Here is a 288,358-nt window from a genome sequence, read left to right as displayed (position 1 = left end):
CACTTCAAAATGTCAAGAAAGATGTTCCTGATATTGTAATCTTGAGATACATAAACCCAAGCACGACATTCAAAGGCACTTTTCACACTAGTGTTGTTATAGATCTTTCTGGCAAGTGTGGTCTTTCCTAAACCACCCATGCCGTAGATACAAATAACATCAAGCTGCGAGGTTTGTGGGTGAGTAAGCCGATTTACCAAATGATTTGTTTGGTTATCGAAGCCTACGACGTTGTCTTCCTCGACGTTTATCCTCTTCCTGCGAACCAACTGTGCTGCCGCTGCATCGAAACTGCTGGATTCGACTTCTGTGATGCCATATGCTGATTTATTTTCATTAATACTTCGTATTAAATCTTTGACTCTTGTTGTTTTGTTCGCAAGGTGATGAAGCGTCTTCGGTTTGCGAAATCCATGATATAATTTCGCCATTCGGTTCATCCTGCGTTTCTTTATGGCTATAGCTATGTATGTGTCAATAATATCCTCTGCCTCCAGACCGATTTCATTGGTTTGGTCGATTACTTCCTTCACAAGGTAACGCTTATTATCTTTACCAGCGGAATCTTTGAGGAAGGCATTCATGATTCTAAGATCATATTGCAGTGTGCTGACTTGATCTTTCACTCCACTAAGCAAATTTATCTCATATTGGAGCAGTTTGATTGAGTTCTCAATGACTGGAGTGATTATTAAGTCGGCCATTTTTGTGTTTATTTTTGCAAGAGACTCACAAAAGAATAGTATAGAAGGGACGACTATAGAAATGGTATCTTGGAAAAAAGTTGGAAATATGGAAATAGTGATTGAGCGAGAGAGCAAGGTTGAGAAAGATGCAGGCTAGAATTAGGGAAGGAATGAAAATGGCTAACAAGGGTGAGAGGTAAAAGTAAGAAGCAGATTATTGAGGCAGATTTGAGATTAATTAATTTCTAAGTCAATATAAGTTATTAAATATTTTATTTGGTCTTGCAAATGGCCCAAGGCTTTACCTCCATCTGGGTTAAAATGTTCCCTCCCATATTGTAATAATAAAATAAATAAATTACACAAATATTCCCTCTAATTTACAATTTTTTTCATATACACCCTCTGTTTTTCATTAATTACACATATGTTTCCAACTTTTTTTTTTTTTTAAAATACTTTTCTTGTGTCATTTAAACTATCAAAATCTCTAGGTCAATTGAAATTAATTTTTCATAATGACCAAAATGTCGTTATTGTTAAAATGGTTTAAGTAAAAAACTATTTTTCTAATGCTCTAAAAGCCATTTTTATGAAGCTCACAAAATTCATAATAGCTCTTTCTCTAAGCTTTCTTATTTCATTTGAGATTTAAAATTTCATATAAACATCCAAGCCCCGGATCGGATCCAGTGTCAGAAAAGTTGTTTAATGGATCTCATGATGTCCAATTTCACTAAAATTTATGTCGCCCAACCTAAACCTCATTTGGTTCCTTTGGCTATTTGCTTGCTTTTCATTATGCTCATAAGATGGGCAAGAAGGGTGGCTCCTGTAACTTGTTTGAGAGATGCATAAGAAAACTGTAAGGGATGCAGTAATTTTTAAATGATTTGAGTGTTTTTGAGTCTTTTCATCAGGAGGGAAGGGCAGTAAAGTGGAAGTAAAGGGGTGTTTGTGTAATTATGATGAAAAATTATCACTCAATGTCAATGCCTTGTTACTAATGGGTAGTGGAAATTTTTATTATTAATATTATTATTATTTTTATATAATCATTGCATTTTTTTTAATAAATAGGAGATGGGGGATTTTAGCACCAGATATTAAACCTGAAATATGAATTTTTTCATCAATGATCATTATAATTTATATTGTTTCAAATGAACTATGCAACTATTGTATGAATGATTCAATGTAACAGACCACATTTACAATCAAATATTTAATAATTATTTTATAGGCTTTATGTGTGTTCTTTTGACATTTCACAAATATCTTATTCCTTTCATGTTTCACATGATTATTTAATTACACAGATAATATTGCATAATGGCTATATATAATACTTTCTTAAAAAATAATCATAGATAATATTGCATAATGACTATATGTAATACTTTCTTGAATGATAATACTTTCTTGAATGATCATAGTTGCCAGTGACATATAATATTTTTGTTTCTTTTTTATAAATCTATAGAGGGAATAAAAAGTTCGATGATACTTTTTGTAATTTTTTTAAATGTTAAGCTTATTTATTAAGCCAACTGGTGGTTATTGTATGTTGCATTAATTGACGATTCCTATACAATTTTGTCCTTATTGTTGTGGTTATAAATGAATTTAATTAATTTGATTTTTAGGTAATTTTATTAAATTTTCTCAAGCTCCCATACATCTTAAGCTAATATGGAGTGCTAACTCAACTGATATAACCGGCTCACAAAATTGAGTGCTGTAGGAAGCAATAGATATTAAATTTACACAAAGGAACCCAAAAAAAAAAAGTAATATTGGATTGAGATCTGCATTTTTGATCTAAAAATTTAGCTTTTTACTAATTATGGGATAAAACTATGATAACAAGCATATTATAAAATTTTATTAGATTTAATGTAGAAAATTTGGCCAAATGATTTATATATATATATATATATATACACGTCCATATCATAATAAATTTATTTTATTATATTTTATAAATACGGAGCATGTGGCCAGCAACTAGTAGAAGTCAAAACAATAGATAAAGACTTAAAGCCAAATTATATATATACGTTGAAAATATTGTGGGAAGAAATAAAGAAAAGATCTTCCATTTTGAAATGTTAAGCAATGATAGGATCATTGATTATCATTGTCTAAATTATCATATGACAATGATCGGGCTTACGTTCCTCCTCTTTTGACATGTTGTTCATTGATTGGCTCAAATTATTAATGTTATCATTTGTTTTAGAGGTAAGTTACCGGCTACATTAAAATATGAGCATGTGATGTTGCCAATGGTGAATGATTTCACAGAAGATAAGCCATAAGCCTGCAAGTCTTTCTTTAACGTTTCAGTTTAATGATGTCTCGCATGGAAAATATTAATCAAAGATCTTGAATTTTTTTTTTGGTTTTTTTTTTTAATAATATTCAAATCACATAACCAACGTTGCAAAGGTTACCAATTACAAACGAAGCGAAATTCTATAATTATATATATTTAGATTAATTGTATTTTGGTATTCTAAACTTTTAAAGTTGTATAATTTTAATATTCAATTTCATACTTGCACGATTTGGACTCTAATTTTTCGAATTGTTGCAATTTGGTCCAATTACAAACAAAGACCATCCATATGTCATATGACTTTTCTTACTTATATTTTAATATCCTAAACTTTTTAATTTGTAAAATTTAGGCCCTCATCTTAATAAGCATGCAATATAGACCTTTGAGGAAGGCATTCATGATTCTAAGAACATATTGCAGTGTACTGACTTGATCTGTTTTTCATTACACAAATAAATTACACAAATATTCCCTCTAATTTATAATTTTTTCCATAGACACCCTCTGTTTTTCATTAATTACAAATATGTTTCTAACTTTTTTTTTTTAAAATACTTTTTTTGTGTCATTCAAACTATCAAAATCTTTTGGCCAATTGAAACTAATTTAAGAAAACAACTATTTTTTTTTAATGCTCCAAAAACCGTTTTTATGAATCTCCCGATCAAACGAAAAGTATCACCGCAACAAAATAGCTCACAAAATTCATATTAGCTCTTCCTCTAAGCCTTCTTAATTCATTTGAGCTCTTCAATTTCATATCAACATCCAAACCCAAAATTGGGTCCATGTCAGAAAACTTGTTTAATGGATCTCATGATGTCCAATTTCACCAAAATTTATGTCACCCAACCCAAACCTAATTTGGTTCCTTTGGCTATTTGTTTGCTTTGCATTATGCAAGGGCAAGAAGGGTGACTCCTGTAAAAGGTTTGAGAGATGCATAAGAAAACTGCAAGGGATGCAGTATTTTTTAAATGTGTTGAAATGTTTGAGAGATGCATAAGAAAACTGTAAGGGCTGCAGTATTTTTTAAATGTGTTGACGTTTTTCAGTCTTTTCACCCATTAACTTTAACACCGTTTCTTTTCATTAGGAGGGAAGGGCAGTAAATGCAACAAAAATAGAACTTAAAGGCATGTTTCTCCAATTATAAAGAAACTCAAGGGGTTTATGCAAAAAAGTGGAACTAAAAGGGGTGTTTATGTAATCTGGATTGTAGATTTTATCATCAATGATTATTTTAATCTGGATTGTCCTAAAAAAAATTATGCAACTATGAATGATGCAATGTAACAAATCATATTTACAATCAAACATTTAACAATTATTTTATAGGGTTTATATATGTTGTTTTGATGTTTCACAAATATATTATTCTTTTTATGTTTCATGTGATTATTTAATTACATTGATAATACTCCATAATGGCTATATGTAATATTTTCTTGAAAAATAATCATAGATAATACTGAATAATTACTACATGTAATACTTTCTTGAATGATCATAGTTGCTAGTGACATGTAGTATTCTTTTCTTTTCTTTCATTTTTTATTATTATTTATAAATCTATAGTAATACTACAAGAGGAATAAAAAGTTAGATGACACTTTTTTGTATTTTTTTTCAAATGTTAGGATTATTTGTTAAGCCAACTGATGGTTATTGTATGTTGCTTTCTCTAATTAATTGATGATGCGTTTACAATTTTGTCCTTATTATTATGGTATATATGAATTTAATTAATATAATTTTTAGGCAATTTAATTAAATCTTCTCGATCTCCTATATATCTTAAGCTATGGAGTGCTAACACAACTGATATAACGGGTTCACAAAAGTCAATGCTGTAGGAAGCAATAGATATTAAATTTACCCCAAAAAAGAAAAAAAAGAAAAAAGAAAGTAACATTAGACTGAGATCTGCATTTTTGATATAAAATTTTTGGTTTTTAATAATTATCGGATAAAACTATGAAAACAAATATATTATAAAATTTACAAAATTTGACTAGATTCAATGTAGAAAATTTAGCCGAACGAATTATATATATATATATATATATACACGTCCACATCATAGTTTAAGATACTTTATTATCTTTTATAAATGCGGATTATGTGGCTAGCAACTAGTAGTAGTCAAAACTATAAATAAAGACTTAAAGCTAAATTATATACGTTGAAAATGTTGGGGGAAGAAAATAAAGAAAAGATCTTCCATTTTGAAATGTTAGGCAATGATAGGATCATTGATTATCATTGTCTAAATTATCATAGTCAAATGATCGGGCTTACGTTCCTCTTCTTGTCATGTTCTTCATTGATTGGCTTAAATTATTAATGTTATCATTTGCTTTAGAGGTAAGTTACCGGCTACATTAAAATATGAGCATGTGTGTTGCCGATGGTGAATGATTTCACAAAAGATAAGCCATGAGCCTGGAAGTACTCCTTTAATGTTTCGGTGTAATCATGTCTCACACGGAAAATATTAATAAAAAATCTTGAATTTTGGTTTCTATTTTTTTAATATTCAAATCACATAACCAGGTTACCACTTCACCATTTAAGTTACAAACCTTTAGAAATCAAATTTTATAATCTTTAGAAGTGAAATTTTATAATTATATTTATATATATATATGTTTCAAAATTAATTGTACTCTGGTATATTAAACTTTTTAAATTGTGTAACATTTATCTTCAACTTTTTGTACTTGCATGATTTGGACTCTTGATTTTCCAAATTGTTACAATTTGATCCTATTACAAATGAACTGTTAAAGATCATCCATATGTCATTCATATGATCTTTTCTAATTGTATTTTGATATACTTAACATTTCAATTTGTGAAATTTAGGTCCCTATCTTCATAAGCATGCAATTTATACCTTTGATTTTACAAATTGTTCCAATCCACAAATTTAACAAACAACCGTTAATGGCTCATTTTTGGGATGCATGCCAGATCTAAACCTCTGTTCAAGTATAATATATCCTACTTTTATAATTTTAATATTTTTTCTTATTTATTTCTCTTTATTTTTCCAATTTTTTTTTTATTTTAAAATTTGCTTCTATTCATATATATAGATATTTTATGGTATAGACATATGTATATTTTTAACATGTGAATGTATATCAGATGACACATTTTTTAAAGCAATATATTGCTTGACACGTGTCTACTAGTTAAAAAATATCCGAACATGTATACTGTAGAATTTTTCTATATATATATATATATTTATTATTCTTTTAATTATACATTAAAAATAATAATATATATAGATGAAAATAATTATCTTTCTTTTCGCCTGAGGAAGTTTAGAAAATAATTTTTTTACACAATTTGTAATAAATTTAAAAAATGTTATGTTTTATTTCTTCCATTATTATTATTATTATTTTACCGAAAAATGCTTTCACTGATTTTTTATTCTCTTATTCTTTTATGGTCATTTTATTGTATTATAAAATTTTAATTTAATATTTAAAATAAAAATAAAAATATTAATTTAAACATATTCAACAAAGAAAATCTTTATTTAAATTATTAACTAATTTTTTTCCTTAGAAAAATATATGTTTACTAAATAGAATTCAGACCTATTTATAAATTTTGTACCATCGATTATTAATTGTTTTTTTAATAAGTATTATTTTATTTATAAACAACAACAAACAATCAAACAAACACAAAAACAAACAAGAAACAGCAGCAGCAACCAAAAAAAAAAAAAAAAAAATAGCAAAACCAAAGAAAAAACAAAAAAAACAAAAACAAAAACAAAAGCATAATTGACACATGATCAATACTATGGGTCCCACCACGGGCCACCAGGGTGACAAAATCGCATTTTTCATTCATCATCATCATCATCGTATAAAGGGGTATCGTCAACTAAGACCTGGCATCGATTCTTCATAATCAATTTTGTCACGGTCTTCCCCTTCAAATAACGTGACAATGAGTTCACATCATCATCATCATCATTACCGGCCAATGTCTGATATTTTACTTTTTCCTCGGCCAAGTGCGATAGCGAATAAGTCAACCGTCTTGACATCGACGACAACTCAACACGTCTTAGACCCTCCATACACCAAAGTTGATCCGGCAGAGCCTCTATCTCTTCGTTCTTTATCATCACCAAGTACTGGAGTTTCGGCATTGCTCCTTCATCCATTTCCCACTTCTTAAAACCGCATCGGATTAGTTTGAAAACTCGGAGTTGAGGAAAACCACCTTCAACAATTCTGATCACACCAACATCTAGCTCATTGTCAATGTAACTTTTATCCAATTTTATCTTTAGAGCATGTAGGTTTGGAAGCTTTCCAAGGATGCTCAAGAGGTTTGAATCCACAAACGATTTCTTCAATTTTACCTGGGTAAGTAATGTTGATGATGCCGAAAATTCCAAACGAGGCTCGTATTTCTCAAAACCAACAATGCTTAACCTCTGCAGATATGGTAACTTCTCAAGGCTTACCACAGGTTGTGTCATCTCGGATTCGTTTAAACCATCCGATTCGTCCCGCTTATAATATAAACCCAAGTATGTTAGATTTGGGAATTTCGACTCTACTATGAAACCAGCACTTGTCCCATCAACATACAGGTGAGCAAGGGCTTGGAGGTTGCACAACTTGTTCATACCCTTTTCTACTAGCTGCCTGGGTGGTTTTGGTAACTTGATTGATTTATAACCAGATAGATGCCTTAGCTTTGTCATTTTCCATATACTGCCTGGCAATGATACCTCCACTTCTCTATCGAATTGGACATCGATTGTTTCTAGGAATTGAAGGTTGCAAATGGAATCAAAGAATTGATAGCACAACCTCTCATGATCCTTAGTAATGAAACCTGTCATCTTCAGATATCTCAGAAATATCAAATTTTGTATTCCCTTGGGAAATGATATTCCCAAATCATATCTTGTGTTGTCGGATAGCATTACCAGAACACGAATAAACTTGAAGCCTTCTAAAAGCCATTCCCACATGCTGATTTCCCCCAGCAAGAATGCACTGGAAAACAAAAGAAAAGAACGAGCGGATGATGTATCACAAGCGTTCCAGAAGACGCAATAATAAGGGTTAGTCTTAGAGTCCACGGAATGTCTTCGAATAATCTTTCCACGTGATGAAGGATTATCCATCGATTGAAACTCGAAGAACTTCTCTTGCAAACTCTGTTTTATGCAGAAATCTCTTACGCTGCTATGGACACGACATGATTTTACACTTCCATTAAGATCTCTCCTACTTACTACTTGGATTAAGCTTCGATTTATGAGCTCCTCCAAGTAGAATTCAGCAGCAACATACGCACCGTTTGTATTCCCCGTGTGCTGAACTATTATTCCTTCTGCTATCCACAATTCGGTTAACATCTTCGTTTTGATCTCAAAGTCTTCTGGAAACACACCGAGATAAAGAAAGCAGGGCTTCAAGTGATATGGCAAATTGTTGTAACTTAGGGCGACACTGTCTAAGCAACGGTTTAGTGTATGCTTGGAGTATTCATCTACAAGAAAGTCAATAAAATCGGACCTCGGATATGAATTCCATTTGTTCGCTAGAGCCATTCCTAGTTCAGTAATAGAAAGCGGCAATCCTTTACATCTTTCAACAACTTGCTTCCCAAGATTTTCAAAATTGGAAGGGAAATCAGATTTGGTTCTGACAAGTGCCACTTTTTTTGACAAAAGTTGCAAACTCTCATCTTCATTAAGAAATGGTAACAAATAAGGAGGTGACTACCTGAGCTGCTGGCATGAGAAGCAATATCTTTGTGACGGCCAGTAATTAGTATTCTACTTCCATTTTCATCATCAGGAAGTGCTGCTTTTACCTCGTCCCATACTTGAGTTTCCCAGACATCATCCATGACAACAAAGTACCTCTTTCCTCTCAAGTAGTCACGTATTTCCACAACAAGATCTTCATCGGACTTATTGCTGTATATTTCGTCTGAGAAATTCGACCCGAAGCATTTCAACATGTCGAGAAAGAGCCTCCTTTTTTGATATGCTTGAGATACATGAACCCAAGCATAACAGTCAAACCGATCCTTGACCAGAGTAAAGATCTTGTTTGCAAGGGTAGTTTTTCCTAAACCACCCATTCCGATGATCGAAACCACATCTCGTTGTGAATTCTTTCGATCAGTAAGCCGATTCACCAACGATTCTGTTTGGTCCTCGAAGCCTACCATATCATCATCATCATCTACATCATCTGCACCAGCAGCACTAGATTGAGCTTCTCCACTACCATCTGCTTCATATTTATCAATAATAAAGAAATCAAATTCGTTGTAAGGACATAGAGCGCAACTCTAGTCTCGATCTATTTTTATTTAAATTTCATATATATTATTGTTTAGTAAATTAATTCTTAAATTTATACACAATAGTTTTCTATCATATATATATATATATATATCAATAATACCTTTAATGGAAACAGGTCGATGCCTTCCACCAAGCAATTGCTTTGCCTCTGTATCAGCAGCACCAGATTGAGATTCTTCAATACCATTTGCTGCATATTTATCAGTAATACCTTTAATATCTTCATTGATGCTTCTTGTCTTTCTCGAAGCCTTTGAAAGCGCTTTCACATGGCTGAAGAAGTGTAATGGATTACTCAGCAGATTCTTCGGCAGCCATCTTTGTTTGATCGTGAGTTTTCGCTCCAAATAGGTGTCTATAATATCCTCAACGTCAAGAGCAACCTCAGTGATTTGTTCGAGAACTTTTTCGGTGTCATCGTTGTTTTGCTTCCCAACATAATCTTTGCCGAAGGAAATCATGATTTGGAGATCATCTTGGATTGATCTCACTTGACCCTTCACTCCACTAAGCAAATGTGCTTCATCTTTGAGAAGCTTGGTCAAGTAGTTCTGCAGCAAGACAACAGGAATCATCATATTTCCCATTTTCGTGCACAATTGGATCAAGGGATTTAGATATTAAGGGAGGCAACAGAGATAATAACTAGAATAAGAGCAGAATGTCAAAATCCCTTTTTTTTTTTTTTTTTTTTTTTAAAAAAAAGAAAGGAAAAAGGATATAGTTGCCATTAGTTTCTTTGGTGTATAAAAATTGATCCAAGTGTGAATCATGAAGGAATAATTAAGGTATGAACGTTAGAAAAGCTGAATAGAAAGTGTATATTATTAAGGGAGGCAATAACTGGCTAAAGGCTCATAAAGATGTGGAAACTGATAATAGGTGGAGATCACGTCAGGGTGAGGGTTAGAGAGCACCTTCAGGATATAATATTAAATTAATAACACACACACACACACACACACACACACACATTCATATGAATATATATTTTTCCTCAGCCAAAAAAAAAAAAAAAAAAAAAAAGGATTTTGCAATAAAAAAATGTCCAACTGGAATCTAAAAAAATTTATGCACATATTTTCTGTAAATTTTTTTAAACGTTATCCCTATTAACATTAAAATATATATGTTTAGAAAGTTGTGAAATGGACTAAACACTTTTATGATAGGTCATTGAAGCTCAGGATATGCGAATCTCTTGCTGACAATAGACTTCTACTGCGGCCAGAATATCCTATGGGCTTCCCTTTCCGGTATAATATTTCCGTATGTGTATGTATAGGGAGATTGCTCAACTATGGTTTCACACTCCGTTTTCCAATTTCAATTTATGCATTTTAGAGTCCAATGTAACTTTTGAAGGAAATGAAGCATTTTACATAACTTGCATAAGGTTTCTATTTTTTGGTTGAAAACATTACTTCCATAAGTTGCAACTGGTTTTAAATTGCAATTAATTAACGAATTACTTGTCATGCGTTTAAATACAAATATCTAAAACTAGTGGGGTCAGGTGCAACAAATTGAACTTTGGTCGAATGGATCTACGTCAGCCAAAAAAGAAAAAAAAAAAAAAAGAAATTTAGTTGTAGATCCAAAACTGAAATTATCCTCAATTAAAGATGATCAATAAAAAAATAAATTTAGTTGTCCAATGCCAATACAAATAAAAATAATAGCTAAATGTATTATTAAAAAAAAAAAAAACCTTTTCCTTTTCAAAAAAGTGAACTTATTTTTATTATTAATGTGTAATGAATTTATTTTAACTAGAATAATACTAAAAATATTAGAAATATCAAAAAATTTACCAATATATTTATTAGAAGATAAGTTATTATTTATTTTATTAGTTTATATTAGTTACACTAATCCTTCAATAAGTTTACTTAACCAAATTTAGATTGTACTTATAGGCTTATCCAATGGTATAACCACCAAAAGTATATCTCAAGGTCTAAAAGGTAAAAAAATTTCCTCTCTATTTTAAGGGGAAAAAAAAAGATTAGATTTAAGTTACATTAATTATTTTTCAACTAATAAAATAATAACGCACTCCCTTTCTATATTATTTGATAAATATCTTAATAAACATCTTGATTTCCCTTACCTTACTTTTTCAAAACTATTAATTTTATAGACAATAATTCATATTCAAATCCGCATTCCAATACCAAAAACCAAAAACTAAAACAAAAGTAAGCACCTTCTTATTCTTCTTTCTCACCTAACATTATAAAATAAGATGATGCTACTTTATCACAATGGTATTTTATCAATTTGTTATAGAGAATTTCATTTACATCTTTCTGGTTTTACCATAATTACATCTAGATCTGCGTTTTTGGAAAATAATCATTAACCTCTCGTTTGTTTTTTATATATATAAAAAAAGATCTATCTATTAGTTTTTGTTTGTTAATTTTAACCGTTAAATGCAAATTGAAGGTTAAAGATTAGTATTTGATGTTGATAGCCACGTGTCTTATTAAAAAAAAAAACCTTTTTCCTGTTGAAAAATCAACTTGTTTTTATTATTAATGTGTGATAAACTTATTTTAACTCGAATTATACTAGAGATATAAAAAAATTTACCAATATGTTTAAGGTTAATTTCATATACTTCCCTTGACCTTTGACTTAAATATAAATTAGTTTTTCTAATTTTGAAAATATCATCAACCTCCACTTAGGTTCCAAAAAGTTATCATCTTCCACCAAAATTATTTCATTCATACTTTTCAAAATAATATTATCTATACCCTTTTAGAGGTGTTAATTATAATTTTTAAAGCCTAAAATATTAAATTGTAATTAATATGAACCTTGGGGTCCCAAATGTAATATCGTAGATATTTACTAAATGATAAAGTATTGTTATTATTATATTAACTAAATTAGTTGCGCTAATCCTTCAAGAAATTCAACTAACTAAATTTAGATTGTATTTATAAGCTTAGCCTAGTACTATAGCCACTAAAAATACACCTTTTGGTCTAAGATTTAAATCTTGACTTGGATGAAATCCTGCATTCTAGATTTATATTACATTAAATTCTCAACTAATAAAACAATAACATATCTCTTTACCACATTATTACAATCCATTGCAATAGCCCATCTACTACATTTTATAACCCATGAACTTTTAATATGTGGTTTACATGGAGATGGTCAAACAACAAAGTTATTATTAAATTCGTGGACAATAATTCAAATCCCCTAATATTACTCTTTGAAGATTCATTCATTGGAGTGTTCCTAATGTATTAGCCCATTAACCACATTATTACTCTTTGAAGATTCATTTGTTGGATTGTTCCCAATGTTGCATCAACTACATTTGGTAACTCATGAACTTTTAATATCTGGTTTATATAGAAACAGTCAAAGAACAAAGTCACTACTAACTTTATGGAGAATAATTTTTTTTTTTTATCATTCACAATAATTTTCCCTTTTTCTTGGTGTCTCGAACTATTTTCACACAACCTTTTCCTTACAATGGATTAATGGTGTAATAATCATATAATGGTGATATCCAAAGGCGAGTTTTATATACGTAGTGTTATAAATTGAGGTGTTTATTGTGTGAATATCACCAATATTGATCTTCTATATTCTTATCTTTGTGATTTATTATGTAACCATCTCATTAACGTATCTAAATTGAAATTACCAACATCTTTTTTGCCTATATATAAATAAAAGAACAATGAGAACAAAGAGATTGACAAGTATGTTTTACATTTATTTGTTATGTTATTTTTCATCCTCTTCCTAGCTTTCAAAAGTTGTATGGATTGGTCTATGAAGGATAATTATTCTATTAAAATTACAACAGTTACTTATTTTATTTAACAAATATTTTTGGGGTATTTGAACAGTGAAATAAACCTTGTCCAAGTGGGAAAAGAATCCTTTTCTAGAAACGGAAGGTTGATGCACTATTTCCGCAAGTAGATAGGTCAGACAAGTAATAAAATAATGAATAAGTATCTTTCTCTCGAGGATTGATGTTTGAAGCTTTACTAAGTATCAATAATATTATTGATTAATTATTTTTATTTAAGCACCCAATTGAAATGAGGTAATTGAAATTAAAAAAAAAAATGACAAGAGATTAAACAATGGATTTATAAACTGAACCTGAGTAAATGACAAGAGAAAAGATATTCAGGTCACAAAAACATAATTCAAAAACTTAAAATGGAATTACAATGAACTTAGAAGCTAGGATTTTGATGTATCCTCTACCCTTTCTATATTTGACTAATTAGGTTTATAAAATACCAAATTTTATCCAATTTCTAGCTTAGAGCAATTCCAATTTAATATAATCTCTTTTTCCAAAGTGAAATTAGAATCTATTAGTTTTTAATGAAAAATAGAAATTCCTTGCCAAAATTCTTATCTTTTTTGTAGCTACCCAATCCCAATTAAATTTTCCAATATTAATTAGGACTTAGGCTGTGTCAATCTAGTAACTAGTTCACCAAATTAAACACTTCCAAGTTTAAAATAGGAAATCTACCCAATATCCAAGTAAATTCCCAAATGCAAGAGTATATTGAATAATAAATATAAGATTCACACAAGAAAATTGGATAAAAAGGAAAATAAAATCAACACATTAATTAAATATTATCCAAGTAGAAGTTCCATCAAAATTCTATATATAAATTTAGCTGCACATGTTCATAGTAAATATCATAACAAAAATCAAACAAAAATCCATAAAAGAAGACATAATATTCAATGAGTAATTCAATAAACACAACAGAAAGCTAGATAATAAGAGATGGAAGAGAAAAACTAATTTAGGTGAAAGATCTTGATGCTTCAATGACTTGAAAAGCTTTAATCTCCTTCAATCCAAGCTTTCTCTCTCTAAAATCTTCCTTGATGTTTGTGCCTCCTTTTCTCCCTCCCTTCAAAAGTTAGCTCTTTCCTTCCTTAAACCCTAGCCTCAAAGTGAAAAATACATTGATTAAAAGCTCTTCTCTATTTGACACCTGATCATCAAATTTTTTATGCTCATGAAATAAAATTTTTTGAAAGATCTTGATGCATGGAGATCAAAGGGTGTATGACCTTTTGGAGTGACTCAACGCCACTCTCTCTGTGAGGAAGCTCTTTCTTTTTGCATGTTTTTAGTTGATGGTGTGAACCGAGGTGTGAAGGGGTTGAACATGCCCATCTTAGCATGGATTAAAGCTTGCAGCATAGATCATGGTATGAAAGGTGGCGTGGACTAATGTTCACTCCATTTTGGACATGTAGCTTATCGTGGAGGGTGACGTGGAGTGAAGCATGGGGTGGAGTGGGGCCTTTTAGCATGGAGCATGGCATGGACTGTGGTTCACTCCATTTTGGCGTGGAGCAAAAGGTATATGCCATTTTAGCATGGAGCATTCCCATGCTAGCCAAAATTTACTCCAGACATTTTTTTTCCTCAATAAGATGCCAGTAACTCCAATCTAAAGCTTCCTTTTAAAATTTTCAACAAAAAGCATTAGAAATAAAATGAAGCTTGAGTTTTTAAGCCATTAATAAATCATTAAGGGTTAAATAAGTGAGAAAAATCTCACTTATTAAACTCCCCCAAACTTGATCAAATGCTTGTCCTCAAATAGAAACAACACATTTATTCATATGAAAATGCACTCTCAAAACGAAATATGTAAAAGACAAAACTAAAGATTAATTTCTAAATATAAAATACAAATTAAGGTAGATATTATAATTTAATGGCCTAAAGAATAATTAAATGCAACCACATATGAGAACTTTAAAGTAAAATATCATCTGACTACCTTATTTTTCACCATATATCATTGTTCTCAAGGTTCAATAACAAGAAAGGAATCAAGTTACACAGCTATGGCATTAAAAATTTAGCTTAGCTTCATATGCAAGACACAATCTTAAACTCTCAACTAATCTAGTATTATTGTCAACCTTAGGATTAAAAAGCCTTTAAAAGCTTGTAATGAAAAGGCTATGAGGTGGGAGTTTATAGAAAGAAAAATAATAAGGATAAATATATTCAAGAAGGATTTTTAGTACCAAAAATCATGAATTAAAACTTTACATTCTTTTTACGCTTAATTTCCCATTTTCTTACTTCAACTCTCACTCACATGTTCTTCATTAATCATGATCAACTTACACTCCTTTATTGAAGAATAAAATCTATATTTCTCACTAATGAAGTTTTCTCCAAATATTTGAGTTCATTTTCTTAATATAAAAGTTCCAAGTGTAATGAAATTACAAATCCTACAACTCAAGGAAGCTATTTCTAGAAACTTAAAGAAAGCTAATCCCTCACTTTATTGCCTTTTTTTTTTTTTTGTTTTTTTAATCTTTTTGTTGTTTACTTTTTTTTTCTCTTTTTTTTTTTTTTAAATAAAGGAAAATAGCTACATTACAATTTAATTGCTTTCCTTGAGTTTACAAACTTTAAATGTGGGACTTTTTGTTTTTTTTTTTTAAAGCATTTTGAACTCAAATACACTCTCCTTGTCATCACTCTCCACTTTGTTTTCCAAAATGGACCGCTTACTTTTTTAGCTACACTCAAGCTCCTTATAGAGAACGCACTAAAGTCCAATCTCCATTTTTCCTCCCCCAAACTTAGATTACTCATTCACCTCACTTGATCCATACTCCAAGCTAAATTTCATCTGGGATAAAGAATATTAATAAGGTTCATAAGTATTTGTAAATGAGGTTTATCAACAAAAGGGCTATATGTGCATCTCTACATGCATCCTAAAGGCTCAAAAGGGGTACAAGGGATATAAAATGATAAGGCTACCTTCAAAAGGCTCAAACTCAACAAGGAAGGCCTAAATCATTTCCTAAGCTCAACATAAAATTAGGATTTTGTCTCGATTTGGAATTGTGTAAGTTATAATCCAATAATGTACCATAACCATGCAAATTTTCATCAAAATACAAGCTATATCATGCCAATAATCATTAAATGCTCAAATTTATCGAGAACAACAATATTCAAGTGTATCTCCCGATAATCAAACAAACAAATCACAAATCCATTACCATAAGAATATGCATTTGATCATTAATTTATTCATCATTGGCCAATTATTTTATATACCAAAACCAAAAACTACCAAAAACAAACAACTAAAATATTTTTGGATTTTTTCAAAAATAAAAATCTAACATAAATAAAGTACAATATTTTTCGAATTTTTCAAAAAAATTTCAATTTTTTATGGATTTTTAAAATTTTTTTGGAATCAAAAATAAATTATTAAAAATCTAATGTAAAATTCTAACAAGATGATTGAAATATTTCAAATTTCAACAATTAAGCACAAAAAATTTACTAAAAACAAACAACTAAAATATTTTTGGATTTTTTCAAGAACAAAAATCTAACATAAAAAGCGTACTGTAACACCCCGTCCCGAACCATGTCGGAATTTTTGCACGTTGACCGAGGTTGACTATTGACCGTTGACCAAGGGGTCAAAAGTTGACTTTTTGACCCGGTTGGAATTCTAGGTTGACTGAGGTACCGTTACGAAGTACACGTTGGCACGAGTTCGTAGACTGGTAGCACGTTGAAAACGGAGCTACGGTTTGAAAGTTTTGAGCAAAACAAGTTGAGGTCCAAACTGTCCAAGGGGTGCCGGGGTTGACTTTTTATTCATGCAAGGTTGAGCATTGACTCATGCATGGTTGTGAAGTACTCGTCGATACGAGTCCGTAGACTAGCGGCACGTCCGATTTGGACATGTGGTTTGAAAGTTATGGACCGATAAAGTTTTTCAAATACTGTATTATTTTAATATTATTTTTAAAACGCGTAACGATGTGCCACGTGTGACTTAATGAAGGTAACCATGTGTCACCATGGTGAAATGCCACATGTCAACCATGTGTAAAACTCAAATTATTTTTATTATTATTTTAAATAATAATATTATTATTTAATTATTTTTATATATTTTATTTTATTTTATTTTATTTTTCTTTTTCTTTTTCTTTTTCATTTTCTTTTTCCCCACGTGGGAAAACACCATTTCTTTCTTTTTTCTTTTTCTTTTCTTTTTTCCTTTTTTCCCTTCTTCTTCCCCGAGCATGAAAACACACACACACACACACAGCTTTTCTTTCTCTCTCGACCGTCCCTCTCTCTCACCGTATTTTTTCAAATTCCGGCCACCCATACAGTACACGCGCTGGCCAGTGACGTGCGGAAGGAGGAGGCGAGCTCGGCCGCCAATTTTCACGGCCAGCCGTCGTCGGACGCGCGCCGATCGGGCTGGAGAAGCCGTCGGCCGTCGGAATTTCTCTCTCCTCTTTTCTTGTGTTTTCCGGCTAGCCCAGTCCCAATTAAGCCTTCTCTCCCCCTATTTTGGGTCCTCTGAGTTCAAAAATGGCCTCCAATCTCAAAAATTCGAAGCGGTGTGCGAGATACGAGGGATTGATAACCGGCTGAAGCTTCCAGACCAAATTCCGGCCACCTCCGGCGGAATTGGGGTCGATGGAGACCGGATTGGTGATCCTCGTTCCACGAGCTTCGATTTGGTATATTATTCGACCATTTTGGTTAAAGTTTGTGTTTGACTCCCCGGGTACCGGGTATTATTTACCTGATTAAAATATTAATTTATTTGACTGTCTGTGAATTTTGTTCTAGGAGCACCGGTGAGTCGTAGAATTGATCCCGTGGTGGATCAGGGGTTAATTGCGTGCTCCAGGTGAGTGACCCACTTTCAAATTAATTTTGGGAATTTAATTGGTAAATATATTATGTGTGATTTAAATATTTGGAATTTAATTTTTATGTGCCAAATATTTATTTAATTTATTGTGAAATTATTTGTGAATTTATCGGATTTTAGAAATGTGCATTTCACCAATTTATGCCATGTGAAATTATTTTATGGTTTTGCGAATTTTGAAATTCTTGTGGTTTTAATATTAAATCGGGCACGATTTGATTTTCAAATATTTCAAGGAAAATATTTGTTTATGTTGGTGATTTCAATTTTTATAAAATATGCCCATGGAATATTATGAGATTTGATTAATATATTTCGAGAATTATTTATGCTATTGGGAAAATGTGGATATTTGAATTGATGGATTTGGGAGTTGGTGGATTTGAAAATCATGGAATTTATGGTATTGATTATAAAGAAATTACGGAGAATTTCCCGGTTCAAGCGGATGGACTATGCCCGCTATGTTTATGAAAAATGTGAAATTTGTTATATAATTTAAATATGTGGATTTTATGATTTTTGGATGCACCGTGCACGTACTGGTGTTCTGTTTATTTGTGATATGGTTAGTGTGCACACGGTTGTGATTAGCGCGCAGGTGATGTGATTGGCGTGCAGGTGGGTGTGAAGTAGCGCGCGGTTGATATTATGAGGTTGTCCTGTGGTTGCCATCGGATGTGGGTAGGCCACCCCCCATGGCCGGGACACCAGATTAGCAGCGGCGCAGTGGGACGCCACGCGACCGTATGCCGGTTTCTTTCTATAACCTTCTGTTTGGCGGTACCTCGGGACACTGTGCATTGTTGTGCATCCCATCCGTGTCTATTCTCTCGTGTTACTCGTCTTAAAGCGTTTTTTCCGTTTGTCTCGAAGTAAATTCGGTGCCCGAGTTTGAATAGCTCTAATTTTCGAGGGTGTCAAAATATTTTTCCGATCGATTATCAAAATTAAATGCTTTTCAAAGTGGTATTTGAAATTAAAGGTGTTTTATTCAAGTATTTTTGGTTTGTGTTCGTACATGTATTTGTATGTTATATCGTTTGATATTATACTGCACCATACGGAGGCGGCGAACCAATGTGGTCCATGTAGAGCTAGCCTATAATCATGTTGCCTACGAGTCCAGGGGATTGGACGGCCAATATAGGCAACCACCCTGGTTTGTATTGGTAGCAGAGTGTCGGCGACAGTTGGAATCATGGATCACGTAGTATGTAGAAGGTGTCGTACGTACCTCCATTACGAGTGTGCATATTTTATTTTATACTATGGATTTTAAGATCTGTTCGTATGCATTTCAGTGACGTAAGAAATTTCGAGAACGAAATTTTTGTAAGGGGGGAAGGTTGTAACACCCCGTCCCGAACCATATCGGAATTTTTGCACGTTGACCGAGGTTGACTGTTGACCGTTGACCAAGGGGTCAAAAGTTGACTTTTTGACCCGGTTGGAATTCTAGGTTGACTGAGGTACCGTTACGAAGTACACGTTGGCACGAGTTCGTAGACTGGTAGCACGTTGAAAACGGAGCTACGGTTTGATAGTTTTGAGCAAAACAAGTTGAGGTCCAAACTGTCCAAGGGGTGTCGGGGTTGACTTTTTATTCATGCAAGGTTGAGCGTTGACTCATGCATGGTTGTGAAGTACTCGTTGATACGAGTCCGTAGACTAGCAGCACGTCCGATTTGGACATGTGGTTTGAAAGTTATGGACCGGTAAAGTTTTTCAAATACTGTATTATTTTAATATTATTTTTAAAACGTGTAACGATGTGCCACGTGTGACTTAATGAAGGTAACCATGTGTCACCATGGTGAAATGCCACATGTCAACCATGTGTAAAAATCAAATTATTTTTATTATTATTTTAAATAATAATATTATTATTTAATTATTTTTATATATTTTATTTTATTTTCTTTTCTTTTTCTTTTTCTTTTTCTTTTTCTTTTTCTTTTTCTTTTTCCCCACGTGGGAAAACACCATTTCTTTCTTTTTTCTTTTTCTTTTCTTTTTTCCTTTTTTCCCTTCTTCTTCCCCGAGCATGAAAACACACACACACACACAGCTTTTCTTTCTCTCTCGACTGTCCCTCTCTCTCACCGTATTTTTTCAAATTCCGGCCACCCATACAGTACACGCGCTGGCCAGTGACGTGCAGAAGGAGGAGGCGAGCTCGGCTGCCAATTTTCACGGCCAGCCGCCGCCGGACGCGCACCGATCGGGCTGGAGAAGCCGCCGGCCGTCGGAATTTCTCTCTCCTCTTTTCTTGTGTTTTCCGGCCAGCCCAGTCCCAATTAAGCCTCCTCTCTCCCTATTTTGGGTCATCTGAGTTCAAAAATGGCCTCCAATCTCAAAAATTCAAAGCGGTGTGCGAGATACGAGGGATTGAAAACCGGCCGAAGCTTCTCGACCAAATTCCGGCCACCTCCGGCGGAATTGGGGTCGATGGAGACCGGATTGGTGATCTTCGTTCCACGAGCTTCGATTCGGTATATTATTCGACCATTTTGGTTAAAGTTTGTGTTTGACTCCACGGGTACCGGGTATTATTTACCTGATTAAAATATTAATTTATTTGACTATCTGTGAATTTTGTTCTAGGAGCACCGGTGAGTCGTAGAATTGATCCCGTGGTGGATCATGGGTTAATTGCGTGCTCCAGGTGAGTGACCCACCTTCAAATTAATTTTGGGAATTTAATTGGTAAATATATTATGTGTGATTTAAATATTTGGAATTTAATTTTTATGTGCCAAATATTTATTTAATTTATTGTGAAATTATTTGTGAATTTATCGGATTTTAGAAATGTGCATTTCACCAATTTATGCCATGTGAAATTATTTTATGGTTTTGCGAATTTTGAAATTCTTGTGGTTTTAATATTAAATCGGGCACGATTTGATTTTCAAATATTTCAAGGAAAATATTTGTTTATGTTGGTGATTTCAATTTTTATAAAATATGCCCATGGAATATTATGAGATTTGATTATTATATTTCGAGAATTATTTATGCTATTAGGAAAATGTGGATATTTGAATTGATGGATTTGGGAGTTGGTGGATTTGAAAATCATGGAATTTATGGTATTGATTATAAAGAAATTACGGAGAATTTCCCGGTTCAAGCGGATGGACTATGCCCGCTATGTTTATGAAAAATGTGAAATTTGTTATATAATTTAAATATGTGGATTTTATGATTTTTGGATGCACCGTGCACGTACTGGTGTTCTGTTTATTTGTGATATGGTTAGTGTGCACACGGTTGTGATTAGCGCGCAGGTGATGTGATTAGCACGCAGGTGGGTGTGAGTAGCGCGCGGTTGATATTATGAGGTTGTCCTGTGGTTGCCATCGGATGAGGGTAGGCCACCCCCCATGGCCGGGACACCAGGTTAGCAACGGCGCAGTGGGACGCCACGCGACCGTATGCCGGTTTCTTTCTATAACCTCCTGTCTGGCGGTACCTCGGGACGCTGGGTACTGTTGGCGCCACTGGTATATAGTGGGTGCATCAAATGATTTCAGAACTGTGTTTTAAAAATAAAATATTTTGAAACTGTATGGGTATTAAAAATATAATTATTACTGTTCTGGTATTTATTTGATTGGGGTTTTTAAATTGGTTTAATTTTCTCTTTACTTAATTATTCAATAAATTAATTTTCTTCAAATTAAAATTGTCGGATGCGTGACTTATTATATTCTATTTGATATTTAGTGAATTAATTGATGTCTTGGTTTTTGGGAATTACGAACAAGGGTTTTGTGAAAAGGTTTTAAAAGGGGAACTTTTCCAACTGAGAGAATTGCGAGGGTTTTGAGAGAAATTATTATTTCCAAATAATTACTATTTATCTACTTTATTACCGTGGTATTATATTGTATAGTAGATAGGGTCACTCACTGAGATGATTAGCATCTCACACTCTTAAATTCCGTTCCTCTAGGTACCAGGTTGTCGGTGTTTAATCGGAGCGGACTTGACCTTCCTCGCTGTTTTAGTTCGTGAAGTACCCTGTTCTTCTTTTATTGCAGTTGTAATATTTCTTTCACTCTTGCTGTATTCTATACTTTGTAGAACTGTGGGAGGAATAAGGGGACAATTACAGAAGTGTGTTTTCAGTGTAGGTAATTTGTGGTAAGTAAATCCCTTAGGGGAGGCTCTGCCGGATTTTCCGTTGGAGGGTTCGGTAGGGTTTCCCTGGGATCAGGGCTATCTAGGGTTCCGGGGAAGGAATTCTGGACGGGTCCTGACATATTAGGAAGGAATTTCTATTTAACTAGAAACCTCTAGATTCTAACTTGAACTTGGAAAGTCAGTTAGATGAATTTAAGACCCCTTTGGTTAGGAATTAATTAGTAACCACCCAATTAGCTAGAATATAAAAGAGTCAGAGAGAAAGCCAAGATGCTAAATCTTTAATCATAGTTGTTCCATCAATAAATCGTAGTTTGTGGGCTTGTTAACTTTGGACCTCTTTCTAATTGCTTTAGTTAGATTTAATTGGGTTGAATTTTACAATTTCCTGTCTTAATTTAAATATTGTGCTCAGATAAAAACAGATAGTCATAAATTTGGTAATTAATTTAAAAATCAAAACCAATAATTGTGAGAACAATATCCGATCTTTTTATTACTTTATTATTGCACGATCCATGCATTTATTGAAACACAAATAAGTGTATAGCATATATATTTGATCATAAATAATAAACAATGAAATAGATAATTATTTTTGTTAAATTTTTAAAAAACTCATTTGGTTGAAACTTAGCAAATATTAGTAGCTCTCCGATCTTGATTTTCTTTTATATATATATATATATATATATATTTTTTTTTTAGCTTCATTCATGTTTTCCATTGATACGATACTCTCTCATTTAAAAGAAAAATATTATTTATCTTTAATGGTGATAGAGCACCATTAGGACTCATATGTCATTTGCAATATATTTAATTTGTTCTAAAAATGTTCATTATGTTACATTAGGTGTTTAATATTAAATATGAGCATTAATAATAGTAATTATCAGCTATGAAACCATTTAATTAACTGCATTCAATTATGTATTAATGTTTTAGTCTAAAATCCTAATATAGCAAAATGAATCATTTTGGGCAGACATTTAAATTGTGAAACGACATATAAGCTCTATGAGTGATGGCTACTAATAGTCACAAATAGTATCTCATTAAATATTATCACATAATTTTGCATACAAGTAAAATTTATCATTTTAAATACACTCTATTGATGATAATCATCATTGATAATAAATATCGAAATTTTATTTAAAAAACATTAGTAAATTAATAAAATAAAATAACTGAAAAATAATAGTTGCATTTTAGTATGAGATTAATTCAAGAAAAGGAACAAAAGATCTCCATAGGTTGGTTTTAATTTTTATTTTCTGGGATTCACTTAGGTCATTACCCGAGAATTATTTTATTTTATTTTATTTTTTGATGAACAATTTTAAATTTAAGTTATAAACAAAAACATAAACATCGAATTGAAAATTGTGGTTTTTTTTTTTTTTTTTAAATTTAGAGATTTTTAATATACCTAGCAGATTATAACTATAATTAACTAATTCTTGAACTAAGCAATTTATATATAATTACATAAAAAAAATAAAAAAGCAAAAACTATGAAACAACAACGTTACCAAACTGACACCTGAATTAACAACCTTTTTTCCAAAAAATATGGATAGAACTTTTTCTTTATCGATATATTTTTTTTATTGCACTTACATTAACCGTTCATTATTTATATGTTTATTATTTATTTTTTGTATTAATGGTAAAATATATAGTTTACTTTATGGATATTATACCCTGTGAGCTATATATACACACACAAGCATTTTAACTTTCAAAATTTGTGTAAAAGATATTTTAACAAAAGTCAAAATACTTTAAATATCAGGTAAAACTATAATACACAACAAAAACGGAAAATGTGGAACAGAGAGTTTAACCACCTAATTAAAAGAAAAAATTTCTAAGTTACATATCATTTTTAATTGAGATTTATTCTTTCTACTTTAATATTAACTGAGACATATATTTTATAACATTAAAATTTATCAACATATAAAAAATTACTCAACAAAGAATCTTAAGATAGAGAGTAATCAGAGGATCTATTTGAAATATAAGATTTGTTGAATTGGCCTCAATTATTTTAATTTTAGTTCAATCAAACTGTACTATTTTTATTTTTAAAATAATAAAAATTTAATAATTAATAAATTTAATTTTAAATTTAATTTTTATTACAATTTAAAAACTAAAAGTGAAAACATTATATTAATTCTCCTATTAAATATTTTATAATCATTTTATTTTATTTTTTTCAGATCAAGTTTTATAATTTAAAATTTAGCTTGTCGCGTAATTATTTGTCCCTGCTTCTCTGCTTGTGTGGTCCCTATTTGGAGAGCTGTAGTTGAAGCTTGAAGGATGTTGTGGGGGTATCGTTGTAAAGTGACTTTTTTTCCTCATAATAAATGCTAGCTTTTAAGTGGAAAGCACAAGCTTTCAACAAAAATCCAGAGCAGATCGAGAAAAGAAAGAAATTATGAGTGGGGAAGAAAAGGTAGTGTGTGTAACAGGAGCTTCTGGTTACATAGCATCATGGCTGGTGAAGCTTTTACTAGAACGTGGTTTCCGTGTCAAAGCCTCTGTTCGTGACCCAGGTTATTTATTTATTTATTTTTCTTTTATGTAATTCAATAAACACCCCTTTCTGTAAATGATTTTCACTTCCAAAATTCTGGTTTTTGATTGTTGTTTCACTTAAAAGGAGAAAAAAATGTAGCTAAAATTCTCAAAATCACTGAATTTAGGTAATGTTCGTCTTCTTCTGTTACATGTTATCTTATTAATTTTAAAATAAAAATAAAAATAAAAACCCACATATGTCAGTGAAGGACTACTCTGAATCTGAGTTAGTTATTTTCATGAATTATGTCACAGATGATCCAAGGAAAACAGAACACTTGCTCTCACTTGAGGGAGCTAAGGAAAGACTTCATTTGTTGAGAGCAGATTTATTGGAAGAAGGAGCTTTTGATGCTTTAGTTGAGGGATGTGAAGGTGTTTTTCATACTGCATCCCCTACAACTCTTTCAGCCAACGATCCACAGGTTGTTAATAGCTCAACTATTAATACCTTCTTGAATTCTTCGATACATATGGATTATTCCAATTTGAAATGGCCAACTTTCTTACCGGTTTTCTTGTTAAATTAATTATAATTCGTTGATTTTTCAATTGTAATCAACTTTGTAAAGTTCTACTACAATGGGGATGGGATGTCCCCAGTTTATGGTGTGTGTCTAATATCCAATTACATGTAATTTAAGGATTATATTACTGAAATTGCATGCAATTGAATGGTAGTTGTCCACCGTTATAGCAAAATTTTATATATATAAAGACAGATAAGTGTTCTGTAAATTTTATATTTAGAGAGGGACAGACAGTGTTTTGTATTTCCTAGCTAGTTCAAAATTAAAATTCTTTCAGTGGCTTTATAATCATGCAAATTTTCTTTCAAAAACTCGAATGGATCTTTTCTTTTCCTTGCATTTCAGGCAGAATTAATTGAACCTGCAGTGAAGGGAACGCTAAATGTTCTCAGATCATGTGTAAAAGTTCCTTCTGTAAAGAGAGTGGTTATAACATCTTCCATAGCTTCAATTTTGAACAACGGAAAACCTCTGAATTCCGATGAGATAGCAGATGAGACATGGTTTTCAGATCCTGTATATTGTGAGGAAAATAAGGTTTGTATAATTACTATGTGTTTAAGGTTCTAATTATTGTTTCAAATGTAATATCTTAGCTCAAAAGCTTTTCCACCATCCTAATTATCACGATGATATTACAAGAAAATGAGATAAACCCCCTGCCATAATCATTTATTGGGTTGGCAAATTTTCATTCGGTGTTTTTCTTGAAAATTTTGCTTAGGTATAATTTGTTTTTCAATTTGCAAATAGTTAGATGCTTTTATATATACAACAACATTAAATCAACCAAAAAAAAAAAAAAAAAAAAGGTTCAGTTTTTCTTTTCATCAATATCACACATTGTGGTATATGTTGTAACATATGTTGAACAGTTTTATTCTTGTTAGTATGTGCTGTTTGAGATTTGAGAGACAATATACAAAAACTTCCCAACATGTTAATTTTCATGTATTTTTCTTTCTAGCTTTGGTATATACTTTCAAAGACTTTAGCTGAAGAGGCTGCTTGGAAATTTGCAAAAGAAAATGGCATTGACTTGGTGACCATACATCCAGGGGTTGTGATTGGTCCTCTTTTACAGCCAACTCTTAATCTCTCGTCAGAGATGTTTATCAATCTTATTAAGGGTATGGTTCAGCAACTATATTTCTTTCTTCTTCCTCCTTTTTTTTTTTTTAATTTTATTTTGGAATATTTAATGCAGATTTGAAAGATAATAAAACCAAATTGGCTGGTGCATTTTAAATGTTTCTTTCCACCGCATTCAAAAATGATTTTCTGTTAAGTTGTAAGATTAAAAGACCTGATAAACATGATGCAAACTTCCCATTTTAGATATAACGCCAACAAGAAGCTCATTTTCCGTCCTAGTTTTATTATTATTATTATTGTTATTATCATTATTATTTAGAAACTATTTCGGATTAAAATAGGTGAATTTGTTTGTCCTTTTGGTTGCAGGGGGAGCTAAAGCATTTCCCTTTCCTGTTTGTAGAATTGTTGATATTCGAGATGTTGCATTCACACATATTCAGGCATTGGAAGTTCCTTCTGCTAGTGGAAGATATTGTTTAGTAGGGCATGTTGTGCACATTTATGAGGCCTTGAAGATTTTGAAAGAACTTTACCCTGCTTTAAGCCTTCCTGAAGAGTAAGTTTTCATTTGTAAGCGTTAAATAAAATAATAATAATAATAATAATAATTCCTTGATTTCTATGGCGCGTTTTGCACACACACAAACATAGTTAGTTGATGGTTTGAGTTTTGCTTCCTCAATGTGTGATTTAAGTGAGATTTTGTGTTTGCTTATGACATTAGGTGTGAAGATGAGAAGCCCTTGCTGCCAAAACACCAAGTATCAAAGGAAAAAGCAAAAAGTTTGGTTGTTAACTTCACTTCATTGGAAGTGAGTTTTAGGGACACTATAGAAAGCCTAAAGGAGAAAGGGTTTATTGACATTTAGATAACTATCTCATTGAAAAAGACCTTATGAGGAAAGATATTTATAGATAAGCCTCATATATCTACCCTTTGTTTCATCATCCTCAACCTTACGTGATTAACTACAGATAAATGTTTCTTATAAGTTAAGGTAATTCAAACGATGTCTAAATAATGGGTAAACTGTGGTTTAGTGCTGGTAGATATAACAACTGTCCAATCTAGCTAAAAACTCCATTTTTTTGGTGCTATTTTCTGGCTAATGAGATATACTAGATCCAAAAGCTCCTACATTATCGAGCGTTAAAAGATGACACTCCATCTTAAAATGGCAAAGTTGTCCACAATAATAGCATTCATTGTTTATCCAATAAATCTTTAAGTGAAATCTGATACGAACCTAGGATGACCTACTCCTAAACCCGTATTATATTAGCCCGGATCTCAATTAAGTTCAAGTTCTAATGGAATGGACCTCAACCCCTAATCAACCTGTGGTTAGAAACCTTGGTATAGTGTAGACGCCACAATAGGGGATGGAAAACCTATTGATAAGTCAAATTAAAACAAACAATTCTCTAATGGTGTTTTAGGTGTTCTCAAAGAACAAAGAGATAATTATTCTCATAAGTATTTTCTTAATCAAATCAAAGTTGTATTCATATTGAAAAATAAGCCTTTAAATAGGCTTTGAAAGAAACAAAGTAAACCCTAAATACCCTAGGTAAAACAGGCCACACAATAAAGAGTTCTATGGTGGCCGAAATTCTCACTCCTTTCCTAATCTAATTTGGATTAATTAATTCTTTTATTTTGAATTAGGAATTAATTAATTTACAATGAAAATAATAAAATAATAACTTTCTTAAACTTATTTTTCCAGAAAATAAATAAATAAAAACTAAAAAGTAATGGTAATTTCCTAAAACAAAAAGTAGAATCAAATTAGGAAACTATAATACTAGCTTTTTGACTAAGTTGACTTTGACTAATCTTTGACCAAATTGAGCTCCAAATCAGCTTCTAGATGCTTTGTAGGATGCCAAATAAACTGAATATGAAGGCCCACACGTTGCCCATGCTTGGAAAAATAAGAAAAGGCTAATACAATAAAATACAATAAAGCCAGCAAGCAATACAGCAAATTCGGCCAAATTGTTGAACCTGTCCGTACAAGCCCTTTTTGATTGCATTTGAGGCTGCTTTAACTTGATTCCATGACCTCTTAGGCATATGTATTGAACCCATAAAGCATTGGAACCATTTCATACTTCTCGGACTCCAAAAATGTACCAAAACCGTCACCCGGGTCCTTATCGGCTTCCACCACTTGGATGCTTAGAATAGCCTTTGTATCTTCAAGTATGGACAAGCTCTGTTGAGATTTATTACCCCCTGTATAAATAATTCCAGGTTTTCCTTAAATCTCTTAATTTGAGCTCTTGTGATTGGCCTAGTCTTCATCCGTGTCGAGTCAGCACCCCAGCGGGTTATCGGTTGAGCGGGCTCGGGTGGAATCATATCATTCCCCTCCTCTTGAAAAGGATTTGTCCTCAAATCAAGATCATAACCTGCAGAAAAAGGAGTTAAATCAGCAACATTAAATGCATCACTCATGTTATACTCACCAGGTAAATCAAGCTTGTAGGCATTCTTGTTATTCGGCTCCAAAACTTGAAAAGGTCCATCCATAGGCGGCATGAGCTTTGACTTTCTTTGATTAGGAAGCCTTTCCTTTCATAAATGCAACCAAACCAATTCTCCTGGGTCAAACACTATTACAACAAAATCTAGAAATACATGCTCATTATGGTAAAAACTACACTTTTTAAAGTTAGCAAACAATATTTCCCAAATTTTCAAATTGCCACTAAGTAAAGCTCTCAACAATGTAGATAAAGTTCTATTCAATAAAGACATCTTTAAATAAGTATCCTTAAAATTCATGGTCAGCAATGATTTCTTATTCATAATTACTTTATTAACATCACCAAAGCTAAGATAAAAATTTATATTTTTCCATTCTTGTCTTCCTTTTCCTTTCCCACTCACGGGCATCTCACCTTCCTCACTCTCGGCTTTTGCACCAAATTTCTCACTCTTGGTTTTAATAAAATTTTTCCACACAACCTGAGTATTAGAAGACTTACCTTGGACAACAAGCTCACCTTTTCCCTCTTGATTGGATGGTAGTCCAATTGGAATTTTATTTGGGAAGACATCTCCAAATTCCTTCAAAAGAGAAATTATTGAACTTGGCAATTCAAGTTCTTCAAAGTTAGTTTGATCATTAAAATAATATTCTTTATAAATTACGACCAGCAAAGGTTTCTTACACTCAATAACCTTATTAATATCCCGTAAACTCAAATAAAAGTTGCTACTTGACCTTTCTTTTCTTTCTTTTTCTTTCTCCCCCTTAGATTGGCGTAAACCTTCGGATTTCCCTTCCTTCTCCAAGCTCTCAAGTTTGCCACTTTCTTTGCTCTTTCTTTCAGTTTTTCCTTGATCTTTCCACTCAATATGAGTCTTAGAAACCTTACCTTGATCAACAACCTCAATCTTACCTCCTTGAAAGGATGGTGAAGCCGTCGGTGCCATACTTGCTTTTTCCTTGAGCTTTTCGGCTTCTCTCCTTTGTTGCATTTGTAATTGGTCTTTGTAAACCTCTTTAGGAGATAATGGTTCCAGCTTGATCTTCTTCCCTTTAAACCTGAAAACAATACTATTTTCTTGACCAAAGTGAGTAGCATCTTTATCAAATTGCCATGGTCTACCTAATAGTATATGTCCAGCAATCATGGGTACAATATCACATAAAACTACATCCTCATATCTACCTATATTAAATTTTACTTTGGCTTGTTTGTTTACTTTCATCTCACCACTATCATTAAGCCATTGTAATCTATAAGGTTCTGGATGTTTAATTGTTTTCAAGCCTAATTTATCAACAACAAGATTACTTATCACCTGCAAAGTTTTCTGATTACCGTATTATTTTAATATTATTTATAAATATGTGAACAGTATGCCACTTATCACCAAAAGGGATGCACCATGTGTAGCATTATAAAAGTGCCACATTTCTACCACAAGTAAATATTATATTATTACATTATTTATTTTATTTATTTTTTTTCTTTCTTTCCTCATGTGGGAAAAAAAATCCCCCCCCCCCCACGGGGCCCCCTCTTCTTCTTCTTTTCTTCTTTTTTCTTCCTTCTTCTTCCTCTCTCCCTCCCATCAATCTCTCCTTACTGCATCTCTTTCGGCCGCCTGACAGGTAGAAAGCCCATGGAAACTCGGCCGATAACCGAAAGGACAAGGCCGAATGTCGCCAAATGCACCCCGATCGGGCCTCCGTTGTCGGCGACGGCAAGTTGGTTTTCCAGTGATCCGGCCATCACCCGGCCAAATTGATACTCCTTTCTATTATTTTCGGACCCTCTGAGCTCAATTTTGAGATTCATTTAGCTTAATTCCTTGTTGTTTGAGAGATATGAGGAGTTGAACTTTGATAGAAATTTTCTGTCCATTTTCCGGTCACCGCCGATCAATTTGAGCGCAATAGAAGTTGGTAATGTATTTCTCGTCTCTTTAGCTTTCTATTGGTATCTCATTTGCAAACTATGGTAGAGTATTTTGAAAAATGCCATTTTTTAATAAAATATTATTATTTTAATAGGATAGTCTGAAAAATATCTGTTTAATATTTAAATAATTATTATTTATATTAAAGATGTCAAATTGTGCTGAATTGAATAAATGTGGTTTGAACGATATTTAGTATGAATTGATTTGTAGGTTGAGGAATTAATTATATTAAATTACTGGGATAATATATATATATATATGTGTGTGTGTGTTTAATTATCTAATTATTTATGAAGTTGAATTGTTGTGGAAGAGAGTAATTTTATGAGATTATGGTTTAATAATTATTAAATCTATTGTTGATTTAAATGCTGAGATTTTAATATGTAAATACTGCAATATGTGATTTAAATTCCGTATGAATTTTTATGCATCTTTTATTATTAATTTGGTGTAAATCGATTTTATGGATTTGAAGGAAATATTTAATTAAAAGATATTTAAAATGTATTTATGTGTTTAATAATTATGTATGCTAGGACTTGGTATTATGGTGATAGAAATTGAAATATTTAATTTGATGTATTTGATGATGGATTACAAGAGAGCATGAAATTTTATAAAACTGGTAAAGGTGTATGATTTGATTATATTTTATCAAAATTCTATATTTTATAATATTATAAAATTTTATCGATTTTTCGATGCACCATACACATACCGGTGTTCTGTATTGTGTACGTGATCATGATTAGCGCACAAGTTATAAGGTTGTTGTCAGGACCCGTCCAGAATTCTTTCCCAAAATCCTAGACAAATCCTGATCCCAGGAAGATCCTACCGAACCCTCCTATGCAAAATCCGATAGCATCTCCCCTAAGGGTAAAACATGCCCAAAATTTATCTACATAAAAATGCACTCCTATATACTACCACCTTATCTCTCACACCTTACTACAAATAAATTCCACAAATGGCAGCACTTCGATAACAAATTAGATATAATATATATATATATATACAACGGAAATAATTTACTAAGTAAGCAACCAAAATATACCATTATAGGCTCATGACCGCCCACACCACCCACTTAGTGCTGCAAATCTCAAATACATTTCACATCGTTTTAAAAATATACCAATGTGTAATATAGAAAGAAAGATAAATTAACTGCTATATCAACAATAATAATAATACCAACCATTTAATGCTAATAATAATATTAATATAACTCGTCCGAGGCTACCACATGCCCAAAGGCTATCATATAACCACACCTATCCAAGGGCTGTCATACTCACTCGATGACCATATTTCTCACCCATTGGTTGTGATACTTGTTCAACGTTACAGTATGAAAATCACGATAATAATAATAAAATAAAAATAAATAATGACAATAATAATAAAATAATAATAATCATCATAATGATGATGATAATATTGGTAATAATAAAAATAACTGTAAACATAATTTTGATCAAAATTAATTGTAATATTAATAACGAGAATAATATTAATAATAGTAATGACAATAAAAACAATTAAGTATAATGCTAGAAAAACAAATTATGAATAGATAGAATAATACGAGATCAAATAATAATTTAAAATTCAAAAAATATTATCAAATATACACTCGTATCAAGAGTACAAACAATACCCTCCAACATGTTGCGCAATCCATGATTCCAGCTGTCGCCAGCACCCTACTACGAATACAGTCTGGGATGGTTGCCTAGATTGGCCGTCCATTCCACTGGACTCGTAGGCAACATAGTGACAAGGCTAGCTCTTCATGGACCACATCGGATCGCTGTCCCCGTACGGTGTAATATATACAAATATAACATATATATATATATATATACATAAAAGATACTTGATGTACATACTATATACCAGTGGTGTCCTACGGTGTCCAGCATCCCAAAGCACTGTCTAACGGGGAGGTTAAAGAGAGAAACCGGCATACGGTCGCGTGGCGTCCCATCGTGCCACTGCTTAAACCGTCATCTCGGCCATGGAGGGGGGCAGCTATGGCCAATATCAAACTTGCCTGCCCTTGGTCCGATGGCAACTCACGGGAAACATTACAACCTATGCGCTAATCACATCCACAACTACAGAACACCGGTACATGTATGGTGCATCTAAAAACTATAAATTTTTTTATAGTATTATTAAAATAATAAATTTCGATAAAATAAGACAAAATCAAATTTATGAATAATTAATTAATTATATTTTTGGGAAATACTAAATTTTAAATAAATATTTTTCTTCAAATCCATAAAATCAATTTTCACCAAAACAATATAAAAATTCTTACATAATTTAAATTACATAATATATTTTTGTTATCACAATAATTTAACACAATTAATTCCTCAATTTTCAGATCAAGTTACAACAAATATCATTTAATCCACATATAATTTCACAACTTCACATATAAATAAGTATAGAAAAATATATTCTAACAGATACCATAATCTCACAATAAAATTAACAATAATTTAATAATAATTTAATAGCATCTTCAAAATTAACAGCTTCCCAATTTCAGAAATATTAATTCAACCTATATTTATGTAATTCAACACAATTTAACATTTTCAATATAATTAACAATTATTTAAATATTAAACAGTACATCTTTCAGACTACCATATTAAAATAATAATATTTTATCCAAAAATGGCATCTTTCAAAATACTCAATCATAATTTACAAATAAGGTACCTATAAGAAGCTAAAGAGACGAGAAATACGTTCCCAACTTCTGTTGGGCTCAAATCGACCGGCGGTTACTGGAAAATGGACGGAAAGATTCGGTTAAAGTTCAACTTCTCATATCTCTCAAACAACAAGGAATTGAGCTCAGAGGGTCTGAAAATAGTAGAAAGGAGTATCAATTTGGCCGGGTGATGGCCGGATCGTCGGAAAACCAACTTGCCATCGCCGACGATGGAGGTTCGATCCGGGTGCGTTTGGCGACATTCGGCCTTGTCCTTCCAGTTACAGGCCAGGTTTTCCACTGGCTTTCTATCTGTCCGGCACGTGTCGTTATCCAGTGGCATGAAGAGATGTAGCAAGGAGAGACCAACGGGAGGAAGAAGAAGGAAGAAGGAAAAAGAAAGAAGAAGAAGAAAAGAAGAAGAAGAGAGAAGGAGGGGCCCCGTGGTGTTTTCCCATGTGGGGAAAGAAAGAAAAATAAAGAAAAAGAAAAAAAAAGAATTAAAAACAAATAAATAATAATACTAAAATAATAAAATTTTATCATAAGAATATAATATATAAAATAACAACAAAAATAATGTAATATAACATAACATTTACTTGTGGCTGATAGGTGGCATTTTCTCATTGTGACACACGACACCATTAACTAAGTTACACGTGACATATACTGTTTACATGTTTAAAAATAATATTAAAATAATATGGTATTGGAAAACCTTTGCAGGTCCATAACTTTAAAACCACATGTTCAAATCTGGTGTGCCTAGTTTGTAAACTTGTATCGATGAGTACTTCACAACCACATATGAGTTAAAACTCAATTTCACAAAAATAAAAAGTCAACTCGGGCACCCTCGGATAGTTCGGACATCAACTTGTTTTGCTTTCAAACCGTAGCTTCGTTTTTGACGTGCTACTAGTCTAGAGACTCGTGTCGATGCGTACTTCATAGTGGTGCCTCGATCAACCTAGAATTCTTGCCGAGTCAAAAAGTCAAAGTTTGATCTTTCTCGGTTAATGATGGTCAAACCCAGTCAACCTTGGTCAATATGAGAAAATTCCAGCGTACTTTGGGATGGGGTGTTACAGTTGTCTTGTGGTTGCCATCGGATCGAGGGTAGGCAAGGTATAATGCAGAGTGAGTATCAGCCACCCCCTTCCATGGCCAGAATGATTGTTGGTTGTTTATTATGGCTATCTTGTGGTTGCCATGGACTTGAAGGCTGGCAAATGTATTACATTGTGTGTCAGGACCCGTCCAGAATTCCTTCCCCGGAACCTTAGACAGCCCTGATCCCAGGGAAACCCTACCGAACTCTCCAACGGAAAATCCGGCAGAGCCTCCCCTAAGGGATTTACTTACCACAAACTACCTGCACTGAAAACACACTTCTAAAAATATCCCCTTATTCCTCCCATAATACTACAAATTGATTCCACAAATTGCAGCACTTCAAAATAAATACAGTAATCCAGTGCATAATAAATACAACAAGAATGAAAGAAATATTACAACTGCAATAAAAGAAAAACAGGGTACAGTACGAACTAAAACAGCGAGGAAGATCAAGTCCGCTCCGAGTGAACGCCGACAACCTGGTACCTAGAGGAACGGAATTTAAGAGTGTGAGATGCTAATCATCTCAGTGAGCGACCCTACTACTATACAATATAATACCACGGTAATAGGTATATAAATAATAATTATTTGGAAATAATATTTTCTCTCAAAACCCTTACAATTCTCTCAGTTGGAAAGGTTCCCCTTTTTAAAACATTTTCACAAAACCCTTATTCATATTCCCCAAAAACCAAGACATCAAATGAGTATCCGAACAGTAATAAATAAATTTTAATTCTAATACAGCTTTAAAACATTTTATTTTATTTTATTTTATTTTTAAAACACAGTTCCAAAAATCAGTTGATGCACCCACTATATACCAGTGGCGCCAACAGTACCCAGCGTCCCAAGGTACCGCCAGACAGGAGGTTATAGAGAGAAACCGGCATACGGTCGCGTGGCGTCCCACTGCGCCGGTGCTAACCTGGTGTCCCGGCCAAAGGGGGGTGGCCGCCCTCTCCGATGGCATCCACAGGACACCCTCATAATATCAACCGCGCGCTACTCACACCCACCTGCGCGCTAATCACAACCGTGTGCACACTAACCATCTCCCATATACCATATCACATAATCAGAACACCAGTACGTGCACGGTGCATCTAAAAATCATAAAATCCATAAATTTAAATCATAAAACAAATTTCACATTTTTCATAAACATAGCGGGCATAATCCATCCGCTTGAACCGGGAAATTCTCCACAATTTCTTTATAATCAATGCCATAAATCCCATGATTTCCAAATCCACCAACTCCCAAATCCATCAATTCAAATATCCACATTTTTTTTCCAAGCATAAATAATTCTCGAATATAATAATCAAATCTCAAAATATTCCATGGGCATATTTGATAAAAATTGAAATCACCAACATAACCAAATATTTTTCTTGAAATATTTGAAATTCAAATCGTGCCCAATTTAATATTAAAACCACACCAATTTCAAAATCCTCAAAACCATAAATTAATTTCACATGGCATAAATTTGTAGAATTCGCATTTTCTTAAATCCAATAAATTCATAAATAATTCTACAATAATCCAATAAATATTTGGCACATAGAAATTAAATTCCAAATATTTAAATCACACATTATATATTCACCAATTAAATTCCCAAAATTAATTTGAAGGTGGGTCACTCACCTGGAGCATGCAATTAACCCATGATCCACTACGGGATCAATTCTACGACTCACCGGTGCTCCTAAAACAAAATTCACAGACAGTCAAATAAATTAATATTTTATTCGGGTAAATAATACCCGGTACCCGGGGGCTTAAACGCAAACGTTAACCAAAATAGTCGAATGATATATCGAATCGAAGCTCGTGGAACGAGGATCACCAATCCGGTCTCCGTCGACCCCAATTCCGCCGGAGGTGGCCGGAATTTGGCCGAAAAGGTTCGGCCGGTGTTCACTTCTCCATATCTCGCAAACCGCTTCGAATTTTTGAGATTGGAGGCCATTTTTGGATTCAGAGGACCCAAAATAGGGGGATAGGAGGCTCAATTGGGAGTGGGCTGGCCGGAAAACACAAGAAAAGAGGAGAGAGAAACTTGGCCGGCCGGCGGCTTCTCTGGCCCAATCGGCGCGCGTCCGGCGGCGGCTGGCCGTGAAACTTGGCGGCCGAGCTCGCGAGGTGGAGGGCTTCCTTGGTGGCTGGCGCGTGAGGGCTATGGGTGGCCGGAATTTGAAACACAGGAGAGAGAGGGACGGTCGGGAGAGAAGAAAGAAAAGCTGCGTGTGTGTGTGTGTGTTTCGGGGAAGAAGAAGGGAAAAAAGAAAAGAAAAAGAAAAAGAAAGAATGGTGTTTTCCCACGTGGGGAAAGAAAAAGAAAAAGAAAAAGAAAAAGAAAACGGAAAAGAAAAAGAAATAAAAAAGAAATAATTAAATAATATTAATAATAATATTATTATTCAAAAATAATAAAATAATTTGATTTTTTTTTTTTCACATGGTTGACATGTGGTATTTCACCATGGTGACACATGGCCACCTTCATTGAATCACACGTGGCACCTCGTTATGCGTGTAAAAATAATATTAAAATAATACAGTATTTGAAAAATTTTACAGGTCCATAACTTTCAAACCACATGTCCAAATCGGACGTGCCGCTAGTCTACGGACTCGTATCGACGAGCACTTCACAACCATGCATGAGTCAAAGCTCAACCTTGTATGAATAAAAAGTCAACTCCGGCACCCCTTGGACAGTTTGGACCTCAACTTGTTTTGCTCATAACTTTCAAACCGTAGCTCCGTTTTCGACGTGCTACCAGTCTACGAACTCGTGGCATCGTGCACTTCGCCACGGTACCCTAGTCAACTCAAAATTCTCACCGAGTCAAAAAGTCAACTTTTGACCCCCTTCGGTCAACGGTCAACCTCGGTCAACGTGCACGGATTCCGGTGCAATTTGGGACGGGGTGTTACAACCTTCCCCCCTTACAAAAATTTCGTCCTCGAAATTTCCGCACGTCACTGGAACAAATGAGGATTCTGATCACGCACCTGCGCTTCGGGCTCCCACGTAGCTTCCTCGACTTAGTGGTTCCTTGCCAACCAATCCATGCCCAAAACTTACTTCAAGTCCGGATAGATCCAACAGGATCAGGTCCGCTTCCATCACTTGATCTTCGATGCAGAAGAAACATTCCTTGATTAACTGGCTAGGCCACAAGGATTCTCCTGTAAAATCATCGGGCGTAGTCCTGGCTCCCTGCTGCGTCATAGCAAACACCCGGCCTTGACTTGTCTGCTAGGGTCTCCTTCCTCTACCTCGACTCGATCCTGTAGACGGCTGAACTGATCCCGAAGAAACTCCTACTAGCTGACTCCCCTGGGAACTCTGTCCTGGAAATACCCCTGTATGCTGTGTCCGTCGACCTGCTTCTAGCACACTGCCACTACCATAAGGGCAATCCCTCCTTATGTGACCTGGCTGCCCACACCGAAAGCAGAACCCATCCATCTGACATTGCCCAGAATGATTCCCCCTACAAAGTGGACAAATCCGCGGAGAACTAATGCGTGACTGCTGATACGAGCTTGCATCCACACTGATCGAATGGCGAGCTGGTTGGGGCATGCGATAACTATCTCTCCTCTGGAATCTGCCTCGTGGGCTTAACCCATCACTGTCTGAGCCTGAGCTATGGCTTTTCTTGGCTGCCCCCTGTCGAGGTACTCCGCTATACAAACCTTCGAATAATCTGCGCCTCGAGGGTCTGTGTACTCCTCCTGTCTCTCTAGCTCGAGCGCTGCATCCCTGGCAGACTGATAGGTGGGATGTACTGATCCAGAAAGGGTGTAGCCGATGCTCTCTTTCAATCCGTCTATGAACCTCAGCTTCTTCGTGTGATCGTCGGGAATCAGGTGCATGCAGAATTCTGATAGTTCTCGGAATCTCCTCTCGTACTCGGTCACTGTCATGTTCCCCTATCGCAGTTCCTCGAACTCTCTCCTTCTCGCCTCACGGTACGCAGGAGGACAAAACTCTATCAATGGCAGTTGTTCATCCCAGCTACCACGAAACTGCATAATGCAAGACCTTAGCAGGTCTTCTAATGTCTGAATTGTGCACTCTGCTTGTCCATCAGATTGCGGGTGAAAAGCGGTGCTGTAGTTAAGTCTTGCTCCTAGTGCATCAGCCAACTTCCGCCATAGTCGTGAAGTAAAGCGCGGATCTCGATCGGAGACGATGGCTAACGGTACTCCATGAAGACTTACAATGCGTTGCACGAACAACTAAGCTAACTTCTCGGGTGAAAAATGTTCTCGTACCGGTAGGAAGTGTGCCGACTTGGTGAGACGATCAATGATTACCCAAATGCCGTCGTACCTTCTAGGTGTGGAAGGAAGCTTGAATACGAAGTCCATGTTGAGTTCTTCCCACTTCCACACGGGAATCGGTAAAGGTTGGAGTAATCCCGAAGGCTTCTGTCTTTCTGCTTTCACTTGTTGATAAAGCAAACACTTTGATACGAAGTCTGCCACTTCTCTCTTCATACCAATCCACCAATAATGTCATCTTGGTCATAATCGAACGCTAACCATAAAGTGCTTCTGAAGCATGCATCCTTAAACCAACAACCAACTCTCGTAACTCGATCAGCAATTCAAAAGGTAAGATTAGAACTTAAGTCTAATTTCCTCAAATACTGGTATCACCAAGTTAAGGTTGAGATTAATTCACTTGTCCTTGATTACCCTCCTAGTACTTACAATTATAAAACCCTTGCTCCTCATTGATTAACCAATAGTCTTAACCTCGACAAACATCAATCTTTCTTTTAACTAAATTCATCAAGGTCATGAATAAAATTCTCAACATCCAAATACCATTCTTGAAAACCCTAAGTTTCCCTCATTTCAAATAAATTCCATGAATCCACACCTCAAGCAATAAGGAATTTAAATCTTAATTCTAGCATCACCACCAATACTATGAACAAATCACTAGATCCTTAACCCAACAAAGTATTCCACACTTCTTAAATTCTAACTACGTCCCAAAAATCATACTCCTTATCATTGTAAATTATCACCAACAATATCAACCACCTTAAATAGATAAAACACCACCAATATGAACCTTAAATCTCCAAGGAAATAAGATATCAAGATCTTAGCTTCTAGAATGAAAATAACCATGCTTAATCATCTAACCATGCCTAAGGAATCATCCTCATCTCATTAACCTCATCAACCACCAAGTAGAACTTTAGTCGCTATCCGGATCTTGCTTGATTCTCTAAACGCTGTCGTACCTTCTCTTTGTGAACGATAGTTTAAGCACGAAATCCATGTTTACATCTCCCTACTCTTACTTATCGGTGACCTAAGTACCTTTATTCGGATCTTGCAACTTCCTTTATCGTGCCAAACCACAATGTTACCTAGTGAGCATTCCATACGTCTTGGTACCCTTGGGGTGTATCGCATACCTTGAATCGCGTGCTTCCTTTAGGATCTCCTTTTTGAACTCAACGATATCCTACTTTGGATTCTCAATTGGCGATACTTAACCTTAAGTCGCTCTTGGAAAAACCATAACATAAAACAAATAATAAAATATATTTTTCAAATATACCTAACTTGCATAGGCAATTGTTAAAACTCCACATTGAAACAATAATAAGCACATGAATAAGTGCACAAAATCATATCTTAAAATTCATAGCATAAAATAAAATATGCACGCTTGTAATGGAGGTACGTACGACACCGTCTACATACTACGTGATCCATGATTCCAACTGTCGCCGACACTCAGCTACCAATACAAACCAGGGTGGTTGCCTATATTGGCCGTCCAATCCCCTGGACTCGTAGGCAACATGATCATGGGGCTAGCTCTACATGGACCACATTGGTTCGCCGCCTCCATATGGTGCAGTATAATATCAACAATATAACATACAGATACATGTACGAGCACAAACCAAAAATACTTGAATAAAACACCTTAAATTTCAAATACCACTTTGAAAAGCATTTAAATTTTGATAATCGATCGGGAAAATATTTTGACGCCTTGAAATCGATCGACACACATCCTTAGGCAATCATCCTTCTTCTCCATGAACGAAACGGATACCATTCACGATGATAAGCTTGACCTTCAAAAAGAAAAGGCATCCTCGACCATCGACTAGGCCATAGGAATTTCCCGTTGGGCTAGATGATCCTAATTGACACCCTCGAAGATTAGAGTTATTCAAACTCGGGCAACGAATTTACTTCGAGACAAACAGAAAGAACGCTTCCACGCGGGTAAAACGAGAGATTAGACACGGATGGGACACACAACAATGCACAGTCCCTTAGGATTACAAGAACCTATGCTCTGATACCAACTGTCAGGACCCGTCCAGAATTCCTTCCCCGGAACCTTAGACAGCCCTGATCCCAGGGAAACCCTACCGAACTCTCCAACGGAAAATCCGGCAGAGCCTCCCCTAAGGGATTTACTTACCACAAACTACCTGCACTGAAAACACACTTCTAAAAATATCCCCTTATTCCTCCCATAATACTACAAATTGATTCCACAAATTGCAGCACTTCAAAATAAATACAGTAATCCAGTGCATAATAAATACAACAAGAATGAAAGAAATATTACAACTGCAATAAAAGAAAAACAGGGTACAGTACGAACTAAAACAGCGAGGAAGATCAAGTCCGCTCCGAGTGAACGCCGACAACCTGGTACCTAGAGGAACGGAATTTAAGAGTGTGAGATGCTAATCATCTCAGTGAGCGACCCTACTACTATACAATATAATACCACGGTAATAGGTATATAAATAATAATTATTTGGAAATAATATTTTCTCTCAAAACCCTTACAATTCTCTCAGTTGGAAAGGTTCCCCTTTTTAAAACATTTTCACAAAACCCTTATTCATATTCCCCAAAAACCAAGACATCAAATGAGTATCCGAACAGTAATAAATAAATTTTAATTCTAATACAGCTTTAAAACATTTTATTTTATTTTATTTTATTTTTAAAACACAGTTCCAAAAATCAGTTGATGCACCCACTATATACCAGTGGCGCCAACAGTACCCAGCGTCCCAAGGTACCGCCAGACAGGAGGTTATAGAGAGAAACCGGCATACGGTCGCGTGGCGTCCCACTGCGCCGGTGCTAACCTGGTGTCCCGGCCAAAGGGGGGTGGCCGCCCTCTCCGATGGCATCCACAGGACACCCTCATAATATCAACCGCGCGCTACTCACACCCACCTGCGCGCTAATCACAACCGTGTGCACACTAACCATCTCCCATATACCATATCACATAATCAGAACACCAGTACGTGCACGGTGCATCTAAAAATCATAAAATCCATAAATTTAAATCATAAAACAAATTTCACATTTTTCATAAACATAGCGGGCATAATCCATCCGCTTGAACCGGGAAATTCTCCACAATTTCTTTATAATCAATGCCATAAATCCCATGATTTCCAAATCCACCAACTCCCAAATCCATCAATTCAAATATCCACATTTTTTTTCCAAGCATAAATAATTCTCGAATATAATAATCAAATCTCAAAATATTCCATGGGCATATTTGATAAAAATTGAAATCACCAACATAACCAAATATTTTTCTTGAAATATTTGAAATTCAAATCGTGCCCAATTTAATATTAAAACCACACCAATTTCAAAATCCTCAAAACCATAAATTAATTTCACATGGCATAAATTTGTAGAATTCGCATTTTCTTAAATCCAATAAATTCATAAATAATTCTACAATAATCCAATAAATATTTGGCACATAGAAATTAAATTCCAAATATTTAAATCACACATTATATATTCACCAATTAAATTCCCAAAATTAATTTGAAGGTGGGTCACTCACCTGGAGCATGCAATTAACCCATGATCCACTACGGGATCAATTCTACGACTCACCGGTGCTCCTAAAACAAAATTCACAGACAGTCAAATAAATTAATATTTTATTCGGGTAAATAATACCCGGTACCCGGGGGCTTAAACGCAAACGTTAACCAAAATAGTCGAATGATATACCGAATCGAAGCTCGTGGAACGAGGATCACCAATCCGGTCTCCGTCGACCCCAATTCCGCCGGAGGTGGCCGGAATTTGGCCGAAAAGGTTCGGCCGGTGTTCACTTCTCCATATCTCGCAAACCGCTTCGAATTTTTGAGATTGGAGGCCATTTTTGGATTCAGAGGACCCAAAATAGGGGGATAGGAGGCTCAATTGGGAGTGGGCTGGCCGGAAAACACAAGAAAAGAGGAGAGAGAAACTTGGCCGGCCGGCGGCTTCTCTGGCCCAATCGGCGCGCGTCCGGCTGCGGCTGGCCGTGAAACTTGGCGGCCGAGCTCGCGAGGTGGAGGGCTTCCTTGGTGGCTGGCGCGTGAGGGCTATGGGTGGCCGGAATTTGAAACACAGGAGAGAGAGGGACGGTCGGGAGAGAAGAAAGAAAAGCTGCGTGTGTGTGTGTGTGTTTCGGGGAAGAAGGAGGGAAAAAAGAAAAGAAAAAGAAAAAGAAAGAATGGTGTTTTCCCACGTGGGGAAAGAAAAAGAAAAAGAAAAAGAAAAAGAAAAAGGAAAAGAAAAAGAAATAAAAAAGAAATAATTAAATAATATTAATAATAATATTATTATTCAAAAATAATAAAATAATTTGATTTTTTTTTTTTCACATGGTTGACATGTGGTATTTCACCATGGTGACACATGGCCACCTTCATTGAATCACACGTGGCACCTCGTTATGCGTGTAAAAATAATATTAAAATAATACAGTATTTGAAAAACTTTACAGGTCCATAACTTTCAAACCACATGTCCAAATCGGACGTGCCGCTAGTCTACGGACTCGTATCGACGAGCACTTCACAACCATGCATGAGTCAAAGCTCAACCTTGTATGAATAAAAAGTCAACTCCGGCACCCCTTGGACAGTTTGGACCTCAACTTGTTTTGCTCATAACTTTCAAACCGTAGCTCCGTTTTCGACGTGCTACCAGTCTACGAACTCGTGGCATCGTGCACTTCGCCACGGTACCCTAGTCAACTCAAAATTCTCACCGAGTCAAAAAGTCAACTTTTGACCCCCTTCGGTCAACGGTCAACCTCGGTCAACGTGCACGGATTCCGGTGCAATTTGGGACGGGGTGTTACATTGTGAGTATTAGCAGCCCTCCTCCTTGGCTACGGTGGTTGTTATGGATCAGTGCACAGATTATATTCAGGGTCGTTCCTGTAAGGGTAGGTAGGGTATAATGAAGAGTTAGCACTAGCCATCTCCACCCTTGGTCGCTGGATGGCTGTCATTATAGATTAGAGTGTATATATGTATGGCCATCCTATGGGAGCTATGGGTTCGAGGTATGGCGGGTTCCGTGCACAGTGAGCATCAGCCGCTGTCTCGGCCGACTGTTTAGGCATGACAGATGATAAGCATCGGCACCATTGGGATGCCAAGAACACTAGATGCAAGTTCTCTCTTTGCCTCATTCTCAGACTGTGCTCGGGATGCTGAGTACCATTTGGTGCCACTGGTATATAGTATGTGCATCAAATATCTTATATATATATATATATATATATGTATGTTATGTTTGTAGTCCATGAAGAGTTAGCCTCGTTACTATGTTGCCTACTAGTCCAGGAGATCGGACGGTCAATCTAGGCTACTATCCCGGACTGTATTGGTAGCAAGGTACCGTCGATAGCTAGAACCATGGATCGCAAAACATATTAGAGAGTATCATTTGTACCTTTAATGCGAGTATATATTCTATAATATGTTTTGAATTTGAAAACATTATTCCACTTACATTATTTTAATTATTCATAATCTGATTTTTCTAACATTATATTTAATTGTTTTTATTGTCATCATTGTTGTTAATAGTATCCTTGTTGTTAACATTGTTATTATTATTTATCATGATTTCGTTTACAATCATTTTTACGAATATTATTATTATTATTATCATATGGAATTTTCGGACAAGCGTCATAGCCTATGGCCAAGAAAGCTAGCCATTGGGTAGCTGGGATAGTCCTTGGGGCAGCTGTGATTATGTGATAGCCCTTGGATAGATGATATTAATACTATTTTTATCCTTAAAATGATTGCTACTAGTATTATTGTTGATGCGGTTATTGTTTATATTTCTTTCTATATTACGCATCGATATATTTTTTAAAATGATAATTAATACGATATTTGATATGTGTGGCACCCAGTGGGTGGTGTGGGCATACGTGGCTGTTTAAAGGTATATTTTGATTTTTTATTTAGGAAATTGATCATATTGTATATACATGTGTGTTGTACGAATTGTTATCGAGATGCTGCCATTTGTGGAAATTCTTGTAGTTAGGTGGGAGAGATAAGATGGTACCATATAGGAGTGTGTTTTCATATAGGTAAATTTTAGGCATGTTCTACCTTTAGGGGAGATGCTGTCGGATTTTCCATAAGACGGTCCGATAGGGTCTCATTGGGATCAGGATTTATTGAGGGTTCTGAGAAGGAATCTTGAACGGGTCCTGACAGTACTTATAATATAATAAAATAATTTTAGGCTCCGAAAATCAAATCAATAGATTGGTGTGTACCAATGTTTTAAAATACTATGTGCAACTTTAAATTTACATAAATTGAACATTGAAGGGGTCCAAATATACAATGAACTCTTAGAATTTGGTACACAAAATTGGACGTTCTCATTGAAGATCAAATTTGTGAAATTGAATCTTCCCATGAGTCCAATTAATAACTAATTATACTAATATAACTTTAATTTTATCCAATTTGTCCAATTATGTCTAAACATTGTCCAATTTTATTCTGTATTAAATTAATTAATCCTAAAATGAAAAAATTATCAAACGATAGCCAAAATTTACAAACTTTATATCAATATCAATAGAAAGCCCAAGAGATGGGTAACATTGTAATGTGCTCACCTTGATTGATAGTCCAAAAACCTCTTCCAAGTTTTACCGAACTTGATGTAGATGGATCTCTCAAATCGTGAGAATTTTTTACAATCAAAGGTCAGATTCGTGCTCAAAGGCCCAAAATGAATGGTGGATGGGGTCGACTAAAACAATTGAAAAACAGCCAACCTACTGGCCGATTGATTGCCACCTTGGCTTCGTTGGCTACATTTGAGTGCTTTCACAGTAGATTGGCCAAAAAATTAGAGGATGGGATCACTGGTAGGTGGGCTCTCACCTTGGCTAGTGCACATGGCTTACCATGGCTTGAAAATGGCTCGATCGATGATGGTCTGATGGTGGGGTTTGATGGATCCAAGTCGACCTATTTTCACATTTGGGTCACAGCTTTAAGGGTTTTTTTTGTACTTTTTGAATACTTTATGAATTGTCTAATGAAGACACGATTTTCTATGCATTTATAAACCCTTGGATCACTGATAGATAGAAATTCAAAACTGGTTTCGATGCTGATATGATATTGATATTGAAAAACTTTCTGGAACCATAACTTTCTAATTGTAATGTGAAATTAAGCGTGCTACAATCTAAGAACTCATAATGACAAGTCTTATTCAATGGTATAAAAGTCAAAGCAAAAATCTATGTTTAAAAAAAGTCAAGCTCGGTCCCAATTAAAAATTTAATTTGGTCAAAATCATTCAACCTTAGTCAAATCGCCAAAAATTTCAAATTTCACGTGTATTATAGGGATAGGTCATTACAATATCCCTTGATTCCTTAAGGATGGCCTAAGAAAACTCACTTCATACTCCAAGGTTCAAGCTTTCCCTTATTTAAGCAACATAACCAAAAATTCTAAGATTACTATAATCTGGTTTCCTAGTTAACCAAACATGTTTAGGGCATTGAAATTCTAACATAGTAGATGCAGAAAAATTAATCAAGTGCATAGCAATCATAGCAGCTTCATCTCAAAATAAATTTAGCAATTCATTAGACATAAGCATGCATCTCACTTTATTAAGTAGTGTCCTATTTATTTTTTAAGCTACATCACTTTGGGGTGGTATGTGCTTTACTGTCCTATACCTTAGAATACCATGATCCTTACAAAAAACATCAAACTTATTGTTGCAAAATCTCAAGCCATTATCAATTCTCAAAGCATTAACAAGTTTATTAGTTTAGTTTTCAACAAATAATTTCCATACTTTAAACTTTGTAAAAGCTTCATCATTGGATTTCAATCAATAAATAAATAGTTTTCTAGAATGATCATTAGTAAAAGTAAAAGAAAAAACAAGAAAAAAAGTAGTTATTTCCACTTTGAGTTTGTACTTTGGCAGGCCACCATAAATTAGCATGCACATAATCTAACATAAATTTAGCTTTACTTAAGTTGAAACTCAACCTACCTTGCTTTCCAAGAGCACAATTTTCACAAAAATCAATCTTGTTGATTATGTTGTTAACAAATACACCTTCTTCTTTTTTCAAATAATACAAACCCTTTTCATTAATATGACCCAATCTATTTTGCCATAGAGTTGTTTTATCTACAGATGATCCAACAGATGCATTACTAGTATTAGTGGCTCTTTTACCAAGTAGATATACAAGCCATTTATTTTTTCATTTTAAACATTTCTATTTTTACAAGAATAACCAAAGTCATCAAGCATACCAAGAGAAATTAAATTTCATTTTAATCTTCGTACATGTCTTATAAAAGAAAGGGTTTTCACAATACCGTCAAACATTTCTAATTGAACATTACTAATGCTAACAATGTGGCATAGTAGATTATTGCTTAACAATACTTGACCACCATCGCAAATAGTGTAAGATTGAAAACAATTTGAACTTAGAAACATATAAAATGAGCACCTAGAATCTAGCACAAATTTAAAGCAATTTTGTTTGGAAGTTACGGTAAAAACCTTTGTAGGGTTTGAATAAATAAAGACTATAGCCAAATCTCCACTTTTTTTTTTTTTTTTTTTTTTTTTTACTTTTTTGTTTTTCATCTCTCTTTTCCTTAAAAGAATACTTAATGAAGTGGCCCTTTTTTTTTCTAGTACAAATATTTTTTGCCTTTAGTCTTAGACTTAGATCTAAAATTATCTATTTGACACTTTTACCTCTCACACTAAGTCCTTTCCTTTTTTATTCAGATTTTAACTCTAAATTTATGGATTTTGAAGCACTTACCACCGTTTCTAGTGATAACTCATCCCTACCATACCTAATAGCATTCTTGACTTCCCTATATGTTTTAGGCAATGAACTAAGCAATATCATAGCATTATGTTCATCAATAAAGACAACGTTACAATACGTAAGATAAAAAATTAATTTATCAAAAGCATCAAGATTGCATCTAAATCTTTAGAAACATCCATTTTGAAGCCAAAAAATTTTTCTAGTAGCAAGATTTGGTTAGGAAGCGATTTTACCAAATAAGTTATTCTAATTTGGTCCACATCTGAGCGACTATTTTGATGTCATCCACCTTCCTTAAAACATTATATGAAAGATGCAAGATGATTGTGCTCATCACAATCTTATCCATCTCCATCTTCTTTTCATCTGTAGTTGAATATGGGACGGAATTGTCAATAGCTTTAGCCACCTTCATTTGTACCAAGACTATTTTCATCTTCTTGTGACATAGGAGGAAGTCACCTTTCTAGTTGAAAACTTCCAATTCAAGTTTGGCTGATATTGTTGAGAATCAAAAAATCAATTGTAGAACTAAAATGATAAAAAAAAAAAAAATCACAATCAAACATACATCCTTGCTAGCTTAATTGTAGACCTTCTAATGGTGGATTCATAGAAGAATTCCTAAAACCAATATCCAAAATTCCAATACACTCATTCACCATTTGATCTCCATAGAGATCTCTCCCAAACCCACATTGAGAAAACAAAAGAAAAAATAATGACTTCTAAACTAAAGAGATTTCTTTGCACAAAGCTCTAAATCTCTATCTAACAATCTCTCTTTGCACCAAGGAAGAAGAAGAAAAGTTATATAAATTCTAAGACCAAAAAAATTGTGCATTCTATTAGCTTGCTTCAACGTTTCTTAAATGATTTGGCAAGCAACTTATTGTAACTAAAAACCATGCAAAATAACCTTTTTGCCCTTCATTAATTGATGCAGCAGGAAAGTGATGTCGTTTTGATCCTGGTCCTTAAAGACTAAATTTTCTCTTCTCTTAGCTGATTCTCAGCTTATAAACACAGATATGGACACACTGATTTAAGGATTATTTTCTCATAGGCTGTTTCTTAGCTGATCAACCATCTTTCTGTAGAATGACTTGTACACATCTCTCATGTTTATTTCCATTCAGAAACAACCACCTTCTTGCCTCTTCCAAGCTTATTTCTACATGACTTGTACACATCTCTCATGTTTATTTCCATTCAGAAATAACCACCTTCTTCCCTCTTCCAAGCTTATTTCTACAGTCCTCGACATATCTTTCTCATTGATTTCCATATCAGACAATCGACAGTTGAGTTTATCTTCCAAGCTTAAGTCTGAGATGTCTGTCTCTCGCCTTTTGAGTTTTTAAGAACCAACATCATTGTGTGTACTATATGTCACATCAATGAAGAAAACATAAAACTAAACACAAAAGAATGGATAAATATACTAAATCTATAAAGAAATAGAAAATGATCCTATGACCACTCTTTTGGAGTAATTGCAAAAAAATTGTGCTTGTTCTATCTAATATGTGATTGCCATTAAGAAATCAACCAATTCTATCAACGAATATGCAACTATATTTTGTCTTTGAGATAGCAAATCCAATGTAATTTCATCATCCACAAATGACAACCATTCTCATTTTTAAGACATTATTAGACCTTCAATGAAGAAAAGTTGCTTAATCTAAGAGGCCCAAAAACAAGAGAGCTCTCACTTTCTACTTTTATTCAAATATTTTTAGTAATATCTTTCTTCTAGAAATTTCAATTATATTTATTTTCTTTTTAGCCTAATATATTTTGAATCCTAATCTATATTTCCGTTTTCCAATAATTCTTTATCAATTTTCTAAGGTAAATAGTAGTATCATTATCTTGGTGAGGAGAATAAACCAGGGGATGAGTACTTGACTTATACCACTAGTGACCAAAAGACCATATATAAAAAAAATGTTGCAGCATAAATAATGAACATAATGGGAATGAAAGTAATTATCAAGGTGTTTTCCCCTCACTTATCAAAGTGAAGAATGGCATACAGCCCAAACTTGGAAACTCATGATTGACCTTTTCTTATGGTGTTGTTGAATCATTGTCCATCACAAAAGCTTAAGTTGAAAGTGGGGCCTAACCATAGATGCCTCATAATACAAAAGGACTACTTACTAATTGAACATGCATTTTGAAACACCCTTTGTGATGGTACTATAATAACAATAAAGAACCACTTCCAATCCTTCTTCTAGTAACAATGGTTTCATCTTTACTCTAAGGTCTTTGATTCGGATGAAACCAATAATATACTCTACCTTTTTCATATTAATTAAAGATTGCATAAAGATCATGAAAATCTTACAACAAAGCAATAGTACATATAATTCAATTTAGATACACAATATGCATAGTCTTAAGATGTATAACTTCAGACAATTAAGCATCTACTACACTTAAAAAAAAAAAAATGGCCAGAATCTTTACCAAACAATCTTTAGTAGACACATAGATAAATTTGTTCTATTAACAAGTTCAAAAAAATCCCTAGAATAATTGAACTACATAAGTAGGTGTGCAGCACTAGGAAAGCAAATTGTTTATTTTGGTAAGCGACATTTTCACAAATAGTTATAGTGACAACTAAAATTGTTTGTTTTTTAAGACACATAATCAAGTTACCAATAATCTACATTAATAAAAGAGGAAGCAAAAATAATTTGCAAAATATGCCCAAAAAAATTCTAAGTGAAGATGAAATCAAATCTAAGTAAAGAAAAGCAAATGAAATTAAAAGAAACTAAAGGATAATGAGAAGAATAAAACACTTCTTTTTTCTTTTTTTGAGGTTTATTTTCTTATCAAATAAAACTGACAGTCATGAAAGGGTTTTGATGTTTCTCTCTCTAGTTTTAACAAGAGAATTGTAACAACCTCATACCAAAAATATCCTTATTGTACAAGTTTGATCAAGTGGACGGTATGTGATTTCTAGGTTGACTTTCTCTATGGTCAAGGTTTTGATTTGACTGGTTTACCTTTGCATAGAGCTTATTGACATGAGTTTATAAATTGATAGTACACCAAATTCTGAGTTACAATTAGAAAGTTATAGTTTCAGAAGTTTTTAAGCATCAGTATATAATAGTGTACAAAACGGTGATGAATTTTTATTTCTTAGTGATCCAAGACCCTATATATGTTTGGAAGCATGCCTAACAATGAAAAAATTGTAAAATACCCATTTGGTCCATAAAACCCTTCCTAAACTCAAGAGTACCCAAATTTGAAACGACCCACACCAACACCACGTCCAAGTTAAGTCAAGCCAATTTCACCCATCTCTAGCCACCAAAGACCACCACACGATAGCCTATTGTGAAGGCCAACCATCTAGAGCCAACCTTCAAATTCCAACTAGATCATCGTTAGATTCCTTTAGATCGGGCTCGGAAAGTCAGCGTCAGTTGTCCAAATTGTTCGCCATAAATCTTGCATTTTTGGGCCCTTCTAGAACAACCCATGCAACTCTCCCCCTTAATTTGAACATTCTAATCTTGAATCTGACCTTTGTTTATGGAAATTCTTCATGGTTTGAGAGATCCATCAAGATCAAATTTGGTTGAAACTTTCCTTATATTTTATAGCCACTTACAACATTTTTGTACCAAGGTGAGCTTACCATCTTGTTAACTATTCTACTAACTTTCCATTGATACCTAATTTGTAAATTTTGGATAACATTTGAGTATATTTTCATTTTTGGATCAATTAGTTAAATAGTAAGTAAACTTGAATTGTGTTTGATAACCTAAGACGAAATTGGAGTTGATTTTATGTAATTAGATGTTAATAGGATCTATTGGAAAGTTCAATTTCAAAAAATGACTTTCGGTGAATTTTGGGTATCAGGTCTAAAAGGTTCGTGGTATAATTGGACCACTCGTTATTTAATTTATGTATATGTATAGTTGTATCAACAATTTTAGACATTTGGTATACACCAATTAGCATTTGGAATTATTTTATTATATTATAGGCATTTATATTACATCTGAATGCGACCTTACGGAGAAGCATGAGTGATCATTAACGGTGTTTATGAGTAATTTATATTTTCAAATATTTTGGGCATATAGTATATAATTATATGGTTTAAATACTATATATGCATGTTTGAAAATTAAATGGTTATTCTATGCATATATGGTTATTTTTATTCATATATATGTATTATTATTTAATGTGATTTTTGGCAAAATACTAAATGATTCTGGGCTCTAATATGCTTTTGGTAAACTTGCATAGAATGGTATTTAAAATGTGATGGTAATTGCATTCATGATCTACTCCAACTGATGTTAACTTGAATTCTTATGAAAAAATAAAAAAATTATTGATTAGAAACAAAGAAGTTGGACAGCATTGTTTGATTAATTTTATGTTTTTTTTTTTATTAGAGTGATTAATCTTGTGTATGAGATGTGAAATTATAACATGTTGGATTATATGATATGATTGGTTGAAATTGATGGCTGGTGATCATGGAGTGTAAACACAACTTGATTCTATGATTGGATGTTGATGTTGAGTTTATTAAATTAGTATATCATATAGTACCAATGGATATTGGAAATTGGAAATTGGATATTGAATAAAATTACATTACATATTAGATATCAGATATTAATTATGGCCACTATCAAGTATTGCTATCATCTATTGCATAAAGTGATGATGACGATTTCCTCTCCTTCTCCTCCGTGATGCCTTTAGCATGCTAAGGAGTTGTGATAATATTTCCCCCTTTATCTCTGTGCTAAGGAGTTGTGATAATATTTCCCCCTTTATCTCTGTCTTCTAGTGCCTTGGGCACCAAGGGTCCTCGGCAACACTAAGTATATAGTATAGTACACTAATTGTCAATTGCTCATTAAAATATAATAAATAAATTATATTATATGGTTTTGTAAATTTCATAACTTATATATCTTTGAAGCTTGATTATAATGTCATTTCTTTGCATATCAATTTTTTATTTGATTAAGCTTCAATACTTAAGGTATGGGTTTTGGCCAAAATATTTTTTAATGGGGAACTTTTTAAAAGAGTATAATGTGAGGCCTTAAGAGACGATATCTTCGAAAACTGAATGGTTATTTTCTTATAGTACTATGCCACTCATTGAAATATTTTTATTTTATATTTTATTTATTTTTAATTTAGTCCCTTAGATCCAAGCAATTAGAGAATAGTCTATATTGTGCTTTACTTGTTATTCTATGTTTTCCATAATAACATTATTATTTATCTTTATTTTTTTCCACTTATTCGCATAAGTTATATTATTTAATTTTACAAATACTCTTATAAAGCTTTAATATAAATTATGGATATAGTAGTAATGTTAGTATGTATGCATAGTAATGGCAAATACTATAATGGGTAGTAGATGTTGACTGTAATTATGGACTTGCATGCCGTTATGGCTCTACTTCTATATATTAAGGTATTATTTTTTTATTGCATATGGGCATTTGCCCACGACTTAAGTGAGATTCCATTACTTTCAACAAGGATTGCCTCATGGAACTTCTTAGGTGGGATCACCTAATAATTATGGGAGAGTTCTTAAGGCAAGTCCTGTAAGTAACATTGAGAAGTTGTTAATTCTATTTTACTAATTCTTTTTATGAGAGATTCTACAATAGCAAGAACTTTACCATAGAATAGTGTACAATTAATTTTAGGAAGATGTGTAGAGCTAAAGTAGATGTTGATAATGGTAAGATAGTTCTTTTAAATGATTGTGGTGCAAATAAAGAAGTGTTATTTATTATTATTTTTTTTTGGGTATGAGTCTAATAAAGATTCTTCTTTGTTATGAGCTACATTAGTGGAACATGATAGTTGGGAACCAAATATTAATAAGGCTACGGTGAATATCACTAATAACTATAAGGGCAAAGTCAAAAAAAGAAAGAAAAAAAATGTAAGGAAAGTGACGATGAAGATTTAAGTACAATTTCACTATAAGATAAATTAAGATAAAGAAAGAAAAAATTTGCGAAGAGTGAGTACAATTTTGATGAAAGAAATAAAAAAGGACATGAGACTTAAGAAACCAGAGAAGGACAAAGCTTTAAAATTAAAACATGAAGGGAAAAACTGTCCTTTACCTTTTGAATTTGTGTTAAGTAAATATGTAGGAAGAATGATGAGAGAGGGTAGGAATTTAACTATAAAAGAGGATGAAGAGTTAATAGAAATTAGAGCTCATAATAGATGAGTAAGTGATGATTATAGAGATAAGTTGAATCAATGTCAAATAGAAAATAGAAGAACGATAAATAAGGAAAATTTTGAGTTAGATAGGAAGATTTACTTACAGAATGAGATAGGTGTTAAAAAATAAGAAATAGATGCTAATCTTCTTATGAAATTTGGTAATTTAGGAGCTTTTAAAATTTTCTTTGTGAAAGATGATTATATTTTTGAACTTGTTCATATTGACATCAGAGTTTTCGATAATATCATGGCTTACGATAGCTTTTTGTATCTTCCATTTAAATATGAGAAAGATTGACAAGGTAGATTTTAAATTGAAATGTTTTGATGGTAAGTATGTTTTACCTTATGGAATCATTAGAGATTTGAGAAGTAATGTTGAAGGTTTTTATTATGCAATTAATATTGTGATTTTGAAAGAGCAGCATGATAAAAGAGAGTGTCATCTTAAGATGACCTTTCTTAGTTATCACACTTGCTAGAAATTTTTCAGTTTACAACTCTGAGATTTAAACGTTTGGGAAAAATAGTAAATAAGTTTTGTGTTATTTGAAATTTTATAGACTTATTTCAATATGTCTAGAAGCTATAATAAAAATTTCAAGTTAAGTTGCAACTTCTAAGGCAGTACCTAACATGATAGAAAATTGCAACTAGAATTTGGAGATTTTAACTATTTTTCAAGTAATTTCATGAACTTTAAATTTCAAGGGAGTACTTCTAAGTTTTACTTTCTTTAAATTAGTTTGTTGGTATCTTAATGAGTGAGAATCTTATAAATTTAGGTTTATTATTATTTTTTAGTTGTTTCAATTAAGTTTGATGTGTTTGTTCATGTTTTGAAGGTTGCAATTAGTTTACTTGCATTGTAAGAAACATGAGGAAGGGCAACTTTGATTTTTAAAAGGTTTTGAACATTAGATAGAGCATTTGAAGAAGTATCAAAACCATCAAAATTTTACCATACCCGTTGCTATATACTTGAATGCTGCACCCTAGGAGTTGGTGATTGTTATTCAAGTCTTTTTCAAGGATTTTCTTGCAATTTCAAGCTAATTTTCACTCCTATGAAATATTTTAAACTCTTTTTCTTTTTATTTTTCGTTGAATTTTATGTGTTTCAAACATTAAAGACAATGTTCATCTCAAGTTGGGGTGTGCATTCCAATGTTTTGAAATGGTATCTTTTAGCATGAATGAATATGTTAATCTTGAATATGTTATGTTTAGTTTAGTTTTTGCATATTAAGTTTAGTTTTTATTTGTTTTGTTAGAAAAAGAAAAATCCAAATTTTTTTTTTTTTAGTTAATAAGCTTATTTTTGGTGGATTTATGGTTGGATTTTTTCCTTCTTTTTTTTTTTCTTTTTTGTGATAAGTAATATGATTTGCTAATGATAAGATTACGGTTGCTATAGAATTGATTTTTAAGCAATTGAATTGTTTTTACGTATGCTTTATGTCTAAATTATATTCAATATGTTATTATTTCCAAAAAATTGTGGGCACATAATTAATTTAGTATGATTTAGATTGCATTTCAAAGAAAATTTGTTTTAAGTTAAGAGTCTAAAATTAAGTTGAATTCTAAAACTTACATAATTGATGTTTGAGGTGAAATCCTAGAGTATTGTATTGCTAAAAGTTTGATTTAGGCTTGTTTTGTTATAAGTTTGACTCTTTATAAACTACCTATCATTATTACATTCTTAGTACAATTGTTTGAGCCTTATTTAGGATGCATATATAGAGCGTTTTATTCTATTAACCTAATTTATGTACCTAAACCATGAGCCTAAATGATTATCTATTTATCTTATCCGTTATATATTATAATTAGAGAATATGGAATTGATATATAACAAGAAGAATAAGTTGAGAAATTAAGTTGGGGAGATATGGTTTATGCATGATTATGGCATTGATAAGTAATTTTTGATGCATTTGAAAATTTGAAACACTTTAAAACAAAGATTTTAGATACTAGTTATTCTGATCATCAAACTTCATCATCATTTGAAAAAAATTCAGGGACCAAAAAAAAAAAAAGAAAAGAAAAAATATAGAACTAGCCAAAGAAAATGAAAAATAAAAAAAGGCATTTCCAAAAAAGAAAAAGTGAAAAAAAAGGAAAATCAATAATGATGATGATTTAATTATTCAATAAATGATGATCTACCTCAATAATAATAATAATAATAATAATTATGTATTTTCTTATTTTATTATTCATGCTAAGAAATGATTATATTGCATTGTATTGAAGATTGTGTATGGTTATCATAAAATGAAAAGCTGATAAAGTATATGATTGAAGTTACAAGAAGTTCAAATGTTTTGAAGAAATGAAAGAGAAAAATAAGTTGAAAGATAAAATACAATCCTCTATCTAAGTATTTGCATTGAGATTTGACTTAGGTTTTCTTTCTTTTTATTTATTGCCCATCCTCATCTTTCTTTTAGTCATTTTACCCTTTAACCTTTACATTAGATAAATACTTATTGATTGAAGTTGATGCACTATCTCAACATTAATATTGGAAAGTTTTTTATTATGTCAAGCATATGAAGTTTATACGTTAATTTTTAGTCTCCGATTAGTGTAAACTTATTCAAGTGCTTGATATTGATTGCTAAATTTGATTTCATACACACACTTCGAAAGCAATGATTGTGTTGGATGGAAAATAAATTGTTGAGTCGCATAATTACTGTGATACCATTTTTCAAATTAATGATATATTTAATTTTTTATTAACCCATATCATATTGCTTAACTAGGGTTTTAATGTTTATAGATTTTGAAGAAATGTTTTTTTAGTTATTTTTATTTGCTAACGATTAGCAATTTTAAGTTAGAGGGTATGATATAATAGGATCCAACTTGGGAACGCTCCCAGAAACCTCAGATAGTCCTATCTAGGGAAGCCATATTGAGCAATCCTTATGAGAAAATCCAATGGAATCTTAACCGAACCACTGGCAACCAACACACTTGCTTTCTAGATCTTCTACCTGATACTTGCTGAGAATTACATCCACATAATCCTTGCCGCATCACAAAAGAGTTTTTGTATGAAATAATGACAAAAATGTAACTTATTAAAGAAAAGGATAGGCAAGGATAAGTAAACCATAGGATGAGTTGTATAGCAATGCACAACTCCCAAGGAACAATGGCATAAAAAGTCCTAAATACAGTTAACAATTACAGCTAGTTATTCCATAGACTATTACTACACATACATAGTAGGGTTATTATTGTATCCATACTTTAGATCAGAGCATACTAAGAGTAATTATAAATATAGATTATACAAATAATACAAATAAATCTACATAATAATAAGGATAGACAAAGAAAAGTTAAATATTGTTGCTATTGTAAGAAATCCATAAGCTAAGAAGTGATGCATAAGGTAGATTGTCCTTAAACTACCTGAGCTTAGGGTAACAAATTTAAAAACAAATAAGACATATGATAAGGATATTTCAAGTAGTGGTATAGTGCTATAAAGAAATAATTTATTTTTGTAAAATTGTTCTCTCAAGACCTCACATTACCATTTTTTTGGAAAGCTTCCATTTTAAAACAATTTCACAAAACCCAATTTCCAACCCCAAAATCAACTAACATACACAAAATCATGGACAAAATTTCTAATGTAACACCATAACTGGTAATAACTGAAAAAATGAGGGCAAGGTTAATCAAAAGAAAACAAGGTATGAAGGATTGAAATTGATTTGGAGTGAAGGTGTATCACGGCTTTGATGTAATAAGCTGCTGAAAAATTTGTAACAAGGCCGGTTTTAGTGTTCTCTTGGTTTCAAATGGAAACTACGGTATATTTCTCCAAAATTCAATATATTCATTCATGGAATTGTGATACATATTTATAGCATACAAAATAGGTGTGAAAGCACACCATGACCGGTTTTAAGGACCAATACAAACAAGTCCTTCATGGTGAAGCAAAACAACATGTGTAAAGTAACTTTGTCACATGCATCATGGTTGGTTGACAAGTGTTGCTGCCTCATTAGTTGCTTCATGGTGAAGTAGTCCTCATGCATGATGACACATGTCTTTCCATGCATTGGTTGAGAGAAAGGCCGAATGGTGAAGCTCCATGTCATTAAGTAGCTTCCATGTCACCATCCTTGTCACCAATGTGCTTTCCATGTCATCTAGGTGCATGGTTTTTCTTAAACCCTAATTTGGCTAGTATACTTTAAACAACATATTTTTGTGTCTTTGTACACCAACTTATCTAGCCTAGATTACATAATTTGCTAGAATTAAAATACAAACCAAATATGAAACAAACTAGGTTAATGATTTCGGCCAAGGCATTTCAGCTTTTACCTTGCCTTGGTCTCGATTTTGCATGTTTCATGGCTAACACTTGCCATGATTCTCTAACACTCCTCCTAAACATTTGAAGTCTTTCTTTTGGCAATGGTTTTGTAAGAATGTCGGCCAGCTGGTCTTGTGTTGAACAATGCGTCAAACTAATTTCTTTGTTTCTTTTAGCCTCACGGATGCTATGGTACTTCACAGGGATATGCTTGGTTCTTCTGTGTTGTACAGGATTTTTGGTTATGGCTATGGCTGAAGTATTGTCACAGTACATGGTGGTTGCATTTGTTTGCTTGCAACCTAAGTCATTAAGCAATTTCCTTAGCCAAATTGCTTGGTTTGATATAGCCGCTACCGAGATGTATTTAGCTTCTGCTGTTGATTGTGCCATAGTTCCTTGCTTGTGTGAACTCCATGAAAATGGACCTGAATCAAACATAAACAAGTATCCAGAGGTGCTCTTCATGTCTTCCAAGCTACCTGCCCAATCACTATCACAATAGCCAACCAACTCACACATGTTGCCATGCTTGTATAGAATTCCAAGGTTGGTCGTGCCCTTTACATACCGTAGGACTCTTTTTGGAGTGTGGTAATGGTTTTGAGATGGTGCATTCATAAACCTTGATAGCACACTTACAGCATACATAATATCAGGTCTTGAAGCACATAAATAAAGCAAGCTTCCAATTAAGCTTCTATAAACCGAAGCATTCACTTTTTCACTTCCATCCTCACGTTCGAACTTGGCATTTTGTATCATTGGTGTATCAACAATCTTTGCATTTTCTAGTTGGAACTTATCAAGCAAATTCAAAGCATATTGTTCTTGAGATAAAATTATACCTTTACTTGTTTGCTTGATCTTCAATCCTAGAAAGTAATTCATCAAACAAAGGTCGGACATCTTGAAGGTTTCCATCACTTTGTCTTTAAATTCTTGAATGCCTTCGGTATTGCAGCCTGTTATGAGCAAATCATCTGCATAAAGAGAGATTACCATTGCATCCTCATGTGGGTTAGCTTTGATGTAGAGGGTAGGCTCATTATCACTTCTAGAAAAGCCTTCATGAGTGAGGTAGTCATCAATTCTTGCATACCAAGCTCTTGGAGCTTATTTGAGCCCGTACAAAGCTTTATGAAGCTTGTACACTTTCTCCTCCTCTCCTTCTAGGATAAATCTTTCAGGTTGCTCAATATATACTTCTTCTTCTAATATACCATTGAGAAAAGCTGATTTTACATCCAAATGGTATATTTTCCAAGATTTGTTGGCTGCATATGCAAGTAGAAGCCAAATGGTTTCATGTCTTGCCACCGGTGCAAAAGTCTCCATATAGTCTACACCATATTGTTGAACGTAGCCTTTAACAACCAGCCTTGCTTTGTGTTTGTTCAAGGTGCCATTAGGGTTTAGTTTGGTTCTAAAAACCCATTTAACACCTATCACATGTCCTTTCTTTGGTCTCGACACCAAACTCCAAGTTTTTTTCTTGTCAATCATTTGAAGCTCCTCCTTCATTGCAGCTTGCCATTCTTTGTGTTGTAAAGCATCACTATATGTTGTAGGATTAGGTGTTGCCATCTTTGCACTTGCATAAAGTTCTTCAATTGATTTTGTGCCTCTTTTGCCCACATAATCTTCATTGGCCGGGTCATCATCATCTTCATCATTATTTTCAACATCAAAATCACTTTGATCGGTGGAAGGAGTTCTTGATTGAATATAAGTGTTTGCTTCCACGTTATGCTCTTTCCAACTCCAATATGAGTTCTCATCTATTATAACATCGGGAGAGACAACAACGTGCATCTTAGATACATCAAAGATTCTATAGCCTTTTGAAACCGAGCTATACCTACAAGAACACCAATACTTGCTTTCTTATCAAGTTTGGTTCTTTTGGAGTCATGGACATGTATGTAACAAATACTTCCAAAGACTTTTAAGTGAGCAATTGAAGGTTTAAAGCCATACCATAATTCATGTGGTGTTTTGGATGCAATTGACTTACTTGGAAGTCGGTTTAGGAGGTATACACTTGTATTAGCTGCTTCGGCCCAAAATTTCTTTGGCAAGCACTTCTCAAACAGCAAGCATCTTGACATCTCCATGATTGTTCTATTCTTCAAATGTGGCTGCAACTTCTGACTTTTGTTTGAGGAAGTAGATCCAGCACTTCCTTGAATAATCATCAATAAAGATGATAAAATACTTCCTCCCAGTATGTGTTACTTCATTCATAGGTCCACACAAATCTGAATGCACCAATTGTAATTTTTCCTTTGCCTTGCCGATTGTAGTCAAAAGAAATGGTTGTCTTTTGATTTTGCCAAGTTGACATGTTTGGCAAACAGCATCATCTCCAAGGATTTGTGGTAAGTTCTCAACAATTTGTTGAGTATGCTTCTGCTTCATGGTGGCATAGTTGTAGTGGCCGACCCTTCTATGCCATAGCTTTGATTCTTCATGGATTTTGGTATTCATAGCCATTTAATTTTGTTGATTAAAATCAATTACAAGGCTATTATCTTTCATATGGACAAGTAATACAATTTTTTCATCCTTAGATATGTCACAACATTTATCTAAGAACTTCAAAGTATATCCTTTTTTCATAAGTTGAGGCACACTAAGTAAATTTTCGAACAGATTTGATACAAATAAAACATTGGTAATTTGAATTGTACATTTTGGTGTTTTAATGACCAAATCTCCTTTTCCTTGTGCCTCCATGATTTGTCCATTTGCTGCCTTGATTTTTGTTGCAATTCTAGGATTTAACTTGACAAACAAGTCCCGGTTGTTGCACATGTGATTTGTGCACCCACTATCCAAGATCCATGAGTCTTTAATTGCGCTTGCAAGGTTGCAAGTTGTTGTGAAGGTATGTGCATGCTCACCACTTGTCTCTTCGGGTTCATGAGCATGTCTAGCTTCTTGCCTTTGGTTCCTTTGCCTGCAAACTCTTTCCATGTGACCGAATTGCTTGCAAATTTTGCATTGAGCATTCAGTCTCCACCAGCATATCTTAGCCGTCTGTCCTTGTTTTTTGCAAATTATGCAAGGACCATATGTCATCTTGTTCTCTCTTTGCTTTGTTGTTTCCTTGCCTCTATTTTTCCTTTGGAAAGGCCTTGGTTGCTGGATTGATTTATCTTTATTATTTGCTGCAAGGGCTGCTTCATCCGAGCTTGATTCACCTTGTAGACAAAGACTCCTCCTTTGTTCCGTGGCTTGCAAGGCATTAATCAATTCAGCAACTGTGAGTTGTGTAAGGTCTCTTGTCTCCTCCAAAGTTGCGTTCTTTGCTTCATACTTCTCTTGAAGGCATAGAAGGATCTTTTTAACAATCCTTTGATCTGGTAAAAACTCACCATGCAACCGGATTTGGTTGACAATCTTCATAAGTTTGTTGGAAAACTCCTTCACGGTTTCATGCTCCAACATCTTCATATTTTCGAATTCTCTTCTAAGGTTGAGCAGCTGCATCTGTCTTGATCTTGTACTTCCTTAGAACTCCTCTTGAAGCTTTTCCCATGCTTGTCTAAGAGTTGTACAGGTCATAATTCTAGTGAAGATGTCATCGGTCACAGCAGCTTGTATTGCTGTGAAAGTTTTGTAAGGTCTTGCATTTTCTTCACTATGAAGTTTGATTTGATTTACAGTAGCACCTGCTCTCAATGGTTCTACCTCATAATCAACTTCAACAAGCTCCCCAAGGTCATAAGCTTGAAGATAAGATCTCATTTTGATTGCCCAAATAGGATAGTTGTTGCCATCAAACATGGGAGGTGAAGGTGCTGAAAAATATGAGGAAGCCATTTAAACCGGTTGGTGTTTTGTGAGTTTTGAATCGGTTTTTGTTGAGGGATTGATGAAAGAAGGCTCTGATACCAATTTGAAAGAATGAGGACAAGGTTAATCAAAATAAAACAAGGTATGAAGGATTGGAATTGATTTGGAGTGAAGGTGTATCTCGGTTTTGATGTAATAAGCTGCTGAAAAATTTGTAACAAGGCCGGTTTTAGTGTTCTCTTGGTTTCAAATGGAAACTAAGGTATATTTCTCCAAAATTCAATATATTCATTCATGGAATTGTGATACATATTTATCGCATACAAAATAGGTGTGAAAGCACACCATGACCGATTTTAAGGACCAATACAAACAAGTCCTTCATGGTGAAGCAAAACAACATGTGTAAAGTAACTTTGTCACATGCATCATGGTTGGTTGACAAGTGTTGCTGCCTCATTAGTTGCTTCATGGTGAAGTAGTCCTCATGCATGATGACACATGTCTTTCCATGCATTGGTTGAGAGAAAGGCCGAATGGTGAAGCTCCATGTCATCAAGTAGCTTCCATGTCACCATCCTTGTCACCAAGGTGCTTTCCATGTCATCTAGGTGCTTGGTTTTTCTTAAACCCTAATTTGGCGAGTATACTTTAAACAACATATTTTGGTATCTTTGTGCACCAGCTTATCTAGCCTAGATTACATAATTTGCTAGAATTAAAATACAAACCAAATATGAAACAAACTAGGTTAATGATTTCGGCTAAGGCATTTCAGCTTTTACCTTGCCTTGGTCTCGGTTTTGCATGTTTCATGGCTAACACTTGCCATGATTCTCTAACAATAACTAATTCGCTTAAAAGTAATTGAACATAACCAAAGGAATGATTTACAAGATAATGAATCAATTAAAATCCATGAATAACTATCATAATAAGATATGGAAAATTAGATATAAATTAGATATCAAATCATTTAAGATCAAACGATTAACATTAATAAAAACACAATATGCGAACAATTATCAATTTAATAGAAAACCGTAGCATCCATATAATTGAATGAACCTAATTGAATCCACAATTAAATTAATTAGGATTGTAAGTAGACTAATAGTAAGACCACCATAAATTAACATTAAGACCTCTTGTCAAACATACATTTCTCCCATTACATGGGCAAAGTAAGGGATGAGTACACATATTGCACTCCTATCCAACATGCACCACTCTTAACCAATGAAGAAGGTATGGGATGAAGATGCATATTGCCTTCTTGTCAAACATGCACCTCTCTCACCACATGAACCAAGTGACGGATTGGTATGTATATTGCCTTCTTGTCCAACATACATCTGTATCACCATATGAACCAATTAGGAGATGAGTATGTGTATCACCCTTCTATTCAATACACATCTCTGTCATCTTATGGGATATGCATACAATCCACAATATTATTTGTCACTATAACTTACTAGACCTTTGGCATTGTATATTACTCTAATAACCCAACTTTCATAAAATCATAGTCTAAGCATTTCTTTAAATGCAAAGCATATAAAAAGTAAAAATTTACCAACTGGAATAAAATTTTAAAAATCCACATTTTTAAATCCAAAATTAAATAAAGTCCAACTTCATATTTTCATTTTTAAAAATCAGAAATAACTTCATAAATAAAGCATCATTATAAATCTCAATTTATTTTCGGAGACCTATGTACCATATGATATAACGAGTGCTACTGAGTGGCCATTTTCATCTCAAAGCACAATAGGATAGAGGGGAAAGGGAAAACATTCCACTGTTCTTTAGCATTGTAAAGATGTCATGGGGGAAGTTACCATCATCGCTCTTTGCAGTAGACGATGGATAATACATGTAAACTAGTTATAACCAATATCCAATATATTCACTGTTACTATATGATACACTAATTTAATCAAAACTTAACAATACAGTATTTCGGAAATAATATTTCCAATATCATACTTGCCCATTTTAAAAATAAATATTATACAAAATCCTTTAATTTAATATCCAAAAATTGATTCATATATTTAAATATTTATCCATTGATTTTATAAACCAAAAACCTTATATAATATTTTAAGACTTTCAAATCAACATTTCATGCGAAAACCTTATATGTGAATATGTAACATAAATACCAATAATGAATTATGTACCAATATAAACCATTTTTTATAACTTTGAAAATCAAAAGATATAAACATGCTTATAAGTTCCAATCCACTTACTCAAAACCAAATATTTTGGAATAGGACTACAACATCAATTAAATACCAAATTCATAAGTTAACTATGAGCTCATTAGAATGAGAAACCATTTAAAATCTTGTCAAAGTTAAATAAAATGGTAACACATATAATGTAAAAGTAGATAGTCATATATGCATAAAGTAGGCATTTCGATCAAACCATATATATATATATATATATATATATGTAATATTCAATCCATTTATGTATAATACTAATATATCCGAAACCTTTTAAAAATATAAACCACTCATAGACAGTGCTAATGATTACTTCTACTCATTTGTAGGGTTATTTCCAAAGCGAACTATGGGTGCCTATAACGTATCAAAAATATCTCTTAGGCTTCGAAAATTAAACAAAGGATATTGGTGTATATCGAATGCCTAAAAATAATTTACAGAACTACTAAATTATATCAATTGAACACTGAAAGATCCAATTATACAATGAACCTTTAGGACTCAATACTCAAATTGGTGTTTTCACCTAAAAGTCAATTTTATAAAATTGAATCTTCTATTGAGTTTGAACAACATCTAGTTAGATAGTACCAACTTCAATTTAATCTAGATTTGTCCGAGCAAGTCCAATTTTGCTCGATATTTAAGTAATTGATCCAAAAATATAAATATACACAAGCGTTACCAAAATTGTTAATCCGTATATCAAATTGAAACTTGTGAGATGGGTAACAGTATTATAAGCTCATCTTAGTCCAAAAACATCGTTGATGGCTAGAAAATGCATCCAAATTCTTAGCAAGGGCTAATATAATACGGGTTTTAGAGTAAGTCGACCTAAGTTCATATCATTTAGTATCAGAGCTGAGTTCTGCTCAAGTTCGATATATCTTATTTGCTTTGTTTTATTTTAGTGTTATTTTGCAATTTTAACATTTGGTTAAGGTTGCTTCTATCCATACACATTCTGCAACTTAAAAAAAAAATCATTTTTTTTCACCATAGCCGAATTAAGGTTCTTTTTGTTTAGTCAAATTTTTTTGTTTATTAGTTGTTGGTTGGTTTTACATATTAGTTCTTGATAATTTGGTTTATTATGATTTTCCTTTGCCGGTATTAGTCTTAATTAGTTGCATTTATATATTCCAAAAACAAGAAAGAAAAGCCGAAGATTAAAAAAAAAATTGCAAAATTCTGGTTTTGAGAAGTTGTAAAATTGAGTTGGGTTTTGACTTGGAAATTCAATTGTGATTGTTGAAGTTTTTGTTTATTCATTCATTATTGGTTGCTGGTTATTGGAATATTGATTGCTAATTGATTGGATTAAAAATTGGTTTAAGGATTTGAGAAAAAGACTTAATTACAAGAACTACAACCAACAACCATCTCATATTTTGTTTGAATTTGTTCTTGTTAATTGTTTGAATCCTTTGTAAATTTTATCTTTGAATTTTGATCTCTTAATAATTCTAGTTTATTTCCTTGTTGAATCCAAAAATTTCCTTTGTTATTTTTCTTACCGCTAGATAGTAAAATCGATAGTTAGGTTTTCTAAATTCACTTGGAGTCTATTCGTTTCATACTTTTGTTTTATTGATAGGTTTAACCAGACCATACTTGTGATCTAGCTGCTATTTTAAGTGTGTTTTATTAGAACATTGAGATAATCTTTTGAGTGGAAAAAAGCAAGAGAGTGTGACCTTATAAGAGGGTTAAAAACCAAAACTAGTGCGATACACAAGTAAACGAGACCATGTGTGAGTGATACACGTAAGGGAGTGAATTGGTAAGGTTTCTTGCATTACTTCACTAACATGATAGATTCAAGATTAAAAAGAGGATTTGACTCTTTAAGAGAACTTGGAGAGGAATCTGTGGGGTACAAAAGGAGAATCTAAAATAAGAAGTTCAGCAGAACCTGTTAACATGCAGGCGATGTTGGAGTAGTTGCAAGGGATGAATGCTAGGTTTGATCAATTCGATCAAAGGATGGACAGGTTTAAGAACCAACAGAGGAGGCCAAACCCTAGGATGGAACCTCATGGAGGACGTGGTGGAGGTAGAGCAGGTCGCAGACGTTATCGGGAGGAATATGAAGATGGAATCTTTAGAGATTATTTTGAGGAGAAGTATGAAGACATATATGCACTCCAAGAAAGGCAAAACTGTGGCAGACAAAACAAGGATGAAGATGATGACCTAGAGAATATCAAGGTCAGTATACCACCATTTTTGGTGAAGAGCAATCCAAAGGCTTATTTAGAATGGGAAGAATGCATGGAAATGATATTTGATTGCCATAATTATTCTGAGGTGAAAAAGGTTAAGTTGGTAACTTTGAAATTTGGACATTATACTTTATAGTGATGGAACAATGAATAAAATACCTAAAAGAGTACTGGTGATGAGATAGTAACCACTTGGAGATAAATGAAATGAGCTATGAGGAAAAGATTCGTACCAAGCCATTATCACAGATTGTTGCCTCAAAGATTACAATCTTTATTTTAAGGAACTAGGTCAGTAGAGAACTATTACAAGAAAACAGAGATGCTCATGATGAGGTTGAGCTTGAATGAAGATTGAGAGGACCCAATGGCTAGTTTTCTTGGAGACTTAAACCAAGAGATTGCCAATCAAGTGGACCTACAGCAGTGTCTAGAATTGGAACAGATGCTGCATGTATCAATCAAAATTGAGAACCAACTCAAGAGGAAGGGTAGTAACTCATGATTTGAAGGAGCTTCAAGCAGCTGGAAAACAAGTTCAACTAATTGGAGAAGCAATTCAGCATTCGAGCCAAGGCCAAAACTGAAGCAGGATGAAAGAAATGCCATTTGGTCAAGGACGTACGCAAAGGCTGAACCTATCCAAGCACCAAAATCGAATAGTAAGGCTGATTTTAAACTAGTTAGAGCTCATGATATTGTATGTTTCAACTGTCAGGGGCATGGGCATATTGCCAATCAATCTCCATATAGAAGGATTATTGAACTGAAGGATAATGGAAAGCTGGAATCAGATAGTGAGGTGTTTGAAGCCAAAACTGAACATGCTGAAGAAGAGTTTGAAGAGGAAGAACATGATGAGCCCGTGGCAAAGGCTGATCTAAGTTTGGTGTTACGTAGGGTTTTGACCATGTATAAGGATGAAGAATAGGTGCAGAGGGAAAACATCTTTCATACTCGATGTGACATTAAAGGTAAAATTTGTAGTATAATTATAGATAGTGGAACCTATGCCAATGTTATAAGCATTGTTGTGGTGGATAAGTTAGGTTTAGCAACGCTCAAACATCCAGAATCATATAGGCTTCGATGGCTTAATGACAGTGGAGAGATAAAGATAAATAAGCAAGCAAAGGTAAAGTTTAATATTGATAATTATGTGGATGTTGTTTTATGCAATATTGTACCTATGCATGCAGGACATATTTTATTGCAAAAAACCATGGCAATTTGACAAGAATACAATACATTATAGTGGAAAAAACTCCATTGTGTTCCGATTTGAAGGCAAAAATATCAAGCTCGGGCCATTAACACCAAGGGAGGTGTTTAGGGATCAAATGCAATGCAATAAATGAGGGTAGTTTAATGGCAAAGGATGAAGGCGATTATGCCACCCATGGCTTCAACAAGCATACAAGAGGGCAAGGCCGAGCCTAACCATTCAAGTAAGTTATCTAAACCTGAAAGTAAAAAGAAAGAGAAGAAAAAGGAAGAGAAGGAAAAAAAAAAAAACAAACTTTTATCTTAGCCAAGGTGAGATTAAAAAGGCAAATTTATAAATTAAAAACCTATGCGGGTGATGTTGTATAAAGATGCTTATTTAAATCATCTAGCTAATCCTGAAGAGCCTATGTTGCCAAGCTTTGTTCCTTCTCTTTACATGAGAGTCGTCAAGGATTTCAGTACTATTGCAGTGCCATTGAATGAAATAATCAAGAAAAGCATGGGATTCCAACGGGGAAAGGCACAAGAGAAGTCTTTCAACTTGCTGAAAGAAAAATTGACTAATGCTCTCTTATTGGTTTTACCCAATTTTTCTAAGACTTTTGAGATTGAATGTGATGCTTTAGGTATAAGTATTGGAGCTGTGTTAATGCAAGAAAGAAAACCTATAGCATATTTTAGTTAGAAATTGAATTTGGCAGCATTGAATTATCCGATCTATGATAAAGAAATGTATGCTTTAGTTTGAGCTTTGGAAACATAGCAGCATTACTTGATACCAAAGGAAATTGTAATTCACACTGATCATGAATCCTTGAAGCATATGAATTCTTTGAGATTTTTCCTTATGTCATCAGCTATAAGAAATGTAAAGAAAATGTGGTAGTCGATGCTTTATCCTAAAGGTATGTCTTATTTTCAACCTTAGATGCTAGAATGCTTGGTTTTGAACAGTTAAAACAAATTTATGAGCATGATAGTGACTTTGGTGAGATATATAGAAATTATGCTAAACACGGTTATGGTAAATTCTATTTATTTGAGGGGTATCTGTTTTGGAAAAATAAACTTTGTGTGGCTTGTTGTAGCATTAGGAAACTACCTGTTAAAGAAAGTCACGGTGGTGGATTAATAAGTCACTTTGGTGTAGTAAAGACTTTGTCCACACTACAAGAATGCTTTTATTGTCCAAACATGAGGAGAGATGTCGAGAGGATGTGTGTTAGGTGTATCACATGTGGAAAATCAAAATCTAAGCTAAAACCACCTAGTTTGCATATGCCATTGCCTGTTCCTTCTTATCATTGGATAAACTTATCTATAGATTTTGTATTAGGGTTACCAAGGTTAAGGATGAATAAGGACTCTATTTTTGTGCTTGTTGACAAGTTTTCTAAGATGGCACATTTCATAGCATGTAATGAAACTGATGATGCATCTCATATAGCCAATCTATTCTTTAAGGAAGTGGTGAGACTTCATGCATGCTTAGGACAATTGTTTCTGATAGGGATGCTAAGTTCTTAAGTTATTTTTGGAAAACATCTAAACTTTTATTTTCGACTACTTGTCATCCTTAGACTGATGGACAAACTGAAGTAGTGAATAGAACTTTGTTTGCATTGTTAAAAGCATTAATTCATAGAAACTTGAGAACTTAGGAAGAATGTTTGCCACATGTTGAGTTTGCTTATAATAGAACCATACATTTTTCTACTAAATACTCACCGTTTGAAATTGTTTATGGTTTTAATCTTTTAATTCCATTAAATTTAACACATTTGCCTTTAAATGAACATGCTAAGCTAGATGGTGAACAGAAAGCTAAGTTTCTCAAGTAGATTGATGAGGAGACTAGAGCAAACATTGAAAGAAGGACTGAACAGTATGCTAAAGCAGCTAATCAATGCCGAATTAAGGTGGTGTTCAAATAAGGTGATTGGGTTTGGTTGCACGTGAGGAAAGAGAGATTTCCTGGACAATGCAAGTCTAAGCTTATGCCTCGAGAAGATGGACATCTTCAAGTTTTAGAGAGGGTCAATGAAAATGCCCACAAGCTTGATTTTTCAGGTAAGTATGATGTGAGTGCTACCTTTAATGTTTCCAATTTATCTCCTTTTTTCTTTTTTTTCTTTTTTCCAAGGTGATGATTTTGATTTGAAGGTAAATCTTTCTCAAGAGGAAGGGAATGATGAGAATCTGCCAGTGCAAACATATACTTGCTAAGAGGTTTGAGAACAATCTTATTAGTTTTATACAATGAGTAATTAATTCTCAATAAGGCATTATAATATCAGAAGATTCTAAGTCTACACTAAGCACCTAGGTTTTGAAGGCAGAAATGGATCCAGAAAGCTGTTTCGATGCATTTGAGGATTTCTGGCAGCAAAGGGTGAGCTTGTGTGCCTATGAACATGCTTGAGCTCACCAAGAAAATATCGAATAGTGCCAACGCAAAGGCAAGGGCACCCACGCATGCCATTAGCATCCAAACTTCCAACATTGGCTAGTTTTGCATGATTCGCATTGGGAAGTGGGTTTTCTTATGTTCCAAGCAAACTTGATCCCTCCAATCAATGGCAACATGTGGGGACCAGTTATAATCCTACAAGGCATCTTACATGGTATATTGGATCAGATTTGGAGCCTAAATTAGCTGGAGATTGGACAAGAACAACTTATTTGGAAAGCTAATCAATTACTTTCTAGATTTGGAATTTCACTTTCTATATTAGGAAATAACCTTTTATTTTTAGTTTTATGTAATTATTGACTAGGCAAATTAATTTAGCAAGGTTGAATTTTATTATTACTGAATGTAAATTAATTAATACCTCTTTCAAAAAATCAAGCAATTAATTAATACAAATTATATTGGGATAAACATGTGAAAATCTACCACATCTTTGGTTTAGCCTTATTGGCCCTTTTTTGTCTATTCCTTTAGGGATTTGACTTTTGTAACCCTAGCCTATTTAAAGGCTTTATTTTCTTAATAATGGCATATAACATTTCATTCAGAAAAATTACTTGTAAGAAAGATTTCTCTTTGTTTTTTTAGAACACTAGAACACCAAATAGAGAACGAGTATTCTAGCTCAACTTAGCAATAGGATCTTCATAACCTATTGTAACGTCTTTAATATATACCAAGATTTCTAATCATAGGTTGATTAGGGGTCAAAGTGACCATTAGAATCTGAACTTAATTATGATCAGGCTAATATAAAACGGGTTTAGGAGCAAATTGACCTAGGTTCATATCATCATCATGTAATGATAGTCATTTTCATAATGACGAAGCCTTTTCATAGCGGTTGGCTTTAGGTTTCAAAACTCCGAAGTTAAATGTACTTAGGTGAGAGTAATACTAGGATGGATAACCTTTTAGGAAGGCCTAAATAATAAATTTTATATCTAGTGCAGTGGCTAAATTGGGGACAATATCATTAGAGAGTTACTAATTCATAAGTGGAGGTCAGATGTTATAAATGGTATCAGGGACTGTATCAAGCCTAGACAAGCCCTGATCCCAGGGAAACCCTACCGGACCCTCCAACGGAAAATCCGGCAGAGCCTCCCCTAAGGGTAGGACTTACCAAAAATTACCTGCACTGAAAACACACTTCTATAATCACCTCCTTATTCCTCCCACAAACTACAAGTTGTTCCACAAATTTCAGCACTTCTCAAAAACAACAACAGTCCAGTGCATAAATAAAACATAAGTATCCCAATAGTATACAGAGCTTTAAGAAGTGCTAATCAACAGAAATACAACAAGGATGAAAGAAATAATACACTGAAATGAAAGAGTACAGAAGTATTTCTCGAAACACAACAGCAGCGGAAAACTTGGTTCGCTCCGGAAGAACGTCTATCACCACTTACACCTAAGGGAACGGAACTGAAAAACGTGAGATGCTAATCATCTCAATGAGTGACCCTAACTACTAAACACTTTTAATGATAATAAATTAATAATAATAACAATTAAGGAAATTGAATAAATACCAACAATTAATAAATAAATAATAATAACTGTTGGAAATAATAATTTCCCTCAAAACTCTCACCAATCGCTCCGTTTGAAATGTTCCCTTTTTAAAACCTTTTCACAAAACCCGATGTACGTACTTTCTGAAAACCAAGGGATTAAACCATTTGATAAACAATAAATAAATAAAAACATGCCCCAATATATAACTAAAATGTAATAAATTATAGTAAATAATTTTTGAACACCTTTGGGGTTTAAAACATTATTAGCAAATTACACCTGACGCACCACACCATATACCGGTGATGCCCTCCGATACCCAGCGTCCCAAGCACCGACTGGCGAGGGGGTTAAAGAGAGAAACCTGCAACGGCACTTCAGCGTCCCGACAGTACCGCTGCTGAAACCATCAACCTGACCAAGGAGGGGGGCGGCTGTGCGCAAACAAACTTGCCTACCCATGGTCCAATGGCAACAACGGGAGAAATAATAACCGCGCGCTAAACCACATAATACCTGCGCGCTACCACGTGTCCATACACCAGAACACCAATACTGTATGAGTGCGTCTAAAAAATAAACATTATTAACCAACCGTACCGTTTTCCAAAATTACCGTGGGAAATAAATTAAAATTTTCACACTTACCATCCCACATATTTTTATTTAATAAACCAGTACGAAACATTGATAACCAACAAACCACAATTTTTTCGAAGTACAAGATGCAACCATAAAAATACCGCGGGCATAATTTATAAAATTTAAACAAATATTTTCGTAAAATATTTAACCCAATTATGCCCGGAAAATCAAATTTAAAACCATGTACAAATACTACCAAAATATACTTTGCTCATGCATAATAAATAAATTAAACCAAAATAAAACCATAATTAAATCACACCACATGAGCATAATTTAAATACCAATTAAACATAATTAATTGCCCAAAATAATTTTTGAAGGTGGGTCACTCACCTTGAGCGCGTAAATCAACTAAGATCTTCCTCGGGATCAACTCCGCCACTCGTACGCGCACCTAAACAAACACAGTGCACCAACCAAAAATATTAATATTTTATTCGGGTAATTCCCAAATGGGTACCCGGGGAGCAAACACCAAACGATATCTAAAAAGTTACGAGTTATATACCGAATCGAAGCTCGCGTGATGAGGATCACTGATCCGGTCTTACTTTCCGGTGATCGGACCCTACGGGGTCGGAATCTCGCCGGAAAGCTTTTCGGGTTTCGGCTTCGCAATTCTCCCAAACCGTCTCGAATTGGCGGAAACGGATGCCGGATTCAGGTTCAGGAGGTCGAACAAAGTGAACTGAAGCCGGCCGGAAGACTGGGTACTCGCCGGAACAGTAACTTCCGGTGAGCCGCCACGGTCACCGGCAACTGTCGCCAGCGGCGGCGCGTGCGGTGGCCGTTGGCCGTGATTTTTGGCAGATTTGTAGATCGTGGGGAGAGCAATCCAACGGGACCGGCGGTGAGGCAAACAGAGGCCAGACGGCGGAGAACGCTCCGATCCCGGCGCGTCGGTGGTCCGATGGCCGTGAAACTTGGTGGGTCGGCCGAACTTGAGGAGAGGATGAAGGGTGTCAGGCGCGTGTGGGCTGAAAATGGCCGGAAGTGGGTCGATCGGCGGTGGCCGGCGGTGGAGGGAAAAACTCGCCGCCGATCTTCGAACGTCCGATCCGGGCACGTTCGGCTGCCGATCGTCGTGAAAATTTGAGGTTTTGCCTGAAATGGGGAGGGGAACCTTGCTGGCCGGTTTTGCCTGAAAAATTCCGGCGCCGGTCGGACCCTCTCTCTCTCTTTCTCTCTCATCCCTCTCTTTCTCTCTCTTCCCCGAGAATTTTATCAAATAAATGCCACTGTGGGGACACTGTTCATGCCACATGGACCAATCAAAAGTTGACACGTGGCATTTCACTGTTCATCGACTCAAAAACATTAAAATATTACGGTATCCGGCAAACTTCACGCATCCATAACTTTTTAACCGGATGTCCGTTTTAAGCGTGCCGCTAGTCTGTGAACTCGTATCGACGAGCACTTCACAACCATGCACGTGTCAAAGCTCATTTCCCCATAAATAAAAAGTCAGCTCCGGCACCCCTTGGACAATTTGGACCGCAACTTGTTTTGCTCATAACTTTCAAACCATAGCTCCGTTTTCGACGTGCTACTAGTCTACGAACTCGGGGCATCATGCACTTCGCCACGGTACCCTGGTCAACTCAAAATTCCAACTAGAACAAAAAGTCAACTTTTGACCCGCTCGGTCAACGATCAACCTCGGTCAACGTGCACGGATTCCAGTGCGATTTGGGACGGGGTGTTACATAACATCCCAGACCACCCGCATCAAAATATTGTCCGCTTTAGGTCCGGCCCGCACGGTTTTGCTTTTCCCGACCCCAATACAACGGTGGGCCACAGGAAAAGGCCTCTTGAAGGGAAATGTATCTACACGCTTATAAGCCATGCTTTGTTCCCCTTTCCAACCGATGTGGGATGTTACAATCCACCCTCCTTAGGGCCCAGCGTCCTCGCTGGCACACCGATCCGGATCCGGCTCTAATACCACTGTAACAGCCCAGACCACTCGCATCAAGAATTTGTTCGCTTTAGGCTCGGCCCGCATGATTTTTCTCTTCCCGACCCCAATACAACGGTGGATCACAGGAAAAGGCCTCTTGAAGGGAAAGGTATCCACACGCTTATAAGTCATGCTTCGTTCCCCTTTCCAATCGATGTGGGATGTTACAACATAACCCATCAAACAAGGAAAAAAAGTAGAAAAATACTAGAACTTTTTAAAGCCTCGCTATAGTGCCGTGGCCCTATCTCGGTGGCCCCACAATTAATGCTCCCGAGATATTTAACAGTCATTGCAATTTGCGCGACTCTTCTTGGCTAGTGCTACCCAACTTTTGGATTTTTGTATTGCATCAGCTCTTAACTTGGGTCACGGCTCCACTTGATTAGCACCTTTCACCCTCCTTTCTTTAAGTGCTTCAATCTTATGCTTTGATTTTTATGTCTTCATACTTCAACAAAAAGAAAGTTAAGCTTGGCTAAAAGGGAAATATCATCAAATTTACTTAGTTTCTCATTGGATTACTATACATTCCTTCTTATTTCATCTTTTTAACCGAAGAAGCAAAGTGTATGGTTCATTAGATAAAGGTCAAGATCTAACCTAGAAGGAAGATAAGCTTTTTGAGACGAGAAAAAAATTTAAGGGAAGCTTTATTAATACACAAATACTCTTGCAAACCTCCAAAGAAGCAACTTTGTGATGAGGAAAAAGGTTGACAAGACTAATTTACTCCCTCTTTTAATTAATTTCACAAATGAATAAGAGAAAAAGATATGTCATATGGATATTTGAAAAAAATTAATTTTCTTGGACTATTTCATAATTTTTAAAGAGAAAAAATTGATGTGTTGGGGTTATAGACTCAATGGCGCTCTATATTCTTGTTGGGGTTATAGACTAAATGGGGCTTTATATTCTTGTCGGAAGTTTCTAAACCTAAATACCAAATTATTATTTGGAAATTAGACTAAAGGATCATTACATTGCTCCACTAGCTTTTGAAAAACTTGGATTTTACTGCACTTAATCCAAATTAGCTTGTCTATATGATAATGAGTTAAAACCCCTAAGTAAGTCAATCTTTGCATTAAAATGAACTAATTTATGTCTCCATTATAATGTTTTGCCAACTAATCCTGCTCCTTTTACTAATCCCATATGATAGTTTGGGTCTTCTTATCACTTGAAAAAAAAAAAAAATTGTATTTTTATTATAACAAAAGCATACTTGGCCTTTTGAATCCAAAATATCTAGTATAGACTTGGCTATTAACAAAGATCATAAATAAATAATAATAAATAAATAAATCCTCGTATTAAAGATTCAATATTTTTTTGTTAGCTACTGATTAAAAATTATATTTTTAAAAAAGACTTTCTGTTTTGAAAAAATCAACTAATGATAATTTATTGCTAATATGGTTGGCGCTTTTTTTTTTTGGCTAAAAGTTAGTATGGTAGACTTTTGACGTATCTCATTCCAACCACCCACAAAAGTTAGTATGGTAGACTTTTGACGTATCTCATTCCAACCACCCACAACAGTCATTTTCGTTTTTCGTTTGAATAAATTTATAAATAATATGAAATAACTTACATTAAAATTATTAATTTTAAATACTTTTTATTTTTTATTAATTACTAATTGAAAATTATACAATACAGCAACCTTTTTTATTTTTTAATAAATAAAAAAATATCTTATAATAGTATTATCAGATCATAGTTTTATATCATGTAATATTGCAATATAAAATCATCTAAATCAATAACGGTGTTTCAAAATTCAAACCTCAATTTTCAAATTAATAAATATAAAATCTGAATGTGTGTTTTTTTTTTTTTTTTTTTTTGGGTTAAACTACCATCTTTTCGATTAAAAAATCAAATGATTACAATTTTTATAATTTCGATTAAAAAGTCAACTGATTACAATTTTTATAATTTTATTATTATTGTGGCAGACTTACAAAATAAGATCAACGGTGTCACATCTCATTGTCACTGCAATTGTCATTTTCGATACGATTGGACTTTTTTTTTTTTTTTTTATCATTACAACACATTTAATTCTAAAGAAGAGGGGATGTGTGATGAGGAAAAGCCTTTATAAAAATTCTCTGAGGGATATATCGATTGAATAACGTCGTTGACTTGTGCAACAAAATGGGTATTCAAATGTAAATTTTGAAATTGGAACACCTAAATTATATTTTAATATTACTTACACAACACGAAGCATGTAATTATTGCCAATTGAAACCTAAATTATATTTTAATATTACTTACACAACACGAAGCATGTAATTATTGCCAATTGAAAAATAAAATTGGATTTTAATATTAAATACACAACACGAAACATTTAATTATTGCCAATTGAAAAATAAAATTGGATTTTAATATTAATTACACAACACGAAGCATTTAATTATTGCCAATTGAAAAATAAAATTGGATTTTAATATTTCATACACAACACGAAGCATTTAATTATTGCCAATTGAAAAATAAAATTGGATCAAAATATAATAAATTCAAATTGAGTGATTTAAATTATGATCATATTTTAAGTTTGAAGATCTGACTTTAAAACTTAAATGAAAATATCAAGCAATTTTATAATTTTTACTATAGAATATTGAATATTGATAAGTGAGATTTAGAGCTCGCTTATCCAACTTTCTATAGTTTAATTGTTTGTTGAAAACTCATATTTTATAGTTATTTTGATAGGTTTTGTGAATTTGTGTAGTGGTTTCTAAGAAGAATTTAAGGGGCAATATTTGCCCAAGTGTGCTACATGCTCTTAATTTTGCTGAAGAAAATCTATCACTTAGCCCAAAAAAAAAAAAAAGTATAATGTTTCCGAATATACTACAACAAATGATTTTTTTAGACAAAATAATTCAATAAATAATTGAAAAGCTAATACATATATAGATATATATAAAATTTCAAATAAGATTTTTTTTGTTTTATTAAATTAAAATTTATCTTTGATAATTATTATATCACATTAAATATTAAAATTTAAAAATTTAAAAATAGTTAAATATGAATTTAATGATGTAGACTAATTTTATTTAATAAAAATGAACCTATACAAATGTGATAAGTAATAAACATAATTTTAAATCTCAACTCTTAATCTAAATCAAAGACTATAAATGAAAACATCATATTTATTTAATGTAAATCAAAAACTATAAATGAAAACATCATATTTATTCTTATATTAAAAACCTATTTAATCTAGTTATATATATATATATATACACACATATAAGTTCTAGCTTTTCAAATTTCTTTCTTTTTTTTTCTTTTTTTTTTTTTTTCTGAAGATAAGGTTTTATAATTTAAAATTTAGCTTGTCGTGTTATTATTTGTCCCTGCCTCCGCTTGTGGGGTCCGGGGTACTGTTATATATGACTTTTTCCTCAAAAATGCTAGCTTTTAAGTGGAAAGCACAACTTTAAACAAAAAGCCAGAGCAGATCGAGAAAAGAAACAAATTATGAGTGGAGAAAAAAAGGTCGTGTGTGTAACGGGAGCTTCGGGTTACATAGCATCATGGCTTGTGAAGCTTTTACTAGAACGTGGATTCATTGTCAAAGCCTCTGTTCGTAACCCAGGTTATTAGTATCATTTTGTTCATCTTTTATATAATTCAATTCAATAAACACTACTTTTTATAAATGATTTTCACTTCAAAAATTCTGGTTTTTGATTGTTGTTTCACTTAAAAGGGCAAAAAAAAAAAAAATTAACTAGAATCTCTAAAATTCAGGTAACGTTTTTCTTCTTCTCTTACATGTTATCATATTAACACACAAACACACAAATAAAATAAAATAAGAAAATAAGAAAAATAAATAAATCCCACCATATGTGTTAATGAAGGACTAATTCTGAATTGGGGTTTTAGTTATTTTTATGAATTATGTCACAGATGATCCAAAGAAAACAGAACACTTGCTCTCACTTGAGGGAGCTAAGGAAAGACTTCATTTGTTGAGGGCAGATTTATTGGAAGAAGGTTCTTTCGATGCTTTAGTTGAGGGATGCGAAGGTGTTTTTCATACTGCAGCCCCTGCAATGCTTTCAACCAACGATCCACAGGTTGTTGATAGCTCTACTATTAATACATTGTTGAATTTTTCGATACATATGGATAATTCCAATTTGAAAATGGTCAACTTTCTAACAGGTTTTCTTGCTGAATTACTTTTTATTTTTTTAACATGTATAGTCATACTACAATGGGAGACATCTTTAATTTATGGTGGATATCTAATCTTCGATTGCACGTAATTTATAAATTATAGTTACTAAAATAGCATGCAATTGAATAATAGGTGTCCACAGTAAGCTTACGACTTATTATAGCAAAATTTTATATATAGAAAGTGAGAGAGACAGTGTTCTGTAAATTTTTTTATACAAAGAGACAGTGTTCTGTAAATTCTTTCAGTGACCTAAATCTAATCATATAACTTTTCAGTTAAAAACTTGAATGGATCTTTTCTTTTCCCTGCATTTCAGGCAGAAATAATTGAACCTACAGTGAAGGGAACGCTAAATGTTCTCAGATCATGTGTAAAAGTTCCTTCTGTAAAGAGAGTGGTTATAACATCTTCCATGGCTTCAGTTTTCGACAACAGAAAACCTCTGAATTCCGATGAGGTAGTAGATGAGACATGGTTTTCAGATCCTGTATATTGTAAGGAAAAGAAGGTTTGTATTAATTAATGTGTGTTTTAAGGTTCTAATTATTTTTTTTGTAATATCTTAGTTCAAAAGCTTTTCCAACATCCTAATTATCACGATGATATTACAAGAAAATGAGATGGGGTATAAACCCCCTGCCATAATCATTTATTGGGTTGACAAACTTTCATTCAGTGTTTTGCTTGAATATTTTGCCAAGTATGATTTGCTTTTCAATTTGCAATAGTTAGATGCTTTTATATATACAACAGCATTAAATAAGCCAAAAAAAAAAAAAAAAAAGGTTCAGTTTGTCTTTTCATCATCATCATACATCGTGGTATATGTTGTAACATATGTTGAACATTATTGATTTTATTTAGTCTTCGCTATTTGAAATTAGAGAGACAATATGCATAAACTTCTCAATATATTAATTTTCTCTTATTTTTCTTTCTAGAATTGGTATGTGCTTTCAAAAATTTTAGCTGAAAAGGCCGCTTGGAAATTCGCAAAAGAAAATGGTATTGACTTGGTGACCATACATCCAGGGATAGTGATTGGTCCTCTTTTACAGCCAACTCTTAATCTCTCGTTAGCGATAGTTCTGAATCTCATTAAGGGTATGGTTCAGCAACTATGTTCTCTCTTCTTTATTCTTCTTTTTTGGTTATTTTATTTTGGAATAGTTAATGCAAATTTGAAAGAAATTAAAACCAAATTAGTTGGCGCATGTTAAACGTTTTTTTTTTTTTTTCCACCGCATTCAAAAATGATTTTCTGTTAAGTTGCAGATTAAAAGACCCGAAAAACATGATGCCAACTTCCCATTATAGATATAACGTCAACAAGAAGCTCATTTTCCATCCTAGTTTTTATTATTATTGTTGTTATTATCAGTATTATTTAGAAACTACTTGGGATTAAAATAGATGAGATTTGATTTTCCTTTTGTTTGCAGATGGAGGTAAAACATCTCCCCTTTCAGTTTTTAGCACCGCTGATGTTCGAGATGTTGCATTCACACATATTCAAGCATTCGAGGTTCCTTCTGCTAGTGGAAGATATTGTGTAGTAGGACACGTTCTGCACAATTATGAGGCCTTGAAGATTTTAAAAGAGCTCTACCCTGCTTTAAGCATTCCTGAAGAGTAAGTTTTCATTAATAAGTACTAAATAAAAATGAAAAATAACAAAATTCCATAATTTCTGTGGTGCCTTTTGCACACACGCAAACATAGTTAGTTGATGCTTTGAGTTTTGCTTCCTCACAGTGTGATGTGAGTAAGGTTTTGTGTTTGCTTATGACTTTCAGGTGTGAAGATGAGAAGGCCTTGTTTCCAAAACCCCAAATGTCAAAAGAGAAAGCAAAAAGTTTGGGTGTTAACTTCACTCCTTTGGAAGTGAGTTTTAGGGACGCTGTGGAAAGCCTAAAGGAGAAGGGTTTTATTGACATTTAGATAATTATCTCATTGAAAAAGATCTTATAAGGAATGATAATTATAGATAAGCCACAAATATCTACCCTTTTCCTCGTTATCTTGAACCTTACGTTATTAAGTTAACTACATATGCAAGTTTATCTACCTAAAGAAAAAATAAATAAAGCTACATATGCAAGTTCTGATTATCTGCTATTTATGTTTGAATTAGGGGTTTTATTATTATTTATTTATTTTTTTCCTTCTTCTTAACATACGTGTGGGAGTACTTAAATCTAGATTATTAACTACAGGAAACAAAGAAAATAAATGGATTTGTCACTTAACTGCTCTTAGAAACAAATTCAAGTAATAGTAATTGAAAGACGATAAATTCGTGCATTGTCTTCAATAAAAAGAACCAAATTTTGGACTAACCAAAGATAATCAGTTTGTTTCTAACAAAACAAAAATCTTTAATTGGTTTAGCAAAGTCAAATCACAAAAATAAAAAATAAAAAAACTAAAATAAAAAAAAAGCCTATAATCGCTAGGGTTTGGTTGAATAAAATGTATGATGATTCACCTGCGAATACTTTTAATGGTTACAGCCTTTTAGGATAAATGGTGATTTAGCATAGTATTAAAGCCAAAAAAATAAAAAAAATCCTTTAAGGTTTTAGCTTCATCCACAAATCTTGATAATTCCACCAAAAAAAAAAATTATAAAAAAAATAACCTGTAAAAGATCCAAATGGTAATCATGCTCAGCTTTTGAGAAATGGTAATCATACCTACTCACTTCACAATTGGCCAAAAAAAAAAAAATTTTAAACTAAAAAGAAAAGGTCAAGTATTTGAAAGAAATCCTAATTATGCTCACTTATTTCATAATTGGGATGGACTTGCACAAATATGTTACTTTGCAACATATTATATTTGTATTTATTTATTTATATTTTTGGTTGGTCAATAAAAAAAATATTTAAGAAGTGTTTCTGAGATTGCTAATCTCGTGTATATTATGTAAAATCAAGCATCAATGAACTAATAATTACAAATTAAATAAATAGTTAATGGTGAGGTTTTCTTTAATGCGCACGTATATATACAGCGCAATAATGCAGGACCATGGCATGGTTCTTGTCTCATATCTACTGCTGCTTCTTTCTTCTTCTTTATTTAACAACAAGCTCTTATAACTTCAATATAGAGTCACTACTCAATATTTCTTCATCTTAACTCTAAATTTGTCTTAAATTTCTTCTATCTTGCTTGTTTGCTCACCTTTTTTTTTAGTTACTAAGCACATTGCTTAGGCTTATACACAGCCTAAGCTTGTCCATTGGAATGACTTTTGTCAACATGTCCACTGGATTTTCTGCACCTACAATCTTCTTCAAATTAACTTCACCTTTATCAATTATTTCCATGATAAAGTGATACCTTTTCTCAATACGCTTTGTCTGGTTTGAAAAGCTTGATTCTTTGCTAAGAAGATTGCAATTCGGTTATCACAATTGACAATAATATGGCTTTAAAGTACTCAAAGTTCATTGACAAATTCCCTTCAACCATCTCTAGTAGCTTCAATTGTAGCAATAGACTCTGCTCTAATGCTCGAGAAGGCAACAATAAGGTTGTAATGAATCTCTCCAACTAATCATATTCTCTCAAATTAAGAAACTACAACGTGTCAAATATTTTCTCTAACCTCTACCACCGCCAATCTCAGCATCTACAAATGCAATATGAAAATCACCATTTCTTTTACCTCTTTCATATAAGAGTCCAACATTCATGAATTCTCTCAAATATCTTAAAATCCATTAGTCTTTCCCAATGTGGTTTTCCACAATTATTCATATCCTAACCACAATAACTACATGAGCAACGTCAAGTCTTGTGCAAGCCATTAGATACTTGATGCATCCAATGGCACTAGCAAATGATGTCTTAGCCATGCTCTCCCTTTATTGTTGATTTTTAGGACACTAATCAATTGTAAATTTGAAGTGAGCTGCAAAGGGATTAATTACAAGATTTGCAGCTCCCTTGTTGAATTTCTCCAAGACCTTCTACACACACTTCCTTTTAAAAATAAAATCTCATGTTTCTCTCTATTTCAAAGTATATAAATCCCCAATATCTTCATAGCTTCGCAAGGTCATTTATTTCAATTCCAGACTTACCTACCTTTTAAACTTGTCAATCTCATATTTATGTTTTGAAGCAAGTAACATATCATCAATATAAACCAAAAGATATATATATATATATATAGGCATTCACCATTTGATAATTTCTTGTGATAAACACAACTTTCAAACAATGCTTTTTAAAGCCAATCACAAACATGAAATTATCAAACCCCTTATGCCATTACCGAGGGGATTGTTTCAATCCATTAAGAGATTTTCATAGTACATAAACTTGAGTTCCTTGAACTTCACTTTAATAGGCTTTGGGTTGCCCCATGAATATCTTGTCATTAAGATCTCCATGTAAGAAAGACATCTTGATATCAAGCTGATGTAACTCAGTGTCTTTTTGAACTACAAGCAGCAATAAGATCTAAATAAAAGTATGCCTAATAACCAAAAAGAAGATTTCTTTAAAATCAACACCCCCTCTTTCTACATCTTCAAATTGTTTGATTTCAAAGCTTCTGTATATGTTTTTGTATTATTTGAACCAATATATTTTGCCTCTAAAGCATATACAATACAATCTACAAAACCATATTGAACATGTGCCTTTATTTGTCTCATTTCTCTATCTTTAACCATACTTTAACCCTGAAGGTTTTAACTTTCATTGACCTCATCTAGATGATCTTTTCTCTTTGTAAGTTGTTCTAGAACCCCTCTATGTATCTTGATGGTACTCATCTTAAGTCATATGTTCACATGGATAATCAGGTAACTCAACTTCAAAGTCATATATCTCATTGCCAGCTTCACTACCTTCTAAAAATTCCTTGTTCCTTACCAAACCATTCATTTTAGACGCTTTGAATATACATCCCTACTGATCACACACTTTTTGATTACTAAGTTCCAAAATCTATAGCCTTTGACACCATCTAAATATCTGAAGAAGATATACCTCATAGATTTTGGATGTAACTTGCCTTCATTAATATGAACAAATGAAATGCAACCAAAAACTTTAAGATTGCTAAAATATGGTACATGTTTGGATCACATCTCAATGGGAATCTTGAATCAAATTGCAACAGATGAACATCTATTAATCAAGTGCAAAACAAAGAATAGCTTCTTCTCATAATTGAATCAGAAGTTTAGAGTTAGATAGCATGCTACCTCACCTTCTCCATAATGGTCTTATTCATACTCTTTGCTAAGCAATAATGATGAGGTGCATCCTTACGGTTCAATGTCTAACAATACCATGCTTATTGCAATGAGAATTGAACAACTCATTGCAATACTTGAGTCCATTGTCTATTGTCCATGGAGCCTTTTAATATTCTTTTCTATCTAACTTTCAATCATTATCTTCCATTCTTTGAAATTTTGGAAGGTCTCATCATAGGTCATCATATAAACCCCAACTTTCCTTGGATAGTCATAAACAAGAATTATAAAGTACCTATAACAATCAAAAGAATGAGTTTTACCTGATTCCCCTAAATCTGAATGAATATAATCCAAGGTTCCTTTAGTCATAACCATCAAAAGAATGAGTTTTACCCGGTTCCCCTAAATTTGAATGAATATAATCCAAGGTTCCTTTAGTCCTATGAATTGCTACATTAAACTTTACCCTAAATTGCTTTCCATGTATGCAATGCTCACAAAAGTCAAGTTTCTTAGCTTTATATCTACACAAAAGCCCTTGTTTACTAAGCTCAATTAGTCCCTTCTCAGTACTATGGCCTAGACTTCTATGCAAAAGAATAATTTCACTTAGATTTTTAGTAATAGAAATTAAAACTTTCCTAAAAAGGCATTTCCATCAAGCACATACAAACCATTGAATGTTGATGCTCTTATAACTTTTCGGCTTTTTATTAATACCCATTATCATCCAACATTTTAAGAGAGACTAAATTCCTCTTTAATCCAAGGATATATCTAACATTAGTTAAAGTTCTAACAATTCTGTCATGCAACTTTAATTTTACCTTGCTAATACTAGCTACTTTACAAACAACATTGTTGCCCATGAGTACTTTCCATCTTTTAAGCTCTCTGAATGTATTAAATTAACTCCTATTTTGACTCATATGGAAGGAGCTACCTGACTCTAGAATCCATTCATCGCTATCATTATTGATAGATACAAACAGTACATCAACAATTTCATAACCCTCTGAAACAATACCAACATCAACATCATCGGATTGTTTCTCCTCCTTCTTATAATTTGTCCCTCCTTATGGCGATAACATCTAATTTTGCTTCTAGATTTCGATCTTCCTTGCCTACTTTGGCCAACTTTTCTATTAGATCTCTCCTTGGACCTACATACGATAGTAAGACCTTAACCATCACCATATTTGTCACTTATTTTTCTTTCAATATCTTTAGCAGTGATTCCTTTAATTACAAAATTTGCCTATCATATTTCAATGTATCTACAAAGTGTTGATTCCCTTTAGGTAAAGGGTTTAACAATATCAAAATTTGATCCGAGTCAAATATTGTAACTTGAACACTTTCTAAATCTTGAATTAATTTTCTAAATTCATCAAGATTATCATTTAGAGGCTTACCTTCTATCATTTTAAATCCAAAGATAACGCTACTACAAATAGATGCAATTTAGGATAGCTTTTGACATGTTCAATTCTTTTAGCTTCTTCCATACACCAACTATTCTAGTTTCCTTTACCACTTCATGCAAGACTAGTTTGTTGCCAAGGTAAAGTATTAATGAACTATAAGCCTTATCTAGCAATTTTTTCTTCTCTTAATTTTTCATTGTTTTTGGAAGCTTATTTTCTCCATCTGATGCTGTTGCTAAGTCATCCTTTACCAACATAGAAATAGTTTTTTCAATTTTAAATTACTTTTTTATTAAATTCAAGAACTTGAATTTTTTTTTAATATTTCAAACCATTAAACGATGCTTCTTTCATCAAAAGCATTGCCTATTTACCATATATATATTTATATATATATATATATATATATATATATATTTTTTTTTTTGTAATATTTCGCAATCCTAAGTAACTGTTATGTTTGCAATTTTAAATTACTTGTTTGTTAAATTCAAGAACTCTATTTTTTTTTTAATATTTCAAAACATTAGGCGGCGCTTTTGATGGTAAAAGTGTTGCTTATGTATCTTATTTTTAAAAAAAAAATTGTTTAACGTTATATTTCATTCATATGTACATAAAAATATATAGATAGATAGATAAATTCGAGAATAAGTGGTTAATAAATTGGCATGATACATACGATACAGAAATTAGGATTTGAGATATCTGAGGATACCTGGCTTTGATAACTAAGCTAATAATTATTCTTCAATGACATATTCTATAAACTAATGATATATCAATTATTTATCCTTGTAAAAATATTTTTTTAAACAAAAATTATTCTTAAGAGATTTCTTCTTAATACTTGTGTCAATAAAGACTTGAAAATTTATTTGAAAAACTTTTTTATGTTAAAAAAGTGTTTGGCGATGCTTTTTCAAAAAAAACGTCATCTTTTTTAACAGTTAGCTATACTTTGTCAAAAAGTGTCGTCTATTTTAACGTTTATTGACACTTGTAGAAAAAGTATACCTGTCCTAACATTTAGCAATGCTTTGAAAAGCATCGCCTATTCTAGTATCTAGTGACGCTTTTTAGAAAAATCATTGCTTATTTGCATATTTAGCATCTTTTTCTTTTTTTTTCTAATTTCAAAGTTACTATTAGTCTTGTCAAATTAGGATTGTTTAATGGTTAAATTCATGCAAAATAATTTAAAATTAGCAATCCAAAGTAAGATAATTAATCTATTCATTTAATTTATTTGTGATTCAATTTAAAATTAATTAATTTTTAAATTATTAAAAGTTTGAAAAAATTATTTTTTTTTATAATTTGAAAGGATTAGACTAAGATTTTAATATAAAAAACGTCACTTCTTGTCTTAATTTTTGGTGTTTTAATTAATTTTATATTTTATTCATATGTTATAAATATAAATAGATAGTTAATAAAAATATGATAAATTCATGATAAAAGCGTCACCTATTTCTTTGAATTTTTTGACCCATTAAATGTAACATTTGAAATATGAATCAAATATACTAAAATATTATTTTTTTACCCATCATTAATATTTAAAAAAAACATATTGAGCGTGCTTTCCAATTTCCATCTTTTCACCAAGTATAAGCCCTAAAAGATCTAAGCTTTGTCATTTTTTAAGAAGAATTGAACAGCTGGGTTAACTGGGTTTTGTGGGTTTCTTCTTTCTTTTTCTTCTATCGCCATCAGTGAGCACATATTAACGGGTTTTTCTTCCATTTTGAAAGGTCACCGTGCTAGATTCATCAGTGGGTTTCCTTCTGAGGTAAGTTTTTTTTTCTTGTTGGGTTGCTGTCATTGTTGGCTTTCTTGGCGTATTGGTTGCTGGATTGCTATGCTACTGGGTTGCGATATTGTATAGGTTGCAGGTGGAAAAAATTTGGATCGTGGGTTTTTCTTCAAATTTTAATAAGTGGGTTTCTTAATCTTGCTTAAATCGATATTTTGTTTATGATTTTGCTTGGGATTGGGGTTTTTGTCGTGATTTTACTTAGGATTGGGATCTTGTTCTTGATTTTGCATTCGGTTGGTGTTTTCATTTTGACTTTGGTTGCTCCTTGTGCAATGGATTGGGTTAGCATGGCGATCAAAATTTACCCCCTTAGGTGACCAACTTGGCCTCAAGTTGTGTTTTGGGTATGGTTACTAGTATTGTGTCAGATTTTGCGTCGTTGGAAAAGATATGCTTAATTTTATTTTTTTGTTGATAATATGAAATTGAATTATTTTATGAATTTGAATTTCATATTTAAAGTGAGTATTATAAGTTGTTAATTTACATATTTGTTATCTTAAACATGCACTTCTTATCCAATATTATATTTATAATAATGAATTTACATATTTGTTATCTTAAACATGCACTTCTTATCCAATATTATATTTATAATAATGTTGGCAAATTTAGATTCCTAAGCAACCTAGGAACACCAAATATGGTTATTATATCATAATAATAATGAGGGATATCATTAGAAGAAATGTACCTGGACAAAACTTAAGTGTAATGGTAATTTTAACATTTTCATATACTTAATTAGTTTATAATAATTATTATTTATTTATTTTGTATATGTTAATAATTTTTAACATAATTTTTTCATCTGTCGTATGAGAGTGTAACTTGGTCACAACATGATGTCAACCAGTTTAGAGCTGACTGGGCATAAATTATGATCTCAAATATTTCATCTCAATAAGTATGGTAGTTTAATTGCTTTTGTTTATACATAACTATATATAATAGTTTATCAAATTGTAAAAATATTATATGAGTTAATATTTAATTTATTTGAAATATTTAAAATATTATTTTGTTATTCAAATATTTATTTTAATTTTGTTGTCTAATTTTGGATGAAGCTAGCTATTAAACAATCTAAATTTGACAAAATTAATTAAAAGCACCATCCAAAATTAAAACAAAAATAAAAAAAGGAAGTAAAGGCGATGCTTTTTTGGAAAAGCGTGTCAGAAAAGTTTCCGTAATTGTTACATAATAGCCGATGCTTTTTCATGAAAGCATCGACTTTTTTTGTAACCTTGAGCGATAGTTTTTTGAAAAAGCATCGTCAATTATTTAACGTTTAGCGATGCTTTCTTGAAAAAGAGTTGGCTATTACTCTACATTTAGCGATGCTTTTTCAAACAGTATCAGTTATTTAGACACTTTTAGTGACGCGTTTATTAATAAAATGTCTCGGGTTTTCTTTGGTAATTTTAGCGACACCTTATCAAGTGACGCTTTGTTAAGCGTTGGCTTTTGTTTTATATGACGCATTAATGGCGTCTGCTATCATTGTGATTCTTATAGCTGGTGTCTCAAACTTTTTGAGATGTTTCTAGATTATGGAATCCAACATGATAGGTAATAAATTATTATAGCTGAACTTCGACTTCAAATATCAAAGACCTTATGGATATGGCTCTTTCGAATTGTCGGACACAAAGGCCTTATGAGATCCAAGGTTTGTATGTTGGCTAATTATAAAATCCCATGAAATCTACTGAATAAGATTGTTTGAATCATATGAATTAGGAAAATCAATACTTGTCTAATACTTAGCTCTATGGTCCAGCCCATTCGATTTTCATGGGCCAATTTCTATTAGGCAGAAAGACATTCAATGCTAATAATTTATAAATACCTCATTTTTCTTCATCATCCCGGTATGCACATTAAAAAGACCCTAACTTTCATCTTTGGCATTGAAATATCACTTTTTGACTTAAGAATCAAAGTGTCTTTAGCTAGTACTACACCGATGTCATAGAGATCTTTATTTTCTAGCTTCTTTTTTTTTAATAAATTAGGTTTTATCCTTGTTTTACTACGAGTTATAGTAGTGCTTCGGTAAATGTTTAACCATCATAAGACAACTCTTTTTTATTATTATTTTAATTATTATAATACTTGTTAAATCAATAACGTAATGCAAACTTGAAAGTCAATATCTACATATGTTTATATCATTCTAATGCAATTAAGATAAAAGGGGAGCATTTCTCATAAAAGGCTTTTAACAAAGGTTTCTAACAAATAATCTAGGTCCTTCATTAATATAATCTAACAAAATATATTTGAGTTTTTAAAAACCTTTAAATATCTTATATACCTAACCAAACACCATTTTACCAAATGCTTAAATAATTTAATGATATCAAATCAATATTTATGTAACACCTCGACCCAAGAAAATCTCCCAAATTCGAATTTTCGATCAAGTTTGACAGGATTGATCGGAATTGGTCAAGTGGGTTTCACAATTGATTTTTTATTGTGGGAGGAATTTTGTGTTGACCAATGTATCATGGCAAAGTACTCATTGATACAAGTTCATAGACTAGTATTACGCCAAAATTGGACTAAGAATAGAAAGTTATGGTCAAAATAAAATGCTATTCAGACTGATGGGCGAGTTTGGAGTTTTTATTTATATGAATTTTGATGTTAACTCTTGTACTATGTGATAGTCCTCATCGATACGAATCCATAGGCTGGCAACATGTTTAATTTGAACCTACTGTTGAAAAGTTACAAGTCTGTAAAATTATACCGAGATTGATTTTACCAGACAATGGAATATTAAAAAAGTCTTTTATTTGTGTCTTGTGTCACCAGTTGAGATGCTCCACATGTCACGATTATAAAGTGTCACATGTCATCTTTAATAAAATATTATATTATTGAAAATACACCTTTTCTTCTCTCTCTCTCTCTCTCTCTCTCTCCCCCCCCCCCCCCCCCTTTCCCCCTTCCTTCCTCTTAGATCGCTGTCGAAAAGCGGAAGGGTGTGAAGAGTCTAGCCGTTAGCCAAAATATCAAGGCCAACCGTCGTCGGACGCACCCAAATCAGGTCTCTATTGCCAACGATAGCAAGGCTGATTTTTTGGCGATCCAGCCACCCCCGACCAAATTGATCCACCTTCTCACCATTTTTTAACCTTTTGAGATCCGTTCAGCTCAATTCCCTATCATTTGAGAGATATGACAAGTTGAACTTTGGCCAAAACTTTCCAACCATTTTTCGGCCACCGCTGGTCCAATTGAATCCAATAGAGGTTAGTAACGTATTCCTCATCCCTTTAGCTTTCCATTGATATCTTATTTATGAATTATGGTGATGTATTTAAAAAGTTGCCATTTTTTAATAAATTATTATATTGAATGTGAAAAAAAAAAGTTGAATTAAATTATATTTATATATATATATATGTATATGTATGTATGTTGGAAGTACATATATTTTGTATATATATAAATGTGTGCATTGTGGCGATGAATATATATACATGTATATATATCTGTATAAACATATATTTGTTGAAGCCTTTGTATACATAAATATATGCACTCCGAAAAATATTATACTTGTTTTAAAAATTAAGGAAACTATTATTTAATTTTATTATGCTATTTATGTGATTTAAGCATAATTGTTATATAATAATATTCATTATATGGTTTGGTAAAATTAAATGTGTATATATATATATTATTAAATTTATTGTTACATTCATTTGTATGATAAAATGCGTTTATGTGAAGTTTATGTGAATTTTATATAAGTTAATATAATTTTTGCATAAATAAATTTCATTGATTTAAGAAGAATAATAAATTTTAGTATATAAAATATATTGTATGTTTAGATAATCACGAAATTGAAATTATTGTGAAAGAAATTAATTTTATTAAATTGTTGGATTTTATATGGTTGTTTAAAAGGAAATATGAAATTTTATAGATTTGGTAAAAGTGCACAAACTCGATTGTATTTTACCAAAAAAAAAAATTGATATTTATAATATTATAAACTTTTTTATAGTTTTTAAGATGCACCATACAGTACTAGTGCTCTGTATATATTGTTGATTAGTGTGCAAGTTTATATGGTCATCCTATGAGATGCTATGGATCCGAGGGTTGGCAAGTATTATACAGTGAACATAAACCGTCCCCCTCCATGGCTAGGATGATTGTTATAAGCATCGACGCCGTTGGGATGCCAAGGTAACCATTTGCCAGTTTCGCTCTTTAACCTCCCTGTCAGGTTGTACTTGGAATGCTCGGTACCTTATAACACCACTAGTATATAGTATGGTGTGTCATATTATGGTTTTAGATACACTACATAGTACTGGTTTTCTATATTGCATTTGTTGTAAGCGTGTAAGTATGTAGGATCGTCTTGTGGGATGCCATGAACCCGAATATTGGCAAGTATTATACAGTGACCATAATGATAAGAATCCGCCTACACCTACACAACCTACAACTTGCTAGGGTACTGATCTTGTGCAACTAAAGACCGGACCAATTACTAGGGCACTAGCTAAGAGGTTTAAGGACAATCTGGTTAGCTTCATACAAGATGTGATTAAATCTCAATAAGGCTTGGTTATACCCAAATATTCGAAGTCGGTGCTGAGCATCCAAATTGTGAAGGCAGAAATGGACCCATGAAGTTGTTTTGGTACATTTGAAGACTTCAGGTAGCAAGGGATTGATTCATTAACTTGTGAACATGATTAAGCTCACCAAGGGATCATGGGATCATGCCAAGGCAGAAGCAAAGCTATTCAAATGCCACATTTGCACACACATTTTGATGGTGGCTGGTTTTGCTTGTTTTAGCGCTGGGAAGGTGATTTCTTGTAATCCAAGCAAGTTTTGATCATTCCAATCAAATGGCAATGTGTGGGGACCAGTTCTGATCCTATTAGACATTCTATACGGCATACTGGATCTGATTTGGAGCTTAAATTGGCTGGTGATTGGGCAAAGACAGCTTATTTAGAAAACTAGTCAACTACTTTCCAAATCTGAAATTTGACTTTTATTTTTTCAATTTAATTATTTGCTTGAGAAATTAAATTAATAAGGTTGATGTTTTATTATTTTGATTGTAAATTAATTAATTTCTATTTCAAAACCAAGGAATTAATCAATCCAAATTAGTTTAGAAAGGACTTGAAAATTCGGCCATACCATGGTTAGTCACTATTGGCCGGTTTTAAACCTAATTGTTTTAGGGTTTTTGTTTTGTAACTCAAACCTATTTAAGGGCTTATTTTTCGATGAAACACACACTACATTATTATTCAGAAAATTTATTTGTGACAAAAATTCTCTTTGTTCTCTTTAAACACCTAAAATACCAAATAGAGATTGAGTGTTTTCGTTTGACTTATCAATAGGATATTCATAACCTATTATGGCATCTTTATTTTATACCAAGGTTTCTAATCACAAGTTTATTAGGGGTCAAGGTGACCATTAGAATCTGAACTAATTTCGATCCGAGCTAGTATAATACGGGTTTAGGAGCAAGTCGACCTAAGTTCATATCACATAAGTTGTCTCCCCTCTATAGCTAGGATGATTGTTATAACCATTGGTGCCACTGGGACACCAATGAGACTATTTTTAAGTTTCTCTCTTTAACCTCCCCATCAGGTAACACTCAAGATGTTGGACACTGTCGGGCACCACTAGTATATAGTATGGAGCATCAAGTATCTTTTTATATATTGATGAGTATATATATAGATATACTATGTTATATTTGTATGTACTACACTATACAAAGGTAACGATCAGATTTAGTCCATGAATAGCCTAGCCTGGTAATTGTGTTGCCTACGAGTCCAGGGGATCGAACGACCATTATATGCAACCATACTAGACTGTATTGGTAGTAGGGTATCAATGATAACTGATATCATAGATCGCGTAGCCTGTTATATGGAATCGTACACCTCCGATACAAGTGTGCATATTTCTTAGTATATTTATAAATTTTAAAATTCTATTTTACCTCATCTTACTTTATTTATTTAGACTTGATTTTCTAAATTACCTTTATTTTCCTTTATTGGTATTATTTCTATTAATATTGTTTTTATTGATATTAATATTTTATTATTATTATTACTGTTATTATTTATTTATTTATTTATTTATTATTATCATTATTATTAATATCGTTACTGTTATTATTATTGTTATTGTAATTATTATTAGTATTTATTATGATTATTTTTATTGGTTTTCTTATTTCTATTATTCATGTTTATTATTATTATTGTTTTAATTATTGTTATTGTTATTGTTACTATTTTTATTATTATTGGTATTTTATTATTATTATTATTATTAATATTGCTTTTATTGTTATTATTATTATTATTATTATTATTTATTCATTATTATTATCATTATTATTATTATTATTATTTTATTGTTATTATTACCATTTATTATTATTATTATACGATAGTCTTCAGGCAAGTATCACAGCCTACGGGCAAAAAAGATAGTCGTTGAGCAAGTATAATAGCCCTTAGGCAAGTGGTAACCTTCAGGTAAGCGTAGAAGTCTTCGGTTAAGTATATTAGTCTTCAAACAAGTGTGTAAGCTTTCGGACAAGTATGTTAGCCTTCGGGCAAATATGTTAGCCTTTAGGCGAGTTATGCTATTATTGTTATTAATATTACTATTATTATCGTTGTTTTATTACTCTCCTATCTCCATTATGCATTGGTATGTTTGCAAGACGATATTGAAATATAATACAACATTAAGCAGGTGGTGTGGGAGGACTCGAAATAAAAAGATATTTTTGTTTTATTAAGTTATTCTTCCTATATATATGTGTACTTTTTTTCATATAAAAATCCTGAAAATTTGTGAAATTATTTGTAATAAGGTTGGAAAGATAAGTGGTACCATATAGAAGTGTGCGTTCATACAGGTAATTTTTGAGGCATGCTCTATCCTTAGAGGAGATGTTGCTGGATTTTTCATAGGATGGTCCAGTAGGATTTCCCTTGGAATCAAAGCTTATATAAGGTTCAAGGTAGGGATCATGGATGAGTCTTAACAGAGTGGTATCAGAGCTCTAGATTCAGTTACCCCCGGGAGTTTTTGGGATAAGGTGTGGTGTTCTACGCCAGATGGTTAGTTATCACAATATAGTTATGGATGGTTAAGGGGTAATGTGGCTAAATAGTCCAAGTAGAGGGTGCAAGTCCTTGTTGACTTTGCTCATAAGTTGGGTCTGTTAAATTTTGAGGATGAAATCTTTATTAGGGGCTAGATTGTAATAACCCGACCCAAAAAATGCCCTAAATTCAAATTTTGATAAAGTTTGACAAAAGTTTATTGAGGTTGACCAAGTGGATCTCATAGTTGACTTTTTTACCATGGGAAGAATTTCTTATTAACAAAGATATTATGGCAAAATACTCATCCATACGAGTTCATAAACTAGTATATGCCAAAATCGGAGCTAAAAGTAGAAAGTTATGGTCAAAACAAGATGCGATATGGACTAATAGGCAAGTTTGGAGTTAACTTTTTTATATGGGTTTATAAAATTATATCTATTTTTTCTAAGACTGATTTTACCGGGTTGCGGAATATTCAAAAAAGTATTTGATTTGTGCCACCTGTCACCAGTTGGGATGCGTCACATGTCATCTTTATAAAGTGTCATGTGTCATTCTTAATAAAATATTATATTATTATATTTTTATTTTATTTTATTTTACTTTTTCTTTTTCCTTTTCTTTTTATTTTTTTTCCTTCTCACCCACATGGTGAAAATACCCATTTTCTTCTTCCTCTTGCTCCTTCTCTCTTCCTCCCTCTCAGCTCTCCGTCGGAATTGAATTTTCTGACTACCCATACATCACACTCACCGGATAGGGAGGAAAGGCATGAAGAGTCTGGCCGGCAGCCAAAAGGTCATGGCTAGCAGTCGTCGGACACACTCAGATCAGGCCTCCATCGTCGACTACAGTAAGGTCGATTTTCTAGCAATCAGGCCACCTCCGTCCCAATTGATCCCCCTTTTCACCATTTTTGGACATTCTAAGCTCAATTTTGATGTACATACAGCTCAATTCCATGTCGTTTTAGAGATATGATAAGTTGAACTTTGGCCAAAACTTTCTGACCATTTTCTGGCCATCGCGAGTCAAATTAAGCCCAACGGAGGTTAGTAATGTATTCTTCGTACCTTTAGCTTTTCATTTATATCTTATTTATGAATTATGATGATGTATTTGAAAAGTTGCCATTTTGAATAAATTATTATACTAAATGTGAAAAAATTGAATAGTTGAATTAAATTATATATATATATATATATATATGTTTATGTACACATATGTATTTGTATGTTGGAAGTACATATATTTTATATATATATAAATGTGTGCATTTTGGTGTATGAGTATATACATGTATATATATCTATATAAATATATAATTGTTGAAGCCTTTGTGTGTGTGTGTATATATATATATGTACTCTACAAAAAGTCGCCCAAAACAAAATATATATGTACTCTTAAAAATATTATGTTTGTTTTAAAAATTAAGGAAATAGTTATTTAATTTTGTTATGATATATTTATGTGGTTTTAAGCATATTTGTTATATAATAATATTCATGATATGGTTTAGTAAAATTGATTGTGTGTATATATATATATATATTATTGAATTTATTGTTATACTCATTTGTATAATAAAATGCATTTATGTGAATTTTATATAAGTTAACATAATTTTTGCATAAATAAATTTTAATGATTTGACAAGAATAATAAATTTTAGTATATAAAATATATTATGTGGTTTGATAATCGCGAAATTTAAATTATTGTAAAAGAAATTAATTTTATGGAATTGTTGAATTTATATGGTTGTTTAAAAGGAAATATGAAATTTTATGGATTTGGTAAAAGTGTACAAACTCGATTTTATTTTAACACAAAAAAAAAATGATATTTATAATATTATAATTTTTTTTATAGTTTTTAAGATGCACCATGCAGTACTGGTGTTCTGTACTATATTGTTGATTCGAGCGCAAGTTTGTGTGGTAGTCTTGTAGGATGTCATGGACCCGAGAGTTGACAAGTATTATACAGCGAGGATAAGCGCACCCCCCCCCCCCCCCCCAATGGCCAGGATGATCATTATAAGCATCGATGCTGTTGGGATGCCAAGGCAACCATTTGTAGGTTTCTCTCCTTAACCTCCCTATCAGGTTGTTCTTGGGATGCTGTATACCATTTGGCACCACTAGTATATAGTGTGGTCCATCAGCTTGTGGTTTTAGATGCACTACATAGTACTGGTGTTCTATATTGTATCTATTGTAACCGCATAAATATGTAGAGTCTTCCTGTGAGATGCTGTGGACCCGAGAGTTGGCAAGTATTATATAGTAGTGACAATAATTCGTTCCCCCCCAGCCCCCCGATGGGCCCCCCAAATAGTCAGGATGATTGTTATAACCATAAGCATCGTTGAAACGCCAAGGTGACCATTTGCAAGTTTCTCTCTTTAACCTCCCGGTCATGCCATACTTAGGATGCTGGATACCATTTGGCACCACTGGTATATGGTGTGACGTGTCAGGTTATGGTTTTAGATGCACCACATAGGGCTGGTGTTCTGTATTGTATATGTTGTAAGCGTGCAAGTTTATAGGATCGTCCTGTGCGATGCCATGGACCCGAGGGTTGGTAAGTATTATATAATGACCGTCAGCTTCCCCCTTCCATGGCCAGGATGATTGTTATAAGCATCGACATCATTGGGATGCCAAGGCAACTGTTTGCAAGTTTTTCTCTTTAACTTCCTTGTCAAGTGGTACTCAAGACGTCGAGCACTATCTAGCATCACTGCTATATAGTATGGTGCAGTAAGTATCTTTTTCATATATGTACGAGTATATATATATATATACACTATGTTATATTTGTATGTACTACAACGTACAGGGGCAACGATCATATTTGGTCAATGAATAGCCTAGCTTTGTAACTATATTGCCTACAAGTCCAAGGGATTGGATGGCCATTATAGGCAACCATCCTAAAATGTATTGGTAGCAAGGTACCGGCGATAGCTGATATCATGGATTGCATGACCTGTTATGTAAAATCTTACATCTGCAATCCAAGTGTGCATATTTCGTAGTATATTTTTGAATTTTAAATTTCTATTTTACATTATATTACTTTATTTATTTAGATATGATTTTCTAATATTGCATTTATTTGCCTTTATTGTTATTATTTCTATTAATATTATTTTTATTGTTATTTATTATTATTGTTATTATTTATTTATTTATTATTATTATTAATATCATTACTGTTATTATTATTGTTATTGTAATTGTTATTATTATTTATTATGGTTACTTTTATTGTTGTTATTGTTATTTCCATTACTTATTATTATTATTATTATTATTATTATTATTATCATCAACGTTATTATTATTGTTGTTGTTACTATTTTTATTATTATTGGTATTTTGTGATTATTATTATTGTTATTAATATTGCTATTTTTATTATTATTATTTATTATTATTATCATTATTATTATTATTATTATTATTATTATTATTATACTACAGTAGTCTCCAAGTATCATAGCCTATGGGTAAAAACGATAGTCATCAGGCAAGTATAATAGCCCGTGGGCAAATGGTAGCCTTCAGGCAAGTGTAGAAGCTTTCGGGTAAGTACGTTAGCATTCGGGCAAGTGTGAAAGCCTTTGGGCAAGTACAGAAACCTTCAAGCAAGTATGTTAGTCTTCGGACAAGTGTGGTAGCCTTCGAGCGAGTTGTGCTATTATTGTTATTAATATTACTATTATTATCGTTGTTTTATTACACTCCTATCTACATTATGCATTGATATATTAGTAAGACGATATTGAAATATAGCACGACATTAAGTTGATGGTGTGGGTAGACTCAAAATAAAAAAGTATTTGTGTTTTGTTAAGTTATTATTCCTATATATATGTACCTTTTTTTTTTTTAAGTCTTGAAAATTTGTGTAATTATTTGTAGTAAGATGAGAGAGATAAGGTGGTACGATATAGAAGTGTGTTTTCGTACTGGTAATTTTTGAAATATGCTCTACTTTTAGGGGAGATGCTGCCAGATTTTTCATAGGACAGCTCGGTAAGATTTCTCTTAAAATTAGTGCTTATTTAAAATTCCGAAAAAGAATCCTGGATAAATATTGATAATTTATCTCTCCTACTTAAGCTCCCATCCATTTTTCCCCTTTTAAGCCCCAATAATATTTGATTCTCTAATCATATATGATTCTCAATTTTAAACGTCAGAAAACGATACACCCAATTAAAACCAGACTTAAAAGGATTACATCTTTCTTTTTCTTTTTTTCATAAAGAGGACTGCTGCGTTTTCTTTTTTCCTTTTTTATAAAGGCATGCAATGTTAAACAACAATTATAATGATTCATTCTGCACTAGAATTTTCCTTCAATTCCTTCATCAATTTTAATTCATATGTGATTTGAAATTGGACCCTCTATTATCACATAGAATTTTAAGCTTGTGAATGTAGAGTTGGATGAGCTTCAAATTCAACATTTAAATACTCTCATCAAACTGTTGGTACTCACGGATATAATAAATAATGGCCACAGTTCAAAAGAAAAAAATTAAAAAAATAAAAAATCATCATATTTGAGCTTAGTTTTTGGTGCTGATACGAAACAAAATTAAAAGAAAAGACCAAAAAAAAAAAAAAAAAAAAAAAAGGGATATCTTTTCCTTTGTTTCCAGCCATGTTAATCAGTTGAAGGCAAAGGATCATGGGTTAACATGATCATATTTCATGTTTATGTGGTTTAAATGACATTGACAGTTTGTTTTCAAAAATCAAAATAACCTTTTTAAACGAAAAGAACGAGTGAATTATCCTTTGTTTTATGTTCTACGAATTAAAGAATCCGCAGTTTGGCCTTGAGGAGAGAGAAAATTATTGGTATTTTTTGACAGCAATAAATTATTTATTTAAAAGATAAAAAAGTATTTGAATATGTATATAAGAGATTTAAGGATTTTTAAAAAATTAATTGCATACCGTGCAATTAAACTAATGAAAGGTTGAGATTATTTGTTAAAAATCTTTAGGAATGCTTCCCTAAACTAAATTAGCAATAAATAGTCGTAATAAATTTATAGAAACTTTATACTTTTTTCGATTAAGTTTGAAACAGAAGAGAAAATAGTAAATCTTAAAATCATAAAACTCCAATTATTTAATAATTTATGAAAACCTTAAAGAAAATAATAATGCCTATTTTTAACACTACGGGTTTATTTAATAATTAGAAAATTAAATATCAAGTTTTAAAAACTTTCAAAAAGTAAATAGGTACACCTTTTTTTTTTTTTTTTGGTTAAAAAGTAAAGAGGTACACCTTATGTCGCACGTTGTTCCCATACCTCACGCCTTGGCCTTTTTAAGTTGTGCTTTTCTCTAGCTTTTTAGAATACCAAAATACAACTAGATTGTCATGATTAATACTTATTATTAATTATAAAATTATTTTAATGATTGAGATTTAAATATATATATTTTAGATGTTTTAATAATTTAGTGAAATATTAAAATTTTAAAATCATAGGAGTCTAAAAAATATATATATATATATATATATTTTTTTTTCTCATCTTTGATTACATGATGAAATGTAGAAGGGAAAAGTAAATTGATTTTTATATTGAATTTTTTAATATTTCACTATATTCATATAAATTTTAAACGTATTTTGAAATTTTAATTTTTAAAATAATTAAAAAAACTCATAGTAAAGTGCTATGTTGAAAATTTTATTTACATGTCATGATATTGCTTGTTGAAATATATATCTATATATATATATATATATATATTTATCTAATGATTCTTTTTTTTTTTTCTAAATGCTTCTTTTAGATTTTGTATTCATAAACTGTTTTTATAATTAGACATTATTAAACTTCAGATATCCATATGATAAGAAAAATTAAAAATTATATAATTTTATTATAGCATGCTTGCAACGTTTATCATATATAAAGTAGGTGTCAGCGCCATATTATATGTAAAAGGAACATTTTATTACATGTTTTTTTTATGTATTAAGTGAATTACATACAATAAGTTCCTAGCGTCGACAATAATGGGCGCACAAACTAACCATAGCAGGACTGTAAGTATATAATATACCACTTAAATTTTAAAATGATTTTCCTGCTCTGCCTCGAAGAATTTTTTGGGCTAAATAATGAGCTCCATTAAAAGATGCACACTGAACAAGAACCGGAAAAAGAAATATTATGGTGATTGAAGTTGATTAATTTACCTCTCTTTTAGATTTCGTTCAAGACCACTTGAAGTTGCTCATCCTTAAATTTCTTCAGCTTGATTTCTAGCAGTAAAAATATCTAGAGGAATGGTGTACATTATTTTTGAAAATTTTTTGAAAAATACAAACCCGATGAATATATATATATATATATATATATGTATATATTATCGTCAAACTTATATGAAGAGGATTTGATAGTTTTAATATTAATTTGTTTTTATTAGTATTTGAATCAGATAAAATATTAGAATTTAAAAATAAAAAATGGTTAAATATTGATGTAATAACCTACTAAAACTATATTTAAAAAAAATAAACTGTTAAAATTTGATGATTAATAAATATAATTTAAAATTTTATTTCTTGATGTAATTCAAATATTGAAAAATATAAATTCTAATATTGATCCAAATATTAAAGGCTAAATTACCTAAACATATGTATTTATTAATAAATTAGCTCAGTAGTCGTACATCGTCTTAGTAACGACAACTTCACATGGTTTAATTCAATTTTATTTTAGAGAAAATTTCATTTAAAACTTTTTCAATTTTGTCCAGATTATAGTTAGATGTCACGCTCTTTAAAAATTATCATTTTGATCTTTCTATGTAAGTTTTTATCAATTTTAATTATGAAAGACTATAATTATATTTTTATAATATTATTCAATCATAAAATATTTTTTAAACATTAATGTGAACTTTAATTATAAAAATTAACTTAAAAAAATTGACAAATGAATTTATTTTAATGAATATAGAAACTATAAAAAAAAAAATTCACATCGATTTTTCAAAAATGTAAAATTTAGTATAATTATAACAAAATTGAAATGGCAAAAAATTATTTCCTTTTGGAACATCTCCTATAGAATCTTTCCGTTTTTAATGGTTCATGATTTGATGTAGAATGGTTTGTCTATTCATCCTATTTTTCTTTTCAGGAGATTATTTGTGGAATACTTACAAACATACTTTGTTAATCCACTCGAGCACGTATCCCTACATATTGCTTTTTCTTTAAAATAAATAAATAAAAGAAAAAACTTGTACTTTCCTCTATTTTTTTTCTTGCCCTCCTTCTTCTACATATTTTTTTTAATTTTATTTTTATTTTTTTTATAGGAAAGTGTGTTTCACATATTTTGACCATCAACAAAAACATTGATTTATATGAAGCAAATTTTCAGCCTCTTAGCAGATCTACAAGAGGTTTTTTAAAAAATCAAATAATAATATTAGAATTATTAAAATATTCATCAAATTTATTTATTAAATTGTGTGGTAAATGATATACCAACATTAACATTTAATTAATTTAATTTTTTAATTTAGTTTTTCATGTTCAAGTTCTAAAAATATTCCAACTTATAATATTTTAATACATGTCATTTGGTAAATAAATTTAATAAATAATTTCATACATATAGCATTATTGATTTAAAAAAGTTATATCCCATCTTAAAAACTCAAATGAGTACTTTAAATTGAAAAACTAAAATAAAAAGTATGATTTGGCTCCCTAGATACAAAAAACTAAACCCACTCTCTATATAAAGTATTCAATGAACTCATTTATAGCTTTATAATTTTCTATGAACAATTTTAATTAATTTATTACTTATAATTTCACTTTTTTAAAATACTACTTTGATGTTTAGAGGAGAAAAAAAAAAGTGAGAAAATACGAATCATAATTGTTTGTAAGAAAATGCAAAATAAGGAGTTGTTATAAAACTACCATTGGAGTTGGATAAAAGAAAATTTTTATTTTTTATTATTTAAAATTCTTTAAGATGCTCTCTATTTTGATAATTATGTTTTTTAAAATAACTAGCACTATCGAACATTTAGCGCTAACTTTTTTTTTTTTTTTTTAATCGAAAGCTACACTGTGATTGACTTTTAGGGCTAATTTTTTTTTTTTAAACACAATTTGGTTCCTAAACTTCTTTTTCTCTTTTTCTTTTTTTCCCATCATTTCTCCCAAGTTAATTTTCGATCCAAAAATCCATTAATAGGAAAGATCAAAGTTAAACTTTTATGTTATTTAGGGAACACATATGAACACAATATAAGCATGAAACATAGTAAAAATATGCAATGTTCATAATGTACAAAATTTAATCCATAACATGTACGCTATCACTAATACATAAAACATACACAGGTTATCAAATAAATCATAAAATAATTAATTCATTATCTTTCTTATCATAGAGCACAAAGAGCTTAGAATTTAATTTTTCATACTTAGGTATAAAACACCAACATATCATACTATATAAATACTTATATCATACTAGGGAAACTGTTTACATATAGGTGCAAAGCACCACAACCATCTACAAGTAATATATTGTGCTCCGATTCATATTTGAATATTATTTATTAATCATTACTAGCATCTATCCTCAGTATATGTAGCCATAATAAATAGATTTTAATAATTAATTATATTTGAAAATTTACTTAAAATCTTTATTATTAATAAGTATATTTGGATTTTTTTTTCAATCTATACTATAAAAATTTGTTAATAACTATAAATTTGACAGCTACATATAATATTATTCAATTATATAATTCAAATTCAAAAAGGTTTACCTATTTAATTTTTTCCATTTATGAATTTTTCCTATCCAATTTTTTTTATATGTAGAATTTAAATTCAAATTCAAATGCATTTATATAATTTAATTTAAATTCAATGTTTTCCATCTATAGAATTCAAATTCAAATTTATTTTTTGATTTCTTGAAAATTATTAGTTCCCATATATTAAAGACTAATAATCTAATTTATTATTATTATTATTATTATTATTATTATTATTATTATTATTATTTATTCTATAAAAACATTTTTACCCTATAAGATAAATTATTTATCGTATTTAAATTATAAAATGTTTACCTATTTAATTTCTTCTATCTATAAAATTTAAATATAAATGTATTTATATAATATTTTCCATCTATGGAATTCAAATGTATTTTTCAATCTTTTATAAATAATTAAATTTTCTACATTAAATCCTTATAATATAATTTAATTATATTTATTATTATTATTATTATTATTATTATAACTTAATTAACAATAATTTAGATTTAAAAAGATATATATATATATATATATACCATATCTATTCTTTTTATCGTAAAATTAAATATATATATATATATATATATATCTTTTATTCTATAATAAAAGAAGGAGATGAATTTTATTATTAATTATTGTATATAAATTTTTTTTATTTTATAATAAAATAAACATAATGAACTAATAAAAATATATATATAATAATAAAGTCTTTTTTCTAATGTTTTCTTATAAGTATATAAAATTTATGTACCCATAAATTTGAATACACTCATAAATGAAGAGAATATTTTGATCTCCTAATAATTAAGATGAAAAAAATGAAAATTTGGCTTATATATATATATATATATATTATCATAATCTACATTATATTTGACCATATAGAAATATATTATCATAATATACAGAATAGTTGACTACATATATGTATTATCATAATAAAGAGAATATTTTGATAAATTATCATTGAAAAAATAAAATATACATGATAGTCATATATATACATATATATTATCATAATTTTAAGAATATTTTATAAATGCAACTTAATATATATATATATATATATGTCATTTTAAACATTTGCTTTCTTTGTTAAGGTATATATATCTACATATATAAGTACATCTTAAATATTTTTTGGAATATATTAAAATAAATGCATTATTTACCATAATTTTTTTAATAAGAAAATAAATTTCATTATTTGTTACCGCATTTTAATTTTATTGTTTTATAATAAAATTTTATTTATTATTGACTATACATATATATATATATTATCATAATTTAATATTATCTTTTAAATACAACTTAATATATATATATATATATATAAGTACATCTATATAAGTACATCTTAAACATACATACATACATATATATATATACATACACATATATATATCTTTTGTTAACATATACATATCTATATATATAAGTATATCTTAAACAGTTTTTAGAAAATATTTAAAAAAATGCATTATTGATCATAAATTTTTTAGTAAAAAAATAAATCTCATTATTAATTACTATATTTTAATTTTATTATTTTATAATAAAATTATATTTATTATATATCCATATGATAAAATCTTTTATTACATATATTTTTTTCCCGATTTTTTAAAATTAATAAAAAAGGATCCTAATCTCATATTAATTTATTTATTGTTACATATATTTTCTATTTATGGAATTCAAATTGAAATTCAAATGTATTATTTGATTTCTCGAAATTCAAATATATTATTTAATTCATTGAAAATAAATTCAAATATTATTTACCATGTATATATATTATCATAATCTTAAAATTATCTTTTAAAAACAAATATATATATATATATATATATATATATAAATTTATAGGTCATTTAAGCATTTAATTCTTTTGTTAACATAAACATATATATATATATATATATGTCATTTTAAACTTTTTTGGAAAATGTTTTAAAAAATGCATTATTTACTTTAAATTTTTCAGTAAGAAGATCAATATTATTATTAGTTACTTTATTTTAATTTTATTATTTGATAATGTAATTCTATTTATTAATAAGGAGACCAATATCATTATTAGTGATTCTATTTTTATTTTCTTATTTTATAATATAATTCTATTTACTAATATATATATATATATATATATTAGTAAATAGGAATTTTATATATCTATATTTAAGAAGATCAAATAAGGAGATTAATCTTATAATTGAAATCGATTTGACTTATTTATAGCCAAATATATTTGACTTATTTGGTAAATAAACTAAAATTAAATATTTTATTTCAAAATTATTACCGTATGTAGTTATTGGATGCAATAAATGTTGCAATTCAATTATTATAATAATGTACAATTTTTAATTTATATAATATAATATAATATAATAATAATAATAATTTATTATTTAAAAGGATAATGGCTGTGTTCTTGGGTAATGATCTCCATGATTTTTCCCATTGACTCGAATAAACTTGATTAAAATCTGATTTTTCTAAACCGTCCATCTAATATAATAATAAAAATATATATTAATTGGTAATAAAATAAGATCAAATAATTTACTTTGAAAATAAATCTTATTTTGCTATGTTTAACAATTATTATTTATGATATTATGTTTTTATATCCAATAAAAAAAGATATTTTTATTGATTTCCATGTAACCATATTTGTATATGTAAAACTATTTAAAATATATTTAATAAGGAAACTATATATATGCAAATATATTTTATGTATTTGACTTATTTGTTAAATAAAATAAAATAAAATATTTTATTTATTTTAAATTTATTTCAAAATTATTACCATGTGTCATTTTATACATTTTTGGTTATAACCATAAAAATGTAAAATAATAAATAAATGAATAATAAATAAAATAAAAATAAAAAAGATGATTTTGGAAGGAATTTGAAAAAACAATATACTGACACGTGGCGCATACGGTTATTCTTTTATATATTATATACAGATATAGACATGCAGTAACATATAATATTATATTATATAATATAATAATAATAATATTATTATTATTATTATTATATTTTTTGATATTATATTTTTATATTCAAATAAAAAGATATCTTTGTTAATTTTCATATAATCATATTTGTATATAAAAAAATAATTAAAATATATTTAATTAAGAAAATTATATATATGGAAATACATTTTACGTATTTGACTTATTTGGTAACTAAGATAAAATCAGATATTTTATTTATTTTAAAATTGTTACCATATATAATTTTATCAATATTTTGATAGTTGTATCAAAAATTAATTTTATATATATTTAGTTATATTTATAAAAGATGAGATAATAAATAAATAATAATAAATAAAATAAAATAAAAATATATATTGGAGGGAATTTAGAAAAAGAATATGCTGACACACGGCTTATATGGTTCTTCTATTATATATTATATAGGTACTTTAACGTAAACTACAAGTGACAAAAAATTTCCATTTTTTTCGAAAGGGCAATAGTAATACTATCCTGATAGTTAAATAATTTAGTACATGAAGTACTAGTATATTTATTTAAATAATTTAGTACATGAAGGATTAGTATATTTATTTAAATGGATAAATATTAAACTTCTTTTTTGTTAATTAATTTATTTTGTTTTTGAAGAATAAACATTAAACCTTAAGGGTCATATATTATAGTGAAAAAAATTTGTTTACACCATTTCAATTTTATCATTATTTCACTTAGATCCTATATTTTTTTAAAAAAATTGTTACTTACCACCCTTCTCTTTTATTTTCTAAATTTAACAAACAATGTCATCAACTAGTGTTTTTTTTTTTTTTTTTTCCAATTTTTACTTGTTATTTGTAACCATTGGAGAGAGAGCACAAGTGGCACCTCCTGCATGTCATGTTGTAGTGTAAATGACTACTATTAACTGTTTCATTTTTCCTTATTAAAGTTTTAGTATTAAAAAATAAAATAAAATTAGATGTCTGCAATTAATATCTACCACATAACTACAAGCCCATTGACGTTAATTAACATAAGTGATGATCAACAATGGTGACAAATAGAAAAATCCATATGTACATATATATATATATATATATATTGATGGTATTTTTTTTTTTTATGAGGTAAAGATTATTTTTCGTAAATTTTCAAAGATTCTATATATAACTAAATGGTATTCCAAGTCTCGTGGATCCAACATGCAAGCTATTTAAAGCAAATACTTTCCTTTTGTATAGTTCACCACAACTCATAAATTTTAACACTAAATAAACTTTGAATTGAAGCAAGAAACATCCAATTGAATGATAATATTACATTAAAACATTTTGGAATTATAGGATCCATGAATAATATATTTGAATTGAAGATACATAACCAACTTGTCATCTAGATCCATATATAATGACGTTTCTTCCCCATATATAAAAAACTTCTGCTAATAGGAATAAAATAGTATAATGTGCCTTTAAAACTCTAGCAAGCAAAATATGCATATAAGCCAAGAAATATTATTAAAATCCTCTAACCACCAAGCTCTTTAAAACATATAATTTGCTTTGTATCGTGCACCACAACCCATAAATTTTACTACGAAATAAACTCTGAATTGGAGTAAGACGCATCCAATTAAATATGCATTACGTTAAAATATTTTGGAACTATAGAATCCATGGATAGTATATTTGAACTAAAGAAATATAACCAACCTGTCATCTAGATCCATGTATTAAGACATCTCTTCCCCATATACAAAAGACTACTAATAGGAAGTCCTATTCCCCAACAAACCGTATATAAAATACTATCACGCACTTTTAAAACTCTTTTTCGACGGAAAGCGTGCCTTTAAAATTCTGCCCAGCAAACTGTACATGTAAGCCAAAAAATATTTAATAAAATCCTCTGACCACCTAAATCCCGTAATTACCCCCAAATTTTACTTTTTTATATGCCTGTTTTGTTACCAAAATAGGATTGGAATTATTTAATTCCAATCACATATTTAATGTGAACATTTGATTGGATTAAAAAATTTTGCATATTTCATTTTGAAATGGTATAATTAATTTTTATAACGGAATAACTAATCCCTTTTATAAAAGGGTGAGATAATTTTATCCTACTTAGATTTTGACTTTTATGTTTTTTATTTCTTTTTTTAATATTTGTTTCTCTCTTTTTTTTCCAGTTTTTTTTTTTTTCGCTTCTTTTCCTTTTTTTTTCTTCTGTTATTTTTCTTAGCAATTTTTTATCCTCCTTTTTTTTTTAACATATATTATCTTCCTTTTCCTCTGCTTCTTTTTTTTTTTTTTTCAGTCATCTTTTATTTTTTCTTATTTTTTTTTAACTCTTTGTTTATTTTTTTATCGCATCAATTCTAGTTTCAATTTTTTTTTTCTTATCTTTCATTTTTTCTTTTGTTATATTTTAAATTTGCTTTTTTTATTTTTTTTTGTTCCGTCCAATTATTTTCACTCTTTATAAATATCTAGATTAATAAATACAATTTTACTAGTTGATATTAATGATTTTATATATTAATTAGATAAACTTTTTCAACTAATTAGATAATGATTTTATATTTTTTTTTATATAGAACTTATCTAATTTAAATCATTTTATTTCATTAAACCATCAAGTTAATAATATATATATATATATATATAATTATTACTACCCAATTGACATCAAACATTGCACAAAACTAAATTATTCTTATCTCATCTAACCCCAATTTCAATATTAATCCTAAACACAATCCCTATACACTCCAATTGTGAGTACCAAACAAACCCATATAAATTATCCAATGTAAACCATTAATAAAACAAATTTATAAAAATGAAAGATATAACTAACAAGATTTGCATACGTATATTAAAAAAAAATCTAAATGTTTGATATAGGAATTATTCTTAATCAACATAATTCTATAAGATTTTGAATTCTAATGTTCTTAAAAAAGTTATATGCTTTGTCTAATAGAAATATTTAGTAAAAGGAATCAAATACATCAAGGATTCTGCATCATCTTCCACTTTCATGTGTTGTCAAATCAATACAAACGGCTCTTCAAGCAAAAGCAAAACAACTACGTCAAATCATTCCAACAAGTCTTCCCCAAAAAAAAAAAAAAAAAAAAAAAGAAAATTATTCCAACACAAAAAAACTTCTCAATAATGAAATCAAATGGTAGGGGCTACTAAAGTTCTATATATACAGCACATTGTATTATTCAGGACCAAATAATAGAAAATATATCTAACATAATTCCTGAAAGAATAGAAGATATATCCATCATAATTTCTGAGAAAATACTATATACAAGAAATGGAAAACGTTAATCAAATCAACCTCAGCCCCAACAACCACAAAATCCAGATGGTGAAGGCACCATCACCATCAGAACATGTTTTAATGTAGTAAATGCATTATTTGGTATGTCAATATCAAACATGCTGATATTATAATTTTTATTTGATTTGGAATAGATGCCTTATCTTTATTTTGTTTCATAGGTGTGGGCATACTTTCTGTCCCTTATGCACTTTCACAAGGAGGATGGCTGTGCTTGATTCTTCTTTTATTAGTTGCCCTCATCTCTTGCTATACAGGACTGCTACTTAAGTGATGCATAGACACCAACCCCCTTATAAAAACATATCCAGACGTAGGCCATGCAGCTTTTGGGCCAAGAGAAAGAAACTTTGTAGCTGCAATTATTTATCTAGAATTGTTTGCTGTGGCAGTGGAGTTTTTGATTCTAGAAGGTGATACTCTAGAAATGTTGTTTCGAAATACCAATTTTAGAATCGGAAGCCTGAATCTCAGAGGTAAAGAATATTTTATCCTTCTCACTGCTTTGATCATTTTGCCGAGTACATGGCTACGGAATCTAGATATATTGGCTTATCTATCTGTTGGAGGGGTTCTAGCTTCAATAATTTTGGTGGAATGTGTTCTATGGATAGGTTCTATTAATGATGTTGGATTTCATGAAAGGGGGTTGCTTTTAGATCTTGGAGGATTTCCCATTGCTGCAAGCATGTTCGTATTTTGTTACTGTGGGCATGCAGTTTTTCCAACTGTATGCATGTCCATGGGAGATAGAAGAAAATTTCCAAAAGTAAGAAGTCTACTGGTGTGGGGAGGTGGTTTCTATATATATATATATATATATGGTATGTCATTTATTTAGTTTTTTTTCTTTTTTTATGGTTTTTAATTTGTTTCTCTTTGCAGGTATTATTTATTTGCTGGATCAATGGCAGTAACTGGATACGTGATGTATGGAGAATTTTTGAATTCCCAAGTCACTTTGAATCTTCTTCTAAGGAAGGTTAACACGAAGATAGCAGTTTTCACCACTCATATATCCGATGACCAAATATGCACTCATAGTTTCTCCAATTAGCATACTAATTATAAAAATTATAATGTCAATATGCTTGATATTGACATACCAGCTAATGCATTTACTACGTTAAAACATGTTCTAATGGTGGTGGTGCCTTCACCACTTGCATTTTGTGGTTGTTAGGGTTGAGGTTGATTTTGATTAACGTTTTCCATTTCTTATCTTTAGTATTCTCTCAGAAATTATGATGGATATATCTTCTATTCTCTCAGGAATTATGTTGGATGTATCTTTTCTTGTTTGGTGTTGAACAATAGAATGTGCTATATATATAGAACTTTAGTAGTCCCTACCATTTGATTTCATTATTGAGAAGTCTTTTCATGTTAGAATGATTTTTTTTTTTTTCAAAACTTGTTGGAATGATTTGACGTAGTTGTTTTACTTTTGATTGAGAACCATTTGTATTGATATTACAACACATGAAAGTGGACGATGATGCAGAATCCCTGAAGTATTTGATTCATTTTACTAAATATTTCTATTAGACAAAGCACATGACTTTTTTAAGAACATTAGAATTCAAAGTCTTATAGAATTATGTTCATTAAGAACAATTCTTATATCAAACATTTAAATTTTTTAATATACATATGCAAATCTTGTTAGTTATATCTATCACTTTTATAATTTTGTTTTATTAATGGTTTACATAGGATAATTTATATAGGTTTGTTTGGTGCTCACGATTGAAATGTATAGGGATTGTGATTAGGATTAATATTGAAATTGAAGTTGGATGAGATAAAAATAATTTAGTTTTGTGCAGTGTTTGATGTCAATTAAATAGGAATAATTATATATATATATATTATTAAATTGATGATTCAATGAAATAAAATTATTTAAATTAGATAAGTTCAATATAAAAAATTATATATAAAATCATTAATATCAGCTAGTAAAATTGTATTCATTAATCTAGATATCTATAAAGAATGAAAATAATTGAAAGGAACCCCCAAAAAAAAAAAAAACAAATTTAAAATATAACAAAAGAAAAAATGGAAAGCTAAGAAAAGAAAAAATAATTGAAACTAGAATTGATGCAATAAAAAAATAAACAAAGAGTTAAAAAAAAAAGGAATAAAATATAAAAAATAACTGAAAAAAAAAAAGAAGCAAAGGAAAAGGAAGACAATATATGTTAAAAAAAAAAAAGGATAAAAAATTACTAAGAAAAATAACGGAAGAAAAGAAAAAGGGAAAGAAGGGAAAAAAAAAAAAAACTCATAGTGTTCAAAAAAAGAAAAAAAACTAAAAGAAACAAGGACTTAAAAAAAAAATCTGAAAAAAAAGAGAGAAACAAGTAATTAAAAAAGAAATAAAAAAACATAAAAGTCAAAATCTAAGTGGGATAAAATTATCTCAACCTTTTATAAAAAAAATTAGTTATTCCGTTATAAAAATTAATTATACCATTTCAAAATGAAATATGCAAAATTTTTTAATCCAATCAAATGTTCACATTAAATATGTGATTGGAATTAAATAATCCCAATTCTATTCTGGTAACAAAACAAGCCTATAAAAAAGTAAAATTTAAGGATAATTATGGGATTTAGGTGGTTAGAGGATTTTATTAAATACCTTTTTGGCTTACATGCATAGTTTGCTTGGCATGATTTTAAAGGCACACTTTCCGTCGAAAAAGAGTTCTACAGGCGCATGATATTATTTTATATACGGTTTGTTAAGGAACAGGACTTCCTATTAGCAATCTTTTGTATATGGGGAAGAGATATCATAATACATGGATCTAGATGACAAGTTAATTATATTTCTTCAGTTCAAATATACTATCCATAGATCCTATAGTTCCATAATATTTTAAGATAATGCATTTTTAATTGGATTCATCTTGCTCCAATTCAAAGTTTATTTCGTGGTAAAATTTATGGATTATGGTGCACGATACAAAAGCAAACTATATACTTGAAAAGGCTTGGTGATTAGAAGATTTTAATAATATCTCTTGGCTTGCATGCATATTTTGCTTGCTAGAGTTTTAAAAGCACATTATACTATTTTATACAGTTAGTTGAGGAGCAGGATTTCCTATTAGCAGAAGTCTTTTATATATGGGAAAGAGACATCATTATACATGGATCTAGATGACAAGTTGGTCATGTATCTTCAATTCAAATATATTATTCATGGATCCCATAATTGCAAAATGTTTTAATGTAATATTATCATCCATTTGGATGCTTCTTGGTTCAATTCAAAATTTATTTGGTGTTAAAATTTATGAGTTGTAGTGAACTATACAAAAGGAAACTATTTGCTTTAAATAGCTTGCATGTTGGATCCACGAGACTTGGAATACCATTTAGTTATATATAGAATCTTTGAAAATTTACAAAAAATAATCTTTGCCCAATAAAAAATAAATAAATAAATACCACCAATATATATATATATATCTACATACATATGGATTTTTCTATTTGTCACCACTGTTGATCATCACTAATGTTAATTATAGTCAATGAGCTTGTAGTTATGTGGTAGATTCAGTGATGAAAATATCGATATTGACAAAAATATCGAAAGTATGATTTTACAGAAATGTCAAAAAAATCATAAAAATTATAAATATTTAATTTAAATATAAATTTTTACAAATGAAATAATTAATATAGTAAAATAATGCAAAAAATACAATACTTAGAATATAAGAATAACATAGTCCATAAACATTAAAACTAATTGTATGTAAAGAAAATATAATGTTTGTTAGCACCAAAATATAGAAAATTTGACAAATAATATTCAGATACATGAAATTCTCAAATATAATTCATAATACATCATCAATACCAAAAAAAACTCTTTTGTGCTTCAAATGGATTATCATATCCAGATATTTCGCGAATATAACAATAGACATTCCAACTCATCATATTAGAAAAATTTTCTATGTAATTGTGAATATGCCAAGTATATCTCTCTTTATCGATTCCAATCAACTGTCCAAGTGGAAGGTAATGTGGATTTACTCAATGAGAAATATAGCATTCATTTTAATATATGGAATGATTAAAGACACCAATATTGTAATCATTGTGAGGATTATATAATCTCATTTGACCAATTGGATACATAGTTAGAATCTGAGAATTTCTATATTGAAAACTAACTTGTGTACTTAAACTCATTACATCCAAAAAGTTAGAAAGATAATCTTCAGTATATTGATCAATCATAAAAATTCCATAATGCTTTCTTAAACCAATACCTGTTGTTCAAGTCCCATGATCAAAATTTTATATGGCATGTGTATTGATCTTCACCAATAAATAGATTTAATGGTTGTTGGCTTGGTTTTTCCAATTAGCATACTAATTAGAACACTACTATTAAGGACAAGTTCATTCCCTCTAACAATCGATCAATTAGCATACTAATTAGAGCACTACTTGTGACCAGCACCGTAGTTGTGGCATTAACTATTCCATTTTTTAGATATCTAATGACATTAATCGGTGCATTTTCAAGTATTGCTGTAGCATTTTTATTACCATGTTTGTGCCACCTGAAGATTAATAACATTGCTTGGGGTTTTGGGTTTGAATTTGTGGCAATAATAGAGATTCTTGTAAATGGGTTTCTTATTGGAATGGCAGGTACTTATGTTTCAATAAAACAAATTGTATCTCATCTTTCAAATCCTAGTTGTGTGTAGTATTAATTTTTAGTTAGAACACTGCTATTGCTATCGAGGACAAGTTCATTCCCTCTAACAATCGATCAATTAGCATACTGATTAGAACACTACTTGTGACCAGCACCATAGTTGTGGCATTAGCTATTCCGTTTTTTGGATATCTAATGACATTAATAGGTGCATTTTCAAGTATTTCTATAGCATTTTTATTACCATGTTTGTGCCACTTGAAGATTAATAACATTGCTTGGGGTTTTGGGTTTGAATTTGTGGCAATAATGGAGATTCTTGTAAGTGGGTTTCTTATTGGAGTGGCAGCTACTTATGTTTCAATAAAACAAATTGTATCTGATCTTTCAAATCCTTGATGTGGTGTGTAGTATTAATTTTTAAGCATGTAATGTAAATTTGTATAGTTTACCAATTTAATGAGATTTTGCATGATCATATTTGTATGTATATTTAACAGTGCACTACATGTACCATTTACTAGTCTCTTTTTTTTTGGCTTTACGAAGATTCATCCTCTAACTCGATTGATTAAACTTGACCTTGGTCCTTGAATTCTTGAAATCCAAAGAAGTTTAAATAACAACCAAAGTCAAATGAAAACCAACCTAATATGTTTATTGGCTACAAATAATAATAGCAACTATAATTCCTAAATCAGATAATTAAAAGCAAATGATAGCATCTATACAATAAATGATTGAAATATAATTCATCCCTATGAGAATTTTTCCCTACAACATTTGTAAGTATAAAGAGAACCAAAAGTGATGATAATAGATAGTAAACCAGTATGACATGACTACATAAAAATAAATAAATAAATAAAGCATATAAATATGTGATTAGCATACATGATATGTGTATATATATATATATATATATAGAGAGAGAGAGAGAGAGAGAGAAGCCTTGAAAACTCATTTCTTGATAAAACAATATGTTCATTGAGTATATTAATTCAAGTATGTTTCAATTCAGGACAATATAAATTAATAACTTAAGTTTCACCTCTTAACAACTAAAATGAAATCAGATTTTACTTCATAGAAAAATAATATAATAATCTAATTCAGATTTTGTACCAAAGCTGATGCTATCAATATTCAAAAATGAAACTGCACATCCAATTTGTAATTAAACTTAGAACAAATATGAAATAAATCTCTCTGAAATATTAATCAACGACTACAACCACAAGCATAGTAATGGCAGCTGAAGCATGTGCATCACTTCATCAGACAAGTCCTTACAAACAATTAATCAGTTCGTATGAAGACAAGTTCTCTATTCAATCTTGAAAGAATTAGGAGAATAAAAGTCACTATGTTGGGGTGCTAGTTTGCTTAAGAAAATTGTAGGAAAGACTTTGCAAGATAAAGAAACAGTGACACACAATGATTAAAAGTATGATGGGCAACATAAACATAGTTACCACCATAGCAATGTCCAGCAATACGTATAGGCAGTACCTAATAATATATATTGCTTACTCTTCTTGACCAGCTGTACCACTTTCATATCTACGATTTTCACTTGGATGACTTTCTGTTTTGCAATTGCTCTCTCTCTCTCTCTCTCTCTCTTGCTTGTGCTATTCCATCTCAGTAGGTTCATGATATATTGCAAAGTTTAGAACTTTCATAGCAGCCTAACATCAGATTTTGAAACCTATACAGGAAAATTAAACATCCAGCAGAAAATATGTGCCATCATGATTACAAATGAAATGCTAAGCAGGTGGAAAAGGCACAACCATGATCTTATATAATCATAATTTATATATGTATCAAAGCGAAGAGATTTTTACCTCTCCTCTCAGTTTCAATTTAGCATGAGCAGTTGAGAAGCATATGATGGTTTCTAAGCTTCTGGCTGCTGTTGGAAGTGTTCAGTCTATAGAAAAGCAAGCATCATATCAGATGATATACAGAATTGATCACCGTATAAATAGCGCCCAAAAACTTTTCTAGCTGATGACTAAATGCTACCTTTGCATTTGAACTGGCAGCTCTGAGTTCGGCATTTGCTGATGCAATCTCTTGGGATGCCTACAGACAGAAAAAAAAAAAATGTTAAGACTTGGTCCTGGAAATACAGTACACTAGGCACAGCTGTGGGAAGCCAAAACAAAAAAAAAAAATAAAAAAAGCTTGCAAAATAAAAAGAATTAATCAACAAGTAATTTGGTTAAAAGTAATGTTTTTTTTTTTGAAGTAATTTCCATATAAATCAAAATTACCAAATCAGAGCAGCCAAATTGATCTTAGTATGCATACTTATAATAAACAAAAAATTAAATCAGAACCCATCTGATGGCATAGGTTAAATAAAACCGAGAAAAAAAAAATTTTTCCATTAATGTGACTAAATTTCAAAGCTTGAATTTCAGAAACAAAATTAAACCCAAGTACCTTTGCTGATATACACACTATAAAGCAAGATGCACAAAATGCAGATCATACTGAAATGGGAAGGAATAGTGATGCATTAGTACTGTTAGATCTCAGATCTGTGGTAATTGCAATAAATCTTCAACATATATATATATATATATATTGAATTAAACACTAGGTTGCCAAGTACCTTCCTACTTCCTCTACCATTTTCCCCAAAAATAAAAGAAAATGAACTATAAGCTAAATTCAAAAAGCAAAAACAACCCTTACCCACCAATTGCATTGTTTCCAGCCATCCATTTAAAAATATATATATAAAAAAATCCAATAAATACCTTGGTAGTTCTAACCAGAATGTCAAGAGCGCAAAATAATATTATAAGTAAAGCACATGCTAGCATACAAATAAACAGCAACCACAATGGAGCCAGACCCTTAATCAAAGAGTAGTTCCTCCCACTATGATGTCTTTGTAAATATAAGTATGCTCATCTTAAAGGAAAGAAACTTAACCAATGAAACAACTCATCTCATAGTTTTCATTCAACAATGGCAATGCTAATATGAACCAATGGCCATCAGCTAAAGAAATAACACTCATAAGCTTACCTTTCTCCAAGGACCGCTTTTAGACGAAGTGTGAGTTTGACTGTCAGACTGTAAGCCCAAATATAAGCAAAAATGAATTCCCTCAACACTGATAGTTTAACAGAGCTAACAAGAAATGAAGGACATCCATACCTCTTCAAACTTTTCAAAATTTTGAGTATCCAATTCGTCATTGACCTCAGGTATAAATGCAGCTTCCATCAGATAGAGCTTGTCCCACTCAATACCTTCAAACCAACCATGTTCCTGATAACGTAATCAGCAGCGAGGTAATTCCATCATACACAATTAGTTTATAAATTAAACCTAAGAATTTAGAATAGAACACACCATACAACACCTTTATTTCATCTGCGCCTTTTGATCCCAGCCTCTGGTTGACATTACATAAGAGTCTTGTAATAAGATATTTTGCCTCTGAAGATAGGTTTGCTTTTTCAGGAAACTTCAAGTGAGTTCTCCAATTCACTATCTACAATGGACAAAGACACATGTGTCATGTGTAAGTGAAAGTGGAGATCCATATCAAATGTCAAATCTGCGTTGTGAATAAAGCTTCAAATTAAGGGACATGACCAAATATTCAGACTTCCAAAAAGTCATGTTAGTTTCAGTTTAGGAATATTTATCAAGCTGAAGGGTATATGTGATCTGGAAGTAGCATGTAAGGATTGTTATTTAAAAGAACATGCGCAGAAATTTACAGGTAAATTTAGCTCTGTATAATCATAGTGAAGTTGGCTATTATAGTCGTACAGATACCCACATGAAAGCAGGGTTTTGAAAAATCATGTGCATCAGAATCTACGGGAGAAATATGCAGAGAGACATATTGAAATTTCAAAAAGATTCGACCTCAAAAGGCTGCCAATATTAGAAATGTATCGCAGAATTTAGCTACTAAAACTTTAAAAAAAAAAAAAAAAAATTACATCCGATACAGTTAGAATTATTTTGAATATTTTCCAAGTTTACGTTCCTACAGGTCGACATTGGATCATCAGAGTAGAAAGGTGGGTAACCCACAAGCATTTCATACATAATAGCACCAAGTGACCACCTGCCAACCCACTTTTTCTTCTTCTTCTTCTTCTTCTCATGCTTGATCTTCTAGGGCGTGTAGGCCAGAGAGCCAGACTGAGGGTGGGTTCCGTCCGGAAGTTGTAATCGGCTAGGGTCCACCATCTTCCATCTTCCAATTGCTTTCCTGCCAAGATCAGGCAATGCTGGTCCGGCGGTATTCCTTTGGATCTTTGCTGCTGCTTTTTGCACAGAGAGAAATTTGGAGGGCTAGGTTTAATCAGAAGGGAAAGGGGTCAAAAATGATGGCGGCAAATTTCCCATCAATGCAAAATTAAAATTTTCATTTACCGAAAATGAAGGAAAATTAAAATTATAACAAATTTAATATGGGTTTTAATTTAATTCCTAAGATAATACAAATAGTTAATTAATATGAACAATGTAATTAATCAATAAGTGTATTATTATTTACTGACAAAATAATTAACTATAAGAATTTATTTTGTGAATGTCAAATATGCACAGAAAAAATATAATTGTCTGTTTTTCTAAAACAAATTTCCCTCTTTACAAAAAATTATTTGGACATATATGTGTATAAATATGTATATACATATACTAATTATTATAAAAATATAAATACAGTCATTTTTTTAATTGGATTTTTAAATATATAAATTTATCTTTAATTTATAATACATATTGTACCAAAAAAATTACTTTTTTTAAAACTCAATTTCAAAAATTTGACATTTTCCTAACGATGTTTCAAAAACTTTATAATATGACTTTTGAGTTAATCCAAAAGCTTTAAAATTGTAATATTAAACTATATAAGTTAATTAATATACTAATAAAGTAAACCATATATGGATTTATTTAAATTTTTAATACATTTAAAATTTAATCCCTAAAATAATTTAAAAGTTGATAGAAAAGATTTTAATGATATTTCATCACCATAACTATGAATTGAGAACTAATAAATATATTATATATATACTAAAACATATACATAATGTATAACTTTTATAATAATAACAATAATAGCATGATAAAATGTTAGAGGCTTTTTCTATCAGCGATCGACCTAGAAATTTATTTAAGATGAGGCACCATTTTTTTAAAAACAAAAAACCCTGTAGAGATTTAGTAAACTATATATTTTTAAATGTCAATAAATAATGGTGGTGGATAAATGGAATTTTAATATAAATCTATTTTCATAAAAATATACTAACTGTTATAAATATATATTGCAAAAAAATATATTATTAAACACATATACACACACAAATATATACAATTTTGCCATAGACTATATTAATTTTATAAAATGAGAATTAAATATCAAATATTGTTTTGGAATGGTCAATTTTGTATTGAAGTGAATATTTTGTTATAGAACAAGTCTACATTATCAATCTGTCCACTTTGACACAAAATTTACCTTTTTGAAATAATATTTAACATTAGTTTCTCACCATATGAAATGAGTTTGATTCCATCCATAGTGAGACCAAATATATATATATATATATATGTACGTTAAACCTATTTCACTTATAAAATTTTAGTTTTTAATTTTATATCTATATTTTTTAAATGGAATTTTAGATTTTACTTTTTAGCTACTGGAAATATTCTAATTATTTACTTCAATATTTTTTTTGTTATAAAATAGGATATATTATCAATAAATGAGGATTTTTTGTACATATAATTTTTTATTATATGATTACTTTTCTATATTGTTACCTTGATAGATTTCTCTTAAAATTGTAATTTGAAGTTAAAGTTAACTTCTTCCATTATTTTAGTTTATACAATATTATTATAATTCTAACCAAAAAAATCAATAGCAGACCTACATGGATCAACTTTTTTTACCTTTCAATTTTTGTTTAACTTATTTATTATTTTACTCATAAAAGATTAATTGTGCTCCTTAATTTCTCTCGCTCCCATTAGCTTTTTCAATTTTTTTTCTTTTTTTAAATAGTTTTCACTTATCTACTTTATTTCATCTATAACTTTTCTATAATTATAATATTTTAATAGAATCAAAACTATGTATTTATAAATATTTACTATTATAATATCTTTTTTGATTATGATTTATATTTAATTACAATTATAATTTTAAATACAACTAGTTAAAAACTAAAAGTTATTAAAAATTATACTATCTATTTATATTTTTCTCGAATTTTTCTACCTTGTAATTTTTTCCCTATTTATTATTTCAATAATTTGAAGGCCCAACCACCAATATTTGGTCAGTAATAGAGTTTTTCGGTGACCAAATTTAAATAGTCGTTAAAAGTTTTAATCCATATGTTTTCTTTTTCAATTTTTCTATTATTTAAAATATTAGCAACCATCCAATTGGTCACTGATATGTATCTTCAATGACCAACAATCATTAGTTGCTATAAGTCAAATATGTATATCATTTTAGATTATCATTGACCAAATTTTTCGTCATTGATGACACCTATCAGCAATCAGAAAAATCCTTTTCCCACCCAAAGAAAAAGCGAGAATAGATATTCCCGTACGCAGGACAGGTTCGGATTAGACAGAATATAATAGTGCAGTACTATGTTTGGCAGAGTTATGGACTGAAATGGTGGACAAGTTATCCAACGTTTGGTGCAAGATCAAACTAGATTGGACTATTTTATAATTAAAGTTCTTATTTTTATTTTAAATGAAAATTTTAAAAATTATTGTTATGTTTAAAAAAAAATGTATATCTTATTTATATTTACATGGAAAATTTATTTTTTGTTTTTACACCCACAAATTATATTAATATATAAGTTTAGAAATAAATTAAAATTAAATGATAAAATAATTTTTCATAAATTACAATTAATTAAAAATAAATATAATTTAATGATATTTATATGATATTTGTAAATATTTTTTACACCCATAAATTATGTTAATATATTGTTTTGAAAACCAATTAAAATAAAATTATAATATGGTAAATCATAAATAACAATTAATTACCAATAAAAAAAGTTAACACTAATGCCAAAGTTAACATTTGCTTTTACTTTTAACAATTACTGCATCCATATATGTATATATATTGGCTTTTACAAGGATAATCTACTTATATAACAAATAAGTAAATACATTCATTGATAGTAATCCAAATAAATAACTTAATATAAAACCATTACCCCACTCATTGTTCAATTGAGCACGTGTATGTATGGTGGGATTTTATACTGGATTTGCCTCATTACGATTCCTCATCATTTGTTCTAAAAACTCAACATATGTTGTTTCAGCTTCTTTAGTTTTATTATAGGCTTGATATAAATTATCTCTAAACCATTGCACTTGTTGATGATATTCAGGCCAAGAATTATATATCCTTGGTTGTCTACCTTTAAACACAACATAAACTCTTCTCCTTGACATTCAATATTTCTGCATATAATAATAAATGATAATATAATATAATAATATAATTAAACAAAATAAAATTAACTAAAGCAATCAAGTGCTTGTTAATATTCTAAAACATAACACATAATGAGCAATTATCCTTACATGCATAATTAGAAACCAATATCCACTACCTTACAACATATGTCCATAAGTTTGAAATTAAATTGTTCATAATTGTCATCCTTTCATATATGAATATAAATATATAATCCACAACAATACTAATTTAGTTATCTAAAAATTCACTAGCAAATTCAATTTTTTCCGCATCGTTTTAATAATCTTGAAAACCTTTATGTTTGATGGATCCAATCCCATTGCTTTAGAAATTTTAAAATTGTCTCTAATAGAGAATCCTAACCTATCAAGCTCCATAGCTAAGTATTGTGGATAAGTGATATCGAATTTTTCTTGTTTTTCTAACGTTGAGCCAATTTACCAAACCATTTCTATGCTACATTGTCCAACCCCTTTACGATGTCATCATCCTTCGATTTAGATTTCCTCTTCCGTCTTGCTTGGGATTGTCTGGATGGTTCACTATTATGTTTTTGATTAACAGATATTGGAGAACAAATATCATCAAATTGTTCATTTGCAGCCTCCATATTTGTATCATTAACTAAATCAATTGAAGTTTGTGCTCTAACTCCTGTTGCTTGATCCTTTCCAAAAATATTAGCAAACCTCTCATACATCAGAAAAAGGTTTATTTTTCCAACCTTTTGCACTTGGATTACTCTAAAATAAAGAAAGATAACGTTTAGTTAAAAAAAGAAAAAGATTAGTTCAGACATGCTAGAAATAAAATTTAATATAGCAAACAACCAATTCAATAAAACTATATTTCCTAAAAAAATTCAAAACCTGCACATATGCTTTCCAAGCATCGTCACTGTCAACCTTCACACATTTAAGAGAGTCATTCTATCCAAATCTACTTTTGTTTAGCATGTCGTATATTATACCATATTATTTCTTCCACTTTTTCATCTTTGACTCAATATGTGGACTTGCTCGCAATCCTGAGTTAGGACACATCTCGACTAGTTGCTTCTCAATCATATTAAGTGTGCCAAGTTTAAATGATCCATGTCACAACGTTGCCCACTAGCTACAGCTTCATCTAAAATATTCAACAAAGCCTCTTCCTCACCTTTACTCCATGTATGCCTAGGTTCACGTCCCCTGTTATCGTTACTGCAACCTCCAGCTTCCATTGCTATTCACGTAAAGATTTCATGATTTCAACAACACCATAACAAGATGCAAACAAATATAACATGATTCTCAAATGTTGCACTTAATATAAATTGGTCTTCATAAAAATTATCCAAAAGATTAAACAAACAATAATAAATAAGCAGTTACAACATAATATTATACAAAACAATCAACTACTAACCATGACTGTGAAGTCCCACATCGATTGGAAAGAGGAATGAAGCATGACTTATAAGCATGTGGATACCTTTCCTTTGTAGATGCATTTTAAATCTGTAAGGCCTGGGTTGTAAGAGGATTCTTCAGTGCCAAAGCAGACAATATCTACATATGGGTGGACTGGACTATTACAAATGGTATCAAAGCCAGGCCCAGATCGGTGTGCCAGCGAGAACGCTGGACCCCAAGGGGGGTGGATTGTGAAGTCCCACATCGGTTGGAAAAGGGAACGAAGCATGGCTTATAAGCATGTAGATACCTTTTCCTTGTAGATGCATTTTAAATCCGTGAAGGCTAGGTTGTAAGAGGATTCCTTAGTACTAAAACAGACAATATCTATATGAAGGTGGATTGGGCTGTTACAACGACAACCCCTCCACTCATCAAAAATTTGCTTAGCTAACTCATCTCTCCAATTAGTCCATTGACTCGGGGAAGCAATTGATCCTATAATGTCCTCGTCTCCACTAATGTCCACATCTTCCATCCTATCATACTCAATTTCTCCAGGATCAAGTGCCATTTCTCTTCTAATCAGATTATGTATAAGACAACATGTAGTAATGATCTTGATTTGTATTGAAATTAGATAGAAAGTGGATAGAAAGATGGACTTCTTAAAATTGCCCATTGCATTTTAAGAACCCTAAAACATCTTTCTATGATATTCCTAGCAGATGCATGCTTCATGTTTAAATACTCTTGATAATTTGTGGGTGCACAACCATTTTTCCATTCGAAAAAGTGATATCTTGTTCCCCTATATGGTGCAAAAAATCCTTCACCATTAATGTAACCAACATCCACTAGATAATAACAACCAATATAAAACAAATATCTCCTATCAGTTTATGCAATGTTAGTCCTCTACAATGAAAATTTAATAAATGGTCTTACCGGTTGATACTTTTAAGCCATTTGATCTACTCAATGTATCTCGAAGTACTCTAGAATTTGAAGCGGAACGTTCCCAACCAAGTAATACAAATATGAATTCCATATTCGGATTACATGCACCTAAAACATTTGTGGCTATCTCACCCTTCTTTGTTTGATATCTTGGCTTATCGATTTTAGATACTTTCACCTTAATATAAGTTCCATCTAATGTTCCTAAACAATTCTACATCACAAAGAAATTTACTCACATCAGATAATGCTGCAAATAATCTAACTGTAAGATTAGTAACCAAACTATTCCACAAACATACCTTAAACATTTTCCATCTATCATAAGAGCAATTATCTGACACAGGTTCAGGTTGCATCAACAAAATCCCACGTAAGCGTAACACTCCATTCAATGCTGAATTGAAATATTTATTAACTGTTTCCCCCGATCTATAGAATCTACTTATAATTGTACGGTTCTTTGCATGATGAGCAATTATGTGAAAAAATATGCACACTTGCTCTTCCAATGTAATAGTACCATCTCTTTTAACATATTCATCCTGACGTAATAATTGACATAAAATACCAAATGTTCTCCTATCCATCTTCATTTGACTAATACAATTCACATCATTATCTAACAAACTATTTAAAAAAGATGTACGCAATTCTGTCTCCCTAGTTATTCGATTCCTAACACCTCTATTATTTCTCCTTTGCCATGCGACATACACGTACATAAGGAAGACAACCATAAAGCACGAACAAAAAGATTGTAATGTGACTAATTTTCTTCCATCCATATCTACAAAAAAAAAAAAATTACAAAATAAAAAAGACATTAAATGGAGTTGCTATATAATATGAAGCAAACAAAAAGTTCATTGACAATGGAGAATGAAAAATAGTTCACTATATTGCCAAATGGAGAATGAAAAGGTAGTCAATTGACAATTTATTCTCTCATTAAGTGATAATTGATTAATTGATAATTTATTCCCTCATTAAGTGATAATTGATTGACACGGTCTACACCTTCTCTAAAACATTATATTTGAAAGCTTAAAGTAAAAAGTGGATTATAGATTTATTTATACTCTTTTAACTAAAGATATATATATATATATATATATATATATTTAACACAACATAAACATAGGGCAGTTTTCAATTTAAAAAATATGGCACTTCAAACTTCAAAAACAGCCTAATATTATTTAAAAGTGTATATAATTTGACCAATGAAGGAAAACAAAATGAATTTATTATACTTGGAAAATCCACATACACTAACTAGGAGAGGGAAAGAAACCAATTATTTTTACTTTTCTTCACTCCAAAATATTGTTCAATTACAACATTCGATTTTTTATTTATTTTTATTCTTTCCCAAACAATTGAGTAAAGGTTCCTCATTTTTTATTTTGTATTTTTCTAGGAATTTCACTTTGACGATTTGTCTGATGGTTTGAAAAAAATATATTGGGTATGAAAGAGTAGAAGGCAAGTAAAGAATTAAATATTTAAAAGCATGGGATATGATAGCTCTTTCTTTAAAGATAATGCAAAACAAAATATTGATCATCCAACAGGTAAGTAGGCAACTAAAATATAAAATTCAACTCGCCAAATACAGCAATTCAATCCAGGAAACTAAATAGAGATCAAAATGTCAACTTTGCATCTTCCTGCAAAATCATGGAACAAAGTCCAAATCCATATGCAAATCCAGTTTTCCCACATCCTTGACGTTGCATACTTGATTACTTGCATCCGAGTTTACCAAAGGACAATCTAGCACTAATCTGACCAACATAATAGTTCTTTTAAAGTGAAGAAAAGCATTCAAAAGCCTAACAAAGAAAGCAAAAGAGCATTAACCGTGCTTAATTAACTTCCCATTTGACTTTGCATGCAAAGAATAATAAGTTAAGAAATTAAAATATAAACAAAGAGGATATGCTCACATACTCAATTATGCATTTTAAAAATTAAAATGTTTCTAATAGCTACGATAAACAGATATTACAATTATGCATAGTAAAAATTCACATACACAACCTCATGTCACCCAAATATACAACAATTGGATTAGTTCTTCATTAGGTGAATGGAACCTAAATCCAGGAGGAAGATTTTCTTACATTTTTTTATATGATAAAAGAATTAAAAAAAAAAAATAGAGGAAGCAATTTGATTGGGTTTTCGAAGTCTTTCAGTGCCAAAAGGCTAAGCAAGAACAAAAACTACAAAGAACCACTTAAAAAACTAAGCTTAATATCATCACCAGCAATGAGGTATTAATGGGGTCTACTTTCTGTGAGAAAGAGCAAAAAAAACTCAACCTTGACAAAGAAGCAGTCTTTGCTAATAAAAGTCTTCTTTTTATGTTAGTAATGACAGCTAACACTTTGACAAAGATGTAATTGCATGGAATAACAAATTTCACTACATTCACTATCAAGAATGAAAAAGTAAAATGAGTGTGTGTGTAATCAATAACTTGCTACCAGAAAAGTTCAACATATAAGCAAACAATTTGAGAGCTCCACTAATTTGGCAGTATCTGTAATTGTTGATTTGCACAATACATTGAAAGATGCTGAAACTGGTTTTGAAAATGCCATTGAAGAAAGGCATTTGAAACAAAATAGGATTTCTAAGTTGGATGCTGATGTAAAAGTGTTACAAAATTCATGTAGTGAGCTGAGGCTTAAGCTAGAGATATACCAAGCTAAAGAGGATAAGCTAAAGGAAAGAGAGAAAGAAGTTTCATCATTTCTCAATTCCATAACTAGGAAAGAACAAGGTCAGCCTTCCTTTCTTATATGTTTTTTAATCTTCCACTTTGTTTATCTGTGTGTAGGGGTTCCGATGAGTTTTTTTTTTTTCTTTTTTTATGTTTGTTGCTTCAAAAGCAGAACACTCTCTCTTATCAGCATCCCAATTCAAAGCCCTCTTTCACAAGATCAATGGGATTCAGATCTCTAAAGCAAACATACAACTATCACCCGACTATCACCATCATCTAATTCTAATTCTTTGCACACAAACTTTACCCAAATTAGTTCTAATTCTCAAACCAACATCACAAACAAAATTAATCTACCTAATGCATGATAAGCATCACATCAATGATAGGCAAAAATAGAACACTTACCTTCCACACTCGATGCTTTAAATCTAGTTTAAGCCTCCAAAATCAAGCCTTCTTCCTCCTGAATATCAAATTAAGCCTTAACTTTACAGATCGAAGCTTATTTTGCAGATCAACAAATGACATTTCCCAAAAAAATTTCATAATTTTTCAGCTAAAAAAATGACATAAAAAAACAAAAAAGAAGAAGAAGAAGATGATGATGATGATGGAAGATCGATGAAGCAAAAGAAGAAGAAGAAGAAGAACTCACCGGCCAGAGATGCTTCGATCAGCTTAGAGATGCGAGATCGGAGATGCTTCGAAGGGTACAGCCAGAGATGCTTCGAAGAGAGCTCGCTTGGACAAAAGTGACATAGTCTCTAGGTGGGTCAGACCTATCCCATTCATTTGGGATAAAATGACCAACGGGACAAATTTGTCCCCCTACAAATTTTACTTTCCAAACACCAGACTGGGACAGTGTCCTGTCCTGATCTGCCCAGTCCTGCGTAACAAATATGACCTTAGTGACCAAATATTTATTGGTCATAATAGATGGTCATCAGTGACCAATTTTTTATCACTAAAAGCGGTTGACCAATTTTTTTTTTACTACATTAGCTTACCGAATATTTAGCAACCAAAACTTGGTTGCTCATGGATTCTTTTAGGTGGCGTTTGGTACGCAAGATAGGTTCAAATTGGATAGGATCGGACCGTATAGAATAGTGCAGTACTGTGTTTGGCATAGTTATGGACTGAATGGTGGACAAGTTGTCCAACATTTGGTGCAGGATCGGATTGGATTGGACTATTTTATAATTAAAGTTCCTTTTTTATTTTAAATGAAAATTTTAAAAATTATTGTTATGTTAAAAAAAAAAATCCTATTTATATTTACATGCAAAATTTTTTTTTTTATACCCACAAATTATATTAATTAATATATAAGTTTAGAAATAAAGTAAAATTAAATGATAACATAATATTTCATAAATTATTTAAAATTAAATAAATAATAATTTAATGATATTTATATGACATTTTAAAAAAACATTACGCCTATAAGTTACGTTAATATATTTTTTTGAACACCAATTAAAATAAAATTATAATATGGTAAATCATAAATAACAATTAATTACCAATAAAAAAAGTTAACACTATGCCAAAGTTAACATTTGCTTTTACTTTTAACAATTACTGCATCCATATATGTATATATATTGGCTTTTACAAGGATAATCTACTGATATAACAAATAAGTAAATACACCCATTGATAGTAATCCAAATTAATAAAAATACACCCATTGATAGTAATCTAAATAAACAACCTAATATAAAACCATTATGTCACTCGGTGTTCAATTGAGCACATGTACATGTGGTGGGATTTTGTACTGGATTTGCCTCATTACGACTCCTCATTATTTCTCCTTCCCCATGCTACATACATGTACATAAGGAAGACAACCATAAAGCACGAACAAGAAGATCGTAATGCAAATAATTTTCTTCCATCCATATCTACAAAAAAAAAATTGACAAAATAAAAAACACATTAAATAGAATGTGATTAAGTGATAATTGATAAAAATCACATAAAAAACACCTCTATCATCCGCACCTTCTTTAGAACATTATAGCTGAAAGCTTAAAGTAAAAAGTGGATTATCGATTTATTTATACTCATCTAACTAAAGATTTATATATATATATATTAACATTAAAAAAAAAAAACATAGTGCAGTTTTCAATTTAAAAATATGGCACTTCAAACTTCAAAAATAGTCTAATATTAATTAAAAGTGTATATACTTTGACCAACTAATAAAACCAAAATGAATTTGTTATACTTGGAAAATCGAATGTTTGTTAACCAATTATTATATATATATATATATATATGTATATATTATACTAACTAGGAAGGGGAAAGAAACCAATTATTTTTACTTTTCTTCACGCCAAAATAATGTTCAGTTACAACTTCATACTTTTTTATTGATATTTATTTTTTTCCCAAACAATTGAGTAGAGGTTCATAAAATTGAATAACTTTGACGATTTGTCTAATGGTTTGGAAGCAATATATTGGGTATGAAAGAGTAGAAGGAAAGTAAAGAATTAAATATTTAAAAGCATGGGATATGATAACTCTTTCTTTAAAGACAATGCAAAACATAATATTGATTATCCAACAGGTAAGTAGGCAACTGAAATATAAAATTCAGCTTGTCAAATACAGCAATTCAATCCAGGAAACTAAATAGAGATCAAAATGTCAACTTTGCATCTTCCTGCAAAATCATGCAACCAAGTCCAAATCCATATGCAAATCCAGTTTTTCCACATTCTTGACATTGCATCGGAGTTTGCCAAAGGACAATCTAGCACTAATCTTACCAACATAACAGTAAAAATTAACATACACAACCTCATGTGACCCAAATATACAACAATTGGATTAGTAATTGCAACAAGAATTAAAAAAAGAAAACAGAGGAAGCAATTTAATTGGGTTTTTCGAAGTCTTTCAGTGGCCAAAGGCTAAGTCGGAACAAAAACTACAAATAACCACTTAAAAAACCTACGCTTAATATCATCACCAGCAATGAGGTATTAATAGCCAAAATTATTTTTACCATTTTTCAGATCTTCAGGTCATGTATATAAATGGGTTTTACTATTTTTTAGATTTAAGTTCAAACCAAAACTCCTCCAAAAGTGAAAAGCAAAGAAACCTGAGAGCTAGAGTAAGAAGAACTTACACAAACAAAGATGAATGTTTCTGTTTGCATAAAATTGATTTATTCAATCATAAATGTTTCTGTTTGCATAAAATTTGTTTATTCAATCGCAAACAAACATCTATTATCCACAATGTCATAATTCTATTGAGATTTTTCTTAAGCAAACTAGCACCCCAACAAATTGACTTTTATTATCCTAATTCTATCAAGATTGAATAGATAACTTGTCTTCATACGAATTGATTAATTGTGTGTAAGTTTCAAGTAGTAATGTATACATAAAGACTTGTCTGATGAAGTTTTAACTTCTTGTAAGGCATCTCTTATTTTGTATATACATGGCCCAAAGTGAAATACAGCATATTAATTACAGGTCGCAGCTCATAAACAAACACACCTACCTTAAACCACTTCTATCATGCCTTATGCGTACTTGGTGAATGAAATCCTAAATGCCATATGAGAGGTAATAGCTAACTTGAAAATCTCAAAATCATTTGACTTGATTAAAAATAAATAGTAATATGGCTAAACAGGGGAAGAGAAACAAACTGAAACAAGAGAAAGAGAAAAAGAATGTACACACACTTCCCTCTCTATTATCAGCATCCCAACTCAAAGGCCTCTTTCATAACATCAATGGAATATACATCTAAGCAAACACACAACTATCACCCGACTATCACAATCAATTATAATTCTTTGCACACAAACATTACTTAAATTAGTTGTAATTCTCAAATCAACATCACAAACAGAATTAATCTACCCAATGCATGATAATAAGCATCACATAAGCGATTGGCAAAACCAGAACACTTACCTTCCACACCCAATGCTTTAGATCTAGTTTAAGCCTCCAAAATCAAGCCTTCTTCCTCCTCAATATCAAATGAAGCCCTAAAATAAATAGGTTGAAGCTTATTTTGCAGATCATCAAATGACATTTTCCAAAAAAATTTCATAATTTTCCAGCTAAAAAATGATGCAAAAACTCGAAGAAGAAGAAGAAGAAAATGATGATGGAAGATTCACAAAGCAAATGACATTTCCCAAAAAAATTTCATAAACTTTCAGCTAAAAAAATAACTTAAAAAAACAAAGAAGAAGGATCAAGATGATGATGATGGCAAATCGACAAAACAGAAGAAGAAGAAGAAGGATGCAGCATAAGAAGAAGAACTCACCAGCTAGAGATGCTTCGAAAGGTAGTTTAAGCCTCCAAAATCAAGCCTTCTTCCTCCTAAATATCAAATCAAGCCCTAACATAAACAAATCGAAGCTTATTTCGCAGATCAACAAATGATATTTCCCAAAAATATTTCATAATTTTTCAGCTAAAAAATGACGTGAAAAACTGAAGAAAAGGAAGATGATGGAAGATCGACGAAGCAAATGACATTCCCAAAATAATTTCTCAAATTTTCAGCTAAAAAAATAACGTAAAAAAAACAAAGAAGAAGAACAAGATAATGATGATGGAAGATCAACGAATCAGAAGAAGAAGACATGCTTACAGGCCAGAGATGCTTCGAAGGAGATGGTCAGCTTGGAGATGTGAGATCGGAGATGCTTCAAAAGGGGCGGCTAGAGAGGCTTCGAAGAGAGCTCACTCGGACAAAAATGACCCAGTCAGATTTATCCCATTCATTTGGGATAAAATGACCAACAGGAAAAACCTGTCCCCCTCCCATTTTTGCTTTCCAAACACTGGATTGGGACTGTGTCCTGTCCTAACCTGCCCAATTCAGTGAAATAAATATGGCCTTAGTGATTAAAAAAATTTGGTTACTAAAAACTTAGTCACTAATTCTCTTTTGTTTTTTTTTTTTTGTTTTTTTTTTTTTGTAGTGTAGCCTTCATATTCATCTTTTAAGTCCAACGTCATTCAAACTCGTGAATTTATCCACTTTGATTTTGGTGGTTATGGCTATTTTCTTGGATGACTCAGATCTCTCCTTAGTTTCACCAATAGAACAATGTATTCCACTCTCTACAAATAATTTTAACAACCACCCAAAAAACCCCAAACCTAAACCTAGGCTCTAATACCAATCTGTAGAGACTTAGGTAGCTATAAATTAAATCCAACCAAATAATATGTAGAAAGAATAAAGGTAAAGCAATAATCCACACTAGATCAATAACCACCGAAACATAAAGAAAGGAGAAAAGAAATAAATGCAAGAGGAATAAGAAAAACACAAGCTCTTTACGTGGTTCAATTTCCATAACAATATTCCACGTCCATGTGCCAATAAAGAAGAAGGTCTTTATATTAATCACTCTAGAAGAAATTACAAGCTTGATATGATTCCCAACAAAATGGTAATCCATGTCTTTAGAGAATGGAAGGACAATTTCTTATTTTTCGCACTAAATCTCTCTCCTGACTTAAAAAGATATATTTATAACAAGGATAACAATGACATTTAACAAAACAACGTCCTAGAAAACATTACAGTGACATGAAACCAGCAGCTGTGTCTTACCACTAGGAATACCCACCATAGCACTGTGGTGCTAGCAACTCTGCATGGGCATTGTTGAAATTTTACATGGTGTTGCAGTGCTATACAATAAGGCCATGACACTCTAGCTTCTGTCTCATATCTATTGCTTTTTCTTTCTTCTTCCCTATTTACCAACAAGCTATTATAACTTTGATTTTTAAAGTCACTACTCAAAAGTTGTAAGCACCTAGATAATCCACAAGGAGCTATTGTTTATCGCTCAATCTACCATGACAAGAAACCATACTTAAATGCGAGGATAAAAGTACATGTAAAACAATAAATAGGGCTAAGAAATTATGATTCTAAACTTACAAACATCATACATATCTCAGTCAAACCAACTTCTTGTTCTATTCATTTGAGAAAAAAATCCCTTCTTTTACTTACTTATATAACACAAAAAGAATGTTGACACTAAAGAGGTATTTAGAGATCAATTGCAAATGCAACAAAGGAGGAAGGCCGAACGATAAAGGGAGAAGTCAAGCATGCCACCCATGGCTTCGACTACTATTCAAGAAAGCAAGGCCAACCAAGGTAAGTTTTCTAAACCCAAGAGTAAGAAGAAAAAGAAAAAGAAAACCGAGAGTGATAAAGAGAAAGAGAAACCCGAAAGTGAGAAAGAAAGGAAAGAGAAGAAAAAGAAGAACTTTTATCTTAGCCAAGGAGATATTAAAAGGCATTATTGAGTAAGAAACCTATGCCAGTCATGATTTATAAAGATGCTTATCTAAATCATCTAGCTAACCCTGAAGAGTTTGTATTGCCAAGTTCTATATCTTCTCTTTTATAGAAATTTGATGACATCTTTCCAGAGGAGATTCCTAATGGTTTACCACCTATTCGAGGGATTGAATATCAAATATATTTTATTCCTGGAGCCGCAATTCTTAATAAGCCTACATATAGAAGTAATCCGATGAGACAAAGGACCTACAAAGCCTACATATAGAAGTAATTCCGATGAAACAAAGGAACTACAAAGCTAGGTAAGTGAATTGCCTGAAAAAAGATACATTAGAGAAAATATGAGTCCATGTGTTGTACCCATGTTATTAGTACCTAAGAAAGATGGTTCATGAAGTATGTGTGTAGATTGTAGGGCTATCAATAACATAATTATTAAGTATAGATATCATATTCCGAGAATAGGTGATATGCCTGATGAATTATATGGTGCATGCATGTTTTCTAAAATTGATCTTAAGACTAGATATCATCAAATTAGAATAAAAGAGGTAGATGAGTGGAAAATAGCATTTAAGACAAATTATGGTTTGTATGAGTGGTTAATAATGACTTTCGGTTTAACTAATGCACCTAGCACTTTCGTGAGATTAATGAACCATGTCATGCGTCCATTCATTGGAAAATTTGCGGTTGTTTAGTTTGATGATATTCTTGTATATAGTATAAATTTAGATGATCATGTAGGATACCTTAAGTTAGTTTTAGAAGTACTTAGGAAGGAAAGATTGTTTGCTAACATTAAAAAGTGTGATTTTTGCCAAAATGGGCTTGTATTTCTATGATTTGTTGTAAGTGCTGCAGGGATTAAAGATGACCAATCCAAGGTCAAAGTCATTCAAGAGTGGCCAAAACCTACAACCATTACCTAGGCAAGAAGTTTTCATGGTTTGGCTAGCTTTTACAAGAGATTTATCAAAGATTTTAATATTGTTGCAAGACCATTGACTGAAATTGTCAAGAAGAATGTGGGATTCCAATGGAGAGAAGCACAAGGCAAGTCTTTTAAGTTGTTGAAAGAAAAATTAACTAATGCTCCTTTATTAGTTTTACCAAATTTTTCTAAAACTTTTGATTTTAAATGTGATGCTTCTGGTATAGGTATTGGAGTTGTGTTGATGCAAGAAGGAAGACTTATAGCATACTTTAGTGAGAAGTTGAATGGAGCAATATTAAATTATCCAATATATGATAAAGAGATGTATGCATTAGTCTGAGCTTTGGACACATGACAATATCACTTGATGCCGAAGGAATTTGTGATTTACATGGATCATGAATCTTTGAAGCACATTAAAGGCTAAGGGAAGCTTAACCAAAGGCATGAAAGATGGATTGAATATATTGAGACTTTTCCTTATGTCATTCGCTACAAGAAAGATAAGAAAAATGTGGTAGCCGATGCATTTTCTAGATGTGAACATGCTAATCTAGATGGAAAACAAAAAGCTGAATTTGTTAAGTAGATTCATGAGAATACTAACGCAAACATAGAAAGGTTGTGACAATCCGCACTTTTGGAATGGCCTAGTGGCATTTTCGTAAATATTTGAAGGTCGGGATCTTTGATCCTGGGCCGTGGGAATTTCTTAAGAATGTCACTAGGATGGTGCATGTCGAATGGCAGGACAAGAAAACCTCATTATGATTCCTCGCACAAAGTGATATCGGTTGCTGCCAGAAAGGAAATGGCTCAATAAGCTCTTTAGGGGGGTGGTCCGTGTCTGGCTCTCCACGGCCCCCGGATCCGGCTTCTAGCTTAGGTTAAGCGAGCCTCCCATGGGCGACGCCAAGCCATGGGGCGAACATAAAGTGCCACAGAGGTGGGCTTATGTCTCCGAGGGACAGGGAGTCCCGAGGACAGTATCGGTAGGCACTTCGAGCTGGTATTGTGCATCACTCCTATGCCAGAGGCTAAGTGTAGCATTCGCTATGCTGTTTCCTATCGGATATGCCAAGAACACATGTAGGTCTTTGTTACAAGGTTATGGCAAATGTGCCAGTGAGCGGGGGCTCAGCATCTGCCTTGCTCAAGAGGGTCGGAAGCTAAACAGGCACGGACGGGGCGACACCGTGCCATCAGGTGACATTCGTATGTGGGCTTCCGTTATTGTATTGCTACCTTGGGTGGCATGTTGGCACGATGCTGGCGTGTATGCTCCATGGTCGGATGCTATTCAGGATGTGCATGGACCAAGGCCCGAGTGGGGAGTTGGGTTGCTGACTAGATCTTGGCACAAAATTAAGTAACAAGCTACCGAGTGGGCGTGAGGCCATCGGGCTAGCTTGCTGGGCGGAATGAGCCATGATGATTATGAGAACCAATAGATGGGGTGAGCATCTAGGCTATTAGCCATGATGCCAGGAAGCAATCATAGTCACCTATACGCGAGACTCGCGAGAGTAGTTCTCGTCAGTGAACCTCAGGGGCGTACAATTGGTATCAGATAGGTCGATATATGAACTCAGATAGTGAGAAGGCTAGCCTTGACTAGAGAGTCTTGGCGCCGCACGGTCTTATTTCCGCTGCATAAAATGTAGGATCGTGACAAAGGTGGACTGAGCAATATGCGAATGTTGCTAATCAAGGCTGGACTAAGGTTGTGTTTGAACCGGAAGATTAGGTTTGGTTGCACTTAAGAAAAGAGAGGTTTTCTAAACAACGCAAGTCAAAGCTTATGCCTACAGGAGATGGACCATTTCAAATTTTGGAGAAGGTTAATAAAAATGCCTACAAGCTTAATTTGCCAGATGAATATAATGTCAGTGCTACCTTTAATGTTGCTGATTTATTCCTTTTTTTGCAAGTATTGACTTCAATTTGAGAACAAATCACTTTCAAAAGGAGGGGAATGATGAGAACCCACCTACACTCGTATAAACTACTACTCGCAGGAGTGCTGATCCTGTATAATTGAAGACGGGGCCAATTACTAGGGCACAAGCTAAAAGATTTAAGGATAATTTGGTTAGCTTTATACAAGGTGTGATTAAATCTCAAGAAGGCATGGTTATACCCGAAGATTTTAAGCCCGTGCTAAGCATCAAAGTTGTGAAGGAAAAAATGGATCCGATAATCTGTTTTGGCGCATTTATGAACTCTGGGCAGCAATGGATGTGTTTGTTAGCTTATAAACATGATTAAGTTCACCAAGGGCTCATGGAATCATGCCAAGGCAGAAGCAAAGCTATCTAAGAACAACATTTAGGCACACACTTTTAGGCCGAAATAAGCATGATTGGCGCTGAGAATGAGATAACTTGTAATCCAAGCAAGTTTTGGACATTCCAATCAAAGGCAATGTGTGGGATCAGTTCTAATCTTATTTAGTATCCTACATGGTATATTGGATCTGATTTAGAGCTTTAATTAGCTGGAAATTGGATAAAGACAGCTTATTTGAAAAACTAGTCAACTACTTTCCAAATCTGAAATTTGACTTTTGTTTTAAGAAATAATCTTTATTCTTGGTCTTTATTTAATTATCTGCTGGACAAATTAATTTAGGAAGGTTAATATTGTATTATTTTGATTGTAAATTAATTAATTAATATTTCAAAACTATGGAATTAATTAATCCAAATTAGTTTAGGAAAAGACTTTGAAATTCGGCCACTTTCCTATTCTTTTGATATGTAGGGTGAATTTTACCTATTGGTTTTAGGGTTTATTTCTTTTGTGACTTTATCTTATTTAAGGGCTTATTTTTAATGAAAAATAGCTTACATTATTGATTTAAAAATTATCATGAAAAGAATTCTTTTTGTTCTCTTTGAATACCTAAAACACCAAATAGTGATCGAGTGTTTTAGTTTGACTTATCAATAACACATCCATAACCTATTGTGGCATCTTCATTATATACTTAGGTTTCAAATCACAATTGATTAGGGGTCAAGATAACCATTAGAATCTAAACTTAACTTCGATCCGGGCTAGTATAATACCAGTTTAAAAGCAAGTCGACCTAGGTTTGTATCACAAAAATTATTAAAATAATATTTATTTACTTAAATATAGCATGTTTAATATATATATGGATTTATGGACATTAAAAAAATAAAAATTAATTTGCCTAACAGTATTGGAGATGTAGAAAATTAAAAACATAATTATTAATAATTTTTTTTATATATTTTTAGAGAAGTAGTATTAGGTTTATTGTGTATATATATGTATCTATATTTAACTATTATATGAGATTATTATATTAACATATCATATATTATATTATTGTAAATTTATAACTATAATTATATGATTTTACATATATATTTTAATTTTGAATTGATTAATGACTAAATTATTTTATTCTATATGAAATAATTAATTTAAATAAGGTAATTCATTTAATTATATAAATTTCATTTATATGGGTCAATTTCGTGTAACATGGTCAATTTCATGTAAACGGATCGTGTTTGATCTAAATTGACCCATTTAATAAACGGAATACATAAATCATGTCAGGTTACTTGTTTATTAAACGGATCATGTTCGGGTTGAAGATATCTGACACGATTAATAAATAGGTTGGATTCAGGTTGAGCAATTTCGATACGATTAATAAATGGAGTTGACACAAACACGACACGGCATCACGAATTGCCACTCCTAGTTGTAAAGAAAGTCCAACACTAGCTTCAAGGCCAACCAAACATGGTTGATACTAAAAGTCAAAATGAAGATACTTGGAAGAAGAGCATGAAGGAAGATAAATTAATTGTTACTTTAACAAATCAAAAGTTAACAATGAAGCTTCGATTCTTGGAAGAAATGAAGTGCAACATGTTGCCCATTTTGTCACTTTTGTTTAGAGCTTGGCTGGATTAACCAAACCTTATAGAAGGCGATATTGTTGAGGATGGAGACATTAAACCCAAACTCATTGAATATCTTGAAAATATTTCTAAATTTAAATGCATCCAAGAATGACCCAAATGGATTATCTTTGAAAAGCCAGTTGACTAGGTGTCTACACATCTTAAGCCGCTCTATATCCAAGCACACTTTGATGGCATGTTAGTGAGTAGGGTCTTGATAGATACTGGTGCTACCATCAACATTTTACACACTTTTATGCTTAAAAAGTTAGAAAAGGTTGAATAAAATCTAATCCCATTAAAAGTGCAACTTTCTTGGAGGAGTCATGAAAACAAACAAGATCCTACCGACATAACTCATGGTGGGGAGTAAGACCACTATGGTCACATTCTTTGTAGTATAGTCAAAATATACTCATAATGCTTTACTTGGTAAGCCAACTTATGTGTTCCATCATCACTTTATCAATTCAACTTTTTTGGAATGGTGAAGATGTAGAGGTGGTTAAGGCCGACAGTTGGCCATTCATAGTTACCACTAATGCTATACAAGCCAAATAATATGAAAATGATATTCGACTCCTTCAATTTTATGGAATGTCAAAATATGGCCATCACTTTGGGTTTACGGCCTTGAAAGACCCAAAAACATTATCCAGTATAGCCAAAGAGACTTGTGAAGAGCTAGATCAATTGACCATGTCTAGGATACCTAGAACTAAATTCTAAATAATCCAATGATTACTGATCCAATAGAAGAAAAGAATATGGAGGCAGTTGAGGCCATGACCGAAAGATTTGTAGCATACTTAGCCGAAAAGAAAGTGGAAGATAATTCAACTATTACTCAGGCCGAATGCATCATGGAGAATGGTAAGAGATGGAGGTGGAAACAAAGCTAAATTTGATTAAATTGAACTCACTCTGGCTAAGCTAGATGATATAAAGGCCCAAGTTGAAGATCCTTTTTATTGAGATAAACTTAAGAATGAGGAAGATTCTCATCCAACATTTGTTAACGACTTGGTAAAACCAGAATTGTATGCCAATATCATTACGCTCCTTAGAGAATAGTTTAGATAGGATTACCATAAATACTCGGTTTAGATAGAAAGCTAGCCAAACATTTCTTATTAATAAAAAATGGGTTTAAATTGTATAAACAACCACCATAAAAAATGTCACCCGATGTCATACTAAAGGTAAAAATTGAGATAGAAAGATTGGTTAAAGCCTGTTTCAGCCTAATATGTGAAATGGTTGTCTAATATAATCCCAATGGTAAAAAAGAATGAAAAGATTCAAATGTGCATTGATTTTAGAAATTTGAATGTAGCCACTTCCAAAGACGAATATTCAATGCTAATAGCCGATTTACTAATAGATAGAGCGGCCAAACATGAAATTATTTCTTTCATGGATAGACATTTGGGTACAATCAATTTTTTATTACAGAAAAAGACATTCCTAAGACTGCATTTAGAAGTCCTAGATCCATTGGTACATTTTAGTAGGTGGTAATGCCATTTGATTTGGAAAACGCAAGAGCCACATATAAGAGGGCTATGAATGCTATTTTTCACAACATGATAGGCAACCTCATAAAAGCCTACATTGATGATGTGGTAGTCAAGTTTGACTGAAGGCAGGAACATGCGACAAACTCACAAAAAAGTACTTGAAAGTTGAGGTAACACATCTCATTGTTACTCGATATATATATATATATATATATCAAACTTATTATTTCATTACTTAATTGACCAAATAGTCTCACATCTCATTATTACCGGATGTATATCAAACTTATTACTTCATTAGATATAAATGTGAAGGTATACCAATTGAATCAATATCATTTGAATTATATTATCAAATTGATAAATAATATGAAACAAACTGCATTAAAAATCAATGATGAATTTTTTTACTTTTCCATACAAGGTGTCTTTCTGGCTTACCTGCTAGTTGCATATCGTTAATATATAGGACCAAATACGCATTATATATGGATTAAAACTATAAGTATTATATATGGATTAAAACAAATAAATATAATGTTCCATTAAAATAATTTAGTGGCAAAGCTATACTATTTAATTATAATTCAAATCATTCCGCTTTAGCTACTAATATAAAATTATACATAGAAAAAAAAAAACTTCCAATCTTGAAAAGTAAGTAATTATAATTTATTATTAATGTATATATAAAAAAAAAGGATATATTACACTGCACACTCTCAAATGTTTCTTAATTACAACCAGATATTTTCATAAAGTTATAAAAATATAATTACGAAAGTATCCGATTGTAATAAAAAAAAAAAATCGATGATGTACAATGTAATACATCCTAAAAACAAAAGATCCTTGACTTTTGAAAAGTGACTAATTTAATATATTATTAATATGGTAGACCTATAACGTAAGACTGACAAATGCATTGTTACCGCAACGGTCATTTTTGTTTGATCAAGTTGGTAAGCAATATAAAATAAATTGCATTAAAATGATTAATAGGTTTTATTAAATTATTTTCTAAATATCCATATGACTTAATACTTTTTTTATTTTTTATTAGTTGCTTATTAAAAATTATACACAAAAAGGTCTTTCCCATTGAAAAGTAAGTGATTATAATTTTTATAATTTCATTATTATTGTGGTAGACATATAAGATAAGATCAAATGGTGTCACTATCTTATTGTCACAACAATTTTTTTCTAAAGGAGAAGGGATTTGTTGTTAAACTTATAACCTCATAGATATAGACTGAAAGGATACATACCTGCCTCTGCTTGTCTCGTCCCTATTTGGAGGGTTGTAGATGATGGTTGTTATGGGGGTATTGTTTTTCCCTCAACAAAAATACTAGCTTCTAAGCAGAAAGCACAGACTTTAAAAATAAAAAATTAAAAAAAATTAAAAAAAAAAATCCAGAGCAGAGAAAAGAGAGAAATTATGAGTGGGGAAGAAAAGGTGGTATGTGTAACAGGAGCATCTGGTTACATTGCATCATGGCTGGTGAAGCTTTTACTAGAACGTGGATTCAATGTCAAACCCTTTGTCCGTGATCTAGGTTATTTATTTATTTTTTATTTTTTCATCTTTTATGTAATTCAATAAACACCCCCTTTTTGTAATTGATTTTCACTTCCAAAACTCTGGTTTTTGATAGTTGTTTCATTTAAAGGAGAAAAAAATGGAACTAATCTCTGAATTCAGGTAATGTTTGTCTTCTTCTGTTACATGTTATCATATTAATTTTTAAAAAAATAAAAACAAAAATAAATAAATAAATAAAAACCCACATATGTCAATGAAGGACTAAATCTGAATTTGAGTTAGTTAATTTTATGAATTATGTCACAGATGATCCAAGGAAAACAGAACACTTGCTCTCACTTGAGGGAGCTAAGGAAAGACTTCATTTGTTAAGAGCAGATTTATTGGAAGAAGGAGTTTTCGATGCTTTAGTTGAGGGATGTGAAGGTGTTTTTCATACTGCATCCCCTACAACTTTTTCAGCCAACGATCCAGAGGTTGTTAAAAGCTCAGATTTTATATATATAGAGAGACAGATGAGTGTTTTGTAAATTTTATATTTAGAGAGAGACAGACAGTGTTTTGTATTTCCTAGCTAGTTCAAAATTAAAATTCGTTCAGTGGCTTAATAATCATATAACTTTTAAAAACTCGAATGGATCTTTTCTTTTCCTTGCATTTCAGGCAGAATTAATTGAACCTGCAGTGAAGGGAACGCTAAATGTTCTGAGATCATGTGTAAAAGTTCCTTCTATAAAGAGAGTGGTTATAACATCTTCCACAGCTTCAATTTGGTACAACGGAAAACCTCTAAACTCCGATGTGGTAGTAGATGAGACATGGTTTTCAGATCCTGTATATTGTGAGCAAAATAAGGTGTGTACGTATTAATTAATATGTGTTTATGGTTCTAATTATTGTTTTAAATGTAATATCTTAGTTCAAAAGCTTTTTCAAAATCCTAATTTACAAGAAAATAAAATAGAGTATCAACCCCTGCGATAATCATTTATTAGGTTGACAAACATTCAGTGTTTTGCTTTAATATTTTGCTTAAGTATGATTGTTTTTCAATTTGCAATAGTAAGATGCTTTTATATATACAGCGACCTTAAATCAGCGAAAAAATAAAAATAAAAAATGAAAAATTCAGTTTGTGTTTTTTCATCAATATCACACCTTGTGGTATATGTTGTAACAAATGTTGAACAGTATTGATTCTTGTTAGTCTGTGCCTTTTGAAAATTAGAGAGACAATATGCATAAACTTCCCATTATGTTAATTTCCTTGTATTTTTCTTTCTAGCTTTGGTATATACTTTCAAAAACTTTAGCTGAAAAGGCTGCTTGGCAATTTGCAAAAGAAAATGGTATTGACTTGGTGACCATACATCCGTGGATTGCTATTGGTCCTCTTTTACAGCCAACTCTTAATGTTTCGTCAGAGATTTTTATGAATCTCATTACAGGGAGAGTTCAGCAACTACATATGTTCTCTTTTCTTCTTTTTTTGTTGTTTCTTTTGGACTAATTAATGCAGGTTTGGAAGAAATTAGAACCAAATTAGTTGGTGCATGTTTTTTCCATCTCATTCAAAAATTATTTTCTGTTAAGTTGTAAGATTAAAATGTTAGTGCTAATAATATTTAAACAGATTAATTAAGCACTATAAACACTCATAGATCATATATAATAATTTTCACTATATCAAATAATTAAACTGATTAGAACTACGAATCTCCTAAAGTAGTCATAAACACACTGCACTTTTATCATTTTTCTCTCAAATTTACCAAAAGACTGTAAAATTAATCCCAAAACCCTAATAGAAAATATTATATCGTTTCTCTTAGACTTACACCACCAATAATCCCCAACTTTTTAAAAAATGAAGTCACGTGCAAGTTGCGTAGTTTATCCATTATTAACACATGAAAAATAATAATTAATAATAATATCAATATAATAATAAAGATATCACAGAAAATCCTACTATATAAATCAGTATAAGTAAATCAATTCTATTATTGGCAGAAATAAACCCTATAAATAAGTTATTAATTACTACTAATTTGCTCAAAATATCTAACCTAAACACATAATAAATATTATGCAAACATCTCATTGTATATTTAAGGTCAACAAGAAGTTACTTTTCATCCTACTTTTTTTATTACTATTATTTCTGTTATTTAGAAACTAATTGGGATAAAAATAGCTGAGATTTGTTTGTCGTTTTGGTTGCAGGACGAGCTCAACCATTTCCCTTTTTAGTTTATAGAGTCGTTGATGTTCGAGATGTTGCATTCGCACACATTCAAGCATTCAAGGTTCCATCGGCCAGTGGACAATACTGTTTAGTAGGAAATGTCTTGCACAGTTATGAGACCTTGAAGATTTTAAAAGAACTCTACCCTGCTTTAAGCCTTCCTGAAGAGTAAGTTTTCATTAGTATTAAATTTAAAAGTAATACTAAAAAGAAAATAAAAAATTCCTTAATTTCTGTAGTGTCTTTTGCACATACACAAACATATTTAGTTGATGGTTTGATTTTGGCTCCCTCACCATGTGATGTGAGTGAGATTTTGTGTTGGCCTATGACTTTTAGGTTTGAAGATGAGAAGTGTCAGGACCAGTCCAAAATTCCTCACCGGAACCCTAGACAAGCCTTGATCCCAGGGAAATCCTACCGGACCCTCTAGTGGAAAATCCGGCAGAACCTCCCCTAAAGGTTGGACTTACCACAAATTACCTGCACTGAAAACACACTTCTATTTTCATCCCCTTATTCCTCCCACAATACTACAAATTGATTCTACAATTTTACAGCACTTCGCAGGAATAACAGTAATCCAATGCATAAATAATAAATAAGTGTTCAGAACAGTATACAGAGCTTCATGAAGTGCTATTTAATAGAAAATACAACAAAGATGAAAAAAATAATACAACTGAATTGCACGAGTACAAAAGTACTTCTCGAACTACGATAGCAGCGAAGATTTGGTTCGCTCCGGATAAATGCCTACCACCCCTTGCACTTAAGGGAACGGAATTTAAAAAACATGAGATGCTAATCATCTCAGTGAGCGACCCTTGCTACTGAACACTTTTAATAATCATAAAAATAACAAATAAGGGAATTTAATTAATACCGGCAATTAAATAGGTAAATAAATAATAATAGTTGAAAATAATAATTTCTCTCAAAACTCTCACTAATCACTCCGTTGGAAATGTTCCCTTTTTAAAACATTTTCACAAAATCCGATATTCGTATTTCCCGAAAACCAAGGGATTAAACAACTTAATGAACAATAAATAAATAAATACCCCAAATGTAATTAAAATGTAAATAAATATAATAAATAACTTTTGAACACTTTGGGATTTGAAATTTTATTTGAAAATTTACACTCGACGCACCACACCATATACCAGTGATGCCCTCCGATACCCAGCGTCCCGAGCACCGACTGGCAGGGGGGTTAAAGAGAGAAACTTGCAAACGGCACTTCGGCGTCCCGACAGTATCGCTGCTGAAACCGTCATCCCGGCCAAGGAGGGGGGCGGCTGTGGCCAATATCAAACTTGCCTGCCCACGGTCCAATGGCAACTCACGGGAGACATAATACTTGCGCGCTAACCACATATACACTGGAACACCAATACTGTATGAGTGCGTCTAAAATAATTACTAAACTAATTATAACCGTACCGATTTTCCAAAAATTACCGTGGGAAATATACCAATTTTCACATTTACCATCCCACATATTTTCTTTTAACATACCCGGTACGGAAACATCGATAACAATAAAATAATAATTTTTCTCGTAACACGAGGTTCAACAAATAATATACCATGGGCATAATTATAAAAATTAAACCACCAATTAAACAAATAAATTCCTTAAAATATTTAAACCAATTATGCCCGAAAACAATATTAAAACCACATACGATTTATTATTGAAAATACCTTGCTCATGCGTAATAAATAAAATTAAATCACAATAAAATAATAATTAAATTGCACCACATGAGCATAATTCTAAATATCAATTAAACACCAATTAAATATAATTAATTGCCCCAAAATATTTTTAAAGGTGGGTCACTCACCTTAAGCGCGTATATCAGCTAAGATCCTCCGCAGGATCAACTCCACTACCCACACGTGCACCTAAAACATTCACAGTACACCAACCAAATATATTAATATTTTAATCGGGTAACTCCCAAATGGATACCCGGGGAATGAACACAAATGACAACTAAAAATGACGAGTAATATACCGAATCGAAGCTTGAGTGATGAGGATCACGGATTCGGTCTTACTTCCCGGAGATCGGACCCAAGGTGGCCTGAATCTCACCGGAAAGCTTTCGAGATTCGACTCCTCAATTCTCCCAAACCGTCACGAATTGGAGGAAAAGGACTCCTGATTTGGATTCAGGAGGTCGGAATTAGTGGACAGGGACCGGCGGTGCAACTGGGTACTCGCCGGAACAGTGACTTCCGGCGAGCCGCCGGGGTCACCGGCAACCGTCCCCGGCGGCGGCGCGTGAGGTCGCCGATAGCTGAGATTTTTTGGGGTTTTGTAGATCGAGGGGAGAGGATTCTAACGGGACAGGCGGTGAGGCAAACGGAGGCCGGACGGCGAAGAGATCAGGGTTTGAAGGTTTTCGACACTTCGCCGAAAAATGCTCCGATCCTAGCATGTCGGAGGTCCGGTGGCCGTGAAATTTGGTGGGTAGGCCGGAATTCCCACGGGTGAGAGACCAGTCAGGCGCGTGTGCCTTGAAAGTGGCCGGAAACGGGTCAACCACGGTGGAGGGGAAAAATCGCCGCCGAGCTTCGCCGGCTCAGTCTGGGCTCGTCCGGCAACCGGCGGTCATGAAATTTCGGGGTTCAGCCTGAAAATTTATCGAGTCTGGAGGCCGATCGTTTCTCTCTCTTCCTCTCTCTCTCCTCTCTCTTTCTCTCTCCTCTCCGACATTTTTGCCAAATAAAAGCCACCGTGGGTGACACTGTTCACCCATGTGGACCAATCAGGTGACGACACGTGGCGTTACTGTACACTTAAGCCAGATATAATAAGATATTACGGTATCCGGCGAACTTCACACATCCATAACTTTTTAACCAGACGTCCAATTTAAGCGTGCCGCTAGTCTATGAACTCGTATCGACGAGTACTTTACAACCATACAAAAGTCAAAACAAAATTACACAACAATAAAAAGTCAACTGCCGGCACCTTTTGGACAGTTTGCACCTCGACTTGTTTTGCCCATAACTTCCAAACCGTAGCTCCGTTTTTGACGTGCTACTAGCCTACGAACTCGGGACATCATGCACTTCGCCACGGTACTATGGTCAACTAGAAATTTCAACTGGAACAAATAGTCAACTTTTGACCCACTCGGTCAACGGTCAACGTGCACGAATTCCGATGTGGTTTGGGTCGGGGTGTTACAAGAAGGCCTTGTTGCCAAAACACCAAGTATCAAAGGAGAAAGCAAGAAGTTTGGGTGTTAACTTCACTCCTTTGGAAATGAGTTTTAGGGACACTGTGGGAAGCCTAAAGGAGAAAGGTTTTGTTGACATTTAGATAATTATCTCATAGAAAAAGGTCTTACGAGGAAAGGTAATTATAGATAAGCCACATATATCTACCCTTTTGTTCATTATCCTCAACCTTATGTAATTAAGTTAACTACATATACAAACTTTTTATTGTTGGGGTGAGAAGGTTATGACCAAGAGCAAGCTAGCTTGAAGTGTTAGCAACAAGCAAGCTTTTGGTGATGCTCTTGGGAATGGTTGTGTGTGAGTTGTGTTTTTAGGTTTTGGTTATGGTGTTTTCTGGTTTTTAGGGTTCCTAAAGTGTTCTAAGGTGTTGAAGAAGAGATAAGAAGAAGGGGACCACATTTGCTTTTGAAAATAAGGCTTAGATGATGTAGCCATTTCATTCATTTTACAATATAAGAGTTTAATTACAACTAGTTCACACATGCCAAGTGTAAGAGTCATACACTCCTCCGCATTTTGATTGTAAATACCAAGCCAAGTTCATCCAGGGTCATTAGTCAAGCCCATGGTCACTTGCTTGGATCTCTAGCTTTTGTTATTCGAAATAGTTCCATTATGATTCCTCGCATATTTTGATAGGTATTCCTGTCGGAATGAAAATGGCCCGATAAGCTCTTTGGAGGGGGGTGGCTAGTCGGCGAGTTGTTGGGCTAGACCACTAGCATAGGTGAGAACTTGTAATAGCGTGCTTGTAAACCTCTCTGCTGTTCTCTCCATCGAGACCGAATAAAACGAACGCATTTCCAATTCATCGTATTGTTGCCTTGTTTACTGACCCCATTTTCTAACGATTGTGTGATTACATGCTTTATTTTATTGCTTGCTTGGTGCATGCACAATACTAATATCGTGTGGGTTATTTGCTTCGATGGACATTAACGGTTGGCTTACTACCCGCGAGGGGCGAGTAAGCACCGCCCGGCCCCGTTGTACGCTTAGAGCGGTGGGACCGTGACAGTTGGTATCAGAGCAAGGTTGGGAGTCACTCGCACAAAATGCCGAAGCTGACAAACGAAATGCGGTTCGATAACATCGACCAGCAGCTCAGGGAGCTTGCTGGCGTTGTAAATGCACATATTAGAGGCCACAACTGGCAGGAGGCCTTCGAAAAGATGGAGACACTCGATGACATAGTCAGTCGAGTGAGCGCACTCAAGAGGAATCAAACCACATGGGGCAATGCCGGCCCTTCGAGCTCCACTGCGGGCGAGCGAGATGGAGCAATGGAAGAGGCCATAGGGAGATTGATGTCTACGGTCAACGAACTGACGGAGGACTTTCGAGCCACCGTGGAAGCCCTAAAGATTGAAATGGGGCAAATAAATACCAAGCTCGCCATCACCATGCGAGCGGTAGAAAATCGACCTGCTGTCCCAATGGGCGGGGACTATGGACGAATGAAAGTGCCTGAGCCCCGAGCGTATGGAGGGGCACGAGATGCGAAGGAGCTCGAAAACTTTTTGTTTGATATGGAACAATATTTTCGAGCAATAAAACCGGATTCGGAGGAAACAAAGGTCACCATGGCTACAATGTACCTAACCAATGATGCAAAACTATGGTGGCGATCTAAATACGAAGATATCAAGAACAACAGGTGCATCATTGACACATGGGACCAGCTACAGAAGGAACTCAAGAACCAATTCCTTCCCGAGAATGTGGACTACATTGCCCGACGACATTTGAGAGAATTGAGACAGACGGGTAATGTAAGGGACTACGTGAAAGCTTTCTCGGCCCTCATGCTCGATATACGCGACATGTCTGAGAAGGATAAGCTCTTCTACTTCCTGGAAGGGCTGAAACCTTGGGCTAGGACAGAACTTCAACGACAGAGAGTACAAGACCTAGCCTCAGCACTAGGGGCAGCGGAGCGCCTAATGGACTACTCAACAGAGAGCCCCATCAATAGAAGGCCCCAACCGTCTCCTTCGAATGCCAATAGCAGTAGACCCTTCAGGCCTGCCAATCTCCCAAGACCTGGGGGAAGCGACAATAGGAAACCTCCGAACACGAGAGAGCCTCCACCGCGGAACCCCAATGCATTCGGATTTAGACCCCGACCTCTTACATGTTTCCTATGTAATGGTCCCCACAGAGTGGGCGAATGCCCCCATAAGACCGCTCTTAGTGCTCTACAAGCATCTATTCGCTCCCAAGAGCACGAAGGAGGGCGAGAGGAGGTAGTAGAAGAAGGAGAAGATGGCGCACAAGTGGGAGCGCTGAGATTCTTGAATGCCCTTAATGGATAGGTCGTTCAGGCCAGGAAGACCAATGAGAAAGCTCTTATGTTCGTGGATGCGGCGATAAATGGAAAGGCAGCAAAGAGTGTGATGGTGGACACAGGTGCCACCCACAACTTTTGTTCAGAAATTGAAGCTCGAAGGCTGGGCCTACGCTTACAAAAGGATGCGGGGCAAATGAAAGCAGTAAATTCCAAAGCCTTACCTACGGTGGGCCTGGCGAAACAAGTGCCTCTCAAGTTGGGAACTTGGGAGGACCGAGTGGATTTGATTGTAGTACCAATGGATGACTTTGATGTAATCTTGGGAATGGACTTTCTAGTGAAGAAGAAGGCAATCCCTATTCCCGCCGCTAACAGCCTGTTGATGATGGGGGAACAAACAGGAGTAGTTCCCGTACAGAGGAAGCAATTGAACAACCCCAAACTTCTATCGGCCCTCCAATTTAAGAAGGGAGTAAGACGTAAAGAACCCTCTTACATAGCACTAGTGGTAGCGAGGGAGGGTGAAGATGATGAAACTACCCCTCCTATGGTGCTGGATGCCTTAAAATCATTCAATGATGTGATGCCGGACAACTTACCAAGGAACCTACCTCCTCGACGAGATATTGACCATAACATCGAATTGATACCAGGAGCAAAACCTCCAGCAAAGGCACCCTATCGGATGGCCCCTCCTGAGCTGGCAGAGCTACGGAAGCAACTCGGGGAACTTTTGGAAGCAGGGTTTCTGAGACCCTCGAAGGCACCTTATGGCGCTCCTGTATTATTCCAAAAGAAGAAAGATGGAACTTTGCGCCTGTGCGTAGATTATCGAGCCCTGAACAAGGTCACGGTGCAAAACAAGTACCCGATCCCTTTAATAGCTGACTTGTTCGACCAGCTAAGCGGAGCCAAATTTTTCACTAAATTGGATTTGAGATCGGGATACTACCAAGTGAGAATCGCTGAAGGGGACGAAGAGAAAACCACCTGCATCACACGATACGGAGCCTTCGAATTCCTGGTGATGCCTTTTGGGTTAACGAATGCACCCGCAACATTTTGCACCCTCATGAACCAGGTATTTCGAGACTTCCTTGACAAATTTATGGTGGTGTATCTTGACGACATTGTAATCTTCAGCCCTACCCTGGAAGAGCATGTCGAACACATTCGAATGGTACTCCAGAGACTCCGAGAAAATCAATTATTTGTGAAGAAGGAAAAATGTGCTTTTGGCAGAAGACAAATCAAGTTTCTGGGACACATCATCGAGGAGGGGAAGATCCGTATGGACATGGAGAAGGTTAAAGCCATCCAAGAGTGGAAAACTCCTGCTAATGTGAAAGAACTTAGATCATTTCTGGGATTGGCAAATTACTACCGCCGCTTCGTAAAAGGATACTTGAAGAAAGCAACTCCCCTAACGGAATTGCTAAAGAAGGAGGTGCCTTGGGAATGGAGCAAGGAATGTGAGGGCGCATTCCAGGATCTAAAGGAAGCTATGATGAAAGACCCAGTGTTGGCCCTGCCGGACATCACCAGACCCTTCAAAGTCCAAACCGATGCATCTGACTTCGCTTTAGGTGGGGTCCTACTCCAAGATGACCATCCTGTCGCCTACGAAAGCAGGAAGTTATCAGCGGCAGAAAGAAACTATACGGCTCAAGAAAAGGAGATGCTTGCCGTAATTCATTGCTTAAGAACCTGGAGACACTACTTATTGGGGTCCAGCTTTGTAGTAAAGACTGATAACTCAGCCGTTAGTCACTTCCTTACACAACCAAAACTGACCCCAAAACAAGCTCGTTGGCAGGAATTCATTGCGGAGTTTGACCTTCAATTCGAGCACAAAGCGGGGACCAAGAACCAGGCGGCGGATGCCCTAAGTCGCAAGACGGAGCTTGCGGCACTAAGGGTGGTGGCTAACATGGCTGCGAGTACTATCGCGAATTCAATGCGAGAGCTGATAAAGCGGCATTTAGGGGGAGATCAATGTGCCCAGAATATCCTCAAGCTGTGCAAGGAGGGAAAAACTCGTCAATTTTGGGAGGAAGACGACCTACTGTGGACAAAAGGAAATAGGTTATTTGTCCCAAAGGCTGGAGACCTAAGAAAGATGTTAATGAGAGAATGCCACGACACTTTGTGGGCTGGACATCCGGGGTGGCAAAGGACGTATGCCTTAATCAAACAGGGTTATTATTGGCCACAGATGCGTGACGATATTATGGACTACATCCGAACCTGTCTTGTGTGCCAACAGGACAAAGTTGAGAGGCAGAAACCACCAGGGCTGTTGGAACCTCTATTCGTCCCGTCATGCCCATGGGAGAGTGTGTCAATTGATTTCATCACCAACCTTCCAAAGATTGGGGATCTTTCAAGTATTTTGGTTATTGTGGATCGATTCTCGAAGTATGCAACATTCATCCCTGCCTCAAAGTTCTGTACGGCCGAGGAAACTGCCCGCTTATTCTTCAAGTATGTGGTAAAATATTGGGGTGTGCCGCGCCACATTGTAAGCGATAGAGATGCCAAGTTCACGGGATCTTTCTGGACAGAACTATTCAAGCTTCTTGGGTCCCAGCTCAACATTTCCTCCAGTTATCACCCACAAACGGATGGGCAGACAGAAAGATTCAATGGCATGTTGGAGGAGTACCTACGACACTTTGTGAGTGCCAACCAGAAGAATTGGGCGCAACTACTTGATGTAGCTCAATTCTGCTTCAACGCACAGAAGGGATCTCCCACAAGTAAGTGCCCCTTTGAAATAGTTAATGGCCAGAAGCCCTTACTTCCACATACAGTCGATGAATACCAAGGAAAGAATCTAAGGGCTTTCAACTTCACCAAAGAGTGGAAGAACAACATGGAAATAGCCAGGGCCTACTTGGAGAAGGCAGCCAATCGGATGAAGAAATGGGCAGACAAAGACCGGTGACCCCTAGAGTTCAATGCGGGGGATATGGTGATGGTGAAGCTAACTCGAGAGCAATTTCGCTGGCTAAGGGACAGAGACCCCAGGTTGATGAGAAAATATGAGGGACCAATGCCGATCATTGCCAAAGTAGGGAGGGCATCGTATAAGGTGGTTACCCCAGGATGGATGAGAGTGCACCCGGTATTCCATGTCAGCAACCTCAAGCCATACTACGCCGACGAGGAGGATCCAGCGCGCAACACTCCAGCAAAAGCCGAAGTCAAGACCAAGCTACCGAAGACAACCAAGGAAGTGGAGGAGATCCTTGCAGAAAGAACCAGAAGCGTGCATCGTCAGCCAGTACGAGAATACCTCATCAAGTGGAAGGGACTGGGAGAAGAAGAAACCAGCTGGGAGAAGGAAGGAAACTTGGCAGCCTACAAGCAGCAGATCGAGGAGTTCAAGGCAGCGGAGTCGTCGAGGGCGTCGATGGAATGAGTGGGGGAGGATGTAAGAGTCATACACTCCTCCGCATTTTGATTGTAAATACCAAGCCAAGTTCATCCAGGGTCATTAGTCAAGCCCATGGTCACTTGCTTGGATCTCTAGCTTTTGTTATTCGAAATAGTGCCATTATGATTCCTCGCATATTTTGATAGGTATTCCTGTCGGAATGAAAATGGCCCGATAAGCTCTTTGGAGGGGGGTGGCTAGTCGGCGAGTTGTTGGGCTAGACCACTAGCATAGGTGAGAACTCGTAATAGCGTGCTTGTAAACCTCTCTGCTGTTCTCTCCATCGAGACCGAATAAAATGAACGCATTTCCAGTTCATCGTATTGTTGCCTTGTTTACTGACCCCATTTTCTAACGATTGTGTGATTACATACTTTATTTTATTGTTTGCTTGGTGCATGCACAATACTAATATCGTGTGGGTTATTTGCTTGCGAGGGACATTAACGATTGGCTTACTACCCGTGAGGGGCGAGTAAGCACCGCACGGCCCCGTTGTACGCTTAGAGCGGTGGGACCGTGACACCAAGCATGTGAGCTTACAAAATGAGTAAAGTATTTGAAATTTAAAAAGTAAAATGGTCAAAACCTAAATTTTCATACATAAAAGAGGTAAAAATCAGCTGCAACATGTCTATTCCAAATATAGTAAAAAGTGGCACATGGTTTGAACAAAGTTCCTATTGTTTAACTAGTTTGGGTAAACAACCAAACTAGCTTCACCTACTTAGTTCCCCTTTGTATCTGTTTATGAAACTTGGTTTGAAGCATCCTTGGTCATCAATAAATATTGTTCTAAGATCTAGGAAAGTTCTTGAACCGGATCATGGGCCAAACAGCTCCAAAACTGACCCATACTCTGAATACTGGGCCCATCAGATACAGCAATCTGTTTGGAATAGAAAATGGACTTTTCCATGTCATTTTGACCTGAAATTTGAACCATAGTCTTATATATATGTCTGTAAACATCCCTCAAAATTTCAGCCCAAAAATCCATTTGCAACCTGAGATATAAGATAAATAGTGGAACTATGTTGCTGGAAATTATGAATCCAGCACCATAGGCATTTCAAGCATAACATTCCTACTCTTTTGTGCATAATTTTGCCTATACTTTTGCATACATAACTTAGGAACAAAACATTATCAAAATATACCTTGCATCAATTAAAAACATACAAAAAAATATAAACTCATAAAAGGAAAGGATTTGATACCAAGGTGTGCATGCTAGCCGGTGACATGCACCATCAAGTGGCAAAATTGCCACACTTCAACATTTATATGTGCCATAATATGACTTTCTATGCTATTTATATTTGAATAAAAGGTTTTTTGTTTTTTCCCCCTTCTTAACTTGCGTCTCGGGATATTTAAATTTTAAATCTAGATGATTGCTAGAGGAAACAAAGAAAACAATCGATTTTTCACTCAAATGTTTTTGGATAATTAAAAGACAATAAATTCTCTTTGTCTTCAATGAAAAGATTCAAGTTTTATACCAACTAAAAATAATCATTACCTAAATGATCACAAAACAAAATTTTTAACCAGTTTAACAAAGTCAAAGCACAAAAAAAATTGCCTATTGTCAATCATTAACTGTTTCTTATAACTTTTTTGGAGATGACATGCTTGTCAAGGTGAAGATGAATAAAATGTTTAATGAATCACCCTGTAATATTTCTAATAGTTATAGCTTTTAGCATAAATTGTAATTTAACATAGTATGAAAGTCAAAACAAGTTTTGAAAATTTATAACTTCACCTAAAAGTCTTGATAATTTCATCTAAGATAAAAAAGGGGGAAAAAAAAGAAAAAAGAAGAACATGTAAAGATCCAAATGGCAATCATTCTCATTTGAGCTTTGAGAAATAGTGATCATGCTTACTTCCAGTTGCTAAAAAATTCTTAAAAGAAAATTTAAAAATAAAATTAAGGAAAAGGTCAAATATTTTGAAAGAAATGTTAATTATGCTCACTTATTTAATAGTTGGGATGGAACTTGCACAAATATATTACTTTGAAGCATATTATATTTGTATTTATTTATTTTTAATTTTTGTTAGTTTATAAAAAAATATTGAAGAAGTGTTGGATGAGATTGCTAATCTCATGTAGGACAGTAGAAGAAACTTAATTGAAAATGTAAATTTTCTTTATAACTTTTGCAGGTGTATAAAATTATAAATTATTGATTTTTTTTTTTTTTTGGTTCGATTTGTTATTGGTGAGGAAGTCTACAAGATAGGTTGAAGAACCAGGGGATGACTCTTTTATTGTTAAAGATGTGACAGAGGGACAAGGTTGTTTTAGTGCTTCATTTTTTCTTTTATTATTATTATTATTATTTTTTTTTTTTTTTGGAGATAAAATATTGCTTGAAATTTATGTCTTTTCCATATTCTTCCCTGTGAAATTTCTCTTATCCATTTTCCAAATTTCAATGATTTCAATTTCTTAAAGTGTCTTATGATGTGAAAGCACAAGGGAAAGATAGAAAAACTTTTTAATGGAATATGTCTAGTCGCATATTTAATCTGAATCCTTTAACACAAAATATGCATAAATAAGGTTAAAATTACAACGATAGTTACAAAACTAGAACATTTTTTGTCATGTTGAGAATATGGGTAGGGGAAGGTGAAAGGGGATTGCAAATTAAGTTTTTATTCCCTTGTTTTGTTTTTTAAAAATTAGGCTACATTCAAAATATGATGAAAACTGCACAAATGGAGTACAGGATTCAAGTTCAACAACAATTATCATATCACTGTATCATAATCAGGACATATGGAAATAAGTAAGGATGAAATTGAGTTTCCAATTTGATTTTTTGACTAATGGTGGTTCATGACTGTTTTCTGCTTCACCAATATTAAATTTAATCTGGTCTAATTTACTTAGACCTTCTAGTTTTATAAACTTGCATTTTCATAGAGTTTAATTTATTTTGTGTTAACCGTAGTTTATAAAAAAAATAAAAAATAAAAAAATTATTGGATTAAAATGTAATGAATTGAAATTTAAGAATTTAAATTGCAATATTTTGAATTTAAAATTCCAAAGTGTAATTTTTCTAAACATATGGTATTAATTGCAGTTAGCCATAAAATATAAAGGCATGCTTACAAAACAGACAGAGCAAGAAGGTGTGGGTGTTACAATACTCTCCCCATATTTGTATACGTTTCAAATTTTATTTTCTCTCGTTTTATGGAAATTAACATTATTAAAAAAAATACAACATGCATAAACAAATCAAGGTGAGAAAATTTCTTCCAAAATGTTTGATATGATCCATAAAATGTGCACAGGTTTGGAAATCTGATTTAATATATACCGATAAGATAGATCATGTGCATACAATAAGTTCCAAGCTTATAATAGAATCCATAAAATATGCACCAAATTTTCAGAAAGCTAATTCATTACCGATAAGATAAATTTTGTATATATATAATATAACAAGTTCCAAGAACCATAAAATCTACCGATAAGATACATGTGTACCAAGTTTGAAAAGTTTATTTGGTATGGATAAAGATAAATAATGTGTATATGAAAAAAATATATATATAAATATATATATATATATGACATTAATGAGAGGTTGAGGCCAGAAAAAAATAAAATAGAATAAAATAAGAGAACACAAACCGTTATGGGAACAACTGATATATTATACATTGTATATCTAGATTTACAAGATTGGCCATGTATAATCCAACAAGATTTCAGTTTAATAATTTATCATGCATAGTTTATTATTTTTTAAAAATCATGTTGTAAAACATGCCATAAAAAACCAATTTGAAAAGAAAGAAAAAAAAATAATAATTTCTGAAACAGTTGTCTACTACTCTCAATGTGTACAAAAAGTAATTTGCAGTCCAGGAAAAAATAAAAAAAAAAAAATTGAAAGGGCTATGGAGAAAAGAAAATAATTAACCAAAATTTTGGGTTCAGTAAAGTTACCACACTCTTGTGGAACTCTACCTGGCAAATCTCCCAATTTCAGCTCTTGATTGGGTTCTGGCTCCATACTACTGTCAATTTTGTTCACGTTGGAGAGCAAATACAGTGAAAAATCCCAAGCCTTTTTTTATTTTTGCAGTACTAGGCTCACTGGTCGATGGTGGAGCGCCTAATGGTGAGATGAGGCTGAGCGGTAAAAATATATTATTTTTGAAAATTAATTATAAAATATTTAAAATGTTTAATTTTGCTAATATTCTAGTGGTGACAAAGCAATAATGTTGCAAATTAAGAAAATTGGCATGCCAGATTGCACCTCATTTGGTAAAAATAGGAAATAAACAACCACCGCAAAGAATGTCAACTGATGTCATACTAAAGGTAATCATTATGACAGCCATATGTGAAATGTTGTCTAATATAATCTGTCAGGACCCGTCCAGAATTCCTTCCCCGGAACCCTAGACAGCCCTGATCCCAGGGAAACCCTATCGGACCCTCCAAAGGAAAATCCGACAGAGCCTCCCCTAAGGGATTTACTTACCACAAATTACCTGCACTGAAAACACACTTCTAAAAAAATATCCCCTTATTCCTCCCACAAACTACAAACTGATTCCACAAATTCCAGCACTTCTCAAAGCAACAACAGTCCAGTGCATAAATAAAACAGAAGTATTCCAATAGTATACAGAGCTTTAAGAAGTGCTAAACAACAGAAATACAACAAGGCTGAAAAGAAAAGAAATAATACACTGAAATGAAAGGGTACAAAGAAACTTCTCGAAACACAACAGCAGCGGAAAACTTGGTTCGCTCCGGAAGAACGTCTACCACCACTTGCACCTAAGGGAACGGAATTTAAGAGTGTGAGATGCTAATCATCTCCGTGAGTAACCCGAACTACTGAACACCTTTTGATAATAATAATAAAGTAATAACAATTAAGGAGTGGAACAAATACCAACAATTAATAATAAATAATAATAACCTTGGAAAATAATGATTTCCCTCAAAACTCTCACCAATCGCTCCGTTTGAAATGTTCCCTTTTTAAAACCTTTTCGCAAAACCCAATGTGCATACCTCCCAAAAACCAAGGGATTAAATAATTTAACAACAACAATTAAATAAATACATACCCCAAATATATAATAAAAATATAATAAATTATAATAAATAAATTTTGAACACCTTTGGGGTTTAAACCATTATTTGCAATTACACCGACAATTACACCTGACGCACCACACCATATACCGGTGATGCCCTCCGATACCCAGCGTCCCGAGCACCGACTGGCGGGAGGTTAAAGAGAGAAACTTGCAGTGGTCACTTCGGCGTCCCGACAGTACCGACTGCTAAAAACCATCACCCGGCCAAGGAGGGGGGCGGCTGTGCGCAACAATAACCTTGCCTGCCCACGGTCCAATGGCAACTCACGGGTGAAGTAATAACCGCACGCTAAACCACATAATAACCGCGTGCTAAACCACGTGTCCATACACCATACACCAGAACACCAATACTGTATGAGTGCGTCTAAAAATAAACATAAACAACCAACCGTACCGTTTTTCCAAAAACCACCGTGGGAAGTATACCAAAATTTCACAAAACACCATCCCACATATTTTATCCAATCACCCGGTACGAAACAGCGATAACAACAAACCACAATTTTTCTCGAAATACAAAATGCAACCATAAAAATACCGCGGGCATAATTTATAAAATTTAACCAAATATTTTCATAAAATATTTAACCTAATTATGCCCGAGAAATCACATTTGAAACCACGTGAAATTAATACCGAAACATACCTTGCTCATGCATAACAAATAATTTAAATTAAACCGCATTAAAATCATAATTAAACCACACCACATGAGCATAATTAAATACTAAATTAAATACCAATTAAATTTAATTAATTGCCCAAAATAATTTTTGAAGGTGGGTCACTCACCTGGAGAGCGCAAATCAACTAAGATCCTCCTCGGGATCCACTCCACTACTCGCGCGTGCACCTGAACAACCACAGTGCACAAACCAAAAATATTAATATTTTATTCGGGTAATTCCCAAATGGATACCCGGGGAGCGAACACCAAGCGACATCTAAGGGTTACGAGTTATATACCGAATCGAAGCTCGCGTGATGAGGATCACGGATTCGGTCTTACTTTCCGGTGATCGAACCCGACGGGGTCGGAATCTCGCCGGAAAGCTTTTCGAGTTTCGGCTCCGCAATTCTCCCAAACCGTCGCGAATTGGCGGAAACGGAAGTCGGATTTGGGTTCAGGAGGTCGAACACTGCGGACTGGAGCTGGCCGGAATTTTCGGGTACTCGCCGGAACAGTAATTTTCGGCGGGCCGCCACGTCACCGGCAACGGTCACCGGAACAGTATTTTCCGGCGGTGGCCGTTGGCTGTGAAATTTTGCAGGAGAGCAATCCAACGGGACCGACGGTGAGCAAAACGGAGGTCGGACGGCGGAGAAATCACCGTTTGAAGATTTTCGACCCCTCGCCGGAAAACGCTCCGATCCCGGCGCGTCGGTGGTCCGATGGCCGTGATTTTTGGTGGGTAGGCCGGACTTGAGGAGAGGATCAAGGCTGTCAGGCGCGTGTGGCCGGAAAATGGCCGGAACAGTGCCGATTCGCGGTGGCCGGCGGTGGAGGGGAAAAATCGCCGCCAAACTTCGGACGTCCGATCCGGGCGCGTCCGGCGGCCGTTCACCGTGAAACTTGGAGGTTTTGCCGGAAATGAGGTGGGCAAGCTTTTTGTCCGGCGCGTGTACAGTAACTCGGCCGGAACAGTGGCAAAATCCGGTGGCCGGCGGTGGCTCTCTCTCTCTCTTTCTCTCTCCTCTCTCTCTTTCTCTCTCTTTCTCTCTCTTCCCCGAGAGTTTTTCAAAATTAAAACCCTGCGTGACACTGTTCATGCCACGTGGACCAATCAGAAGTTGACACGTGGCATTTCACTGTTCACTGACCCAAAAAAACATTAAAATAATACGGTATCCGGTAAACTTCAAACGTCCATAACTTTTTAACCGGATGTCCGTTTTGAGCGTGCTGCTAGTCTGTGAATTCGTATCGACGAGCACTTCACAACCATGCATGAGTCAAAGCTCAATTCCCCATAAACAAAAAGTCAACTCCGGCACCCCTTGGACAGTTTGGACCGCAACTTGTTTTGTCCATAACTTCCAAACCGTAGCTCCGTTTTCGACGTGCTACCAGTCTACGAACTCGTGGCATCGTGCACTTCGCCACGGTATCCTAGTCATCTCGCAATTCCCACCGAGTCAAAAAGTCAACTTTTGACCCCCTTCGATCAACGGTCAACGGTCAACCTCGGTCAACGTGCACGGATTCCGGTGCGATTTGGGACGGGGTGTTACATAATCACAGTGGTAAAGAAGAAGGAAAAGATTTGAATATGCATTGATTTTAGAAATTTGAATCTGGCCACTTCCCAACATGAATATCCAATGCTGATAGCTGATTTACTAATAGATAGAACAGCCAAAAATTAAATTATTTCTTTCAATGGATGGACATTCAAGACACAATCAATTTTTTATTACAGAAAAAGACATTCCTAAGACTGCATTTAGAAGTCCTAGATCCATTGGAACGTTTTAGTAGGTGGTAACCTCATAAAAGCCTACATTGATGATGTGGTAATCAAGTTTGACTGAAGGCAGGAACATGTGGCAGACTCACGAAAAGTGTTTGAAGGGTTCGGATAACACATCTCGTTGTTACCCTATATATATATATATATATATCAAACTTATTATTTCATTATAATAGTCTCACATCTCATTGTTACCTGAGGTATATCAAACTTATTACTTTATTAGATATAAATATGAAGGTATACCAATTGAATCAAAATCATTAGATTTATATGATCAAACTGATAAATAATATGAAAGAAACTGCATTACAATCAATGATGGATTTTATTACTTTTTCCATGCAAGGTGTCTTTTTGGGTTACCTGCTAGTTGCATATCGTTAGTATATAGGATAAAATACGTATTATATATGGACTAAACAAATAAATATGATGTTCCATTAAAATAATTTAGTGGCAAAGCTATACTACCTTGTCTAGTAAAGATTTATAATTCAATTCCTTCCGCTTTAGCTACTAATATAAAATTATACATATAAAAAAAATATTTGCCACTCTTGAAAAGTAACTAATTATAATTTATTATTATGTATATGTGTAAAAACAAAAGATCTTTGACTCTTGAAAAGTGATTAATTTTAATTTATTATTAATATTGTAGACTTATAACGTAAAACCGACTCATCTATTGCTACCGCAACGGTCATTTTTGTTTGATCAAGTTGGTAAGCAATATAAAATAAATGATATTAAAATAATTAATAGGTTATATTAAATTATTTTTTATCCATATGACTTAATAATTTTTTTATTTTTTATTAGTTGCTTATTAAAAATTATACACAAAAAGGTCTTTCCCATTGAAAAGTAAGTGATTATAATTTTTATAATTTCATTATTATTGTGGTAGACTTATAAGATAAGATCAAATGGTGTCACTATCTTATTGTTACAACATTTTTTTTCCCTAAAGGAGAAGGGATTTGTTGTTAAACTTATAACCTCGTAGATATAGACTGAAAGCAAATATCCCTGCGTCTGATTGTCTGGTCCCTATTTGGAGGGTTGCAGATGATGGTTGTTATGGGGGTATTGTTTTTCCCTCGACAAAAATACTAGCTTTTAAGCAGTAAGCACAGACTTTAATTAAATTAAAAAAAAAAAAAAAAAAGAATCCAGAGCAGAGAAAAGAGAGAAATTATGAGTGGGGAAGAAAAGGTGGTATGTGTAACAGGAGCATCAGGTTACATTGCATCATGGCTGGTGAAGCTTTTACTAGAACGTGGATTCAGTGTCAAAGCCTCTGTCCGTGATCTAGGTTATTTATTTATTTTTTATTTTTTCATCTTTTATGTAATTCAATAAACACCCCTTTTTGTAATTGATTTTCACTTCCAAAATTCTGGTTTTTGATTGTTGTTTCATTTAAAAGGACAAAAAAATGGAACTAATCTCTGAATTCAGGTAATGTTTGTCTTCTTCTGTTACATGTTAATATTAATTTTTAAAAAAACAAAAATAAAAATAAAAATAAAAACCCACATATGTCAATGAAGGACTAAATCTGAATTTGAGTAGGTTACTTTTATGAATTATGTCACAGATGATCCAAGGAAAACAGAACACTTGCTCTCACTTGAGGGAGCTAAGGAAAGACTTCATTTGCTGAGAGCAGATTTATTCGAAGAAGGAGCTTTTGATGCTTTAGTTGAGGGATGTGAAGGTGTTTTTCATACTGCATCCCCTATTGCCTTTTCAGCCAACGATCCAGAGGTTGTTAATAGCTCAGATTTTATATGTATATGGAGACAGATAAGTGTTTTGTAAATTTTATATTTAGAGAGAGACAGACAGTGTTTTGTATTTCCTAGCTAGTTCAAAATTAAAATTCTTTCAGTGGCTTAATAATCATATAACTTTTAAAAACTCGAATGGATCTTTTCTTTTCCTTGCATTTCAGGCAGAATTAATTGAACCTGCAGTGAAGGGAACGCTAAATGTTCTGAGATCATGTGTAAAAGTTCCTTCTATAAAGAGAGTGGTTATAACATCTTCCACAGCTTCAATTTGGTACAACGGAAAACCTCTCAACTCCGATGTGGTAGTAGATGAGACATGGTTTTCAGATCCTGTATATTGTGAGCAAAATAAGGTGTGTACGTATTAATTAATATGTGTTTAAGGTTCTAATTATTGTTTTCAATGTAATATCTTAGTTCCAAAGCTTTTTCAAAATCCTAATTCACAAGAAAATAAGATAAGAGTACCAACCCCTGCCATAATCATTTATTAGGTTGACAAACATTCAGTGTTTTGCTTTAATATTTTGCTTAACTATGATCGCTTTTCAATTTGCAATAGTTAGATGCTTTTATATATACAGCAATCTTAAATCAGCAAAAAAATAATAATAATAATAATAAAAAATTCAGTTTGTGTTTTTTCATCAATATCACACCTTGTGGTATATGTTGTAACACGTGTTGAACAGTATTGATTCTTGCTGGTCTGTGCCGTTTGAAATTAGAGAAACAATATGCATAAACTTCCCATTATGTTAATTTCCTTGTATTTTTCTTTCTAGCTCTGGTATATACTTTCAAAAACTTTAGCTGAAAAGGCTGCTTGGCAATTTGCAAAAGAAAATGGTATTGACTTGGTGACCATACATCCTGGGATTTCTATTGGTCCTCTTTTACAGCCAACTCTTAATGTTTCGTCAGAGATTTTTATGAATTTCATTAAAGGTAGAGTTCAGCAACTACATATTCTCTTTTCGTCTTCTTTTTGTTGTTTCTTTTGGACTAATTAATGCAGATTTGAAAAAAATTAGAACCAAATTAGTTGGTGCATGTATTTTCCACCTCATTCAAAAATTATTTTCTGTTAAGTTGTAAGATTAAAACGTTAGTGCTAATAATATTTAAACGGATTAATCAAGCACTATAAACACCCATAGATCATGTATAATAATTTTCACTATATCAAATAATTAAACTGATTAGAACTACTAATATCCAAAGCAGCCATAAACAGACTGCACTTTAACCCCTTTTTATCTCAGATTTACCAAAAGACTGTAAAATTAATCCCAAAACCCTAATAGAAAATAGTATATCGTTTCTCTTAGAGTTACACCACCAATAATCCCCAACTTTTTAAAGAATGAAGTCATGTGTAAGTTACATAGTTTATCAATTGTTTTAACACATGCAAAATAATAATTAATAATAATAAAAAACTGGATAAGTCAAATGGGTTACTAAAAATGACCAGTTCCTCTATCCAATAGGCTAATTGAAGGTATTAGATAATGTATGTCTAAAAGTCCTACTATATAAATCAGTAAGTAAATCAATTCTATTATTGGCAGAAATAAACCCTATAAATAAGTTATTAATTACTACTAATTTACACAAAATATCTAACCTAAACACATAATAAATATTATGCAAACATCCCACTGTATATTTAAGGTCAACAAGAAGTTATTTTTCATCCTACTTTTTTTATTACTATTATTACTGTTATGTAGAAACTAATTGGGATTAAAATAGCTGAGATTTGTTTGTCGTTTTGGTTGCAGGACGAGCTCAAAAATTTCCCTTTCCAGCTTATACATTCATTGATGTTCGAGATGTTGCATTCGCACACATTCAAGCATTCGAGGTTCCATCGGCCAGTGGACGATATTGTTTAGTAGGAAATGTTTTGAACAGTTATGAGACCTTGAAGATTTTAAAAGAACTCTACCCTGCTTCAAGCCTTCCTGAAGAGTAAGTTTTCATTAGTATTAAATTTAAAAGTAATACTAAAAAGAAAATAAAAAATTCCTTAATTTCTGTAGTGTCTTTTGCACATACACAAACATATTTAGTTGATGGTTTGAGTTTGGCTCCCTCACCATAAGATGTGAGTGAGATTTTGTGTTTGCCTATGACTTTCAGGTGTGAAGATGAGAAGGCCTTGTTGCCAAAACACCAAGTATCAAAGGAGAAAGCAAAAAGTTTGGGTGTTAACTTCACTCCTCTGGAAGTGAGTTTTAGGGACACTGTGGAAAGCCTAAAGGAGAAGGGTTTTATTGACATTTAGATAATTATCTCATAGAAAAAGATCTTAGGAGGAAAGATAATTATAGATAAGCCGCATAAATCTACCCTTTTGTTCATTATCCTCAACCTTATGTAATTAAGTTAACTACATATACAAGCTTTTTATATATGCCATAATCAATATTCTAAAATATTCTAAAAGGCGTAAGGCGTCGTAAGGCGGCAAGGTCAAACCTTAACCCTTACAAGTATAGACGTGCCTAGGAGTGTTTCATAATTATATTATTATTTTAATTATTATAATGCTGTTAAATGAACAAAATAATTTATCTTTCTGATGTCAAAATATATATAAGTCTATATTACCTTTATACGTGCAATAAACATAAATTAACATGTAATTGATCATAATAGATTTATGAAAATTCATGTTTTTCAAGTTTCCAACAACATATTAGTTTCAAAACATATTACAACCTTATAAGTACCTAATAATTCCTAGATTAATGCATACTTTAGCTATTGGCATAATCTAACTTTAGTCTAATTCTTTATCAAATTCCAATTCAATATTTATATCTTCATCCAACTCATCTTAATAAACTTTACAGTTTTAACAATTTTTTTTTTTAATTTCTTATCAATTGTTTTTAACATTTTTTAAAAAATAACCTTAGAAAAAAAAAAACTTTGAACAAAAAAGCTCTCGTATTTTGGTGCCTAGGCACGCACTAGGCGGTCAACACAACCTTGACCGTTTTTTTTTAAGTCTTGCTACTATGCGAGGCGTTATCTAAAAACATCACGCCTAGGCGGCTCCTTTTCCCGTCTTTTAGAACACTGGCCATAATATGAGTTTCTCTGCTATTTATATTTGAATAAGTTTTTTTTTTTTTCCTTCCTTCTTAACGTGTGTCTCGGGATATTTAAATTTAAAATCTAGATGATTGCTAGAGGAAACAAGAAAACAATCGATTTTTCACTCAAATTCTTTTGGATAATTGAAAGACAATAAATTCTCACATTGTCTTCAACGAAAAGATTCAAATTTTATACCAACTAAAAATAATCATGTACCTAAATGATCACAAAAATATATATATATATATATATATTTAACCAGTTTAGCAAAGTCAAAGCACAAAAAAAAATTGCCTATAATCAATCATTAACTGTTTCTTATAACTCTTTTAGAGATGACCTCCTTGTTAAGGTGAAGAAGAATAAAATGTTTAATGAATCACCTTGTAATACTTCTAATAGTTATAGCTTTTAAAATAAATGGTAAGTTAATATAGTATGAAAGACAAAAAAGATTTTAAAATTTTATAGCTTCATCTAAAAGTCTTGATAATTCCACCTAAGATAAAAAAGGAAAAAAAAAAAGAAAAAAGAAAAAAAGAACATGTAAAGATCCAAATGGCAACCATTCTCATTTAAGCTTTGAGAAATAGTGATCATGCTGAATTCTCAATTGCTAAAAAATTCTTAAAAGAAAATTGAAAAATAAAATTAAGAAGAAGGTCAAATATTTTGAAAGAAATGTAATTATGCTCACTTATTTAATAGTTGGGATGGAACTTGCACAAATATATTACTTTGCAGCATATTATATTTGTATTTATTTATTTTTAATTTTTGTTAGTTTATAAAAAAATACTGAAGAAGTGTTGGATGAGATTGCTAATCTCATGTAGGACAGTCGAAGAAACTTAATTAAAAATGTAAATTTTCTTTTATATCTTTTGCAGGTGTATAAAATTATAAATTATGGATTTTTTATTTTTTTATTTTTTTGGTTCGATTTGTTATTGGTGAGGAAGTCTATAAGATAGGTTGAAGAACCAGGGGATGACTTTTTTATTGTTAAAGATGTGACAGAGGGACAAGGTTGTTTTAGTGCTTCATTTTTTCTTTTATTATTATTATTTTTTGGAAGTAAAATATTGCTTGAAATTTATGTCTTTGCCATATTCTTCCCTGTGAAATTTCTCTTATCCATTTTCCAAATTTATATGATTTCAATTTCTTAAAGTGTCTTATGATGTGAAAGCACAAGGGAAAGATAGAAAAACTTTTTAATGGAATATGTCTAGTAGAATGTGAAAGCACAAGGGAAAGATAGAAAAACGTTTTAATGGAATATGTCTAGTCGCATCAAATATGATTAAAGCTGCACAAATGAAGTATAGGATTCAAGTTCATCAACAATTATCATATCACTCTATCCTAATCAGGACATATGGGAATAAGTAAGGATGAAATTGAGTATCCAATATGATTTTTTGACTAATGGTGGTTCATGACTGTTTTCTGCATCACCAATATTAAATTTAATTTGGTCTAATTTATTTAGACCTTCTAGTTTTATAAACTTTCATTTTCATAGAGCTTAATTTATTTTGTGTTAACCGTAGTTTATAAACAAATTTAATTGGATTAGAATGTATTAAATTGAAATTTAAGAATTTAAATTGCAATATTTTTGAATTTAAAAATCCAAAGTGTAATTTTTCTAAATATATGGTATTAATTGCAGTTAGCCATCAAATATAAAGGCATCCTTACAAAACGGACAGAGCAAGAAAGTGTGGGTGTTACTATACTCTCCCTATATTTGTATAGGTTTCAAATTTTAATTTTATTTTCTTTTGTCTATATATATATATATATATATATATAATATAACAAGTTTCAATATAACAGTCCAGACCATCCATATAAGATATTATCCTTTTTAGATCTGAAAAATTCTCTTATAATCCAACCTTCAAAATTTTAAAAAACCTCTAAAAAAAAAAAAATATTCACATCCACCTATAAAGAATTTTTCATTTTTCTTTCCAACAAATATGGGAGTTCACATTCAAAATCCAAAAAATCCGCCCATAAGATACATGTGTACCAAGTTTGAAAAGTTAATTTGGTATGGATAAAGATAAATCATGTGTATATGAAAATAATATATATATATATATATATATGACATATTAATGAGAGGTTGAGACCAGAAAAAAATAAAATAAAATAAGAGAACACAAACCGTTATGGGAACAACTGATATATTATACATTGCATATATAGATTTACAAGATTGGCCACGTGTAATCCAACAAGATTTCAGTTAAATAATCTATTATGCATAGTTTATTATTTTAAATAAATCATGCCATAAAAAACCAATTTGAAAAGAAGAAAAAAATAATAATAATTTCTGAAACATTAGTCTACTACTCTCAATGTGTATGTGTTCACAAGTCAAAAAGTAATTTTCAGTCCAGGGGAAAAAAAAAAAAAATTGAAAGGGCTATGAAGAAAAGAAAATAATTAACCAAAATTTTCGGTTCAGTAAAGTTATCATACTCTTTTGGAACTCTACCTGGCAAATCTCCCAATTCCTGCTCTTGATTGGGTTTTGGCTCTATACTACTCTCAATTTTGTTCAAGTTGGAGAGCAAATACAGTGAAAAATCCCAAGCCTTTTTTTTTTCTATTTGCAGTATTAGGCTCACTGGTCGATGAAGGAGCGCCTAATGGCATGGTGAGATGAAGCTGAGCAGTAAAAATGTATTATTTTTGAAAATAAATTATAAAATGTTTAAAATGTTTAATTTTGTTAATATTCTTGAGGTGACAAAGCAATAATGTTGCAATTTAAGATAATTGGCATGCCAGATTGCACCTCATTTTGGTATACAAGTTGATAGAGTAGTTGATGGGTGCAGCATTAGTGGTAGTGGTTTAGTTTATGGAAATTACAGAATGTAAATTATAAAAAGAAATATTTAAGAAGTGAAAATAAAAAATTTCTGTAAAATCTAAAATTAGTAAGAAAAGAATTTTCCTCTTCTGAAAAAACAATTAGCAAAGTAGAATGGTGACTTCTCATTGTTCCCATGTTAAAGATGGAAAAAAAAGATGGAAAAAGAAACATCAAAACCAACCTTCCGTGACTGTCAATTTTATTTAATACCCAAAAGGTAAAAGGGTATGCTTCTTTTCCTTGTCCTTTATTATTTATTTATTTATTTATTTATTTATTTTAATTTCATTTCCTTCTTCTTTACTCTGATTTTGATTTCATCTTTACTTAGAGTTTTCTGGGCATATTTTACAAATTATTTTTGCTTGCTTTTTGGTTAATGTAGATAATTGGTAACTTGATGATGTACCTTAAAACAAACAATTCTAGTTGTCAGTATAACTGTTTATGAAAATGTTTCTGACCAAAATAAACAATTCCAGGGTTATTTCTGAACAGTATTGTTGATAGAACAAAATGTCTATTATGTCTGGTAAAAGATTTGTCTTGTTAGTCTAGTAGATGCTCAATTCTTTGGAAATTATATATCTTGAAACTACCCATTTGGGATATTAACTGAATTTTAAGCTAGATTTCTGTGGGTTTTTTTTTTCTTTTTTTTTTTATGTGAAAAAGTGGATTATATTATTGGTTCTGCTCGAATCAAGACCTTATATTAAAGACAAAACAGTGTTACCAAATAAATTGTTCCCTTAGGGATTGAAGTAGTTCTTTGCTATTACTATAGTGCCTTCACAGAGACCGTTTGAAAATGCATGTTCATTTGGTGGGTGGTCCCATGCATTTGGAGGAATCCATTGTTAGGCCAACTTCCAGCTTAAGCTTTCAGGTCCAGACAGTGATTCAAGGTTGATCATGAATTTTCATGTTCAGGCTGGATAGCAATCTCCTATTTGTTGAGTAAGGTGACAATACCTTGATAATTACTTTCTTTTCCCAATGCGTTCATTGTGTATGATGGAAAGTTTTGGTTCTGTTGGAATTTTTATATATGGTCAAGCTGGTAAAACAAGTCAATTATTCTTATCCTTTGGTCAAGTTGATCATTGCGCTAATATTTACAAGTTCTCGTACTTGCCCTTAAAACGCTAAAAGTAGTGGCTTGCTAAATTTGTAAAGAGGTAAATATGTTGTGTTAATTGTTTAGCAAATACTTTCTTGATCATCCTAAATACTTTCTTGATTATCCTATAGTATTGAAACTAAAAAAATCATCTATTAGGCATCATTAGAAAACTTATAGAGAAATGCTAGATATACTGTCGAAAAATCTTTATGCAGTTTTATTATTTTTAAATTCCCATAATGCCTTTATTATAAGTGTTAGAGTTTGTAACCCGAATTCTTGTTGACCCGATCCGAAAAGCTCGCGGTGCGACTCATTTGGTGAAACTAAATTTTGGAGAAAAATTTGGGACTCTGTGGTGGAAGCGGAGGTCTCGGGACCTGTTCAATTTTAGGGTTTCTTCTGTACTATATATATATCTGTATTTTTGTTCGGCCGTCATTGGGGTTTTTTAGGGTATCTCGAAATTTGGCTCACCTTGTACAAATCTTTCAATATTGGATTTGCTTCTCCCTGCCCGTGGTTTTTCCCGTCAAGGGTTTCCACGTTAATTGTGTGTTTGTTCTTCGATTTCTTTGTTTCTGTTGCCATTTGTTTTTCTCTCAATTCCGTAACAATAAGTTTTCCATTTTTTTTATTTTTTGGATGATATTCTTTTTGTAGGTATCACATAAGAGAGAGAGAGAGAACAATCACCACCAGTGACCCAGTGTGGGTGATCAGCCTCATCAAACTCTCTTCCTTGATTCTACAAACAAAAAAGTTATCCACTCTCTCTCTACTTCTACTTTCTTCTTCTTTGCTTCATTGCTGGAATTTTAATAGATAGTACCGCCGACAATCCACGGTGAACCTTCTCTACCGAACCACAACTCACCCAGCAATTCCTTTGCTCCATCCTCTCACAACACAACCCATTGGAACGTCCCTATTCCACGGACAACAAGTGGCTGATCAGCCAGCACCTTGTCTCCTTCACCATAAAGACCTGCTTTCAATCCCACGCATGATATCAAGTGACTTTAACCCATGTGAATCCACACGGTTGAATTATTTTTTATTTTTTATTTATTTTTTTTTTTTTGGGTGAATATCTAGGTTGGATATTCTTGTGGATATTTTAGTTATTTAAACTTTTTATGGAATTATATAGAGTTATTTTTTCATTGCAAAAATAACTTCTCAAACTTATATCGGTGCCTTACCGCGTATAAGTGCTAATAGGCATCTCTTTAAGCTTTTGGAAGTGGTTTGGTGTCTAGCGCATGGCGTCAGTTGTCGTTCAATAGATACAAGTTGTTGAATTTTACATATCCATTTGAAATTTGAAGTGTTGAAGTGTTGGACAATGCAAATATTTTTAAATAAAATTGTATATATTTATTTAAATTTTTTTTTTGAATAAAGTTATAACGATTATAAACATAAATATAAACAAATAATATAAAATTTCAAAATTATAAAAGAGAAGATTTAAAATATATATTCATATTTTTATAGAATGATTTAATCTAATAATAATGTTAAATTTATCAAAATGTTTATCAAATTTATTTACCAAATAATATAACATCATATATAACAATATTTAATTGGTTTATTATTTTTTCAATAATTTTTTTTATATTTTGATTTTATGAATATATTAATTAATAATAATTTATCATATATTATTTGAAAAATAAATTTAATAAATATTTATATACCTAGAGTATTATATGGTTAATTTAATGCAAAACCAAACATACTAAAAAAAAATTAATGATATCATTTACTTGTATATTTTCGTGTGCCAAACGTGCATAGGTTCAAAAAAACAAAAAAAATTCAAAAACTACAATGCAAAATTGTTTTTTAAAAAAAAAATTAATAAATAAAAGAAGACTACAAAGTAGAAATGAAAATAAACAGGGAAGATTGGTGTAGGAATAATTTGGGGGGTGTAGAAAGAAAGAAAGAGGGGAGGCTGTTGTCACTGAGGGCCTGTGTACTACTGGGTTTTCTTTGTACATTTGGATACGGATTCTGGAGCTCGGAAGAAGATCCGAAGCCGAAGTTTCAGTATAGGCGACTGAGACGACGAATGAGCTATGGAAGCCATTGTTTTAATTCGAAAGCTCTAATAAATTGCTCCGATCTCCGTTTTCCTTTTCCACCAAATATATAGCTCCAGATACCTTACTGTAACCACGAAAACCACACCGAAAAATTACACACATTAGTCTGACTCTGAGCAAAAGTAACAGTTCATGTTGCATTTTCCAGAAAGGAAAAGGGGTACTCATTCTTTTCTCTTCCTCCATATCTTTTTAACATCAATTGGATCTTTCTTTTACTTTGATTTGAATTTTCCATCCTTATTTAGAATTTTCTTAGTGGATTTTACAATTTCAGTGTTTTGTTTTGGTTTTGATATAACAATTTCCTATATTCACCAATTGTTTGTTAAAATGACTCAAAGAAACAAAACCCGGATGAGAGTTTTATTATTGTTGTTATTATTTTGGGACGGAACCCAGATTAAAATTCTTGTTAATTCTTTCTGAAACTGTTTAGAAGTGAATTCTTATGTTCAGTTGTTTTTCTTATAGCACCCAGTTGTTCATTATTTGCTTTTGGGTTCTTTGGTTGCTTAACAATTTGTTTCCGTCTTCGTTACTTTTTTTCATCTGTATGGAAGAAGCTGAGGCCAAGTTGTGAACGTTCTATTGTGGGGGTAATGTTGGCTATGCACATGGTTCAATTAATAACTAGAATTTATAATATAATACTCGAAAAATGTTTTCATAATTGTAGGATTTGATACTTGACTTAAAAGAAGAGAATGCTCTTTTCTTAACTAGATTGCAGATTCTTAGCACTCTTGTTTTCTGTAGTTCTTATGTGTTTTGTGATGAAATCAGATAGGTGTACCTGGACTTGGTTATAGCACTCTTTGGCTGTTTTCTTTTGGGGAGAACCCATTTTAGAAGGAAAGGAAAGTGGTGTTTTCTTCTTTGCACTAACATCTGATCATATCCACCGCTTATTTTCACTCAGTTCTGGAAATTCAAAACAAACAAGCATGCAAACAGCTTCTTATAACCTATACTTCTGTTTTCCTAACAGGTCTTTCTCTTTCTCCCTCTTTCATTTTATACATTTATGCACTTGGTCATCTCTTCACTTCGTTTCTGTCGACTTTCAATTGAAGTTTTTTAACCATATTTCAGAAGAAGCATTATAAAACCAGATGGGTGGGCTAAAACGCAAGTCCCCTGTTCAACTCAGCTGGTTAACAAATTTTCCATCGTTGAAAGACCTCAGACTTGGAAATTTATAGTGCCTACGCAACAAACCAGATTGTTTGCAGTTCCCAACACAGATGATGGCCACCCTTCTCTTTCTGCATTGGAAGACTCGAACACAAATCACGCACTCAATTCTGAAGGAGGAACCTTGTTGGGCAAATGGTCACCCCCCAGATTTGTTTGGAGGGGACTATCTGTTCTTGTTTTGGCAGGACAAGTGATTTTAAGAACTTTGAAGGGCAAAGTCCACTGGAGGAATACTCTCCAGCAGTTGGAAAGAGTCGGGCCAAAATCAATTGGGGTGTGCCTATTGACATCAGCTTTTGTGGGAATGGCCTTCACCATCCAATTTGTTAGGGAATTCACCAGGTTAGGTCTGAGCAGAGCTGTTGGTGGAGTACTAGCATTGGCTTTCTCAAGGGAGTTAAGCCCTGTTGTTACGTCAATAGTAGTTGCAGGGCGTATTGGTAGTGCATTTGCAGCAGAATTGGGAACGATGCAGGTGTCTGAGCAAACTGACACATTGAGAGTTCTTGGAACTAATCCTGTTGATTATCTTGTGACCCCGAGGGTGATTGCCTCATGTATTGCTTTGCCATTTTTGACCCTAATGTGCTTCACCGTAGGGATGGCATCGAGTTCCATCCTTGCTGATGCTGTTTATGGTGTTAGCATCAACATTATCTTGGATTCAGCTCGGAGAGCTCTTAATTCATGGGATATAATTAGCGCAATGATCAAATCACAGGTATTTGGTGCAATCATATCTATTGTGAGCTGTGCTTGGGGAGTTACAACCATGGGAGGAGCAAAAGGTGTTGGGGAGTCTACAACTTCGTCTGTGGTTATCTCCCTTGTTGGTATCTTTATTGCAGATTTTGTACTCTCTTATTTTTTCTTTCAGGGAGTAGGAGACTCACTAAAGAGGCTATAAGCAATTTATGGTCAGTCTTATGTTTAACTGTATTACTACACTATTATGGTTTAATGAATATATTAGCTAAAAACTAGATAAGCATGAAATGAATCGATTTGCGAGTGGTCAATTGCATGTTCTTGTCGCCCTGTCTCTGGAGATCTTGTTCTGTGGGTAAGATATGCCTTCCAATCCTGATTATTCTGAGCATTAACAAACTTCATATATTTATTTGTTTTTATTTTTATTTATTATATATATATATATATATTGCTAATCTTGGTTGTAGTAAACTAATTGTATGGTTGATGTTGCATACAAATATTATAGACAAGGACTTTTCCTAGCTAAAAGGTGCCAAAATCTGCTATTCCACACCATCTAAGGCAGTGCGTCAATGTTTTTCATTAAATTCTTGAGAACATAGAGACAAAGTGATGCTAAAGAATGAATTCTATCTAGGGGAAAGGATAACCACGTTTTTATCCACGCTGGAAAAGGTTTTTGTTATTAACATTTAAACCAAATTTCGCAGCATTTTTTTTTTTAGTTCTAATGTTAGGGGTGCGGGAATTGAACCACTAGGCTTTCCAAAGAAGCATTTCATGTATTGATTTGGTTTTTTGTTTTTTTATTTTTTTATTTTTTATTTTTTGGTTTAACTAAGTAAATAAATCTTATGATATGATGGTAAAATGGAATCTATAAATTACTCACTAATGCTACAATTAACAAATAATAATGTTTTAAAATATTATTGATTGGCATATTCATACAATCTAAAATATATAAAATGGTGATTTTTTTTTTTTTTTAAACTCTAATGTTAGGGGTGGGGAATCGAGCCACTAGGCTTTCCAAAGAAGCATTTCATGATTGATTTGGATTTTTGATTTTGCTTTTGTCTTTTTTATTTTTGATTTTTTTGGTTTAACTAAATAAATAAATCTCATGATGAATGGAATCTACAATTAATCACTAATGCGGTATCAAAATAATCGCTAATTTTATTTATCAAATAATATATATTAAAATATTATTTGTTGGTATATTTATATAACATAAATATGTATGAGTGAATATTTAAATGAATAAGTGAATTAAAAAAAAATAAATCAATTAAATGTTACCATATTATTTGGTAAATAAATTTAATAAATATTTTGGTAAGTTTAACATTATTGATAATTAATTATTGTTTAAAACCAAGAATTTTTATTTTTATTTTTGTGTTTTTCTACCTTATTCCCAAATAAAAAAGTTTTTCAGGGGTTAAATATTAACCCCCTCTATTTTCTACTTTTTTCACTAGGACATTTTTTTTTTTTTTTTGGGGAAAATTTCATTATAGCTTCATATGCAAGAAATTTTTGAGAGAGAAAATCAAAGAATATGGAGATTTGACAGATAAAGACCAGATGAAATTTGTAAAGTTTGTAACCCGAAAAAGTGAGTTCAACTCAAAACCCCACCACCATTTTCCTAATTGCTCAACGCATTGTCACCAGCTATTACATTCATTACATCGATCAAGATCAATTCTCTCTATTAACTATATTTGTATTATTAATTTTCTAAGTTATAACCGTCTCCTTTGGTAAAGAAAAAGAGGGGAAAAAAATAATAAATAAATAAAGAGGAGGTTAAAAACCTCAAGACATTGCTATTATTTTTCCCACTCACTCATTGATTTTGCAATAATTTTGCTTATTCTCATTCAAACATTTATCTGCCAACCATATATTTTTGCATTAATTTAAGACATCCAAATTATAAAAATGGTTTAGTTTTACGGTCTAATAAATTTACACTTCTATACGCACGCTTATTATTATTTGTTCAATGAAGCTCCCTATAAAGCTTTTCTTTTTTTCTTTTTTTATTGGTATATATTTTTAGCTACTTCTTAATTCCTAATATATTTTGTTCATTTCAAAAAAGTGTCTGCTCTCTAATTTATATTGTTTAATGAGTGATTTTGCATCTCATATTGAAAAAAAAAAGAAAAAAAAAAGAAAGAAAAAGAAAAAAAAAAGATTTTCCGACAAGAAAATAAAATTGTTTTTTAAAATTTATTTAGAGGTCGACGTGAAATTAGACCTAGGTGGCCTCAAAGTCAAAGTTGTTGACTAGGCCGAAATTGATTAAGATAGCCATGTTCAAGGCTGTTAGGACAATTTCTGCTTTAATATGATTTCTTTTTTGAATTTTTGAAGTAAGGAATAATTATCCGAGGAATTTTTCAGAGGAATGTCGGAATCTTTGCACTATGTCCCACACCATTTGATAACGCTTACATTTTTTTTTTATATATATTTTTTTATTCAATTATGCCTTTTTTTTTTCTTTTTTTTTTGAAATTGAATTAAATAGTGTGATTTTAATGTTAGTCGTCCTCCATCCAATAGCAAGGGATAACACTAAGAATTTCCTCTTTGAGTTTTTCAAAAACTATTCGGTAAACAAAATTTGCATTTAGAAAATTAACGAGATTATGAAACTTAAGAATAAGAATAAGAATTCAGCAAACTCCTATATTAGAAGAAAAAGACATTCATTATTTCAAACTATGAAAGTAGCTTCCACTATTTTTTGTATTTTTTTACCAATACAACAAAAACACACTCTTTTACCTTTGAAACCCAAAGGGATCGAAAAAAGGGGGACAACGAGTTTTGGATACTATGTATAAAATAAAGGTTGACATTGCAATAGAAGCTCAATAGCTTTTTCAAGACCAAAATGGAATATCGTCATGAAATTGTTGATAGGCCAAAATGTTAAATCTAACTTCCTAAATGTTTCAAAACATTTTTCATTTAGATGGTTGTTGTTTCAAAACTTAAATTAAATAAAAAAAAAAACTATTTATCTACCTTCCTAAATGTTTTAAAACATTTTCATCTAGCTTTCCTATGGTTTTTTGTTCATCAGTGGATGGTGGGACCCAAGTCAACCCATGGGATTGGATTTCATTCTTTCTTGTATGTTAGGCCACATGCCCAACTTTTATATCCCAATTATTCTTACCACTTTATTGCCTCCACTAATTTAATGACCGCTCAGGCATGAGCCACGATATGTTGAAAGGATAGATGGATCCAGCAATGGGTTTAACCTGGCATGTATCCAAAGCACCCCAATTGTTCTACCACTTTATTGCCCCCATCAAGGTGATGTAGAACCTTATTTTTGACAATTTATATATGTGGGATATTTTTCCCTAACTTAACCTGGTATGCTTCCAGAATTAATGGGTCAAATTCTCCATTTGTTCTACCACTTATTGCCCCCACCATGGTGATACGCTCACTTACAAAGCACCACATTAGAACCTTATTTTTGATAATTTATACAAGCGGGAAGAAATTTTTGAGTTGGACATGTGGGATATTTTTGTTATAGGTCATGATCATATCTATTCGAACTCTTGTTGTAACTTGCATAGGAACTTCGAAAACAATCCTTTTTATTTTGTTTTTTTGTTTTTGTTTTTTTTTTTTTTTTTTTTTTTTTGTTTTTTATCATAAACATAACACAACACAGAGTAACAACAAAGAGATAAGATATTAAGAAGATGGAGATCAATATCAAAATGGTAAACTTAAGTTTTGCACACATTAAATATCAAAAAGACATAGAAATTTTGCAAAGTTAGGGAAAATCCCATACAATGGAAACAATGATTATCGAATGCATAAAAATACTGTTAATGAAGATTATAGCCTAAGCCTATATATATATATATATATATACCACCATAGTTGAAAACCCACAAAATTAAAAATACAAATAAATATTTATGTAAGAACAAGAATTTCCTTTCAATTAAAACATCTTAGAACTCCTGTATCAGAAGCATAAGATATTCATTATTTCATTATCCTTATTTTGCTTTCCAAAAATTATGATGTAATACAAACAAAAACACAATCTACCTTTGGAAACCCATAGTTTTACAACATCAAAGAAAAAAAGGGAAAAGGAGTTTTGAATACTTTGGTAATTTCATACTGATGTGTGAATGTTTAGAATTTTGTAAACATCGTCCACCTTCCCAAAATGTTTCAAAACATTTTCGTCTCGCTCCCCTATTTGTTATTGTTAAATTTTCAGTTTAATGTCAATATCCATCATTTGTATCCTCTAAAGGAATATTTCAAAACCAAAATAAAATTTTTGAAATAAAAGCAAACACAGGGACAGCGTATTGGTGATAAAATTATCAAAAATAAAATAAAATAAAATAACCCACAGCTTCCGAATATGTACCCTCCACTTCTGCCACGTGTCACTCACTTCTTATATGAAAAGAAATGATCACGTGGTCAAATGTACCTTCCCAAGTTGATTTCTTCTGCCTAAATTCTCGAGTTTTGAGTTTAACTCGCTTTCTTCTTGATGAGTTCAAACTGCAAAGTCTTGTTGTTTCCACTCGGATAAGTACTTGTGCTGATCTTTCTTATGTCAAAAACTTCATACCTATTATTATTATTATTATTATTTTATCTTGCTCTCTCAAATTCTAACGATTTTCTTTCATAAAGGAAAGTTGCCCTTTTGAATTGTTAGTGGCAGAATCAGCCATGCCACAAATATCACCTTCACAGGGTACCAAATTGGAATCCTTCAATTCCACAATCCATCCAAGAAAACTAAACAAATACGGTTATTTTATTTTATTTTATTTGGATGATTGAGTTGACCAATAGAAATATATATATATATAGGTCATTTAATATAAGAATTAAGATATAAATTTTCTTTTTCATCCTTTAGATGCATAAAAAATTGATATTAAAATTATGTTTATGAATTATTTGATTATGATAAAGTTTATTTTTTTTAAATAGAATTTTAATCTGTTATAAAATTTATATTTGATATTTTTAAAATTTTAAATTCTAATTCATAAGCTAGTCAAAATTTCTAAATAGTGAAAGCAAATTAAGAAAAATTTAAGAAATTAAAAAAAAAGTTTTAGATATGTAATAATAAAAATTTAGTTTAAATTCAAACTAAATGTAAATAATCTAATAAAATACCTTTAAAATTTTTTTCTGAGGTGATGAGGATTTTTTTCTTTTTTAAAGAAGAAAATTGTGCTACCAAGAACTCAAAGATTAAACATCATTTTTGATTAGATTGGAGGAGCCAAGAAGGTCCTTCCCTCATTTTTGTTGTATTTCCTTCCATTTTAATAAAAAATAATAATAATAATAAAGATTTTTTTTTCGGGACTTTAACATTAAACATAAAGAAAAGTAATAAAATTGATGGAATAATCCTGCTTTTAATAACATTGATTATGAATTATTTATGGTAAATATTACTTTTTTACATTAATTTTTCTTTTCACTAAATTACTTTTTTTTTATTTTTTTTTACATTAATTATACGTTGGTTATGGTGAATATGGATTCTGGTATTTAAAAAAAAAAAAAAAAAAAGAATGAATGTCTAGATTTTACTTTCCCTATAAAGATTCAGTAACGGAATGATTTAAATTTTTATAGTCATCGACACTATTGAAACTAGATTACTTTTATTGTGGGAGCAAAAACATAAATCTATCCATTTTCCATTGGATAATGAATGATTATTAAGAATAAACCAAAATTAGTGTGGGAGATTGGCTATCCCCGCACTAAATCTGCCATTGCTCTAACTTTTGATATAATATAAAAGTTAATAAATAAAAACCATTACATTATTCTAATATACTATATGTATAAATATATATAAAATGTTACCGGAATACAAGTAATCCAACATGGCTGCACGGGGTGGCTGCTCTTGGGCTAAGGGCCAATGGTCCCTTACCCTATTTAATTTTTCTTTCTAAATATGTGCATTTAAATATATTTTAGATTTGTATTTTATATTTTACATATTTGATCCTTCAATATTTTGTTAATTTTCCTTATAAATTGAATATTATTATTTGGAGCTCCAAACGCTTTTTGTAGCTTATATTTTCGACCCAGCTCGAATAAGTTTGAATTAGTTAGAATCGGCTTCCATTAGTGTGAAGAAAGGAAAATTTGCTACTTATCATAATTAAGGAAAGTGCTCCAAACTCTTTTTGTGAAAATTATGTTGCTAAAGATTAACTTGTAAAAAAGGAGAAAATTTTTTTGAAAATAAGGTAACTTTCCTAAATTTGAAGCTTTATGGTCCAAGTCCATTAAGGAATGATGAAATGAATTTCTTAAGGATCAATAATCTCAATGCCTATATAAAGAATGATAAGTTAGCAGACATGTAAGTTATTTAACACCTTACACTCTCTATAGTTTTGCAATTAGCTATAGGTATCCAAAGACACAATCTGACTTAAGTGTCGAAGTGTCTTAAACCAGCACAACACCAGTGCTTTGGAAAAGCTTCACGTAGTTTGTGTTTTGCAGGTACCATACCCAAAATCGCCATTTGAAGAAAGTGCAAAATTGTGTATTTACAAATAGAAAATTAATCAGTTTGTCATTTAGATTTTGGTGACCAATCATGTATGTTGTAACATCTTATTTGTCTTGCCAAAAAAAAAAAAAAATTCAAAATAAAAAATAAAATATTGGTGATCAATCAGTTTGTGGCACCTTTGGTTCTGCCAAGATTCAAATTTTGGAGAGCAAATAAAAAAAAGTATGGAGTTTTGAAAGATAAAGATGAGCACGAGGCACTCCCAAGAGAAACAAACAAGATTGTGCAGGTTGAACTCATCTAGAAGCAAGAGACTGAAACTCAAAACCACCAAGCGTTTTCTCAATTGCCAGACGCACTTATTAATTTCACAATGAAATATTTCTTTCATTTGAGTCATATTGTGCATGAACATGAGAGATATGATTGAAAGTTATAACTCCAAATGATTTTATATCACTTAACCATGGCACAAATTAGCTACCACATAGGAAAAAAATAAAAATAAAAAATCAATCATTGTTTTTAAAGTTGAATCAACCACTAATAATAATTAATATTGATCATACCAAAAAATAAATAATAATTAAATATTATATCCCATATATATTTTATAGCTTATGCTTTATATTTAAGTTTTATTTTTAAAAAAAATTAAAAAAATATTTAAATGATGTACATTGTTTGGGTGATGTTAGATTGATATGAAATTTTTACCCCATTAAATCCCATCACTTAATAATTTTTTTAAATTTTTTTTTTTTTTTATCTATCTTATGATCTATTTGTCTGCTTTTATAAGCTAATCTTTTATTTTATTTTATTTTTAAATATAAAAAAGTAAATCTGCTAAAGATCCATTAGAGGTTTAAAGTATATATAGGTTGCTATATAAAAACTAACATTATTTATGCACAGAAGGGTGGTTAATTTTTAAAATTATTATACAATAATAATATGCAAAAGGTTATTTATAGATAGTAATTAATTATATATATTTTATCAATTTTTTTAGAGAGATTAATTTTTTAACTAAAATTTTATTTTTTAAAAAAATTACGCACATCCCCAAAAGCAGAGATTCATTTTAATAATATCTAGATCATATCAACTTGATATTTATTTTAAAAATTATCATTAAAAGTAATTTTTTAAAACATTGTCTATATTGCATGTATAATATATTTATTTTTACAATCTACATTTCCTATTGGAGATATCTTCAATTAGAAAAAATTATAAATTTGTTGTGTTACCTAAAGATAAAATGAAAACTACCTTTCATGATATCAATTCTAAATACCAAAAATTATGTAGCTAAATTATAATAATTTATGGACCATTTCACATTATATTTGATTTTTAAAATTATAAATTTGGTAATTCTACGACTTAATTATTAGACCTCTAACATTATGATTTCAATACTATATTTAATAAAAATGTAATAAAATAAAAAATATATATAAAAGAACACTTTGTACTTCCAGAAGTATTCGGACAGGTTTATTCAAAAAAGAAAAAGAAAAAAAAGGTTATTCGATGGAATTTCCTCTTTTCTGTGATACATTCTATGGAATTTACTCATTTGAAAAGGAAAACAAAACAAAACAAAAAAAAAAAAAAAAAAGAAAAAGAAAAAAAACCAATTTTATTTTTATCAAAAAGAACAAAAAAAACCCGCAAACATTTGGGGAAGTTGCACGCAAATACGGATTGAGATGCGAAACAATGTCTACTCTTTGGTCGTGTGGGTCCCGCAATAACTGTTTTAAATATTAGTTTGAAAAAAAGGGAAAAAAAAGAAAAAAAGAAAAAAAGAAAAAGACACTTTTTTTTTATCTGCATAGCTTTTTCAAATTACAATTAAATCCAATTTCTTAGTTTTCTGGGTCCATTCTAATACCATTCCCAACCAACACAACCAGCCCAAAATCTCTCTCTCTCTCTCTCTCTCTCTCTCTCTCTCTCTCTCTGACAATTCGCCTAGTCTTCCACGGCACCAGAATCCACTGGATCGCGAATACCCGAAAGATGACGGCGAGGACTTCCTTGGCTTCGGCGCCGGCGACGTTGACGGTGGTGGCGGTGGTGGCGTTCATGGCTACTGTTAGGAGGAGCTCCTCCTCATGCAGCAGCTTTTCTTTGCTGTTGTTGATTTCTTTCATGGTCACGACTGGTAATGCTTTCGACAACCCCGTTTTGAGCGTCAAGTACAAATACGCCGGTCAAGAACCATCACTCAGTGCGTTCAAAGCTCACGACACTCACCGCCAGCTTAGCATTCTCGCCGGCGTCGATCTTCCCTTGGGCGGCTCTGGTCGTCCCGACGCCGTCGGGTCTCTATTTTCAATTCTTTTTTTGTTTTTATTTTTTGAAAATTTTATTCGATTCGGAATTTTGTGTTTTATAAGTAGTAAAAAAGAAAACTGTTTGTATATATATAGGCTTTACTATGCTAAAATTGGGATTGGAACGCCTTCGAAAGACTATTACGTACAAGTAGATACCGGAAGTGATATCATGTGGGTGAATTGCATTCAATGCAAAGATTGCCCTAAAAGAAGCTCGCTTGGTGTATGTGCAAAAGTCTCACTTTCTGTGTATTTATTTATTTATTTATTTTTTGTTTGGGTATGTGAATTTTGTGTTTCTTTGTGCCTCTGATGGTGGCAGCTAGACCTGACACTATATGATGTTAATGAATCATCAACTGGGAAGTTGGTTCCCTGTGATGAAGAATTCTGCTTGGAGGTTAATGGAGGTCCCTTAAATGGCTGCACAGAAAATGTGACATGTCCATACCTTCAGATATATGGTGATGGCAGCTCCACTGCTGGGTATTTTGTGAAAGATGTTGTGCAGTATGATAGTGTTTCTGGAGACCTCGAAACTGCATCTGCCAATGGAAGTGTTATCTTTGGGTAACTTGTACATCCTCTTTGCTTCTCATAATCAAACTATATTTTATATGCATGTTGTGTTAGTTTATGATTTTGATTGAGATGGAATGTGTAACTGGGTATAAGCTACTTTGTGATGTTGAAGAGCACAAGTGTTTTAAGTATGGATTTCATACTTGAGTTTGTATTAAATACTGATATTGGATCCTATTTAAACCCAGTAGGGTAGAATTCTTGAAGTATGTGATTTCATCAACCATTTAATTTATGTGATTTTTATGTGTAATGTATACGTATGCATTTATGTGTATCTACATATTAGGTTCATCTAAATAGTGGAATGACTTCTCTATGTTATTTCAGTAGGTAATGTGAAGCATAGGGCATTTCTGTATTTCTTGTACTCCCCTGATGTAGGCAAGTGCTAGGGTAGGCTAGCAGGAAGCTTTTTGTTTCATTTTCATTTTAGGCTTATGTTCTCATTCAAAAAGTTCTCTATAAGCTTTTTCTTCTCATTCTTTCGCAATTCTTTATTAGCTTTCTCCTAGTCACTTAGCAAAGACTAAGAATCTGATGGTTCTTAATAGCAATTCCTTCTGGCGGTTCAGGTCTGTGTTGATCGTGTGAACTTGCATATTCTTCATAGAGATCCTTCTTTTAGGGCTTTGGTGGAGTTTATTGTGAGATTCTCATTGTGTATCACGAAATAATTATATTGTAAGTTGTTCCTTTCAAACATTATATCTCCAATTTAATTTTTAATTTCCTTTTGCAACTCAAGGAGGTAGCCTAATTGGCTGAAATATGCAAGTCGTTACTTAGGTGGTTGTGTTGTTTTGGCCTTTCCCCATATCTCTTTCCCTGGCTCTTGCATAAAATTCTTGTCCCCATGTTGACTGATGAAATACTTCTAGTTGCTGAATTTAGCTATTGGAATTATAGCATTAATGTTGACCAGTGCACCAACTATGATACCATTTGAGAGTCTAAGATGCTACTTATAGTTTTATGAGAAATTGAGTAGAAAAGATGGCCTTTGTTAAATTTTCTCTTTTGGGGAGGGTAAGGGAATCCTTTATAGGAAAAGTTTAAATTACTGCAAGGATGGTGCAAAGTAATAACCTCTAGCCATTTAGATGGAATATAATGTTCAGTCTGCTCAGGGGTGGATAGCTGCCCATGTTTTGCCACAACTATAATGTATTATAATTACATGGTCTTCAAATGTTGAAATGTTGTTCCTTGTTCAATTGTAAATGCTGTTTGGTTAGAATTTCTGTCGCAATGATGGTGCTACGGAACCATATAATGTTATATTAAAATGCATTTTTAAACAACTTTTTACTTGAATACTAGATATACAATGTACAAGGTTATCATTTGTGCGGTCTTATTTATTCCAATTAGTAAATTACTGAAGTATCTGTAGCTGTATGTTTCAATGAGGACTTTCCAGATTTGTAAGGTTAGATTATATTTTTGGGTGGACATGAGGGTAGATGGTGGTAATTCAATGGCAGAAAGTGGCTGTGAAATGGTTTTAAGTGCTAAGAGAAAAACACCACTCAGAATAAGTAGCCATTTTACTGCTTTATCATCTAGGTCTTGGCCTTAGCTTATAATTTTTCAACTAGTATTATTAAGCCGTAAATGCATAGTGGATTAGTTTGACCGCTTTGTAAGTGTATAAATGTACTTTACCAACACAATATTTATGCTTTACAATTAGACTTTTGCTAAAGGACTGAGTAATTTGGTTGGGTGAAAGGAATATCTAACAATCTGTAGTTTTTGACGAGAATTATTTTAGGTGAGTTTAAAATGTCAAGATGAAAAGGGTCATGGTTCGCGGTTGTTGCATATTATAGTGTCTGTCTTTATGTCAGTACATGAAAATCAGTTCTCCTACTTATTTCCTTCTTTGGTGAGGCTGATGATGTTTTGGACTTCGTGCTTTTTTTCCATAGATGCGGTGCTACACAATATGGAAATCTGGATTCGTCTGACGAAGCAGCACTTGATGGGATACTTGGATTTGGAAAATCAAATTCGTCACTGATTTCACAGCTTGCTTCATCAGGAAGGGTCAAAAAGATGTTTGCTCATTGCTTAGATGGGAAAAATGGAGGTGGTATCTTTGCCATTGGCCGCGTTGTACAGCCAAAAGTTAACATGACACCATTAGTACCAAACCAGTATGTTATTTCTTTTTTGAACTTTTTGTTTCTGTTTTGTTCTCCTGCAATTTTGTTATGGTGTTATCTATGGCATTTTTTTTGCTTTTTGTGCCTTTTTTTTTTTTTTTCTCTCTCTCTCTCTCTCCTAGATGTAACTTTAATATTATGAATTAGATTGTCTAATTACATTTTTCAATCACTGTTCTTGTAGTTTGGTATGAAATGATTAGCTTCTCTGAAATTGCTTGACTGGTACAATAAATTAATTGTGGGTCATCTTTCCTGTTGTGAATCAAGGAAGCAAGAAACTATTTGTTGCTGATCTTCCCGATAAGCTCTCCAAATAACCTACGTTGTGTTGCTTTCTTCAAAAGCTACAAATTTTTTGCGCTTACTTTCTCATCATCTCCAAGTTCTTATGTTAGGCATTATGCTTCCTGTAATAATGAGTCTAGTATTTACGTTGTTGCATTTTGTTTGTGGTCCTGCTAAGTCTTGGTTTGTAAAAATATGGCAACTAAGTTTTCATTTATTATTATAAATGTTAGGGCACATTACAATGTGAATATGACAGCAGTTCAAGTTGGTCACACTTTTCTGAGTCTTCCAAGAGATGTGTTTGAGGCGGGAGACAAAAAAGGGACTGTAATTGACAGTGGTACAACATTGGCCTATCTGCCAGAAGTGATCTATGTGCCATTAGTTAATAAGGTGTGTGATATAATACAGTCTATCATTTGGAGATTTGCATTACATGTGGTTGCTCACATCTCTTATATGTTAATCTAAATTTTGTCATATATTCACGTTAATCTTAATCCAATTTTCTTATCAGATAATATCTCATCAGCCTGATCTGAAAGTTCACTCAGTTCATGGCGAGTATACATGTTTTCAATACACGCAAAGGTAAATTTCTCAATTATGACACTAAGTATGTATTAGATTTAATAAGTAATTAAGTATCTTAGATTCGAGAGAATTATTTTGCTATATCCAGACTAATACCGATCCAACCCATTGCATGAATAAAACTTGACCACTTAACCAACCAACAAAACTTCTTGTTACAAATAGCATCTCCAACCGACAAAACTTCTTGTTACAAATAGCATCTCCAACCAACAAAACTTCTTGTTACAAATAGCATCTTCTTGTTGCATCGGAACATATAAATGTTGACTAATTTGACTAATTTGGCTGACACTGAACTTGGTCTTTGGTAAAACGAAGTGGTTGCATAATTGAAAAATCAGCTTCCAGGAGTATTTATTGAATGCTAAAAATGATGCATTGAATTTATGTTAGTAGATTAAAATAAAAAATGTGTTTGTAAGGTGCACTACAATGGATGTCAAGATATGTATTAACTAGGAACTACTTTCACGTTTAAAATATTTTTAATGTATTCGATGCTAAATTGGTACTGGATAAACATTAGACATAAATCTCCCTTCCCCTCCCCCACCCCTCCCTCCTCTTTTTCCCTTTTTTTTTGTTTTTTTTAATGTATACTTAAGACATTGGGACATTGTTTGGGTTGGTTTGCAGGTTCCTCTCCCTCCCCCTTACATTGCATCATTATTGGTTTCATTCGAAGCTTTTATTCCTTTATTTAGTAGCTTTCTTGTGTGATAGGCACGATAATTAGAGCTGTAAATAGATTGGAGGAACTTGAATTTAGGTTGAGATTGGCTTGTTTTTAGCTTGTTAAAGTTCAACTCATAATATTATTTGAGCTAGGCTTGAAAATTTATTATCCAACTCAACTCGCCGTTTACATTTATGGCCTTAACAGATTCATTTGATCTTGTGACTCTAATTGGAAACCTTACCTATAAATGTCAACCAAGTTAGACTTCTTAATTTTAAGTTAACATAAATGGAAAGAATTGTCCCATTTTTTATTTTTTTTTAACTTGTTCATTTGGAACGGTTATTTTTAATTTTATTTGTTTTTATATAATCCTTAGGAATATAGATGACTTCAATCAAATGCTTCTTATCTATAAAATTTTGTGTTAAGTAACTACTATTTAATTTCCTTTTTGCTGCTGCTTGTTTTCCTATGCTTGTTTTGGAAATATGTGTTTCTGTCGCTCAAGCCTCCACTTTAAACAGAGCACCATTTCTTCACCAAATGCTATTTTGTTCTGATAAATTCTACAACTTTATTTCAGTTTTAGTTCAAACTGTGGGCTACACCGTGCTTTACTGATGCTGATACTTTTTGTTTTTTAATTGCAGTGTCGATGATGGATTCCCCAATGTCACTTTTTATTTTGAAAAGTCACTTTATTTGAAGGTTTATCCGCATGAATATCTATTTCCTTATGTAAGTATGTTGAACTGCAAATATTAACAAGCACAATCTGCCCAGTAACTTCCATCTACAGTTTACTAGCATGTTTATGGTTCCTTGTTATCTGCTTTACATATCTGTGTTCTATGTGGAACAACTGTGGCTTCAACTCCTAAATTTACTGGGTGATCGACTTGAGGAACTTGAATTTTGCAAAATCTTGCCTTTAATTGTTTCATTGGCTGCTAGTTGTCTCTGTGAATGCAAATTCTCTAATTGACTGCTGAAAAACATGTGTTTTTCTTATAAGTTTCGTCTTTGACACTTACTGTTTTTATTTACCTGAAAATAATAAGCAGTGTGTAGACAGCTTTAACTTGTCTTGCAGTGCCTTTCATTGTTGGCTTTTACATCGTGTTGCATATATTATTTTTATAATGCTATCTGCATACACTTCAGTGTGCATTTACTAACATAGATATTTACAGGAAGGCATGTGGTGTATTGGTTGGCAAAACAGTGGGATGCAATCCAGGGATACAAGGAACTTGACACTTTTAGGAGGTATATGCCCCAAAAATTACACATCACCTGTCTGCCTTCTGTTTTCTGCTGCTTTAATTTGTGTTTTTTCCATAAAACTTTAAATTATAACCTACTACAGTCCACTGTAAGCTTGTTGCTTATGCATTAAAAGGGCTAAAAGTGATTTAAACTCGAATGCTGCAAAAATTGTTCTCATTCAATGGTCTAAAATGAGTTGCAGATTTTTTAATAGTGTTCGTAATGCATGCATATACCATATTTGAGGGTTCGTCTCAAAATTTTATAAATTGCACTTCATAACTGTTGTATTTTTTTCATTTTCTTTTAGGTTTGGGAATTTGTATTATATTTCCCAAGTTTGTACAATTTAGTTTCCTACATCAGCTTCCTTTTTTGGTAAAATCTGAAATTGTTATGTTAATATTTCTTGAAAAGAAAGATCTGTAGACATGGTTTCCCTGGAAGGACTTTCAAGCAAATAATGCTCATTCTGCTTTCCCCTGATCCAGATTACTTGCTGTCAATATATGGGTCCATTTCGCTTATCTCTTTCTGCTAAAACAATAATTTGTATTGTCTTTGCAGTTGTGTCTTATTCAATTACTTTAGCCATGTTCTTATTGGCCTTCCTCTCATTGCCTCTGTTTGTTGGATGAGAAAAATAGTATTTTACGCAAACAGAATAATATTACAAAATATCCAACAGGATGATAAATCCTCAAGTAAACAACTTTTGACGATTCTGTAGAAAACCATTAAGTTTTCCCTAAAAAAATTCTTCTATTCTTTTCAATCCATATGGTCCACAAAAGAGCTATTACAGCCCATAATGCTACCCTTTTTTCTTTCTTTGAAAAAGAGCCTTCCACTCATTGCCATCTACTTGAGATCATAGCATCAGTTTTTGGGGTTATGATTCACATGGTTAAGCCGATTATATGGGTCTCCAATGTCATGCTGTCGTTTTCTGCTGCCTCTTCCTTCTTTCAGATCCATCCATCTCGTACTCCTGTCCTTTTATGTCACTAGCCCAGTTTAGAATATCCTATGTGTTTGGCTAACGCCTATCCTCAGCAATCAAATCCACCACAAGGAAGAAAACTGTTATTAAGGAAAATGAATGTGAAGTTATTCTTTGCTCCTTTCTGTCTATTTTGTATATGAGCATTGCAAGTTATCGTTGTCATGAGAAATCATTCTTCAAATGAAAGTAACTGGCAGAGCATTTAGGTTAGATCTCATTTTTTTTATAAACAGAAGTTATGAATATGTGATTCTGTAGGTTATAATCTGTTTATGTTGTCCTTGCAGATTTGGTGCTTTCAAATAAGCTAGTATTATATGATCTTGAAAATCAGGCCATTGGGTGGACTGAATATAACTGTGAGTATCATGTTACTTTGCTTCTCTCATTTCTGAATTCTTTTCCTATAATATTTATGCATCTCGTATACATCTTAGAATGTTAAACCGGCATTGCATTCTTTGCTCAAGGCATTTAGTTACAATCTCTAGTTGTAATAGGTATAGTTTGCAAAAATCTTCCCTCCCTCCTTCCACCAAAGCACCCATAACCACCGAGGTGAACAAGCATTGCATCCATGCCACTCATAGCCACCACTACCTTTAAATCCCTATTCCCACCACTAAAACCAACCAACACCCATCACCAAGCTCCTCTTTGAATCTACTTTAGACACTTGATATTGAATCTAGTGCTTCCTGATTGGTAATTTTAATTTTTAGATCACCTTTTGACTTCTAAATGGTTACTTTCAGGCTCGTCAAACATTAAAGTGCTGGATGAACGGACTGGAACGGTACATTTAGTAGGTTCACACTACATTCCTCATTCTGCCTGCTGTTTGATGAAACCCCAATTGGCTATAGTCTTCTTATTGCTAACCGTGCTATGGCACAATTTAGTTTGCTGAAGTGCAACTAAAACAGAATGCTGACATTCAAAAACAAGGGACAGAAAATAGAATATAGAAAGATAACTTGAGATTATTGATGGAGCTTACAAGATACTGTTGTCATTTGTGCATCTATGCTCATGCCTGCTGTGATAACAAACTAGGGTAAAGGTATATAGTGTATGAAGCTTCAATTTGGGTAATATTTTTATACCCAAGTTGAATCTGTGGAAATTTATGGAAGTTCACTGCCACCTTCAGAATCAAATGTATATGGTTTAAATTTTGAATTGTGTCTTCCTTTTTAGGTCCTGGCAGGACTTGTAGATATTTTCCTACATATAGGTTCTTTTACAGCACCATTGGTTTTAGGTTCTGTTAAAGTACTTAACAGATTGGAATAGTACATTTAGTAGGTTTCATATATTTTACCTAATTGGCTGCTGTCTTATTATTACTAACTTTTGTTGTTACACAATTTCTTATCTCTTCTTCTTTTCTTTTCTTTTTTTTTTTTTTTTTTTTTTGGTGGATACAATGACTGAAATATAATATAAACTTATAAATTGAGGAAAAGCAAAGAATAGACATTATTATGAGATTGATGAATAGTTTGCAGAATACTTTTGTGATTCAAATATATGAGCTTGTGCAAATTAATTTGGTCCTCTTCGTTTCTTCTTGTTGTTTTCCTCCCTCGTGCATGCGCAATATGTAATGACATCTTTTGACCAGTGAACTATTTTATGATGACATATATATATACATATATATATATATATATATATTAATCCAAGTAGAGACCTATATTTTAGTTTCTACCTCCATCTGCCATTTCAATCTGATTGCTGTCAATATTTGCATTTGCAACTATTTTCTATTTGTTGGCAAACATTTGATTTGAGGATAGCAACTAATTTGGTATTTCCGTCTTGTTCTATATCTTAGAGACCCTCCTTTATTTTTATTTTTTGTCATTTAACCACTTTCGAAGCTCAAAATTCTTTAATGTATCATGTATGCTTGCATGCACTGTGACTGTAACAAGTACATGTCCAGCCATTTTCTATCTGTTCAAGCTATACTTTCCAGGAATGAATAAAAGTATATCCATGTTATGATGCCTATTTTCTTCTTTGTGAAATGGGTTTTGCATGAAGTGAAAAGACAACCTTATTAAAGAACCATATCCAAGGATTGAGGGGGTCCAGTTGATGAGCAAGCTTCTAATTATATTTATGTTTTAGTAGGTTGTTTTGCTGTTCTGAGCTTCATGTCCAAGTAAATGCAAGATGCACCGTGTGTGTGTGTGTGTGTGTGTGTGTTTTTTTTTTAATATTATTTATTTTTTTAAATGATCCTTGCGTTTGTTATTGTAATTACGTTGAGCTCATTGATTTGAGGTGTAGAAATATTATTCATCCTCGGTATAGTTGCATAGAGGTTACACTTTGGTACTCTGGAACATAACAAAACAAATTGTGCACTACAAATTTTCTGTTTTTTCTGTCATTCCAAGGTTTTATTTTTTTGGACAACCTGTATTGTTCTCATCTCTTCCCAATTATGAAAGCACTATTGATTTTGGAAAATGTAACTGATAGCCACAATATCTAGTGTTGTTTGATATAGCATCAGTACCATTAATGTGATCTCTTTGGTATAACATGCATAAAAACCATTCAAACATGTACAGTACACATCACTTCATGTTCAATGATATCGAGAGCTTATTATTGTCATTTTATGTAGTTTAGTAGTTTGGATGTCAAAGTCACGATTTGGGTGAATTAAACTTGATATATTGTTTTAGAAAGAGATGATTATTGTCACTTATTATCATTTGTCCTTTATATATATATATATTGAGGATGTGGAAACAATGGATTTGCTATTGGCTTGTCCCTGAAGGGGCCACTAATTATCGGTTACAAAGTAGCTTTTCAGCCATAACTATGGCCACTGGCTCTTGAAACACAAAATTTCTTGTCAACATTTTGGAGAACTGACAGCAATACCACCACACAAAAGATAAGAAAACAAATAAAAAAGCTGGAAAAATATGCTGATGATAGATATGATAAGATGGTTGCCAGCGAGTGGTAACCCGAACCCTTTACTCGCACTGGAAATACCAGACGGAGGGTCGCATCAAGTACTTGCTATGAGAGTAATTGAAGGAGAACTTCTGCAAGGATGGCAATGGCAGTCCTCCATTGACGACGCAATCATCGAAACCAATCACCTTGAGCAGCCTGGGACTGACCAGAGCTTGAGGAAAGCTTCCACATTTCAAGTGAATATCAATAACTGGACACATTGGACAATTGTTACTGATCTCCACCAAGAATTTAGGAGGATTTCCCAATCCCACCTGGGTTTGTTTGACCGTTGGAGCATGATTATGATCATTCACAGAACATTTTGCTCCCAAACCTGCAAATTCAAGCTTATCATTTTAAAACACACATATATAAAAACATATAATATGGCACTTCTTATATGGTTGAAATACATAGATGGAGATAGAGAAAGACAGACCGGAGAGCAATAGAGATGAATAAACAGTAACCAAAGTAATGCTAAGAAGGATTAGCCTGGAAGCTGGTTGGATGTACATTTTTCAATTCTGAACTTCAGAGTTGAAAAAGTTTTGAGATAAAGACTATGAGAGATGGAGTGAGAGAGGATTGTGGGAACATTTTAAAGGGTCTTCAGTTGGTGTTAATGGCGTTATAAGGACAGAAAAGGGAATAGTGGGTTGGAATGCAAAGGACTTTTTGGAAGCTTTTCATGTGGTTAGGAGGGAGCAGTGTCAGAGAGAGAGAGAGAGAGAAGATCACGTGGAAAGAAAAAGAGTGTGTTTTGAGAGTTGGAAAAAAAAGTAAAATTGATTACAAGAGTGAAAGAGGGGGTACATGCTTCCCCAACAAACAACCATACTCATTCTTCACATGCCCTCAAAAGTCAAACAACTCAGATAAGTCTGACACCAATTCCTTTGATCTACCTCCATGTTTGGTTGCATGGCTACTTGTTTCTGACGTTAATAATTATATAATATTCGCATGCATTTTTTTTTTTTTTTCTGAAATTCACGATTTCATTTCTCTCACACTGACACAAACTGTCGGACCAATCATACTCGTGGTTTCTCTTATGGCTTCTAGCTCCAGTTGCACGTGATTTTTGTCTCCATGATCGTTCTTTTCCACACTTTTTTTTTTTTAAAATTATTATTATTCACTTGGATTTCAATTATATATAATTGAATGATGCAACTCATTATAGTTGATGAATTAGGCGTAACAAACTGGCACATCTCCAATATCAAATGGCATAAAATTCTACTTATATATATATATATATATATATACACATTTGGACTATAGTAATTTAATTTTATCATCATTTTGCTATGATCGACGCTAATGCCATATACTTCAGATAATTGGATAATTGGACAAATCTAATCGTTGCAAAATCTGGGATAACCTAATAGTGATATCTACACTCCTTCCTAAGGTTTTGGATTTAAGATTAGCCCCAAAGATATAAAAAAGAAAACACTTGTGAAACCTAACGTTAACTGCACTTAGGATATAGTATTGTTTCAAGCAAGTGCAGCTGTTTTATTACCACACAAAAAAAAAAAAAAAGATTAGGAAACGGGAAAAAAAAAAAAAAAAGAAGGAATTGCGGCTGTACTGTGGAAACATATTACGAAGAAAATTGAACTTGATTAGTTGTTGACTTGTGACCCCAATTACGTACTTAGGTTTTCATTCTTCATAGACACTATGTAACCAATAGTGGGGTGGCCCATGTCTACATAATACTTTTGTGGAATCCACATCAAATTAGAATGTATAATACTACTACACTCTCAGTCCAACCTATTTTTTGAACAAATCAAAATATAATCAATAAAAACTCAATACTTTTTCTAGTAGCTATATATATATAATAATAATATTATTATTATTATAATAAAAACCTCCATGAGGAAGAAACAAATTATTGGAGATGATTCATTACATGTCGGTCTCAAAACTTAATGGGTGATATTACATCTAAATCTAATTCATGAGCAACTTTTTTTTTTTTTTTTGGGTGAATCTAATTCATGTGTAACTCATTCTTATAGTTTGTACATATACATATAAGAGGAGAAAGAAGAGATGGGCAAAACCAAATGAGAATGTACTTGAGTTTGTACGCCTATTAACTCATTCTCTTTAATATAAGATAAAACTTTACAAAACACAATTACAATATCATAATAAATAATTAGAACCATTAATCGTTTTTCATACTATTTCAAGAGTCTTTAAAGAAGGTGCAAACCAAAGCAATGAACCCCACAATTCTGCAGTTTTAAACGTACGCTCCTGTATCTCTACCTTCAGATGCTTCAGATTAGACAACGGAGAAGGGTACCTCTCTCTTGTTCTTTTCGGAAAGATGAGAACCTTCAAAGTCAATGACAACAACAAAAAGAGAATATCAGTTGGTAAGTTCAATAATTCATTACATCATTGAAAAAAAAAAAAGAAATATATATATATATATATATATATAAATATATCTTCACGAACTAAGCTATTATAAATACCTCTTCTTTCCAAATGATCAGCATCAACTTCTTCAAGAAACTTAGATTTGAAAGAAGATGTATAAGGGTTTCAACCGTATGAAAGCCCCTAAGCTTCAAATTGGCTTCTAACAGATTGAAAGCTTTGACCGAAATGATTGATTGGGAAACACATTCAAAGTCCAACCAAACTAAATTTGGAGTTGTAAGTGTAGCCTCAATGCTGTAGTTTGACTTAAGGAAAAAATATTTCAGGCTATGACTATGGATGCTAATATTTTTCAACACAGACCATTCTAAAGTCAATCGCTCAAGAAGTGGAAGTCTGGAGATTAGGCAGCCAAGCCAACGATCATTAAGAACCACATTTGACAATGAGAGATTTCTAATTGTTCCACTGACAGCAGTGGAATCTAAATGTTGGAGATCACATCTTGATAGATGCATTTCCTCAATAATAGGGCATCCAGAAACAAGATTTTGAAGGGACTCAGCATTAGATTTCAGTTTCACACCGGCCAAAGAGAGAATTTTCAAAGAGGGAAGGGTTGAAGGAGAACTGGCAACCAACTTCAACTCACGCAATTTCAGGATAGTCAACGAGCTTGCATTGAGAACGAAGCAAGGCAAACAGTAAAAATTGACACAAAGATCTAACTCCTTCACTTCACTATGAATGGCAAAGCTTAACCAATCATCTATTTGTCTAATAGCAATTTTGCTGCTACGAATATTATATAATGTGACAAACCTAAAACTTACGATAAACGTGTATGGAATCTGCATAAATAGCTGTCGATGTATTAAATATTTGGTCACAAAGTTTAAGACCATATCTCGATTCCTCTTCCTCTTGTTGAAAGTAATATTATTCAAATCTTCAAAATATAGAAAGGGGGAGGAAACCCACATATGTCTCCAACGTTTAGAAACAAGACTCATCCGGACTAGATAAATGGTGGGAAGAAATGAGAAAATTTGATGTATTAGAGAATCAGGTAATTGAGAAATGATATCGATGCTGCTTTCTATCATCCCCGTGGAGTTCTTTTTCACTCTTTTTGATGCCATGGTTATAAAATCCTGAAAAGATTATCAACTTCTTTATCAGAATATATATATATATATATATATATATACACACAAAATAAATTTCTCACATACAAACCGTATCAACCACACCAGTTATTCACCCTAAAAAAAAATATATATATATATATATACATATATATCAAATTACAAAAAAAGTTGGTCCCCTGAGATTTGGAAGAAACTTAATACAGATCCAGACAGCTACAACCTACAAGGTTTCACCAAATGAATGAAATGCAAGGCTAAGGAAGAAAATTATAATTCTGAGAACTAAAATCATTACTCAAACGCTCAATTTTTACTCTTTGCAAAATCCAAAAACTCCTTTTGAAACAGAAATAAAACTAGTCTATGCATATATAGCTAGTCTGGCAACCCATATAAGATTGAGATAGAGAGAGGAGAGAATAAGAAAGACAAGACTGTGGGGGTGGGGCGATAGAGATGAAAAGTAAGGCAGAGGATGATAGGCTTGAAAGCTGGTTGGGTATGCAATTTTGAGTTTACGATAATGAATTTGGGAATTGAAAGTGTTTGAGATAAAGACAAAGAAAGAAAGGGAGAGGATTGTAGGAACATTTTTAGGAGTCTGTGCAATTTGGAGTCATGGTGTTATAAAGACATAATAAAGAGGTTGGGATGGAGTGTGAAGTGGTTCCCATGACAAAGTCTATCTCCAACTCTCCATCAAAATTATATGGGTTTGACAAGGACATAAATTGTTGATAGTTTAGTCCAAGTGTAATCAAAATGGCCAGTTGATTAAATATGACTAAATCACAAACTAAAAAGTTCATTGGTAATTCCCATTTCTTATTAAACTGCTAATGATTCAAATCTTTACATATCAATATGAACAATGGAAAGTTTTTTTCAAATCTTTTCTCAGGTGATTATGAAAAAACAAGCACTTGGGCTGGCTTAAACTTGCCAGTCTCTTAATGTCTTAACCCAACATGCAACCTAACAAGAATAACAACCTGCCCATGCCACAAATCCCCACAAACTAGGAGACACCAGAACTTGCACCAAGATAAAAAAAAATATATATATATATATATATATATATATATATAATTAAATAAATTTAAAAAATGCCTAAAAGATATAATAATGTTTGTTGAGAAAAAACCGTAGCCACAAATTTCAAATAAAATTCTATAGGGGAATTGGAAACAAGTGAAACAACAACAAATCCAGTTAAAAAAAAAAAAAAAATCGCTATTTTATCTGCCTAAGATATCTAATAAAGTTTCATGAGACAAACCCTTAATAAAGCCTCAAGTTTCAAATAAAATTCAATAAAGGAATTAGAAGCAACTGGAACAACAACAACAACAAATCTAGAAATTACTCACCATCTTAGAAATATAAACAGAAAATAAAAAAAAGAAAAAAGAAAAACTATCATCATGAACCAAGAATTAAAATAATATAATGGATAGAAGAATTCAAAGGAAAGAAACAGAAGGAAAATAAAGGATGGTTAATCAGTCTCAATACAAATCTCCGATCAAATGGAGAAGAAACCCTTTTTTTTATCTACAAAGCTGCCGGCGACTTATCGCTTAGATTCTTACCGCCGATTCCTCCGGTGCCGGCGATGATGAGTGCAGAGAGACCCGCGGGAGAGCTTTGGAAAGTGGTGACTGGAATATTAAAAAAAAGAAAAAAAAGGCTATGTTTTTTAGCCAATTAATTTATTTTAAAAATATATATTAATGCTTAAAAAATTAAGATAATATTTCATAAAAAAATTCATTTAATCTTAATAAAAATAAATAAACCCAATAATATTAGTTAGTAGAGACTGTAGAGTGATCAAATATGTTTACTAAAACTATCTTTGGGGTATGAATTGAATTGAATGGTAAAATAGAATATATATTTTTAAAATTTAGCTATTCTTTTTTTTTTTTTTTTTAAGATTCTTAAAATTGTACTTTTTTTTTTCTTATAAAATATCAATTCTTCGAAATAAAAAGTTTTTATTCTTCTTAAAATGTTTAGAATCCCTATTTGTAAAAATAAAGCAATAGAAAAACACGTTGCTTTATGGATTTTTTTTTTTTTTAACTTCCTACTTTTTTTGAGCCTTTGTTTTTATTCAATATTTTATTTTATTATTACTACTTAATTAAAAAGTATAATTAAAAATTCTACTCTACTCTTTTTAATTCCTAAAAATTACTAATCCTATTTTTTAAAAAATAACTATTCTATCAATTAACAGTATCTTAAATTTTTGATACCAAATAATATAGCATCATTTCATATTATATTAATTTTCCAATCAATAACAAAAAGTTATGAATTGTTATGATGTCAAATTGATAAACAATTCAAAAACATTTATTAAAAGTATTTAAAAAGATATCATTAAAAATTGCAACATACCTAGATTAAGAGGGATGTATTCAATTTAGAATTTGATGGATTTAAAATGAACTATAGACTTTAAAGGATTTGATGGATTGTTATGGAATTCTACAGACTCCATAAAGATTTTATAAGAATCCAATGAAATCTTTGGATTTAAAGCTGGATTTTATATTGATAATTTTCTTCACAATTTCCCTGTTAAATTCCTTTCAAATCCATTAAAATCCATCATTTTTTAAAATCTTTTAAAATCAATGACTTTTTGAATACCACAAGATTTTAAAAGAATTCTATAAAATCCTAATTGAATACATCTAGATTTTAATGGACTTTTATAAAATCCATCAAAATCTGAATTGAATATCATTAGACTTGTATGGATTCCCTTAAAATCTAAATCGAATACGTTAAAACTTGAAAAGACTTTTAAAATCCTTCAAATTCTTAATTGAATACATCCCCTAAGAGTTTATTAACATTTTTAAGTCGGCTTGGGGGCTATGGGGAAAAAGAGGAGGATTGGATTATCTTATTCTTCTCTCCTGTTTGGTGCTGCCAATCCATCATAATAACATACGTCGGGGCCCACCACTTATTCCCCTTCACAGCGGGATATGAAATCCTATGTAGAATAGTGGGTTAACGTTATCCGGGCCTCTCAGGTAATAATTTGTTCATCTCTCCACCCATCCATGTCTCTATGCACCATCGAAATTTTATTTTTTGTACCTGAATCTAAATTTCAAAAAATATACTTTTTATTCCCCTCGTAAACTTACCAACCATTCTTTATATGGATTTTGTAGTTTGATGATTAATTGAATAGATTTAAAAGATACCAGATAACAAAAACACACTGTATAGATCACAGCCGGATTGGTAAGTGTCATGCTTCCTTATTTATCTTTGTTCAGGTTCGAATGTGGTAGAATGACAACTGCTAATAATTACCAAAAAAAAAAACATAACAAAAACACATAAAACATGGACAAATACTTGAATTGCAAGAATACAACATTCATATTCCCTTTTTTTAAAATTTTTTTTGGGGTTAAATATCAAATATTTGAATTGAAATTATTTTATATTGTAAATTGAGTATTTTTTTAGTAATTAATTTTTATATTCAATGTTTTAGTCCAGTGTTACACCAAAACAAATGATAAAGACTAATTATATCATGTTTTGCTCACTCCAATCCAATGCCATTATTCATATTCGATCTAATCCAATTCCAATCCAATGCTATTATCCGTATCTAATCTAATCCAATTATACATTACAAACGAGGCATTCAATTATCGATTAAAATTGGATTAGATTAGATGAGACTATTTCAATTCTTCTCTAATCAAATTAGATTATTTATGAAATAATTCAATCTAATTCAATCCTATCATCTTCTAAGCTTTTTTCGGTGAATATCCTCTTCTAAGCTTAAAGGATAGGTTAATGGGCATAGTTTATGAATTGAAATTATTCATGTAGGTTAAGCATATACCTTTCACATAACTTTCAATTTTCAATTTTACATCGTTTACGTTTGAGCAAGACGCTTAATTTCATATTGGGTTTGGGAATGAGAGGTAGTCCACAAATGAGCCCATATCACGAGGATCGTTATGCTGCAAACATATATACAATATGAAGCTCAAACACCAAAAAAAGGTTATATGGAATTACATCAAGTTACATGTATAATAATAGTTACTCTAAAATATAATTAATCATACTATGATCTTTACTCCAGTAATTATAAAAATAAATAATTAAAAAAAAAAAAAGCCTTAAACGGGCATGAAGCAAATTGTTGGAGTGTGATACATGACCTTTGTTTTCCAAAACCTGGTAGGTGATACGATATCTAATTCATGCGTAGCTCTTTCTTGTAATTATTTTCTCATCATTTAAAGGTTCATCGGCCTTATTTTATGATCATTTGTGCTACAAACAGACAGAGAAACATAGAAACAGAGAGGATATTGAATATAAATATGTTTTTGTTCAAACAAGAGGCATACATATCCAAACTGACAAAGCTTATAAGACCAGAAAAAGGTGGTTTGGAATTACATAAAAAAACAACAAATCCAAACCCACCAACAAAAGAGGGAAAATCACCCATCACTTTAGAAATGTCAACAATGAAGGTAAAAAATCATACTAGCCTCGGAGATGAACTATAGAGCTCCAAGACCAAGACCAAATTCAAAATGCTTGAGGGAAGAAAAAAGGAGGAAAGTTTTCATCTACAAAATTCCCCAGCTTTCCCTAAAGAAATCATAGTATGAAAGAATGAGAAGAAATATAGACAATAAAAATGAAAAAATATGAACCTATTTCTTTCACTTTTGGCAGCCTGCTTACTTTAATAAAGGCTTAAAATAGTATTCCATGCCTTGAAGCAGGCTAACAGCTACTGCTCCTTCCCTATTTTATACCACCACTGTGATCCTAGAGTTTCGTGGTAGGTTCCGTGCCAGCATGCCAGAAGCGTATTTTTAATTAATGTCAACTTGATCTGACATTGCTTTCTTCTCCTTCACAAGTTTTCTTTGAAACTGAGTTGAGGAAGAGACAAACCACAGCACAATCATCTACCTTTGCCGAAGGGAACTTGTGCCTCCATGCTCTTATTGCAGACTCCACCAGGGCTTGAGCTGCACGAGATCGTGTGCTTGATGCCACTATGTTCACAACTTCATTGTTGGAGAGGACATCCCAAATCTGTGGAAAGGAAGGATATATCAGTTACAAGAATATGTACCATTAACCAGCTTGGCCCAATTTATGCACAGATGTGAAACTGAAACATTATTCATCTATAACAAGAGTTTAGATTTTATGTATAGGCATGAAGTTGTATATTCTGTCTAAGAACACACTTTCTTCCATTAGATCGGATGGTTCTTTTAAATATCTAATAATATTAGACCGTTAGTTCAATGTAATTAAATATCCAAGTGTTTGTTTTACTTATTAGCTTTGTGCAGTTGTTACCTGGTTTATTATTTATGTGGATATCTAATTCTAACCCTATTTTTGGTATTTAGATTGCACTATGGTAAATAAACGATCAAAGAAATTGAAATCTTTACATATTTCCATGGAAAATAAAAGATGTACATTTTATTCTCATTTATATATTGCATTCTTATTTCTTCATAACTTTCTTTTAAATCAACAATGCAAACTAAATTCCTTTGAAACCTTTTCCTCCCTTTACACATGGATTCCAAACTCCAAACATAGCATGATTATTCACATATGGCGATATTTCTACAACTTTTTTAATCGTTGGAAAAACTACAGAAATTTCCATATGGGCTAATTTTGAAGTTCAGCTGCTAAGGTCCTTGGATAACTAAGGTATAACTTACTGGCTTCTATACGTCTAAAAATTAAATAAAATAAAAGATGGGACAGAAGGCAGGGGGCAGAGAAGGCCATGTTCGTGTAGAGACAGTGAGCATGGAGTAATCCAGAAGTAGACAGGGGATGAGAGAGTGAAGGGAATTACAAAACTAAATAGTACTCATCCCGATTTATGTTTGATTTTTCAGTTAACCTCTTTTGACAGTCACAGCAACAGATCCCTTTACATCTAGTTAACTTTTCAATGTGGCATTTGAGCAATCAAAGAAATGATATCTTAACATGTGAGAACAAAAGAAAGTTCTCCTGAAGTGAGAATAGCAAGGGTAGACAACGAAAAGCTATTATATATATATATATTAATAATGAAACTCTTAGAAAGTTCTCTGATATATATATATATATATATTAATAATGAAACTCTTAGATAGTTCTCTAAACTCAAAGATCAGATAAAAAACCCTGCTCTTTTCAAGCATAACACTTTTTCCTTAAAAGTGCTAATAATTCTTAAAAGTAACATAAAGAAATCTTATACCAATGTAGATTTACAAAGTGGCACAATTCATAATATGCATTTATGCTTATAATGTGCCCACAGCTCGTCCAGCCCTGGTATATATAATTTTGGATTTAAAAAACATGTTTACCACATGTCCAATATGTATTTGAACCGAGGCACTCTTCCCTATGTATGTCACAATCTTCATGCAAGGAAGTACCTTATCTAATCACAATTCACTGACGAATAAAGCATAACAAAATTGGGTATGTATATAAAAATTAAAATCAATTGGACATGAAAGTACAATGTAAGCACATCATCAAAAAGGTTAGCCTCTTACCCCATCTGTAGCCAATACTACAAATTCATCCTTCTCAGTAATACGATGATAAGTAATATCAGGGACTGAAATCAAGCCAAAGTCTTTTAAGCAAAAATCTCCAAAGGCCCGGGACATTGCAAGGCCAGGGGAATTAATGTTTGGCAGCCAAACTCGAGCAATCTCAGGCTCATTTTGAAGTGCAAAAACTCGTCCTTTTGACAGTCTAATCCTCTCTGCTTCCCCTATATGGAAAAAGAAAAAATAAAGACCATAAAACCTTGATAAATCTTCAATTTCAATGCTCATTGTGTAAAAATCCAAGTCTAAATCATTCATCAGCATGACATCTAGCAATAAAACATCTCAAATCCATCAAAGGTACAAAAAACCTGTAATTTGGACATATAAAATATTAGCAGTATGTTCGAGAAAATCTTGTTTCTTTATATATAAAAAGTCCAATTGTTATAACTGATATTACATTTAAATTTGTAACTGTATTTTGAAGGCAGCAACAAACTAATAACTCAAATATATACATGTGCAAAATCTGTAATACAAAAAGAATACATTTGATTGCAAGTATATTGAAATAGCTGTATCAATCAACATATCTACTCTGTTTAAAATGGCTATTAGAGTGTCAAGTTATGGGGACAATTCTTAATGCGTTCTCTTCATTTCAGTAGAGAGAGAGAGAGAGAGAGAGAGAGATACTTGGAAGATTCGGTTTAAGGTCAACAGTTAACTGAAATGGAATGAGAGAGTCATCTTCCTCTCTGGTACCCAATACAGCCCTTGAATCCCCAGTATTAGCAACAATAAGATCCTGACCCTGCAAACAACTTGCAAATATTAAATCATGTGTACAAGAGATCTCACTGCTCAAGAAAAAATAAAGTTGTGAGGTCAATCAAAATACCTGCTTGACCAAGGTAACTGCTGTTGTCCCACTGCAATAGCAATCCATACGAGGATGCAATTTGAGCTCCTTGTCCATCGCCTTAAAAGCTTTTAGAAAAGAGTCTTTCAATGTCATCAACATTTCAGTGTGTTTAGTCCCGTACTCAAGACCCGGCATAACGGCAGTCACTTTGGAGTTCAGACTCCCCATAGCATCTGACTTAACATCACTCTGCCCATCTCTGATGCTACTACTTAATTCCCACTGAGAACTCACCTTTAAAGGAAGAGAATCCCTCACCTTTTTTGCAATCAGATGGCCATTAAGACCATGGCCATCAAAAACACCACAAAAGGTTGTATCTGGCTTTGAGCCAAAATTCTGCAGAATAAAAGGACCCTACTTTTCAGAGGCAATGAACAATCACAAATTCACAATATCACACTCGAAATTCCAGAAAAGATGGAGAGGAATTGAGGATGTTCAGCAGCAAATTGTGAAGCAGAAATGGAGATGATCAATCATTGCCAAAATCATACAGTATTAAGAGCAGAATAAATGCAAACCATTGCCGAGTTGCACAAAGCTATGAACAATAATGACGGGTGACAAAATAAGCACTACCCAAATGTATAAATACCCAAAAATCCAAATTAAAAAAATAATAATAAAAAGAAAAGATGGGTTGTTATGAAAAGTGAAAATAATCACAAAAGGATACATTTTGATAATGAAAAAGAGAAAAAAGCCAAACAAATATCTTCATATAGATACAAGAGCAATAAAAAAACCGAAAGGAAAAACAAAAAATAAAAAAGTAAAAACCCAGAAGCAAGAAAAAAGCTTATACCTCCCAAACGATCATGGCGTCCTGATTAACTCCTTTTTTCCCCTGCTTGGTGAAGAGTGAAGCTTCATCCGTAGACCCATTCAAGCAGAATCTCCCAGGAACTCTGTGAAGCCATATTTCCATCTTGGAATCAACGGTGGCGCAAGAAGACGAAGGTGGAGAATTTGTAGAAGAAGACAAAGCACCCATTCTGTTCTTCCTTCTGTAACTGTTCTTCTTCTTCGATGAAGAAGAAGAAGAAGCTTGGGTATATGATATGGCCGTAGAGCCATCCATAGAGAAGCAGGAGCCCATCCCAAGGGCTCTGATGATGTTCAGCAAGCACTCCAGTCCCACCAAACAGTCAGAGCCCCTCCTTATTCCCACCAACGGCTCCGTCTTCGATTGATTTCCCGACTTCCCAAAACCCCCACCCCAAGAAATTTTCTTTTTTGCCACCTCCCAAACAGTATCAAATCCCCGGAAAAAATTTAAAAAAGAAAAAATCTGCAAAATAAAAATGAAAACTTCGGAATTGTTTTGAACCAATAAAATCAAAAACCAAAACGATTTTTTTTTTTTTCAATCGCTTTGGAAGGAAGATATCGGAAATGAAAGCAAAAAAATATACACGATTTGCTTCCCTTCGTTTCCAATCTATTAAAATTCGCTTTTTTGTTTTTTTGTTTTTGTTTTTTTGTTTTTTTGTTTATTTTGCAACGAATATTTAAGTTTTTGGATTTATCAGTTATTTGGTGGTTTTTTTTAAAATTTTTTTATCTGGTTTGGATTCTTTTAGTTCTTTAATAGAGTTTGGATTTTTATTTTTTTATATTGGTCAAGTGGATTTTTTAGTTTTTTCAAAAAAAAAAAAGTGGATTTTTCAGTTTGTATGTAATAATTCCGTCCAATATTAAATAGACTTGTTGACAACTCTGTCACTCTTCGGCTTGACAAAATTTTTCTTTTTCTTTTTTTGTTAGTTTTAAAGGCAAGAAAACCATGGAAAGTAATATAATTCAACAACCATATCCAAACTTTTTCAAGAAATTTTGCAATTTTTATTTTTAAAAAATTTATAAAAAATTTTATTTTTAAATAAAAATAAATATAATTTCTATAATATTTATTAAAATTTTATATATAATTTTTTATAATTTTTATAAAAATTTGATTATTATATCCCATGTTAAATTTTTTATAATTTATAATTTTTTTAAAAAATTTTTAAAAAATTTTAAAATTACCTATAATTTTTTTAAAAAATATCAAAAATTTTAATAAATATTATTGATGTTTCACAAAATATTTAGCCAAATTAAGATTACTGATAGATTTTTTTTTAACTCTTTAGTCACTTCTTAATAATTAAATAAAAAAATAAAAAAATTATATTTAATAAATAATACTAAAAAGATAAATCTATCTATTATATTTCTGAAGAAAATTAACGTCACCAATTATAAATTTATTTATCTATTATTTTATATATATATATATATATAGTTTTTTTTAGTAATAATAAATTTAATATTTTTATAAATATTATAAAATAAATAAAAATTTAAAAATAAACAAAAATTTAAAAATATATAGAAAATATTTTCTGTAAAATGAACTATCATATATTTGTATAGATGAAATATTAATAATTAAGAATAAAATTATCAAATAGATATTTTTTTTAATAGTTATCTTTTATATTTTATATTTAAAAATAACAAAAATATCAAGAATTTTTAATTATTTAAAATTTTTTTATAGTATTAAAATGATATTAATAAAATATAATAAAATTATAATAATTGTTCATATATTTTAATTGATCATTTGTTTAATAAATGTAGTGGATATTGATAACTGTAATTCAACATAAAATACTTTATCCTAAAAGCATTTTAAAACAAATTGGAAATGTAATTTTTTATGTTAGTTTGACTTTATCAGTTATTTGTTTTGTTTTTCTTATCTAGATTGGATTTTTTTTTTTTTAATTTTTTTTTCCAGAGAGCTTGAATTTTTATTTTTGGATTTTTTTTAGTTTGTTTATTGTTCAAGTGGATTTTTAGTTTGTCTGTAATAATAATCCTGCCCATTAGTAAATAGACAAGTGGACAACTCTGACAGTCTGACTTGGTCACTCTTCCACTTGATAAATATTTTTCTTCTTCTCTGTTTTGGTTTTTTTTTTTTTTTTTGGGTTATTTTTAAGGCAAAGAAAATTATGGAATATGGTATAATTCAACATAAAATACTTCCTCCTACAAACATTTTAAAACAAATTAGAAATGTCAATTCAATGTTAATTTGCTATGCTTTAAAATATGTTTTGATAAATACTTTCTTTTTTCTTTTTTGACAAACACATTTTTTATTTTCTGTACATCGAGTTTTGATAAATAATTTCTTTTCTAGGATTTTAATAGTTTGGATAAATAATTTGGTATCCAATTATTGATCCTTATTTCACCATACAGTAAAAATATAATATATATGTAAAAAAGTCAGTCTATATGTTTTAAAAATCAAAAGACATATTTTCTAGAATAGATTACTTTGTTTTCTTAATTAAAAAATGTTATTTATCATATATGCTATTTAATAATTTAATTAACTATACAAAAAGTTAACATTTTTAAATTAAAATTTTAAAATAAAAGTTAATGCATAATTAAATATTATTAATTAGTAATTGTTATGTTAACATTGACATCACTTGTAATCATTATTATTGATGATAAATAATAAAAAATTTAAAAAATATATTGCTAGCAGAAATCTTATTTACATATATATATATATATACTATATTTTTTAAAAAAAATTCAGATAATGTATTTTTTTTAATAATATATTATTATTATTATTATTGCAAAGCTTTGGATAATGCATTAATGTGGTGAGTATTATTTTACTAACACATACAATTCATTTATCCTAACTATTTAAATGGGTTTGGATAAAAAAGGAAGATAAAACTAAAAATCAGAAAAGGATGCAAAGATAAGACCATAAACGGCTATTTGGCGTGGATAAATGACTTTTAAAATGAGGACTCACAAACTGGTAGAAACTATTTTATTGCTTTTTCTTAAATCGTACCAACATTTTAGATAGAGTTTTGCTATTTTTCAATATTAATTATAGCAATTTGATTGGAACATTTAATTTATTATTTTTAATTAAAAATTTTAAAATTAACTTATTTTATATTAATCATTTATCATTTATAGACTTGCATATAATTTTGTCTCTCAAACTATCACAAAATTTTCACTTTAATACCTTATTAAAAAAAATAAAAAAATTGCAATTTAATACTCCAAACTACAAAAACTCACATTACCCACAAAGCAATTATTATTTTTTATTTGTTTAGTGTAACTTTTCTTCATTTTTTTCATAAAAAAATCTTAGTGCAATTATGTAATTTTCTCAAACGGATTTAGCAAAGTAATCGTTCACACCACACAAAAATAAAATAAAACATAATAAAACAATAAAAATAAAATAAAACAATGAGTTAATTCCCTTTTTTTTTTTTTTTTTTGGGGTAATAGGCATTTATTTCACTTTGATACTTTTTACTTTCAGAATGTTATAATATAAGCTATCAATTTCAAAACTCACCGTATTGAATTCTCTATTTTTAATTTGGTCCACATCAATCCATTTTTTATTTTTTTTTATAAAAGAAAAAAAAATGGATCTCTTGGTAAATAACTTTGGTCTAGATTTTATGGGGTGTTTGGTAAAAGGGAAAGTATCGAAGAAAACTAATTGTTAGGAATCAGTTTTTTGGGATTCAGTTTATTAAGAATGCGTTTTTTTTGGATTTTTTTTATAGTGTTTGGTTAATTATAGAATAAAATATGACTTACAAATAATTAAATAAATTTATATATTAAAATTAAAAAATAAAATTGTATTTTAAAAAATACGTAATATCAGTTTTTTAGGAAATTTTAGAATGATACTTTTTTAATAGGAACTACTTTCCCTGTCAGTTTCCTATATTATGAGATTTATTTTCCACTGGAATCCATAAATTTCTTTTCTTAAAAATTATTCAAAAAAGAAAAAATTTCACTTTCCTAGGGAATTTTAGATTCTCACTAGCTTTACCACTACCCAAACACTCCATTAGGGAATTGTGGACCTGTGTTTTTATAACTATGCAGGAGTCCACAAACTGTTCAACCCATCATTAACGTCTATCCCTATAACCCTTTTCTATAGTGTTCAGCATATGGAACCCACATTAAGGCTCAGATGGGGCTTATCAGAAATCTAATCCACAACTTCTGCAAGTAGATGTGATAAGTTCATTGGCTTCCTACCATCTGATCCACCTATTGGATGTTCCACATCAATCCAGTTGGATCTAACATTATCCCACCACCACTACCTTCATTTTTTTCATATTAGTAATGAACATGATGTATATGTTTTAAAATACACAATTTAATAAAAACATGATTTGGTACAGCATATCAAACTATTCACATTATGTCAATCATATTTACATCATGCTAATTGGGTCGATATGCACCAACTAAAAAATAGAAAGCTAAGAGTAATGGTTAAAGTGGTGGGCTTAAATTGGCTAAATTTTGAAACCAAAGTATTAAAGTGAAATTAATTCTAAAACAATTTAAAGGCAACTATATTTTCGCGTGCGTTAGTTTAACCCAATCTTGTATTCTTATATATATATATATATATATATAAATTTGAAAAAATTAGTTATACATACTATCCAAAAGTAAACTATGATAATTTTAAAATAGAATTATATAAGTTATTTATGTTTAATTTTATCAAATTTATCTATTAAAATGCATGACTACTAATAAAGGAATGGTTCAACGGGCATGTGAGGGATTTTGAAGTATAAGAAATTGCATAGTTGTTATTATAAAATCATGAAATAGTCAGTCCTGAAATTTGGAAGAAACTCAATGCATATCCAGCATCAGATTGACGAAATGATTTTTGGCTTTTTCTATTGTTCAAGTGGACTTTTTAGCTTGCAGTAATAATTCTGTCCAAATATGAATAGACTTGCATTTAGGTTCATTCTTCTTTTCTTTCAGGGAAAAAAAAAAAAATGGTTCACTCTTCTATTTATGATTATATTATTAATATTATTATTACTTAAGATTGTCTCTCTTCTGCTGATAAATATTTTTCTTTTTCTTTTGCTGGTTACTTTTAAAGCTAAGAAAACTAAAGAAAATGACATAATTCTACATAAACTACTTCCTTCTGAAACATTTTAAAGCAAATTGGAAATTTCAATTCAACGTTATTTTGCTATACTTGAAAATATGTTTGATAAATATATATATATATATATATATATATATTTTTTTTTTTTCACTTTTGTATACAATTTTTTTTTTTCTGGGACTTCAATAGTTTTTTTTAATATATAATTTGATATCCAATAATTGATCATTATTTGACCATGCACCAAAAAGTTGTTTATGTATATAAAAATAATTTTTATATGTTTTAAAATCCAAAAGACATTTAAAAGAAAAAAAACAAAAGACATATTTAAATGAGATTGCCAATATTAAAAGATAAAACAGAAAATCAGAAAAAAGATAAAATGATAAAACAATAAACAGCTATTTGGAGTGGGTGTATGAATTTTAAAAACAATTTATATATTTCATTTGTGAGGACTCTTAAGCTATGGGTACAAACTGTTTTGTTGATTTTATTTAAAAGATACCAACATTTTAGATGCTAACACATTAATAGTTGATAATAAATTAGACACAAGCTAATAAAACATTATTACATTTTTTATTTTTGAAAAAGAAAAAAGAAAAAGAAAAAAAAACACGTAATTACATTGAGTCCTTGCTATTTGTCATTTTTTGGTGATGATTATCGATGAACATCAGTTTATGTGATAAATTTTAATTATATTATTTTTTATACTAAAATTCTAAATATGAACAATTTATTGTTAACTATTTAAATTTGTATATCCTATCGGTAACTATTCATTGACGGTGATAAATAATATTTTTCTATTGCATTTGTTATATATAGACTTACATCATTTTGCTCTCAAATTATGACACAGTTTGCACTCTAAGTCTATAAGAACTCACATTGTCCCTAAAACAATTATTATTATTACTGTTTTAAAGTTTAACTTTCGTTCAATTATGCTATTTTTCTCTAAAACAAATTAGCAAATTAATCATACACACAGCACAAGAAATATAACATAACAAAACAATGAATTAATTTCATTTTAGTATCATCTAGTTTTGGAACTTCAAAATTTAGACCATTGGTTATGACATCTATCATGTTGACTATTTTTGTTTTATGCACATTCATCCAATTGGATCTAATTTAATCCCACCACTACCTTCAATTTTTTCATATTAATAATACAGAGCATAATTTTTAGGTTTTAAAATACACAATTTCATAAAGCATTTGGCATGTTGACTTAGTTTGTATAGCCCTTTATACTTAGACACCACACTCCTTTCCCTTTAGATAAGAAATTGTTGTAGTAATTAAAGAAAATTTGATAAAACATTTAATATCATATTAACCATTAACATGATGTCACGTGGATTTATTTAAACTATATAAAAAATAGAAGGCTCAATATGGTAAAAAAAACCGAGGACCTAAATTTACAAAATTTTAAAATTAAAGACTACTAAAGTATGATTAATCTTAAAATTATTTAAGGATAATTACATTTTACTCTTAAAACTCTTTATATTTTATTATTATTATTATTATTACTTTTGGCTAGAGCCTCAAAACTCTTTTTATGGCCCTCTAAGCTATTATCTCCACAATTTTTCTTAATAAATTTGGAAAAAGGTGATCATAAAATATGATAGAATTAAATAATTCAAAATAAAGTCGCACGAGTTATATATATATATATATATTTTTTTTTTTTTTCAAGTTTATTTGTTAAAATGCATGACTAGATCCAATAAAGTAATGCGTTGGGCGTGTGAAGGATTCTGAAGTATAAGGGAAAAATTATAAGAAATTGCATAGTCAAAGATGATAAAATGAAGTTATCCCAACGATTTATGAACAAAGTTAAAGAAGTTATGTGTTGGTGATTTTTTCATCCATAGAAAATATAGGATCGACTGAACTAATTTAACAAGAATATAATAGTTTGAGGTGGTAATATGAGTAAAACATGTTATAGTTTGGGCAGTAAAATGATATTAATCCTTAGTTATATTGATCTCCTTTTTGTTAAAATCATACACTTAATTATATTGATCTCCTTTTTGTCAAAATCATACACCTCAGTACATGACATAGCTGTTTGATGGCATGCCTACATAGGCAACAAAAACTACGGGACTGGAAGTCCCTACTCTGTGAGCATGCACATGGTCCCATCTCTAATATAAGGATGCAACCTCAATGTACTAGAGGTGGAGCACATACTGTTGAAACACTAAAAATATGCTTTCAGTTTGAGGTGGTCATCATGGGAAACTGCCTTATTGCCGACTTTGACAATCTTTGCTTTCTTCCTTCTGTCATGCAAATTTTGGTCCATATTTCTTTTTCTGCAGGAAATCTTATTTTATTTTTATTGTCATTGCAACTTATTAATATTAAAAAAGAAAAAAAAATTGAAGTTTTGGGATAACTTCCTACATCTATGTTAATGAGCTTTTAACTGGGTTACTAGATTTCAAATAGACATATTTACCTCAAAAGAAGAGAAAAAAAAGATTTCACATACACAGTGAGTCAAATAAAGATGGGCAAGGACATATAGAAAAGACCTTCAACAACATGTTATCATGATTCAGAAACAGTGATGGGCCAAGAAAATTTGTTCGGGGGCTCCATTATAAATATCATTTTATTAATTTATGGTGTGGAAAATAGTTGTAGTCCAACTAATTCGAAATTGAATTAAGAATTAATTTTTTAAAAAAATTTAAAAAACATTTTTGGGAGAAAAATATTAATTTAAATGGAAATACACAATAAATTGATTGTCAATCTATAAAAATAAATAAAATAACATATTCATTGAGAAAAAAAAAATAATCTTGATTTTGTTGGGATTTAAACAAGTAACTGAAAACTAAACAAAACAATTAATAGGAAAAGTGTGTAATTTAAAAAAAAGTGCAGCTTAAATTTTATTAATTGGAACAAAAGCTAAATTAGAATATTATGTTATCATTGACTGAGTGTATAGAATAATTTTATGTGTATATATATATATATATATTTTTTTTTTTAAATTAAGCTAAATAGGCATATTGTTAAAATAGAATGGATATCTTATAATTGTAGTAACTAATTAGGATTCCAAATGAGAGAATTGATTATAAGTATATATATGTGGATAAATGAGAGAAAAAAAAAAATATATATATATATATATTAAAAATATAAAGGCACAAGAAAAGGAAAAAAAAAAAAAAGAGTGGAGAGATAGGAGAGGCAGGGAGAGCACTTTATTAAATTTTTAATGATAAAATAGTCAAATTAAGCAATTGTAAATACCTCTTCTTTCCAAATTGTCAGCATTAACTTCTTCAAGAAACTCATATTTGAAAGAAGATGTATAAGAGCTATTTATGAAGTTTCAAACATTCAGCAGTCATAAAGCCTCAAATGGCTTTGATCATTAAGACCCACATTTGATAACGGAGAAATTCAAAGAGGGAAAGGTTGAAAGAGAAAGTCCAACCAACCTCAGCTCCCTAAACTTCAGATAGTTAATGAACTTGCATTAAGAACGAATTGATATAAACGGTACCGTTTGACATGGAGATCTAACTCCTTCACTTCACTTTTAACAACAAAGTTTAACCAATCATCTATTTGTCTGATTGCACTGCTTCTGCTTGCAAAATTCTATAAAATGAGTGACACCTCAAACGATTAGCTCTCGACATCTCAAACGATTGGTCATAACTGTATTTTTGATTAGTCACCATATATGAAGTTTCATCCATATTGCAATCAGCAATCCTCAAATTGGCTTCTAACACATTGTAAGCTTCAACTGAAATGTTTGACTAGGAAACACATTTTGAGTGCAAGCAAGCTAAATTGATTTGGTGTTGTAAGTGCAGCCTCAATGCTAGTCACTGTCTCATTGAGAAAATATTTCAGGCTATCATTGCGGATGCTAATATTTTTCAAGCTATATACCATTTTAAAGTTAATCTCTCAAGGAGAGGAAGTTTAGAAGTGAGGCAGTCCAACCACGGGTCAGTAAGATCCACAGACGATAATGAGAGATTTCTAAGTGTTCCACTAACAACAAAAACAACACGCCCTAGCTTATAGCCTGTTAAATGCAATTCCTCAATAATAGGGCATCCAGAAATAAGATTTTGAAGTGACTTGGCACGTATCAGATTCAACACACATCAAAGAGATAACTCCCAAAGAGGAAAAGGTTAAAAGAGAAAGCGCAACCAACCTCAGCGAAGTCAAATTCAAGAGAGTCAATGAGCTCGCGTTTAGAACGAACTGAGGTAAAAGATACCCATTGAGATGGAGATCTAACTCCTTTACTTTTAACAACAAAGTTTAATCAATCATCTATTTGTCTAACAGCATTGCTGCTGTTTGCGTACCTATAAAGTGTGTCACACTTAAAACCTATTGTGAACGGATTTGGAATTTGCATATATAGCTGCTGGCAACTGTAATATTCGGTCTTCCGACATGGTTTTGCCCTCGTTGTATACAATGTCTAGTGTTACTCCACTGTCTCCCATTACTCCTTTTGTTGCCGTGACTAAAAAATCCTAAAAGGATTGTCAACTTCTTTATCAGAAAATTTCTCAATACAAACTATGAACCAAAAGTTATTATAAAATTACCAGAACCAAATAGGTACTCCCCTGAAATTTGGAAGAAATTAAATAAATAGCCAAAGTAAATGAATGAAATGAAATGCAAAGGCTAAGGAAGGAAAATATATATTTTTGGCAAAATAAAAACACCTACTCCTTTTAAACAGAGATAAGATTAGTTAATGCATTATGTATATAGCAAGATTAGTCATTGGAATTTAGACAAAATTATAAGTTCGAGTATTTTTAGAAAGAAAAACTGATCATAGCAATAAAAAAAAAAAATGAAATGGGGTTTCAAGAAATTTCCAGCTAGCAAACTATTTGTCCATGAAAGTGAAAAGCAAATCCAGCAAGCAAACAGGGGTTTTAGTATGAGATACTCTAAATGAAAATAAGACTCAAAACTAAAATTATATATATATATATATATATATATATATATATATATTGTTAGAGTTGGGCCTAGGCCCACTAGTGTGAATGATTTGGGTTTATGGTTGTTGAGTTTTGATATAATATTTTTATTTATTTATTTATTTATTTAAATAAAATAATATTTTTGATATAGTGGGAGAGAGTTTTACGAGAGAATAACTCTTTATGAGAGTTTGAAGGTTGCATGTACAAAAACGTTCTTTTTCAATTTAATTTTTGGAGAGAAATACAGAAAAGAAAGAAAAAAGAAAAGAAAAGAAAAGAAAAGAAATAGTAGTAAAGTGAAGATACACAGAGTGTTCGAAGAGAAAAGCTTCAGAGGTGCTGAATCTGAAAGCTTTTGCAGCCGTTGTATCCTGGGAGACGTTCGCTACAAAACTCCTGCACCGGTGGGCGTAAAACGTCTTAAGGACACTGTGGTATCACACAGGCCTCGGTCAACCTTTCTAGAAAGTAGATCAATTTCAAAGACCTACAGGTTCAAAAATGCTTTATTTATTGGTATTTATTTTTATTTATTTTGTATTAAATTGTCCACATGTATTTACATATATTCATCTATGATATTTCCCAACAATCTTAAGACGTTTTAATAATTTTTATATATGTAAATATAATGTGGAAATTTAAGTTGTTTATTATGTTATTGTTTACTGTTAAATATTTCCATGTGTGTTTCACTGTTGAAACAAGAAAAAAAAAAATTATTAAACCCGTGGGTATAAAAATTTATGGGTAATTATTAATTTTTTTGTTTTTGATCAAAAATCTTTCCAAAATTGAATTGCCCATAAATTTTTAAACATTTTGGTGTATTTTTTGGTAATTTTTTGGCCACTGGGAGAGTGGAAAAGAGAAGGAAAATTATTGCTGGATCGTATGACCCGTTTACCAGAGAAACCGGGTCAAAATAACCCGGTTGAAGGTTGAAGAAGAAAAGAAATAGGGTTTGGGCTGTATCTGAAAGGCTGGGCCGGTGTTTCTAATGTTATTGGGTCAGACCCAGTTCTAAAGCCCAGACCAGGTTAGAACAGGTTACTGTTCAACCCAGGACTCAGGCCCGATTGAGATCAAGGCCCAAGAGAACCGGTCCAATGGCAAATGGGCTTACCACGTGTCGCCAAAACAATGAGCCACGTGTCGCCCAATGGATGGAACACGTGTCGCCTTGATACAGATGACACCTGTCTCATTCTCGGATGGCCACGTTCCATGCTCTGGACAGTCCACGTGTCGACCTACTACAGGTGACATGTGTCTGTCTCTAGTAGCGACACGTGTCGTAAATAGTGCCAACAGGATCGCCACGTGGCATATCCACGTCATCAATGTGATAACGTGGCCTGGTGCCACGTCAGCATGGGTATGACGTGGCGGCGACACGTCACCAGGATGATGACGTGGTTGTGCGCCACGTCAGCGGATTGATGACGTGGTAGGTGCCATGTGGCCGAGCGATGACATGGCGTGTGCCACGGCAGCACTGTGATTATGTGGCAGGTGCCACGTCAGTGGCATGATGACGTGGTAGAGGTGCCACGTCAGCATAGTGACACGTGGCATGAACAGTACATATAAATAGTGACTGTGAATAGTGTCTTTGGGGTGTATACAGTAATTTTTTGTGGTGTATTCAGAAACCCTAAAAATCATTTTTTGTGTGTTTTCCTTATGGAAATTGCATATAATTAGTTTGTTAATATAGAAAATAACAACTAATTGATTTCTGTTTTGTGATGTTACAGAAATGGCAAGTGGAGACAACAGGATTGTGCCCACTCAGACTTCTGGAATTCAGATGCCTCCTTCTGCTAGTCATGCAGAGAAACCTGAGAAGTTTAATGGAGCAAACTTCAAAAGATGGCAGCAAAAGATGCTATTTTATTTGACCACCCTAGGACTTGCGCGGTACTTGACTGAAGATACGCCACCCAGTAATGAAGAGAGTGATAAGGAGACTCTCATGGCGGTGGATGCATGGAATAATTCCGATTACTTATGTCGGAATTATGTCCTGAATGGCCTGTCTGATGCCCTGTATGGTGTATACTGTGTCACGAAATCAGCAAAGGAGTTGTGGGAAACATTGGACCGAAAGTACAAGACCGAGAATGCGGGTTCAGGAAAGTTTATTACAGGCCGATTCCTGGATTACATGATGGTGGATGCAAAGCCAATAATGAATCAAGTACATGAGTTGCAAGTGTTGATTCAGGAAATGCTTGCTGAAGGGATGATAATGAATGAAGCATTGCAAGTGGCCTGCATGATTGAGAAACTACCTCCGAGTTGGAATGACTTTAGGAATTATCTGAAGCACAAGAGAAAGGAGATGGATATGGAGGCTCTTATTAGCAAGCTCCGCATAGAACATGACAACAGGAAGTCTGATAAGAGAACTTCGAAGGCCGTGTTGAAGGCTAATGTTGTGGAGCATGGTCAGGGCTCCAAGAATAAGAAGCAAATTGGAAAAGCTTCTAAGCTAGGGCCAAAAGGAGGAATCTCCAAGAAGGCCAAATTTCAAGGCCGGTGCTTCAACTGTGACAAGATGGGTCACAGAGCTACTGAATGTAGGCTGCCAAAAAGAAAGAGGAACTAGGCACAAGTGATGGAGGACATCACTAAAGAGGTTGACGATATTGACCTAAGTGCTGTGATATCTGAGGTGAACTTGGTGGGATCTAATCCTAGAGAGTGGTGGATAGATACTGGTGCGACCCGCCATGTGTGTTCGGATAGGAGTATGTTCACTTCCTTCGAACCAAAGAAGAATGGGGAGAAGCTATTTATGGGTAACTTCGCTACCTCAGAAATCCAAGGTGAGGGCAAAGTAATTCTGAAGATGACTTCAGGGAAAGAGCTGACTCTGAATAATGTATTGTATGTTCCAGACATTCGCAAGAATCTGGTATCTGGATCGCTGCTGAGCAAACATGGTTTTCGCTTAGTGTTTGAGTCAGACAAGGTCATTTTGTCTAAATTTGGGATGTTTGTGGGAAAAGGGTTATGTAGTCAATGGTTTATTTAAACTAAATGTAATGACTGTAAAGCCTAAAGAAATGAATAAAGCTAGTAGTTCTTCTGTTTACTTGCTTGAGTCTTCCATTTTATGGCATGATAGACTAGGACATGTTAATTTTAATTCTTTGCGGAGATTAATTAACTTAAATCATATTCCCACATTTGAAATTGATTCCAATCATAAGTGTGAAACTTGTGTGGAAGCAAAATTAACGAGGTCATCATATCAAACAATTGATAGAAATAACGAACCTTTGGATTTAATACATAGTGATATATGTGATTTAAAATTCGCACCGACTAGAGGTGGTAATAAGTATTTTATCACCTTTATTGATGATAGCACGAAATACTGCTATGTATACTTGCTTAAAAGCAAGGATGAGGCTATAGAGAAATTTATTCTCTATAAAACGGAAGTTGAGAATCAACTCAACAGGAAAGTTAAAGTGATCAGAAGTGATCGTGGTGGAGAGTATGTAACTCATTTCGGAGAGTATTGTGCTTAACATGGCATAATACATGAAGTTACTCCACCATATTCGTCACAATCAAATGGTGTTGCTGAACGGAAAAATAGAACCTTGAAAGAAATGATGAATGCAATGTTGATAAGTTCTGGAGTACTTCAGAACTTGTGGGGGGAAGCCATTTTGTCGGCAAATGACCTTTTAAATAAGGTGCCCCGAAAAGATAAAGTAAAGACACCTTATGAGGTATGGAAGGGAAGACAACCCTCCTACAAATATTTACGAGTGTGGGGGTGTCTAGCTAAAGTAGTAGTACCTACACCTAAGAAGGTGAAGATAGGTCCCAAAACTGTTGATTGCATCTTCATAGGATATGCACAGAATAGTAATGCATATTGGTTTCTCTTGTATAGGTCAGAAATTTCTGATATACACAAGAACACAATAATGGAATCGAGAAATGCATCATTTTTCGAACACATTTTTCCATATAAAGTGGAAGAAGGACCGAGTACGTCTAAACGAACTTATGATACTATTTATGATGATAATCATGATAGTGATCAAGAACAAGAAACTGAAGTTGAGCTTAGACGTAGCAAGAGAGTAAGAACTGAAAATTTCTACGGTCCGGATTTTCTTACTTATATGCTAGAAAGTGAACCTCAAAGCTTCCAAGAGGCCATAAATTCTCCTGAAGGGAATTTATGGAAAAAAGCGGTTAAAAGTGAAATTGATTCCATCCTGCAGAATCACACTTGGGAGTTGGTAGATCTTCCTCCAGGTTGTAAACCTTTGGGTTACAAATGGATTTTTAAAAGAAAGATGAAAGCAGATGGAACAATAGATAAATACAAGGCAAGGCTTGTAATTAAGGGATACAAGCAAAAGGAAGGCCTTGATTATTTTGACACTTATTCTCCAGTAACGAGGATAAATTCCATAAGGATGGTACTGGCAATCGCAGCATTGCGGGATCTTGCAATACATCAAATGGATGTGAAAACAGCCTTTCTGAATGGAGATCTAGAGGAAGAGATCTACATGGAGCAACCTGAGGGTTTTACTGCTCCAGGACAAGAAAGGAAAGTTTGTAGATTGGTAAAGTCCTTATATGGACTTAAACAAGCTCCAAAGCAATGGCATCAAAAATTTGATAATGCCATGCTAAAAGATGGGTTCAAAATAAATGAATGTGATAAGTGTATCTATGTAAAAGATACAGAGAATGAATGTGTTATTCTATATGTGTATGTAGATGACATACTCATAGTGGGTAGTGACGACAATATGGTTCGAACTACAAAAGCCATGTTAAATTCTAAATTTGACATGAAAGATATGGGGCTTGCAGATGTGATTTTAGGTATGAAAATCACGAGAACTTCGAATGGAATCATTCTTAGTCAAACTCATTATGTAGATAAAATACTGGCTAAGTTTAGTAATGATGATACTAGTATAGCCAGAACACCCATAGATATGAGTTTACGCTTATCCAAAAATAAAAGAGAAGTTGTATCTCAAGTAGAATATGCTAGGGTGATTGGAAGTCTGATGTACTTGATGAGTTGTACCAGACCAGACTTAGCCTACGCAATAAGTAGACTAAGTAGATACACGAGTAATCCAAATGAAGATCATTGGAAAGGGATCGTTAGAGTACTAAGATATCTACGATATACTCGTTAATACGGACTGCACTATACAAGATATCCTGCTGTATTAGAAGGATACAGTGATGCAAATTGGATATCAGATATAAAGGATTCAAAATCCACTAGTGGCTATGTATTCACATTAGCAGGTGCAGCTGTGACATGGAAGTCCTCGAAACAAACTGTGATAGCTCGATCCACTATGGAATCCGAGTTTATTGCTCTGGATAAATGTGGTGAAGAGGCAGAATGGCTACGCCAATTTTTAGAGGACATTCCGAGGTGGCCTAAACCTGTGCCAGCAATAAGTTTACATTGTGATAGTCAATCTGCGATTGGCAGGGCACAGAATATTATGTATAATGGAAAGTCTAGACACATTCGTCGTAGACACAATTCCATTAGACAATTAATCTCAACTGGAGTTATCTCAATAGACTATGTAAAGTCAAAAGATAACATTGCGGATCCGTTAACCAAAGGGTTAAATAGAGAACTAGTTGAGAAGTCATCGAGGGGAATGGGATTGAAGCCCGTGAATAAAGTCAATACGATGGAAACCCAACCTAGTTGACTGGAGATCCCAAGATCTAGGTTCAATGGGACAACTCAATTGTAAAGACTAGTATGGATCACTGTGGGGGGTTAATCCTCTGTCCATTCTTATGATGAAACAGTGATAAATAGAGGTTAAGCATAAAAGTATGCTTTTAATGATTCCTATAAGAGTGTGTTTAGTAATCTATGCATAGGTATGCTGATTATAAAAGAAATAGGTATCACCTATGTGAGAGAGAAGAGTGGCCGCTTCAAAGGAGAATTATTTAGGGCACAATTATTTAGAAACTCTCGCAGAACCAGGGAGGTGTTCAGGGCCAAAATGAACACAATAGTGAGAACTGAAGTGTATCAGGAAAGAATCATGTGTGGGCTATGTTGTCATTTACACAAAAGACGAAATGGTTCAAAGATATCGCTTCTACCATAAGTCAGTAAAGAAAATGTAGTCTCTCAAGGGAAGGTTCAAAGAGTAACATCTATCTATCCTATGCAGGTTCCGACTGTAGAGCTTTACCACTAGAGTCATGTTTGTATTTTTAAATCAAATCATTCATGTGGGGGATTGTTAGAGTTGGGCCTAGGCCCACTAGTGTGAATGATTTGGGTTTATGGTTGTTGAGTTTTGATATAATATTTTTATTTATTTATTTAAATAAAATAATATTTTTGATATAGTGGGAGAGAGTTTTACGGGAGAATAACTCCTTATGAGAGTTTGAAGGTTGCACGTACAAAAATGTTCTTTTTCAATTTAATTTTTGGAGAGAAATACAGAAAAGAAAGAAAAAAGAAAAGAAAAGAAAAGAAATAGTGGTAAAGTGAAGATACACAGAGTGTTCGAAGAGAAAAGCTTCAGAGGTGCTGAATCTGAAAGCTTTTGCAGCCGTTGTATCCTGGGAGACGTTCGCTACAAAACTCCTGCGCCGGTGGGCGTAAAACGTCTTAAGAACACTGTGGTATCACATAGGCCTCGGTCAACCTTTCTAGAAAGTAGATCAATTTCAAAGACCTACAGGTTCAAAAATACTTTATTTATATGTATTTATTTTTATTTATTTTGTATTAAATTGTCCACATGTATTTACATATATTCATCTATGATATTTCCCAACATATATATATATATATATATATATATATATATATATATATATATAAAAGACAGAATAGAAGTTTTAGAAGCTCACTGACCTGGGTTTCAGAGAACCTCAAACAAACAATAATGTTCAAATTATTAAAGGAGAAGGCGAGGATTACAAGGGAGGGAACGGAAGAGCAAATATCTTTTTTTTTTTTTTTTTTTTTTGGGATAGAAAAGAATTAGGATTGAAAGTGATTTGGGGCTATCGAATTTTTAGAAGAAGAGAATTTAACAAACAAAATGGTGATAAATAATTATTTACATAGTTTTACTATAAAAAGGTATATCCGGTTTTTATATGCAATATTGTTATATATTTTGATAGGTTACAAATAATGTGACGGAGTTAATGTAACTGATAACATAAGAGTGATTATTTATAGATATTAAACTTTTTATTAAATTATTTATCGAATAATATATGTTAAAATTTTACTAATTAACATATTTATATAATTTAAATATAAAAAATTAAATGTTAATTGTATAAATAAATTAAAAAATAAACTAATTAAATGTTATATATTATTTTTTATATCTTTTAATAAATAAATTTAATAAATATTTTGATATTTAAGCAGCTAAAAGTTTTCAAAAGAATTCAAAATCCAATATAATCTCTTTTATAAAACTTCTATGAAAAATTAAAAGTTGTAAAGCAAGATCAAAAGTTATATTACTTAATCTTGTAACAAAATATAAGTTTGGTTTTAAAAAATATATATTTTTATTGCAATTTCATAATTTTGAGGAATTGTTAAAAAAGGAAATTTTGGTTTGGATGATAATAATAATTACGAGCATTGTGTGAAATTTTTTCGTCTTTGTTGTTGTTGTTGTTTATTTATTTATTTTCCGCTTTATTATTATTGTTTATTTTGGTTGGATTTTGATTTTGGATAATATTGAATGGAATGGAATTATATGTTGTTAGACTATTACTTAGTTTTTCAACCAAAAACACACTACTAGTTTAATTAGAACTCTATTTTGATTTGACTTGGTAATTAAATGTTCCCCAAAAAAAAAAAAAAAAAAAAAAAGAAAAAAGAAAAAAAAAACAAAAAAGACATGGTGATTAAAAAATCAATGGCTAGATTTGATATATGTTAGCTACTAATGATTGAATTCAATAACTTTGTATGTGAGAGGCAATCACCAATGCGTACCAAACTTAATATATATATATATATATATATATATATATTCATATATATGTATAAATATACGTTTTGGGAATATATAGATTATTATTTAAATATATATTTTGGAAATATATACTATTAACCTCTTTTCGCATTTTCTAGGCAACCAAACCAAACACAACTTTGGGAATAACCAAAAAATGAAAAATAAAATTTGGATTACGGAAATGTAGAAATGAGTACCGTTAGCAGAGTCTTCGTCGTTGATTTTCAGATGCTTGAAAGCGGACTAGGAATTATCCACTAAAACTTTGAAGGAATTATGTGGCTTACGTTATGAATAATTGTTTGGGCTTTTTCGAAGCCCAATAAGAATTTATGGGCCTCACTTGAGCCTACTGGTCTAATTAACTGCTTTTCGGTTTTCAAAATGGTGGTTATTTTTATCTTTTGAAGGATGGTTAATTTTCTGCTTCTTTTCCATGGAAAATCATTTTTTCAAAGCAGTTGTAATGGCTTCAGAGGATATGAAAGTAATGGAACCTCAGACTGAGAATAATAATGTGAAAGTAGAAGAGAAATCACACATCGAAGAGAAGGACATTGTTGGAGATCGGGGTAGTAATGTAATTATGATGATTCTTAAAGGAAATTTGTTTGCCATTAAAAGGGTTATGGAGGATTATTTGCTACGATTTGGTTCTTGTGGAGGCAAATTGGAAAAAACTAGGACTTACCAAGTTTGGCCCGGGAAAAATGTAAGTTATTATATGCTTTTTATTTTTATTTTTTATTTAACTGTAAAATTGTAATTATTGGAACTTTACAAGTGTATGTATGTATATATACACAAACTAAAATCATTAATACTTGCAGGTATTTTTCTTCCATGGCCGTCTTGTATGTGGGCCGGATCCAAGAGGGTTGATCTTAACGACTGTTTCTATACTAGTTTCTGATTGGGTATTTTCGGTTTATATTGGTGAAGATCTTCCAAACCATTCCACTCTTATTGTCACATTTTCCTTCATTTTAACCATAATTGTAAGTATAGTCCCAATTAATAAGAAAAAGCCAAGCAAAAACCCAAAAATGAATAATATTCATCTCAATTGTTTCAGGTTCTTGTCAATTTGGTACTGGTTAGTGCAATTGATCCAGGTATTATTCCGAGAAATGAGAAAGATCTGGTGGACTGCACTCCTGGGATTAGAAGGAAGAGGGTTATAACCAATGTTAATGGGGTAGAAATGAACCTAAAGTATTGTCGGAAATGTAAGATTTTTAGGCCACCCAGGAGTTGCCACTGCATTGTTTGTGATAATTGTGTAGAGAGATTTGATCATCACTGTCCTTGGATTGGTCAATGTATAGCACTGGTAAAAATTATTGTGTCCCATACATAAAGATTAAAAACAGCTAGTTTTAATTTATATATTAATTACTGCACAATCTTAATGTACTTTTTTAATTTGTGCAGAGAAACTACAGGTTTTACCTTTCATTTGTGGTATGGGCCTTGGCTTTCTTCATATACATACTTGGCTTCTCTTGCTGGAGAATCCACCAAACAGTTCAGCGAATTAGCGGCAATAGTAGTTCCAGTTTGCTAGCCATGCTGTTGAGGAACTGCCCTGAAACACTTGCACTGGCATCATTTAGTTTCGCAGCCAGCTTTTTCTTAAGTGGCCTTGTCATATTTCATGCCTATCTTATTTCAATAAACCAGGTTTGACTTCGATCTTGTTTAGTTTAGCAAATTAATCTTAATTTTGGTGCTTTTCCTTTTTTTTTTTTTTTTTTTTGTTGGTTCATTGCAAGTGGTTTTCATAATTCAGAAAGGTATTTGATATTTGTCTAATCCCTTTATTTTATTGTAGACTGCTTATGAGAACTTCCGAGAATGTTATATGAATCGCAAAAATCCTTATGACAAAGGAGTTCTAAATAACTTTAAAGGGATTTTGTTTACGAAACTACCATCTTCTAAAGTCGATTTTCGATCAGAATTAGCATCAAGTTTGCATCCTGTAGCTGCAAGTCATGAAGTTTGATTAGTACCAGTTGTATTTAATAATAATATAAAAACATGTAATTGGTATTTACAATATGCTATTGTGATCATATGTACATTTGGCCACAAAGTTTTGCTTTAGGACAAAAGTATATCACGACTGACTCTTAGTTCCTTACTTTATTGATACTAGGTAGTAAATTGTGAGTATATAACTATTCATTCATATTTTTAAACTCTATAGATTGGATTGAATTATTTTGCCAAGTTTAAAATAGTATAACCCAATTTAGCAGAATCCAGAATTTTAACTCACTTATATTATGTGGACAAGTAGAAGCAATGATAAGAATTATTTTGTTTTCATCACTATAATAAAAGCATTTGCATATAGTTAGTTTTGCTGTAAAATATTAAAAACGTACTTAATATGTTATATTTAACTCATATAGATTATATGATCCAATTACATGTAATCCATTGAATATAATTTATATATTATATGTAATTGATCGAGTATATTCTTAATATCCGCTTACATTTTATAGCAAAATTTTACATTATGCAATGACTAAAGAAACAAATTCCAAAGAAGATTTTTTTTTTCTTTTTTTTGTTTTGGAGGCTATGAAAGAAGGAGCAAAATATTGATTTCTTGCGGGGCCAAGCTAGTATAAAATTTATTGGTAAGCCAAACATTTGAACTTTGAGATTTGAAAGAGCTAAACAAGTGTTGAAAAGCTCTGGAGTACAGGGCTAACAGTAATGATGAACGAGTCCAATTTCACATGTTTTAGATCTGAATGGAAAGTACTTTTAACAATTTGAACATATATATATATATATATATGCACAACAGGGGCATTTGGTTGTTTTCTGAGTACTCTGCTGGTAACAATATGTTCCTTTTCTTACACCCAAAAATCATACCTGCTGATGGGAAAATCACAACGTTTCTATGCGTGAAAGCAAATCTGAAACTCTCAGTCCAAACTTGCCTACTTTCATATTTTGAAAAATAACAAAAAGGTAAAATGGGGGATTGAGAGAGAAGGGGATTGGGATGAAATATTGGTATTGTTGCATGGAGGTAGACATGGAGATAATAGTGGGAAAGGGACTACATGTTTTAATGGGCCTTAGATGCAGAAGTAGTGGGTGGATTTAATGGGCCGCTGTAGATTGATATCGGTAATTTGTCCCAATACTCTAATTTTTTTAAGGGAATCTAACAAAATTTACCCATCCTTCTGTTTATCTTGTTTTACCCATTCATACCTTTTATAACCTCAATGAAAATTGAAAATAACTTCCATATCCTTTTATTTTCCCCTTTCTCCAGAGTACCACAAAAGCACAGTTTCAATTATGAAGGTCAGTTTCTTTTGAGAGCTATACAGACAGCTATACTCCTTCAACTTCCACTCGGGTCAGTTTCAATTATTAGTTGAAGCCTCTTATGCAACTCTTTCTCCAAATGGCATAAACCATGAAGGTCAGTTTCTTTTGGGATCCTGCTGTTTTCTTTTTAGTTTTCTCCAATTAGACTTGAAAAGAAGGAAAATGAATTTTTTATTAGAATTACAGAATGGATTTTTAAAAACTATTATTATTAGTTTTTTTGGAACGGTGAAAATACTAGTCGTAGAAGTTTTAAGTTTCTGGAGTGGAGCAGATTCTTCTCTTATGGATAATGTTTAGTTCATTCGAAAGAATATCTGAACAATTTATTTATATAGTTTGAATCAAGATAATCTTCTAAACTGTCTTTGCCCTTTGTTTCGCTTCTGTTGCTACTTGCTAGCTTTTGCTCAGTAGGACATAAATGGTTCACAAAGATTTTAGCAGTTACCATGTGTTTTTCTTCTGGAAATCTGAACAGTGGTAGCTTTGATGGCCAGTAAAAACAGTCTTCTAATGTTATGGAGAATTGGGATGGTAGTTCTGTGGATCATTGTAGTTGGAGGATGGTGACTTGCTCATCGTTAGGGATGTCAACGGGGCGGGGCGGGGTCGATTTTTAAAATTCCGTCCCCGTCCTTGCAGGGAATTTTACATTCTATCCCCACGATTTTTCCCATTTTTTTAGATGCGGGGCGGGATCGGGGATTTTGTGAGGCGGGACGATTTTTCCCATTTTATTTTTTAATTGATATATTTTTAAAAAATTTATATAAAAAAATTATTTTATGATTAAAATATAAAGAAAATGACTACAATGCAATAAAAATATAATAAAATACATCAAGGAACAAATTTACAATTATAATAAAATACATATTTAGAAAAATAAATAAAAAAAAGAAAAAAATGATTTTACATAAATAAAATTTTATAAAAGAAAATAATAAATATATATATATATATATATATATATATATATATCGGGGCGGGGTTATTATTCCCCGTCCCTGACTCGATTTTTAGGTATTTGCCCCGAGTCCGTCCCGCATCCCCAAATTTTCGGGGAAAAACCGCCCCGTTAGGGGCGGTGCACCGCGGTTTCGGGGATGGGCGGGGTAAATTGACATCCCTACTCATCGTTTAAAAATGATAGTTTGGAAATATTAAAAAATAAAAAGAACAAAAAACCTTAAAAGGGTGGGTATCTATATAACATATAATAGAAGAATAGTATGCGGTACGTATCTGCATATTATTTTTTTAAATTCCCTCCAAAACATATTTTATATTTTATATTTTATTATTTATTTATTATTTTATCTTTTATAAATATAACCAAATATATATAAAATTAATTTTTGATATAACTATCCATAACTATCAAAATATTGATAAAATTACATATGATAACAATTTTAAAATAAATTTAAAATAAATAAAATATTTGATTTTATCTTATTTACCAAATAAGTCAAATACGTAAAATGTATTTGTATATATAGTTTTCTTAATTAAATATATTTTAATCATTTTTACATATGCAAATATGATTATATGGAAATTAACAAAGATATCTTTTTATTTAAATATAAAAATATAATATCATAAAATATAATATTTTAATTTGAATATAAAAATATAATATCATATTTATAATATTATATTAATTGGGACAAAAATGTTAAAATGTATAGTTATGACAAAAATATAATATTATATTTATAAATTAATAAATTAAAATATATGTACATATATAACATATATTATATATATAACGTGCATTAAAGTCTCCATATGATATTAATATATAAATGTGATTATATGTAAAATAATAAAAATATTTTCTTATTTGGACATTAAAAAATTGTATAAATAATAAATTTTATTTTATTAGTAGAAAAAATTTGAGATATCTTTTTCAAACTATAATTGTTAAACATGATAAAATAAAATTTACATTCAAAACAAATTTTTTAATTTTATTTTATTTACCAAATAAATCAAATATATTTAATTATAAATTATTAGTAATTGAAAGTAGAATAGTTAGTATAAAAAAAATTGCCACGTGTCATTACAGTATTCATTTAAATTTCCTCTAAAATCATTAAAAAATATCTCTTTTTTTTCTTTATTATTTATAACCTTTTCAAAATATCAATAAGTATTAAATGTAACTACTATTTAAGAATATAAGATTTTTTGCTTTTAATTGGTTGTATCCAAAAATATATATATTTTTATTATTATAAGAGTATATACTACATAAATATATATTTGAAGTCTCCTTCTTTGTTGCGCTTGCTTTTTTTTTTTTTTTTTTTTTTTTTTTCCTTTTTTCTAAGGACATTTATGGTGAAGTTTTTATGACTCATAATGCAATACAGTATGACATTGGATAAAACCATTTCAAATTTAGAGATGGAATTGGCTATTGGAAGGGCAGCACACGAGTCCATATGCATTGGCTTTCCATTATCAGAAGAATTAAAGAACATAGAGGCATCATTTGGGAAGAGAAGATATGTAATGGTTTTTGTTCAGAGCTTTTCATGAAGTTACCCATCTTAGGATTGTTCTCACCTTAGAAGGCTTAATTTTGGAGTTCTTGAACCATGAAGCCAATTGCTTTAAAAAGGCCTCAACATTATGAGAGTTACTATTATTATATTTGAGTCATCATTGAACTACATCTGGACGATGTACGATTGGATACCAGATAGCTTGCCAGTGCCCCCTGTTCGCCCACACTTGTTGTCATATTCAATATAAAGGAATAATATTTCTGGTTTCTATATAACTATAATCAGCACAACTTTAAAGAAACCAGCAACATGTATCAACAAACACGTCGAAAAAGATACCAACAATCATACCAAAAATTAGATAAGAGAAAACCAACAAAGACACAAGTATTTAATTTGGTTTAGTCATCAAATTGACAACCTACATTTATGGAATAGCAAAAGGCGTATCATAATATATTCATTGAGAATGGAGGATTAAAAACAAACAAGATCACCCATGTTTTAAGCATCAAAACAACCCCTTTGTTCTATTGAAACCCAATAGAAAAATATGTCTTTTTTTATCTTAAGAGATCACATGTTTTAAGAATATATATATATATATATATAGAATCCGTCTCACATTAAGTCTGTCAGGATCCGTTTAAGATCTCTCATCGGAATTCTAGACAAGTCTTGATCCCAGGAAAACCCTATTGGACCCTCCAAGGGAAAATCCTACAGAACCTCTCCTAAATGTTGGACTTACCACAAATTCCCTGCACTGAAAAAACACTTCTATATACACCACCTTATTCCTCCCACTTTACTACAATTTAATTTGACAAATTTGTAGCATTTCAAATGAATAACAGGAAATTAGTGCATAACTAACTAAGTAATACATCCAACGTAGTATACAGAGCTTTAATAAAATTTTAAGTATGATAGTTATTACAAACAGAGTAGAAAGAAATATTACATAATAAGGAATGAAGAAAAGGAGACTTCTTGGTCTTTCAGAAACGATCAAACTATCGAGCTCACCCTGATCGAACAATATCTACCACTTGAGCCTAAGGGAATGAAATTTGAAAATATGAGATGCTAATCATGTCAGTTAGCGACCCAATCTACTACTCAAGGAAATAAATAATAATAATATAACAATAATATAAACTTGAATAATTAATAATAATTACATAATTTAATAATAATAATAATTGAAAATAATGTTTCTCTCAAAATTCTCACAGTCACTCAGTTTGAAATGTTTCCTTTTTAAAACGTTTTCACAAAATCCGATATTTTATGCCCCAAGATTCAGAAAATAACTAGTCAAATAATTTACAAATAAAACATAACAATTAAGAATCCAAAGTTATAATGGAAATAATAATAGAAAAGAAAATAAAATAAAATTTTATAATAATTACTAAAAGAATAATAACCTATCATAAACAAATAATACAAAAATATCAATGAACTTATATTAAGACAATTCAGGAAATAATCAAATAATTAGAATAAATCAATTAATTGAATAAATTAAGTATAGGAATAATTAAATCAAAATAAAACACCCATTTAAAATAAATGGTAAAAATAAAATAAAATGAAAGAAAATATAATATATTAGAATTGATTTCAAAATACTAAGACAATTTGAATAATAAATTCGTAAAAACATTTTCATAAAAATTGTGTAAACTTTTAAATTTAAATAAATAAATAATAAAATACCGTTAAATACATTTTATTTAAAATAAGATTTTAAAATATTTCATATTTGAAAATCATGTCGTGAAAACCATTTGATACACCCACTATATACCAGTAGCGCCAATGGTACCCAGCGTCCCGAGCACTGCCAGACAGGAGGTTAAAGAGAGAAACCGGCATACGATCACGTGGCGTCCCACCGCGCCGCTGCTAACAGGCATCCTGACCATGGAGGGGGGTGGCTACGGCCGATATCAACTTGCTGGCCCTCGGTTCGATGGCAACCATAGGACAAACCCATAAATCATCTGTGCGCTACTCACACCCACCTGCGCGCTAATCATATCCATATGTGCACTAATCATATCCATATATACAGAACACCAGTATGTGTGTGGTGCATCTAAAAAATCGTAAATCATAAAATCAGTATTTATGTAAAATATTACTGAGTTTATTTTATCCATTTAAACCCATAATTTTCCACATATCTCTTTTTAAAATCATCATCATAAATCCATCGCATAAATTCTATAAATTTCAAATCCATCAACTCTCAATTCCATCAATTTAAATATACAAATTTTCCAAATGGCATAAATATTTTTGAAACATAATAATTTAAATCAATATTTCTTCCTCAAATCTTCAAAAACCAATTTGAATCAAATATGTCATTTAAACCTCATAAAATCCACAATAATCAAAATTCTCATAAATATACATTTTTAAACACATAATAAATCCATCAATGAAATTAACAATAATCTAAAATAAATATTCCTTCAATTCCTCAAAATTCAAAATATAATTAAATTCCACAATTCATCAATAGATAAATACATTTGTATTAAACATAAATAAATTCACAATTAAATTCAACAAGAATTCAAATAAAATTAAATTCACAATTTCTTTAAAATTGAATTTCATAAAAATAAAATCTCCATAATTTATCAAAATTAAAATATTCTTTAATGCACATATACATTTCAATTTATTCAAATTGTGCCATTTAAATTTCAAATATAATTTTGAAATATTTAACATATAAAATATTAAATCCAAACATTTAATTATCACAAAATAAATATAATTTAACACCCGAAAATTAAGTTTGAAGGTAAGTCACTCAACTCGAGTACGTGTATCAATCAAGATCCTTCACAGGATCAACTCCACTACCCACATGTGCACCTAAAATATCAACATTACACAAAATTGATTAAATTAATATTTTAATCGGGTAACTCACAAACGGATATCCTGGGGAGCGAACACAAATGACAACCAAAATTTATGAATGATATACTGAATCGAAGATTGTGAAGTGAGGATTATGGATCTGGACTTACTTTTCGGAGGACAGGCCCGTGGTGGTCAGAATCTCGTCGGAAAGCTCTCAGATTTTAGGCCCTCGATTCTCACAATCCACTAAGAATTGGGGAAAATGGACATCAGATTTGGGTTCAAGGGGTTGGAACTAGTGGGAGAAGATGGGCGATGTGACTAGGAACTTGCCGAAAATCGATTTCCCGACGAACCGCTGTGGTCACCGGAAACCGTCACTGCCAGCGGCCATTGGCCGTGATTTTTGGAGGAAATGTAGATAGGAGGATGGGTGAACGGATGGGATCGGCAGTGAGGCAAACGGATGCTCGGATAGGGAGAAATATGGGTTTGAAGCAATCGGCACCATCATCAGAAAAAGTCCCGATCCGGGCGCGTCGGCGGTCGGCTGGCTGTGGGATTTGGTGGGTTGGCCGGAAATGAGGAGGTAAAGGTGGTGGGGTGGTGTGTGTATGGAAATGGTGGCTGGAAAATGGAAAATCGGGTGTGGCCGATGGTGGTGGTCTCTCCCTCTCTCTCCTCCTATCTTTCTCTCTCTTCCCCTTGGCTCACATGCGGTCTGGCCAATAAGAAACCATCCCGTGGATGCCACTATGCACTCACGGGAGTGGCTGAGATTTTGACACTTGGCATGTACTGTGCACATGTTTTACACAAGCATAAAATAATATAAAATATTACAGTGTTAGAAAAAATTTGCAGGTCCATAATTTTTCAGCGAAATGTCCAAATTAGGCATGCCGCTAGTCTATGAACTCGTATCGACGATTACTTTATAACCATGCATGAGTCAAAGTTTAATTTTGCATGAACAAAATTAGGCATGCTATTAGTCTACGAACTCGAGATGACACATACTTAGCAATTGTACCTTGGTTAATGCAAAATTACACCCGAAATAAAAAGTCAAAATTTAACCCCTCTCAATCAACGTGAAAGAAATTCCGGTGTACTTCGGAACGGGATGTTATAAAGTCGACCTGATACTTTTTAGCATCATATCTTCCTTTGTTAACTTTTGGATCACATTAAAAGTTAGTATTCAAATTTCAATTCCTAGTTAAATAAGTTTAAAAAACATGCTAAAATCTTATTTGGGCAAAGCGAACTCCATAAAAACCTAAGGAACTATAAACATGTTTTTAAATCTCAACACTATGGAATCTAAAGATTGAAAGTTTTGATGGTAAAATCATCAAGTCGAATAGGAATCTGATTATATATATATATATATACTGATTATATATATATATATATATATCTATGAGAACGGGAAATTTAAACTTTCGAACTTTCTGACTAGCTCTAATGTATATTAGAGTACTCTATTAGGACCTTTTCGAAGTTATCTATCGAAACCCTAAGATAGCCATGACTAGGGGAACTCCCATCGGAATTTCTACAGAAAATTCGACAGCATCTCCTTTGTAAATTAGGCTCTTTCAAATATTTTTTGCACAAAAAACTTACTTCAAATTGTACATCTATCTTATTCCTCCCTTTACTACAAGTTTTAACAAATTTACAAGAATTCGATAATAACAGTATAAAAATATAAATATGAAATATAAATAATAAATAATGAAATATAAGTGCCACTTAAAGTATCAAACTCATCTTAAAGCTCCGTACCTTAACTTGAGATGGCCTCGACTCTCCCTGAGTTTTAAATCAATATAGGAAATACATACTTCTATAATATTCATAGTCGCCCACACTTCTCACTTGCTACTGTTATATAATTTTTCAGTACTTTATCAATATACCAAAAATTAAATGTAAATAAAAAGATAATAATAATAATAATAATACGAACCATCTCAAGTCCATGACATACGTAGCAATAAAGGATATAACCATAGTGTATGTGCAACAATTCCAATAACATTACCATAGCCCATAACCAATGTAAATACATATTTTCTTTCTATATTTACATATACACCCTAATATGAATGTGTATACGGTCCCTCAAGGGACTTAAGTAACCTACTCATGGGTTAACATGCCTGCATAAATACTTAAATAACTACTTGAAGATTGTAATACTTATTTGAAAACTAATACACATGTCGGAAGGCTGAAATACTTGTTCAAAAGCTAAAACACCTAATGTACCATATCATATACCAAGGCACAAGTCCATGACATTGGCTGATTGTAGATATACTACTACTGGTATAGCTAGGGGTTGTTGCTTATAATATCCATCCAACTTGCTAATCTCATAGGCAACATAACTACAATACTAACCCATTCATGAGCCTAATCGGGTTGCTGCTCCTGTATGATATGGCACAACGAACACATAACATAATATATATAAATATATATATTGAAAGGACACCTAATCATACAATATAGTAGTGCTGCCAAGTGATGTTTAGCATTCCAAACATCACTTGATAGAAGAGAGAGTGAGGAAAGAACCTGCGTGCAGCTCCTTTAGCATCCTAAAGGTACTGTTGCTGAATAATCTGCCACCCTACGTTTAAGGGAGTGGCTAATATCATCACTTTAAAAATACCTACCTATCTTCACTCACTTTAGTGCCTATAGGATGGCTAAATATAACTTATCATCCTTAGGTTATGGCAGGGTGACTAATGCTATCATTGCAAAATACTTGCCTACCCTTGCTTGCCATTGCACACAAAAGACAACTACATATAACCAATATGCTAAAATCGATCACGTATATGTCAAGAACACGGGTATCATATGGTGCATCTATAGACCAACTAATCATGTATAAACATATAATTATGAACAACTTCGATTCCTCATAATTACGTTTGAAAAAATGTAAATCAATGTTTTAAATAAATAAGTGAATAAATAAATAAATGAACAAATAAATAAACAAATAAAATAAGAAAAATAATATGATTAAAACATAATGAATAATCTTACAAATGCCACAAAAAATCAAGTGTAACTCTAACCATTTAAGCATCACCTAAGAGTCAAAAATCAAAAATATTAATAATAAAAATAAATAAATAAAAATTTTGAAACCTAAAATATAATTTTAAGAAAATATACCATGTTAACATCATCTTAATGTTAAATATTTTTACTAACTCTTAATTTTCTTAAATCAGCATAGATAAATAAATAAATATATAAATAAGCAAGTAATTAAATAAATATTAACAAATAGCCTTACAAAATCATATACTTGTATTTATTAATGTACACACACACACACACACACACACACACACACACACATATATATATATATATGCATATATGAACATATTATAATAATATATTCACTTTATCAACACTAAAATATATGATAATGGTTTCTCCAACTCAAATATACTTTTGGAAATGGTATACCACTCACATTTATATACCTTGCACATACACACATATACACATCTTTATAATCAAAACTTAGGTGCTAAAGCATTAAAAAAATGAACCGTATTAATAATACCTTTTTGAAATCCATAAAATACCCTATTATTACTAATTTATTAATAACATATTACATCCAAAATTTAACAATAAAATATATGTAGATATTTTATCCCAAAAAATAATTTAGAAAGGACAAATATATCACTAACAGTACTAATGTTTGCTCATCTTTGTCCTAAAACATGGTCTGCCACAAGTTCCACCGGGTGCTTAACAAACATCATGAATATTGCTTAGATATCAAATATAGTATCTAAAGTTATTGAAATGCACTAACAATTTTAAAATTCACTTTAACTACTTCAGATTTCCAAAGTTTGATTTCAAGAGTCTCTAGCTATATAGTAATCCCGAATGATATGTTGCTCGAAAATTTGGTTTCTATCCTAGTTATGCTCAATTTTACAAAATTAAGTACTTCATTAACCCCTATTAGTCACTAGGAACCTATGTGCAATAAATTTTACAAGAGAAACATACCATATAGACCAATTTTTATAATCATTTCTAAAATTAGCTAAAAAACAGTAAAATTTTAATACTCAATCATAATTGAAGAACTATATACCAAATAAAAAATTGCAGAAAAGGATTTAGAATACTTAACTTAAATGACCCAACTCGCTGTTAGTGGCTGGAAAGTTTCAGCTAAAAATTAAATCAAAATAACTCTCAAACAGCTTGGAATTAAGAAGAATAGAGAGCATATTTGGAATCAAGGGGTTCAAAATATGGGGATAAAGATATGGGTCGTGCTGGACAATCGGGAAACAACAAAATTGTCAGAATTTGAAAAGCTATCATTGTTAGATTCAAATGCCCAATCTGGGCGCATCGCCAATAGGTCGACCATGAAATTTAGCAGCTAAGCTCACCAATGACTGGGCTCTGACGGCAGCCTATGCATGTCAACATTGGGTGATAAAAAAATGATCAATTTCAGCCAAACCGAGAGAGAGAGAGAGAGAGAGAGAGAGAGAGAGAGAGAGAGAGAGAGAGAGAGAGAGAGAGAGAGAACATTTTCCATGGGGGAAGACTAGAGAAAGAGAGAGAGGAAAAAGAAGAAAAAAGAAAAGAAATATGTTGCATGGCACCTGTAAATTGGTGACACATGGTGCCCATTAGGGATATTTTTCAAAATCCCTTTAGATGCTTTTTGATAAAAATTGTATAGTAGAATTAGTCCCAAAAAAATAAGTACAATTTTATAGATCCATAACTTATCAATCCTAGATTCAAATTAAGCGTGCTACTAGTATACGGATTCGTGTCGAGGAGCACCATATGATGGTATAGAAGTCAAAGCTACAATATATATGGATAAAAGGTCAACCATGGCCTTACTCGATTAGTTCGAAGCATACATTATTATGTTCATAACTTCCTAATCTCAACTCCAATTTTAATGTGCTACTAATTTGCGAATTTGATCAATGTATACTTTGCTATTGTCAGTGATATGAACCTAGAGCGACCTGCCTCTAAACCCGTAACAAAGATTGAATTAGACCGTCTAATTACAAGTTATCAATGGAAGACCTCGACCCGTTACCTATATTTAAGGTAAGAACCTTGATATGGTGAAGACGCTACAATAGGGTGCGGAATAACCTATTGATAAGTCAAATTTGAACTCCACAAACAAAGCTTGAAAAAGTTCGATATAGTTCTTAGAGAACCAAGAGAATCACTCTCACTTTGAATCAAAATTGTAATCTCTCCTTTATTCATGACTTATGTGCCTTTAAATAGGCAAAATAAATTACAAAGCTTTCCTAAATTTGCTAAAAGTAAAGGTGGAATAATAATGGATGAAAATTAGGTTTAGGAAACCTAATTTTGATAGGTTTAAGAAACCTAATGTGATTAGGTTTAGGAAATCTAATTTGGTTAGGTTTAGGAAACCTAATGTGGTTAGGTTTAGGAAACCTAATTTAGCTCCTAGTTTTCTAATTTGAATGGCCTTTAATTCTTTGACCAATTCAACTCTAATAAAATTAGGAAAGTAATTTAAAAACCTAATAAAAACTAAATTAGGAAAGTAAATAGGCAACATGCCAAAATCCAATCAAAACATAAATAAAAATTAATATTTTCCTAATTATAAAATTTGGCCAAGCTTAGTTGGATGCCATGTCACCATATGATGCCACATCACCATGTTGTAGAAGTCCATGCGTTAAACTCTCTTTCACGTTGGCATCCACCATCCCAATCATATGAACCAATTTTAGTTCATCTTCACTAATGAACTTGCTTCCTTGGATTGAAAACACCTCTTGGATTAAACCATTTAGTGCCTCTTTCAATCTCTTTGCTCGTGCTCGGGTTATGGGTCCTGTAGACATTTAAAGTGGATCTGGGCTCCATCTTGAAAGGCTCTTGGTCATGTCCTCATCATTCCCCTTCTCTTGAAAAGGATTTGTCCTCAAATCGTCACTTGCACAAAAAGGAGATAACTCAGCGACATTAAAAGTAGCACTTACATTATACTTATCTGGAAGATCTAATTTGTAAGCATTGTCATTAAGTCTCTCCACTACTTGGAAGGGACCATCTCCACGTGGCATGAGTTTAGACTTTCGTTGTGTCGGAAATCTTTCCTTTCTCAAATGCAACGAAACCCAATCTTCAGGCTCAAAAACAACTTGTTGGCGCCCTTTGTTTGCTTGCTTCATGTATTGTTCGGTTCTCCTCTCAATGTTAGCTTTGGCTTTCTCATGTAGTTGCCTAACAAAATCAGCTTTCTTTTTTCCATCTAAATTAGCATACTTACTCAAAGGTAAAGGTGTTAAATCCAATAGAGTTAAAGGATTTAAACCATATACAATTTCAAAAGGTGAAAATTTAGTGGCTGAATGTACAGATTTATTGTAAGTAAATTCAACATGAGGTAAACATTCTTCCCAAGTTTTGATATTTTTACTTATCAATGCACGCAACAAAGTAGACAAAGTTCTATTTCCTACCTCTGTTTGTGGATGACAAGTAGTAGAAAACAACAATTTAGTACCTAACTTAGCCTACAATGTTTTCCAAAAGTAACTTAAGAATTTTGCATCTCTATCAGACACTATTGTTCTAGGCATTCCATGCAATCTAACAATTTCTTTAAACAACAAATCAGCAATATGAGATGCATCATCGGTTTTATGACATGCAATAAAATGTGCCATTTTAGAAAACCTATCCACAACCACAAAAATCGAATCCCTACCTTTTCTTGTTCTAGACAACCCTAAAACAAAGTCCATAGAAATATCTACCCAAGGGTGGTTAGGTATAGGAAGTGGCATGTACAACCCATGTGGTTGCAGCTGTGATTTAGATTGCTTACATTTAATGCATCTATCACAAATTCTTTCTACATCTCTTTTCATATGTGGCCAATAAAAATGCTTTTGTAGAACAGCTAAGGTTTTAGCTATTCCAAAGTGTCCCATTAATCCCCCACCACGAGATTCTCTAACAAGTAAATCACACAAAGAACAACTTGGCACGCAAAGTTTATTTTCCTTAAACAAGAATCCTTCAAATCTATAAAACTTTCCCTCAGCATGTCTTTCACAAAGTTCAAAATCATGATCTAAAGCATATAATTCTTTAATTTGTTCAAAACCAAGTAATTTAGCATCCAAGGTAGAAAGTAATACATACCTGCGGGATAATACATCAGCTACAATATTTTCCTTACCTTGCTTGTAGCGAATAACATAGGGAAATGTTTCAATAAATTCCATCCACTTGCCATGGTGCCTATTAAGCTTTCCTTGTCCCTTTATGTGCTTCAACTACTCATGATCTATGTGAATCACAAACTCTTTAGGCCATAAGTAGTGCTGCCATGTCTCCAATGCTCTAACCAATGCATATAGCTTTTTATAATAAGTTGGGTAGTTTAAGGTGGCCCCACTTAGCTTTTCACTGAAATAAGCAATTGGTTTTCCCTCCTGCATCAAAACAGCACCTATTCCTATTCCTGATGCATCACATTTAATTTCAAAAGTTTTGGAAAAGTTAGGCAACACCAATAAAGGAGCATTTGTTAGTTTTTCTTTTAACAAATTAAAAGACCTTTCTTAAGCTTCTTCCCATTGAAAACCTACACTCTTCTTAATAACCTCTGTCAAAGGTGCAGCAATAGTACTAAAATCTTTAACAAACCTTCGATAGAAACTAGCCAAACCATGGAAGCTTCTAACTTGGATGATACTAGTTGGCGTGGGCCACTCTTGAATAGCTTTCACCTTCTCTTAATCAACTTTGATACCTGCAGCACTAATCACAAAGCCTAGAAAAACAAGCTCAGATTTACAACGGTCACACTTTTTAAGATTGGCATAAAGTCTTTCTTTCCTAAGAACATCTAAAACTAACCTAAGATGCCCTACATGCTCTTCTAAACTCCTACTACATATAAGGATATTATCAAAATACACAACCACAAATTTTCCAATGTAAGCACGCAAAACATGATTCACAAGTCTCATGAAAGTACTAGGGGCATTAGTTAACCCAAATGGCATAACCAACCACTCATACAAACCATGCTTTATTTTAAATGCTGTTTTCCATTCATCACCTTTTCTTCATGCGAATTTGATGATAACCACTCTTAAGATCAATTTTTGAAAACATGCATGCACCATACAATTCATCAAGCATATCATCTAACCTAGGAATAGGGTGACAATATTTGACAGTTATATTGTTAATAGCCCTACAATCTAAACACATTCTCCATGTTCCATCTTTCTTAGGGACTAATAACACAGGTACAACACATGGACTCATGCTCTCTCTAACATACCCATTTTCAAGCAATTCACTTACCTGCCTTTGAAGTTCCTTTGTCTCCTTTGGATTACTCCTGTAAGCCGGTAGGTTTGGAATTGTTGATCCCGGAACAAAATCAGTTTGATGTTCGATCCCTTTAATCGGTGGTAACCCACTTGGAATCTCCTCGGAAAAGACATCATCGAAGTGCTGCAAAAGAGAAACAATAGAACTAGGCAAAACAGATTCATCAGGGTCAGTTAAATGATTCATATATGCTTCTTTGTACATCATTACAATAGTAGGCTTTCTACAACAAAAAAGCTTCTTCATCTCACTCTGTTTTGCATAAAAACTCTTTTTTTTTCTTTCCACTCTTTTTCTTTTCCTTTTCACTCACACTCTCATCCTCACCACTCTTTTTCTTTTCTTGGTGGTTGGATATAGTTTGATTGTGTTGTTGTTCAGCTTCTCTCTGCCTTTGTAAAGCCAGTTGATCATCAAAAACTTGTTTAGGAGTCATTGGCATAAGCACCACTCGTTTACCTTTGAAATTGAAGACAACCTTATTAGTTCGACAATGATGATTAGTATCTCTATTAAATTGCCACGGACATCCTAAAAGAAAATGACCAGCTTGCATTGGTACCACATCAAAAATAACCTCATCTTCATAATCACCAATAGAGAATGCAATCTTCACTTGCCTATTCACCTTCAACTCTCCACAATCATTAAGCCATTGTAGCTTATATGGTTCTGGATGCTTCATAGTGGGTAAACCTAGCTTTTCAACCATAGTAAGACTAGCAACATTAGTACAACTTCGTCCATCAATAATCATACTACATACCTTATCCTTGACTTTGCACTTGGTATGAAAGATGTTCTCTCGTTGCACTTCCTTCTCATCTTTATACATAGTTAAAGCTCTTTTAGCAACCAATGACGAGTCCCCTCAAACTAGATACTTGTAATCTTCTTCATCTTCATCACCAACGTCCTCCAATGGTGGCATGGATTCATTGTCCGACTCTTCTTCTTTAGTTTCAATGTCTCCACTTTCCCGAATCATCATGACCCTCTTATTAGGACATTGACTTGCAATATGACCCCTGCCTTGACATTTAAAGCACATGATATCTCGATTTCTAGTTGAAGATGAATCGGATTTACTTACTTGCTTAGATAAGGATGGTTCAGCCTTAACTTCGAATTTAGGCCGTGTGGTGGCTTTATCTTCAAACTTGGGCTGATTTGGTTTCCATGTGGATGGGCTTGCTTTCCAAGTGTATTGAGCAATACTAGGTCTTGTGGTACCCCTCCTCTTGAGTTGTTGCTCTACTTTGATGGCCATGTGTAGCATCTCTTCAATCTCCACATAATGGTGCAAGTCCACTTGATTTGCTATTTCCTTATTCAAACCAGCCAAGAAACGTGCCATTGTAACCTCCCTATCGTCCTCAACATTAGCCTTCATCATAAGGATTTCCATCTCCTTATAATAGTCCTCCATACTTCTATTTCCTTGAGACAAGCTTTGTAATTTCTGAAAAATGCTCCTATAGTAATGGCTAGGTACAAAACGCTTCCTCATCAAAGCCTTCATCTCCTCCCATGTATCTATAAGTCTTTGTCCTGCTCGCCTCCTAGAAATTGTCTCTTTGTCCCACCAACCAATAGCATAGTCCGTGAATTCAACAGCGGCTAATTTCACCTTTTTTGCCTTGGAGTAGTTCTGACAATCAAATACCATCTCAATCCTCTTCTCCCACTCGAGATATGCTTATGGATCACTTTTACCTTGGAATGATGGTATTTCCATCTTAATTCCTCCATAGTTACTGCCTCGATCTAACCTCTCTCTCCCACGGAGTTGGTTGGTTCCCGAACCAATGTCTTCCTCTTCTTCCTCTACCACGTCCATGAACAAACCTTTGTGGAGGTTGTGGCTGCGGTGTTTAGATTGATGATTCCATCCTATCCAACCTATCATGGATCTGCCCCATCTCCAACCGTAGTGCTTTTTGAAGTTCTCCCACCATGGCTTGAATGTATAACTTCGGATCAGCCACACTTGGAGTTTCATCCATGCTTTCTTTGCTTTTGTCTTGTGACATGATTTTTCTGCAAAATTTGTTAGTAAAAAAGAAAGGCCTCACAACACTCTCTCACGTGTCTCACTCAAATTCAAGGTCACTTGTGTTTGTACTCTAGTTATAGTTCGGCTTTTACCCTCTATAATTCTCACCTCTCTTGGCTTTTACCACTCTAGTAATTCTATTTGGTTCTTTGTAAACTAATTTCAAACTAAAACAAACTAGCAAGTAACAATCCAAATAGACCTACCAAACAGTTATGAAAATAAGGCTACAAGACAAATAGAATGAAAAGTAACAAGAAAAAAGGCAACGATGAAAGCTCAACAAGAAATTTAGCGAGAACAAAAGAAACTAGAATGTGAGGAACAAATTGGAATGAGATTTGCAAAATGGAATTAGTGAATATTCAACAAACCTTATCTTCGGTATTGATTTTGGCTTGTTTTTGGTACTCCTCAAATCAGCTTAAAAAAAAAAATTTCACTACCTGGTTTCTCTTGAAATCTTAATAATTCAATGCCATAAACCACAAGAACAATATATATATATATATATATTTTTTTTTCACTCACACAACATAAAACAGTTGCAGTAGCAAAGATCAATACCAAAAATCCACCAAACACATGGCCTCCAACAAAAACAAAAGTGAAGTTTTTTTTTTTTTTTTTTTTTCACTCACAGAACATAAACAACTGCAGTATCAAGAATAATTACCAAAATTGCAATTCCAACTCCAAAACAAACACCAAACCCATGACATCCCAATCAAAAATTCAAATTGTGCGATTTTTTTTTTTTATTTTTATTCCGCGAACCCCGCTCTTCAAATTTTTATTTTTTTTTTGAATATATGAATGCAGATATTTAAAACTAAAACAGCGAAAAAAAATCAATAAAAACCAAAATTAATAAGAACAATGATGAAAAACAACCAACAAACTAGGAAACAAAAATACGATAAAACTAGGAAACCTAATTCAACTAGGAATGATTTTTTTTTTTTTTGGTTTTTTTTTAATGATGTAGAATGTGTATGATGATAGAAGCAACCTTAACCTAATGCTAAAATTGCAGATTAACACAAAAATAAATAAAGCAAATAAAGATAGATCAAACCTGAACAAAATTTGGCTCTGATACCAAATTGATACGAACGTAGAGCGACCTGCCTCTAAACCCGTAACAAAGATTGAATTAGACCGTCTAATTACAAGTTATCAATGGAAGACCTCGACCCGTTACCTATATTTAAGGTAAGAACCTTGGTATGGTGAAGACGCCACAATAGGATGTGGAATAACCTATTGATAAGTCAAATTTGAACTCCACAAACAAAGCTTGAAAAAGTTCGATATAGTTCTTAGAGAACCAAAAGAATCACTCTCACTTTGAATCAAAATTGTAATCTCTCCTTTATTCATGACTTATATGCCTTTAAAGAGGCAAAATAAATTATAAAGCTTTCCTAAATTTGCTAAAAGTAAAGGTGGAATAGTAATGGACGAAAATTAGGTTTAGGAAACCTAATTTTGATAGGTTTAAGAAACCTAATTTGGTTAGGTTTAGGAAACCTAATGTGGTTAGACTTAGGAAACCTAATGTGGTTAGGCTTAGGAAACCTAATTTAGCTCCTAGTTTCCTAATTTGAATGGCCTTTAACTCTTTGACCAATTCAACTCTAATAAAATTAGGAAAGTAATTTAAAAACTTAATAAAAACTAAATTAGGAAAGTAAATAGGCAACATGCCAAAATCCAATCAAAACATAAATAAAAATTAATATTTTCCTAATTATAAAATTTGGCCAAGCTTAGTTGGATGTCATGTCACCATATGATGCCACATCACCATGTTATAGAAGTCCATGCGTTAAACTCTCTTTCACGTTGGCATCCACCATCCCAATCATATGAACCAATTTTAGTTCATCTTTACTAATGAATTTGCTTCCTTGGGTTGAAAACACCTCTTGGATTAAACTATTTAGTGCCTCTTTCAATCTCTTTGCTTGTGCTCGGGTTGTGGGTCCTATAGACATTTAAAGTGGATTTGGGCTCCATCTTGAAGGGCTCTTGGTCATGTCCTCATCAGTCAGGACCCATCCAAGATCCCTCATCAAAACCCTAGACAAGCCCTAATCCCAGGAAAAACCCTACCGAACCCTCCAATGGAAAATCCGAAAGCATCTCTCCTAAGGGTAGAACTTACCACAAAATTTACTACACGGAAAACACATTTCTAGCAATATCCTCTTATTCCTCCTACCTTACTACAATTTACTCCACAAGTTTACAGCACTTCAAAATGATAAACAGGGAATCAGCGCAACGTTATAAAAATAAATATCCAATGTAGTATACAGAGTATTATAAAGATACATCTGAATATAAAATCTAATACAATAAAGGATGGAAATAAATAGTACAAGATGGAAGGAATAGAAAGGAGAACTCCTTGGAATTTAGCAACAAGCTAAAACGTCGAACTAGCCCTAGACGATCAACATCTACTAACTTGGGTCTAGGGGAACGAATATAAAAACATGAGATACAGATACTAATCATCTTAGTGAGTGACCCAATCTACTATACAATAATAATAATAATATAACAATAAAATAAACTTGATTAATTACTAATAAATAAGTAAATAAATAATAAATAGTTGAAAATAATATTTTCTCTCAAAACCCTCATAGTTCACTCAGTTGAAAATGTTCCCCTTTAGAAGCATTTTCACAAAACCCAATATTTGTAAACTCCAAAAAAATTGAGGAAATATTAAATAATTAAAGTACACATAAAATACAAATAATTTAGAACTTAAATTTATGTTGGAAATACTTTAAGAACAAATTATAAAATTTAGGATAAAATGTCATAAGGTAAAATAAAATCATAATTAAACTTGTACTAGAGAAATTTGGCATAAAACAAAATTAAGCTTACTATATAAATTATAAAGTTTATTAATTAAATCAATGAAGTAATCGAAGAATTATTTTAATTAATTCAAAACCTCAATTTAGAATAAATAATAGAATACAATAAAATTAATGTTAAAATATCAAATTTAAATAAATAATACCAACATGGTAAGATGAAATTCTAAAACACCAATTTAAAATAAATATTAAAATCATGATAAAACGCATTGTACGCATCAATTAAAATAAATCATAAAATGTGATAAAATACAATTTAAAGCATCATTAAAATAATGATAAAAACACAATTGAATACATTTTAAAGATAAATAATATCTTAAAACATTTATTTGAAATGAATGGTAAAAATACGAATAAAATCAATTTTAATTCATCAAACCTGTTTAAATAATAAAATCATGGTAAAATGCATTTTTAAAACATTAATCTGAATATATGATAAAAATATAATTAAATATATTTTAATTTAAAACACTCTTTTAAAACAACATTTTAATTTTAAATACTCTTTTAAAATATTTTTATTTTAGAAATCGTATTGAGAAAACCACTTGATGCACCAAACTATATACCAGTGTAACACCCCATCCCGAAATGCATCGGAATTTTTGCACGTTGATCGAGGTTGACCGTCGTTGATCGAGGAGGGGTAAATTTTGACTTTTTGTATCGGATGGAATTTCACATTGATCGGGGCATCATTTCAAAGTACGTGTTAACCCGAGTTCGTAGACTAGTAGCACATCAAAAACGGAGCTACGGTTTGAAAGTTATGAGCAAAACAAATTGAGGTCCGAATTGTCTAAGGGTGTCGAAGTTGATTTTTTATTCTTTCACAATTGAGCTTTGACTCATGTATGGTTGTGAAGTACTCATTAATACGAGTTCATAGATTGATAGTACGCCCAATTTGGACATTTAGTTAAAAAGTTGTAGACCAGCAAAGTTTTCTAATACATCATTATTTTATTATTATTCTATTTTATATTATTTTATTAATTTTCTTCCTTTTTCCTTTGTTTTCCTTCTTTTCTTTCTTTCCCCACGTGAGAAAAACACCTCTCCTTTTTTCCTCTTTTCTTTTCTTTTCTTCTTCTTCATTCTCTTCCTTCCTTTCCCCCCCGACGGGTCTGCCTTCCTTCTCCCTCATCTCTGGTCGATTGACCACAGTGCGGACGGTAGCAGGCCACACGCATTGGGCAGACCGGCGACCCACAATGGCACGACCTTAGCCACTGAATCTCCGGCCGGTGGAGTGGCTAACGCGCGGTGGGGAAAATTGAAGGTATATTCTTGATGTCCTCATCATAAGCTTCGATTTGGTACTTTATTTGTGAATTATGATTGAGTATTATGAAAGATGCCATTTTTGGATAAAATATTATTATTTTAATATGGTAGTCTGAAATAATTGTTATTTATATTGACGATGTTGAATTGTGTTGAATTGCATAAATATGGGTTGGATTAATATTTCTGAAATTGGAAAGCTGTTAATTTTGAAAGTGCTATTAAATTATTGTTAATTTTACTGTGAAGTTACTGTGAGGTTATGGTATCTAATAGAATGTATGTTTTTTTTTATATACTTAATTATATATGGTTCTATTGATTTTTGGTATGAATTAACTTGAAGGTTTGAGGAATTGATTATATTAAATTATTGTGATCAAAACTATATTTATGAGTTTAATAATTTATTTATGCATGGAGTGTTATGGTTTTGATAAAAATGCATAAATTTGAATGTACATTGTTATAAATTCAAATTTTATAATATTATATTATATTACATAAAAATATGATATTATAAATTTTTTTATCGATTTTAGATGCACCATACATGTACCGGTGTTCTGTAGTTATGGATGTGATTAGCGTGCAGGTGAATGTGGATGTGATTAGCACGCAGGTTGTAATGTCTCCTGTGAGTTACCATCGAACCGAGGGCAGGCAAGTTTGATATTGGCCATAGCCGCCCCCCTCCATGGCCGGGATGACGGTTTAAGCAGCGCCGAGGTGGGATGCCACGCGACTGTATGTCGGTTTCTCTCTTTAACCTCCTCGTTAGACGGTGCTTTGGGACGCTGGGCATCGTAGGACACCACTGGTATATAGTATGTGCATCAAGTATCTTTTGTATATATATATATATGTTATATTTGTATGTATCACACCATACGGGGATAGTGATCCGATATGGTCCATGAAGAGCTAGCCTCGTCACTATGTTGCCTACGAGTCCAGGGGATTGGACGGCCAATCTAGGCAACCACCCCGGACTGTATTGGTAGCAGGGTGCTAGTGACAGCTGGAATCATGAATTGCGCAACATGTTGGAGGGTATCGTTTTTACCCTTGATACGAGTGTATATTTGATAATATTTTTTTGAATTTTAAATTATTATTTGATCTCGTATTATTCTATCTATTCATAACCTGATTTTCTAGCATTATACTTAATTGCTTTTATTGTCCTTACTATTATTAATATTATTCTCGTTATTAATATTACAATTATTATTTGTCAGAATTATGTTTACAATTATTTTCATTATTACTAATATTATCATCATCATTATGATTATGATTGTTATTTTTATTATTATTGCCATTACTTATTTTTATTATTTCTATTATTATTATTAGCATATGATATATCCGGACAAGTATCACAGCCTACGGGCAAGAAAGATAGCCATTGGGCAAGTATAATAGTCCTTGGACAAGTGGTAGCCTTTGGGCAGGTGAGATAGTCCTTGGGACAGCTGTGATTATGTGATAATTCTTGAACAAGTGATTACCTTCGAGTAGATATGACAGATGATATGAGTACTATTTTTATCATGAAAATGATTGCTCTTATTATTATTGTTGTTGATGTGATGATTGTTTTACTTTCTTTTTATATTACGCATCGGTATATTTTGTAATACAATATTTGAAATGTACGGCAATCAGTGGGTGGTGTGGGCGGACATGAATGATTAAAGGTATAATTGGTTGTTTATTTAGTTGAATATTCCTATTGCATATATATACGTATGTGTTTTATATAAATTGTTATCGAAGTGCTGTAATTGTGGAAATTATTGTAGTAAGGTGGGAGGGATAAGGTGGCACCATATAGGAGTGTAATTTTGTGCAGGTAAATTTTATGGTAAGTCCTTCTCTTAGGGGAAATGCTGTCGGATTTTCCATTGGAAGGTTCGATGGTGTTTTCCTGCGATCAGGGCTTGTCCAAGGTTCCGGTGAAGGGTCTTGGACGGGTCCTAATACCAGTGATGTTTGATGGTATCCAGCATCCCAAACACTATCTAACGGGGAGGTTAAAAAGAGAAACCGGCATATGATTGCGTGGCATCCCACTGCGCCACTGCTATCAACAGTCATCCGGGCTATGGAGGGCGGCTGATTGTGAAGTCTCACATCGGTTGGAAAGGGGAACGAAACATGCCATATAAGTGGGTGTGGATATCTTTCTCGTACGACGCGTCTTAACAAAACCTTGAGGGTTGGGTTGTAAGAGGATTTCCCAGGCCCAAAGAGGACAATATCGGACGCGGGTTGTCAGGACTGTTACAGTTGGTATCAGAGCCAGTACCCAGATCGGTGTGCCAGCGAGGACGCTGGACCCCAAAGGGGGAGGATTGCGAAGTTCCACATCGGTGGAAAATGGGAACGAAGCATGCCATATAAGTGGGTGTGGATACCTTTCCCGTACGACGCGTTTTGACAAAACCTTGAGGGCTGGGTTGTAAGAAGATTCCCTAGGTCCAAAAAGGACAATATCGGACGCGGGTGGTCTGGGCTGTTACACTGATGCTCACCACGCATTATACCTACCAACTCCCAACTCCACAATATCCCACGAGACAACTCTATATACATGCACGCTAATCATATCCACATATATAATATAGAACATCAATACTGCATGGTGCATCTAAAAATTATAAAATCAATATTTGTGTAAATACTATTGGGTTTATTTCATCAATTTAAACTCGCAAAATTCCACCTTTCTTTTAAATCATCATTATAAATCCATCAATGTAGATCCATGAATTTCAAATCCACCAATTTAAATCCATCAGCATAAATACACGAAATTTCCAATGGCATAAAATCAAACCCTTAATATTTAAATGCTTAAATATATTTTTGAAACATAATAATTTAAAACAATATTTTTCTCAAATACTCAAATCAATTTAAACCAAACATATCATTAAAACCACATAAAATTCATGCATAGTTAAATTCCACAATTCATCGATGCATAATAAATTTAAAATAAATAATTTTCTTTAAATCTATAAAATCATGAAAACACCTTTATTGTGCATCATAATTTTAGCATTTACTCAACAATAATTTAATAACAATTAAATTCATAATTTCTCAAAAATCAAAATATGAGTTTTATGTGCATATATTTTATTTCAACCTAAATTTGGCATTAAAATTCCAAATAGAGATTTATTAGATGTTCAACACATAAATTATAATTTCCAAATATTTAAATAACATAAAATATATATAATTTAACAACCAAAAAAAAAATTGAACATGGATCACTCACCTCAAGCTCACAAATCAATCAAGATTCTCAACGGGATCGACCCCACGACTCACACATGCTCCTAAAATATCAACAGTACACAAGATCAAATAAATTAATATTTTATTTGGATATTCTACACAGAGGTACCAGAGTGAGCTAATACAAATGGTATCCAAAATTCACAAGTAATATATCACGGATTGAGTCTCACCTTCTGGAGATCGGACCTGTGGTGGTCGGAATCTTGCCTAAAATGTTTCGGACTTAATGTCCTCGAATCTCATTATTTGTCAAGAATTGGGGAAAAAGGATCTCGGATTGAGATTCAAGGAGGTTGAATTAGTGAGAAAAGGTAGGTGGGGTCACCAAGAACTCACTGGAATCAACTTTTCCGACGAGCCACCATGCCCACCAGAAAAGCTCACCGCTGGTGGCCAATGGCTCTGATTTTTTATAGGGAGGTAGATTGAAGAATGGGTAAGCCAATGGAACCAGCAGTGTCAAAAATGGGTGGGTGGTTTGGGAGAAATTGATCGTGGAAGGAAAACAGGTCGTCACTCAAAAAAGCCTCGATTTGGGTGCGTCGTTGGCGATCTGGCTGTGGGTTTTGGGTGGCTAGCCGAAACTAAAGGGTGGGTGGTGGTGGTTCGGTGCGTGTAGCAAGGGGGTGGTCGGAAAAGGGTGATACGCGGTTGGCCCGTTCCTCCCTCTCTCTCCTTTTTCTTTTTCCTTTTTCTCTTTCTTCTTTCTTCTTCTCTCCCTTCCTTCTCTCCTTTTTCGCCTAATCAAATGCCCATGGGTGCCACTGTGCACTCATGGGTTGGCCCAAAAAGTGACATGTGGCATGGTGTCATTGGGCACTGTGCGCACACTCAGATTAATGCAGCTTAAATGCTGTTTTGGAAAAAACTTTGCAGGTTCGTAACTTTCTAACCAAATGTCCAAATTAGGCATATTACTAGTCTATGAACTCGTATCGATGAGCACTTTACAACCATATATGAGTCAAAGAAAAATTCTAAAAAACAAAAAGTCAAACTTAGCACCCTTTGACAGTTCGGACCGCAACTTGTTTTGCTTATAACTTTCAAACTGTAGATCCGTTTTCGATGTGCTACTAGTCTACGAACTTGGATGGACACGTATTTCGCAATGATACCTCGGTCAACGCAAAATTCTATCTTGTGCAAAAGTCAATATTTGACTCACCTGGTCTATGGCGGTCAAACTTGGCCAACGCAAAAAAATTTCCAATGTATTTCGGAACGGGGTATTATAGCCATGGTGCCCTGGTTAAAGAAAAATTTCTCTTGTAGCAAAAAGTCAATTATGAAATCCACTTGGTCAACCTTGTCAACTCTTATAAACTTGGTCAAAAATTCAAATTCGGAGCTTTTTTCGGATTAGGGTGCTACAATTCCATGCAAATAATTGAAGTTAATTGTTATTTTTATTATATTTAAGTTAATTTGTTGAGTGGTCAAAGGTTTATTAGTAGATACTAGATACTAACAATGCTCACGTGACATCTCAAATCTCAATAAACCAAGTTGCTTAATCAGTATAAATTTTTTTAATATAAAAAATAAAATATTGGTGGGAATTTGTGGTTCTAGTAAAGAATGCAATGTTCAAAAATTGATTTTGTGGTTTACTTGTAGTTTATAAAAATCGGGTTACAATAATTTGTACTTTAAAATAGAGGAATGTTTAAAACTACAGCCATACAATATGGATGCCATGGATTACTAAATAGACCAACATCATTATGGGTCGGAAATTTACTTTGACCTGTCAATAAATAGATTTTGTAAAAATATTTCAATTTAGAAACCGTAAGTATGAGCCAAAATTTGGTCACCAAATTTTGGTTGTTAATTAAAAAAAAAAAAGTCACTGGTTTTATTTTTTTATATTTTTACCAAGACCAAATTTTAAATGTAGTGTTTATATTAGATGGTCAGTTACACAAAACAATACGATGTCTTAAGCTTTATTTTCATGTCCATGTGAAAAAATTTCAGCGGCAAAATCATTGTTTTTTAAAATAATGATCTCTTATTCGAATCCACACATGTGATGTGGCTGTAGTCAATATTGACAAATGCGAATGAAGAAGCTTTGCTAATCTAAGCATTGCTTTTACATGGCTTTGAATTAGGATTGAAATACATAGGACATGGGATTTTTCACGTACTGTCCTGGAATCCATTAGTGTATATGGTTTATATGTGTTTCTACAGAATGGTGTGGAGAAGGTAGAGACTTTTAGTTGTGCTATATGGTTCCCTTAATTGATCGCTATATGCACCATCAAGTTTACGTCAAAATTTCGTTTTCCTTATCTCAAAAGGCACTTCGACTGTGGGCTATCGTTGAAAAATAAGGGGACAGCTTTTGGCTTTTGGTAATAATACAGGGACAGCTTTTGGCTACATCGATGCATAAAGAGAGGGACAGCATTTTTTTTTTTTTCTTCGCTTTGGTAATAATAGAGGGACAGCTTTTATCATAGATAAAAGGTTGCAAACTTTTGTTTTGTTTTGTTTTTTTTTTTTTTTGATGTTGATAAAGATCTTTTATCTTTTATTTTCAGTCCCAATTTATATTTGATTAGTGATAAAATACTATCTCATTTTATACTTTTTTGCTAATATTTTTCAAATAATGTCTCATCATATTAATAGTGCACATCGATAAAAACAGAAGATCCAAATCCGGCCTTTATACTTCTAGGGTGATCGATAACAAAGATTACATTTAGGTTCACACATTTTGACTACACATAATTATTTTTGGTGCTTTAACCAAAAAAAAAAAAAAAAAAACATTTATTTTTGGTGCTTAATGTAGTTAAGCTTCTTCAATATTGCAATCATGAGCACCGACCTAGGTATGGCCTAGTTGCCTCTCTCTATTTCTTTCTCTTTCAAATTTTCCTTTTGTTTGTTTACTTATTTACTTTATTGCTCCTTTAATACTAAAATGGCCCTTTTCAATATTGCTAATTTGTCTTTATATCAATAAATTTTTTATTAAAATTTCATTATCTTAATTAATTTTTCTATTCTTAATTTAGTTTGTTAAAACTTGCAACTAACAATATTACTAAATGAAAGTGTTAACATTTTATTTTTAAAAAATTAAATTTTAAATATTTTTCACTTTTAGTGTATATTTTTGATTGCTTTTAAATCCTCATTTTCAAATTATGGAAGAATTTTTTGTTAAATATATTGTTTGATAAACCTATAGATTTTACATTCTTTAAACATGATATTGAATGCCATCCAGGTCAAGGTGAAAAGGTGGCTCGAGCTGCAGGAACTTTACCTAAAATAATGAAGGAACCAGCATCTCCTACATTTTCTCTTAGGCTTGTGCGGCTACCTTCGGGTGTTGCAAAAGTCACAGATTCCCGATAATCTACTGCTTCAAAAGCTAGAATTTTAGAAGCATATAGGGATAATTTCGTATATTTTTCTTCTAGCATAATCAGAATTTTAAAATTAAAATTACTAATATATCCTTCAACTAATAATAAAATTTCTTTTTATCCATATACATACAGTAATAATAAATATACAAAAGGAACTAATCATTCATATCTTGGAGTAGCTCTTGTTGGAAAAGAAAATGCCTATTAATACTCGAATCCTTGAACAAGGATTAGACCCCTACCTAATTGGGTATTGGAACACCTCGTTGTCAAAAACCAAAAAAAAAGAAAAAATCATTTATATCTATTTTTAGTCAATATATACAACTAAAGCAGTTAAGTAGGTTTTTTACTAGATACTCAAATTCTAGTTTTGTCCTTTTAGCAATCTTGAAATATACTAATCTTTTTGTCAAAAAATTGATTCTTACTTCAGTAGAGTTTTTGTTGATTTTTTCATAATCTATAGTAACTCCAATCAAAGCCTTAGATTGTTTAGATAACATCTTAATTTGAACATATAGTTTCTACAATAATGTAAAAGTTATTAAAATATTCATCAAATCTATTTACCTAATGATGTGATTAGTTTATTTTATATTCAGTTATTTATTTAAGCATTCACTTATCTATATTTAGTTATATGGATATACTGACTAATAATATCTTACATGTGTTTAACTATGATAGCTAGTGTGGATGATGCAGGGCACCAACATACCATCTAGTGTTCATTCCCATATTGTCCAGGTGTGTATTAGGGGATGGTTCAAATATAATAATAATCACTCTTATAGTACTGATGTGATAGGTTTCGAAATAACTCTGAAGTTAAGCATGCTCAGGCGAGAGAAATCTTAGGATGGATGACCTCCTAAGAAGCTCTGAACAAAACATCCCATGCTAAGTGTGGTTGCTAGATTGAAGACAATATCGATAAAGAATGATAGGTCCGCAGTGAAGGTGCGATGTTAAAAATGTTATAAGAACCTGTATTCGTCGAGGACGTTTATACCTAAAAGGGGTGGATTGTGACAACCACTGTGGGTAGTTGTGGGGCACTGGCAATCTATTTGGTATCCAATTCGACATCGCTTGAGTATAAATCAGTGGATGGTTCAAATGTAATAATAGTTGCTCTCATAATTCCAAGGCCTTTTTAGAGTAGTTGGCTTTAGGATTCGAAAGAACTTCAATGTTAAGGTATTCAGGCGAGAATAGTTTAAGAATAGATAACCTTTTGTGAAGCTCTAAATAAAAAATCTTATAACAAATGCGATGGCTAAATTTGGGATAATATCGGTAGAGAGTGACACATCTGCCATTGAACCAGGATTTTACAAATGATATACAAGAGTCTGTACCTGATCGAAAGTGTGCTAGTAAGGATATTGGGCTCAAGGGGGGTGGATTATAATGACCAGTGTGGGTGGATACGGGACATTGGTAAGCTACTTGGTATCCAATCTTACATAGTCGGTGGATCAAATGTAATAATACTCATTTTCATTATATCAAGGCTTTTTCAAAGGAATTGGTTTAAGGGTTCGATAGAACTCCCAAGTTAAATGTGCTTAGATGAGAGCAATTTTAGGATGAGTAACCTCTTGAAAACCTCTAACCAAAAAATCCCTATTGAGGACAATATTGACAGAGAGTGACAGATCCATTAGTGGAAGTAGATATTACATTAACACTATTCAATAATCAACAAAAAATTCCATACCCTATACCCAACGCGGTAGCTAAGTTAAAGATAATATTAATAAAAAATGACAGGGCTATCAGTGGCGGTGAGATGTTGCATTAACACTACTCAAAAAAAAAAAAAAAAAAACAATTCAAAAAGATAGTTTGTCAATCTTTGACATGTAACTAATGAAGGACAAATAAAGTTATTTATAACTTAGAAATGATTATTAGTCATTTTCCTATCAAGATATTTAAATCCTAAATATATATTTAAATCTGAATCTTCAAAGCAATTAATCGCTGCTAACAGACATTTTAATTGTTATTCATCAAAATGGTTGGGCCATGAGAATTCATATATATCTATATATATATATATATCTATATATAATGGTACATGATCAATAACAAATTCAGCCAACAAAAAAAAAAAAAAGAATACATGATTAATAACAAATTCGATTTATATAACAGAATAATCATCATGGAAACTAACATGTCAAGAATAATATTAATATTTTCTTTTGGAGATGGCTAGGTAGCATTTTCATGAAAGCAAGTGCCTCACCAAACTATCAAAGTCTTTGGATGAAGAACCATTGGAAGCATTGGCTTCTTCAGCCTGTCTTTTCCATTCCATGGCATTCCTTTTCATGTTCTTAGCTTTTTCTCCTTCCATTAACTCTCTAACAAGCTTTTCTACTTCTTCTCTCTTCACTTCATTATCAATCTTCAATCCGATCCCCCATTCCTTGCAAGTATATCGACAGTTGGTTGGTTGGTCCCCGTAGACTGGCCAACACAGCATTGGAACACCGGAAGACAAACTCTCAATGGTTGAATTCCAACCGCTATGTGTTAAGAACCCTCCAATTGAAGGGTGATCAAGAACTTCCTCTTGTGGAGACCAACTAGCAATTAGGCTTCTTTCTTTAGTTTCAGTCAGAAATTCAAGTGGTAAAATGGCTGACTCACCAATAACCAAGTCTGGCCTAATTATCCACAAAAAAGGGTAGTTGCTATTTGCAATTCCAAAAGCAAACTCCATAAGTTGTTGTGGCGACAACAACGTTATGCTCCCGAAATTCACATACAAAACGGAGTTTGGTGCCTTGTTATGAAGCCATTGGAGGCACTCGGTTTCTTCCTTCCAGAGGCTGTATTTAAGCTTCAAAGGGTCTTCTTTTATGCCATTTAGAAGAAGTTGGAGGGGGCCAATCACAAACACGCGTGGAAGCATGGTTGATAGAGCATCCAAAACATCTTTCTCCAGTGCATAGAAGGTATGGAATATAACTGCTGTAGCTTCATGAGCTCTAATAGTTGATTCCAAGCAAAAATTATAAAAGATATTCTCATCCCCTGGACTTGTCGCCCAATAAAAGCTTGGTAGATCTATGACGCTTATATCTTTCATTCCCGGAATCCAGTCTATAACTGTGTCTAAAAAATCCATTCATAGAAATAGGGAAAAAAAAAAAAAAGAAAAAGTTTGAGAGTCTTTACAGTTTAATTATCAAACAAAGCGCTAGTGATATTTTTCTGCCTTGAATTATACATATTTTACACTTTGACCTTAAATTGAAAAAAAAAAAATTAATAATAATAATTAAAAAAAAAGGAATTAACAACAACAACAGGAACTGCCATGTTACCCCTAAACTTTCCTTCTTTATTTTTTTCACATTAGTCAACTCATTCAATTTCATCCAACAAATTTGAAAACTTAGGCATAACCACTGATCAAATATAAAATAAAACTACTAAAACAATTTTATCCACTAAATTTGAAAACTTAGGCATAACCACTGATCAAATATAAAATAAAACTACTAAAACAATTTTCTAATTGAATTATATGAGTTGTGTATGGTTAATTTCATCAAATTCAGACATAGAAGGTGCATAATTGGACTGAATTAAGGTTGTATTTGTTATGATTTTTGATAATCCTCAAAAACTACTTCTGAAAGTATTTGGTCAATTTTCAATAAGTGCTTTGGATTTCCTAAGTATTTCTAACCAAAGGAAAGGATGGTTTTCTCATAAAATATTTTCGAAAAAAAGGAAAAAGCAGAAGCAAAAATTATGCCAAATAGAGAATAAATATCAAAATATATTAGTTCAAAAGCGATGCAATACTTGCTATAATTTAAGACGGAAACTGCAAAACTTGTAATGGTTCACCACTCAAACAAAAATGATACTCATATAATTTTTTTTTTTAATTTTTCTTTCTTTTAGGACAAAATTATTAATTCATAATATGTTGGTTTGTGCGTTTTCACCTTTTTTTGGTGGATGGCCTAACTTCTCCACTACAGTAGGATATTGATTGACGCCCATGAATGAACAAGCAGAGATAGGAAACAGAAGCACCACAGGAATTCCTAGTTCCTTTCCGGCTGTAATAGCGAACAACGCGGTACCGTCCGCAACAATGTTTGTCACCGGGGGGTTGTTGGAGGTTTCCTTATCATTGAGTCTTTTCAGGAGGTCATGGAACGGAGCCAACATGTTCTCTTTGAGGGCTTTACAAATAGCAACAACATCTTGGGTGGCATCAGCATCTGATGGAGGGAGGCCGTCCGGAATGGTTTCGAATCGGAAGTCAGGCAAGCCGTTGAGGCAGTCAGGGCCAAGAGATTTAAGAAAGCGCTGGTGGTTGTACTCAGTGTTGACAAAAGTGATGTGAAAACCTCTAGAATGGAGAAGCTTTGCTAATTTAAGCATTGCTTTTATATGGCTTTGAGCTGGGCATGGAATACAGAGGACATGGGGTTTATCAGCTTCTGTCCTAGAACTCATTTGTGTTTATGGTTTTTCTGTATAGTTTCTACTTTCTACTCAAAAAGGTTTAGAGAAGGTAGTCTTTTCCATGTGCTATATACTTCCTTTGGGGGCATAAGCTTAAAGGATATGGATATTCTTATTATCTTAAGCTTTATTTATGCTTTCTAAGAATGTATAGCTAATTAATAATATTTGTCATATATATCTTGATTATAGAAGATCGATTTGGAACATATATATATATATATATATATATATATATATATATATATATATATATATATATATATATATATATTTATATTGGGGTTAAAGATTCAAACTTGAATTTTTTTTCCTTCCCAAAAAAAAAAAAAAAGTGGCCATGATACTCGAATGTTAAAAAATGTAAATTAATTTAACACAAATTGTCACAAACTACCGAGTTTGTTATAGAAATATGTTTTCTTTTTTTAACTTATTTATTTAAGTTTAAAAGTATCCCCCAAAAAAAAAAAACAAAACTTGAGAATATATTTTTCTAATTCTTTTATAACTAAAACCTTTAATAATGTGACTTTTCATTATAATAAATAATAAATTTTCTGGTGATTGAATTTTTATTATGATTATTATTATTATTTTTTATCAGGTAATTTGAACGTACAGAAAATTTTAAAAAATCTGAATTCAGATTTAGTACGGATGATGATAACTAAGAATGGATTTAGGGGCACACATTAATTGCTATATACAATTATTGTACTTACTCAGTATTGTAGGTAAACGTTTCATCAACGCTGCAGCATGTAATTAATTGCGCACAGAATTGACAAAAAATGAAGGATGACATTGAAACGACAGAAATCAAGGAGTGGCCATGACGTTGGAGAAAAAGACGAGACACCATGAATGAGAAAGTGATGCTAGCGATAGCTACAAATTTGAATACGAATTAATGTGACGATTCTAAATATCATTAAAAATTGACAGAAGCATAATAAGTAAATTCAAATTAAAATTTTTGCAAATTAAAAAGAAGAGCAATTAGATCAGATTTATCAAAATTTTTATTAAATAATATAATAATATTTTATTAATTTATTTTTTAAAATTATTAATTTATTTAAAAATTTATTTTTTTATTTAAATTATATAAATATATCAATGATGATAAATAATTTAATATATTTACAACTATATAAATATATAAAATCCTATATACAATTAAACCGAAATTATATATCTACAAAATTTGATAAACTATTATTGGAAAAAATTATGGCAGTGTAAAGGAAACTACATATACATGCGGTCCAAGAGTGGGTTGGCATATTACGGAGACTAGACTTTAAAGCAGCTATATATACAGAAAACCAATATTAATAATTCAAGAAATATCAAAATCATTTACAACATAACAAAGCAATATTAATTTTTGAACCAATATTATATTTACACATCATTTTATCAAGTCATTAGGTAAATAAATTTTAATAAATATCATGAAAGTGTGAAATAAATTTTCAAGTTGATTGGGTGCTTTATTTCAAAAAAATAAATAAATAAAAGTTGATTTGGATGCTGTAAAATTATTTAAGGGTAAATTACAAAAAACTCTCTTAAACTATTTGATACTTCTTTTCTTTTTTGAATTGTTTGATACTTATAAACATAGTTTAAATATTGAACTTTTTTGCAAAATTTTCATGAAATTTTTATTTTTTAAACACTTCAAAAAGAAATTTAACATCCAAGTGGAAAGGGGTATAATTTCTATAATATCTGTTGAAATTTCTAATATTTCTCCATAATTTTTATCATAATATCCACATTTAATCCTTTACAATTTGATTAAAAAAATCCGTAATTTTTATGAAAATTTCTAAAATTTTCATGAAATTTTTATGGAAATTTTGAAAATATTTATGAATTTTTTTGTTAAATTTTTATAAAAATATTTTATAGTTATTATTGATGTTTAGTAAAACTTTTTATCAAATTAATATTATTGATAGTTTTTTCTTAACCTTTTAATTGTCTTCCAACATTTAGGTAAATAAAAATAAAAAAATTCATATTTAACAAATAATGTCCAAAATTATATTATACTTTTAGAGGAAATAAGTATCACAAATTACAAATTTATCTATGTATTATTATTATTATTTTTTTATGATAATAAATTTAATATTTATATAAATATTATAAAGTAAATAAAATTCAAAGCATAGATAAAATTGAAAGATATGCAGAAAATATATTATCTTCAACCAATGTTTAAAATTTCTATATCAATGATATATTAACAATTACATACAAAATTATCAAGGATATACATTTTAATTACTTTTTACATTTTAAAATGAGAATAAGGAAAATACAAGCAATTCTCAACCATCTAGGTATTTATAGTATTGAAATTACATTTATAAAATATAATATAATTGTAATAATTGTTCTATATATTTTAATTAATAAATAATTTTATTAAATATGTATATTTTTTTACATTTTTTTTATTAATAATAGTATATTTTTAACTATTTTCGCTTATTATAAATTGATTGACTCTTAAGAACTATAACATTCACTCAATATTTTTGCAATTTTAATATGCAATTTGATAATTAATTAATTAAATAAACTAATCGTAAAATTTCAATAATTTTTTTTTAAAAAAAAATAAATTTCCATCAATTTTTATCATTTGTTATGAGTTTTATCGATATTTGATAATTTCTCATATTTTCGTGAATATTTTCATATTTTGAATTCTCAATATTCCCATCGATGTCGAAATTTTAAACATTGCTTACAAATAACTTCTTTAAACTATTAAAATAACAAATAGACCCTCAACTATATATCACAATGTCCCTTTTAAACTAATTAAATACTAAAATATATTTTAATTTGACAAAAGTAACCTTCTAACTTACCCATATACCAGTTTCCAAATAATTTTGTCCAAATAATTTTATTATTTAAATATTAAAAATAACATTTTCTTCAAAAAATATATTAAGAATAACAGTTTTTTTTAAAATTATTAAAAATAATATTTTCTTGATAAAAAATTAAAAATAATATTTTATAATATCAAGGGCCATTTATAAGTGTCAAATAATTTATGAGGTCTTGTGTAATTTAACCAGTACTTTATATATTTTAAATACCATAATGTTATAGATACTAACTTACTATCAAGTGATGCGGCCAAATTAGATGTAATTAGCTTTTACTAAGGAGTAATACTATAGGTACCATAAAATGTACAAAAATAAATGGATAAATTTAATTAAATATAAGCTAACCAATTAATGACAATTTGGTAAATATTTTAATAGATTTCTTGATACGTACTTCTAGCCTTATTCTTTATTTAATATCATTTATTCATTAATGCTTAAGATTCAACATAATAGTGACATATGTAGTAAAATATAATTTGGTATTGGTATTACTTTTGACACATTTTGTACCGGAGAAAAATAATTAGTAGTTTCTATAACCATATATAACTGTTAGTACTATAAGGGAAAGTGTGCAATATGAGAGCATATCTTCATATTTCTTACCCATCTTCAACATGTTTAGGAGCAAAAGCCAAAAAAAAAAAAAAAAAAAAAAGAGAGAAAAAACAAATCCAAAAAATAAATAAATAAAAGAAATTAACTAAAATAATCGCCCGCGTGTACATGTATACTGAAAAAACCAATACTCTGATATTCTTCTGTCTCCGGTTCCAACCCAATTCAAGAAATCAAATGGCTAACCATGGGCGGACCTGATCACAAAAGAAACAAGAAGGTTAATCTGAAAAAGCCTCTGAAACTCACAGTTTCTGTTTTTCTCTTAAGGTGTTTAATTTTATACTGAGATTCTAAATCTCTAGAAAATAATACGTTAAAACTTACTAACTGGAGGCTAGTAAACAATATATTTATAGACTGCTAATCCTAATCCTTCTAGGGTTTAATAACACCTTGGGCCCAATTAATGAACTCCTTCTTGTATCTTAATAATCAATTAAATGAGTTCTGTCAATTAATGAGTTAGTTTGGGGATCCTACGGCTCATTATTAATCAAGGCTCCTAATCATGGATTAGCTTACTCCAAGAGCATTAATCCAACAATCTCCCACTTACTCTGAGCAAGTCTGGGACCGTGATCTTATCTGGTGCTATTCCACTAAAAGCCCAGATGTGAACTCCAAGATTAATAATATTTATATTAAATGTATTTTTCCTTTGTAAAATATTAATAATTAATTGATAATAATTTCTGTCAATCAATTAATTATTTATTCTCTTAACATATTAGTTTCTCTAACGGATCCAATGCACTGGCCAGTGACTTTAAACATCCGAGTACCGAAACATGTCAAGAGGATATTTCATACAAATTCCTTTTTGTGTATTTCATAAATACTTAGCAATCAAAGGACCATAATTCCCAAATCATCAAGATATTGGCCGTTCAAAAATAGACCTCACCTATTGATAATTCAAAGAATCATAGTCACTTAATTACCTATTTATAATATATTCAGGATTAAGAAAAATAACATATCTAATATCGCATGAGAATTAATACATTTCACAGAAATTTATCCTTAATTAAATCTCTTCCGATCCTCTCAGAATGACCATAATTCATTCCAATATTTTATAATAACCAAGACAGATTACTTCATAAAGTATTACAGTCTAAATAAAGTGTCCAACTTTATTTAACAACTGTGAGATAATTCATTAATTATGAGAACCTATGACCATGTCTTCTATGGACATATCCATATGATCATATACTACATAATTAATTTGGACCTTGTACGTAAAATAAAACATGCATAAGAATTGAAAATCCATACATTAAATCAGAAAATGAAATTACAATTAGTCTTGCTCCTAGAGCATAAATGTAACCAACTCCCACTTACTCTAAAGTAAGTCTGGAATCCTCTTAAAACCCATACAATTTACATGCTTTTTAAACACACGTTCAGGAAGAGTCTTAGTAAAAGGGTCTGTTAGGTCCTCCTTAGATGCTATCTTAATAACCACTGTATCTCCTCTATCAATGAAATCACGGATCAAGTGGTACTTTCTTAATATGTGTTTCTGCTTTTTGTGAGATCTGGGTTCTTTGGACTGTGCTACAACCCCACTGTTATCACAGTAAAGGGTAATGGGCCGATCTGAACCTGGTATCATATGGAGATCCAAAGAAATTTCTTAAGCCATACAGTTTCCTTTGCAGCTTCAGATGCAACTACATATTCAGCTTCAGTTGTGGAGTCAGCAGTACAAGTCTATTTAACACTCCTCCAACAAATGGCTCCTCCATTTAGGGTAAACACATATCCTGATGTTGATTTGCTAGAATCAATATCCCCTTGAAAATCAGAGTCCGTATAACCAAGGGTTTCAAGACTCTCACTGGAATACACCAACATATAATCCCTCGTTCTCTTTAAATACTTGAGTATATGTTTCACGGCAGTCCAGTGTTCTATTTCGGGGTCTGATTGGTACTAGCTTACTACTCCCACCATATGGCAGATATCTGGCCTGGTACATAGCATGGCATACATGAGACTACCAACAACCGAAGCATAAGGTTTCTTACTCATGAGTTCTTTCTCTTCAGGAGTTTTTGGTGATTGCTCCTTAGAAAGATGAATTCCATGTCTGAAAGGTAGAAGTCCCTTTTTGGAATTTTCCATGCCGAACCTAGTCATTATTTTATCAATGTAGGAAGCTTGGGATAGAGCTAGCATCTTCTTCTTCCGGTTTCGTAAAAGTTTGATTCCTAGAATATAGTTAGCTTCACCCAAGTCCTTCATATCAAACTATTCTTTTAGGTAACCTTTTACGTCTGACAACACTTTCACACTGTTTCCAATTAACAGAATGTCATCTACATAAAGAACCAGAAAAATAACCACTATTCCTTGAATCTTTTTATACACACATGGTTCATTAGGGCTTTTCTCAAAACCATATAATTTGATAACTTGATCAAACCTGATGTTCCATGATCTGAATGCTTGCTTAAGTCCATAAATAGACCTATTCAACTTGCAAATCATGTGCTCTTGACCTTTTGTTATAAACCCTTCCGGTTGCTGCATATAAATATCCTCTTCCAGCTTCCCATTTATAAAAGATGTTTTGACATCCATTTGTCAGATCTCATAATCGAGAGCTGCTGCTACAGCTAAGAGAATCCGGACAGATTTAAGCATGGCTACTGACGAAAAGGTTTCATCATAATCGATGCCCTCTTTCTGGGTGTAACCTTTTGCCACCAATCTAGCTTTGAAGGTTTCAACCTTCCCATCTGGTCCTCTCTTTCTCTTATAGATCCACTTACACCCAATTGGTTTTACCCCTTTAGGTGCTTCTACAAGAGACCAGACTGAGTTAGAATCCATAGATTCCATCTCACGGTCCATGGCCTTTCTCCATTCTTGCACATCAACATCCTCCAATTCCTCTCTGTATGTGGTAGGGTCATCATCAGGATTATCCAAAACGACTTGATAAGTCTCTCCTAACAAGGCATACCTTGCAGGTTTACATATCATTCTCCCACTATGAGTTTGCTGCACTGGTTGTTGTACATGTACAGGAGGATCCAAGTTTTGTGGTTCAAGTGGATTATCAATCTCTTCATTATATCATTGTTCTTTAGTTTCTTGAATTTGGTCCTGAGCTATTTCCTGTGTTTGTTCACCTTCGGGTACATTTTGTATATTTTTCCCTCTTTGAACATCAACAGGAAACAGGGGTGGAAAAATAGGAGTTTTTGGTGGATCTCGAACTGAGTCAAGCTCTTCAAGAACCACTTTACTCTTAAGTTTAAAATTATTCATATAATCCTCTTCTAAGAAAGTGGCATTAGTACTTACTATCGCCTTCTTTTCCTTTGGATTATAAAATATTCCACCTCTCGTTGCCTTAGGGTAGCCAATAAATATACACATTTCTGTACGAGATTCCAATTTATGAGATTTCTGTGCTAAGACATGTGCTGGGGCACCCCAAATCCGAATATGATTTAAGCTGGGCTTGTGCCCTTTCCGTAATTCTATAGGTGTCTTTGAAACAGATTTAGATGGAACCAAGTTTAGTATGTATACAGCTGTTTCTAAGGCATATCCCCAAAACGATTTAGGTAATGATAAATAACTAAGCATCGACCTCACCATATCTAAAAGGGTCTTATTTCTCCTTTCAGAGACTCTATTTTGCTGGGGCGTTCTAGGAGATGATAATTGAGAAATGATCCCCTTTTTAGCCAAGTAAGACTTGAACTCTCCAGACAAGTATTCACCGCCTCAGTCAGACCGAAGCTGTTTGATATGGACACCTAATTGCTTTTCTACCTCAGCCTTATACTCTCGAAATTTATCAAAAGCTTCAAACTTATGGCGCATTAGGTAAACATAACCATATCTTGAGTAGTCATCAGTAAGTGTGATGAAATACTCATACCCGCCTCTTGCTTGAACGCTCATTGGTCCACATACATCAGTATGTACCAATTCCAATTGTATGGTGGCACGATTTCCTTTGACCTTGAAAGGCCTCTTTGTCATTTTACCTTTTAAACATGATTCACATATTTGGTATAGGTTCAAAGATCAAGGAATTTAAAATTTCACTTTTAACCAAACCATAAATCCTGCTAGAATTAATATGACCCAATCGCAAATGCCATAGATAGGTTTCATTTGAAACCTTCCTTTTCTTAGATAAGGGAAGTTGGTTATCATCATTAATTTCAATGTCATTAATACTATAAGACAAATGAGTTAAAAAATATAGATAATTCATCAATAATCCGGAAGAAATAAAAGTATTATTACTCTTTATTGAAACTAAGGAATTAAAATGTACTGTTAAACCATGTTCAACTAAACAACTAACAGAAACCAAATTCCTCTTAAAATCCGGAACAAGTAAAGAGTCTAATAAACTTAAAATTTTATTATCAAAATATAACTCCACTAGTCCTACTGCCATTACAGAGACATATTCTCCGTTTCCCAACTTCAAGCTTCTTTGTTATTTATTGAGTGGGCTGCTTTGTTTGAACCACTGCAAAGAGTAACAAAGATGGTTAGTGGCTCCTGAATCAATGATCCATTTGTCATTGTAATTCTCCACTAAACAAGCCTTAACAACATTTAGACTACCCATACCTGATTTAGGACAGTCCTTCTTCCAGTGACCTTTCTGTCCGCACTTGAAGCATTTGCCTTTCGGCTTCTTGATTGCAGCCGGTTTGACAGCTGGACCTATTCCCTTATGCTTCTTGTTCTTCTTTCCACCATTAGGCTTCCCTTTAGGCTTTGAAGAACTTTCAGCATGATAAGCACTTTCTTGCTTCCCCAGAGACCTTTTCAGCACTCTCAAGCTCGTGCATCAGTTCAACAGGAGTAAGCTTTAGTTTGTTCATATTATAGTTCATTTTGAATTGACTAAAGCTATTCGGCAGAGATTCCAAGATCATGTCTATCTTCATCACTTGTTCCAGCTTAGCCCCCATCACTTCCGCAGTACTGATGTGCGCCATCATCTTTAAACAATGGTCCCTCACACTTCCTCCAGTCATGCGAGTGTTCATTAATGCTCCTATAGCTGCTTGTCTAGCAATACTGCTACTTTTAGCAAACATCCCATCTAGAGTCTGAATCATTTCTGACACACACTCCAGACTATCAAGTTGCTTCTGCAAACGTTCTACAACACTGGCAAGAATATAACAGCGAGCTGTTATATTTGCTCGTTGCCAATTTGCAAATTGCTTCGTAGTTTCCTCTGAAGCATTAGTAGCGGGCTCCTGGGATTTCGGAGTTGTTGTAATGAATTTAATTCTCTCAAAATCAAGGACAATATAGAAATTGGTTTTCCATAGGTCGTAGTTATTTCCATCCAATGGTTTTTGATTCAAAATTGTAGCTAGAGGATTAAAGGATGCCATTTTCTGAAAATTAAAATGCACACATATTAACACGTAATCAACACAACAAAAATACAAATATGTAGATCCCTTAAACTACTTATTATTAATGTTTATTGTAACAATAATATAATTTTCATTACAAATACTTACGTTGGGTAAAACATTTGTAATAAATTAAATTTTGAACATGGTATATTTAAATGTCCTACTAAATTAGCTCCCAAGAAAGGAAAGGTGGGTCTCAGACTCCTTAAAAACCTACCTTCTTAGACAGAGCCTTCTTAGATAACCCCAAAATATACCACTCAAAATTGATTAAAAAATTAAAACCTTTTGAACCCGATATGTATAGTGTCCTACTAAGTCAGCTCCTAGGAAAGGTGACGTGGGTCTCAGACTCCTTAAAAACCTACCTCCTTAGATAGAACCTTCTCAGATAACACAAACACACATCATTCAAAATTAATTTTAAAATCAACCATTGTTTCAATAATCTTTGGGCTTTTAATAACACTAACAGAGCCTCGTTGGGAGGATTATTAATGTCATTAAAATTGAATGTAATAACCATTAATTTTAATTTCAAAATTATCTTTAATATCTATGTACTGTTGACGTTGGTCCGTACAACCTTATTAAAATTTTGAAATTATTTTAGATCCAATCCAATAAAATCTGGTCATGTTTATCCATTGGGGCATCACATAACCATTTTATTATTGGACCCTTAATGGAGCCCGCATGTTTCAAATTAATTAAATTAATTCTTTAAAACCTTCATCCATTCAATATTTTACATTAATTAATTAGGGTTTTCTATAATAATATTATCTAGATAAAACAAATATTATTACGCACATGTATATATCAAATGATGCAATTATATGGCACCACCTATTCTAAATGACATGTTAAGCACATATCACATGTTATATCCATATAATTTAAACAATTATAAACATAGAATAATTAATAGGCCCTAATCCATGGTTTCCTAGAAAAGAAAAATTACAAGCCTAATAGGCCCAAAAAACCCAACTTAATATCTAGCCCGTACTTCTTCTTTTCTTTAGATCTTACAAGTCAATGGGGTGTGGGCCAAGTTAGAATTGGTTTCTAGGGTTTTTAGCCCAAAAAACACAAAACCCTAACAAGTCCCCTATTGATCCCGAGCACCAAAACTGCCGCCAGTCGCCACACAAAACTCGGATCACCATGAACTTTTAGACGAAGGTTGATACCCAAATAAGGAATCTACCCACAAAAAATCATCAAAATCCGATTACATATGCACCTCCACACGCCTGATTAATTCAGGCGCGTGAATCCCACTCTCAGCCGCTTTGAGTGGCGCGTGTGGGCGCGTGTAGGTGTTTCCGGTGACCGTTCTCCTCCCACCGATCCTCCTTCATGTCCTTCAACTTCTTATGATGTTGATCTATCAAGCCGCAGCCCCAATACACACGAAAAATGATGAACAACAACAAGTATACAGTTTTTTTTTTTTTTTTTGGGTATTTTTACATATCTTTCCAATAAACCTGAATTTACATAAAAAAAAATTCAAATAAAATTGCAGGAAAAATAAATAAGTAAATTAAATCAATCAAGGAGGAAACCCTAATCTTATTATTAGCCTCCTTGTTACATCCTAAAAAAAAAATATACAAGCAAAAATATACCATGAATTAAGGCCAAAACCAAATCATTCATTCATAATAAAAAAATATAAATAACATGAATAATAGAATCTTAGGTGCCATATATCTAATATACATCATATGTACATGAAAAATAAAAAATGAATTCGTTTTATCACACACTGATTCAATCACGTCTCTTATACCAATTGCTAGTATCATATACACAGCGGAAGCCTGATCGAGATTGAATAAAGTGTGCAATAAATTATGTCATTATCCATAAGTTTACTAACCTTTAGCGTAGAACCTTCCAAACTATTCTCTAAGGAACAGATCTACGTGTGGGCGCATCTGATCACAAAAGAAACAAGAAAATTAATCTGAAAAAACCTCTGAAACTCACAATTTCTGTTTTTTTCTCTCAAGGTGCTTTATTTTCTACTGAGATTCTAAATCTCTAGAAAATAATACGTTAAAACTTATTAACTAGAGGCTAGTAAACAGTATATTTATAGATTGCTAATCCTAATCCTCCTAAGGTTTAATAACACATTGGGCCCAATTAATGGGCTCCTTCTTGTATCTTAATAATCAATTAAATGGGCTCTGTCAATTAATGAGTTAGTTTGGGGATCCTATGGCTCATTATTAATCAAGGCTCCTAATCATGGATTAGCTTGCTCCAAGAGCATTAATCCAACAGTCTCTTCCACTCCATCACATTCTTTTTCATTTTCTTACCCTTTTTCCCCCCCATCACTCTTACAAGCTTTCTTTCCCTCCATTAACTCTCTTACAAGCTTCTCAGCCTCCTCTCCCTCTCTCTTCATCACTACTTCTCTGTTTAATTTCATTCCAATCACTCATTCCTTGCAAGAAAGTTGACAGTTTATGGGTTGCTCCTCCAAAAAGGGAGACCACAGTAATGGTACACTTGAAGACAAGCTTTCTGTGGTTAAATTTTAATCATTATGTGTTTAAAAAACCCGCCAGTTGATGGATAATTAAGTACCTCCTCTTGTGGACAAGATTGAGATCACATTTGGCATATATAATGGCCATTTCTTGATAAAATAAGAATACTTATTTATAAGAAATAAAAAGGAGAAAAATAATAGATATTTCTATTCATATATTCAATTATTATATTGAATTAAGTTTAATGTTTAGTTTTTATAAAATTTGTCTTTCCAAAATATCAAATTTGATGAAAATTAATTAAAAGTAAATTTTATAATTATTTATATATTGTTAGTTTAGGATAATATTTGAATATGTTTTAAATATGATAACAATATTTATTTATCCAAAAAAAAACAATAATTCTAAACTTTTTCAAATAAATATATATTTCTTAAAATGAGAGAACAAATATTTCATTTGAAATTTAAAATTTATCAAATATAGTAATTGTTAATTATACGGAATCATTATTTTACTCGTACATTTATTGTACATATTAAACCTGTCAGGACTCTCCCAAGATTATTTATCAGAACCTAGGATGACATCGACTAGAAGAAACCTCACCATAAAATATATAGAAAATCCGACAACGTTTCCTCTTTAAGCTAGACTCTTTCAAATATTTCATGCACAGAAAACTCATTCTAAAAGTGTACATCTGCATTATTTCTTCCTACCTTACTATAAGTGTTCATCATTTTACGGGACTTGGATAACTGTGGCATAGGAATATAAATATGAATAACAAATGATAAATCGTAAGTACCCTTCTATTTATCGGGGATGGCCTCATCTCTCCCCAAATTTTTATTTAACATTGGAAATATGTACTTCTACAGCTCATAGTCGTCCACACTTCCCACTTATTATAATTTCACATTTTTACAGCACCTCATAAATATACCAAACACATAAATAAAATAATAATAATAATAATAATAATAGATAAAAAAAAACCTGGATTCTATACCCTAAATCATACAGTCTAATTTTTTACATATAGAAAATATACAAATACAATTTATACGTACCGCTAATAATTAATAAATTACAAGACAACTTTTAATAAAATAAATTACTTTTGTAATGCACATAAAGAAACAATATTTTAAATTAAACAGTTGAGATTTCAATGGTAACTCTGATAACATCTCCACTATCCAAAACCAACGTAACTATATATATATATATATATATATATATATATATATATATATTTTCTACATAAATATAAATATGTATACAATCTCTTGAAGGTTTTGAATAACATGCATATGCTCAAAGGCTAACATACCTGCTCAAAGGCTATGATATTTGTCCAAAGACTGAAGTACTCACTTGAAGGTTAGTACTCTTGTCTGAAAGCTGCAATACCTATCTGAAGGCTACGATACTTTTCCGAAAGCTGAAGCATATGCCCAAAAGCTGATACTCCTATCTGAAGGCTGAATACCTATCCGAAGGCTAATATACCTGTCAGAAGGCTATAATACTTGCTCGAATACTAATACATCCACCCAAAGGCTACAATACTTATCCGAAGGCTAAAATACCTACCTGAATGCTACAATACCTGTCTAAAAGCTTAAGTATCTCCCTAGAGGCAATAATACCTGCCCAAAGACTAATACACATGTCCGAAGGCTAATACACTTGCTTGAAGGCTACGATATTTGTCCAAAAACTATGATACTTGCCCAATGGCTAATACACTTGTCCGAAGGCTATACCTGCCGAAAGGTTAAAGTACCTACCTAAAGACTACAATACCTACTCGAAAGCTAATGTACTTACCCGAAGGCTATGATACTTATATGAAATTATTACACTTATCTAAAGGTTACGATACATGCCGGAAGGCTATGACACCTACTTGAGAACTATGATACCTACCTGAATACCTGTTTGAAGGCTACGATACTTGTCCAAAAGCCAATACACCTATCCAAAGGCTAGTAATCCTATCCAAAGGCTGTAATACTTATCCGAAGGTTAATAGACATGTTCAAAGGCTACAATACTTGCCTAAATCTAATAATCCTGTCCGAAGGTTACTATACCTACTTGAAAGCTAATATAAATGCCCAAATGTTACAATACCTATCAGAAAGCTACAATATCTGCCTGAAGGCTAATACACCTAATGTATCATATGACATACCAAGGCACAGTCCTATGATGTATGCCGATCATAGATATACTACTACCAATATGGCTAGGGGTGGTTACGAATGAGCACCATCCAACCCGTTGATCTCATAAGCAACAGAAATATGATACTAACCATTTATGAGTTTAACCTAATTACTGACCCTGTATGGTATGGTACACCTAACATATAACATAATATATATATATACATCGAAAATACATTTGATGTACCATATGATATACTAGTGCTGCGAAGTAATGCTTGGCATCCCAAATATCATTTGATAGATGGGGGACAAGAGAACCTGCACACAGCCTTATTAGTGTCCCAATAGTGCCAGTGCTAAATAATTTGGCATTATATGACCAAGGGGGTGGCTAACGTCAGCACAGTAAAATCTTCGTCTACCTTCGTTGACTTTAATGTCCATAGGAATGGCTAAATCTATTATCCTTTGGCTATGGGAAGGCTAACTATTACCACCACCTTATATTACTTACCTACCCTCGCTTACCACAGCTCATAAAGGAAGATTAAATATAACCTGCAAGCTAATCAATACACATAATGGTATAGAATATCAATATTGTATGGTACATTTATAGACTAAATGGCCACACAAAAGTTTACAATTACGAAAATATAAACTCTCATAATTACATTTTAAAGTCATAATTAAATGTTTTTAACAAATAAATAGATATTTATAAAACCCAAAGATATAATTTTAAGAAAATATACTATGGTAAAATCATTTTAAGGTGCATCCAATGGTGGCTGGCCGTGAATTTTAACCATCACTATCATTGTGAGGTGGGCTTTCCTCAGGGCTGTTGCAAGTTGGCCGGAACAACGGCCAAATTGGTTAGAGTTGGGAGAGAGAGAGAGGAAAATGAAAAAAAAAAAAAAGAAATACCATGTGGCACTTGTAGATTGGTAAGATGTGACACCCCTTAGGATACTTTTCAAAATCCCTTCGCACACTTTTAGTAAAACTACCCTGTAAATTCAATCTCACCAAAATAAGTGCAACTTTACATATTCATATTTTTTTAACCATAGGTCCAAATTAAGCGTGACATTAGTCTACATGTAACATCCTGTCCCGAAGTACATTCGAAATTTCTTAAGTTGACCGTCGTTGATCGAGAAGGATCAAATTTTAAATTTTTGACTCAGTAAGAATTCTAGGTTGACCGAGGCACCATTGCGAAGTACGTATCGATCCGAGTCCGTAGACTGGTAGCACGTAAAAAATGGAGCTACGGTTTGAAAGTTATGGATAAAAGAAGTTAAGGTCCCAACTGTTCGAGGGTACCAGAGTTGACTTTTTATTCTTGTAAAATTGAGCTTTGACTTATTTATGGTTGTGAAGTACTCGTCAATATGAGCTTGCAGGCTAGTGGCACGTCTGATTTGGACATGTGATTGGAAAGTTACGGACTTATGAAGTTTTTCCGAGACAGTTATTACTATTCATCGATCTGTGAGTGTGCGTGAACAACGACGCCACGTGTGGTATTATAAGGATGCCATGTGTCACGACAAAGAAATGCCACATTTCAGACAATTAAATATTACATTATTTTATTATATTATATTATTATTTTAATATTATATTATTTTTATTTTTATCATATCTAAATTAAAGAAAAATCAAATATATTAGTCCCAGAAAACAGAATTAGCATATATAATAATCATATCAACTGAGAAAGAGGATTTAAAAAAAAAAAAAAAAACAAAGTACATAAATTCTTTTCATTATTTTGTGAAATAAATTATATTGGAGCTTTATATATAATACGAACCTAAACCGATTAGAAACTCTAATCTTCTGTGAAAATATGCAACCACATTCTTTGTGGCTAAACCTGTTTAGCCTGAGTTTGAAGATTTATATATCGGCATGCAGTAGTACCATAAAAAACATATATTTAAGTTGTTGTTCCACTAGACATAGCTGAATGAATAGATTAGCATTTTATGAACAATTTTCATTGAATATATGAAGAATTTCACAATACCTTTATCCTTGTTTGTAGTTGCGGCATGCAGAACATTTCTGCCAATAGGACCACCACTAGCTGATTATTTGCACTTGTCTAACATCTTAAACACTATGTCACTGTATCCTCTCTCGGCTGCCATGTAGAGTGGAGTCTCGTGTTCCTTATTAGCCAAATAGACGAAATCGCACTCTTTGTTGACCAATATCTCCACCACTCTTAGATGGTTAAATCGAACCGCCTCATGGAAAGCTGTATCTTTATTTTGATTGGTCATCCTCATCATGTCCCTGGCTTCTTCTACACCTCTCTCAAGGTTTTCAGGATGAAGAGCTTTTGCATGTTGAATGAGCATCTCCGCTATGGAAGCATTCCCATACCTTGCTGCTATGTGAAGGGGAGTCTCATCTTTTGCATTGGTCTGCATCAGCAGTGCCGGACAAATTGCAAGAATTTCTTTAACAAACTTGGTTGGTTCTCGATCTTCAGTGGTTCTCGATGTGATATAGATATGAAGGATTGTGTTCTTATTGGGAGTGAGTGAGCTTTGGAGATTGTCTTTCCTTTCCAGCATGGCATCGTTGATTTCCCCTCTTTCTGCAGCCCAGTATAATTCATATCCCATGTAGGTCTCTGTTTGCTGCTCTGTTTTGTCGCCTGTTTCCACTTTTTCGGCCTCTGTTTCCACTATTTCTTCATCCTCTATTTTCTGGTACTCCTTCTGAGCCTCATGCAAACTTGAGGAATCCATTTTTCTAACGGCGGACTAAATTGGGATCCTTCTTGCGTTCTAATTTACCGTCCTTAGTGTTACAATGTATTGATTGCACTGTTGAAGTTGAGAGGTGGAACAGACTCAATAATTTGAATGTTTTTGTACTGATCTCAAGCACAACTTGGGCATTGTATAAACATTTTAATAACTAAACAAATAGAAGAAAGACTCTCAAACCTCTTTGTCAATTGCAAGTTGCAAACGACAAACAGGGATATAAATAGCAGGTTTTGTACTCTGTTGAGAATTAATGTACACCAAACATGAAACCATCATTCAACCTCCAACTTTAATTATCATTAAAAAAAAAACAAAAAAAAGCCTTGTTCAGACCTTTATGTTGACTTCATGTTTTTAACTATTTGTTAAAATCAGTTAAAAGCTTAATAAAATATTGACAACAACAATAATATTAATTAGCAACGAATAAACTTCACATAATTTTACCGGTATTTCTTTTTAAAGTTGAAAAATCTAATATGGGTCAAGTTGGTGAAAAATCTAACCATAAGTTGCCTGGGTTGACTGAATAACAAATCCTAAGTTCCCTAGGGATATTGAAGCGAACAAGGTCATGAGTGCAAAATCTTAAACTTCCAGGCAAATCCATTTCCTTTTCTTTTCTTTTCCATTTACTAAAATCAACTAACATATCCATGTGAAAGAATTCTTGGGCCTTAAATTTATATATAATTTGGGTAAATATCAGGCTCTAAATTTTATTATTATTATTATTTGTTGGTGGTGTTGTTTTGGCTATGAGGGATTTGTTAGTCAGTTATCACACAAGTTTGAGTTTATAGCATCATTCATGTTTAGCAACTTTGAATTACTTCCACATGCCATATCAATATTATTGGTGGATTCAAATTTTATAACCAATTAAAATTGGTTTCCGAGGCCACATATTTAATAACAATATTTATTTATAAATTATTATATTTTACCGGATCCTCCATATAATATATCAATAAAATTATATAGCATCATCATATTTAATTATTATTTGTTGGTGTTGTTGTTTTGGCTATGAGGGATTTGTTAGTCAGTTATCACCCAAGTGTGAGTTAGAGTTGATGATGCTTGCTCCCGTCTTCCAGGATTTTCTCCATGTTGGATAGCCAATTCATGGCTGCAGCTAGGCCTTGGCTTCCATCGAAATTCACGGCTCCTAAACGTCGAGCCTGATCCACGGATCGATTACTAGAGCTTGAACCTCCTAAGGCTCTAGTTAGTTGAGAGACAAGTTGCCTAAGGCTCGTTCGACTCCCGGAGCTCTCAGCTTAGCATTCCCGAGTTCTACATGTGTCCCGCCTACTCATCGTAGCAAATTTTGAGGAAACAAACAAGAGTTTAGAAACAGGGACACTTAAGCACGATTACAAAAGGAAGAAATTTACGGATGGGCTGTACAGCAATGCACAGTCTCTTAGAATTACAAGAACCTATGCTCTGATACCAACTGTCAGGACCCGTCCAAAATTCCTCACCGGAACCCTAGACAAGCCCTGATCCCAGGGAAACCCTACTGGACCCTCCAATGGAAAATCTGGTAGAACCTCCCTTATGGGATGGACTTACCACAGATTCCTGCACTGAAAACACACTTCTATAAACATCCCCTTATTCCTCCCACGATACTACAAGTTGATTCCACAAATTTCAGCACTTCAAAAATAAATAACAGTAATCCAGTGCATAATAAATACATAAGTATCCCATACAGTATACAGAGCTTCATGAAGTACTACTAAGTATAGAATACAACAAGAGTGAAGGAAGTATTACAACTGCAATAAAAGAAGAATAGGGTACTTCACGAACTAAGACAGCGATGAAGATCAAGTCCACTCCGGATGAACACCGACAACCTGGTACCTAGAGGAACGAAATTTAAAAATATGAGATGCTAATCATCTCAATGAGTGACCCTATCTACTATACAATTATAATACCACGGTAGTAGAGTAGATAAATAATAATTAATTGGAAATAATAATTTCTCTCAAAACCCTTACAATTCTCTCGGTTGGAAAAGTTTCCCTTTTTAAAACCTTTTCACAAAACCCTTTGTTCGTATTCCCCGAAAACCAAGACATCAATTAATTCACTAATTATCAAATAAAATATAATAAGTCAATCATCCAAAAATTATAATTTAAAGGAAATTAATTTATTGAATAATTAAGGAGAAAATTAAACCAATTTAAAATCCCCAATCAAATAAATACCAGAAACAGTAATGTAACACCCCGTCCCAAATCAAACCGGAATCCGTGCATGTTGACCGTTGACCGAGCGGGTCAAAAGTTGACTTTTTATCCCGGTTGGAATTTCTAGTTGACCAGGGTACCGTGGCAAAGTGCATGATGCCCTGAGTTCGTAGACTAGTAGCACATCGAAAATGAAGCTACGGTTTGAAAGTTATGGGCAAAACAAGTTGAGGTGCAAACAGTCCAAAAGGTTCCGGGAGTTGACTTTTTTTCGTTGTGTAATTTTGTTTTGACTCTTGTATGGTTGTAAAGTACTCGTCGATAGAGTTCATAGACTAATGGCACGTTTAAATCAGACATTTGGTTAAAAAGTTATGGACGTTTGAAGTTCACCGGATACCGTAATATTTTATTATATCTGGCTTAAGTGTACAGTAACGCCACATGTCATCACCTGATTGGTCCACGTGGATGAACAGTGTCACCAAGGTGGCTTTTATTTGACCAAAATCTCAGGGAAGAGAGAGAAAGAGAGAGAGAGAGAGAAACCGACCGGCCACCGGAATCTTCAAATTTTCCGACCAATTCTCGTTACACGCACCGGCCAGACGGAAGCCTCTCCCCATTTCCGGTCAAACCCCAAAATTTCACGGCCATTGGTCGCCGGATGCACCCGGATCGAGGCGGCGAAGTTCGGCGATGATTTTTCCCTCCACCGCCGGCCACCGCCGTTTGGCCTGTTTCCGGCCATTTTCAGGCCACACGCGCCAGCCACCCCTCACCACCTCCTCAATTCCGGCCTACCCACCAAATGTCACGGCCACCGGACCTCCGACGCGCCAGGATCAGAGCGTTTTCCGACGAGGGGCTAAAAATCTTCAAACCCCGGTCCCATTGGATTCCTCTCCCCTCGATCTACAAAACTACCAAAAATCTCAGCCAACGGCCACCGCACGCGCCGCCGCCGGCGACGGTTGCCGGTGACCGTGGCGGCTCGCTGGAAGTTACTGTTCCGGCGAGTACCCAGTCGCACCGCCGGTCCTTGTCCACTGTGTTCGACCTCCTGAACCCGAATCCGGCATCCTTTCCTGCCAATTCGTGATGGTTTAGGAGAATTGAGGAGTCGAAACCCGAAAGCTTTCCGGCGAGATTCCGGCCACCTCGGGTCCGATCACCGGAAAGTAAGACCGAATCCGTGATCCTCATCACTCAAGCTTCGATTCGGTGCGCGTACGAGTAGTGGAGTTGATCCTGCGGAGGATCTTAGCTGATTTACGCGCTTAAGGTGAGTGACCCACCTTCAAAAATATTTTGGGCAATTAATTATGTTTAATTGGTATTTAAATTATGCTCATGTGGTACAATTTAGTTATGGTTTTATTGTGATTTAATTTATTTATTATGCATGAGCAAAGTATATTTCGGTAATAGTCGTACGTGGTTTTAAGTATTATTTTGGGCATAATTGGTTTAAATATTTTATGAAAATATTTGTTAAATTGGTGGTTAAATTTTATAATTATGCCCACGGTATTTTATCTGTTGAACCTCGTATTACGAGAAAATTATGGTTTATTTGTTATCGATGTTTTCGTACCGATTTGTTAAATAAAAATATGTGGGATGGTAAGTGTGAAATTTTGGTATATTTCCCATGGTTATTTTGGAAAACGGTACAGTTGGTTTAATAATTATTTTAGGCGCATTCATACAGTATTGGTGTTCTGGTATATGTATATGTGGTTTAGCGCGCAAGTATTATTATTTTTCCCGTGAGTTGCCATTGGACAGTGGGCAGGCAAGTTTGTTATTGGCCACAGCCGCCCCCCTCCTTGGCTGGGATGATGGTTTCAGCAGCGGTACTGTCGGGACGCCGAAGTGCCGTTTACAAGTTTCTCTCTTTAATCTCCCAGCCAATCGGTGCAGGCAAGTTTGTTATTGGCCACAGCCGCCCCTCTCCTTGGCCGGGATGATGGTTTCAGCAGCGGTACTGTCGGGACGCCGAAGTGCCGTTTACAAGTTTCTCTCTTTAATCTCCCAGACAATCAGTGCTCAGGACGCTGGGTATCGGAGGGCATCACCGGTATATGGTGTGGTGCGTCAAGTGTAATTTTCAGATAAAGTTTCGAACCCCAAAGGTGTTCAAAAATTATTCATTATAATTTATTACATTTTAATTATATATTGGGGTATTTATTTATTTATTGTTTATCAAATGTTTGATTCCTTGGTTTTCGGGAAGTACGAATATCGGGTTTTGTGAAATCGTTTTAAAAAGGGAACATTTCCAACGGAGTGATTGGTGAGAGTTTTCAGGGAAAATTTCATTTCCAACTGTTATTATTTATTTATTAATTGTTGGTATTAATTCAATTCCCTTATTTGTTATATTATTATTATTATTATCATTAAAAGTGTTCAGTAGTTAGGGTCACTCATTGAGATGATTAGCATCTCACGTTTTTAAGTTCCGTTCCCTTAGGTGCAAGGGGTGATAGAAGTTCTTCCGGGGCGAACCAGTTCTCCGCCGCTATCGTGTTTCGAGAAGTACTTTTGTACTCATTCCTTTCAGTTGTATTATTTCTTTCATCTTTGTTGTATTTCTGTTGATTAGCACTTCATAAAGCTCTGTATACTATTTGGATACTTATGTTTTATTTTTGCACTAGTTTACCGTTATTGTTGTGAAGTGCTGTAAATTGTGGAAACAATTTGTAGTTTTGCGGGAGGAATAAGGGGATGAGTATAGAAGTGTGTTTTCAGTGCAGGTGAATTTTGGTAAGTCCTACCCTTAGGGGAGGTGCGGCCGGATTTTCCGTTGGAAGGTTCGGTGGTATTTCCCTGGGATCAGGGCTTGTCTAGGGTTCCGGGAAGGAATTCTGGGCGGGTCCTGACAGTAATAAGTATATTTTTAATTCCAATACAATTTCAAAATATTTATTTTAAAATCCCAGTTCTGAAAATCACTTGATGCACCCATTATATACCAGTGGTGCCAATAGTACCCAGCGTTCCAAGGTACCGCCAGACAGGAGGTTATAGAGAGAAACCGGCATACGGTCGCATGGCGTCCCACCGCGCCACTGCTAACTGGTGTCCCGGCCATAGAGGGGCGGCCTGCCCTCATCCGATGGCAACCACATGACAACCCCATAAAATCACCTGCGCGCTACTCACATCCACCCGCACTAATCATATCCGTGTGCACACTTATCATATCACATATAAACAGAACACCAGTACGTGTACGGTGCATCTAAAAATCATAAATCAATACATCTCAAAATTTCAAATTTTTCCATAAACATACCGGGTTTATTCCATCCAATTAAACCCGGAAATTCTCCACAATTTCTTTATAATCAACGTCATAAATTCCATGAATTTCAAATCCACCAACTCCCAAATCCACCAATTTAAATATTCCAATTCTTCCAATAGCATAAAATATTTTTTGAAATATAATAAATTGAATCACATAATATTCCATGGCATACTTATAAAAATTGAAGTCACCAACTTAAACAAATATTTTCCTTGAAATATTTGAAAATCAAATCATGCCCAAATTAATGTTAAAACCACAAGAATTTCACAATCCTCAATGCCATAAAATAATTTTCACATTTGCATAAATTTATATAATGCATATTTTCTTTAATCAAAATAAATTCACCAATAATTCCACAATAAAACAATTAAATATTTGGCACATAGAATTTAAATTTCAAATATTCAAATCACACATAATATTTACCAATTTAATTTCCGAAATTAATTTGAAGGTGGGTCACTCACCTTAAGCACGTATCTCAATCAAGATCCTCCGTAGGATCGACTCCGCTACTCGCACGTGCACCTAAAACATCCACAATACACCAAACCACAAATATTAATATTTTAATCGGGTAACTCCCAAATGGGTACCCGGGGAGTGAACACCAAACGACAACTAAGGTTGACAAGTAATATACTGAATCGAAACTTGAGCGACGAGGATTACAAATCCGGTCTTACTTTCTGGAGATCGGACCGGTGGTGGCCGGAATTTCGCCGGAAAGCTTTCGGGATTCAACTCTTCAATCCTCTCAATCCATCACGAATTGGCAGAAAAGGACCCCGGATTTGGATTCAGGGGGTCGGAATCAGTCGGGAGGGATCGGCGGTGCAACTGGGTACTCGTCGGAACAGTGATTTCCGACGAGCCGCCGCGGTCACCAGCAACCGTCCCCTGCGGCGGCGCGTGCGGTGGTCGTTGGCTGAGATTTTTGGGGGTTTTGTAGATCAAGGGGAGAGGGTTCCAACGGGACCGGCGGTGAGGCAAACGGAGGCCGGACAACGGAGAAATCGGGGTTTGAAGATTTTCGGCCCCTCGCCGGAAAAAGCTCCGATCCCGGCGCGTCGGAGGTCCGGTGGCCTTGAAATTTGATGGGTAGGCCGGACTTGAGTTGTCAGGACCCGTCCAGAATTCCTCCCCGGAACCCTAGACAAGCCATGATCCTAGGGAAATACCACCGAACCTTCCAACGGAAAATCCGGCAGCACCTCCCCTAAGGGTAGGACTAACCAAAAATTACCTGCACTGAAAACACACTTCTAAAAACATCCCCTTATTCCTCCCACGTTACTACAATTTGTTTCCACAAATTTACAGCATTTCAGAGAAATAACAACAACTCTGTGCGTAAATAATAACTACACGTCCAATACAGTATACAGAGCATTATACAGATAAATGTGGAATTTATACAATGACAGATAAGAAGTAATACAGGATGGAGAGGAAAAAAGGAAGAAATACTTCTTGAACTTTCGGCAACGAACTGAGACATTGGGCTCGCCCCAGACAATCAACGTCTCCAACCTGGACCTAAGGGAACGAAATTTAAAAATGTGAGATGCTAATTGTCTCAGTGAATGACCCTAACTACTGAACACCTAAAATATTAATTTATTTAATTGTGTGTGAATTGTGTTCTAGGAGCACGGGTGAGTCATGGAATTGATCGCATGGTGGATCATGGTTTAATTGCGTGCTCCAGGTGAGTGACCCACGTTTAAAAATATTTTGGGCAATTAATTATGTTTAATTGGTGTTTAATTGGTATTTAAATTGTGCTCATGTGATACAATTTAATTATGGTTTTATTGTGATTTAATTTATTTATTATGCATGAGCAAAGTATATTTCGGTAATAGTCGTACGTGGTTTTAAGTATTATTTTGGGCATAATTGGTTTAAATATTTTATGAAAATATTTGTTAAAGTGGTGGTTTAATTTTATAATTATGCCCACGGTATTTTATTTGTTGAACATCGTATTACGAGAAAAATTATGGTTTATTTGTTATCGATGATTTCGTACCGGTTTGTTAAATAAAAATATGTGGGATGGTAAGTGTGAAAATTTAATATATTTCCCACGGTAATTTTGGAAAACGGTACGGTTGGTTTAATAATTATTTTAGACACACTCATACAGTATTGGTGTTCTGGTGTATGTAGACGTGGTTTAGCGCGCAAGTATTATGTGGTTTAGCGCGCAAGTATTATGTCTCCCGTGGTTGCCATTGGACTGTGGGCAGACAAGTTTGATATTGGCCACAGCCGCCCCTCCCTTGGCTGGGATGACGGTTTCAGCAGCGGTACTGTCGGGACGCCGAAGTGCCGTTTGCAAGTTTCTCTTTTTAATCTCCCCGCCAGTCGGTGCTCGGGACACTGGGTATCGGAGGGCATCACTGGTATATGGTGTGGTGAGTCAAGTGTAATTTTCAGATAAAGTTTCAAACCCCAAAGGTGTTCAAAAATTATTTATTATAATTTATTACATTTTAATTATATATTGGGGTATTTATTTATTTATTGTTTATCAAATGGTTTGATCCCTTGGTTTTCGGGAGGTACGAATATCGGGTTTTGTGAAAATGTTTTAAAAGGGAAACTTTTCCAACGGAGTGAATAGTGAGGGTTTTGAGAGAAATTATTACTTCAATTGTTTATTTATTTATTTATTTAGTTGTTTGGTATTGATTAATTAAATCCCTCTATTTGGTATATTATTAATATTAAAGGTGTTCAGTAGTTAGGGTCACTCACTGAGATGATTAGCATCTCACGTTTTTAAATTTCATTCCCCTAGGTCCACGTTGGAGACGTTGATTGTCCGGGGCGAGCCCAACGTCTCAGTTCGTTGCCGAAAGTTCAAGAAGTATTTCTTCTCTTTTTCCTCTCCATCCTGTATTACTTCTTATCTGTCATTGTATAAATTCCACATTTATCTGTATAATGCTCTGTATACTGTATTGAACGTGTAGTTATTATTTATGCACTGAGTTGCTGTTATTTCTCTGAAGTGCTGTCATATTTGTGGAATCAAATTGTAGTAACGTGGGAGAAATAAGGGGATGTTTTTAGAAGTGTGTTTTCAGTGCAGGTAATTTTTGGTTAGCCCTACCCTTAGGGAGTGCTGCCGGATTTTCCGTTGGAAGGTTCAGTGGTATTTCCCTGGGATCAGGGCTTGTCTAGGGTTCCGGGGAGAAATTCTGGATGGGTCCTGACATGAGGAGGTGGTGAGGGGTGGCTGGCGCGTGTGGTCGAAAAACAGCCGGAAAGGGGTCAAACGGCGGTGGAGGGATCACCTCCGAGCTTCGCCGCCTCGATCTGGGCACATCCAGGGGCCGGCGGTCATGAGATTTTGGGGTTTGGCCGGAAATGAGGAGAGGCTTCCGTCTGGTCGGCGCGTGTAACCAGAATCGACCGGAAAATTGGTCGGAATCCGGCGGCCGGTCGTCTCTCTATCTCTCTCTTTTTCTTTCTACTTCCCGAGATTTTTGTCAAATAAAAGCCACCGTGGGTGATACTGTTCACCCACGTGGACCAATCAGGTGCCGACAAGTGGTGTTACTGTGCACTTAAGCAGATATAATAAAATATTACGATATCCAGCAAACTTCAAACGTCCATAACTTTTTAACCAGATGTCCGATTTAAGCATGCTGCTAGTCTATGAACTCGTATCGACGAGTACTTTACAACCATACAAAAGTCAAAGCAAAATTATACAATGATAAAAAGTCAACTCCCAGCATCTTCTGGACAGTTTGCACCTCGACTTGTTTTGCCCATAACTTTCAAACCGTAGCTCTGTTTTTGATGTGCTACTAGTCTACGAACTCGGGGCATCATGCACTTCGCCACGGTACCCTGGTCAACTCGAAATTTCAACTGGAACAAAAAGTCAACTTTTGACCCGCTCGGTCAACCTGGTCAACATGCACGAATTCCGATGTGATTTGGGATGGGGTGTTATACTTTTTCCCATGAAAAGTGGAATGTTTACCTTGATATTCCAAAGATCATCGTCTTCATTCCTTGCTGGTCTCCCACTGCTTTGCCTTCCTTGGAGTGCAAACTTTTCATCAAACTCCTCCTCTAAGTCATCTTCAAAGTTACCTTCCCAAAATTCTTCTCTAGGTCATCCTCGGCTTCCTCGACCTCGACCTCGACCTCCATGAGCTTCAAACCTTATATTCAGCACTTCTTGTGATGTTTCTAACTTGTCCGTCCTTTGATTTATATGATCAAATTGAGCATTCATTCACTGTAATTGTTCCAAGATAACCTTCCTCGGGAATCACCTTTAAATCCTATGGACTCCTCTTCATTAATTCTTATTGGTGGATCTCCTCTTCTCACCATTGAATCTGCTATGTTAGTATGAATAGCACAAAAATAAAATAGAACCTCACTAAAATCACTCCTTTACGTGTTTCATTCAAATAAGGTCTCAACACTTATGTTTGTACATTAGTTTCGGCTTTTGATCCTCTTTTAAGCTCACACACTCTTGCCTTTTTCCACTAAAAGAATTAACTCAAATTTCTAATTAAAACACCCACTAAACAATTAGATCACAAGTATGTTTTAATTAAAGTTATCAATAAAACAGTAACAAAAAGCAAGTAATACTAAGTGAATTAATAATACTTAGTTCTCGGCTTTTCTAAGCAAAAATAAGGCAATTTAACAAAGCAAATTTCGAAAACAATAAGAACTGGATCAGATGGTAAGAAATTAAAATTCAAAAATAAAATTCTAGAAAAAGAAATTCAAACATGAACAAGAATCAAATTGAACAAAATTATAGAATAGTTGTTGGTTGTTATTCTTTGTAATTCGAGTTTTTGTATCAAATCCTTTAGCTAATTTTAATCCAAATAATTTAAGCACCCAAAATTCAAATATCCAGCAGAAAAATTGAATGTCCAGCAACTCCAAATATTGAATAAATAAGCAACAACTAAACAGCTCCAACAAATTTCCAGCAAACAATTCCACACTTCAATTTCAACCAAAACTGGCTTTTTTTATTTTTTTTTATTCGGCTTTTCTTCTTTTTCTTTTTTCACAGAATATAAAACAACCCTAGTAGCAAAGATCAACACCAAAAATTGCAATTCCAACACCAAAAATCCACCAAACCTGAGACTACACTCCAACAAGAACAAATTGCACAATTTTTTTAGATTTTATGCAATATGCTTTCAAATCTCTCTCTTTTTCTTTTTTCTTTTTTTTGAATAAATGAATGCAATTAATTAAGATTAAAATAGTAAATAAAAATCAACAATAAACCAAATTAACATGAACAATGATAAAAAGTAACCAATAAATTAGGAAACAAAAATACGGCAAAACAAGAAAACCTAATCTGACTTGGAAAAATATATATATATATATATATATATATATATATATATATATATATATATATATATTTAACTGTAGAACATGTAAGAGATGGATGCAACCTTAACCTAATGCTAAAATTGTAGATTAACAAAAAAAAAAAAAAAAAAACAAATAAAGATAAATCAAACCGGAACAAAATTTTGGCTCTGATACCAAATGATACGAACCTAGAATGACATGCTTCTAAACTTGTATTATATTAGCCCAGATCTTAATTAAGTTCAAGTTCTTATTGTCACCTCAACCACTAACCAACCTGTAATTAGAAATCTTAGTACAATGAATATGCCACAATAGGTTATGGTTGCCCTATTAATAAGTCAAAACTAAAACACACACTCTCTAATAGTATTTTATTAAAGGTTGTGTTCTTCCTGAAAAATAAGTCCTTAAATATGCTAGAGTCACAAAACAATAAACCCTTAGAACTAAGACAAAAATTGGCCATCAAATTGATTAGGAAACTTGTTAGCCGAATTTCTTACTCTTTCCAAAACTAAATTTGTTTAATTAATTCCTTTAGTTTGAAATAGGAATTAATTAATTTAGAAGCAAAATAATAAAATTATAAATTTTTTAAGTTGATTTTTCCAGCAAATAAACAAATAAAAACAAAACAATAAGTCAAAAATAAATTAGGAAACTAGTTGACTAGTTTGACTACTAAGGTATCTTTGACCAATCATTGACTACTTTTAAGCTCCAAATCAGCTTTCATATGCCTTGTAGGTTACTAAATAGGATTATTGTTGAGTCCCACATGTTGCCCTTAATTGGAACAAAGAGAAAATGCCAACTCAGCAAAATACAGTAAAGCCAACATATAATACAGCAAAACCAGCCAACTTTCTCTCTCATGCACACAAGCCCTTTTTGATTGCCTCTGAAGGTGCCTTGACTTGATTCCATGGCCTCTTAATATTATTCATTTAACGTATAAAGTGTTAGAATCATTTCTTACTACCCAGAGCCCATATTTGCACGAAAACAGCTATCCGGATCTGTATCGGCCTCTACCACTTGGATGCTTAAAACGAGCTTTGTATCTTTGAGTATTGACAATCCCTTTTGAGAATAGATTACCCCCTATATAAAGGCAACCAGGTTATCCTTGAATCTCTTAACTTGAGCTCTAGTTGTTGGCCCGGTCTTCATCCGTATCGGATCAACACCCAAGTAGATTGTCGGTTATATGGGTATGGGTAGATTCTCATCAGTTTTGATGCTTGGAATCTTTCAATATTGAAAAATATAAAAGTCAATATCTTCCATTCTAACAAAATTTGTTTCAAGTTGGAGATAAAATATCCTATAAAAAAATGGGGACAAAATAGTTTTTATTTTTATCTTTTTATTCATTTATTTATTAATTAAAGATAGCCAGCCAATATTCGTGCAACAGCAAACATTCAAATTTATATATTTTTTAAATCATTTCTTTAATTTGAAGAGAAAAAAATAATTTTATACGATATAATTAAATTCCTTTATTTTGTTTTTCCGTTTCTTTCATTTATTTTTAACTAATTTGGGATGGGCAAATAATAAGTATATTTTTGTTATATTATCTGTTAAATTGTATACTAATTGAAAGTTTTTATAATATAATTATACTTCAATTCAAGATTGCACCAGATAAGGTATATATCATATCCTGTCTTCTAATTCAAGATTACGCCAAACAGATGACAGTGCTATATATATTCAATCATCCTTACTCCAATCTAATATAGTTCTATCATCTATATCGGATCTAATCCAATCTTGCATCCTAAATGTAGCCAATGGCAATTTTTGGCATGAGGGATAAGGGGGCAAGACTGGACAAAGCTATCCTTGTCTCATGTTTGGTGATGTTTATCCTACTGATTAAAAAATTCGAGCCCACAAATTTATCCTATTGAGAACTGGATATCACATCCTTCCTAAAAGGATGGGTTAAGAAAAAAAGAGGAAATTCTCAGAAGTTTAGAAAAATTGAGTATAAACCAAGACCTCTCTTTGATTCATTATTGTGCACAAAATCCACACTGATTGTCCCACTTTTACGTTTGTGAGAAGAATTCTTAAACATGTCCTGGCACATAGATTGAAGACAACGTAAACAGGAGGTCAATTGTGGTTTCAGATGGCTGCACTAAATTTTAAATCATTAATCTTATATGCCAGCCATCATTGAAAAGACAATCCCTATGATTAAAATGACGATTCATCTTTTGTCACTGCCAGATGATCATCAAAGTTAGAGAATGTGCATTATATTACCAAATAAAGAGGAAAAAATGAACAAATGCTGTGATTACTCCCATGGATTGTTGCCGCCAATCAACAAAATAGAGTGCCACAAGAATCATTGGTATCCTTCACTAGCGGAAAAGGAAAAGAGCAACTAATCCAAATTATCAACATATCATCATTTAAGCAGCATGTTTTTGCGGTAAACTAATATTTGGAGTTGTTTAAAATTCTAGAGACTTCATATGAGACCTGTCCCTAACTGTTGTGGATTGAAAATTATATCTCTATGGCTACCAACATTTATCATCTAGGTCCATATTGACCAAAGATCTTCATATCTAAACAATTTTCCCCAATCCAGCCAATATATCCTCAAACTTCTTGGTATGGATATATATTTTCAAATAAAAGATGCTATTTAAAAAATACAGTTTGCACCAAATGAGGAGGCAATGCAGAAGCATCAAAGAGTCTAGTTTGCACATTGTATCATCACCGACTACAAGATGCCAATATCTTTTGATTGGGCTCCATGATGGCATCAACCAACTCTTGTGTTCGTAATTATTTTGAACTCAGTTCTCTTAATGTCTAGCTATATAGCAGATATGGGAATGGACAAATTAATCAATACTAACCTTAACTAGATAAAAGCATCAAGCAAATAAATAGGAGCGCATACTAGAATGTTTTGACAGGAAAAGAAGAAGTTAAAAAGAGTTAGGCATCAGAGCGTTATGCAATGAACCTTTGGAAGAGTCGGCCCCAGTCTCCTTATAAGGGCATTAACATGGCCTGATTGATCCCCCTTCTGCATATTTATAACAGAAAAAAGCATCAGTACTTTTTTTTTTTTTTTTTTTTTAAGCGCTTGTATTTCTGAAGGACAAAAAAAGAGAAAGAAAGGGCGAAGGGATTTCTTTCGCTCTGTAAATCTGAGGGACAAATTAAGAAGTTGCACAATCCATAAACCTAATGACATCTAGCAGTGAAATTCGCAAACAAATGGCAGATCTGAAAGAAATACCGAGAGAGATAGAGAAAGAAAAAAGAGAAAGAAATGGGAAGCAAAGAGAACTAGAAAACTAAAAATAATAGCAGAGGCTTCTGAGAGCTCCCTTCCCCATGTGAAAGACAGACACAGAGAGAGAGAGAGAGAGAGAGAGAGAGAGAGGGGTAAGAACAAACAATTTTCTGTGGCAAAAAAAAAAAAAAAAAAAAAAACAGAACGGCAAAAAAAGAAACAAAAAATCAAAGAGAAATTCAAAGAGAACCTGCCGATTTGCTTCAACCTTTGCAAGAAGAAAATGGATTGGGCATACGGGTTTGCGGTGGAAAAGGATTTTGCCTCAGATTATTTTCTTCTTTTTTGCCTCAAAATATTTACAGAAGAAGGAAAAAAAAAAAAAAAAAAAAAAAACAGAAAGCAGGAAAGAGATGCAATGGATGTGGAGTGAAAAAAGAAAGATCAAAGTTAGATAGAAAAATGTATGTGAGATTGATTATTTGTATTTTTATTTATTTTCCAATTTTAGGTCTGGCGAGAGGGTTTGCTAAAAAAAAAAGAAAAAAAAAAAAGGTCTGGCGGGAGGGGGATGCGCCAAAAATTTTTATTAAAAGTTCAACCATTTGCCGTAAAAAATTTACTAATTTGTCGACAATAGTAACTTTGCCGAGGAAAAAAATATTTTGTCGGAAAAATTTCATCAGTACTTCCACAAATATGAAAA

The 288,358-nt window shown here is 32.5% G+C and overlaps 13 protein-coding genes across 22 annotated transcripts in view; 6 read left to right on the top strand and 7 right to left on the bottom strand.

Annotated features, from left to right (window-relative positions):
• LOC107422179 (putative disease resistance RPP13-like protein 3) overlaps positions 1–704 on the bottom strand; it is a 2,751-nt gene extending 2,047 nt beyond the window's left edge. The window contains exon 1 of the mRNA XM_016031595.3: positions 1–704. This exon is cut by the window's left edge and continues 2,047 nt beyond it. Coding sequence (XP_015887081.3) covers positions 1–704 — 704 coding nt within the window.
• Positions 705–6,901: 6,197 nt separating this feature from the next.
• On the bottom strand, positions 6,902–9,990 carry LOC125423178 (disease resistance protein RPP13-like). Its single transcript, XM_060815337.1, has 3 exons — positions 9,504–9,990; positions 8,811–9,326; positions 6,902–8,742 (listed from the first exon to the last, which is right to left on the bottom strand). Exons 1-3 carry the CDS (start codon positions 9,988–9,990, stop codon positions 6,902–6,904), a joined length of 2,844 nt encoding a protein of 947 aa, XP_060671320.1.
• Positions 9,991–24,675: 14,685 nt separating this feature from the next.
• LOC107422202 (phenylacetaldehyde reductase) lies at positions 24,676–27,497 on the top strand. Of its 2 annotated transcripts, XM_016031624.4 has the most exons (6): positions 24,677–24,896; positions 25,177–25,346; positions 25,797–25,988; positions 26,419–26,581; positions 26,916–27,105; positions 27,274–27,497. In XM_016031624.4, the coding sequence occupies exons 1-6, from the start codon at positions 24,779–24,781 to the stop codon at positions 27,416–27,418; spliced, it is 978 nt and encodes a 325-aa protein (XP_015887110.2). In that variant the 5' UTR covers positions 24,677–24,778; the 3' UTR covers positions 27,419–27,497. The 2 variants fall into 2 exon arrangements, with proteins under 2 accessions (XP_048334322.1, XP_015887110.2); XM_048478365.2 differs by lacking the exon at positions 25,797–25,988 and having other exon boundaries at positions 24,676–24,896.
• Positions 27,498–78,297: 50,800 nt separating this feature from the next.
• Positions 78,298–81,180, top strand: LOC107422206 (phenylacetaldehyde reductase). Its single transcript, XM_016031627.4, has 6 exons — positions 78,298–78,484; positions 78,802–78,971; positions 79,395–79,586; positions 80,020–80,182; positions 80,521–80,710; positions 80,875–81,180. The coding sequence occupies exons 1-6, from the start codon at positions 78,367–78,369 to the stop codon at positions 81,017–81,019; spliced, it is 978 nt and encodes a 325-aa protein (XP_015887113.3). The 5' UTR covers positions 78,298–78,366; the 3' UTR covers positions 81,020–81,180.
• A 34,717-nt stretch (positions 81,181–115,897) lies between these two features.
• LOC132803285 (uncharacterized) lies at positions 115,898–119,065 on the bottom strand. Of its 4 annotated transcripts, XR_009638352.1 has the most exons (7): positions 118,682–119,065; positions 118,047–118,178; positions 117,839–117,952; positions 117,707–117,754; positions 116,690–116,749; positions 116,509–116,594; positions 115,898–116,369 (listed from the first exon to the last, which is right to left on the bottom strand). XR_009638352.1 is itself a non-coding variant. In XM_060815912.1 (6 exons), exons 1-6 carry the CDS (start codon positions 118,745–118,747, stop codon positions 116,562–116,564), a joined length of 453 nt encoding a protein of 150 aa, XP_060671895.1. In that variant the 5' UTR covers positions 118,748–119,065; the 3' UTR covers positions 115,898–116,561. The 4 variants fall into 4 exon arrangements, 1 of the variants encoding a protein (XP_060671895.1); XR_009638354.1 differs by adding an exon at positions 117,113–117,162 and having other exon boundaries at positions 115,898–116,594; positions 117,707–117,952; positions 118,037–118,178; XM_060815912.1 differs by having other exon boundaries at positions 115,898–116,594.
• Positions 119,066–141,474: 22,409 nt separating this feature from the next.
• Positions 141,475–164,851, top strand: LOC107422205 (phenylacetaldehyde reductase). Of its 2 annotated transcripts, XM_060815550.1 has the most exons (7): positions 141,475–141,600; positions 141,894–142,063; positions 142,251–142,442; positions 142,873–143,035; positions 143,817–144,003; positions 146,212–146,221; positions 147,056–147,184. In XM_060815550.1, exons 1-7 carry the CDS (start codon positions 141,483–141,485, stop codon positions 147,182–147,184), a joined length of 969 nt encoding a protein of 322 aa, XP_060671533.1. In that variant the 5' UTR covers positions 141,475–141,482. The 2 variants fall into 2 exon arrangements, with proteins under 2 accessions (XP_060671533.1, XP_015887112.3); XM_016031626.4 differs by lacking the exons at positions 141,475–141,600; positions 141,894–142,063; positions 142,251–142,442; ... (2 more) ...; positions 146,212–146,221; positions 147,056–147,184 and adding exons at positions 161,474–161,786; positions 162,072–162,241; positions 162,429–162,620; ... (1 more) ...; positions 164,055–164,244; positions 164,416–164,851.
• A 6,494-nt stretch (positions 164,852–171,345) lies between these two features.
• LOC107422187 (protein TRIGALACTOSYLDIACYLGLYCEROL 1, chloroplastic) lies at positions 171,346–173,768 on the top strand. Of its 3 annotated transcripts, none has more exons than XM_016031605.4 (3): positions 171,346–171,686; positions 172,449–172,517; positions 172,622–173,768. In XM_016031605.4, the coding sequence occupies exons 2-3, from the start codon at positions 172,474–172,476 to the stop codon at positions 173,631–173,633; spliced, it is 1,056 nt and encodes a 351-aa protein (XP_015887091.2). In that variant the 5' UTR covers positions 171,346–171,686; positions 172,449–172,473; the 3' UTR covers positions 173,634–173,768. The 3 variants fall into 3 exon arrangements, with proteins under 3 accessions (XP_015887091.2, XP_015887089.2, XP_060672036.1); XM_016031603.4 differs by having other exon boundaries at positions 172,313–172,517; XM_060816053.1 differs by lacking the exon at positions 171,346–171,686 and adding an exon at positions 171,714–172,125 and having other exon boundaries at positions 172,313–172,517.
• Positions 173,769–181,941: 8,173 nt separating this feature from the next.
• LOC107422208 (aspartic proteinase 36) lies at positions 181,942–190,360 on the top strand. The gene is made up of 10 exons (XM_016031630.4): positions 181,942–182,377; positions 182,486–182,615; positions 182,715–182,962; positions 184,909–185,136; positions 185,667–185,829; positions 185,954–186,027; positions 187,366–187,453; positions 187,909–187,984; positions 189,278–189,349; positions 189,746–190,360. Exons 1-10 carry the CDS (start codon positions 182,073–182,075, stop codon positions 189,898–189,900), a joined length of 1,539 nt encoding a protein of 512 aa, XP_015887116.3. The 5' UTR covers positions 181,942–182,072; the 3' UTR covers positions 189,901–190,360.
• Positions 190,361–191,756: 1,396 nt separating this feature from the next.
• LOC107422210 (uncharacterized protein At1g05835) lies at positions 191,757–192,703 on the bottom strand. The gene is made up of 2 exons (XM_016031632.4): positions 192,424–192,703; positions 191,757–192,318 (listed from the first exon to the last, which is right to left on the bottom strand). Exons 1-2 carry the CDS (start codon positions 192,500–192,502, stop codon positions 191,999–192,001), a joined length of 399 nt encoding a protein of 132 aa, XP_015887118.3. The 5' UTR covers positions 192,503–192,703; the 3' UTR covers positions 191,757–191,998.
• A 1,183-nt stretch (positions 192,704–193,886) lies between these two features.
• On the bottom strand, positions 193,887–197,300 carry LOC107422209 (F-box/LRR-repeat protein At1g55660). Its single transcript, XM_016031631.4, has 3 exons — positions 197,149–197,300; positions 194,498–195,559; positions 193,887–194,354 (listed from the first exon to the last, which is right to left on the bottom strand). The coding sequence occupies exons 2-3, from the start codon at positions 195,545–195,547 to the stop codon at positions 194,193–194,195; spliced, it is 1,212 nt and encodes a 403-aa protein (XP_015887117.1). The 5' UTR covers positions 195,548–195,559; positions 197,149–197,300; the 3' UTR covers positions 193,887–194,192.
• A 2,615-nt stretch (positions 197,301–199,915) lies between these two features.
• Positions 199,916–204,648, bottom strand: LOC107422185 (probable protein phosphatase 2C 33). 2 transcript variants are annotated; one of them, XR_007242157.2, is made up of 6 exons: positions 203,907–204,648; positions 203,075–203,437; positions 202,870–202,987; positions 202,171–202,394; positions 200,318–200,677; positions 199,916–200,221 (listed from the first exon to the last, which is right to left on the bottom strand). XR_007242157.2 is itself a non-coding variant. In XM_048477833.2 (5 exons), the coding sequence occupies exons 1-5, from the start codon at positions 204,198–204,200 to the stop codon at positions 200,462–200,464; spliced, it is 1,215 nt and encodes a 404-aa protein (XP_048333790.1). In that variant the 5' UTR covers positions 204,201–204,648; the 3' UTR covers positions 199,916–200,461. The 2 variants fall into 2 exon arrangements, 1 of the variants encoding a protein (XP_048333790.1); XM_048477833.2 differs by having other exon boundaries at positions 199,916–200,677.
• Positions 204,649–222,695: 18,047 nt separating this feature from the next.
• Positions 222,696–224,323, top strand: LOC125423632 (probable protein S-acyltransferase 6). The gene is made up of 5 exons (XM_048478339.2): positions 222,696–222,931; positions 223,050–223,226; positions 223,295–223,552; positions 223,654–223,902; positions 224,054–224,323. Exons 1-5 carry the CDS (start codon positions 222,701–222,703, stop codon positions 224,225–224,227), a joined length of 1,089 nt encoding a protein of 362 aa, XP_048334296.2. The 5' UTR covers positions 222,696–222,700; the 3' UTR covers positions 224,228–224,323.
• Positions 224,324–254,480: 30,157 nt separating this feature from the next.
• On the bottom strand, positions 254,481–257,114 carry LOC107422189 (7-deoxyloganetin glucosyltransferase). 2 transcript variants are annotated; one of them, XM_048478320.2, is made up of 2 exons: positions 256,417–257,114; positions 254,481–255,565 (listed from the first exon to the last, which is right to left on the bottom strand). In XM_048478320.2, exons 1-2 carry the CDS (start codon positions 256,934–256,936, stop codon positions 254,676–254,678), a joined length of 1,410 nt encoding a protein of 469 aa, XP_048334277.2. In that variant the 5' UTR covers positions 256,937–257,114; the 3' UTR covers positions 254,481–254,675. The 2 variants fall into 2 exon arrangements, with proteins under 2 accessions (XP_048334277.2, XP_015887095.3); XM_016031609.4 differs by having other exon boundaries at positions 254,481–255,571; positions 256,417–257,112.
• Positions 257,115–288,358: the final 31,244 nt, after the last annotated feature.

The sequence above is a fragment of the Ziziphus jujuba genome, chromosome 3, assembly GCF_031755915.1.
Source record: "Ziziphus jujuba cultivar Dongzao chromosome 3, ASM3175591v1".
Classification (NCBI taxonomy): domain Eukaryota; kingdom Viridiplantae; phylum Streptophyta; class Magnoliopsida; order Rosales; family Rhamnaceae; genus Ziziphus; species Ziziphus jujuba.
Note: the sequence above shows the minus strand (reverse complement) of the source record. Positions and strands in the feature narration are given on the sequence as shown.

Bases quoted from the DNA above. Each gene is read 5' to 3' on its own strand.
- LOC125423178 (XM_060815337.1), bottom strand. From the start codon at position 9,990: ATGGGAAATATGATGATTCCTGTTGTCTTGCTGCAGAACTACTTGACC. The intron at 9,327-9,503 runs GTATTATTGATA...AATATGAAGCAG, and splicing joins TCGACCTGTTTCCATTAAAG to ATGGTAGTGGAGAAGCTCAA. The intron at 8,743-8,810 runs GTAGTCACCTCC...TGTCAAAAAAAG, and splicing joins TTCTCATGCCAGCAGCTCAG to TGGCACTTGTCAGAACCAAA.
- LOC107422202 (XM_016031624.4), top strand. From the start codon at position 24,779: ATGAGTGGGGAAGAAAAGGTAGTGTGTGTAACAGGAGCTTCTGGTTAC. The intron at 25,347-25,796 runs GTTGTTAATAGC...CTTGCATTTCAG, and splicing joins TTTCAGCCAACGATCCACAG to GCAGAATTAATTGAACCTGC. The intron at 27,106-27,273 runs GTAAGTTTTCAT...TTATGACATTAG, and splicing joins GCTTTAAGCCTTCCTGAAGA to GTGTGAAGATGAGAAGCCCT.
- LOC107422206 (XM_016031627.4), top strand. From the start codon at position 78,367: ATGAGTGGAGAAAAAAAGGTCGTGTGTGTAACGGGAGCTTCGGGTTAC. The intron at 79,587-80,019 runs GTTTGTATTAAT...TTTTCTTTCTAG, and splicing joins TATATTGTAAGGAAAAGAAG to AATTGGTATGTGCTTTCAAA. The intron at 80,183-80,520 runs GTATGGTTCAGC...TTTTGTTTGCAG, and splicing joins AGTTCTGAATCTCATTAAGG to ATGGAGGTAAAACATCTCCC.
- LOC132803285 (XM_060815912.1), bottom strand. From the start codon at position 118,747: ATGTATGAAATGCTTGTGGGTTACCCACCTTTCTACTCTGATGATCCA. The intron at 117,755-117,838 runs GTATGGATGTCC...TTGGGCTTACAG, and splicing joins ATTTTGAAAAGTTTGAAGAG to TCTGACAGTCAAACTCACAC. The intron at 116,595-116,689 runs GTAGCATTTAGT...GCTTTTCTATAG, and splicing joins CTGCCAGTTCAAATGCAAAG to ACTGAACACTTCCAACAGCA.
- LOC107422205 (XM_016031626.4), top strand. From the start codon at position 161,669: ATGAGTGGGGAAGAAAAGGTGGTATGTGTAACAGGAGCATCAGGTTAC. The intron at 161,787-162,071 runs GTTATTTATTTA...ATTATGTCACAG, and splicing joins AGCCTCTGTCCGTGATCTAG to ATGATCCAAGGAAAACAGAA. The intron at 162,242-162,428 runs GTTGTTAATAGC...CTTGCATTTCAG, and splicing joins TTTCAGCCAACGATCCAGAG to GCAGAATTAATTGAACCTGC.
- LOC107422187 (XM_016031605.4), top strand. From the start codon at position 172,474: ATGCAAACAGCTTCTTATAACCTATACTTCTGTTTTCCTAACAG. The intron at 172,518-172,621 runs GTCTTTCTCTTT...ACCATATTTCAG, and splicing joins TACTTCTGTTTTCCTAACAG to AAGAAGCATTATAAAACCAG.
- LOC107422208 (XM_016031630.4), top strand. From the start codon at position 182,073: ATGACGGCGAGGACTTCCTTGGCTTCGGCGCCGGCGACGTTGACGGTG. The intron at 186,028-187,365 runs GTAAATTTCTCA...TTTTAATTGCAG, and splicing joins TGTTTTCAATACACGCAAAG to TGTCGATGATGGATTCCCCA. The intron at 187,985-189,277 runs GTATATGCCCCA...TTGTCCTTGCAG, and splicing joins GAACTTGACACTTTTAGGAG to ATTTGGTGCTTTCAAATAAG.
- LOC107422210 (XM_016031632.4), bottom strand. From the start codon at position 192,502: ATGTACATCCAACCAGCTTCCAGGCTAATCCTTCTTAGCATTACTTTG. The intron at 192,319-192,423 runs GTCTGTCTTTCT...TTGAATTTGCAG, and splicing joins TTCATCTCTATTGCTCTCCG to GTTTGGGAGCAAAATGTTCT.
- LOC107422209 (XM_016031631.4), bottom strand. From the start codon at position 195,547: ATGGCATCAAAAAGAGTGAAAAAGAACTCCACGGGGATGATAGAAAGC. The intron at 194,355-194,497 runs GTATTTATAATA...TTGACTTTGAAG, and splicing joins TGATCATTTGGAAAGAAGAG to GTTCTCATCTTTCCGAAAAG.
- LOC107422185 (XM_048477833.2), bottom strand. From the start codon at position 204,200: ATGGGCTCCTGCTTCTCTATGGATGGCTCTACGGCCATATCATATACC. The intron at 202,395-202,869 runs GTATCTCTCTCT...TTTTCCATATAG, and splicing joins CCTTAAACCGAATCTTCCAA to GGGAAGCAGAGAGGATTAGA. The intron at 200,678-202,170 runs GTAAGAGGCTAA...TCCTTTCCACAG, and splicing joins TAGTATTGGCTACAGATGGG to ATTTGGGATGTCCTCTCCAA.
- LOC125423632 (XM_048478339.2), top strand. From the start codon at position 222,701: ATGAAAGTAATGGAACCTCAGACTGAGAATAATAATGTGAAAGTAGAA. The intron at 222,932-223,049 runs GTAAGTTATTAT...TAATACTTGCAG, and splicing joins AAGTTTGGCCCGGGAAAAAT to GTATTTTTCTTCCATGGCCG. The intron at 223,903-224,053 runs GTTTGACTTCGA...ATTTTATTGTAG, and splicing joins ATCTTATTTCAATAAACCAG to ACTGCTTATGAGAACTTCCG.
- LOC107422189 (XM_016031609.4), bottom strand. From the start codon at position 256,936: ATGAGTTCTAGGACAGAAGCTGATAAACCCCATGTCCTCTGTATTCCA. The intron at 255,572-256,416 runs GTGAAAACGCAC...TGGATTTTTTAG, and splicing joins AGGCCATCCACCAAAAAAAG to ACACAGTTATAGACTGGATT.